The sequence below is a fragment of the Ochotona curzoniae genome, unplaced genomic scaffold, assembly GCF_017591425.1.
Source record: "Ochotona curzoniae isolate NIBS_2020 unplaced genomic scaffold, NIBS_Ocur_1.0 scaffold_4506, whole genome shotgun sequence".
Lineage (NCBI taxonomy): Eukaryota > Metazoa > Chordata > Mammalia > Lagomorpha > Ochotonidae > Ochotona > Ochotona curzoniae.
The window spans coordinates 17,362,569-17,650,926 of NW_024467119.1; the positions used below are offsets into that span (position 1 = coordinate 17,362,569).

Here is a 288,358-nt window from a genome sequence, read left to right on the forward strand (position 1 = left end):
CATATTCCCATCCCCATCCTGTGGGTGATCAATTTTCTCCTTTAAATATTTAATTTCAGTTTATTTAACAGCTAATTCTATATTGCAATATATATTTTATTATGTTCCTGAGAAAATAATTGAAATGATTGCATATAATATTTAGGAAATAATTTTTATGGGTTCTGAAAATAAATTTATGAGCTTAAAATAACTCAAACCTCAAGTTTGTAAGAGGGCTTGTGGATATGAACTTAGGGGTAACCTTGGATTATATTGAAATATGTTTTAATTCCTCAAAATTAAAAAAAATTAATATTTCACTTTTAGTAACCAACATCTGAGTAGCATAACACATATATTAAAGGACAGTTTTGGCGGCATATTTCAAGTTTCTATTTCATTGCTTACTAAAATTTAAAGTTTCATCCATTGTTGATTGTGATAGGTATTACAAATATATGTGCAGGATACTTTCTTTTGCAATGAATAGTCAACATTTTTATGCTCTCGTGACTGTCCTTGATTGGTTCTCCTGGATTCCAAGCTTGCCAAAAGTAAAAATACCTTGGAGAAATCTAACAGACCTTGGTTACTATGGCTGACATCACATTTTCGGATACTTAATGTATATAGCTGCAGATCCTGTATGAGCATGTGGGGTCATTTGTTCTAGTACCCCTATGGTAACCATCTGGTGACTTAAAATCTTCAATTTTAAGTCCTTCCACTTTTTTACTCTTTGCCCTTGAGTTAACATTTTGTCAACAAGATTCCAATATTAACCTTTTAACTTGTCATTGTAAAAGTTTTAAGTTACTTCTTATTCTTTGCTCCTCTCATTTCCATGTGAAGACTCCAATTATGATTAAGCAAGCTATTATATTCTTTTATATCTACATCTATTCAAGCTATGTCAAAAATAACTTAACCACTGTGACCTACTTTGGTTTTTTAAGTTTACTTGAGAGATGGAAAAGGGAGAGAGGAAAGAAAAGAGGGAGAGAAGGAGGGAGGGAGACAGAAGAACAAGGAGAGAGAGAGCGAGAGAAAGATCATCCGTTTGCTGGTTCTCCATCTGCTGGTTCATTCTGCAGGTGGCTGTAACAGCCATGGCTGGGTCAAGCAAAATCCTGAAGTCTAGAATTCCACTCACTGTTGTTGGCAGGTCCCCAAGGCTCTGAGCGATTCTCTGCTGTTTTCCTAAATACATTAGCAGGGCACTGGATTTGAAGCAGAGCAACTCCGTCTTTTGTGGGTCGTAAGAACCCAAATAGTTGTGTTATAACCTGCTGCCTCCCAATGTCCTTACCCAGAGGAAGCTATGATTTAAAGTAGAATCAGGCCTTGACTGCAGCCACTCAAATGTAAGTTGTGAGTACCCCAACCACTTACACACTATTCCTTCCCCTTATCTTTTTTTTTGGGAGGGGGAGTGAAATTTTTCCCCTTATATTTGAAACCTAGAGATGGAAACAGAGCAAGTATATACTTCAAAATAGTATTCAAATCACTAAATACATTTACACAATTGTACAGGGCTATTTTCCCATCTCTTGAAGATGATAATTTTGTAATATCATCAAAAGCCTTTGAGAGTATAGGACTGATAGTCCATCTTAAGAGGAAAAATCATTGCAGGGGAATAAAAAATACTTATCTTTCCAATACCAAATTCATTTTTCTGAATGCTCTCATCAAGTAATCTTTCACTTAATTACAGTTACATCAGAGTCTCAGATTCTGCTTAAGCTCCCCATCTGCTCTTCAATCCAAATCCTATTCTCTTTCTTATTTTTTATTTTTAAAATCGACATCAGTGATACTTCAACTTGATCATGCATGTAATACTTAGGAAGTCGACTGAGGATTTGATAAGATGCTAGAAAAGGTGCCTACTCACCACTCTTTTCTCAAACAGATTCAGCTACAATGCTTCTAATGAGGAAATGTAGAGTCATTATTGAATAGATGCACATTCTTTAGGTGCTGGAAAAAGCTACTGTCTTTAAAACAAAGGTCCTGTTCACAATTCATTTATTCAATAGAGCTTTGAGCATTGATATCCTTCACTCTGTATTGATCCTGTTCAGTCTTCCAGATCATATCTTTAATGCTATTCATGTCTATTACATCTATATATTCCATTTTATCCTATTCCTTTTAATCATAGCACATGTGAGAGAAATAGGAAAATACTATAGACCATGGGGCCAACACAATGACTCGGCTAGCTAATCCTCCACCCCCAAGTACCAGCTACTGCACTTCCAATCCAGCTCCTTGCTTGCAAATTGGGAAAGCAGTGGAGAATGGTTCAGGTCCTTGGGACCCTTGTACCCGTATGGAAGACTGAAGAGGCTCCAATATTCAGATCAGCTCAGCTCAGGTCGTTTCAGCCATCTGGGGAATGAACCAGAGGATGGAAGATCTTTCTGTCTCCCTTTCTCTCTGGAAATATGCCTTTCTAATGAAATTGTAAAAATCTAAAAAAAATATCTAAAGATCTTGCTTAATAAAACAGACACCATAAAACAGTCAAAAATCAATGTTACAAACTGTTTAAAAAAAAAAACAACTATACGTTATTTGGGCCCGATGCAATGTCTCACTTTTCTAACCCTCTGACGTCAAGTGCCGGGATCCCATATGAGTACTAGTTTGTGTCCTGGCTGCTCTACTTCCCATCCAGCTCCCTGCTTGCAACCTGGGGAAGCAATAGAGGATAATTGCACCTGCATGGGAAACTCAAAAGAAGCTCCTGGCTCCCAGCTTTGGATCAGCTCAGCTGTGGCTGTTGGGTCAATTTTGGGAATAAAGCAGCAGATGGGTGATCTTTCTCTCTGAAAAGCTCCCTTTCCAATAAATATAAATAAATCACACTTTCTTTTGGTTTGTTTTTAAGCAGATTGCATAAATTTAATAACAAGTAGGTACTTAATAAGAAAACCCAAACATTTTCTCCGCCATATAGTATGGCTACTCTTTATATATTCCACTCAAAACATTTATAGTTGCTTATTCTTCTTTATTGGCAAAGTGAAACTGTAGATCACAAAGCTTGTTGTCCATCACAAATGCCGTAACAACTTGAATTGGTCCTGTTTGGATGTCATGTGAATAGATTAAAATGTTTTCAAATCTTTCCAATGTAGGCTTCATTACTCAGGTACAAAGAAGGCTAAATGTGATTTTGCATGGAAAGTATTTTGCATAGCCTCCTAGACAATTCAAATGAACATTTTCATAAATATTATAATAATGCATCAACTTGAAATAATGAAAATGTGTGTGTGTGAGAGAGAGAGAGAGATTATAACTGTTCTTTAACTTGTATTGTCATGAGCCATCAAAAATTGTTAGGCAGGTTTTTTTAAGATTTTTATTTATTTTTATTGTAAAGTCAGATATGTAGAGAGGAGAAGAGACAGAGAGGAAGATCTTTTGTCTGTCTTTCACTCCCCAAGTGACTGCAATAGCCGATGCTGCACCAAACCGAAACCAAGAGCCAGGAGCCTCCTCCAGGTCTCCCATATGGTGCAGGGTCCCAAGACTTTGTACTGTCCTCCACTGCTTTCCCAGGCCACAAGCAGGGAACTGGATGGGAAGTGGAGCTGCTGGGGTTAGAACTGGCACCCATATGGGATCCCAGCACGTTCAAGGCGAGGGCCTTAGCCTCTAGGCCACCGCACTGGGCTTGTCAGGCAGTTCTTAACTCACGTTCAAGTGAATTGCTGACAGCTTAGTATTCCACTTTTACACTGAAATACATCTAATATTTGAGCAACAGTGAGCTGTGTGGTTGTGGATTACTCACCCATAGCCTTTCAGAAAACAATTTATTCCCAGATGAAAAGTTTCTGCTTAAGATGAAGAATGTTTAAGCCTAAATGAGAAACTGATCTCTGAGACTTTGGAGAGACCCAACAGAAGCCATCCATATTTAAACTGATTACTCCTATAAAGACATTCCAACATATTCCAATTTTAAAATAACACATATGGGGGCCCAGCGGTGTAGCCTAGCGGCTAAAGTCCTTGCCTTGAACGCTCCGGGATCCCATATGGGCGCCGGTTCTAATCCCGGTAGCTCTACTTCCCATCCAGCTCCCTGCTTGTGGCCTGGGAAAGCAGTTGAGGACGGCCCAAAGCTTTTGCCCCTGCATCCATGTGGGAGACCCAGAAGAGGTTCCTGGCTCATGGCTTTGGATAGGCATAGCATCGGCCGTTGCTCTCACTTGGGGAGTGAATCATCGGATGGAAGATCTTCCTCTCTGTCTCTCCTCCTCTCTGTATATCTGACTTTCCAATAAATAAATCTAAAACCAAACAACAAAACAACAACAACAAAAAAAAACCATGTCAACTTACCCCCCAACATAGTATGTTTAAATGAAATTTCCAAAAGTAAGCTATTTCCTGAGGGCAGACTTGGCCCTGGCTCAAAACCAGATGTGAAATGAACATTCAGACTTTAGCACTGAATCAACCGGGCATGTATCTCCTGAAAATGTGGATCCTGGGGCTCTGTGCGTGCTCCTGGGTTCTTGATGTTTGCTAAAACCGAGGCTGTTCTATTCCTTAAGAACTGCAAGTACCGTGCCAATGATTATAGTCAATAAAATTTATGAAGCACAAAAACAGTGCTTAGCACTAGAAAATAGAGCTATATGTTATGGTCAACAAAAAGTTGAGTCTGGCCTTGTATCACATTTAACATTCATAATATCTTGATTATACTTGAGAACTAGCTCTAGATTATATTTTCTTCTTTGCAATAATTTCCACTCATACACGGAGGTTTGAGAAAATCAGTCAAATAGGAAGCAGTTTGATTCCTCATAACCAAACATTTGAAGAATTACTCTAAATATCCTTTTAATTTTTGTCAAGTTTATGTAATATAGGTAGTGGATACATTTTTATACACTTAACGCAATGTGGTACGAAGTCTGGAATCTATTCATAATATTATCTCCATTCTTTTTCTTCATATGCTGTTAATCACTGAAGATTTAAAATTCATCTTAACATCCCTTCCAACTCTTACTGCCATCCTTGCTGCCAGTGTCATAGATTTCATTGCCCTCGTCTCTTAAGGATTTGTTACAATGACTCGTGATGGGATTAAAGTGCTCAGTAAAAATGAACTGGATGCCACAGAAAAGTGCAGAGACTTCTTGCATATAAGGAGGGTTAAGTTTGGAAAGAGAGGGACTGGAGAATTGGGGATGTCTTGGAGAACTTCAAGAAGTAGCTATTTGGAACAGTGAGGCTTCAGGAAGAGTTTTATCTACAAGGACTCATTTAAAGACCTTTTGCTGCTAGTTGTATGGAAATGTTGGCCTTCCCTTTCCAACCACAGGGACACTCTCTGAGCCTTCAATTGTCCCGATCTGCAGGACACAATGTTCAAATCCTGATGGTGGACTGGGAATGCTGGGCTGCTAGCCGAAGAAACACACAGACAACGTACTTGGTGAAAGAGAATGCCTCCTGCTCTTTATTTCACTCCTCATATATATGCGTTCTTCTCTAGGGGAGGACAGGAAGGGGAGAGGTTTCCTGGAACTAATTATCTATATTGAAACAGGGGAGGAACTAATTATTTGAACAGGAACACGGGCCAAAGTTCTGTTCTGCTTGCTTTGCACGGGATGTTTTGGCCTCAATATCCTGCTTGCTGTGGCCCTGCTTGCCCAAGGTATGTTTTGTAATGCAACGGGTTGTCAGGCATGCTAACAAGTCTAAGACCCGTAAGTCTGTAGCTTCTAACATTCAATGAAGCAATTTTTGGAGTCCTGAAATAGCACTTTGCAGGGACAGGAAAAGGAAAACATATGAGTACGTCAGAAAGTGAACAAAAAAGATTATCACGTAATAAATTTTGGTAGTACAACTACAAGGTAACAAGAATCCACAGTGCTGGTTAATGTCCGGCTGCTTCACTTCAGATCCAGCCCCCTGTTTGTGGTGTGGGGTTGCAACAGAGGATGGCCCCAAGCCTTGGGATCCTGTGCCTGCAGAGGAGACCCAGAGGAAGCTCTGAGTTCCTGGCAGTGGATTGGCTCAGTTTCTGCCATTGCAGCCATTTGGGGAATCAAAGTGGATGGAAGATGATTTTTTTTCTCCCTTTCTCACTAAATCATTTTAATAAAAATAAATATTTTAAAAGAAAGGCATAGAGACTGAGAAGAGCTTTATTGTGATGAGTGCTTTTCTACCTTCTATTTCTAATTTCATAATTCTCAATCACATGCCATCCACCAGGTAATTAAAGGTGTGATGCTGGTTGTATGCAAGGATTTCTCCTTTCATTAATTTCAAACACTATTAAATACTTCTTTATGTAATGTGAAGTTTTTTTTGTTTTTATAAGTTTAGTATTACAAAATAATAAAGTGCTTAGTCACTGGTATGCTATGACAGAAAACCATGGTCCCCTATAGAAAGGCCTAATACTTGAAAGAACAGGAAAAAAAATGTATAAATTAGAAATAAATACAACATTCTGAATGAAAATACTCAACCTTTTAAAAAATTCTTTATTTTTATTGGAAAAGCAGATTTACAGAGAGAAGGAGAGAGAAAGAGCTGATTCGAAACCAGGAGCCTCTTTTGGGTCTCCAATGCAGGTGCAGGATTCCAAGTCTTTGGGCCATACCAGGTCACAGGCAGAGAACTGGAAAGGAAGTGGAGCAGCCAGGACATGAACTGGCATCCATACAGTATTCCAGTGCATGCAACATGAGGATATTAGCCAGTAGGCTACCTACTGCGCATAACCTTTTACGTGCTTAAGTTAGTAGTAGCAACAGATATACAATATTTACTTTTTAATTCAAAATGTAATCATTTTAGCATTTTGCCACATTTGCTTCACATAAACATGATTATATATATATACCACTTTCCTTGAAAAACAGGCAATATAACAAAATGAAGGATTCACGGCGATAATCGTAACATGGGAATACTTCCAACTGCTTACCAAATCTTATGACACCCACACAGTTTTTAGTAATCTCTATTAAGTTCTACAAACAAAAGACGGCATGTATTACTTGTTGATTTTTGGATCTGGCTTATGTGATAGCGTGAGCTTCAGGTGCAGCAGCCATTTTGTTGTAGTTGTCAGGATTTCATTATTATTCAGTAGTATCCCATGAGATATGTATCCATTGTTTTCCCCATCCAGTCATCACTTGATCGACACATAGATTTTTCTATTTTTGCTACTGCAAACTGAGCTACTAGGAAGATGAAAATGCCGATATCTCTTTCATCTGGTGATTTTATTTCCTTTGGATAAACTCAAGAGGGAGCTAGCTGGAACATATGCTAGGTCCGTTTTTCACTTTTCTGAAGAATTTCCATCATGCTGGTTGTACTAATGTGTATTCCCATCATGTATTAGAGTACTCTTTTGTCTGCAGTCAGCATGTGATACTTTTGGGTAATAAGGATTGTAACTGCAGTTAGGATGATGCTTGTAGGTCAGACACTGCTCACTGTGTTTTATCCATAACAATTCTACTTAGCACAAGTAGCCATGTTTTACAAAAAACGAGGTCAGTACAAGGCTGGTGGTTTCAATTGCCTAGAGTATGTTGCAGGGTTCAAGCGAGATCACACCAGACATGTCTAAGGTTTATTAAGCAGTCTCTATTAATCAAGCTTGGTGACAATAGAGCACAATAGCAAATCACAAGTGCATACGGCCATCCAACTAATCATAATCCAACCAATCATAATCCCCAAAGCAACAAATGGTCATTATCCTTAAGTCAACCCATTAAAGCTGAAGACCTATGTCCCAGCTTCCCCAGCAATATAAGCTATCCTAGGAGGCATGCAATGAATAACCTGGGCACACTTACAAAGCTGCAGACATTCACCTTTCCCTGGTTTTCTGTCCACATTCCACTGATGCTAGACCTCCCCTCTCCTGGAACTCCTGATAGCACACAAACCAGAAACAACATTATTATATCTATTATCCCATCTCAGCAGTACACAGGGACCATGCTCAGGGGATTACCTGTCCTGGGTCAGCCAAGAGTCGAGGTGCCAGGGTAATGGAAGCAGCTGGCCAGAAAAAAAGCGAGAGCCCTGGCTTCATGGGCCTTTTAAAGTGGCTTGTGAGGGGTGTGGTTACACAACAATGCAATACTATCCCCTCTCAGTTGATAGGTGAGTAACACTTGGGCAGGAGCAAATACCTTGTGTTGTAGGCTAAGGTGTTGATTAGTGCTCGTTGGGATGGGCAAGAACAGGAACTGGGTTTGTAGCTAAAAACACCTAGACTAATTGGACTTTCAGTATCCTGGTTAATTTAGGATGGGGGGTGGTTGAGGATGGAATTAACATTCCATTGCTGTTAGGACCCACCTTCGGGACAGAGGGTAGAGAACACAGCCAAATGTCACTTGCCCACTGTCAATGGGTGCTGGCTATCACTGCCTGCACCCCATGGCAGAGTACAGCATAGTACTGAACTGTGTCCCATTTCCACTGAGCATCTCTTGCTTGATAGACATTTTCAATCCCTTCAATCACGAAGTAACTGTATTTTGCAGAAAACACAGATATTGCATGCAATTCATTTAAAAAATGTGTTTTGTCCTTTGGGCATATGTTCACATTTTCCCTATAAATATCAAGTTAGCAATTCCTGCTGTCCAGGATACTGTTTTTTCCCACTGACTGTGAAAATTCAGCTTCTCTTTGTCATGAACTCTTAAGGAGGTAAATAAAGAGCTGCTGCGACTTTTGTCTTTATAAAAGAAACACTTTCTTGCAGTGTGTCTGTAAAATTTTCCTGTAATGATAGCCGTTTAGATTGAAATACATTTACTTCTAAAGAACCTGCCAGTTTACTGTTCTAAGTTTTTGGAACCCCTCAGTTCATGTAAGAGTTTGCCCTGACTTTGTGGAACTTGACTTTTAGCAAAGGATATTAAGAGCCGTGTGAAAGGATATATAGAAAAGCTGTACGTTGGAAACTCTAGGATACAGGGAAATGGGCTCTGATGTTAATGATGATGGTGATGCAGGCATCATGGACTGTGTGGATTTCTGGCAAATATTTGAGGGAGGTGAAAAACTGAGCCCAGTATGTTATCTCCAGGAGGAATTCCCCCAGCACAGGCACAGACTAAGGTAGGACCACACTAGCAAAAGTCAAGGAAGAGAAAGGAGACTCCTCTGGCTGGAGCAGAGTGAATGTGCATGGGAGCAACAGACGGGATGCGGAGACCGAAGAAAAGCATGCTAACAGTATGACAGGAAGTCAGAACTGTATGTCAGTAGGCTGGAAATGTACATATTCTGAGGAAAGGGAGGGGTTCAACTGATGGGAAAAGGATACAGTGACTGCCACATGATAGGGACGTGGACCAGGACGGCAGGGACAGAGAGGGCATCTGGCATATTTTGTGTATATTAGGGTAAACCAGATTTCTTCAAGATTTGACTGAGAGCTGTGTGGTAAACGGGGTAATGGCTGCCTCAGTCATTTCCATGTGCTTCTCCCCAGAACACAGAAATGCTCCATGTGGGAAAAGAATGGAATTTGCAAATGGAATTTGTTGCTGATCTACTGGCTTTGAGTTTATCCTCATGGTGCATTCTGAACACATGGATTCTTAAAAAGAATGGTTTATTATTGTGTTGAGGAAAAGCTAAGAGATGGGTCAGCACTCTGCTGTTTCATACCATTGTGATTATAACTGCCCTGGACCGTGTCTCAAAACCTGAATATCTGTTGCCTCTGGCATTTTTCCCAGGATTACTTCATTATTCTGGTCTCTTTGTGAATTTAGATTTTTTTTTTCCTAGATCTGAGGAAAACGTCCTTGGTATTTTGATCAGGATCTCACTGAATCTGAAAATTGCTCTGGGTGTTGAGGGCATTTTTATAATTCTTCCAATTCATGAACATGGAAGGATTTTTTCATTTTTTGGTTTGTTTTACCTAGTTCCTAATATTTTTCAACTTTCACTGTAGGAAAATTTCATATTCTTGATCAAATTTGTTCCAAGGTACTTAGATTTTTGTAGCTATTGTGAATGGTAGTCATATTATAAATTCTTCCCCAATGATAAAATCTGTTGATTTTTGTGTGCTAATTTAATAACCTGCAACTTCATCAAACTTACTAATGAGTTCTAGCAGTGTAGTCTTTTGGCTTGCATAGTCATAGGATTATATCAGCTACAACAGGGATAATTTGACTTCCTCTGCTTTGTAATCCAATTTGTGTCTCTTTGATTTCTTTTTGTTTCCTAATGGTCCTGGTAACAATTTTCAGAACTATGCTGAATAGTGATGGAGAAAGTTGACATACGTGTCTCGCTTTAGATCTTAATGGAACTACTTTCAGTCTTCCCCATTCAATACAATGCTGGCTCTTGCTATGTAACATAGCAAGAGATGTTATTCCTTGTTTGAGGAATGCTCCTTTTATTCCAAATTTGCTTAAGGAAATTATTATTAAAGGATAATTTATCAAATACTTTATCTCCACCTATTGTGGTAATGTTTATTTTTTTAATGTGATATGTCTCCTTTTGTTTGCATATGTTAAACCATTCCTGCATCCCTGAGATAAATCCTACTTGGTCCAGGTGGATGGTTTTCTCTTGATGTGCTATTGCCATTAGTTGGCATCTTTTGAGGACTTTTGCATCCATGTCCATCAGGGATATTGGTCTTTAGTTCTTTGTGGTATTTTTTTCTGGTTTTTTATTTAAGGAGATTTGTGGAACAAACTAATATACCAACATGTTACCTCCCTGTTGTTATCATTTATGAACTAAAACACTTATCCTTTTTAGTGTCTTTGTTGCTGCTTTTTAAATTCCCCAGGTATTACTTTATCTTGAAAACTTGAATTAACTGCTCCTTCTTCTTGTGCTTCTCCAAAGATTATCGAGAATTTCGCTATCTCCTTTTGTGTCTTCAGTGTCGCTTTGAGTTCTACTCTAAGTATAATGGATTGCTTCCTCCACCACAAGTTCCAGAAGTATGGTAGGCAATTTCACTATTTTGCTCATTATTGCAATCAACACATTTAGAATGGTGGTTGGCAAAGAGATTAAAAGTCATTGAATCCCATAAAAGATTTTCACTGTGAAGTAGTCATTGCAAATGGCCTCTGAGAGAGTCTCCTCTGCTGAGTTTTTGGCACAGCCAACGCGTTAGCCATGAGCTTCAAGAATGAACTCTGGCAGGGAGAAGAGAGGAGCGGGAGTAATGCTTGGATTCTCCTTAGAGAACTTAGGTGGTGTAGGGAATCAGAAAGTGAGAAGTGAGAGAGAAGCACAGTTCAGTACAAATTGGATCTACCCTTCGACAGTGAGGTAGACCTGAGCATACTTGTAAGTTTAGGAATTCTGTAGGAAAGTAAACTAGAAATGGTGAGAACCACAGGTATGGATGGTATAAAATCAAGTAACAGGTTCTGAGACTAAAGGGACCACGCAGGTCATCTCCATCCTTCAAGAGAATTTCTAAGAATCGTGAAAATCCAGATCAAAGGCAGCATTAAGGTAGCTACTGCTTCTGACACACTGATCTCCAAGTTGGGACATTACAGATATTAAAGCACTCTTTCCCAAGCTGTATTGACATCTTCAAGCACCATGCCAAACCAGGCACATAAAAAACCATTCTTAAAAATACCTAACAAAGAAACCAGAATGTTACACCTCAACATCTAGACAAAACTTCTTAATGGCTAGTGACATGAGACTCACTGCAGCAGGAGACATGGCTGAGCAGTGTGGTGGAGTGCAAAGAACTTCACTGACACACCTTTGGATTTTCTCTGAGTGCACCTCTCAGCTCACTTGTGCAAGGTCACACACTCAGGGGCTGTGCATTTCTGTTATACCACAGAGAAGAATCACAGATACAGAAGGAAAAGTGGAGGTTGTTGGAGTACTAACCACAAACCAATCCCAGTTACGTGCAAGTTCGGAAATGAGATTTTGAAAAAGTAACCTTTGAGTCCTAACTCAATGCCTTTAGAGTGAAGAAAGGTAAGGTTCAATTTCATCTAAAGATCCTGTCTGGATCTACACTAGCTATTTTCTGGTCCTGTGAAATCAGCAGATAGAGGAGGAGGTGGCCAACAAAAGGGACTTCACCGTCACAGTTCCTGGAGTTCTGATTTGGACATACAGAGAACCCTGTAGGCAGAGGGACATTGTGCATATTGTCATCTTAGTTGAAAATGATCAAATGTCATCTTCGAGGTCTGTGGATCCATAAAAAGATAAATCTGTTCAGAAATAGACTTCTAGTGAACACAATCTCAGACCTTCAGTGAAGATGCAATGCCTGTAAAGCACTGCGTGGATCACTTCTGTGTTCTGGAAGAGATTTGGCTTAAACAGTCCCATGAAGGTGTGCCATCCACTCCATCATTTTATAGTTTAAAAAGAACAGGCTGAGCAACACGAAGCAGCACTCGCCTTGCAGGGACCAGGCCATCAAGCAACAGTCTGACCTTGGTGCCCGCGCTGCCTTGTGCCACCATGACTATGTGCAGTGATCAGCACTCCTCTGTCACAGAAGCAGAAAGCAGATCCTCTGTCCACCCTGGGAGAAAGTTTGCTTTCGCCTCAGTCATCTCCTGAACTGTTCTTTTGTGTGCATATATTTGTATTTTTGCTCTCGTTGTCTGTCCCATAGAGGACCATAGAAGGGCTTTGTTAACGTGGTTTAAGTGTCTGTACTGATCCCATAGGATAGCAGAGCAGCACTGACTGAGTTAGGGGACCCTTCAGTGTGACTGTTCTCTTTCCTGAAATAATATTTTGAAACTTTCCGGCAAATTAATCCACAAACTCCTCCCTCTTACCCACACCTAAAAAATTCTCTTTAGTTGACAATTTGTTTGAAAATGGGGATTGAGTGGAAAATAGCTATTGTTCAAATGGACAATTTTTACAGAGGCAACGGGGGTACAATCAGCAAGACATCAGGCAATGTTTTACACAGCTTCCCAAGTATTAGGGGAAAGGGGTAATTTAGAAGGATAGTGGTAGATAAATACAATAGCTTTTCAGTAAATTACACGTTCTTGGTTTTAGAATTTGCACTTTGCATATCTACTTCATAACTTCTAATTATCTTTCCGTTGCTTGGAAAGTAGTATATTCATGGATTCCTAAATTTTATCTTTGATTCCAGGTCAATTATCTAAAAATATCTAGTTCCAATTAGAATGTTTCTGGTCTTAGTTGACGTGCTGATCATGTTTGTGCACGCTGAGGGTGGCCTTGCCATTTGATTTCAGATTAAGTAGTTTCATCTTTTTTTTAACAGCTTGGGGCATTGCTGCATTACTTTGACTAACTTTGACTATTTCCTAGAGGAAAGTAAAGCATAATTAACTAAAATTCTTCAAAGCTACTGACTATAGATTATTTTTAGGGATTTCTATTTCCAACTCAAATTGATTCTAGGATTCCCCAAACCAGGTACTGGAGCAGCACCTAGCCTGAAGTAAAGGTAAGAGTCACTTACATAAGGAAAATGAGGATGATGAGCGCTGTGACTTCCTTACTACCTGACAGTTGTGAGCTGGTGTGTCCCTGTGCCAACAGTTACATTTATGTCATGCAATGATATATGGCAGGTCTGCCTCCAGTCTTTACAGATGAGTAAGTGGTGATGTTGTGATGTTACCCAAGGCGTGCAGGTGGGGCCGTGATTGGTGGGGTTGGACCTGAGCCGTGTCTGCCTTTGCAGTTCAAAGTGGCAGGGACCATGCTCTCATGTCACTCCACTGCCTAAAAGATGGGCTTCCCTTGAGATGTTCCCTCCTCCCCAACATCTGAGTCGTGAGTGGCGATTTGTATGTTTGTGTGTCAAATTCTTCTAAAAGTCACTGAGATTGCATGTTTTTGTAAGAACAGAAGCTCCCCTTGGTCCTAATTATTGGAGGTGGTGCCAGACTTTTTTTCTTCAAAGTTCCAGGGGACATATCTGAGCAGAAAATCACCCCCCCACACACAACTCTAATTTTAGTTTTTACTTTTAAAAATAGTATGGCATACCATGAGATGAAAGTAGGAAATGGAACCACTTCATTTGAGTCTCAAAGTGCAAGATGCAGATGGATTAATGTCATTTTAAATTTCTCCATGAAAAGGACTTGTGGTCATTCCTTTGTGACAAATCTGATGATAAAATCTAGATTGAGCCAGATTTGTGAATGATTTTATTCTACATGCTCCCAATACAACAACAGCATCAGTAGTGAACACGGGAAGAAATATATAGCTGAGCAGAAAAGCTCAAAGGTTGGAAATATGATGAATATGCACAGCTTTATGGGAGTTGTATGTGTGTGACATTTTGACACTTCCCTGCAAACAGAGGAATACGCACCCATGTAAACTAGAGAGAATTTCATTCTAGGAATATTGGTAGGCTACAAAGAACCTGTACTTAAGGCTCTGCAATTGTTTTTACTGCCTTGAATTTGCCTCATTTGTTTGACCTTCAAAATTCTTGCAGAAAGTAGCAGCGATTCTTCAGAGGTATAATCAATGGCTTCGGCTGATCGCTTAAAATGGCAGCAAGACAAAGGTCCTTCTGCATTCTGTGCTTTGAAAAGATTTATATCTGACTCCCCAGTATAATAATTTTTGACAGTTCAGGTACTGACTGCAAAAGCACCATCTTGATAATATTTACCTCTTTTCTGTGCTTCAAAAATATTTCTAATTTACTATTTTATTAAACAGAAGTTCATATTTCCGTGAAGGGGGACGAGTCATCCACTTCGTATTAACTATTTTTCAAACTGTGTAGCCTCAGATGTGTTCAGTTTCAGGCCTTGGGGATAGCTTTCGTACCTGCCTTCAATTTCTCCTCCATGAACAGAACAAGTCTCTCTAGTTTACCATAATAGGGCATCAATATTAGTGTAAATATTTAGCACACAAAAATACTGTCAAGAAATTCAACTTTTAATAAATATCTTAGGTTCTGAATTCTATATACAAGTACTTTACATCTGCTCCCTGCTGGGAGCATTCCTGGCTTCAGTGTGAGCTAGGTAATCACTGACATAAATTACGAGCATATGATTGCAGTCAGATGCACTGTGGTTTTGAACATGTGGATATGAACCATGCAGAAAATAAATATCCTAACCACTGACAAATGCTTGCTGGAAACTGCTTCCAGAGCACCAATAAGTTCGAGTGTCAATTCTAGTTCAATGATTTTTTTTCTAAGTCATCAACTTACAAATTAACCCCAAAACATCTATTATTACAGTACATGGAGTGAAACTCTGTATTTGCCAACAAAGGGGAAACAACAGAACACCATAAGAGCATACGAATACCTCAACGGCATCTATTTTCTTGAACCGGTTCCTTAACTGTTCCCTGTTGCCAATAGCGCACCAAGATGCCAACTTTATCCCTTTTAATAATAAAGATAGAAAATAGATAAGCTGATAGCTTTATAGCTGAAGCTTTAAAAACACTATAATTTAAGTATCATATTGTTGATTCAACGAAACCATACAATGAACTCCTTTGTATTATAAGTAACTATAATTCTAACTTTTTCATAACATTCTGCTTTGAAAATCAAACTATGGAATGTCAAATAAGGCAATACTCAATGACAGGCACCTAGAACATCCAGAAATGTAACATAGTAAACAATCATTTGAGAACACATCTCTTAAAATAATACTGATTTCTGCAATATACAGTATTTACACAATAGCTGCAAATTTGCCCATACAATATTTCTAATATAGATAAATAGGAATACAAGTCTAAGAATTCTTTGCTCCATTTCCAAAATTTCTGGTTAAAGTGTAAACCATGGCATCTGTTTATTTTCACCGTAACCTTTTTTTCAAACAGAAAATCAGTTGGTATGCACAAATGATTTGGGTCCCTTTTCTGCTCTAGAGAATGACCAACATACTTCACAACTTTCCTTCTGTGGATAATCTTTGGTGCTTTCTTCCAAGGACTCCTGGTAAACAAGGCAGAACATGAGGAGGATGAAAGTGGCTCCAAAGTGAAGCAGCACTTTTGTTCTTCCATTTGGAGATGAACTGAGTTGATGGCTGATGGAGACTTCACACTCGGCAAGCTGTATGCACCATGGGGAGAGGGAGGTGGTCCAACGTTCCCTCTGGCTTCAGGCCTTTCAGCTTTCCTTTCTCATCTTTCTAAGTTGGTAGGCTTTACGGGATGTCTCTTATTCACCATCTTTTCCTCTTTCTTTGAGGTTCTTGACTGAGATGAAGCACCTATTGAATTACTGACTCTGATGAGAGGAGCAGCAGCCAACTGTGAGGCGGAAGTGAGGGGGCCGCTGGGGGTGGGAGAAGAGGATGGCCCTGCACCCAGCCTCAGCACCTCTCTTCCTGCTGCCTGAGCTCTCTTCTGGGGTGAGCGAGCACTGTCAGGTTTCCTGCTTGGCCTGAAAGCAGCATAGATGTTTGGACCACCCACGAAAGAGGAGCTAGTCAAAGACCTCTTCTCGGAATAGTAAGGAACCAAAGATGTGGGCATCACTAGAGATGGAGGGAGGTCACTAGGACTCAAGATAGTATCCTCTCCAGTTTCTGCAGCTTCCACAAGGTACGGTGGGGGCAGGGTGCTGCTACGCTTGCTACACGACTCACAGCATAGCTTGTTGTAACCGGGTATGGAGCAGTACCGAGCCAGAACCTCCATTTGACAGAAGATGGACTTGTCTCCCAAGCATGGCTCATCTGCACAAATTTAAAAAGGCAAGAAATTCACGTGGTTAATGCATAGACAATGAGTTTTGGTGAAGTTGGGCACAAGGAGGTTATCTACATGAATGTTTGTGTTAGCATGGTTATACTGAATGAGATGTAGCTCCTTATTTAAAAAGCACAGCTGGACCTTGCGTTGTCATGGGTTCTGCCCACATGGATGCAACTGTGGACTGAAAATATTTTGAAAAAGTGCAGACTGTGATATACTGCAAAAGGATTATTTGCATAGCATTTAAAAGGCAGGAATCATGAGTTATATGCAAATATGCCATTTTACATAAGGGACTTGATGATCTGAATATTTGTGTTTGTGAGGGGGACTCGGGGTCCAAACCTCTGTGGATATGGGGAACAACTGTTCACTCATTGCCATTTCCATGTTTCCTGAGAAGTCTTCAGGAGTGATTTTCTGTCTGCCCAGCAGGAACCTATCACCTGACTTTAAAATGAGACAACAGCATATAATTGACTACAAAATTGTTTTTTTTTTTACTCTTTTGTGCTTTTTCTGCCTTTTCAATAGAGTACCATCTACATTAAATTTAAAATAAAGGCAGATTACCGAGGATTCATTGGAATATTAACAAAAGGGAAAATGCAATTTTGATTCAGAACTTCTACTGAAACATGAATACAACAGCTTTATATATATCAAGGACTGTTCTCACGTGATCTGAAAACACAAACTTAGGTAAGATATGCCGATTTATATTTCATGGAGATGACCAGAAGATGTTTGAAGGGTACTCACCTAACCTAGCCCCCAGAAAGCACCTGATATTTGAGCATCTAGAGATGGGATTTTAAAACCTTATCAGTTGGAGATTATAGGAATAAGACTTCAGAAAATCCACACACTGAGTACATCGGGCTGTTGAGTCATGCCAGGGCACGCCGGTGGAGTGCAGCCAGGAACTGCTGCTCCCTTGCAGTGCCAGTGTGCAGACTAGCTCCAGGGCTATGCAACAGCACAAGCCAGATCCACAGCCAACTAATAAACACCAAGACCTATAAATTGTGGAATTGTTTTTTAAATACAGTCACTGGAAATTAAGATGTATTATTGGGCAATACCATTATGGAGGTAAGAAAGCTAGTACGAGCTTGCCAAAGACACTGGCGGATACTTTTTCTAAAGTTTGAGAACTGCAAGCAGAGACGGGCCAGGTGATGGTGGTAATGGGCTAAAATAACCAGCTTTGTCAGAGTTCTAAGATTACGTCCGCTTCCCAAATCAGGACTGCCTTGTACGAGCCTGACCTTTGTAGGTCTGTTAAATACTATAATGTGTCTGAATATTTTCTATGAGGTAGGGCCATCATCTAGCTATGCAGTGCATGTGGGGGAGTTACATTAATGCATTTCACCTTAGATGTCAAGTTCATTTCAAGTATCAACTCCCCATTATTTATGAATTACTTTTTCTATGCTTGTTTCTTAAAATAAGGAAATGTCTTTTCCCTCTGTTGGATGAGAGGCTCTGGCTTGATTCTGGATTTAACCCCTGACTCCCCATCCTTTACAGTCCTGTTGCGAGGACTGGCGTGCATGTGAGACCTCCTCTGTGTTAGGAAAGAGTCCAGCCACGAGTCTCCTGTGTGGACACGTGAGCTCTTCGTCACGGCGGAGCCTGCTCTGCAAGGAGAGGCTGGGAGTCTGTGCGGAGGAGTTCAAAAAAAGAGCAGAGGAACATGTTTACTATCTGCCTACAGGTGGGTAACAGGTGTGAACAGTAGAATCAAAATTTGGAGACAGATGACAAAATCAATCATTTGAGAAAAATTTTAGTTGTCTTTCCCCATTCCAACCTCCTTATAAAAGCTCAAGGAAAAGGCCCCCCTCACGGTCTCAGAAAACCATCTGGTGTTGACAGTTTTAGTATCCCCACACTCAACTGTCTGGAAGTGGTGGCGTATTGAATTTGGGATTAATTCATAAACTTTATATTTTAAGATTAAGGAATCTCAACTGGGTAAAGTCCAAAATGCTCTGAAACTCAAAATTCAAAATTTTTTTAACATTTTGGAGCACTTCAGGTTAGTGTATGAGAGCATATGGGAAGTATTACCTATTTAATTGAAACACAGTAAAATATGTGACCTTGCTAAAACTCCTGGGGTTGGCATTCAGAGCAGTGAAGCAGCTGGAAGGAATGTGGCACCACCAGGGCAGCCAGGATGCCTCCGCTGCACCTGGGCTTGCTTCAGCCTCAGAGAAGAAAAGCAGGCCAATTCTTGCTCGTTTTCGCATACATTTGCAGAAACGTAGTGTTCTAGCAGCTACGCAGAATAAAATACCACTGTCACAGTTGGTTTTGCTCTCTGGTATTCTTTTGGCCATAGCTTTGGGTGGTGGACTTTAACTATAGCTTCCCACAGGCAAAAGTCATATGTCTCCCCCTCATGGCCATGCTTGGTTTTGCTACCACACATTTCAAATGAATTTTTATAATGAAATTATTTGCAAGTTTAAAGATGTGCAATCTGGCATTTAAAAAAAAACAAATTTTAAAGAAACTTTTTATAAAACGTTTTCCTGTGGAAAATTGTATCACTTAGCAGGTATTAATATTTAATCAATGCCTTATGTTGATATTTCAGGCCACACGACTGAAACTGCAACTTGTATTTAGTTGTGCGTTTTCCCAGTTTGTCCAAACAATGTTGGTAGCTTGCATTAGGTATAGATTTAAGAGAACTGTAATGAAAAGGAATGTCGCTGGGGAAAGGCATGGACAGGCCAGGAAGAAAGAAGGCGGGAGCTGTGATTTGAATATATGTGCCATTCAAAGTGATTGTAACTAGAAGGTGGAGGCCTTTGGGTAGTGAATTGGGCATGAGTTGTGTCCTTTAGAATTTGTACCCTTGGAAATGGGCAGGCAGTTCTCACATGATGGCAATTCTCCCGGGACTCATTCGCCTGAAGGGGGCAAGGCACCATCTATGAATCCCATCCTCAGGCACCGACTCCGTGGACACCTTCATCTTGGATCTCCTTACCTCCATTCTTAGAGTGCAATGTTTCTGTTACAAATTATGCAGTTGAAGACATAGGCAGAGACCAAGGGAGGGAGAGTCATGTGTTTTGGTCACAGAAAGTGACAAATGATAGTAAAAACAAGTCAAGAGACAATGAGCAGGACATTAGAAATGAGAGGAGCACAATTGGAGACAAGATGAAGAACAGCTGGCAACAGAACAGATGCAAAGGATTTTGTGTTTTAAAACAGCATATCAAAGAGTGACCAGCACCCCCTTATTCATAGCCCAAAGGCCATACGGAATCAACACAGAAGCCATCATCTGATGACTAAAGCAAATGTGACATATGTGTATGAACAATGGCATGCAACTCAGCCACAAAGAACACGGTCTCCTGCAGCAAAATGCATCTACGTGGGTACCATTCGGCTGAGTGAATTAAGCCAGATTCCAAAACACTATTTTTTTCTGATATGTGTTAGCTAATATACAGTATATATACTTATATATAAGCCAATGTGAAGTGGGAACTGCCTATATTCCTATGGAACCGTGATACGTTTTACTTTTTGTTGAACACTGTATTTAGTACAGTATTAGTCTGTGGTTATAAAGGAAATTGAATCTATATTAACACAAGAATTAAGAAAAAAAGGGGAAGTGAAGTTCCTAGAACTCAGTCTTGGAAATACATGAAACCAGTTCTCTTATATGTTAATAAAAATATTTCTAAAATAGCAAACCCATGTGTATTACACTCTGCACTGGCTCTTCCTTCGGCTGACAGCCCAGTGCTAAAGGCCAGCAGCTGTGTGCGTGGCTGTGTAAGTGGGGACAGTTACCAGAAAGAGCTTTGGAACTGAGTGACATCAACTCTGCACATGTCAAAACTGTAAACTCTTGTGATTTTAGTGAAATATTTGAACCCACTCTGTACTGTTTTGCAGTTAAGGAACAGGACACTTATCGAGGCTAATGTGTATCCCATAGGACTCACTCAGCCCTCCACAACCACTGCCGCACAGGAGGGCTGGGCTGACGGCTGAATGCTCGGGGTCTCTGTCCCAGTGTGTTTTGAAAGAACCCGATTAGGGTGGTTCTCAAAGGGCATTTTCCACGGCCAATTTCCTGATAGCGAATATAAATTCCACAGCTACTGCTGCCATTAGATTGTGCTTTTGGAAGTGTAACAACATGGCCAGAGCACTGAAATGCAGGAACAGCACACGTACCGTTACAGGGGGGCAGCTGGCAGGGTCTCACCGACTCGGGCTTGGCACCGTCACAGTGGTCCGCGGCCCTGCAGATGACCTGTCGCACCTCCGTCCCTTCCCCGCAGGTCACTGAGCACTGCAAAGAGAGGCTGTGGTTAGAGGCACACACCTGCTGGCTCTGCAGACAGGGTCCTGGGCTGACTGCTGACTCTACCATTTCCCTGCCCGGGAAGGAGCCCCAGCAGGAAAGCTGCCTCAGCCCAGGGAAACCACTGGCAATGCAGAAGAATGCATGTGCACCTAGCTTGCATGGCACTGCAAGTTCCTAGAAACAGTGAGCTGTGGGGCATCAGGCGCCGGGCAGTGGGGGACAAGGAGAAGGCGCATGCACAGTACTGACTTGCAATCCATCACTGTTTCAGATGGCAGGACTTATGGACCTGCCGTCTCGATTGATCTCTTTGTAAGTCTGTAGAGAAATGAGTATCAGGAAGAGACTTCCTATTCTAAAACCACAGACAGACAGAGAATGGACACTGGTTCTGGGCTTAGAAGAGAAATGGGACAGGACCCACCTGGTAGGTGACCTTCACTTGCCTCCCTCTGATTCTTCCTTCATTCCTTACTTTTTGATGCTTTATTCTCCTATAAACCTGTCACCTATGACTCCATAATCTTTTACTTTTAGTTTTTAGAAATACTAAGAAACACAAGTAACAATGTGCCGAGCTAGCAAGTGACCAAACTAATATCATAACAGCATCCAGGCACATGCTGGGTCTGGGGGAGCAGGGGCAGCGGGTTTTGAGAACTTGGGTACACTTGCTCCAAGCACAGCCTGTAAGGCAGGAGTCAGGGGCCTGTCTCCAGCACCTCACTATAGGCAGCTGTCCTGCCTTTCAGGTGAAGAGGAGGCACGGGCAGGGATGGGCAGGGTTGGGCAGGGTTGGGCAGGGATGGGCAGGCTAGGCAGCACCTGCAAGGGGCTAGGAACCTTGGAGATGAGCAGCAAGGTAGGTAAGATGCTACAGGGAAAGGGGCAAGGACATGCTAGCCTGAAAGTAGGTTGGCAGCTCTGACAGGACTGGGGTGTCTGCAACAGTCAAACTGTTGCAACAAAAAAGGACTAGGGGAGCTAGGGCTGTTCCAGGAGGCGGCATTTGCATTCAGTATTAAGGGGTTAGAATACCTCCCATTGCAACAGTGAAGTTTACCACGCTATCACATACATCAGTCATCTTTCGTACTCCTCTCTATCACAGAACACCCAAGCTTGGCTTGTTCTTACTTCTTATCTTTAAACACAAATACCATTTGCCCTAACTATGGCAGGTGACTACCAAAATGTGACATGGTTTCTGAGTCCACACAAAGTTTACCCAAAAGTCATGCTATATTGAAATAGGCCACACACGCCTTACACACCCACCTCATTCCACGGCCCCGTCTTCCACTGGGCCGGACATGGCACTCTGTTACAGGGCCGGCGGCTCTCGGGACGTTCCCCTACACAGAACTTGCTGTGCACCGAGCGGTTGGTGCCATCCTGGAGTGGCTGCAGGCAGCGCACGGTGCGGAGCTGATAGCCCGAACTCCCGCAGGTTTTGGTGCAGTGTTCCCACGCCTCTGCTACCCAGCTGTCGGGGGTGGAGAGTTGAAAGCCAACATTGTCATTGGGGTGTGCAGCCCGTATGTTCTCTCTGAGGGCTTGGCAGCTGCCCTCTGGAAGCAGGGTCAGAAAGGCGTGTGCCTCTGACACCATCAAGCCCTACACTCGGCTGTCAACACCCTACTACTTCCTGCCTCTCACTGACCCTGTCACCTTCTCCCTACCCTCTCAGAAAGCGATTCACAAAGTCTGAGAATTGCTGAAACATTTAAGATTGCCCTGTTAAGTTCAAGGGTAAAGCTGGTTTTTCAAAAGCAGCATCAGCTGCTAGATATAGTGACGACCGGTGCTAAACATCTGAAAGTAAATTAAAAAGTGATCTGCAGCTTGCCGACACAGGCTGGGTGCTGCTGCTTGATTCTGTGGGGGGGAAACTTGGCTTATGTTTTAAGATTCCAACTGAGAGGACTTATTTCTGCAGCTGTTGTGAGGACTGTCTGACACACTTGCCTTGCTTAGACAACTCGGCTCTTCTCATCGGTCCTCCTGGTCCTGCTGGAGAGGGAAGGTAACATGCATGCGAGAGCAGAAATATCTGCCATGAATGAACTCGGCATCAAGACTGCAGTGTCCACTTCGATGAGATTTTGGCAGCCAGTGGCTGGGAAGGTGAGAATCGGCTTCACCCTGAAGCAGCTGATCCCTTGCCAGGCACCATGGCACAGAGGCCCTACTCTCTCTTGACCAATGACCGGGTCTGCCTGCTGCTGAGTGAGGGGACTCCTGTTACAGATCAAGGAGCACTGCAGAGAGCAAGCACAATTTAGTTCAGGGCTGCACTGCTGATGCCAACCTGAATGTTCTCAACATATTACAAAAAAAGGAGAGAAAGCTATTCCTGGACTGACTGATCCCATGATGCCTCGTCACCGGGGTTCTCAAAGAGCCAGAAGAATCCACAAACATTTCAGTTTCTGTAAAAAAGCTCGTGTATGCCATAAGTTCCAAGAAAGCCCCTAAACCAAGAATCTAAGAAGCCCAGGACCAAGACACCTAAGATTTAGTGTCTTGTTACTCCACAAGTCCTTCAACACAAACGCCAGCACATTGCTCTAAAAAAACAGCAGATTAGGAAGAATAAGGATATTCTTATTCTGCAGAATATGCTAAACTTTTGGCCAAAAGAATGAGTGAGGCCAAAGAAAACAACACCAGGAACAGATTGCCAAGAGTCATAGGTTGTCTTCTCTGAGAGCATCTACTGTTAAATCAGAGTCCAGTCAAAAATAAGGTTTAAGGCTAACAAATAAGATAGGATTAAAAAGAGGCGGGGGAGAGCAAAAACAGCTCATCTAGTAGCACTGAGACTCGGAAGGACAGCATGCTTCGCAACAGCCATGCCACAGCCTGGGGAAGGAGAGAACAACGAGAAACAAACTCCTGGGGAAAGTTTAGTTTAGAATTATCTATGCAAGTGTGTGTGTGTCTTCAAACAACCCAGGCATGAGTAAAGGACATCTTACAACAATCTAAATACTTCATCTTTAACAATTTCTTACCCAAATTTACATTGTATCTTTTCATGAAGTTGTTGGAAGACAGCATCTCCAAGAACAAATCACTAAACCAAGAATTCAGGATACAACCAATGCAGGGCACAGGAGGCAGCCTACAGTAAGAAGCAGGCAGTGGGCATGGCGGAGGACGGGGGAAGACGCCCCAGGAGGAAAGCTCTGCTGAGCTGCAGCCGCAGCAGGACCACGGAGCTGGTTCTCTGAGGACTCTGTCACCACCAAGATGAGCGCTTAGTACTTAGAGGATACTGGCACTCAGGAAGAGGATTTGCGGGGGAAACTGGAGATCTGCAGCTGTGGCTAAAATCAGCAGGACAAACAGAAAATACCGCATGTTCTCACTTGCATGTGGAAGGTAAAATTAAAAAAAAAAAACACCTAAAAACAAATGCCTGTACCAGTTTTGCTGGCAATTCTGTTTTAAATCATTGTCAAATCGCTAATACTAATATATTGCTATTCCTTTTAATGACTGTTTGAATCTTTTAAAACTTAAAGTTGAACATTTCCACCTCATTGTTTATAACCCTTGCCTATTTTTCTGTTCAACTAGAGTGTTTTTACTTTTTTGTGCTGAACACTTTAGTTGAGCATGAAATGTTTGTCTATAGTGTAAATTTTAGAATGTTTTCTCTATTTTGCTTTTAAGCTATATTTTTAAGGTATCAATTTAACTTATGATTTTCAAGAAACTGACAACTATCAAGAGAGATACATGTTAAAATAAAGTACAGGGCCCAGCGCGGTGGCCTAACAGCTAAAGTCCTCGCCTTGAACGCGCGGGGATCCCATATGGGCACTGGTTCTAACCCCGGCAGTTCCACTTTCCATCCAGCTCCCTGCTTGTGGCCTGGGAAAGCAGTCAAGGATGGCCCAAAGCCTTGGGTTCCTACACCCACGTGGGGGACCCGAAGGAAGTTCCTGGCTTCGGATTGGCACAGCACCGGCAGTTGTGCTCACTTGGGGAGTGATCATCGGACGGAAGATCTTCCTCTCTGTCTCTCCTCCTCTCTGTATATCTGACTTTCCAATAAAAATAAAATAAATCTTTAAAAAAAATAAGAAAGCACTTTCAAAAGCTCATGACGTGCACATTCTGAAAAAGGTTTTGCACCAGAATAAACTTAATGTTCTGTTTTTTTCTCTAGATGCCCTGGTACAAATCTTGGATATCAATATCAGTCAAAGCATTTATATCACTTCTGGAAGTTCTGCTCAAAGCAATAAACAGACTGTTTGTCGAGCAAGACTGCAGTGAAAAGCAGGGGGCGACAGCTATGTAATCTCCATGAATTGCATAAGAGGGTTGACTAAAAATAAACTCAAAGTAAAGGGAGCTGAAGACGTGCAAACCCCTTCGCTGACCTCAGAGCATGATAATGCTTACAGTGGATGTGTGCATTCTTGGATGTTGCAGATACGTCTAATAGGTTTCGGTTTCTTGTTGGCTTCACAGAAACTTCGATGAACCATTTTATTATCACTTTTCCTGCGGCATCCGTATTTAGTGTACTGAAAACCTGGAAAATAATTAAAACGTAATCACACATTCATGCCATTATTGTATTTGATCACTCATTCCACAAATATTTTTGTGTGTAGTAAGGTACAGAATGCAATAGATGTTAGTTGTTCTTTATCCCCTATACTTTATAAACATTACAGGTTTCCTCTTAGCCTCAGAAGAGAAAGGACTTGAGAGACAGAGATCTGCCATTCGCAGGTTAATCCCATCAAGGCCCACAGTGGTCAGTCTGGGCTGAAATGAAGCAGGAACCAGGAACTACCCAGTTCTCCACAGGAAGGGCTTGAGGTATCAGCTGCTGCATGGTAGGCTGTGTATTAGCAAGGAGTGAGAGTCAGGCATTGACCCCAAGCATTCCAGTGTGGAATGAGGACATCTTAACCATTAGGACAAACAAAAGAATTGTGTACTTGTTCATGAACTACAGTTGAATAAACATGGCCTACTGTAAAACAGGAAAACCACTGCAATACATAAATGGTCTGATTTTATAGAGCTATATGAATAATTTACTGTAGAGGGCGCCAAAGGAACACAGAGGGAAAAGAACTAACAGCCAGAGGACGAGGAGCAAGAGCATACCATTTTCTTGAATGGATTTTTGAACTTGTAATAGTACTGGGTAAAGGAAACGAACAGGAATGAGAATAATTAAAAAAAAAAACCAGAAATGATCTCAGAAAATGGCAGGTGGCTGCAGGGGTGGATGAGACCAAAGGATCAGAGCTAGAGAGCCTTGACTGTTAGACAAGAGTATAGATTGATCCTGAAGGTCAAAGGGGATTCCTAATGGAGGCTTACACTTTGAATTTCATACCTGTGTACATCTATACCTAAACATACATAGTTTTGAGAAAAACATGTTTCAAAAAACCCTACAAACATTTTGGCAAGGAAAACCCACAGGAACATTTGTAAACCTTGTATCTAGAGTAACCATTTGTTACTCTGCCCCCCACTATGGCTCATATGTAGACATACATAGGGACTTCAGAAAGCTTGTGGAGAAATGGAATTACAAGATATATATTGCTGTGAAAAATTCTGAAATCCATGCCTTGGTTTTCATAATATGCATTTCCCACAAACTTAGTGAAAACCCATCATGCTGCTTGGGGCTTCTTCCAAAAGTTCAGGGAAACTGGACCTGGCTACTTTCCATGGACTTTTGGAAAACTCCCTTTTCATGAGTACATTATGATGCTGAACTATCTGAAAGCTACAGACATCCAGACCCTTTACTCATAAATACTTCAAAACATACACATATTTTTGTAAAGTAGCAAAATATAACTCTCAGAGTCAAGAATTTTCACACATAATACTATTGCCTCATACAGGTAACAGCTGTAATTCATTAGCTATCCCCATAATGGCCTTGATAGTGATTGTTTCAAAGGACACATATTGCATTTGGTTGTCAAGTCTCTTTGACCATCATCAAACAAAATTGATAAGAGATTTTTTTTCTCGGAGGGCAGCTTATATTTTTGAGGTGGAGAGATGGTGGTGCTGTAAAATTTCCAACCACTCAGGTTTAACCATCACTGAGTGGTTCAATTTATTCATTGTTTCGGTGGGTGCAAGAGTACTAACAATGAATGTAACAATTAAAATCCATCAGGAAACAGGTGGATTTTAGCAGTAAATAATATACAACTACTCATTCTGCATTTACTTGAAAGTAATTTCACTGAAATATTCAGAAGAAAAATCCAAATTATCCAACTAGTTAAGAGGAGTTGTGCTCACCATTTTTCCCCTTGCCAGACAGCTAGGAACCCTGATGGGAAAGGAACACGTGTTGCAAACATTAAGAGTATGTGACAAATGTTGTGAGCACGTAGAGTTTAAAGCACAGCAGAAGAGAGGGGATGCGAAGCAAGTGAGCATCCCTTAACAGACACGTGTCATTTTTAACAATTACCCCAAAATTGTTAATGCTCCCTCAAAAAATCACGTAAGAAATATCATCTTGGAGTTTGGATTATAAATGCCGGACCCTGGCATTCCTTCCACTAACAGTGTTTTTGTTCTCAATTATTCAGTGCCATTTCTGTGACAGCCTCTCGCCTTGTCTGACCTGTCTGGAACAGCTTTGTACTAAAGTGCTTATTTTTCAGGATAAATGAATAGAAGATGGGAGACACTGAAAGCCACTTGGACAGCTCCATGGATTTTTGCGGAGACTGTAGACAGGCAGCCTAACTCAGCATGGACTCAGAAGTCAGAAGCCAGGTTCCTGGAGTTTGAATCCTGTGGTCCTGGCCAAATCACTTATCTTCCCCGGGCTTCACTTGTACCGTCACATGATCTACATAATCATGGTATCAGTCCATAGGCCACTGACATATCCATGCACCGATATAGTATTCAGGGCAGCATCTAAGTTCCAGGCACAGAGCAGAGTAAGTTCCACAGTCAGATGCAAATAACAGCTCTTTCATTGTGAACTCAGAAGGAAAGGAAACGTACAGAGAGGGGAAAGGTAAGAGGAGAAGAAGAGGGAGAACCCAAGAACGTTGGGCTTGGCAGAATTTGGGAAGGCACAGTGATGAGTGACGCCACAGGGAAACCAAGACCTGAAGGCACAATGATGAGTGACGCCACAGGGAAACCAAGACCTGAAGGCACAGTGATGAGTGACGCCACAGGGAAACCAAGACCTGGAGCACTCAGGCAGGAGGACACCGTCACAAATGGAATTCCGTCCTTTGCTGAGACTGACATTTCAGTTCAAATATAGTTACCTTATGATGACATTGTGGACTCCTTGATGGACAGTCCTTAAGTAGAAGGGAGATTGGCTTTGCTATGCGTTATGTTTTAATAGAATAAATGTGTTCAACTGTTACCTCCGCCGCAGGGTTTGGAACACTGAGACCAGCTCTTCAAAGCCCACTCGAAAGTGTCTAGTTCTTCCTGGATGACATTGTTGCTGTTGATTGTAGGCACAGAGTCTTCGTGGATGATGTATTTATAGGTGAGGCTTGAGCGAGTATCATTCTCCTGAGGAATAATCTAACACATACATGAACTGATATGTAAATCTTCTGGCTTTTAAACTTTGAATGAAAAACTACAAATACCTTAGATTATTGCTCTTAATGAAACTGCAATTTTTTTCAAGTAGTTCCTAGAACTATCTTATTGATTCAAAAATGCAAACACGTAAAACCTTGGAATATAAAAACCTAGGCAAGTCCACACACTGGTGACTAATAGCTTGTATTATCAAAATAAGTTTATGAGGTTTCTTACAGTTTTCCTTTATCTCTTTAGTACATTCTTTAAAATCAAGTATAACTTTATAATTCAGTTTCCATTAAATCAAGAAAACACACAGTCCAGGAAGAATGCGAAGCCAATAAAGTCATTCATAATTACTCTGAATTGGGGAAAGCCAAAGTCACTTTTATGGATTCAGAATATTCCCTGTGCATCCTTATGAACAGACCCACATTTCTCTGGCCTTGTTTACCCCACTTGGAACACCACGGACATTCCTCAAGATAGTCAACGCTATTTGAAAACATACTTTCGGGCCCGGCGCGGTGGCGCAAGTGGTTAAGTCCTCGCTTTGCACGCCTGGGATCCCATATGGGCGCCGGTTCTATCCCGGCGGCCCCACTTCCCTTCAGGATGGCCCAAAGCTTTGGGACCCTGCACCCGTGGGAGACCCGAAAGAGGCTCCTGGCTTCGGATCGGCATAGCATCGGCCGTTGCGTTCACTTGGGGAGTGAATCATCGGATGGAAGATCTTCCTCTCTGTCTCTCCTCTCTGTATATCCGCCTTTCCAATAAAAACATAATAAAAATAAATCTTTAAAAAAAAGAAAACATACTTTCAATTGGCAGCATAACCTTTAATCCTGGATTTACTAGAGGTTATTTGACCACTTGGTGTTGTGTATTTGTATTGGGTAGAATTTGCCTCCACCCACGTGGCCTATGAGGCAATGTCTGGATGTCCTTGGTAAGCTAAAGTGCACAAACGTTTTGTATGGCTGCTCTAACAGACTGCTGACTGATCCTACGGAAGTCACAGAGCAGCTGTTACTCTGTTATAAGAATACATGCAACAGTCTCCATTCGGCACTAAACAGCAGATCATTTCCTTCTTTGTTAAATGGATGGGCAGAGACCAGAATTTTACCTGTTGCTTATTCTTTAACTAGTAAAGTATAATTTTCCTAGGAGTTACTCACTTGTGCTTTGTTTACTGATGACATGGCTGTCATCGCTTTATTGCTACATATATTTTTCTTTTCTAATCTATGCAGTAAATTTTAATACTCTGTATTATATTAAGCAGTGAAGATATTGTTCAGTTTGTATATGCCTTTTTATGCCTTTTAATTTAGTTTAGGCTTAGGAAATCCTCTTAAAAGAAAGATATTCTGATTATCATCTACCCATAGATGCATATCAATTGTAGGAGGGGGAAATGGCATTTTAAACTTTTGGCTATGGCTTTTGTTTAAGATATCAAGTGATACTAAACCCAATGTGGGCGGGGGTGATCTGATTATTTCTGTTCTTTTGTTTCTCCGCCCCCTTAGTCTCCGTTCTGTCCCATGGGTTGGATAATTTGATAGGAATTCTAACCCCCTACCCCAAGCTCCGGGGCTCCAAACCTGGGGTTTCAATCCTTTGGAGAAGGAAAAGTAAGGTGATGGCAAAACACTGTGTTTGCAGTGCCCCCCTCCTCGCAGCAGGCTTGCTTCTTGCATCCCCAGCCCACACCTGCCCCTGGGCGCCTTCTGGCAGTGTGGCACGGTGGCTAAGGGTCAGGTTTTGAATCCATCACAGGAGTTGCTAGAAAAGAATGTGTTTTGTATTTGAGCATGACAGAGATTGTGGTCTCCAGTTATTCTAACTCAAATAGGATTTCCATCAACAGTGATAACCGCTAAAAAATGATCCAACCCATGGAACAGAGCAAGTGTCCAGAAACAGAACCGCACACATTACGACAATTAATTTCTGACAAAAATAGAAAGGCAATTTAATGGAGATAGAACATTCTTTTTAACAAACAGTGCTGGAACAAACAGACATTACGATGGTTATAAAAATAAGATCTGGTGTTCCACAGCACAGTGACTATAATTTATAACATAATATGCCAATGACTACTGATTAATATACACTGTATACATTTATTACAGGATCACACAAAACTATGAATATGAAAAGCTATTAAATGTTAATCAAAGAAGGTTAAATTTTGAGAAGGAAATGCTAACCTGATTTGATCATTGCACACTGTATCCAGGTTCTGAATGATGACACAATCCTACTCAAGTGTAACATCAAATAATTAATAACTTTTAAATGTCCACAATTAGTTTGAAAAAGATGGTGACCACTGCGTTGGAACACTGTTTCTCTAACACTTGAAACATTTCCTATACTGGAAGTCAGAGGTGTGTCAGAAGGACACTTAGGTGACACGTGGACAAACTCAAGGAAAGAGGAACTGGGTCCTGCTAACTCCCCTGGGGGCGGGGCGGGAAGCCTGGGAAATCTCAGCCGGTTGGTCATCCTTTGGGATTACTGTGGCCCAACTGACAGCAACTGCATGAGACGCCCTTGCCGGAACTAGTCAGGCACGCTGCTTCCAGACACGACATTCCAAGAAGTTGCAAGATCAAGGCTGCGTGTGTGTTTGCTTACTACACGGAATAACACTACACAGGAACATAACTCATATTGCCATCCATATGCAACAATACTACTAATAATTTTGCAATAATACTACTAATAATTTTATATAAATTTAGCTTGAAATAGTTCAAACCCCTTGAAAAATGAGGGTGACACCCATTTTTAGGCAACCCAAAGCTGAGAGAATTCTCACCCACACCACAAGGAATGCCACAGAAAGTTCTCTGTACAGAAGGTATGTGACCCCAGATGGGAAGAACGAAGAACAGCAGAAATGACAAATGCATGTGCAAATATATAACATAGACTGTCATTTCTCAGCTCTACAAGGTAACTGATTGCTGAAGTAAAAATAAAATCATAATAAATACTGTATTATTCCCCTTCATAATATATAAGAGTACAAGAAAAAGCATACTGAAAATTGAATTAAATGATAAATTTAATTTTCCCACAAAAAAAGAAACCCATTTTCAGCATAGTTTTCCCACAAACCTTTTGTGGAAAGGCACCTCATGTGCATGGCTTTCCAAATTTTTTGTACCAAAATACATTTAACCTTTCATTTTGCCACATTTTTAAGCTCTCTCATACACCTAACAAAGTATTCTGACAGCAGTGCAGAGTAGAGGGAAAGAGAGGTGGAATTACGGAAAACAAGCGCCTAAATCTTCAGTGCTCAAGGTAAACGTATTTTCAGATCAATTAATTTCAGAAGTAGAAGCTAACCAACTTCCTAATGAGCCAAGGACTACCACCTACCAGGACGATCACAGGGTCGTGCAAGGGCCCGTCGGTGTGAAGCGTCTCAATGTCGCCCTCAATGTTGTACTCCCACTCCACACCAAGGTCGATGAAGGTCCGGGTCTTGGCCTCCTCCCCTTTGCCATTGAGGATGTAATGGCCGGTAGCCTGGTTCTTAATAGCTAATACGAAGAAAAGATGAGTTACCAGCCTACATTTTACTTATTTTTTAATACAGATGCGTAAGTAGGGCCTTTGCCTATCAGTCCATGACTGAATGTGTTAGTATGAAGCAACTTAAATGAGTGTTAGTTGACTATTAATATTGCCATTTTCTGTGTGAGGCTTGCAGAATGCTCCATCCGCATTCTCAGGCGGATTCTCAAAAAAAAAAAAATGCTTGCAAATAATCCCATTTGAAAACATTGTCAAAGAGGGTAACAGCTGCTAACTCCTTCGCCCTGTATATTTCCTAGGAAAGGTCAGATCATGCTGAAAAGAACTGGTAATCCTCCCCTTATAAACAACCCATGCTCAGATGGCATAAAACGTAATTGATTCCTTGCAGCGTATTCAAATTTAGTCAAAAATGTACACACATCTAATAGAATTAAAATAATATTCAGGCCACCAATTTAATTGAGATGATAGTAAAATTCCAAGGAAATTTCATCCATTATATAATTAGAAAAAGAGCTGCTTACTCCCAAAGAATTCTTACTGTATTATAGATCTAACATCTATTACATACTACTTACATTCGGTAAAATGCATTTTATATTTTGAAGCTGATTAGTAGCACATGATGATTAAGTTTAAAAATTCAAGTTGGCACCATTACTGAAAATGTGCAGCAAACAGGAGAAACGTTAGCTATAAAAACATTTATTCCTTCTGAGCTGTTAAATGATTTTGATTGTTCCAAGCATAAGTATCTGAATTGTAGGATGAAAACTAAAGAAGTTTAAACATGGCTGATTGTTAGACTGAAGACCAGCTAGAATATAATTTAAATCCCACAAACTATAAAGCATGTTTCTACATTTGTACATGAAAATTTTAAAAATCTGCATGGGGCCCGGTGAGATAGCATAGTGGTTAAAGTCCTCGCCTTGAACGTGCCGGGATCCCATATGGGTGCCAATTCTAATCCTGGCAGTTCCACTTCCCATCCAGCTCCCTACTTGTGGCTTGGGAACGCAGTCAAGGATGGCCCAAAGCTTTGGGACCCTGCACCTGCATGGGAGACCCAAAAGAGCTTCTGGCTCCTGGCTTCAGATTGGCTCAGCTCCAACCATTGTGGTCATCTGAGAAGTGACCCATCGGACGGAGGATCTTCCTCTCTGTCTCTCCTCCTCTCTGTATATCTGCCTTTCCAATAAAAATAAATAAATCGTTAAAAAAATCTGCATGAGGTTGGGAGTTGATGTCTTACTTCAGAAATCCTGGTGTTTTTTGACAGGCCACAGGGTATGTGAAAATCATGCTTTTTCTTGCACACATACTTTAAATCCCTTAAAGTGACATTTCTCCAAGATTCTCTCCAAAAGAAGAAACAGATCTCCAGGAAACTACAATCAATGAGTCAAACAGGCTAAAATGTGCCCTTCAAAAACTTGGCACACTACGACAGTTTACCTTTAAATCATAGCATTCATTTGTGGTTGCTATTCCAAGAATTACAATGCAATAACAATAAATGGGAACATATGCTGTGGCGTCAGTCAGAATATCAGGACTTAGCTATCAACATAGCTATGATAAGCTTTTTTTTTTTTTTTTGGTATTTAGTGCATTTTATCAACATGTCTTTTTTTTCAATCCCTTAAATGCAAAACATGAAAATACCAAACAAACTTGTCAAGGAACTTTATCCTTTTGTGATAATGAATCCAACCCCACCTTATCACAAAAACAAATGCTCTATTTTGGAATGGTTATTGTTTCAACGAAACAAGAGAAATAATCAAAACACATTATTTGGTTAAGATATTTATATGTAACTTTCATTCTGCATCTATACATATGCATATACATATGCACAAATGCACACATATAAATACACATACATTCGTACACATATATGTGAATGTCTATATTCATATATAGACGCATATATGACTTCTTTGACATCTCCATGTTCACAAGCATGGTAATCACACACCAACAGGCAGAAACACTTACCAAGAACATGAGGAGAAGCCTCGTCTTCTTGGATTAGCACATGTCTAGCCCCGGGGGGTATATCAAACATCTTAAGGTACCCTTTGCATGTGCAGTAAATATTGGAGGATGCAAAGAAGAAAACAAAAGCAACAACCATGGTTAGTTGAGCACTACGTTCTCACTGCTCCTGCATGCAGAAGAGGGCATCCATGAACGGAAAGAAGCAGTTTTGGAAATGAACTTCAGAGCTGCTATAACACTGACGTAAGGTTAGAGCCAACTTCCTCATTTTATTGAGGAGCAAGAGGAGTTCATCCTATTACCAACTTTTCTTCATTTATCTTCTGTGGACCTAAACGACTCTATGAAATGGAGACACTTTTTAGTGAATGTTTATTTAAGTGATGAACTTGATGTATTTTATCTGTCTATATATTTAAAAACTTTCATGGTAGGCATGGAGAGTTCAACTTGTAATTATTAAATATTTTTTTTATATTTAAAAGCATACCTTGTTCTAAAGAAGTTAGAAAAGTCAGTGCAGAGCTGTCATTTTCTTATGATAAGTATTTCTGGAGTTTTAAACTATGTTGCCAACTGGATTTTTCAAAAAAAACATTGCAGATTTGGCAAAGCAGTTGGAAAAAGCAATGTCCTACAACGTCTCTGTATGTATGGTAACTGTTACTGATAAGTCACACATTTTTTTAAAAAATTCATGATTACTCTGGGTTTTAAAATCATGTACAATTCCTATTCCTACACGTATGATAAGACTTAATATTATCACATGTCCTAAAAGTGACCTTAAAGTCACTTAGAATTAGGATTATGTCTATAAATCGTCAATTGTTAAAACAGAGAAAATAAGATATTTTATTTCCATCACAAATTAATGAAATAGGAAGAATATGCAAACTTCCTCTGCACAACCAGCACATGGCAATATATCCAATTCATCCACTACAGAATGAATATGGACACAAATTCAGTTAGCAATGCACAATTCTTGATGGAAAAAATAAAACGCATGGCTTTTGTCATTTGTATATGTTTATCTCTGTGTTCACAGATTCACCCAACATTTTCACAATAACTACTGATGTCCTAGCTACTAAGATTAGCAATTTTGGGTTCAAAATTGTTAAGTACCTTAGTCAAATTCAGCACATGTAACATGCCATGTTTGCCTGAGTATGGCAAAACAGCTTGATGCCGGTAATGGATGCCCATCTTTCTGCTTTTGCTACAACTTACCCAACGTATTTCTAGCCTCTCTGGTTTCGGCAAGAGAAACGTTACGAGCTCCTTTGGGTAAAGTAAAAGCGCCTCTCGTCTTCCCTTAAATAGAATGTCTTTAATTAGTTGAGGTTTCATGTTTCCCAAAGTCTTCCTGTTTCATTGACTATTCCATAAATCATATGCATTTTATTATGATAAATATGTTCCATAAGTTATATAAACTGTATTTATAATAGAGTTAGCTAATGCCAAGATATGGTTAATAGTCAATGAAAATGAAGACTCAGCATGAATTCAATTCAAAATGATGGAGGTGATTTGAAGTTGAATACTTGCAGATTTCATTTTCCAGCAACGTGAGTTCTTTATGGCACCTCTTGCTTAAATGTTTCCCTGTTGGAAAAGGTTAATTAGACTAATGAATGACTCAGGTGACAACATTAGTGCAAAGAAATGGCTGTTGGCTTATCCCTGAACAGTGTCTATGGCTGACGAATGCTCCTTTGCACTTGCAGATTTAGCATAATGGCTGAGGAAGCTGAAAAAACAGTATCACTACCTTATATTATTCATAATACAGAACAAACGCTTGCAGGAAAAATGTTTTCCTTATATTGATTCATTCTGGAAATAAAACACTGATTATTCTACACTTAAGAAAAACAGCTCTTGTAAATTAAACAAGCACGGTACATCAATTCACAGAATGTGGGAGAAAAATGGCACTGGAAACCACCAAAACTAGAATATGATATATATGTATAATTTTAACACTGTGTGCTTTATTTAAATAATCAGAAATAGCTATACTTTTTAATCAAATTCTATCACACAGGGACAGTACAGATATCAGTCAGAAGCCAGGGTAGGAAATGCGTAAGAGAAACACATTGCAGATGGTCATTTCTCGGGTATAGCTTGGATGAGAACTAAGCCAGCCTTTTCTTTTCCTCCATAAAAGTGAAAGCTGCCACCACGATTGAACTGCATTTCCTTATTTCTCTTCATTTTGTGTCACTCCTAAGATAGCATCCTGGAAGTGCTTTGGAAGCAACAAAGTATTCCCTCAAGATAATACCACCACATAAGTATCTTTAAAATGCTGAATGCCCAGGAACATTGTTGAACGGATCCTTACTGAAACTTTGAATACTATTTGCTACAAATTCAAAATAATCCAACAACAAAGGTATGTGTCCAAATCTGTTATGAATATTGCAATCACAATTATGAAACAATGTTGCAGACTATTTACTACATGAAAATAGTGGTTTTTTCCCCCATTCAATGACTCTGAAAAGCATGTATACATCTAACTTACTGATAGTGTTACAAGCACAACAGTTCACACATATGAACAATTATACCCTAGGGGCTTACTCTGCCTATTTTGTCATATATAAAACTCGTAAAGTGATATGAAATAATTTCTATTCTTATGATTTCATAATTAGGATTTACTTTGATTTGTGGGTTTCTAAACAGGATACAATTCTTTACTTTTAGGACAATAATAAAACTATGTTATATATTCTTACAAATCTATTTAAAATCAATGCAATTTTTGCAATTTATTAAAAATGCAAAATAAAGAATTACATAGATTTTAGTCATTTGCATAATCAACATTGATTTTACATTGTTTCAACCTAAGAGAATTTCTTATCATGGAGTCTATGAATGGATTTCATGAAATTTTGTCTTGCTCTTAAGAATTTCTTAACCGCTAATGTCAAGGAAAATTTACTGGCGGTTACTTTTCAGATCTGTTGCATTAGCACATACTGCAATAAATGAAGTCCCACGGACGGCATGTTCTAGAGAAGGGCCTGGGGTCATAAGAGCAGGGGTCTTACCAAGCTTCCTGGGGGTCCTGGTGAAGGTGCCCTTCACAGTCCGGCAGTGGGAGTTGTCGCCTCCACAGACACCACACTTATCCTCAACCTTGTTGGAGCCGATTTCTTTATCGCAGCCCACTTTCTGGGGAAAGAAGATATTCAACGTGTCTGATACAGGTGTGCTAAATCCAAGTCAGCATTGCAGTCAACCTTTCACAGTGATGGCCGGGATTTTTAATACCTCCGAGTCTTTTCAACAACCAATGTGAAACCCAGTGACTTGTACTATGAGGAGTAAGAGTGAAATCTCTCGTCTAATGATGTATTTGCCTCATAATTAGCTGTCTTCACATCAAGGCCATACTCAACACAGATGTGGAGACATAAAAACCTAGAGGATGTTGTCCCTCCATGTTGCTTCCACATTAAAATGGTGAACAAGAATGAATGAATCCTATACTAGTGGCATCATTCAAAGTTGGTGAAGCAGGGACCCGCCCTGTGGCACTGCAGCTTAAGCCATCTGCCTCAATGTTGGCATCCCATCTGAGCACAAGTTTGAATCCCTGCTGCTCTGCTTCTAATCCAGTACTCTGCTGATGTACCTGGGGAGGCAGCAATGACGGCTCATGTGTTTGGGCCCCTGTCACCAATGTGGGAGACCCGGGTGAAGTTCCAGGCCCCTGGGAGCTCCAGCACTTGAGCACCTTTAGAGAATGAACCTATGGATGGAAGCCTTCTCCCCTCTCTGTAACTATGCCTGTATAATAAATAAATCTTAAGCTATGGCGAGGATGTGTGATGAAATTTGGTAAAAGGATGTTTCTAGAATGCCGAGGGGTTCAAACAGCCAGGAAGTGTGCCGCAGGGGTAAGGAGTTCAGTATTTAAAACCACATTAAAATCCAAGGAGAGCAAGTGTTGCCAAGCCAGGGAAAATTAGTCAAAGGTCTGCATAGAACAGGCTCAGAAACCTACAGTCCCCAAGTGAGTTTACATTTTCACAGTATCGTAATGGGATCTAAATGATTATAAGTGTAGGATAATGACACAGGAAATTGGGCAAGGAAAAATAATGACCACACATATGCACCTGATACTCTGGCAGGTTAAAAAAAAAAAAAAAACAAAAGAAAAAGAGCAAGTTGTATACTCTGCTTCCAGGGAAACTTGAGTGCAAATCTAAGGCAACAATGAGGAAGGAACACAGAGCTTCGCCTTTGCTCGGCTGGAAAGGAAACTGATATTTTTCAGGCAATGACAATTGCAAATCAACCTCACTATTAACATGAACAAGAAAGTAAACCGTAATTAAAAGAGAAGAGAAAGATTAAACATGGCGATGAAAAAAATGGTCTTTTTCTTCCTCTATTACTTCTGCTATGAGCGCTAGTGTTGGGAATTGAGAAAAATCAAAGGAAACCTCTGTTATATTCCCAACAAAAGACAGAATACTCTTAACATTGGATTTTTTAATTAAAAAGCTCTTGCATTTGAATACTACATGGTTGCTGGTAAAATATTCATGGCAAATGCATTGTATTCAGCTTTGGTATTCCAACAAGAGGCAATAGAAAAGGCAGTTGGCTGGAGAGTAAGATAACTGTGTTTACATCTTAATTTTGCCAGTGACCAGAGACTGATTTTGGTAAATACAATTTCTCCTAGATTTATTTTAGCCGGTGAACTCGTTATTTATGATGGTGGAATTTCACAGATAAGAGCAGAAAGTGCAAGACGTGCAGAGGAATGGCAGTGAAAGCACAAGTGCACGCCACTGCAGAAGCCTTGGGAAGCAGAGAACTCACCACGCACTCCCCTCGCACACAGATGCTGTACGGGTCTTTGTAGGAACAGCGTGTCCCATCGTGCACCAGCTGTTTCATATAAGCGACATCGCCAGTCTCTCTGGATTGACAGTAAAGGTGGCATCTTTTCTTGGCTGCATAAGGAAGAGGACAAAATTACATATCCTGGGATCTTTGGCATCATTGCTTAAAATAAAGTTCCAACGTGGGTTCCAGGAAATGAAATACTGCAAAGATTAAAAAAAGAATTATCAATACGCAAAATTTTTCATATTTGTTTTCGCCACAGAGACCATGTGATTTAATATCCAATGTGGAATACTTTAACGAAAGATCTATTCATGTATTTCAACATCAGAGTGACAGAGAGATCTTCCATTTGCTGGTTTACTCCCCAAGTATCCGAAACAGCCAAGGCTGGGCAGGCTGAATCCAGCAATCAGGAACTCCGTCCAGGGCCTCCATGCAATGACCCAAATCCGCAAGAAGTCATTCACTGCTTCCCAGGCACAGCAGCGGCAGGATGGATCAAAAACGAAGCTGCTGGGATGTGAACACTCTAGTATGAGATGCAGGCATTAATACTTTGGCAAGCATGAAGAGGAACTGCCCAGCTGTTTTTTAAAATTATTTTTGGAGACATTTTTTATTGGAAAGGCAGACCAGATTTATGGAGAGATGGAGACATAGAGAGAAAGACCTTCCATCCACTTGTTTACTCCTCTAACAGCCACAAAGGCTGGAGCTGAGCCAATCCAAAGCCAGAGCTAGGAGCCTCTCTGAGTCTCCATGTGGGTGCAGAGTCCCAAGGCTTTGGGCCATCCTCCAATGCTTTCCCAGGCCACAGGCAGGGAGCTGGATGGAAAGTGAAGCAGCTGGGACATGAACTGCCCATAGGGGATTGCAATGCTTGCAAGGGGAGGAGTTAGCCATTTAGCCCTGTGCTGGGCCCTGCCAAACTCTTTAACAAATGAATTCAAAACCTTTTTTGTTTCATTGATGATGAAAGCCATCATCATCAAAGTGTTGACCCAATCACTTACTTAGGTTTTTCTTTTTGTAAGATCTTATGAATCAAACAAATTATGTTGCTTCACCAAAATAAATAAAAACATTTCTTCTCAATGCACTGCAATTTTGAATTCCAACTTTTTTTCTTAAAACACCTTTAAGCTGAACCCTGTAGCACAGCATATGGCATTACATAACTAATTTCTTTCACTAATGTAAATATGAAACATGGCAAGAAATTGCTATCTGAACATATTCAATTGAAAATCAGGGGGTAAGAAAACATTTTTAAAAAGAATTTAAAAGCAAAACATTAAAACAGAAGTAAAGTATTAAAAGAATCTTTGAATAAGTAGCTCACAGTACCAAAGTAAAGTGTTATCAAATGCCTTTCGTAAACAATGGGCTCTTTTTCTTGGTCCTGATTCAGCTGTGAAAGAACTGGGTTTTTCTCCAGTTATTCAGAAAGGCAAGACTGTAACGGTATAGAAGAATGTCCTAGGAGAGGGCTGCAGCCACTCCTCAGGCGGTACCACATCCTAAGAGCAAATGCCGACGGCCAGGAGTACGGCCATACATACTGTCCAATTCTTGCTAGACAATGGAGCACTTGAATCTTATCTGGGCAACCAAAGGGGCTTAGACCTTACATTTAAGTACCACTTCCCCTCAGTAGCAAGTAGGGACCAACAGGTGGTAAAGCATAAACCCTCAAGGCCAGGGCCAGGGCAGGGAGAAGAGGGCCATCCACTCACCATCGGGGTGCTCGTAGGGCAACCAGTGGTGCCTGCTATTCTGGAATTCAAAGTGAGAGTTTCGCTGCTGGCACTGCTGGGCTCTGAAGTCCTCGAAGTGTTTCTGGCATTCTTCTGTGTTACAAAGCTGGTACTCAAAATTAACACCAGGACAATCTTGGCCGCCATTGATGGGCCTAAAGAAAAGACAACATTGAACAAGCCCTTGGGCTGCAGCCAGCAGCTGGAGTCTGCAGACGGCGCTGGAGGGCAGCATGCCAGAACTGCAGAGCTGCCAGCACACTGCGAATCCACTCGGGCTTTCCCGGTTCAGTCTCCTTCACTCTCTTCCTGCTGCAGGAGTGGGCTAGGGCAGACTCAACTCTCAGTGAGTAGGAATGCATAGTAAAGGTACATGAAGAAATAAAAAAACATGCCTGTAGACTCTGGAAAAATTACGTTCTTTCACCCTACCTAAACTCCAAGAAATCTGATCAAAGCTCTATGCCTCCACTTCTTTACCTATAAAGTACAAGTAATACTATTCTCTTTAGAGAACAACAACAAAAACATGTGACAATTAAATGAACTGTCACACTGAAAGCTTTTAGACCCTGACTGGTAGTCAATCTTCATATTTGGGGTTGTTTATGTTACTTCTTGTGATGTGTCCATCATTTCTTCTTGCGAAGACAAATACATGCCTCCCGAAGGTCAAAATGCACGATGGGCAGACTCCCAAATCCCAGACAAGCAAGAAAAACCTAAGTGTATTCAAGTTACTTATTTTTCCTCGGAAAATAAAGTTTGTTGAGCACACAACAGTGGTTCAGTGCATTTAGCCTACATGAATGAAGGAATGGCCAATTTCCCACCATAGTTTCCAACACTTCTGCATAGTCTTTTGGGGTCTCTCCACTGTGGCCATTATATCCTAACCCAGGAGAGACCGAGTCCGAGAGCCATGCCTCGTTGGCCACTCCTTGGCTGCCTGGGGCGAATTTCAAAGCCCACAGCGCACGGGCCTGCTCAGTTCCTTAAAATCAGGGCAATTCACAAGTTGCCTGGGAAGTTCAGATGTTATATTATGGTGCAAATTTTTTTTGAAATAGGCTTTTTCCATCAAAACATTTTCCATGAACTTTTGAAAGACGCTTCATATGCACAGATTTCAAAATCTTTTTAAGAGGAAGATTCATTTCACATACCAAAATAAACTCGAATCAGCCATAATCTTAAACAGCATCTGAAAACAAAATTCTGATTTTCATTAGGATGTCTTCTAGTCCTTGCTGTCTACCGTGAGATGAGCGAGTGGAGACCGATCTCAGAGACTCGGGTTTAGGAAGTGTGAGCAACTCCTGCATTTTACACACACTTCATCAAACAGAATCAGAATACAACACACACGCATCTTCTGGCTTATCCAAAATGACGAGAATTACTGAGATTCTACTCACATGGGATTATTGCACTGGCGTGTTCTAAAACGAGCTCCAGTTCCACACGTGCGGGAGCAGGAGCCAAATTTGGTCCACGAGCCCCAGTTACCGTCTTGTTTTTGTTGATTGGCATTCTTCCACATGCAGTGACCCTTATAGCACCACTTAGGAAAAGAACAAAAGGTAATTAGAAAAATCAGGCACACAGGAAAGCTGAGCTGTTCTTCAAGAAAACTTGTCATGTGGCCCATGTTGTGGTGCCACGCTTAAGCCTCTGCCTGCCACTCTGGAACCCCACGTGGGCACTGGTTCATGTCGTAGTTCTTCTTTGTTGTTGTTGCTAAGATTTATTTGTTTTTATTGGGAAGTCAGATATACAGAGAGAAGGAGAGACAGAAAGATCTTCCTTCTACTTGTTCACTCTCTAAGTGGCCACAACGGCTGGAGCTGAACAGATCCAAGGGCAGGAGCCAGGAGCTTCCCCAGGGTCTCCCACATGGGCGTAGGGTTGCAAGGCTTTGGGCCATCCTCAACTATTTTCCCAGGCCACAGGCAGGGAGCTGGATGGGAACTGGTGCCCACATGGGATCCTGTCATGTCCAAGGTGAGAACTTTAACCACCACGCTATCGCACTGGGCCCATACTTCATATATACAGTTTTAATGACCTAGCAATACTTCTCTTCCCTCACCTTCCTTCTGTTTTGTTTTTAGTTTTATAATGACATATTTTCCATTTACTTTATAATCACAGGCTTAACTCCTCACTAAATATAAAACTCAACAAATATTTCATAAAAAAAAACCACTGTTCCTCAGGAATACAGACAATGGCTACACACCACAAATGGTCACTCAGTTAAGGTTCCAGGCATAGCTTGCTAAAACAGAGCCCTGACCCAAGGCCATGGGGCAGGCAGCTGGCTCCAGGAACCCTGCAGCTCTCTGCATGGACAGGGAGGCTCAGAATCCCTGCTCCCTGCAACTATGGACGCCTCGTGTTCCGTGGCCGTGGGGACCCTGTGACTGTGTCACAGGGCATGAACTACGGCTGTGCAAATCACAGAGCCTGGCTTCAAGAAGTTTATGGAAAATGAAATTTGAAAATTGTCACAGGGCACGGGCTGGCACTGTTGTTTAAATCACAGTCCATGATGCCTCCATCCCAGGCACTGAGTTCCAGCTGCTCCATTTCCAACCTTGTTCCCTGCTAATGTCCTCGGGAAAGCACAAGATGGTCCAAATGCTGGGGCTGCTGCAGCTACATGGGAGACCCAGAGGGAGCTCCTGGCACCTGGCTTCAACCATTCCCAAGTCCTGGCCACTGCCAGGTCAGGGCTGTGCTTTGGCAAACTACATCTGGCACCTTGACTGAGTAAAGAAGAGTGCACCATTGTGGCGTCTAGCCCCCGTCTGTATTCCTGAGGAGTCAACTAGCATATGGGCAATCTCTTTCCTTCTCTGTCTGTAACTGCCTCCTGAATACAGTCCATATTACCAAAAAATATACATGGATTCCAAAACATGCTGTGCCAAAACAAACATATTTAACTACAGTTTCCCACAGACTTTCTGAGGTACCCCTATATTTAGGGGAGTTGGATGCTAATAATTAATTTAGTAGATCTGTCCTGAATAAAGCAAGAATGAATAAACTCATTGTTACTCTTGGTTTTGGTCAGAAGGATTTTCCCACAGCAAGAGACTGTGTAGACTGTATTTAGCAGAGTGCCTAACATGGTGCACACACTGACAGCAGGCTTCAGTGTTATTACAGATCATTCTCACTAAAGGATGGTCAAGGCACATGGGGAACTGAGCCTAACAGGAGCTGAGAGCTACGGCGGTGTTCTCTTCCAGAAGGCATCCCCGTCTACGCTGGTTTCTTACACTGCTACACCTCCAGCTTGAGTTCTCAGTGCACTTTTGTTTGGGGATCTTTGCTCTTATGGGCAGCCTAACTTGGCACTCGGCCACTTTCTGAGCATTCAATTAGAGATTTAAAACCTCTGGGCAGCTTTCCTGATGGAGCATGGCCAAATCTTCCAAGTTCACATGGCTTTATTTCTGGGCAACTTCCACAAGGAACAGGATGCCAGCAAGTAAATCAAACCTCATTGGTACGAAACTAGAATATTGGGGGAGATGCTTCTTCCAATTTTCTGGAGGATTCCAATGTGTGGGGTTCTAGCCTCAAGGACCCAGAAACAGTACCTTCTTTAGAAAATGGGTCCAAGGAAATGTGACAAGAGATTTGAAGATGAGAGGGCTATGCAGCATCTCTATGAGAAGGATTCCACATGCTCAGGAGAGCAGGCAGTAACGAGACCACGACGGAGTGCACACAAGAGATGAGCACAGCCACCTCAAGCTGGAAAGGGCAATTAACACCGTCTCTGTGAGGGCTTCTGAGAGCATGTGTCACAACACACACTGCTCCTGTGCACACACTGCTCCTGTGCACACACTGTTCCCTGTGCACACCTTGCTCCCTGTGTACACCTTGCTCCCTGTGCACACACAGCTCCCTGTGCACACACTGCTCCCTGTGCACACCTTGCTCCCTGTGCACACCTTGCTCCCTGTGCACACCTTGCTCCCTGTGTACACACTGCTCCTGTGCACACACTGCTCCTGTGCACACCTTGCTCCATGTGCACACACTGCTCCCTGTGCACACACTGCTCCCTGTGCACACACTGCTCCCTGTGTACACACTGCTCTTGTGCACACCTTGCTCCCTGTGCACACACTGCTCCCTGTGCACACCTTGCTCCCTGTGCACACCTTGCTCCCTGTGCACACATTGCTCCCTGTGCACACCTTGCTCCCTATTCATTTTCCTTTCTCTTCACACCTCTCACTGTCCACAGCTTGCTCCCTGATCACACTTCGCTTTCTTTTCACATCTTGCTCCCTCTTCACACCTTATTCCCTGTTTACACCTTGCTCTGTTGATACCTTACTTTCAGTTCTGTGACACTGCTGTTTTAATCTGTGGCCATCTGGCAGAGCAAGCCACAAAACATCTGCATGGTGTTCTAGTGCATGACTATAATGAAGCCTCAATATAGTTCTCTGGTTTTCATGAAAATGATAGTCCAGTTGTGTGCATCATTTTCCAGATTTCTGAATATTATGATTTAATACATCTTAAACATTCTGTGTATGTATACTCACTTTTCCAGCAGAACATTCTGTTCCATCAAGCGGGGGTCCCTTTTTAGTCTTACAGAAATAAGGGTTATCCGGATGGCTACACCACAGCTGTTTACATGGGTCAAATGTTCGGAACTGGAAGAAACAGCATCAAATTCTCAATGAACTCTGACTCAGCACAACATGCACCAGTCAGATGTACTAGATGGATGCTTCATGTCACATTTCTTGCATACTATCAAGTTAGTAACCATAACTGAGAATCTCAAGTAAAAAATAAAATCACAAAAGCTGCAGGTGTTTGCAGGACAGTTAGGACTCTATTTTGGAATGTCTGCATCCCGCATTACAACACCAGGCTTTGACTCTGGCTTTGCTCCTGACTCCAGCTTCTGGCTAATGCTGAGCCTTGGAAGTAGCAGTGGTGACTCAGGTAACTGAATTCCTGCCACCCACACAGGAGATCAGTCTCCATATACTGGCTTTCATTACCACCAGGCAGTACATCTCTGATATCTTGCTCTTCCTTGACTTGATGAACAGTATTCTAGATATCTGATATTTGATTGTAGTGGTGATTGAGCTGGTATAGCGTCACCAGAGCCTCACATGTTCTACATGGGTGGGAATCAACAGTGTGGCTGCTGAAGTCAGACCAGATGGGTGAGTCATGGCTCTGACACTTGTGTGTCTGTGACTTGGATGCTTTATTCTCCGTCTTAGTGACTTCACAGGCAATAAATGGATAATGAGAGTCTCACAAAATTGTTGTAAGTATTAGGTCTGATAATACAGTTAAAGCACTTAGCACCATATCGAAGGTGTAAGAATAACCTCTGAAGGTCAGAAAAGCCAGGAGAAGAACTAGAGTATAAAAAATAGATAGCTTGTGAAAGTTCAGCTCCCCCATTTATGACATGTGTGACTTAAGGAAGATTCTTCACCTCTGTGAAAGTACAGCAATAACCTTCTATTCTGCCATGAAGTTTAAATAACATGATCTATTTAAAGCTCCTAGCCTTAGCATGTAGCAATACAGCAAACATAAAATAAGTGGTTGATGTTATAGCAGTTGACGTTCTTGGATCAACTGGTCTACAAAGTTTTCTGAAGGGGAGTCACACAAATAAATTCCAAGTTACAAAATCTAAGCTGGCTGTATAGTAACATACCGCTGTGCACATTTTATAACCGACACCAAAATCAAAACGGCATTGCTCATCCATAGAATAATTGATTCCGGGAAGTTCTGGAAGCTTGGGCCAATCATGCTCAAAAGGGTCATCAAGGAGACAGTCATAGGAACTGTAGGAAGGAAAACACAGCATGTAGTTCAATGCTCATCTTCTAAAATCACGTCCTCATGGGGAAGTACTCAACGTATGGCTTCAGATCACAAAGCAAGCTCAGAAACATGCATTTTGAGGTTTCTGGTTACAGTTTCACTTAGAGAAAGTTATACTGTCCTCCTGGAACTCAGCAATGTGAGCCAAGCATGATTTAGAAAGGCCACAGTGCTAGGAAGGTCTTATGGTATTATTACCTAGACCCATATGGTATGGCAGGGCAGAGCCTAATGCCCATACTATAGGGGAGGGTGAATAATTTGATGGAATCCATGGCCATCTTCTGGCAACCTTAGCATAAGTTTGACCACTAAAAAAGATTCCGTATAGAATTTACTAAAGGGAAATCAAAGTTGGACATTCACTTTAACTCTAGACTTAAGGCTTGAAATATCCTTACTGCATTATGGATTTGTGCCCAATGCTCTGAATTATAAGTAGTTTTCATTTGCTAGAGATTTTGTCAGGGTCAAGATCTCGAGTCAGTGTCACACCTGCAGGCTACAAGATCAAGGCACTTAGGTCACACAGCAGGACACCTACTGGATGTATCTTTTCAGTTCTTGACCACTGCATCGGGACCAGTGGTAACGATGAAAGGCCGCTTGCACCAATGGAGCCATGACACTGCCCATCGCGGTCTCATCCCCACACCTGTTGCCTTGGCCGTCGTGCTCCATGCCCAACCTAGAACACAAAGGAGGCGTCACTGGCGAGAATCAGAGGGGCTGCAGATTTTCTGACTTTCTGATTTGAAAATTATAACTAAGACAGACATAGTCCTTTAATGCCAACATGGCTTCCATGGAGAGGCCAGATTCTGAAATTGGGAGCAATGTGACAAAGATGCCCCTCTGATTCTATAGAGCTGCACAACACACAGCAGTTCTTCTGTAAGTCCGAGTCATTCCTTGTGTTTCAGTGCATGACTCTGTTGCTGATTTCAATTCTCCACACTTGGCAAGGAACAGAAATCAAACGCTGGCATGTGTTCCATCCTAAGTGCAAACAATGCGGGGAGAAATAGGAAAGAAAACAAACTTTCTGGGGGGCTTCCCAGCTGTCAGCAGTGACTTACACATGGCCAGTTTCATGGGCAACGACAAAGGCAGATGAAAAGCCATCCTCATGATTTAGAGTACAGCTTCTCACTGGATGACACATGCCTGTGACCGGAGCATAGCCTGCAGAGAAGAACAATTGCTTTTATTTTCATTTTTATGAGAAAACTCATTAAGATTTTCTACTGGAACTTTTGCCTGCTGAGGCAAAAAAAAAAAAAAGGAAAGTTAAAAAAAAAACACTGTTTCAGGAAACAGGCAGTATTTTGTGCCTGCTCACATGCTCACATGATGCCACATTCTCTTGGGAAAGTCACAGGTAATTGTCTCTAAGATTCGTTGGGGGTGCACTTGGTCCTTTCCTATGGAATGAACCTCTGGTGTTTCTGCTATGTTTTGTCTCCTGACCCCTCAGGAAAAGCCCCATCCTGTTGCAGCAAACAGTGCTTCACGTCATGGTATTGATGAAGGGTGCCAAGAATCCCATCAACAGTGAGACAAAACTCACGCTTCTCCTTTTCCCGAAGTCTGCCATCAGAATGAATTAGGCAGATCTAAGCTGACTTCAGAGGAAAGTTCTTTGGCTGCAGTCACTGATCCGGCAACTCTGCTCATCCCAAACATTTGGGGGGAAATGACACTGTATTGTCCATACCCTTTCTGTACCCCAAGTGCACCACATTTGTTTTATAGGCAAATATAATCGATTATGCTATTAAGTGGTCTTTAACATTATGGGTTCCACAGAAATCACTGGAAGGAATTGAAAGAAAATGCATGCCTGGCTGGGGCACTGGTAGATATCAGAACATTTGAACAGACAGCCTGGTTTAGTATAAGTTTTGAAAAGTCTTGCCCTTAAGTGTGTCTTTTACAAATTAATGCCAATACCTTGCATTCCGGCTGGCCCAAAATCCTGTCTAGTTAAGAAAATTGCATGATCGTGGTGTTCAGAGTGGCTGGGATCAGATTTTTGCTGTTGGCAGGCCCAGCGACACACGTTCTCCAAGCTCCTGGATGGGTTTCCCCTTTCAATAAGGCTGATGGACTAGGAGGAAATAATACGTTAAAGATACATTTCACACTTCCCCCAAAATTTCTCTTAGTGAGTTTCTGTGAGGTTGAAAGTTGCAATTACTAAAACAATTGTTCTGTAATGTTAGATGTATACCACAGTTTGGGAAATCATGTGTGTTGTTTGAGGTAATTTTTAGGATGTTTAGTAGTACCTGTTCAAAATTAACTGACACAATTAATGGGAATGTCTGATACTGGGAACTGCTGGTGTGAGCAACTCAATATTAAATATCTAATAGCCTAAATATTTTGCCTAGAATTTTTAGTTTCATTGATACTCTGAACAAAAACATTCAGAAAGATTCTGGCATAAGATTCTTTCCAGAGATTGACAGTGAAAGTGCCTAGTTAAAATTTTTGTGTGTTTTGAGCTCCAGAATTAATCAACATGTGGGAAAAATATTAATACTTCCATGAGAGGGCAAAGCTGCTTGACTTTGCATGGAGCAGTCTAATTATATTACCCTAACACTGCAAACTTAAAAAATATTTTTTTAACCTCATGATAATATAATAAGATAGACTCTAACCTTGTAGTTCTACAAGACAGTATCAGTTTCCGTAGGTTAATGCGTCTACTCATCATGACCAGGAATTAAAAGTTCAAAGAGAACTGGGGGCAGGTGGGGTTGGGGGAGCCACTCTTCAAGAACCTGGCAGCCATCCTTTGAAGAGTTTGGATGGGATGGGAAATTGAGCAGAACCCATCGTTAGTCCCTACTTGGCTGGCAGGCTGAAAGTTTGGTTATAATCCAGCAAATGCTATTATCAGTGTTTACATTCTTAACAAAAAATAGCTTGGTCTATTATGGGCTAATCACATTCTTTTCCAAACAAGTAATTTAAAAACTTAACTGAAACTTATTAACATGTACAGCTGGAGTTAACTTGTGCTCGTCTTTAGCAACACAAAATAGGTCAGGTTTACAGAATAAAATAAAGGTCAATGGCACAGTGTCATTAGAAAATGGTAAGTGGGTACTTAATATATACTCCTATAATGAAATTAAAACACATAGGTTTTTCCTATTTTTTGACTGCTGAAATTCATTAAAATTTCATAATCAGGAGGATTAATTATGAGACAGGGCAGGTTATTTTAAACACAAAGAAAATTCTCAAGTTAGTCATTCTCCCTGTATTTCTTCCCAAGGGGGGGAGGGGAACTTGCTTCAACCATTCCATTATTTCCAAGAACAGAGAGACATCCTAGCAACATTTTAAAGCCAAGTAATTTGAAATTCCTGCAATGTGCATATTGTTGCACTTTTTTGTTTTGAAACAAAAGTTTAAGTAGAAATGATTACATATAAAGTACCTTTAACGAATCAAGAGAAAATAAGGGTTCCTCACTTTTTCCAAGTAACCACAGGGTATGTGCCACATAGTAGGTCATCAGTACAGACATTTAAAAGCAATAAATGAATCACATAGTTGATACTCATGATAAGCAAAGGCCATTCTCTGACCTCATATTGATATTCACATGTTTTCCTCTGTGTGGGCTTGAAGCCAAGATGGCTGCCTGACCTGGGAGAGCTCCACTGACAGCGGCAGATTTCCCTTCTCAGTTCACAGCTACCTAGGCCTTATCTCCAGCTTCAGCGGTTCAGCCTTCCCATCTACCCGCCAGGCCCCAGAGTTCATATTTCAAGACGCTTTACCTTTGCATAGCCCAGCATTATCATGCGTACCAGGACCACATTTATATGCACTCCGAGAGATTCATCATGGTAAATTTCATTTACCTAGAAATAAAGCAGATATTTGCTGGAATGAAGACAATGCAAAGGCTTTTATGAGACATGCAGCATTCTGGGGGATCAGACATACAATTAGCAGTACCAAAGCCAAATGCTTGTTTCTAATTTGATCAATTCAGCTGAACCTTGAAAAGAAGTCGTTTAGCTCTAGCTCTGGAACGATCTCTGGACAGGTGCATGACTGGTTTCAAAAGGGACACAGTCAGAACGTATTCAGCGAGGACTTCATTCAACTACTGTAGAGCTCAAGTCTACAACACTCATCTACAACTGATGAACCCTTTGTTAGCACATGAGTCATGGCAGCCATGATGGGAAAACGCAGAGGCAGTCACTCCCCACTTAGTGCTCCTGTGGGGTTCAATGTCTGCTGGAGGGAGTCCATGCCTGTAAGGGTCTGTGTGCAGGAACTATAATGGCCACGCCGCATGGCAATCACAACAAGGCTTTCCAGGATGCATTCAGGAGCAGAGAAGTTAGTGGAGCAATGATTGTATGGAATGCCTGTGAGATAGAAGTGCTTTGATATTTAAATCACTACGGTAAAGACGGATGTTTGGTACAACATTTGGATCATAGCCTCGGATGCCTGCACCTCATGCCCAAGCTCATGGGCTTCCAATCCATCTCGCCACAACTGCACACCCTAGGAAGCAGCAAGCCATGGCTCAAGAACCAGTGTCCCTGTCACCTTTATGGGAACCTGGACTGAATTCCAGGTTCCTGACTTCTGCCTGGCCCAACTCAGCCTGCTGTAAAAACTTGGGGAATAAACCAGATTCCTGTTTTTCTCTGTCAGCCTTTGAAATAGAATAAGACTTTCTCCTCCCCCCTTCTTTTTTTTTTTAAGATTGATTTGTTTAACCTAGAAGTCAGTTATAGAGAGAGGCAGAGGCAGACTCACACAGAGAGCTTCCATTTGCTGTTACTCTCTCCAAATGGCTGCTACTTCCAGAGCTGGGACAGTCCAAAGCTTGGAGCCAGGAGCTTCTTCTATGTCTCTATGTGAGTGTAAAAGGCCCAACGATGAGCCATTCTCCACTGCTTTCCCAGGCCATTAGCACAGAGCTAGGACTAGATCCTGTGCCCACATGGATTGCAAATGCCATAGGTGGATGACCACTCTGCTATATCCCCAAGGGGGCCCCTCAAATAAAAGCTAAAAAAGAGCATTAAACTTCCTTTAAAAACTAGGGGGATTGTATAAGTACACAGAAAATGAATGTTGACACTGGATCCAACTCAAAAAAAGCAAAGGATCAGAGTTTGGACACTGTATCCCATATAGAGTGCTTGAATTTGAGTCCTGGCTTAGTTTGCATTTGAACCTTGGGAAGCACAGCGATGCCTCCCATGCTTGGCTTTCTGTCACCCAAGTAGGGACCCAGACAGAGTACCCAGAGCCCAGCTTCAGTGTGATTCAGCACTAGACTTTGCACAGATTCGAGGAGTGAGCTGGTAGATGGAAGCTCTGTCCCTCTAATAAAACAGAAGTAATAGTTTAAAGAAAGAGCAGCAATGCTAAGTGTCATTGTTTTTTACTTACTTTTCAAAGTTAGGCTTAAATTTCTAAAAGTGATTTTATGCTTCAACATACATTGGGACAAAGCAATCCAAGGGATCATAGTCTCAACCCTATTTTACAGACTACACATGTGAAGACTGTAGAGATGAACCGGTATGCAAGAAAAAGCAGCCGTGATCGGAAGATGTGGATCTAAAGTAGCTGTGATTGTATCTTCTGATTAACACTACAAAATGAATGCAAATAAATAATGCTTACCAAGTAGGCATACACTAACAGGAATGAGAAACGTGTTGCTTGGCCACATTACAAAGTTCTTAGCTGTTCCCAAGAGCAAGAACTCAATAATTGTCACAATAACGAAAGAAAGATAGAAATCCAATTGAAATTTAGCTTCAAATTCAGCTTTTCAGAGCAGGTACAGTAAACCTAAGATCTACAAAGGAAAGATTTGCAAAATTCCATAGAGAAGACTTAAAAGAAATATAACTCAGCAATGTTAGAATGCACCACAAAAGGAAACTCAGTAGTAAAAAAAAAAATTTGCCCCATTGGCAGCAAAAAAGACTGAGATGTTTCAAGAGTTCAACGTAAGGAAACAAAATGCCTTAACCAATCAAGGCCACAGATGTTAAATGAAAGCATGCTTGTAGATGACATTAACCAACACTCAAGGAAACAAACAAAAACAATCCTGAGACTATCTTAAAAATCACAAAGTAGGCAACAGGTGTTTAGTTATTAAGATGCCATGCTTCTGACTTGCTGACAATGCACACATTGTGATTCAGTACTTATCACAGCTCAAAGAATGGGACTCCCACCACTGACGTGGGAGACTTGGATTCTGTCCCCGACTTTGCTTTGACCGCAGCTTAGCCACAGCCATTGTATTCATATGGAGAATGAAGCAGCACATGGAAGTTCTCTGTCTCTTTTACTTTACCTCTCAATTAAAAAAAACTGTTCAAATAAGTAAAACATGAATTCAAATGTTTTCAAATGACAAAATGTAGTTCCTAAAGACAAAAATGTTCTGCCCTTTTAAACAGACAACCACATGTTTATATCCATTCACACGCTTAGAAGTAACTCAGATAAGCACAGAAAGGCACACACATGCATACACACACATGCACTGACACAGAGAACGGTAAGACTCAGTATCTGTCAAAATATGCCAAGTAGATATAATGAACACCTACAGGGATTTCTTGTATTGCATAGGTATGCAGAGAAAATATCTTACACCAACTCCTCCCTTTCTACATTAGAGTACAACTGAAGGAGTGGACTGAGTTCATGTTTCTGTTAGATCGTAAGAGGGTTGGTAGAAAATTATACACAGATCCAAAGAAGAGAGATAAAAAGAAGAGGAAGAAGCCCAGAAAATATATCAGGAGCACAATGAATGGGGACCTGTTAGTTACCAAGCAGCACATCAGACATGGTCTTCCCTAAATTCTCCTCTTTACGTATGAGATTCCACTAACACAGTTACGGCATGTTCTCAGGATACAGCGCAAGAGGAAAAGCACTCGTTGCAGTTTAAAAGTGTGATATTGAAAGCTATTTTAGCAAACAAAAGTAATGGACATTAAAAGTAAAAACCAACTGATATTTTAACTGAAAAAGGAAATTTTTGAAGAAGAGTGACAGGGGATAGAAGACACATCCTTTATTTATGGCCAGCAGGGAGGACATGTGGACTAACCTATACATTTATAATGCAATTAGAAATGTTACAAAAGCACCTGCATGAGAAAACCTTTGCGTAGAAGATGAAGGGAAAGTGGGAATCAGGATCAATAGTTCATGATGTGAGTTAGTAGGAAATATTTAGGAATCAATAAAAATTAGTGAGTTTATCTGCACATGGCAAATTCTAAAGCTCAACAGCCGAGAAATTTTGATGGACAAAATTCTTGTTGCCAATGGCAACATTAAAATTGAAAAAATTAATGAAGACACTTTAAAATCAAATTTATAATTTTCTAAAATAAAAGCATTTGACAAAAATTACCTTAATGCTAGTGTAATTAGAAAACAGTTTGAGTAGAAACTAAAATTATTTGTGAAATATTGTCAAACACAGCACAGAGTTTTGAAGCACAGTTCTTGTAAATTACCCTGATGGGAATGATCAAATAGAAAACCACTTTTATAAATCAGAGCGTACTCATTCCTTGTGGCAGATTATGACTTTACGAAGAACTAGATCTGACTTATTACCTGGTATTCCAAAGCTTTCAAGGGCTGATCCCTAAACAGTATTGACTTTTTAAATGTGATTTGGAGAAAGTTCATCTTTTCAGGAAATGATGAGACAGCTGGCATTTGACAAGCTTTGGGGGATAGTACAGAACCACTGGGACTCAAGATATCAAGTCCTGGCTCCAGCTCTGCTGCTGAAACACCACAGGGCCACAGGCTGCTCATTTAGCCTCTCTCATCCAAGAAATTACAGCACATATTGCTATTCACAAATAAAAACAGTACTCCCAATGAAAATGTTAAATATACCTTGACAATATGATACTAGATTTTCAATTCGAAATTTGCTCAACCTCAATTAATGATATTATCAGAACGACAGGGATGCAGCCTTGGCATTAATATGTTTACTTCCCCCTGGCTCCTGGCTTGAACCCCCGCCCCAGTAATCAGGGCTATCTTATGCTAATATACATTCTGGAAGACAGAAGGAAACCGCTCAAGTGGCGGGACCCTGCTGGACCCTGCTCCCCTGGCTGCTGACCTTGGCCCTGGCTTGCCACAGTGCCAGCTCTGGGGGACACTTGGGGAATGAACTCTCAGCTGTTCTCTTTCTCTCATTCCAGTAATGCTTGATTATAGAAAATAACTTGACACTTTTCCCCCCAGTTTGGATGGTGTAGCAATCTCATTCCAGATGTCAGTAGGCACACTCCACAGGGGCGGGGCAGAGGGTGAAGGGGCAGAGGGCAAGGACAGCAGCTGGGGGCGGGGCAGAGGGTGAAGGGGCAGAGGGCAAGGACAGCGGCCGGGGGCGGGGCAGAGGGTGAAGGGGCGGAGGGCAAGGACAGCTGCTTGAAACACCTGCACAGCATTTACACCCTGGCTGGGATGTCTGACTCTTCCTTTATTTACATATGCAAAAAAGCCTTCATTAAATACAAGCTTTATGATGACCCAAGCCAAATGTTAAATCTTCAGTGCTTAATAATTTTACTCCTAAAAGCAAATGAAAATATTGGAAAGGAATCCAATGATCCAATTTAGATCATTTAAGTCATCCAGTGACAACTACTATGTCACAGTCCTGCAGAAACCCACAGGATCTCGCTGTTTTTAGGACTCAATCATGCATATGTTGTTGTATTATAGAAAACGAAAAGCTTGAATTACAATGGCATAAGATATTTACTGAAGTGTTGCTACAACTTCTAACAAGTAATTTTATCTGAAGTAAAAGCGAAAATGACAGTTTTTTTCTGCACTAAAAGCAAAAACAACAACCAAAATTAAAAAAAAAAACAGCAGAAAATGTTATGCAGACCTTTTCAGATTCTAGATCTTATTTTCCACATTACATAAATTCAGGCAAATCTTGGCAAAGTCTTAAACTGAGACACAAGAGAAGGAACTTGCTCAACGTTCTACAGTTAACAGAGAAAGGGGTGAGGAAGCGAGCAGGCTGCCTCGACTCGGCGGCTTCAGCCACTGTGTTTCTCCTCCATAGAGCAGCGGACCGCAGCCCAGCACTTTGCACAGGAGATCCACTTTTAAGATCATTAAGAGTGATTCATATTGCTGAGTTTAAGAATATGGTCTGGAAACATATTCAGCAAGTTGACATAAATTTTCTTTCTTTTTCATAATCTCCACTTATAAACTGTAAGGAAATGAGGAGTTGGACTGTGGATATAGTACAAACAAGAATTTTTCAAGGATTAATACATTGGTATTATAAAAAGAACTGGGGAGGGCCTGGTGTGATGGCATAGTGGTTAAAGTCCTCGCCTTGCATGTGCTGGGATCCCATATGTACGCCGGTTCTAATCCCAGCGACCCTGCTTCCCATGCAGCTCCCTGCTTGTGGCCTGAGAAAGCAGTCGAGGACAGCCCTAAGCCTTGGGACCCTGCACCTGTAAGAGAGACTTGGAAGAGCTCCCTGCTCCTGGCTTCGGATCAGCACAGCATCAGCCATTGCGTTCACTTGGGGAGTGATTCATCGGAAGGAAGATCTTCCTCTCTGTCTCTCCTCCTCTCTGTATACCTGCCTTTTCAATAAAAATAAATAAATCTTTTTTAAAATGTCAGGAATCTAAAATTATAAAAAAGAGAACTGGGGAGAATGGACCTAGTGCCATAGCCTAGTGGCTACAGTCCTCACCTTGTACATGCTAGGATCCCATATGGGCTCTGGTTCTAATCCTGGTAGCCCTGCTTCCCATCCTGCTTGTGGCCTGGGAAAGCATATGAGGACGGCCCAAAGCCTTGGGAATCTGCACCCATGTGGGAGACCCGGAAAGAGGGTCCTGGCTTCGGATTGGCTCAGCTTCAGTCATTACGGCCACTTGGGGAGTGGATCAGTGTCAAATCTGAATTAGAAAAGATCAAGTCAAATGCACAAACAGTTCTTGGGATTGTTAGAAACGTCTTGAGCTTAAACATTCTAACAAATTGAGTATATAACCGGACCTAGTGCAAGCCCAGGTTACTATGCAAAACTCACTATCTCTCTACCATGTGAGGCGACTCATTGGACCCTGGGCCCAGAATTGGTATTAAATTACCCGAAAGAGGGGTAAACAGAACACTAATTCAGTTTCAGATGACCTTAGGTTGGAAGAGTTTGCCAGTGATGGGAGAGAAAAAAAGGTGAAATCAAATCAAGTATTCTTTTCTTTGAAGGGAAAATTCCTTCCAGGTTGGTTCCCGGACAGGACGGTTTCTCCAGGGACATTTCCCTGGCAGGACAACCTGACCTGCTTTGTCTGACTAGCTGATGAACAGCTTTGTCTGGCTTCAAGAACGCAGATTCATTTTTCTTTCAGTTGGGTGGATGAGGTCTTGAAAGTCAGTGCGGCTTGGTGGTTAGCGGCTCTGGTCCTTCAGGCAGATGGCCTGACAGCCTGAGCTCAGCTGTGTGACCGAGTTAGGCAGACTGTCTCTTAGTTTCTTCATCAGCAAAATGGGGCAACTGTAGTCCGGTGCTTAAGGAACTGCTGCTAGGAGTAAGTGGACCAGGACAGAGAATGCTTCTAAATATTTTGCCAAGTTAGGTTAAAATATATGCTTCCTTTCACACAAAGCTGTTTTGAAACCTGCAAGTGCTTTATTTCATGATACGCATTTCCCATGAATCTTCTGAACATCCCTCCTAAACTCAGTGCTTAAAGTGTCCTGTGAGGCCTAACCCTCTAGCACCCCTGCAGTGCTGGTAGCCCATCTGGGTATGTGCTGGCTGTTCCACTTTTGACCCAGCTCCCTGTTGGTAACGCCTGGGAAGACGGCAGGGGATGGCACAGCCGTATCCACATGATGAGTCTGAGCACCGGAGGGTGCCTGCTCCCCAGGCACCAGCAGAGCCAGCACCCCAGTAGGTCCTGGGTGTCAGTGCCAGCTGCTCTTCACACCTATCCTGCATGATTTTCAAGTCAAATCGGAGATGTTGAGCCTCCCCCGTCAAAATATCAAACCTTCCTTGTCCTTCCCTCCTTTTTCCCTTCCTGAGACTTACTGTTCTTCGTTTACTGAAAGCCTGAACTTTCTTTCATCAAAAAATCATCTGGAAGGCCCAGTGCGGCCCTGATCCTCGCTGTCTCCGTTCGTTGTCTTTAGAAATGCTCAGTTACTACTTTCTGATGATCGCACGCAGGGTTACTCCTAGTTTAATTTTTCAAACTTCTCACCTCACACACAATCCAGAAACATTTTATTCACAGATGTTTCTTTAATGTAACCTCTAGATTGATGAGTCCCACTCTGTGATCTGACCATGAATCACTTCTGTTATGGTCCTCACCCATGGTCAACTCCAGCAGTAGGCCTGTCCTTTAGAATTACAGCTTATGTGTTAAGGGACACTCACCTTTCCTTCCTAACCTGTTCTTCTATTCTTAATATGCCATCACAGCTGAAGATTCAGACATTCTTAAAAATCTTTCCCTGGGCTCAGTGAGGTGGTCAAATGGCTAATGTCCTCACCTTGAATGTGCTGGAATCCCATATGTATGCCGGTTCTAATCCCAGCAGCCTTGCTTCCCATCCGGCTCCCTGCTTGTGGCCTGGGAAAGCAGTCGAGGATGGCCCAAAGCTTTGGACCCTGCACCCATGTGGGAGACCTGAGGGAAGTTCCTGGCTCCTGGTTTTGGAGTGGCACAGCACCAGCCATTGTGGTCACTTGGGGAGTGAATCATCAGATGGAAGATCTTTGTCTCTGTCTCTCCTCCTCTTTGTATATCTGACTTTGCAGTAAAAATAAATCTTTTACAAAAAAAAAAATCCTTCCCTTCTTTGAATACTAGTCACTCCATCACTGAATCCTCTAGGATTTTTTGAATTGTTCATCTTCTTACCCACAATCTTGGCATTCATTCAGCTCAAACACACTGTAGCAATAACTTCTTCAGACTTTAGTGAATATGTGCATGGGGATCATAGCAGCTCATTTCATCAGCCCTTCGTAGAGAGCCAGCTCATTCTCTCAGGTTCAGCTCAGATGGAGCATTTGCCAAACCACATCTCCTCCTTTTCCACTCATGTTTACATGGTGCTGTGTGGCTGAATCTCTTGAAGAAACGATCAGATTTTATTAGTGTCATCTGTTTATTTTACCTGTTAAAATTAGTTCTTTGTGTAAAGGAGTTAAGTTTTAATAATTTTTGCCTACCAAGAATCCAAGGGGATTTGGCCTAAGGGAAGCTATGCATGATAGACTAAAAAAGGCCAGGAGGACTAGCATGAATTCAAGTGCCTCAGAAATGGATGGCAGACAGTGGGCCCAAATGGAAAAATGCTACATTAACTTGCTTAGGTGGCTGAAACATTTACACTCCCAAGATAAAAATGCCATGTTATTGACACTCAATGTTTTCAGACACAGTTGTTCAGAAACCAAAGGCTGTGTACTGATGTAATCATTACTAAGTAACCACTAACTGCATGTATTTGCTAACCCTTAGAGAAGTCCATTACAAAAACCAACCAATTTCTGTGGTGTTTGTGTTGTCTCCAAAAAAATATTGGGAATTCTGACAATGCATTTATGCTGTTATTAATTCATCTTCCTATATAAGTAACCTTTTTTACGATAGTCAAGAATTAATACATTTTCTTGTTTATGATTTCCTGGAAGTAAAAGATTGCATTTTTATACTGGGAGGCATTCTGTCAAACCATGTTCTCCCATAAATTCTGAGACTAAGGCATACATTCAATTTCTACATGGCCACTGAATGTTTCAGAGGCACAACAGAAAAGGAGATTGCATCATAGACCTCAGTAGACGGCAAGGATCCCTGCCACCTGCCATAGAGGCAAGGCTGCCGACTGCAAACATGCGACACACTGAAAGTAATCTATTCTCTGAAGCACCTAAACTTGCCCATCCTCGTGACGAAGCTTTAAACTAGATTGTTTGCAATGGCGAGACTGGCAGCAACTCAGCACTGCTGAACTATCAAAATCCCTTGAGCACTGCCATCGGAGCACGCCCACATTGGGGCCCCTCGGACAAGTGGGCGACTGGGTTGGGCTTGTTCCTTTATCTTCCCATTTATCCCAGATACAGGGGAGAGAGAGAGAGAGAGAGAGAGAGGAGAAAATATGGAAATAATGGTTTGACCAACTTTTTCTGTAACCCTTGACCCTTGGTGCCCTGACCAACTATGTAAAAATTATCAAAATGAAATAGATTGCTCATTAGTTCAGTTCAAGCAGGAAGAAGCTGAATTCTCACTTCTACGATTTAAATGTTACAACATAACACAGAAGCAGGTAAGATAGCTTTATCTTGCACAGAATACACACAGGGATCTTTACACAGTTCACAGAAATGTGAGGCATGAAACACTGATGCCTACATTTGAAACTAATTTTTGTATCTAATGCACATATATATTCTCCTTTGTTTTGCCATGAACTTCTTGAAGTGTTTTCATAAACTGCTTTCAATTTCTCATGGGCAGCAAGAAAGACTATGGAAGGCACTGGATATGGCAGTCGGAGAGACCCACATGGGCACTGCCCTGCACTCTGTCACCTTGGGGCTGTCTGATGCCACCATTGCCTCATTTCCAACCTCACTGTCATTTGTAAACTCAAACTAAACATGGGGCCATCTTGAGTGCTGAGCAGAGAATCTGAGAAGAGCGAGGCTAGAGCACTTAGTACGTCTTCATTCTCAACATCAAATCTTACGAATGTAGACTTAACATCAGATGATTTCAAACGTCTTCCATTATTTAATTCCTAATATTGGTTCCAAAAACCCCATAAAAAGTCACATAATCCATGATAATATGTAAGTAAAAAGTATGGAAATTGCTACGGATTCTTCTCTTTTCCTCAGTCCATTATCAATCTTCTGGAAAAATCCTAATTAGTTCATCAAAATCCATTATGATTATGACAATCACTGTTGTTTAAACATCATCTCTCTCCTATATGTTTGCAAATAATCTCCAACTAGTCTCTCTTCATTATCCCCAGGCTTCTACAATCTACAATACTGACTTTTAAATTACTTGATTGTGACTCTAGATTTGAAATGTATTCACAGAGCTACTGCTTTCTCTCACTTCAAGGGAGTGTTAAATTGCCAGTCCCAGAAAAACAAGTACTGGAAAGACATCTGGCAAATACAAACCCCCAGTGTTATTAACTTCCTTTCCATTCTCACACTTCAATTTTGGTTCGGCCCTTATAAAATCAAATAAATAAAATTTAAAAGACTACAGTTCAGTAGGAAAATAGGCAAATGCTATTAACAATAACACACAAAAAAACAATATGAAGAAAACTGACAGGCTGGGACTTGATGATTGTTTATGACCAGTGCCTGCATGTCTCTCTGCCTGCCTGCGTGTCTGCCTGCCTACCTGCCTGCATAAATGCCTACCTGTGTGCCTGCCTGCGTAAATGCCTACCTGTGTGCCTGCCTGCCTGCGTGCCTGAGTGCCTGCATGTCTCCCTGCCTGCCTGCCTGCCTGCCTGCATGTCTGCCTGCCTGCTTGCCAGCGTGCATGCCTGTATGCATGCCTGTATGCATGCCTGAGTGCCTGGGTGCCTGTGTGCCTGTATGCTTGCCTCAGTGCGTGCCTGCCTACCTGCATGGATGCCTGCTGAATAGTGGTTTTTCTTCTTTTGCTGATCTTTTTCTTTATTGGGACATGAAGCTTATGATGAAAAGGTAAACTAAAAGATATTATTGAAAAAGCCATAAAAAAGAAAAAAGGAGGATGGAGTGAGGGAAGTATCACTATGTCATTAGAAATTATACCTGTGCTTTCTGTATCAAGGAAAAATTAATAAACAATAAACAAGATACTGAAATTCACTCAAATAAGAAACTTTAAAATAGCAGCAAAATCACTAAACCTATGAAAGTATATATTTCTTAACAATTTTGTTTGGCACATATTTAAAACAAGGAAAATTCTGCATGTGCTGTAAACTTTAAGTGCCTGTATTAGATTTTCTGGAAATATTATAACATTTAAAGGTTAAAAACAAAATAAATGAAATAAGGGAAGCACTAAGTCAGGTCTCCTTTACTTGTTTATTCTGATTTTTAACCTTTCTTTCTGAAATAATTTCAGACTTATAAAAAAATGAGACCAAACAAATGTTCTTCAAATGTTGACATGTGTCATAACCACAGCACGTGGTACAAAACCGGACAATACTGATGCAGCACTATTAGGTATGCTATTACATTTTCTGCCATCAGTCTCATTTACATGAAACATTTTTCTGGTCCATGTTGTAAATTACTATATTCTGTTGTCAAATGTTGGGAGTCTTCTATTCTCTAACAGCTCCTCCATTTTTTTCTTTCTTGACCCTGATACTGTTTTTAAAAATCTATTCGAGTGGTAGACAGGTGTGTGGGCAGTAGTTATGGTGGACAGCAGAGAGGACAAGAGATGGAGGGGAGTGGTGTCATTCAATGCTCTCCTCAAATGTCCACATCAGCTGGGGCCAGGCCACCGCAAAGCCAGGACCTCGCAAATGCCATTGTGGGTGGCAGGATCTCAAGTACTTACTCGCAGCTATCACTGCTAGTAGGCCCTGGGTCTACACTAGCAGGAAGCAGGGGTTAGAGGCCAGAGCCAGGGAGTCAATCAGGCACTCCCTCCCACACAGTCTCCCAGCCACTAGGCAAAAGGCCTGCCCTCCAGCACTAAGATGCAATACATCATTAACACCCTGGTGAAACTTTCCATTTTTAAACACATAATCTGATTCCAAGGAAGTGAGCTGATTTCTCCCAAGTCACAGTCCACCAGCAGCTGGTCTATTAGAGCATCATCCTAAGCCCCAGTTGAATACTCTGATCATGTCCTCAGTGGCTGTCATCGTTTTTCCTTTTCCTAAAGCACTATGACACTTATAACATTCATGATACAAGTTTCATAATGGTATGACATTTACTGTCAATTTCTTCTAGTTTTCTTAAACTTATCTGTTTTTCCCCAAATTATTACAATATCTTTGAGAAGGACTTCACCAAATTTCCTTTACAGAACTCCAAAAGCTTTTGGGGAGTCGTGGCACCTGTCAGGTACCTACCGAGTCTATACTGACGGACTGGTTCCCAGGGGTAGGAACAACAACCCAGGCTACAAATCAGTGATGTAATCAAGAATGGGATAACCATGGAAAGTTTTAAGTTTCAGATGATTTAGGATGTAAAATTCGACCTAGGTAAATCTTTGATTTCGTATACAGCATTGTGCAGAGCATGTAACTTCCTCGGTCCTTCAATCCTTGCAGTACTCCGATCATTTTTCTCTTTATATAGGTTAGGAACCTGAAGTAGGCTGCCCAATATTTCAGAATCAGCAAATCATGCACTGAGTTAATGATATCCAACAGTTGAAAACACGAAGTTTAACTAATAATGATCATCCTAACACATCTACTGCCAAGTTGGGAACCAGCTTTCTGTGTGTGCCTTGCTCTTCATAGTAAGAATAACCACCAATAAACAACTAAAAAGGCATCTGCATTTCTATATTCTTCCATTTCACACTGCTGGATTTCAGCAGCAGCACGATTTATAGGCAGTGACAAATTAATACCTCAATGAACACAATCATATTTAACAGACAGGTCTGAATATTATAAATAAAATGATTCATGATATAATTGCTTTTCTTTCCAGGTATAATTGTTGAAATTGAATCTTAGTATAGCCAGAAAAAAAAATTTACAGTAAACATTGGGGACAGGGACAGAGAGAGAAAAATATGAACACATATACAGAAGGGCAGCCATAGGCAATAAGTCAGCAAGATCAGTGTGGTATATATTTTATGATGGAGTTAAGTAAAATGCATACATAAAATGTGTCACTATCTCAACACTCCTTAAATGAAGTAGCTGTGTTATATTATTTCTCTTCAATCATTGTCAATTCAAGAGGAAAACAACAACAACAACACTGGGCTGAGAACGCACACAGCTTCTTCTGAATCGGAAAAGGGGCATCATGGAGCAGAAAAGGACAAGGAGCAATGACCGTCAATGCTGGGTGGTACTGCTGCCAAGATCTGTGTTGCTTGTTAACACATCACCTTCCATCTTAAAAGGCTGGAATAAAATCATATTTTGTTCCAAGGCACCAATAACAACACTCTATATTATCAGAAGTAAGTTTTTCTCCATCCAGGCATACAGAGTGCTGCTGGTCCACATCCTATGGGGGGCGGGGCGCGGTGAGGGGCAGAGTACTGAGATGTTTGATGAACCAGAACAAAATGGAAATCATAACTCGTCATTCCAAATCAGGACGGCTTTATAATGTGATGATTTGGAAAACGTATTGGTACACCAAAAGCAACACGTTCCTCCTGCTTCCGGTACCTTTGCCTTCTCACTTGGGAATATGCAGCTCTCTGTATGCCCATTTAACACAGCTACGGACCCGTTGTGGAAGTGGGGCTCAGTCACAGAAGCTCTCTCACAGGTTTCCAAGCACACTAACAAAACAAGAAAAGAGAGCGGAAAGATCAAAAAGCCTCAGAAAGGAGTCACTACTCACAATGTTCATCAGGGTGAGGAGGTAGTTTTGGACGTGTTCTTTGCCATGGAAACGGACCACAGAGTCATCCACTCCCAGCAGCACCTCGATGTTGTAATCGCTTTCTCCCGCGTGCCTGCGGCGCCTCATTGTTTCATTGAGCTGTTGGTCAATGGTGCTGTAGATTGTACCTAGATCATCCAGGCCTTCCACATCGGACTCTATCAGGAAACAAAAGCAACCCAGGCATTCAGTTTACCAGTGGGCCTTCAAATACCTTCATAGAAAAGTGAATCTTCCTAGGCTTAGTACTGCAATTCTTGGTCACTGCGATGCTTCTTTTTAGTTTAGCCTCAAAAGAACTGCTATGTGCACACCTACTAGATTCCACATGGAACAGCCACACTGTGGGAAAAATCACATTATCATGCAGAGAGCAGTGCTGACAGGCCAAGTGAAGGATTCAGGGTGCTAACAGTGACTTGGTCTTTCTCCCGGCTATCTCTACAGCACAACATAAGTACAAGAACGTATGTCGACTGAGTCGTTGTTAACTACTTGGAGATCATAAACAAAAACTGAATGCCAGTATATTCCCAGTGGTTAATGGCAATATAAATATGATGTGCAGAATTAGTATCACATGAACTTAAATTTCTCCTTGTTCCAATAATCTTAATGTTAAAAATCAAATTATAGCACCACAAAATAGCAGCATCTAGTTAGTGATGACTGAACACTGCCTATCCTTCTCACGGGTCTTCCTGTCCAGCAGGTGCTTCTGGAGAGGAAGTGAGAGACAGTGTATCCACTTCATGCTTTAGCTCTCTGCATCCATACACACTATCATGGAAGGGAGCGAGCCACTTGCCACTTCATGAATCTATGACACGTCAGAGCAGAATCAATCTGAAAAATGGCCTCCATCAAAGGACAAACAAAAGCAGAAGTAATTTACGCAGTTCAAGGGACTTCATTTTCATTTCATTTTATATATAGGACACACATGTAAACATACCCAACTATTTATACACCCATACCCATACAGATATATATATACATGCATATACACACATGTATATATACATTTGTATACACCAATATACTAATACATTTCTACAGTACATATGAGGATCTCAATGGATCATAGAACATGGAATTTGGGTCACAAAAAATTGAACTGTATATAGTGAGTTATTTCACAGCATGAATTTTCCATGAACTTCATGAAGAACCCCTCCTGGCTATATGTCATAGACCCATCAATAAATACACATAAGCATCTATTGAAGGAAAACACAGGAGTGACATCTTCAGGTTTCAATGACATGGATTATCTACCTTCAGATGGCTATATCTGTAGAGAAGAAAATGTTTTTGGTTATTTAAAAAATTCATTTGGACATTAAAAAATATTCAGAACTGTTGGTATAAAAATAAGCTGTATTCATCTCCATCTCAAGTATATACAATTCAGAAAGGATTTTATAAACTGCTTTTATGTCTAAAATAGGTTTGACAGAACAAACTTTGACTCATGATTTACAGGGAGGTTTATTTAATGCTGTGCTGAGACTTCAAGCCATTTGATCTGGCATCTGACATTCATGAATAGGAATTTTCCTTTTTGCCTCTGTGGCTTTAGTAAGGCTGAGGGTGAAAGGTGTCTCTAGGTCAGGAAGGTTAATGGCCGATCCCTATCCACCTGGCATCAGCAGAAGTGGAACCACCGATTCCACTCACACCTTTAAAAAATATATGGGAATACCAACATTCACCCTCCATGTACAGGCAGAACTTTGAATGTGACCACGCATATTTGAAGGCTAGACAGTAATTCACACTGACCTAAGCCTGTTAGCCCATTACATGGGCCTTTCTTCTCCCTGAGGAGTCCCACTGGCTCTGAGAAATACAAATACCTCTCACCATCATCCACATAAAACAGAAAGCTTTTCTTGAAAGCTGCTCTCAAGGGCCATTAGCACAAACCTGTCTATTATTCAATCTGAAATCTCCGTGCACACTTGTACATGTGGAAGGTTGTGATACTTGTGTATGAAGAAATCCATATAGAACTCTCAGTTCTAAGTCTGTCACAGACAACATCCAGTGGAATTACACTAGCAATGTCCTCATATCAACAAACCACTTACATAAATGAGGAAGGCTGACTACCTATTTTACAATGACAGTGCATTCTGCTCTGACCAATGTTTAGTTTGGCCTTTGCATCCACTTTATGGGAAGAGAAGGGGATCACATTTTACAGTCTCCTAGGGTACCTGGAAAGGAAGAAGGACAACTTTGTAAGTAAAGGATACTGTGTGTGATGCATCATTCTTTTCCAAGATCCCTAAAGTAGTAACAGTCAAACTTTTCAAAAACTGCCATTGGGACTGTTTCAGGCAGTTATTTACACACAGCTTGGAGGCTGTGAAGTACTTTCATTTACAATTGATTTTCTTAGACTGTGTCCTTTACAATGTAATAGTCAAGTATGGGTCATCCCATCAAACATGCTTGGCTTCAAATGTTGGCGATATCACATCCTAATAGGGTGATCCAACACAAGATGCCTGTGCTCTTTGATTCTCGGTCTCTTTATCTGTGAAGTAAGATAATAATGCTTGTTTCTGCAGAGCTACAGAAATGAATTAATGATGGTGAAAGCATTACTCAGGGAGATTAGATATAAAGTGGGCAAAAAAAACGGTGTTCACCGCTATGATGATGATTTTCCCACTGAAGAGATGCCTTCAGTTTTTTTGAAATCCTATCATCTTTAGAAGTCATCTATACCTTAAATAACTTGGCTATAGTGATTTAAAGAGGCAAGAAAAACATAAGTGAGGGAAAACCTACACAGTTGATAACCTTAGGTAATAGGACATAGCATGGGGACCCAGAACTGAAATTCACTGGAGGTAGTAGTGTAAGTAACGTATATGGGAGAACTGGACAATGACGGGATCAGTAACATCAACCCGTAGATGACACAGCTGAAAAAGCAGCCACAAGGAGAAGAATCCCCTCATCAGAGTTGCAATGCCCATGGGCCAAAGAAAAGGCACAGGTAAACGAGTAAGGTGACTGACGCCTACCCCATAATGGACCAAGATTATTTTAACCTCAAAGTTAACCGAGAAAGACACCAAGGAACTGCTGGATCAGAACTTTTAAAAATCACTACGAAGCTCCTTAAAAAAAAAAAACTAGAAGCACATACAGGAATTTAATGTATATGTTACACAGCAAATAGCAACACTGAAACAAAAGCAAACTGAGTTATTAGAAATGAAGGATATAATACAGCAAGTTAAAAATTCAGTGGAAGGCCTCAATAATATAATTGATGAGGCAGAAGAAAGACTGTCAGAATTGGAAGACACCTCTTTCTAATGCTGAAGCAGTCAGAAGACTGGAAGAGGAACTGAGTTAAGCTAAGAAACCATCCAAGAATTAAGGGATACCATCTGAAGACCCAATATCAGAGTTTCTAAGAGTGGAAAGAGAAACAGGGACTTTATTTGGAGTTATAAGACAGAAAGAAAGTTAAGACTTAGTTATTTTATTGGGAAGTCAGATTCACAGACAGGAAGAAAGACAGAGAGAAAAATCTTCCATCTGCTGTTTCACCTCCTAAGTGACTGCAACAGCTGGAACTGGGGTGATCCAAAGCCAGGAGTCAGGAGCCTCCTCTGGGTCTCCCACATAAGCACAGGGTCCCAAGGCCCTGAGTTGTCCTCAACTGCCCTTCCCAGGCCACAAGCAGGGTGCTGGATAGGAAGTGGACAAGAACTGGTGCCCATGTGGTATTCCAGTGTGTACAAGGCGAGGACCTCAGCCATTAGGCTACATCACCAAGGCCAGGACAGAAACATTTTATTTACTAAGCCTGAAATTAGCAGAATATAAAAATATATGTGGTTGGAACTAGCACAGAAATTGGTGTTAAGCTTAATGCAAGAAAATGAGAATGAAGACTACTGATGGAGAGAATCAGAGTATTCGCCAACAGTGATTTTATGTCTCTAAATTAAGCCATTCATTTCTCTAAACTCAGTCTTTTACAATCTGTGAACCAAACATCACCACTACTATGCTTTGTTTTCACTGTTTTATTTCACATCGTTCTGCTTAATACAGCTTGATGTGAATTCCTGACACCTGAATCCGAAAGGATCTCGATGAATAATCTCATAAAATATTCTTCCAGACACCATCAGCAATTGTGTTCATTTTCCTTTGCTTTCTTCTTCTTTAGTAACTCCTCCTCAATGGCAAAGTTCCTCTGAAAACAAAACACGTTCAGTTTTTACTTCCCAATTATTTTATTCTCTTCATTTTTGAAAGAGTTATTTATTTTATGACATTTCTCTTCTTCTTCTTAAGTAAATTATATTCTTTCTCATGTATGATTTCTGTAGTTCAGATTGCTAAGTTATGGTTCTCTAAATATGCTCACTGCGTACAGGAAAGATAATCTAATTCACCACTATCAATTTCAAAGTTCGTGTTATTTCCTTCAGTTGCCTCCAGTATGCCTGCAGCACCAGGCCAAAGCCAGAAGCCAGGAATGTGTTCTGAGTCTCCCATATGAGTGTAGGGGTCCAAGCTCTTGGGCAATCTTCCAATGCTCTCCAAGACCTATCCGCATGGAGCTGAATGGGAAGTGGAGCAGCTTGGAGCTGGCATGAAGGCTCAGCTAATCCTCCACCTATGAACACTAGCATTGCATATAGGTGCCAGTTTGTGTCCCAGCTGCTCCTCTTCCCATCCAGCTCCCTGTTTAGATGCTGGGAAAGCAGTGATGGATGGGATCCTGGACCCATGTGGAAGACCTGGAAGATGTCCCTGGCTTCTAGCTTCGTATCAGCTCAGCTCTGCCTATTGCAGACATTTGGGGAGGGAAACAGCAGATGGAAGATTTTTCTGTGTTTCCTTCTTTCTGAAAATCTTAGTTTCTAATAAAAATAAATAAGTAAAATAAAAAACAGAAAAGGAAAAGGAAGTAGAGCAGCTAGGACTTAAACCAGTGCCACAGGCTATGCTGATTTTGCAGGTAGAAGCCCAACCTTCCGTGCCACGATGTGGGTCTCGTATGATAATTTTCTTATCAGAGGCTCAATACTATGTATTTCATCTTTCTGCTTCTGGACATGTTCACACTCCTTGTAAGCTCAAGCTTTGTTCTTGAATGAATTTCACTGATGTGGAAATTACTTTGTGCCGTTCACATCTTGTGTTTAATCAGGCACTGTTAATGAGACTGGCCCTCTGATTCTTTGTGCTCACTAGGAGTGTGAACCTTGGTGCTGCAGTCTGATCAGCTGGGACAAGCACTATTCATAGCCTATGCACCTGCTTGTGCCTATCTCTGGGTCACTCTCTCTTCTGCCATACTCAACCTCATGAACTCTGGACACTTCCATTTCAGACTCCCGGCTCAGTAAGTCTACTGCAACCTGATGGTTTGCACAATCCATACTCAGCCCCTGCCCCAACACTGAAGCTGAAATCCTCAAGGCAGGGTAATTCTGAGGCCCACTTCTTTTGTTCTCATCTCTCAGGAACACTGTGATCCTCTATCCAATATTCAGTGACTTAGAAATGATTGTGTCACACATTTTTCCCATTTCTATTTTCTTTTTAAAGCAGGAAGGTAAATCCCACTTCTGTCATTCTATTTCGATCAGAAGTAGTGGCTCACTTACCTATGGTCTACTCCAAGACATAATGACGGTGTAAATGTACTCACAGGCAAGCTACTCCACAACATGACGTAGAATTTTAACAGCCATTCAGCTTTCCTTAAATGAATCTCTATACACATTTACTTGGAAAATGTGAATTAAGTAGTAGTGAAGTGCTCACAATACTTTGCCAAAGCCAATATAATAACAACAATATTGCCATTAAATCTCCTTGCATAACTCCTTATAACACAATATCATATGCAGGGAGAGCAATTAAGGTTGAGCAATATTTAGTAAATCTCCAAAAGTTAAACCCCCATTTTTCATAAAGGAATATGAACTTCTTTGTTCATTAAAGGTTTTCAAAGCCAAAAGGTACTGTAAATCTGTTTACAGAAAGAAACTGTCTTCCAAGAGTAGCAGGGGAAAAAAGAAGTTTGTTACTTAGCACAAACATGGAAGGAGTTCAAAAACTTAAAACCTTAGCAAACACAGTATCGCCTTACAGTCCAAAGAACATGGTGTTTGAAATATTAACTGAATATGTTTTGCCCTGAAATTTTTAGAGAAGCAAACTCAGGTTTTGAAAAGTCACATTTGGCTGATATAAAATTGGGCAGAGCTTTAATCAAGTCATGCTGCAGAGATGAGGCCAAGTAGTAAACTTACAACTTGGAGTTCATTGTTTGCCAATGTTTTCAAATCAACAACAGCAACGGAATAATGAGATCAGTAACTCCAGGGGAGAATTGCCACTGGATAAGCAAAGTAGTTCCAAGGTGACCTGGGGTTCATGACACTGGGTCCCATCACATCTTAATCTTCCTGGATGTCAAATATTCTTTTTGCATTTTAATTCTAGCAACTTACACAACAATATATAAGAGTTGAGGAATGACACTGATAGCTTCACAGATACAGTGAAAATATTTTGTTACTGTCACCAATGTCAAGAAATAAAAATTTTCTTCAAAATTAGAAAGGAATCTCAGACGTTAGGAGGAACCTTTCAACTTCTGGTTTAGTATTAAGGACCTACTGCTAATCCAAACAGCTCATCACAAGTGAAAACGCAGAATTGCTTGAAAAGGCAAAAATGAAATTATAGCATTATTTGAAAATAATCCATTGCTTCTCACTCTTCTGCCCTACCTGCCTTCCAACTGTTGATTCTGTTTTGTATTTTATCTTCTCCCCTTTGTTCAAACATTTCTTGAATAAATTGTCAGCATAGAACATGATCTAGCTTCTACAAAGAAAATATGATGAAATCCACATTCTTGTCATGAAGTAGTTTATATCTTTAAAGGAGATAAGTGTATATAAACAGAACTTTTCATATGTGATGAAATATCTATCTGCAGAAGAACCAGTTTACTTGACATGGAAGAATCTTGAATGCTTTGATGGAGGGGATAGCAAAGCTTTAGACAAGTGGCAAGATGGGAGTTTTGGTGGGAGACATTCCAAGCAAGGAGCATCACACAAAGTCCTTTTAGGGAAAGAGAACTTCAGAGGATGGAGCAAAAAACATGTTTGTGTTGAGACCCATGATGGCTAAGGGAGGTTGCAGGACCATGAAGGAAAATATTTTACAGACAGGCTTTTAGGGTCAGTTTTCCTAGGGCTGTTTTGTGATATTCCTGTCATCCTGGCACATATATTAGCAATGTTTTCATGTGTGTGGTAAATGGAATGAAAATAGATTAAGTGCTTACTTTAAATATAAGTCTTTTTGTCTCAATGATAACAGATTGCAAACCAATGTGTTCTTGCATTGGTGATATATTTCTCATTTGTAGAAATCTGAGTAGTGAATATGAATATTTGATATTTCCCATGCATTCTAACCCTTTTGTAGAGCACACGGGGGTACATGAAATGGCATGTGGAAAATGAAAATATTTATTTTGGTGCATTTTTGGAAGTCGATGCATAGATTTTAATGATGTACATTTTTCCATGAACATATTAAGACCCCTTATATTTCTGCAGAAGATGGACAATCCCCTACTCTTCTTGGGGCTAGAAACCTAGAGGATTTAGTTAATTCAGTCTGATGAAGTTAAGTGAGATTTGGAATAAACAAGTAACAAGTGTGGTTCTGGGGATACTGTGGACAGGAGGTATTTCTGACCCAAAGCCGTAGGTCTAGCTGCCAGCTATATGGATGCCGAACAGAAGGTACAGTAGCAGAAGCAGTAGTTTGTTATCCTTGGACAATGTCTTTGGCTGAAAGGTACTGGACTCAGAAAACCCAGACGCAGCACACTCATTCTGCGCACTTCAAACTTCAACAGCAATAGCAGCTGCACGGGTGGGCCACCCTGCTATATTGTTCCGGGACCTAGTTCTGAAGCCCAAGACTAGAGACTATTCCTCCAATCCTTCCAAGAATTAAATGTGTACTTAATTCTTTACATTAAATCCTTTCATGCTTAAAATAGCTAGTGTGGTTTCAATTTCCTGGAACTGAATCTTTACTCACGTATGCTAAGCTATTTAACAAAACTGGGCCTCCACTCCATGGAATGGAGGGCTGTGCTTTGCAGTGACCTTCAGCATGCCATCTATATTTAGTTATACTTCTGTGAGTCTTCTGTGGAATTTTTCTAATCACCTCCATTTTTTTTTTTCTCTCTCTTCCATCCCACAGAAATGACTTAGAATCTGGCCGTTAGCTTGCTCATCAAAGACACACAAAAATGACAACTCACTCAACATTTACTGTAATTGTCAAGTATGTGTGAGATGTTCTCAAGAAACATTTAATGAACTCCTATCCTGTGCCAACCTGTTCTTCAGAGTACACTTCTAGAAGTGCTTTCATCTCGGTTTGGTTTGTGAGTTACCCTCCCCAACATGTCTATACCCACTCTGTTGCCATTTTCTCTCTTCCCATCTTCTGTTGGTATAGCTGCTTATTTACAAATTATGACTTGAGTTAAATAAGATTCATCCTATTTCCTCTCAGATCATTGCCTGAATTTCGAGCCCACTTTGCTGCCTCGCAGTGAGTTTATCATCATATATGTTCTTCCCTGCTACAGTTCTCCAAGGTCAGATGTTACTGCTCCCCAGTTTTCCAGATGCTTTTTAGATGGTCCCTGGGGAGATGTGGTCCTTGCCAGTGGACTGAGACTCACCGAAGTTCTGTTGCTTTTACAAATATTTTCTTTGAAAAATTATTCATTCAGAAAATGTCATTGCACTATTATTTTTTCATCTGAAGCTGTATACCCTAAATTGGAGAATATTTCTACTTGGATGTTCCTTGGTGCTTTCTCAAAATATTAATTCATCTCAACATAATGCATCCTGTAACAATCTTTTTATACTACCATTCCAGGCAGTAAAAACCCTAAAGATTTGTTTCAGTTTGCTTGGCTTATCAGGTCTTCACAAATTCTGTTAATTCCAGACATAAAACACTCTGAGATTGGATATTTCATACACAAGTCTGCATCTGGTTTTATATTTCAGGTTCTGTAATTAAGACTGTGTCTTCACTTTATCCCATTTTCTGTCTTCTATACCAATCCTAAGTTCAGTGGTCTAAAGTATCTTCTTTAAATATTACTCCTGGAATTTTTAGAAATGCAAATCCTGTTTCACAATTAACTTCAGACATTTTTGGCACTGGCCACTTAACTACCTAGCCCCTATTTTATTCCAGTTTTATTCTGTCTTTGTAAGAGTCAATCTGAACCCTATCACTATATAATCTATTCATCTTTACAATTTTACTTATTTCATTGACCTAGAAAGTTCCTCATCGAAACTTTAACTCAAAAAGTCCTTCAAGAACTTTTTTTCAGAGTCTTCCCTATTCCAACAGAACAACTTAAGTCAGCTAATTTAGTTCTGATCAGCCATCCTAGAAGTGCTTTACTGGTCTGTAAGACAAAACCTTTAATAGCAACAGAAGGATAGTACTGAAAGGTATCCTTTCCTCTTCAACGGTCATCAGAGTGAGCTCTTGGTAGAACAGAGACTCAGGTAGCAAAACTCACCAGAGCATGCACCTTCCGAGGAAGGCAGAAAGACAAGGATGTCGCATTTCATAACCTGGGCTAGAGTGCAGTCATAAATAACCTGTGATATGTGACAGGGTGTTTTAATGACATCTGATCTAGACTCCTCATTACATTAGCCCTATGCCATTGTGGAAGGGGAAAATGCATATTATTGGTCATTAATGACTGTCTTTTAAAAAATAATAAAAAAAAAATAATGCTTGACAAGTAATCCAAAGAACCCGAAATACAGGATGTGATCTACTAAATGACTGGCAAATGATCAAAGAGGTGAAAAATCACTGGGTGAACAGGTGGATTTCCCATTGTGCATAAAAAATGAAACATGAAATACAACAATTCTCACGGAAATCCCTAACAGTTTTATAAGGGATAATATTTAAAAAGAAACTGAAGATAGTATATATCCAAGAGTAGGAGAGCATTATATAAATTGTGTCTTAAAATCAAGAAATATACACTATGATGCTAAATATCTCATATATACACATCAAGAACAATAATTTCTTCTTTTATGGATTCTCTTAATTCATGCACTGAAATTCGTTAAGAATTTTGAATTAATACTTACAGCCCTTTCATAGTCAACTGCTGGCATACACTGAATAAAAAGGAAAGTCCGAACACAAATGTGCAATGTGCCATAAATGAGTGATGTTACTGCCTACAAGTCAGCATTCTATAGAAGTTAGAGAACTTGCTGCTTTGCATCCTGTTCAGCTCCCTGTTAACATGCCTGTAAAAGCATCAGAATATGGCCAAGTCCCTAAACCCCGGGAGGAAATCCAGCACTCTTGGCTCGTGGCTTCAGTCTGGTCCAGCACTGATCATTGTGGACATTTGGAGAGTGAATCAGCAGGTGGAAAATATATCTCTCACTAATTTTGCCTTTCAAATAAATAAAACTAGTCTTTAAAAAATAATTATATTTTTAAGGAAGAAATAAGGTGTTACTATCTCCAGATGATATAATTTATCATATAGAATTTCCAAAAGAATCTATACATCAGCTCTTAAGTTAATAAATGATTCAATGAAGTCTGTCATCGTAAAACACATAAAATCACTCACTTGTAATAGCAAATGATAATAAAATGTTTCAACAAACAGTAAGAAAAAGCACAATGGAGAAGAGTAAAAAATAAATTTTGAGGAAAGATTCAAAAAAGATGTCCCAAATTTAAAAGCTGTAAATTAGAAACAAAACTGAGTCAAATATTACTGACCTACAGAGGTAGAGAAAACACGTACAATGTGCTTCTTATCTAAGAATATCTTCACATAAGAACAAAATAATAATAGGATGCTCCAGCTTTTAAAAATACTCAGGCACACATACTTCCAAAAATAACATTACTATAGCCTATCACACACTTCTGAAGGCCATGTGGCATTCTTCTTAGAGTTGAATACATATGTATCCTATGATACAGTAATTCTACTTCTAAGCAAAAAGCAAACAGAATGAGCACACACTAATACCCACCACACTCCATGTAAAACATTGTCACTCATAATAGCCCAAAGTAGAAATTAGACACAAGGAATAAACTAGGATGACTCGCACGTTGAAACAGTAAGCAATACAAAAAACAAAGGAGCTACAGATACAAGCAATTATTTAGTAGATCCATACTTATAATGCAAAATCTAACCAGCTAAAGAAAAGAGTAAAATCTTACGTGAGTTAATGTACATTCATATTTATGAATATCATGAAAAGGCCAAACTACACTATCTTAATAGAATTCAGAATACTCATTTTCTTTAGTGTAATAGATAGCAGGAAGTAAACTACCGGTTTAATAATAATAAAAAAACTTAATGTGCATGTAGAGTGAAATAGCAAGATAAAAGAATTAGAATTTGTGAACTTTACCTTCCATACACCATAAATCAAAAACAAAATCACAAAAGCTTTAAATCTGCTGAGCCATATGTCAATTACCTTGTTAGACACATGAGCAAGAAAATAAGACTTTCTATAGGATACAAAAAGATCCCAGAAAGATGTTACACTGCATTCTACAAGGATGAAAGTCTCCCACAAAGATGTATTTCTCCTCTAAAGAAACATGATCTGAAAACAAAACCACTCCAAATCAAGCTATGGCTTTTCCTTCTAGAAGACAGAATGGCTGGGTAACTGAAGCTTTCATAGAGCACAGGACCTGTGCCAGATTCTGCCAACAACGACAGATCATTCCTGCAAAGGCCTCCCCTCCACACTGCTGACATGCTACAACCCGCGTCGGTGCTTCTGTACAATGGACACTCCTTCAGGATACTGTACTGGTCTTTAAGTAAGGCAAATGGAAGCAGGTGAGGGCCATGAGAAAAAAAAATATATTTTTTTCCACAATATTCATGTGTGAAAGAATCATCTGATTCTTATCCAGATATATACTTCAGGTCTGGAGTCATGCCTTAGAAACTGCATTTCCAGAAAAATCTGGCATTTCTTGGAACACTTGTTTGAGTCTTATGTTTATACTATACAGCTCTATAGAATAGATGAGTGACCCAATTTTAGTTTATCCGCTTCTTTGTAAAATGTGATGGATTTTATTCTAGGATCTTCATTAGAGCTATTTTGCTACTTTTCTTTTTTTAAAAAGTTACTTCTCAAAAAAACATGATGCTTTGCGTCTGTTAGACATCAATATCAATGAACAGAATGTATATTAGCCAAATTCACTGTTGTTTTTACTGGAATAGAATACATGAGGGCTCACTTTCTTTGTTTCTCTGAATATCCGTGAATATATATAATGCAAATATACATATAAATATAAATATTTATATACTTATATTTTATCATCATATATTATATGTTCATATATAACATGGTATTATGTAAAGTTGTTACTACATTACATATAATATACATTATATGTTACTATATATATATATATAGGAAGTATGCTATGGCTCACAATTGTGGAGGCGTAAAATCATGTTTCTTATCAGGTAAGGATCTTCTTACTGGCAAAGTCACAAAGGGAAACCGAACATCACAAGCACAAGACCAGCAATGCACAAGTCTGATAGCTATGCGAAAGCAAGAACAAATTATTTTCATAGAAGACTTACTAATATAAAAAAATTTCCCCCAAAATTAATCTTAAGAATTAACATACTCTCAATCAAAACATCACTTTTTCTTGTAGAAGCTTGAAGTACAATTTCAAAAACTTATATGGAAATGTAAAGAGTGAAATCAGTCACGGAGATGTAAAAGCACGGATTTGAACTACTTACCGACTACATGAAATAGATCAAAAGCTCTCCCTGACGTAAAGCCACATTCTCTCAAAATACGAAACAAGTAGATACATACTGAACATGAGTATGCATACAGTGCCATGGATGAGCTGCGTCATGGAGATTTCCACAGAGGGAAGTGCGGATATGCTGCACCAGTCCTGAAGAAAAAGAGGCTTTCCAGTGGAACGTTCAATACAGCTTGACGATTTGGTGCCAGATTACGCACCTGTCTATACTTACAACGCCAGGATGCACATAAACACTGGAATGTTACACTTGTTACAGTTATTAGAGGACTACACTGCTGTAACAACACGGAGGAAATAGTGGGAGGGGAAAACAAGCAGGGAAAAGGAAACGCAAGAGGGGGATTTCTATAGCCACAACACTGTATCATGGAAAATAATGAAATAAAAAACATAAAACTGACACAGCTAAAAGATGGTGGCATTCTCATACAGATGTTGGCTGTGCCGAAAGAGGAGAATATGGTCCCAAATAGATGCCCACACAAAGCAATGAAACCCTGAAATGGGAGAAGAATGGCCCTCTGGTTGACTTAGCCACATATCAACTTGGAGAGCTGGGAGAAAATCACTGGCATTGCCATAAAACAAACACAGAAATTATTGGTGGATAATATATAAATCTAACTATCAGAGAAATGACAGGGTAACATTCAAATGAAAACAGACACTGCTTTCATGACTTTAGGGCAGGCAAAATTCTTCAGAGGAAAAGTTGAATAAGTTCAATGTTAACATCAGTTCACCAAAAGGTATTAAGTAAAATCATTAATAAAAACATACAATCCAATAGAGAAAGAGTTAAGACTTCGGTAGGCAACTCACAGTGTAATTTACATGGTTAGTATTTATGAGAATATAATCAATCTCAAAAGGTATCAAAGAAATGCTAACCATAATGAGCAATCACTACATGCCTTAAGAATGGCTGGAATTAGACAACAGCAAGTCAAACATAACAATGATGAGAATGTGGTACAAGTGCACCTTGCATTCACTTTGTGGTCAGAATATGAATTGATAAAGCCACTGCAAAACTTAGAAATCTATACTGAGTGCTTCACACTGAAGCTTCACTCTTAGGTACATACCCAGAAGAAATATATGAACACCAAGATTGCATATAAGAACTGTTCATAGTAGTGCCAAGATGGAAATAATCCAAAATATTAACAATAAAGCGTATAAGGAAACTGTGATCTACATATGCAATGGACTGGTACATACTAGTGATGATGAAACACTGTAACCAAATACATGGAATAATATCACGAAAATAAGTTGAAGTGAATGAAGCCAGACTTAAAGCAGACATACAATATGATCTCATTTTTGTACAAGTCAAGATCCAACAAAACAGACTGATCACAGTTCAAGTCAAAACAGAAGTGAGGGAAATTTCTGAGGTGCTGATCATGCTCTGGGTCTTGGGTGGGCAGTACAGACCCCACAGAAACATCAATGGTTGTAGAGCATTCATGCAAGAATGAAGCTGAATGGCAGTCTGAACACCTAATGTGTGGGTCTGCTAGGATTGGCACAGTGCCTATTCTTCAGTTCTTCAAAGAGAAAGTGGTACAAAGTGTCTAGAAAACAAGCAATTTAATATAAACAGGGTTTGCTCTAAGTTAGTTTGCAACTTTTATTTCATTGTTTAGATTAAGTACCCGTATCTCTTTATTTAAAAAAAAAATTACTTGAGTACTGCCCAATTGCTTTATCATAGTTTGGAAATAGTTTCATCTTCTACTGGTACAAAACTCCCTAGATCACCTGCCTGGTACACTGAGTCACCCCAGCCAAGGGTTGTTTTTAGCATTAAGCAGCTAACCCAGCGGCAAAGAAACCAGTCCCAAGGGATTATCTCTTGGAGGACTGCGCTAGAATTATTGCACATATGAATTATTAAAAAATTGAGAAACTATGTGGCAGGAGGAAGAAAAATGCTATAAATAGGAGAAAGCCAAAGATGTCACTAATTATTAGCTAGGCAATATGAAAATAAACCCTTCCATAAATAGACTTTTATATTTTTTCCTTACACTAAATTTTCTTCCACGTCTGCTGCTTCCATCCTGTCCACATTGGTGGATTATTTATTGCAATTTCAGTTCTGTATTTCAGGAGAATGAGGTGACTGATTACACTTTTGCATAGTTTCTTGGTTTAAAATGCTGCAAAAGGAATTTACTTTTGAATGTGGAACCTGTTACTATGACATCAGAAAAATGACAACAGAAATAGCAAAAGGGCTCTCAAAGATGCTGTTTGCTCTAGTGGCTATCATCCCTCAAAACCTCTTGTCCTTGAGGTGATCTTTAAATGAAAGATGCTCCACAAGTTGCTGGTTAAGCTTTGTCGTATCGTTCTCTGTAAGAGCTGTCTCCCCTATCTCACAGGCTACTACGTGGAAAGAGCTCACTGTTTACAGACTTGGTCCTTGGCTGCTAGCCCTGACATACTTCTTCCTTCTATATTTCTTCTTGATCAAGGCCTTCCTGGCTACCTATTTTAGTACTAACTCTTTCATTCCTCTTCTAGCAGTATCTCATCCTCCAGACTTTGTGCTAGGCACCATCTCCCTGCCTCTCTCCTACGACTCAGTAACTGGTCCCTGGCAACCCTGCATAAAGTCCTAGTTCATCCTTATGGGGCAGCAGATTCTCCCCGTAAACCTGACTTTACTACAAGGAACCACACCCAGGCAGCCAGAGCATTTTGGGGAGTTCAGCCCACTCAATTCCAAAAGTAATTCCTGCATGCCTACTACGTGTTGACACCATGCCAGATCTTAGAGAGAAAATGAGGAAAACAGAGGCACCTGGCCCTGCAAGAGTTTACAATTTAATGGAAAACACAGAGCTGAAACCAGCAACTGCACAGATATGAGATTACACATCATGATGAGTGCTAGGGAGGACAAGTTTCTGGTAACTCTGAGGGCATCGAGGCTTGGCCTGACCTAGCCTGCGAGGTCAGGAAAGCCTTCCCAGGAAGGGATGTTCAGCCAAGACCCGAAGAAGCAGCATCAGGCAGGAGCCATGCTCGGCAGGAACTTGCACAATGCACAGAGATTAGTGTCCATAAAACCAAAGATCCTTTCTAGTCAAAGATTAATAGAGCAGCAATCAAAGGTGTAGGGATAGGAAAAGCCTAGGTATTTTGGTAAGGGGGTAAAAATTGAAAAATTTACTCCAGGGCAAGAGCTCTTTCACTTCAAACTTACTAAGACAGCAAGCCCCAAACATGAGTGGGCACACAGATAGTTCATGGAATTTGCCAAAGAACGCTAGGTCCCATGCCCCGCTTCCAGTTTGTCTGATTTTGTTTTCAAATATTTAAGGAATTTTCACAAGCAACATTCATTTAAGTGGCACAGAGAAAGGAATCATAGTACTGAAAAGCAAATGAAGACTGTAGTTATTTAGCACAAACTGCTAGCAATATCCTAGTAATTTCTAATTTAACCATAGTTGTTCACAATATATATTTTTGATCTACCTTTTGAAAATCCCTCACTTATATGGCTTATAAAAAAGTTTTTTTTCAGGGCCCGGGTATGGTAGCCTCATGGCCGAAGCCCTCGCCTTGCATGCAGCAGGATCTCATATGAGTACTGACCGTGTCCCAGTTGCTCTACTTCCCTTCCAGCCCCCCACCTGTGGCCTGGGAAAGCAGTCGAGGACGGCCCAAAGCCTTGAGACCCTGCACCTGCATACAAGTCCCAGAAGAGGCTTCTGGCTCCTGGCTTCAAATTGGCTCAGATCCAGCTGTAGTGACCAGCTGAGGAGTGAACTGGTGAATGGAAGATGTGTTTTTCCTCTCTGTAAGTCTGACTTTCCAACAAAAATAAGTAAATGATTTTTTAATAAAAAAAGGGTTTTTTTCAATCAATTTTTGTGTTTCATTTTCCATAAACTTTTTGAAGCACCATGCTACTGAAGTGCTTCCATTCAGGATGACAAGTAGCTATCCAATCTGATTCCTGAGTATCACACAGAGACAACAGAGCAACTAACCCACAACCGTGCAGTCCCTGCCTCTGTCTGTGATGACTGCTGTGCGTCCTTGCTGGCAGTTACATTTTCAATCATTACCCACAGAAAGGAGAAAGGATAGAGCTGTCATGAGCTCTTGGCAGGCATCTTTCGAAATCATTTCACTCCAAAAGACAAAATCCAGACTTATGACCATGTTTGTTCCCCCTCTGTATTTTCATTCCATGTGACTCCATGTAAGTTCTAGGATAACTAAGAACAATCAGCAAAGGAGAGAAATGGAATGTAGGATATGTCATTGCAGAGCAGTTCCACCTGCTCGACAGCTCAGAGAGCCCTACCCTAAGCACTAATGAAGAAAGGATGTGGCAGTCATGGACCAGCTGCTCTGCATCCTTCTTTCCAGTTCTAGCATGCTCCCACATTATATAAATGCTAGAATCTTCCAAGTTGCCATCGGGTGTGACGTGGCTGCCTTGCCAGCAGCTCTGCCACCTTGAGCTGTTTAGGTCCATGGCCTTGATATTCTGAGTGGCCTCTGGCGTTGCCAGCATTGGACAGATACAAGGAATGCATACTTTGGAACTGTGTCACTGCTGTTTCTGTGTGTGTTCAAAGAAAGGGCTCTTTTCTGCAGGGTTCACTTAGAGTTTCTTAGTTTCAAATCAGGGATTCACTATGCAACAAAGACAACATAAGAAAATCAGGGAAAAGCAAGCACACTCTGAATGTCTTCAAGCGTTTAAACCCCCAAGTAAGCCAATTCAAATTGAGTTCACCCTGCATAGTCTGAGTAGTGATCAGGTGAAGAACGCAAACTTAGGTCCATAAAAACCTGTCCAGAATATGGGTTCTGAAAAATACTCTGCCTTATATAGAACTGAAATGGATTACTAAAGAATGTTCTCATCCCAATTCAAAAAGAGTTCACCCATCCTAAAAGACCAATTTCTTATTAACCTCTGTTCATTTCCATGGAAAATGGTGACATGCCTTACATCTATGTTAACTGCAACTATAAAAGATAGCCCAATGAAAGACGATTCAGTAGATCCACAGTCCACTTTACACTGCTTATGTTCAATTCATCATAAAGAGTTAAAATAACCATTCATTAGGAAACATGACAGGGACACTTGCTGGTTCTGCATGTTTAAAAGACAACTATATTAGTTCAGAGAAAAAGGTACTTATCCATATAAATACAGAAACAATCTAAAAAACACAAACGATAAACTACAAATAAACTAAAACACTGATCAGAAAGTCTTAAGGAACAGTAACAAATCCTTTCTAGAAAAATATTAAGAGCCAGAGCACAACTGTGCCAGCCTCCACTGTGGGAAGATGAGGTGTGGTTGAAGGCACCAAGTAAAATCTACAACACAGGGCCTGGTGTGATAGCATAGCGGCTAAGGTCCTTGCCTTGGACATGCCAGGATCCCATATGGGCACCAGTTCTAATCCCAGTAGCTCCACTTCCCATTCAGCTCCCTGCTTGTGGCCTGGAAAAACAGTCAAAGACAGCCCAAAGTCTTGGGACACTGCACCCAAGTAGGAGACCAGGAAGAGGCTCCTGGCTTCGGATTGGCTCAACTTTGGCTGTTGCGTCACTTGGGGAGTGAACCATCAGACAGAAGATCTTCCTCTCTGTCTCTCCTCTCTGTACATCTGTCTTTAAAAAAAAAAAAATCTACAGCACAACTGTGCTGATGAAACCTTGTCTCAACCTTCTATCCATTCTGATTTGGCTAGTGACACTCATCATTAACACATGCTACATAGAGTTTTCCTTCTCTTTTAAGATGTGTTTTTATTTATATGAAAGGTAGAGTTAACAAAGAGAGAGAGATACAGAGGGAAACAGTATTCATCTGCTGATTCAATCCCCAATTGATGGCAATGTTTAGGGTTGGGAGCTGCTTCTGGGTTTCCAACACTAGCGACAGTGACCCAGGAACTTGGACCAACTTCTACTGCTTTCTCAGGACATTAACAGGGAGCTGGATCAGCAGTAGAGCCAACTGGGATTCCAACAATTGCTTATATGGGATGCCAGCATTTCAGCTGTCAGTTTTGCTAACTGTGACACAATGCAGACTGTTATAGTTTTCAAAGCTACAATTCTGAGAGGTTCTCAGGGGGAAAAACATTAAGAAGCAAACATGTTCTAGCTTCCTCCTAATCTCTGACAAAACTGAATGTCTGGTCTCCCCAGTACCTGCCTGTGCTCCAGCTTCCTGTGGACTATTAAGTGGATATGTGCCTTGTTCTCTGAACTAATGTAGTTGTCTTTTAAACACAGAGAACCTCAGAAATCATAATTTTAAAACCTTTGAATTATGGCAAAGAGGATTGCAAAAACAGCCTTTTAAACTTTGATTTCAGTTTGTTAAATATTATTAAAGGTCTGACTTATTTCATATATTTTTGCACAGTGCATGACAACTTTAAAATTCTAGTACAAATTTACAACTAAAATAATCTTCCATAAAAATATAAAAACAGGGGTCTCAGGATGGGGCACCTCATGCCTGGATCCCAGACGTCAGCCACCATGTGCACGTGGTAAGCTGTCCCTGGGCCTGCTTGGGCTCCTGGGGCTGCTCCCTTTAGGGTGAGTACACCAAGAGGAGAGGTCTCCATGACTGGGAAGGTCCGGGACCCACCCACCGCCTTCATTGGGTGGTGAATGGGACTGGGGAGGGGGTGACCTTGGGCCTGGGAGTTTAAACTTCCAGCAGCCTCCCAGCTGCTGCTGGGTCTCAGGGTGGGGCATCTCATGCCTGAATCCCAGATGACTGCCACCATGTGCACGTGGTGAGCTGTCCCCAGGCAGCCAGTGTGCCATTTGGTGCCAGGCTCCACCTGCTGGCCACCCAGTCTGGGTTTTGTTTCTTTGAATCACTGCTTAGGTAGCTCCAGGTTGAATTCACTGTGCTTCTATGACGTGAAGCAATCGTAAAGATTCCCAATGACATTACTTCCTTTGAAAAACTTGTAATCACTGAACAATGCTGACTACCAAATACCAGTCCAACTCCCCTGGCGAATCATAGCTTCCACTGGTGAACATGTGGTCCAGATCTGGAGGTCAGACAAGCTGGGAAAAGTAGCTCCAACAGCTGGCTAATGTGTCAATTGGTAATGGAACAGAGTGGACCAGGCAGGAGAGCAAACCTTAGCCCACAAGCAAAACTAGAGACAAGAGGGAGCACAAGTCATGCTGAGCTGGGCTCTTGCACCTACTGGTCTGCATGAGCCAGGAACGCTAAGCCACAGTGTCTAAGGCAGAGGTCAGGACAGGTGAGGTGCTGAGCCAAGCTGAGTCAGAGCAACCACTGGCATGTGTGAGACCTATGGCTGGGAACAGGCCCGGTTGGGGAGCTAAAGGGACACCCTCGCTGGGTTGAGGTTCCTACCAAAGGGCGTGTGACCTGGAATGGGGGCTGCATTCTGATCAGGAAATGGTTGTAGTCTCCCTTGGCACAAGTGTGGACTGGGACTGGATGCACCGAACCGGACCAGACTCCAACCCCCTCTGGTGTCCAGGAGGACCAGGATAGATGTGCGATGGACTAGGCCAGGTCTCAAACCCCTACTGAGCCATGTGTGAGCCATATGTGGGTATGGACAAACCATGGCTAGGCTGAAATATCCAACAGCAAGGACCATTTGGGTTGAAGGCCAGTCAGGAAAAGCCACTGTTCCTGCTAGGACAGGAGGTGAACTGAGTAGGGCTGGCTCATGGACCCACTGGTAAGCATGAAACCTGGCAATGGGAGAGGTTCTGATGGAGGAGCCTGGGCAACTCCTCTGGCAGGACACAGATCTGGCAGGTAAGCACAAGAAACATGATAGGAAACAGCCCAGAACAGGCCATGGAAAGTTTCCCACTGGCATACAATTGGCAGGGCTCGGGGGAAGACCAAGCTGAATCTGTTCACATCATCCACTGGCAAATCCAAGCACCAGAACAGTGTGGGTCGAGCTGGGTTGGTAGCAACAAAAACTAGTGCACAATACGGAATGCCAAGGTGAGGTTGCCTGTACCAGAAGGGACCGCAGCGCCCAACCAGCACACGTGAGAACCAGGAAGGGAGGGGAGAGATGGCAGGGGAATAAAGGGTGGTTCCTTTGCTGGACAGCTACTCCCACTGGAGAGCATGAGCTGGGATGGTAGCAGACCAGACTAGGCAGGGCTGTAACACCTGTACTCCTCATGTGAACTAGATCAGGGAAAAGCCAGGCTGGGCTGATTATTCCTACTGGTGCAAGCAAAATTAGAGTGGGTGAGGGTTGTTTGGGCTTAGCCACAGCATCAGCTGGCAGAAGCTGGCACTGGGGGCCAGTTCTCTCAAGTCAAACCACAGAACTATCTGGAGAGTGCATAATCTGGGAGTGGGAGAGGCCTGGGAGGGAAATAGTAGGCTCATCCCTCTTGGGTTATGATTTCCATGGGAGGGCATGAAACTAGCACAGTGGCTGGGGAGGAATGGTGTGTAGGACAGACTGGACTACTGCTACACATACTGGCAAACCAGGATAGGGGGTGGGTCTGGTGGGGGTTATTGTGAGTCGCTCCAACTAGGCTGCAGCTCCCACTGGTTTATGCGAGGCCAAGTATGTGCTGGGCAGAACCAGGCTGGACTGCAACACCCATTGGTTCCAGTAGAAGTCGGGAGTGAAAACAGAACCAACCCAGCAATTGCAACCACCAGCTGATTAGGGCAATGGACTGTGCCAGGCCATGTACTTGCTAGCACATACAAGAATCTGGTGTGAGAACACCTCAGACAATGTTTCTTTGGAGAGCTCCCCAATCAAAATGCTGGACTCAGAACTCTAACCAAGAAAAGAGAGAAGACAGAACAGGTCAATCAACCATCTCAGCTATATCTTGGCAACGAAATACGGGGCAAACAGAGACTCTATGATGGACTATGTCAATCAGTGGATTTTTCAAAGACCTCATCATGCATGGAGTGGCAAGATTGAGAGCGATTCATAACTGTTGAAATATCAAAACCACTTGAGCAAGAACCTCAGAGCATACCGTACATCCCGGACGGGGGAGGGTGGGAAATTGGGTGGGCCTTCTCCCTTGATACCCCCCCTTTAAATATGAAGAAAACAATTTGGAAAAAATAATAGTCTTACCCACTTTCCTGTAGCCCTTAAACCTTTTTACCCTAATTAACTATGTAAAGATTATCAAAATATAATAAAACAAAATTGTAAGAAAGAAAGAAAGAAAACACAAAAGCAGATTATTGTCAAACTATTATAGCAATTTCCCATTTCACTCCTGCCTACACAACTCTCACACATGGTCTTCTCTCAATATCATGATTTCTTGGTCTTATTTTGTCCCCCCCACACAAACACATAAGCTTACACTTCTCATCCTGTAGAGAAATTCTAGTAATGAGTTAGCCTTGCAAGTAATTTGAATCACTATGTTATAAATCCACATCAATATGGTTCCCAGTTAGACTCTGATCCCTTTGCCTCGGTACCTTCTCCCCTCCCCTTCCAACACATCTTATTCTCTATCATTTAGGCTGTAAAAAAGGCTAATTCTCTCCTACCTTTTCAGGCTTGAAAAAGATCTTTCGAAGCATCTTTCTGGTATCACACACACACAGAGAACAGTTTGAACATGGAAGCAAGCCATGTGCAATTCTTGGAACTGTACCCATGGAATGTATAAAATCTATTCTCTTTATCCAGAAAAAAAGAAAACAATGAAAGAAAAAAATAACACTTTGAGATTTGAGATCTACAGCTTCATCATGGGTATCTACCTTTACAAATTTCTGCTCTCCCTCTCTCATTTCTACTATTCTCAACTCCAAATACAGAAGGATTAAAGGAGCTATGACATGCAGCTCAGCAAATGTCAAAAACAGAAGTGCTGTGTCATTTATAGGTTTGTGAATAAAGAAACCTCTGAAGAAGACTGCCACCCAGTAATGTATTTCTTTTTAAACTGCTATTTTAAAGTACCCCTAAAGTGTGTAGGAAAATTGAGTGCAATTTAGGTTTTATTTAAATGACTTCCCTGGCTTTACAGAACACCCTGTGAATAGAAATAATTTTTGTTCAAGAAGAAAAACTTTTCTGATTACTGCTATTTATTATTGGTATCATTCTTCATATTCTAGAACAAATGACAGCAATCCATCTCTGGTCCTAATAACCATTCTTATAGCCAATCTTCTTAGAGATAAAAGCCATACACATTAGATTAAACAAATGAAAGGGCTTCCTGAAGACACTGTAGAATAAGAAGATAAAGGAAACTATTATAAAGGAATAATATTTGAGAATAGAATGGCACACTGGGAAGATTTCTGGAGCAATCTCATCTGTTCTCCCTAGTCAAGAGACACAGCCTAGAAGTCAAACTCAGGCGCTCCAATGTGGGATGCCAGCATCTTAATCAACAGCCCACCATCCTGCCCTGTGGGAACTCTTTATTGACACTCAAACTTGATTCATTCAGGAAGACTGCTAGGAGCCCACATACCTGAGAACAGGAAACTTATGGAGGAAGGAGCCTGGATGTCTGCAAACACTACATTGGTTCAAGGTCCTGCCTGGTATCACTTATAGGGAGGTCCATAACGTGGCGATCTTCCTGTTCAATAACATTCCAGAACAGGCAAAGAAAACTGGTGAAATAAAATTGCCCTGCAGCATATAAACCCTGGTAAACACTCAGTCTTCTGCTCAACTGCCCAAGCTGTCAGGTAGCCACTTTGAACCACGTGGCTTCTTACTGTTAATATTTTTTTCTATGGGAGACGATTGACTATACTTCCAGATTTACTGATAACACGTACTGTACTATATATACTTCCATGATGTTCATATTTTAGATGGAACTTCTCTAAATTCCAGTCCTCATCTATATAATTATGAATCAATATGAGTTTACATCACATATGGATTTGTCTCTACTATTTCCTTTAAAAGTCTCCACACACAAGAGTCTCCATTCTTGGTAAGTCTTCTAAAATACAATATGGATAAAATTATTTCCTAAAAATCAACAAAGTAGAATAGTTTCATTTTGTTTATATATATTTTTTCTACCCAAAGTACTGTTTGTGTATACATGTACAGACACATATGTCAGCCTGTGTTTCTGTAGATTGATTTTTCCCACTTTTATATGAGAGAGACAGAGGGAGGGGAGAAAAACAGAGAATCTGAAAGACAGAATAAGTTGCCATCTATTCACTCTCCCAGATACTCATAACAAAGGCTGGGTCATTCCAAGGCACAGAGCTGGAAATTCAACCCAGGTCTTTCATGTTGTTGTAACAGGAAGTGATTGAGTTGTCACCACTGCTTACCAGGGTCAGTATTATGTGGAACCTGGAGTCAGCAATTGGAGCTGGGTGTTGAACCTAGCTACTTCAAAACACAATGTAGGCTTGATACCCAGCTTCTTAATTGCTAGGGTATCCCATAAATTCTGAATTTGTTTTAAAATTACTATTTGTAAGTAAAAGCTACAGGGAGAGAAAAAGACACAAAAATAAAGAAGGAGGTGAGATGGTGATGGGGAGGTGGTTGAGAGAGCCAGGTGGAAGAAGGGAAGAAAGAGGGAGATTTCCCATCCACGGATGCACTTCCCAATGCCTAAAGCAGAAGTTATCAGCCCAGGTGAGAGCCAGGAGTTAGGAAATCCAGCTGTGTCTTTCAGACTGGTGGAAGCAGAGGTGAATCCCAAACACTCTGATGTGCCAGGAATTTGCCTTCAGTAGTGGCTTAACGCAAAACACCACAACCCCTTTCCCTAAATTGTCAATTTTAAAAGAAAATTTCATCCATCTGTGTCACTCTAAAAAAATACTGAAGTTAAAATGCTTAGCCAAAACTGTCAGCAAAGGACATCCTTATGAAGACAAAGCAAATCACATGTACCAAGGATCTTGTGTTTCCTCAGGTCTTAAAAAATTGTTTTCTTAAAAGGATAGCAATTTAGCAAAAACAGAAATAACTGATACACTTTTATAGATGTGATTTCAAAGTTTAAATTAAAAATGTGGTAACAGTGAGAGAGAGAGAGAGACAGAAAAAGTGCATTGTTAAATTCAAGTGAAAGCAAATGGTTCTATGACAACATTTTCACGATTTTCATGAGCCCTCCAAAAATGTAGTGGTAGAGGAAGTTTGTCACACTCTACATCCTTTAGGTGTTCAACCAGGAATCAAATCTAAACTGATTAACCTTTTATCAGAAATAACCTAGGCTAAAAACTGTAATGTGTTTAAAAATTCAAACCAAAGTCGATTTTACTATAGTGAGCCAGCATGTCTTTCAGCAGATCTTACCCAGCAACTGCTTCACCTTAAAAATAAACTAAGATGTAAAAAAATAGAAGACCTACTTAAAACACCATAGTGCCTTACTGAAAAATAAAAACTCATATCGATAGCCAATGGCAACCCAAATCAAGGGCTTGTTTCTCATCTGTGGTTTTAGAAGAGGAAAGCTGCCGAAACCCTTATCATACATGTTATCAAGACAGAAATTGTGTCAGAATTCTAACATACTCTCTTGAGACAATGTTAGGTAGCTAGCTTCCTTAAAATATTTGCAGGCAACCAGGTGCTTCTCATACGAACATTCAGTCCTACTAACAATTAGGTGAGGCTGACGTCTTTACCTAACAGTTAAATTTCAGACCCTGAAAAGAGTGATCCACAGTTCAGGCACTCTCATATAAAACGTGACCATTACCAGTGTCCTCCAACTTGTGATCTGAATCCTTAGTCAACTATGCTATTTCTTACCATTGGGCAAATTCTTCCCTCAGATACGGATGACAAAGCAGAGGCTAGTCACCTTCGGTTCCGGGGTTGGAATCTGCCACCTTCAGGCTGTTGAGTTGATGATGGCAGCTGGCATATTGGGGTGCACACTCTTGTCATGACTGAGTCTTCCCAAGATAGGATACACAGGTTAACTAGCAGAAAAGGGCACCTAGGTTGATGTGAACTTGATATTGAATACAGTACTACCGACACTTCCCACCAAGATGAACTGGAGTCTGTTGCCTAGGGCAACATAAGGAGCACTGGTCAAAACATGAATCGAGTCAAACAAAACAAAAAACAAAACCATGGTGGGGTCAGTCTCTTCCTAGCTGATTAAAAGGTTCACACTCCAAATAGGTTACAAATTGCTATCCCAAGGTATGTAACTAGCAAATAATTATAAAGCTGTGACTTAGTTTTTTTGCAAATTCCTAAAAAAAATATAATTTGACAACATCAGACACTAACGTCGTTTTCCACCAAGGAGGTAGACAACATTTTTTTTAAAACCACCACCTAAGCTGTCAAGGCAGGAACAGTCACCAGGAGGAGGAATGGAGGAGGAGGTGACACCTTTGAGCTGTGGGCAGCACTAGGCAGCCAGGTAAAGCAGGGTGTCCAGACAGGGCAGCCGGGCATGGAAAAAGGGAGGGCAGCTGGGCATGGGAAAGAGCAGGGCAGCCGGGCATGGGAAAGGGCAGGCAACAGCAGCCACTGCAGGCTGACAGTTGTCACAGGCTACAGTGTAGCAATGCAAATGAAAGGACTGTTGAAAGATGGATCCCTGTGTGAAAAGGATACTATCAAAATAATTGTCCTTTCATATATAGAGAAAAGAGGGATTATTTTTCCTTCTACTACTATGAACGTGGGTGCAATAAATCCTATTGCTAGCTTGTCCTGTCACAGTCACAACCACAGGTCTTGGATCCCAGCCCAGTGATGACACCAGTTCTAAGTCCTTGGCGCCTCCAACCATCATCTCAATATTTTGGACTGGAGACGATGCTCTACGAGGCCACACACAATTGTATTTTGGCCTAACCTCATTCCAGGAGAGGAAACACTCACCTTCTCTGGACATACCTCTGAAAAGCACCACACACAGCCTTAATAGCAAGGTTTCTGTCTCAAAGTTAATCCTCAAGACTTGCTAGGATCCTTTGTGCTCAACAGAAGGGACCACCAAAGGGGCTGCATCTTTCCCCTGGGTGCTTTGTTCTGTTGAAATTTCTTAACAGGCTCCAATATCTTGTGTGCCTGCTACCTTGCCACCTAATACTGCCAGCCCACAGGTGGGTTCAACTTCTGGATCTTTAGGAGAAGAAGCACTTTTGCTTGCCCAAGCAACCTTATGTCGGGTTCCCTGGGTCACAGCGTTTTCTATACCACAATCAATACAGAAGCATAGAATGCTAGGAGTCTCCAGGCTCGTCCGTAGGTCTGACAGCGCTTTAGCAAAACTCAGAGGATTCATATGGTCAGGATTACAGTAATGCTTCGTTAGGACGAAAACTTAGCAAAAGGAAAAAAGTCACTTGGGGAAGTTTAGAGGAATCCTGGCACAATCTTGCAAGAGTCTCGCCCACACCCCACCCCACTTCTGGTGGAGTCGCCCAGGACACACTTAAACCCTCCAGCAATGAGCTCTGACAACACACCTGGGAAATGCTGCCAACCAAGGAGAGTCGCTGGAGCGCCAGCGCCCAAGGATTTAGTTGGTGATGAGTGGCACAGGCACTCCAGAGTCCCAGAAGGAAACAGATATTCAGCACTACTCTCATCATTCAAATAGACTGGAGGCCACTCTCCACAGTTCTGGGAACAGTGGGACCCCCAAAATCCCAAGCTCCCGAAGGCTAGCACAGCGCCTACCTTGCAAGTGCCTTAGTAAGACCTGCAGTATCAAAACTGCTATGTTAACACTGCAGGGCATATATATGCATGTATGGTTCTTGTTATTTCATTTTATGACACAGTTTCACAGGCTCTGGGATTCCCCCAACCCCTCCAAAAAGCCCTTACCCCATATTGGATTCTACCATATTGTTACAGTAGTACAGTTCATAACCAACCAGTCATGATTCCTTCATTGTGGGCATGGACCATGCAGTGAGTCCAGCATCTTATTGTCCAGATACATTCAACAGTTTCATTGGGAGACCAAGTCTTGTCTGAAAGTAGAGCTGGCGGAATATCATTCCCTCCAATGAAAATGCACAACACAACTTCAACAACAATATACAACATCATGAAGCTAATTGAAATGGTATTGAGTCAATATGTTAGAAAAGGCAAGTTCTTAACCACACCTTGTGACAACTTGATTGACATTTCAATTTTAGTTTATACACAACCAGCTGCTATACACCTTAAAATGGTGATATAATCTGAGGCCTGACGTGGTGGCCTAGCAGCTAAAGTCCTCTCCTTGAATGTGCCAGGGTTCCATATGGGCACCGGTTTTAATCCTGGCTACCCTACTTCCCATCCAGCTCCCTGCTTGTGGCATGGGAATGCAGTCAAGAATGGCCCAAAGCCTTGGGACCCTGCACCTGCATGGGAGACCCAGAAGATCTCCAGATTCCTGGCTTGAAATCGGTACAGCCTGGGCTGTTGCGTCACTTGGAGAGTGAATCATCGGACAGAAGATCTTCCTCTCTGTCTTACCTTCTCTCTATATATCTGACTTTGCAATAAACAAATAATCTTAAAAAAATTCAAATAATTCTATGAGGAAATACTACTCGGGGGAACAAATGGAAAGGGAATATTACGGAGGTTTTGCTCATATCTGTCCTCTTTATGTTACAGATCCAAAGAAATTATTGATGGCTATTTAGTCCTCCAATATACAGAGATTCTGCAATTTGCTTTTTTTTCATTTTTGTGATTTTTAAGTATTACACTAAACAAGCAAAAGTAACTAAAATGGCCAAAAATCTAAAATACCACAAAAAGGAAGCTATCCCTCATCAAACGACAACATTCACACCATTCCAAAAGGACTACACAGTAGACAAATGGCCAACTGTCCGAAGGTTAAGAGAAGAAGCTGTTATGGCCCTTCCGAGGGTGTCACACCTAAGTGATTTTTAAAATCTCCATAAAGGCTTGACGTGGTAGCCTAGTGGCTAAAGTCCTTGCCTTGCATGCTCTAGAAACCCACATGGGCACCGGTTCTACTCCGGCCATCCCGCTTCCCATCCAGTTCCCTAGTTGTGGCCTATAAAAAGCAGTGAAGGATAGCCCAAAGCCTTAGGATACTGCATTCATTTGGAGATCTGGAAGAAGCTCCGGGTTCCTGGCTTCAGATTGGCTCAGCCCTGGCCATTGTGGCAAGAGTGAATCAGCAAATGCAAGATCCTCCTCCCTGTCTCTGAGAAAGAGAAATCTGAGCTTAGTTCAACATTTAGGCATTTAATCAATCAATCACAGATGCCCCAGACCTACCACTCTAATAATAAATTCCACGCACCCCAAAAGAAACCTCCACATATTCTCAAAATATTACAAATACCAAGAGGTGACAATCTAAAAATTCCAATGTGTAACAGTTTCTTATAGCTTATTATGTACTTATTGAACAAAGCAGAGAAAATAAGCTAGGTGTGTATGCATATGGCACGAATGCATATGGCAGGGGTGTGGAGGGGCAGAGAGGGAAGGGAGGGAGGAGAGGGAAGTGGGGTAGAAGGCAGAGGAGAAATAAAACTGGGAAGAAAGAATTAACACGAATACAAGAGAACATATTTCTGTTCACCACCACTAATTCAGATACTTCTAAATCTGATGATTATTACAGGTACAAATTCCTAAAGTCCTCAATTATCATACTTGAAATATTTGATAAATATGAAGTAATGGGGCTGGTACAATGTCTCAACTAGTTAATCCTCTACCTGCATTCATCAGCATTCAATTTGGGCAATAGCTTTTCCTCTTTCCATTCAGCTCCCTACTTATAGTTTGGGACAGCAGTGGAAGACAGCCTAAAGCTTTGGGATCCTGCAACTGTGTGAGAGACCTGGAAGAAGCCCCTGGTTCCTGGCTTCATACCGGCTCAGTTTGAACCATTGCAGTCATTTGGGGAGTGACCCAGAGAATGGAAAATCTTTCTCTGTCTCCTCTTCCCTGTCTAAATCTGCCTTTCCAAGTAGAATGAATAAATCATGAAAAAATAATAAAGGAATATAAAGCAAAAACTGTGGCTTCACATGAGTAATGCCTTAAATAATTATCACAACCTGTGGCAGTCAGTTGAATAAAAACTTAATCGCAAAGTACTAAACGCATTAATCAATCCTGACAAAGTCCCTAGATCCTGCATGGCCAACTTTATTTAAAATAACAGATGGATTCATTTATGATTTTAATATGACAGGCCTTTTATGACATTTAATATTCCAACAATCACCAAGGACAAAATAATTTTTCTCATTTCATCAATGTGTAAATTGTGAAGTACAGTAAAAATTCACATAGGTAGACTGGACCCAAATCCTGTATCCATAAACTATTTCACCAACTTCATTTCCTATTATCTCATACTTTCTAAAAACATAATATTCAACTAAAAATAACATTATTTCTTAGTGATTACTCATAACTTTCGCAAATTAAATGCCATTGACAGAGAAAGCAGCAAAGGACATGTTTTTCCTGTGGCCCAGGAGAAGGCTGCAGTAGCATTTCTCTGTACCAGCTTTCCAAAGCACAGCAAAAACACCTGCTTGGGGTAAGCTAGTGTAAGATGCCTGAAAGCTGTTTGAAAAACAAAAATAGAAATACAGGATTCTTGAAAAGTGTCCTCTTCCTAACTTGCCAATGATGAACCTTTTTCCACTGGTTTCTGGCTAACTTTTTAATGCATTTCTTTTGTGTTCAGGGTACAGCAACAACAAAAATTACTATGAGCTCACTACAAACTGACTACTTTAGAAAAGTGCCCTGCCTAGCTCACTGACTCCCCAACATGGCAAACCTTCTTCCCACCAGTCTCTGCTCACCCACCGTATCTGTATTACTGGACAAGGATACTGGTACCATCACTGAAATGGGACATTCAGAATGCAGGTTCAAGGGTGGTTATTGGGAAGAAAACCCTTCTCTCTAAAGTAATTTTCATTTTTAAGTATTAAACAATGTGTGTCTCTTCCCCCCCCCCCCCCCACTTCTCAAATGTGTGTTGCCTGAGCCAAGATATAGGGCTGAATGAAGAGGAGAGCATGTCAGCAATGGGAAATGTCATTCCCCTTAGGTCCACATGGCAGAGAAAGCCTAGCATCCTAGGGACTGAAAATGAGTGGTGTAGTGCCAACACTGGAATGAAGGCTGTGAACAGAATGAGACTCAAGTGGTCAGCCAGGAAAGCAAGACCAGATCATGGAAGCCCCCAAGTGTCAGGACAGGAAGGAGCCAGCCAGGGAAGTTGGGAAAGTCATGAGTTGCTGCTGATGCACTAAAAGCGGGGATGCAGTCTCTGACTGACTGCAGATCAGAAAATAAACCTCAGCTGTACAATGGAAACTTCCAGTAGCAGTTGTCTACTGCTCAATCTCATGGAAACCTTCCTAAAATGAAGCAGGACTAGAACCTCAAGAAATCGCTCCATAGTGAAGGTAAAGAACTAGAAAACACAGTCACAGAGAAACCAGAACACAGCTCCAAAATAAAATGATTGTATGGAAAAAATTGCAGAGGGACCAGCGGTGAAGCTGCTGCCTATGATACCAACATCTCATATCGCTCTCCGCTGCTTTGCTTTCAACCCAGCTCCCTGCTAATGAGCCTGAGCAGGGAAAAGATGGCCCACGGACCTGGAAACCAGTCCCCCATGTGGGAGACCCAGACGCAGTCCCAAGTTCTCAATTTGATCTGACAAAGTTCCGTCCATTTTGCGGCCACTTGAGGAGTGAACCAGGGGACAGATCTCTTTATATAACTTTGCCCTTTCAAATGCATTCATCTTTAAAAGAAAAGTAAGCTAAAATCAGGGATCTTAGGGTTATTTTAAAACTTTTATTTTATTTGAATGCCTGAGAAACAGAAACACACACATACACACACAGAGAATGCCTTTTTTTTTTTTCAAAGATTTATTTTTATTGGAAAGGCAGTTATACAGAGAGGAGGAGAGACAGAGAGGAAGATCTTCTGTCCAACAGTTCACTCCCGCAGTGGCCGCAATGGCTGGAGCTGAGCCAATCCGACGCCAGGAGTCTAGAGCTCTTCTGGGTCTCCCATGCAGGTGCATGGTCCCAAGGCTTTGGGCCGTCCTTGTCTGCTTTCCCAGGCCACAAGCAGGGAGCTGGATGGGAAGTGAGGCTGCGGGAATTAGAACTGGCACCCATATGGGATACTGGCACATGTAAGGTGAGGACTTTAACCACTACGCCATCATGCTGGGCTCCACACAGAATGCCTTTCATCTACTCTTTAATTCCCCGCATGTTCATAGGAGCCAGGATTGGACATGGCTAAAGCCAGGAACCACAAAGTCCATCCAGGTTTCCCACATGGGTGGCAAGGGTTCAAGTCACTTCCACTGCTCTCACCTGGACCCCAAATGTGCATTAGCAGGAAGCAGGAGCAGAAGCAGAGTAGGCAAAACTGGAACCAAGCACTGTGATGTGAGATGCTGGAGTACCAGACAGTGACATAACCATCGCATCAAAGCACCATCCCCTGAGATCTAAACTTACGAATTTAAACAAAGATTATAAAACAAAACAACCAACCCTAATCACCATATCTCATACTATTTTTATGACCAGCAATTTGTCTTTTCACTCAAAAATGTATTATGGATATGTTACAGATGCCAAGCCCCATAGGGAATGTAAAACTAGGTATGTCTACATGGATTGTGGCTACAAACACAAAAGCAATTGGACTGTTAGATCTTACTGCTGATGACAAAAGGAGGATCATGTATCATGTTCCCCAACTCACAGATGCTGTACTATACTTCTCATGTTTTCTCAGCTTCCTCTGAGAAAAGCACTAGCTCTGTGACTCTCAGCCTTGACATTGCAACCGGGAACAAAGACGGAGTGGCACAGAGGGGAGGAAACTGGCAAGCATGGTTGTAACTAACCATGGACCGGCTCCTTTTCACAGTCCTCCCTACTGTGGAAGTCTTTCTGTTCCACAACTTCAGGGTCCTTGTGGAAGCACAGCTTCATCCATCACTTCATTACCCCACTACAAACAGTGCCTGCATACATACCAAACAATTCCACCACCTTCACCCTCAGTGGTAAAACAATCACATTATTATACCATGACTTTATGTTATACCTAGAATTCATTACTTTGCCTTGATAGCATGCCTTATTTCCCATGCACATAAATTAGGTATGCAAGTAAGGCACCCACAGGGTTTAAGGTACACCATCAATTTCCTTCAAAAACATTTACGACAAATAGAAAAGAAGAAATGTCAAAGGGATAAAGGCATGCGAATCATTTCAATACTTTCTTGTCCTAAAATAAATTTATTTTTGAAACTTATTTTTTAAGATTGATTTTTTTTTTTAATTTTGAAAATCAGAAAGGCAGAGACACAGGCCAGTGGTGGAGGGGAATTGGGAAGAGAAAAAGAAACAGTGAAGGAGGAGGAGGAGGGGAGGAGGGAGGGAGACCTTCCACCTGCTGGTTTACTTTCCTTATGGCTGCAATGGTCAGCCCTGGTCCAGGCCTAAGCCAAGAACCAGGAGCTTCTCTGGTTTTCCCATGTGAGTGGCAGGGATCCACGCACCTGGGCCACTCTTTCTCCAGGCATTAGCAGAGAGCAGGACATGAAGTTCAACAGCCAGGACTTGAACCAGTCTCCACACTGGCTGCCCGTAATGCAGATAGTGGTTTTATTTGCTATACAACATTGCTCCCCCCACCCCGGGTTTTGTTGTTATTGTTGCTGTTGTTAGTTTTATTTTTTTTTTCAAATGTATATACTCCATTGTTTCAAATATTTGGAGGGTACTAACTTTATGTTAGTTCTTATAGGAACTAGAAAGGAAATTTTGATACACTTGATTTTCAAAAGTACCTTAAAAGCATCCTCCCACACATCAGCTATTTTGTAATGAAAATACTAGTCTCTATCCCCTTTACTTTTTCCTATCAGTTGGGGTTCTTAGCCTGGAACTGAAACCTGCCTTGAGATACTATCTTGATAAGCTTGAAACGAAAAAAGACCAGAGAAATTGGATGGAAATACTCAATACTTCTTTCAGACAAATATATATTCCCTCTTTGTTGCAGTTTTTCAAATAGATAATTGAATTTCAAAAATTGAGCATTAGAAGACTAAGAAAAATGTGTGAATACTGTGACTCACTAGGTTAAACTGCTGCTTGAGACACCCACCTCCCATTCTGGAGTGCCTGGCTTGAGACCTTGCTGCTCTGATTCTGACCTAGTATCAAGCTACCCTGGGAAGCAGAAGTTCATGGTCCTAGTGGTTAAGCCTCTGCCCCCCATTAGGCAGACCCAGACTGAGCTCTGCAGTCCTTACGTGGACCCGGTGTAGCCTTGCGGGATACTGTGTGCATTTGGCGAGTGAACCAGGAAAGCAGCCGAGAGAAGACTGCTCATCTGGGCAAAAGATAAGTGTCAATGAGCCTAATAATAACAGAAAGTCTTCCATCACTATCCCATCTCCCAATCACTGTCATATTCCCAATAGAAATCAGTGTTTGCACTATCACTGCCATCAAATTTGTCATTAAAAGAGTGCAATTTTGCTAATTTCAAACAATACATTTAACATAAAATGACAAAACATACACTTGATACAAACTCAGAACTAAGAAACGCCACCAATGTAGAAACTATTAATTTCATTATAATAAAATAGTACATATATATCTTGTATAATTTACAATCTGCTGGATTAACAAGATGACACTTAACAGGAAACTGGCGCTGTTAGAACATCCGCTCTTTCGCATGCTTTGACACACAAAGAGCCTCACAAACCAGTGACCAAGTTTTAGGGCCATTTTCTTTATCAGGAAACTGAATGTGAAAAATAAGTTCTAGTTCTGTAAAGAGCAGTAGTAAGTTAAAACGGCACAGTCAAAACAGTCTGTATTTTGATACAAATAGTAGCACTCTTCATTCTCTCTTTTTACCACACAGATTTTCCCACAGGAAGGAACAGATTAAAGAGTGGATTACTTCAAGAGCTATAAAGGTCTCTAGGGCTGACCCCACTCTTAGAAGGAACCTTTTCAGAGGAATAATGCTAAAAAGAACAGTGAAAGGCCAGGAAAACCCACAGCTGAGCCCTTTAGTGGGCCCTCATTCACAGTTGCCATTGACTGGCCTAGCCTCTCTGGGGGAATTTAAAATCATTCAGTGCCCACCATAATACTGAATGCATGGCAGAGAGGAAGAGAGAGACGGAGCTGCTTTGCATCTGTTTAATTTTTTTTGCAGAAATGTTAAGGGGGTTAATCTTCTACAAGCCCAGCCATGTGCTCTCACAAAAGGCCAGGAAAGGACTCGCAAAGCCTGCCATGACTCAAAGGCAAGCGCTTTGTGTCTTCTTTTCCTTACCAACTCCGATAGAGACTGTGTAAGTCCCCGGGCTTTGGTTCTCGCCTGTATTTTACAGTCAGTGGAGCAGTGATGATGTCACTGTTCCCAAAGGCCACTGTTGGCTGAAAGAATCAGAATCTCCTCACCCACAACAGGCTGCATCTCCCAAACCTAACACAGAAGACCCTACTCTCTGGGGTGACGGGGGTATTTCTTTTCCTTATCTCCTGAATTCTTTATGCATGAAGGCAATTGCTCCTCCTGTTAGTCAGCAATGTGTGCACACATGTGACTTAAGAATGCAAATTCAATTATTGAAAGAATGCTGAATATTTCAAAAGATGTTATTTCCATTTTTTTTTTTAATTCGTGAAACCTGAAAACTCTTAGAGAAGAGGTGGATCAGTATTCTTACATGGAAAATTACATGGATAAACTCAAGGAGTCTGTAGACTTCCTGAAGGCTTTACAGATTGAGAAATCACACAGCACAATCACACTAAGGAAGAAATATTCAGTCTACAGCTTTCTATCATGTATTTACAAAGCATAATGGTTTCCCTATGAAAAAGCTTTCCCAAGGAATTTTCTAATTTTCCTCTAGTCGGCCTTAGAGTAAGACTCATCTCCAATTCCATATGATAATATCTATGAAAAAGTATGTTTCTGTTAAACTACTGTAACAAAAATCGTGAAGGGGAGTTTTTTTCTCTTCTCCTCTCAAAGGAGAATATTAAATAAAATTAGAAATAAGATATGGATATGAGTTAAAATAGGAAATAATAATGCCAGATTTAAGTTAATTCTCTCAACTAATCCTCACAAAATATTTCTTATCTCAATCAGCAGATGGTACAAAATCCTAGAGAAAAACATTTTCTTTTTCTTTATCAAAGCATAGGAAGAATAGTATGGCATTATCTTGCTGATAAGTGCAGTCTAAAGCAAGGATGGACACATAGAAATGAATAGTAAAATGGTGATTCCCAGGTTGTAAAGGGAAGTATGGAGGAGTGCATGGGCAAGGTTGATAAATATAACTAAGTTATGGCTCAACAGGAGCAAGAGGCCCTGGGATTCCATGTCACAGCAGGCAGGCCACAGATAATGTTAATGCACTGCCTAGTCCTATAAATACTAGAGGATGGAATTTTTAATGTTTCTTCATAAAGAAACATCAAATATTTGCCGGTAACTTATTTTTAAATGATTTACAGAAAGAAGGAGAGACAGGAAGATCTGCTTTCCACTGGTTTACTCCCAAATGGCTGCAACGGCCACAGGTAAGTTAATGTGAAGCCAGGAACCCACTAGGGGTTCCCCAAGCTCTGCTTTCCCTGGCCACAGGAGGACAAAGGAAACAAAAAACAAACACGTGTTTCACATTCAGTAGAATCTGAGTAAAGAGAGTGAAGTGAGGAACAATAACAATAAGATTGATAAAGTGAATGAAGTAGGAAGGTTGTAGGACGTAAAACACAATGCAAAGAATGTGTATGTGACTCAAAAACAATAGGAAACACCTGGATACTTTAGACTGAACAATAGCAAAAAAAAAAAGCATTTATTTATTTCAGTCTACAAATATTACTATTTCTATGTAACCAAAAGTAGCAATTTCAGGGGCCCAAGTGATAGCATATTACATCAATCCACAGCCTGTGGCACTGGCATCCCATATGGGTGCTGGTTTGAGTCCTAGATGCTTTACTTCTGATCAAAGCTCCCTACCAATGACCTGGGAAGGAAGCAAAGAATGGCCCAGGGCTTTGGGCCTCGGCTTACTTGGAAGACCTGGAGAAAGCTCCTGGCCCACAGTTTCAGATAAGCCCAACACTAGCCTGGTCACTGAGGCCATCTGGGGAGTGAAGTAACAAATGCAACATCTTGCTCTTTTTCTACCTCTCCAAGTAAAATGAAATAAATCTCTTTTAAACGGCAGTAATTTCAAAATCAGGAAACCTATATTTCAACCATACATAAAAACATTTGCTAGAACATGAAGAAAATTACAATTTCTATAGTCATCTTTGTTACATTCTTTGAACTTCCATCATCTGCACTTAGTCTCTAATACACGTGTCCATGTTCTATAATAAATAAACTGTAAGCAAACTCATTTAAGCATGGATGCAAACATGTGGTGTGGGTACCTCATCCATAGTTCCATTAACCTTTGATCTGAGGATGGAACACAGGAGACAGGTTTAGAAACAGAAGAGATAGAAGCCCGCTGCAAGGAGAATCAAGAAGGCGGAATAGGGTAACGACATGTTTAAATGGACAAATGTTTACCAGGATGAAGCAGAGAGGGAACGTTCCAGGAAATAGGAGAGGACAGAACAACAGCAGAGCAGTATCTGGAGACTGACAGACACAGGAAAGAAGCAAAATCAATGGTGTGGTGTTGCAGTGACTGAGACCCCAGTGGCATTCAGTAAATGGCTATCTGAACTTCACCAGCAGCCAGAACTCCACCAGCAACAAGGTGGAAAGGGATATTTACCAAGAGCTTCAAAGGTGAACCCAAAGAACTGCTCATCCTGCTGGTCTGTTTGATTTGACCAGGAGCAGACAGAGCAGCAAACCCCAGACAGGCAGTGCGGGAACATAGTGGATTTCACAGCCCAGTCTGCCCCCTAGAGCCAAATAAAGTGCCATTTTGTCCAAAGTGGCAAAGGCAAGGGAAAGGATGAAGCATTTGCTGAGCTGGGAGCGAACTCATTTCTGACTCAGTGAACTGCAACAACGTGTCATCCTTACAGGTTCCACCCAAGACAGGTCCAGGTATCCCTCAGACCTGATGGCTAGCAGATCAAGAACTCTAGTAGCGGCACATCAAGCACCATTTCTTACAGTTTGGAGAAGAATTTAAGACTGCAGGGACAACAGTGAGCTGTGCATGTGCTGAACTTGTGAGAACTTACTGAGCTCATTGCATTGCACTGGTCCCACAGGAAAATAATACCAACAATGGCATCATATGGATCAAAAAAGGTCTGTGTGGCCCTCACACCTAATGGTCAACAGGTTCCTGCAAGATCAGCACCAACAGCTTAGCTAAATAGCACACCTGGTGTGTCCCTAATCCTGAAACCTGCTCCACCAGGAAGTGGGAAAAAGGTTGTACAGACAATGGTGCAGCCTCCAGTATAACAGGAGGTGAAGACTGGTGAGCCAGGAGCTGGGGCTACAGAGACCATAGTGGAAATCTAACATAAGTATCCAGACCTGGAACTTGCTGAAGGGAGTGGCACAAGGGACTGCAAACAAAGAGCTATTCACCACCTATAAGTAAAATCGAACTGTAGACCTGTGGGTGACACAGCTTAGAAACCTGCCCCAAGGAGAAGATTCTGCTAACAAGAAGTACAATGACCAAGAGCAAAAGAAGAGACAGAGGCAAAATGAATATTACTGAAGAATCCCCTACAACGCAACAAAACTCTTTGCCAATCATACATTTCACTGAGGAAATCATAGAGAAAATGGGGGATACAGAATTCAAGATACTTGTTATAAAACTTAACAACAATAAGAAGCACATAAAGCAGGCATTCAAGCAATTCAAGGAATATGTCACACTGAAAATGAATCAAATGAAAGCTGATATATCAGAAATGAAGAATACAGTGGAGCAAATTAAAAGTACAGTGGAGAGTCTCCAAAATAGAACAAAGCAAGCAGAAGAAACAATCTCAGAATTGGAGGATCTTTCCTGTCATCAGGGGAAGCAAACAAAAAGCTGGACGTGGAGGAGCTGGATCAGGACAAAAAAAGTATTCAAGAATTGAAAGACACAATCAAGAGACCAAATATAAAAGTTATGGGAGTCCCAGAAGGTGCAAAAAGAGATACTTGGATTAAAGGTGTGTTTAATGAAATAATAAGGGACATTTTCCCTAATCTAGAGAAAGAATTGGAAAACAATATCCAGGAGGGGCATGGAACTCCCAACAGGCTTGATCAAAAGTGATCTTCACCACGACAGATGATAATCAAGCTCTCTTCAACCCAACACAAATAAAGACTTTCAAATATGCACGTGAAAAAAAATCAACTGACATATAAAGGAATTCCAATTAAACTCACAGGAGACCTCTCACATGAAACTCTACAGGCAAGAAGAGAATGGGGTGACATATTCCAAGTTCTAAAAGAAAAATTTGTCAGCCCAAGATAACGTGCCCAGCAAAACTTTCTTTTGTCTTTGAAAATCCTTCCACAGTAAAGAAAAGTTAAAAGAATTAGCCTGTTTCAAACCTGCCCTAAAAAGGATACTTAAACATGTTCTCTTGACAGAGAAGACAAATACCACCCACCAAAACCAAAGGCAAATGTGAAGAACACCCCAGCAAAATGACAACAGAAGACTAAATTAATGAACAACCCATTCCTAAAATGACAGGACCAAATTACCACCCATGCATATTAACCCTGATGCAAATGGTTTAAGCTCAATCAAACATCATAGATTAGTAGACTGAATTAAGAAATAAAATCCATCTATTGTCTAGAAGAGACGAATTTCATCAACAAAGATCAGCAGAAACTGTATCTCACGGATTTTGATTTTTTGTTAGTCTCATCTTTTCAAAACACTTTCTTCTGATTAAATTCTTCAATGACTCACACATCATAGAGTAGCATCATTTTCTTCAAGAAGGTCCTTAATTTTCTTTTTCATTTCTTCAGTGACACATTAGTCATTCAGTAGCATGTTATTTAACTTCATGGCGTGGTTAATTTCTTTTTCCTTCTGTGGTTGATTTTCTTTTGTGGCTTTTCATTTAAGGGGATGTATACTAGGCTCTGTAATGGAGACTAACATATCTAGTAACATGTTATTTAACTTCATGGCATTGTAAATTTCTATTTTTCTTCCTATTGTTGATTTTGTTTTGTGGCTTTTCATTAAAGGGGATGTACTGTAACTGTGAAATGGAGACTAACATATCCAGATGTGAGGTTTCAGTGCAGTGTGCATCTCTACTTCCAATCTAAAGATGAACTCCCAATGAAACTGTTCACTATATGACAATAGGATTCTGGACTCTCTGCCATTGTTCATGCCAACAATAGTAGATATGACTGTATGTGACGAACTATACTTTAGTAATGATATAGAGGAACTAGGTGGGGGTGGGAAGTTGGGGAGGGGATAAGGGAAATCCCAGGGGCACATGGAACTGTACCATTAATAATAATAATAATTTTAAAAGCAGCCTGCTGTAATATTCAATGAAAACTAGCAGGCTTTGAACAAAAGTAGAGACAATGGAAAGTAAAGAGGCTATCTTGAGTGTTCACTGGGTATAAAATTGGTAAGCCTTGTCTATCAACTAGGTCAGAGATGTGAAAGGCAGGCATTATTTGAGTAGGTATTAGTAGTATTTACTGAAACTGTAATATAAGTAAAGAAGCAAGCAGAGGTTTGAAAATTAGTTCACAGTTATGGAGAAGTTCACTCTTGGCTAAGTTGAGTCAGATATTGCTGTGGCATACAGGCACTGATAAATGTCAGTGCACATTTATTGTGATTTTGTTTCTACAGTTTCAGTTATCTGTAGCCAAATGTCCTTTGAAATTACTAAGCTTTGCATTAACTTCTTTGAAAGAGAGGCCACATGCACATAACTTTATTTTTCTTCTGGAGTTATCTGAGAGGAATTGATGGTGAGAGGAAGTATGTGCACACACAAGCGTGGTTCATTCAACCAATGACTACAATGGCCAAAGGGTTGAAGCCAGAATAAAGTAACTCAGTCAAGGCCTCCCACATGGATGGTAGGAACTCAACTACTTCGTCATCATCATTGCCTCAACAATCAACCTCAGCAGGAAAATGAAACCTGGGGATAATGAACTCAGGTGCTCAGACGTGCAATGAGAGCTTTCCACGCAGCACCTTAACAGCCAGGCCAAAATACATCTGCACACATGGCCTCAATTACATCGAAAGGAGTTTTACAACAATAATTGCTATCATTGCTTTATATTATCACTGGTTATTGTCAATCTCTTCCTGTACCTATGGTAGAAGTTATATCTTAGTATAGGTATGCATGCACAAGAAAAAACACAGTAAAACAGAGCTTGGTACTATCCACTACTTCAGGGATGCCCTGAGGGTCTTGGAAAGTATCCTCCATGGGTAAGGGGTTCACTGTAGGATAAAGGTACTCTGTCCTGAGTCCATGAGCTCAGCAAAGCTGCAGCTCTTTGTACTGTGCAATTTACTCACAGATCACTAGCAGTGCAAAATGTGAAGAAAGAAGTGGACAGAGCAAAACCTTAACAAAAACTTAGAGCAAATGAATGAAAGAAGATATCAAGTAGGCAGGCTAAGAAGAAAATCAAGGTGAGAGTCAGTTATGAAACTGCCTGTCCAAAACAAGGAGTCTAATGCCAGAGAGAGGGAAAAGCATGAAGAGTTAACACTGTTTTATCAACAGAGTGTGCTATTTACTTTGTAAGTCAATGAAATCGCGCATCACAGCATATAACTTCTATGAAAATGCTTTTTAAAAAATGCAAAATATGCGTCTTTAGTAATCTGGCATGAATTGGCCTTTCCAGAAACAAATATGAGAAATTATCATAAACTGTGGTGTTAACTCAAAACATCTGTGAAACAGAATGAGACATTTATAGGGTGCAAAAAATTCTGAAATTTAAGTGTAATTTGTTCATATTATGCATTCACTATATATTTTTGGAAGATGTCTTGATGTGCATGAATTTCAAATTTCCTTGCCACCAAAATAAGCATATCTATCTCTTAATTCTACTTATCATAACATTTTGAAACCCCTCCATTCATAGGAAAGGAAACGACCAGGAAACATTACAAGTCCCAACTCTGCACCTGGCAGCACCTGCCTGATAACACGCACCCTCGAAGGCAGCAAGCGATGGATGAGCCTCGGACACCCTTGTGGGAGACCCATATTGAATTTCTGGCTCTCCTTGGCACAGCTTCAGCTGCTGGTTGGAGAGTGAATCTGTGGGTGATTGACCTCCTTAATTCTCCCTCTTCTCTCTACCTTTCAAATAATTTTGAAGCATTTTTTCTAAATGTTAAGAAGAAGCCATTAAAAGGCCCAAAAAAATAGGTTCTGAGAAAAGAAGTCCATTTCATTTTTGAAGTTCCTGGATAAAATACATAAAGTACAGAGGATGAAAGGCAAGCTGAGAGGGAGCTGGATGAAAGATGATGTGATAAAAGGAAGGGGGCAAAAAAAAAAAGCATGTTTTTAGGAAAATGTGGCAAGAGTGGTGATGGAAACAAGAAAAGTAGCTACAAGCAGCAAGAGAGCTCAATGCAAGACAAATATTCATGAAAACTGAACCGCTCTACACCATCAAAGAGAATCATATTCATCTTTGTCAAAATCCTCTTGATAAGACATTCAGTTGTACCTTTAGAATAACAGAAAGCAACCTGCAGCAGACTTGACCGTGACTAAGTCAGCAAGCCAGGCCTCATGAAAGTAGACCATCCTATAGATAATCTCTCATCTCTATGCACCCCCATCACAGGGGAACATTCCAATTCCTGCTGCTGACACTATTAAGGCCATCAGCATGGGATAAGGAAATAGCTGAGGTACTAAATACTCCCTCAGATAATCCTCTTTGTCTCTTTCCCCTAAAGATTAAAACGAATATTTGGCATGAAGGTTATCTGTATGTTACACCGGCTGTCTCTACTATTTCATTCATTATCTTTGTGTTTGAGTTGAAAGCTCTCATGTTGTTTTAAAAGCTCATGCAAAGCTTAGGTATTATGAAAGCTAGAGTTTATTAAAAAAAAAAAAAAGTATTAACTTTATCCTGGCAAAGTATTTAGAATTTGAGTATCAGAATAACTCAATCATTTGTTCATCTATTCAATACATACAGCAAACATTACCTGCCTGACAACATGCTAGGCCCTACCTTGGCAATGTTGAGCCAAGAGGGGATAACGGTATTATTTCCACCTAATCTTTGTTGTGTAACTGTTGGTGTATCCCCATGAAAAACAGTATATAGAAAAAATTGAGAGAACTGTCAAAAACCTACACCTACAATGTCCAACTGAGAGCCCATTATTCACAGCCATTTAAATGAAAATTTAGTAAAATTTAAAAGTGCATCACTTCAGTCACACTGGTCATATCCTAAAAGCTTCAGGCATCAAGTGGTTACCACACTGGACAGCACCTATGTAAAACACTTCCATCAGAACCAAAAATCCTAGGAGAGGCAATTTTCCAAAAGCTGCAGGCAAAAGCCAAAAGCACAGCATTTGCTTGATATTCACAAAAGGAAAATAGTGATTCGGGAGAGGGAGTGTCTTTGGTACACCTGTTAAATGTCTATGTCCCAAACAGGAGTATCTGGGATTATGCCCTAGTTCTGCCCCCAATTTTAGCTTCCTGCTATTAATACACACCTTAAAAGGCAGCGAGTGATGACTCAAATATTTGGGCTCCAGTCGACCGTGTGGGAGACCTAGATTAAGTTGTCAGCTCTGCAATTCGGCCACAGTCCAACACCAGCAGTCACAGGCAGGAGAGGGGTGAACAAGGGTAAGGGAATCTCTCAGGCTTGCCCTCCTTCTGTCTCCATTTATCCACCTCCTAAGCAAATAAATAATTTATCTATCTATAATACATGAGTGATATTATGACATAAACATAGATAAAACACATTCTCTGAGGAAGATGGATAAGCCTTTATGAGCTTAGGAAACCATCACAAAGGAAAGACGCAGATATAAGAAAATAGTAAGACTTTTTAACTGGCTCCTTATTAAGCAGTGGGATTAAAGTACTTAATGTCAGTATTATATTTAATCCAAAGAACAGCCTTTTAAAGTAAGCAATATTATTTCCTCTACCATGAAGTTAAGTAACTTGATGAAAGTCACAAAGATACTTAACTGTAAGCCTCTGGAATACAAAGGAGGGAAAAAAATTGCCACATCAATAATAAGATATTGAGTAGTCTGGATATTACTTATTATGAAAACACTGTTGAGGTAATATGCTTGAATCTGCTTGTACAATATATCCTTGGCTAAGAAATTCAATGCATTTGGATTACTTTCCTTAGCTAGGAAACACTTTTCATAGAAATGGCCGTTAAAGTCTGGAAAGTAGCTTGCAAGAATAGGTTGCTTCTGATCCTATATTTTTTATTTATATATATATATATATTTTCTTACATAGTTTTCATTATGGAAACCTTGCATTTAATTGGCTACATTTATTGCTAAGCATTTAACGTTTCCATAGCCATGGGAAATTGGATATTTCATGGTTTCTTTTCCATATACTTTCCTGTTGGTGTGTAATGATGCTTCTGATTTTTTGTCCACTGGTTTGTATTTATATCATTTAACTTTGCTGAATCTGCTTATTAATTCTAATAGCTCTTCTGGAGGGAGTCTTGGAGGGGGCAGTTTTTAAAAATATATTTTGGGGTTTTTAAAATTTTTATTTTTCATTATATAGTTTATATCTCAATGCATCATGTCCGTGTATTAAATAACACTATTTAAAAAAACAGTTGTCTATTCCTAGAGCTTATTTTTTAAGACTCTTCACCTAAAAATGTAAGGGGTATTCTCAAGGAACTAAACACTGAGTACTCATAGTTCCCCATTAGTTAATTAACTTTTCTTCTATGCAAGATATTGAAGCTGTTCTCTAATCTTTAGTTTCTGGATCTAGCTATCTAAGCTTAAGGATTCTATGATTTGTCTTAATTTTCGCTTTATCATTATCAGGAATTGAGGGAACATCTCTCATCTTTGGCAAAGGAAGCTTGAACACAGTACCTCTGACATTTTCTGCACCATTAATCCAACTCTAGCTTAAAAGTAAATTAGAAAAATTTGGAATAGCACATCCACAGCTTCATGGCAAATGTTTTAACAGTGTGTATTCTCTGATGAACATAAAATTCCCCAAATAATTTTAAATACATAATAAAACATATTCACAAGAAAAGTTAATTTTTCTTATCATATAATCACCAAGGATTCCACGGAATTTGGGGTAAAACTCCTTACTTGCATAGGTTAGGTGTGAAATAAAATAACAGTACTAGGACCCCAAATGATGTTTGACAGATATGGAAAACTGAAAACTTCAAAATTCTCCAAGTTATTTAGAATGTCAATCCTATTTTTGTAATATGGTTTAGGTTACACAGGCTTAACTTTTGAAAACTGAAATTCATTTTACTAACATTAGTTACATTTGGAATCCTGATTCTTCTTATTTTGCATTTGAGATTTTAACATTATACATCTCAAAACACAGGCATAAAATAATAAAATTATCCTAACAACAGCTCCTGTAATAATCCCCTGATACAGTTTCTGTCACTATAACAGTATAGATATACAATATTAGATGACATAATTGTATACTATCTTGTGCAATAAAAACACTATTTTTAAAATGTAACATTATTCCTCCCTGCTTTATGCATAAATGGAATACTCATGAATCACCAAAGGAACTGTCAGAGAAGACTGAGGTCAGCCTCGTGGTACCTCAGGTTAAGCCACCACCTGCAAAACCAGCATCACATCCAAGCACCAGATAGAGTCACAGGTGGTCTGCTTCCTACCCGGCTCCCTGAGAATGCACCTGGGAAAGGAGCAGAAGACAGCTCAAGCCCTTGGGCCCCTTCCTCCCACGCAAAGCCCCTGGTCCCCAGAGTCAGCTTGATCCAGCCCAAAACATTGCAGTCATTTTGGGAGTGAACCAGTGGAGAAGATATGTTTGCGTGTGTGTCTCTTCCTCTCTGTCACTCTGCCTCTCAAATAACTAAATCTTTAAAAATAATAAAGATGCAAATAATTAGAAAAGCCATTTCATTCTCATGGACTGGAAGTCTTGATGCTCTTACATAGCTATAGTATCCAATGATTGCAGACTATACAGTATATTCCAAGATGCCAGGGGCATTTTCTTTTTACATAAACAGAAATATTTTAAAAATCACAAACTTATTAAGAAAACACAAACAATCTGCAATATATGGAACAATTAAGAGAGAACAAAGTTGGTGCTGCCATACCACCTGCTTGCAAAATCTATCAGAAAGTTGTCGTGATTAAAGCTATCTAGTATTGGCACAAGACCAAACATACAAACCAATGGTACGGAATAGAGAACCTAGAAATAATCTCATGCATACATCATCAACTAGTCTTTGACAAGGTGTGCAAACATACAAAGGATGAAGAACGTCTCTACATAAAGCGTATGGAAAAACTGATACCCACTCACAAAGGAATGAAAATTGGAACCTCCTCATGCACTGCACACTTGAAACCAACTAACCCTAGGTTAAAGATTTAAACATAAAAACTGCAACTATAAGGCTGTCAGAAGAATAAAGGGAAGCAAAGGGGGAAAAAAAGCTTCACAAAACTGGTCTTGCAATGATTTCTTGGATGTAATACCAAAAGCACAGCCAATAACAATGAAAACAGACAAGTGAGACAACTTGAAAAGAAAAAAGCTGCTGCAGAGAAAAGAAAACAACCAACAGAAGAGACAACTTGTAGAACACGAACGATATCTTTGCAAACCATGCATACAACACAGGGTTAATATCTAACATACAAGATGACTTCAAAAAGTTCGTGGAAAATGGGACTGAAAGACAAAAAAATGCAAGCTTTGGGTGAGCACTTGGTCAGGTGTTTAAGATACCAGTTAAGATGCCTGCATCCCTTGTGGTTATTGGATGTCAGCATTCTATACCCACCTGGGCTATTGACTGCAGCTTGTTGCTCACATGGACCCTGGGAAGTAAAAGTGTTAGCACCAATCATTGAGTCCCTGCCAGTCATGTGGGAAGATCTGCATTTAGTCTCAGCCTGTTTATCCTTGTCAAAGCATTGGGGGAGTCAATCAATTGCTGGGGACATGCTCTCCTTTCCTCTATTTCAAGCAACTCCCTTGTTAAATAACTAAATAAAATATTAAGACATAAACTTCAAGGATGAATGTTCCAGGGCAGCAGTTAACCCACTGTTCGAGACATCAAAACCCCACACCAAATGGTTAAGACAGCATCCCATCTCTGCTTCTAATCCAGCTAGTATGCGCAATAATGTACCCTCAGCAGATGATACCATGTGCACTTGAGTTCCTGTCACTCACGTGTGAGATGCTACAACTTCTGGCTCCTGGTTTTGGCCTGACTCGGCCTGCTGTTTTGGGTATCTTGAGTAGAAGGGAAACGAAGAAAGTGTTTGCTCTCGCTCTCTCTCTCTCTCTCTCTCTCTCTCTCTCTCTCTCTCTCCCTTCTCTCTCTCTCTCTCTCTCTCTCTCTGGGAGGAGGTGAGGTGAGGTGAGGTGAGGTGAGGTGTGTGTGTATCTTTTCCTCCTTATCACTCTGCCTTTCTAAAATAAAAATAATTTTAAAAAATAGAAAAGATTCTCTACGTTTTCACCACGTTTAAAACATTTTTGTTACAGTAACATTCATTCACTCTCTCTATGCTTAAGGAACTGAAGGTCCCAGGAACTGAACTATGTGAACGCAGTCTCTCATTTTTTACATATATTATTAACTAAGTAAGAATAGATAGGCGCCCTTTTAGGACATTTTAAGACTGGGGATGAAGAAAGAAATCCAAAAGAGCCAAATCATGTCCTTAAGGCAGATACCAAATAATTTCTCAGAGAAACGCAAAATCCTTTGTCTGATGAGAGAAATCAGCAGAACTGCCACGGTGGAGAGTAACTTCCTCTGGAATCTCCCCCATCTATTTTCCTGCTAACTCAGTGGTTCACTTTCAAATCTCTCCAAGTAAGCAGATATTTTTATCCTTTGATCTTCTAGAAAGTAGCAGAGAGACACCTGAGCATCCTGGATGACCTTGGTCTTAACAAGTCTGGTTTTGCTTTCAGTGGACCACTGCACCTCTTAGCAGCCACTGATTTGAAAGTGCAGTGTTTTCAGGACAGTACCGGTAAAGCCAAGTTTCTTCTCCTTTGAGAAAAGGATTCAATATCTTCATCTTACATGTTTGAAAAGGTTGGTGGAGAGATCTGCCTTTTCCACAACTGATGTAAGTATCATCAGTTTGACACCCATCAAGCAGTTTGTTACATTTTAGTTTTTCAGTCACCACCCACTGTGTTATCTGAATCAACTGAGTTGTGGAAGGAGCTGGCTACTTGCAGTTAATCAGCAAAATTCTCCAACTACAGGGATTCGATTTTTCTACACAAGTTGCTGTGGATGGTCGGGTGCTGTGGATTTTCCCTTATATGTCATCTTATTGGTCCTTAAAATGAACTATGCATTTGTACACTGGTTTCGTTGGGGGAGATATCTGCATAAACTTTTATAAAACTTTCATGATTGAACTACTCAGCCCCCCAAGTTTCACCATCAGTTTCGTGTTTGTTATTGCTTCAAGTCATGTTGAACTCATGATGTTTTAATAGGGGTAAGGATGTCACACTCTTTTTAGTGCCTCAAACTAAGAAGAGTTTAGGTCCTGTTCAGACACAATATGACAACAAGTCAATCTGAGTCTACTTGGGCGCAAAGAAATTTCAAACCTATAGACAGCTTTCCTAATCCACAATTCTCACGCACTTTTTGAAGAGCTTCTGTATATAATCTTTCAACACAACAGCAAAACCAGCAAAGCAATAACATCAAAATAGAGAGTTATCAAAGGACTTTCCAAAGCTGTATAATTGACCAACAGATACATGGAAAAGCATTCCATTTTTATTCTGTATAGTTACACTTGTGGAAAATAAGTGTCACTGGGTAATAAATTATAATCAGTTATCTCTAATATTAATAAAATACCAATTTTGCTTTTATTTGAAAGACAGGAGAAAGATCTCTCAGGGACTGTTTCATTCCCCAAATGAATACACCAGACAGGAATGGGCCAAATTTGAAAGCTCGGAACACAATCAAAGTTTCAGTACAAATAACAGAAACTCGATCACTTACTACTTCATTTTCTCAGACCGTAAATTAACAGGAATCTGGACTCTAGAGAGGGAACTAGACATTAAACACTGCCACTCTGATGTAGCACATACAGGTGTCTTCACTAACATCTTAACCTCATCTTCATACCATGAAATGCACGGCAATCATTTGTGTAAATGCTGCTACTGCGATTTCAAATGCCAGTTTCCCTTAGATCGGGGCAAGGCCACACTTGCAGCATTCCGAGGTATCTAGCCTGCAGATGACTGATTATGGAACTTCTCAACTGCAATAACAATGTGAGCCAATTACCTTAAAAAATTCTCCTTTCATTTATTTCTGCACATACCCAACAGATTTCATATCTCTGTAGATAACTCATAGAATCAACAGACAAGAGAAGGACATTGAAGAAGGAAAAAAAAAAAAGTAGTATACTCCAACCTAAATAACATAATTCTACCTCCCGGAAACATGGAAGGATCATCAAAGCAATTCACCAATGATTTGCGCTTCACCACCCACAGAACTCAGAATCGAGGCCAAGCTCAGGAAATGAGGCAAGACGGAACACATCTACGACACTTTCCAAATTGGTTTTGCTTGGATGCCATCCAAATTTGGGACTGAAGATGCAAACAGTACTTCTGGTATGCCAAATTCTTGTTACTAAAGGCAAGGGGCATTTTATCAGTACAGGAATCATGACACAAGACATAAGGAAAACATGTTCTTGTCATTCACTTATCTTAACCCTGTTATTCCTGGAGCAGGTGCAACAGCCCCTCAAACTAGAAACTTCTTAAAGTACTGAAACAAAATACTGAACTTTGGGAGTGAGACCATGCAGTGCCACACCCCAGAGGTCACAGGGACATATAAAGTACAGCACAGAACCAGATGGCCTTTTTTACGTTATTATTTTCCATGACACAGTTTTGTAGCTATGGGGATTACCTTTCCTTTCCCTTTCTCCTCCCACAATTTCCCATCCTGTTATTACAGTAGTAGAGTCCTTCAGTAACAGCTTTAACATTCTGCCTCATGTACTTATATAGACACAGGTAGAAAATGTAGCACAATATTGTCAAGATACATTTACCTGTTCCACCAGCAGTCTTCCTTTTATTCCACAACAGAGACTCACATTGCACTGTACATCTTTCCATCTCAGTATGCTGGTCTCCATTATACAGTTCATCTATGAGAATCTATGTATATATTTGTTCACCTATGTATCAATTTTACTTGTATTTTGCATGAATGGTTGCCTTATATCAGAGAGAACATACATTTGTCCTACTGGGATTGGCTTATTTCACTGAGCATAATGTTCTCCACTTGGGAACATTTTGTTGCAAATTTCATTCTTTCTAATGGCTGTGCAGTACGCCATAGAGTAGATGTACCACAGTTCCGTGCTCCATTCCTTTAAGGGGCATCTGTGTTGTTCCCAAGTCTTCACTATTGTAGGTTGTGCTGCTGCAATATAAGACTATAGGTCATTATCTCATATGCAGATTTCATTTCCTTTGGATATATTCTCAAAAGCAGGATGGCTAGGTCATACACTAGATCTATTTCAATCATCTTAGCGCTCTCCATCCTGACTTCCGCAATGGTTGTACTAGCCTACATTTCCACCAACAGTGGGATCAGGTACTTTTCTCTCTACATCCTTGCCAGTAGGCACTGTAATTAGATTTCTGAATGTAGGCCACTCTTACAGGAGTTAGCTGGAACCTCAGCATGGTTTTTATTTGTATTCCACCAATAGTTAGGGAACCTGAGTATTTTTTTAGATGTCAAGCCATTTTAATTTGTTCTTTTGAAAAACATCTGTTCATTTCCTTCACCCATGTCCTCACAGGGTTGTTTGTTTTGCTATCATTGAGTCTCTGAAGTTCTTTGTAAATCCTGGCTATTAGTCTCCTATATGCTGCAGAGTATGCAAAGGTTTTCTCCCATTCTGTTGGTTGCTCTTTGCTTATCATTTCCCTTGCTATACAGAAGCTTCTTAGTTTGATGTAGTCCCATTTGCTTATTTTAGCTTTGACTGCCTGTGTTGCGGTGACTTTTCTAAGAAATCATTAACAGGGCCCGACGGCGTGGCCTAGAGGCTAAAGTCCTCACCTTGAACGCCCCACGATCCCATATGGGCACTGGTTCTAATCCCAGCAGCTCCACTTCCCATCCAGCTCCCTACTTGTAGCCTGGGAAAGCAGTCGAGGACGGCCCAAAGCTTTGGGACCCTGCACCCACGTGGAAGACTCGGAAGAGTTTCCTGGATCCTGGCTTCGGATCAGCACAGAACCAGCCATTGGGCTCACTTGGGGAGTGAATCATCGGACGGAAGATCTTCCTCTCTGTCTCTCCTCCTCTCTGTATATCTGACTTGGTATTAAAAATAAAATAAATCTTTTAAAAACAAAAGAAATCATTAAGAATGCCTGTACATTGTACAGTGCCTTTACAAGAATTCAATGCAAACTTCTTAGTATTAGAGACTGTTTTCTGAACAAAGAAAATGAATACAGTATTCAGATGCCTATACTATTAAAATTTTGAAATAATACACAATTCAGGTTAAAAGCATCTGACAACTTAATGAGAGAGCACATAGTGGTTCCAATGGTTTTGAAAGAGAAAAAAACTTTTTTGAAATAATGCCTCATTCAGACTTGTAATGTTTTTTAGATATTTAATATAGTGTTGGAAAAAGATACAGAAATATGCTGGCTACAGTTGTCTTCATTAACCACATAATTCTATATAGGAAAATAGTTCTAATAACAAATTGTCCTAGTATATAGCTCCATGTTTAAGAAACTCCATTAAGAACTTTTAGATTTAAATACATAGTATAGAGATTGCAACTGAACATTAGAGTGAAACTTCTAGTATATGGAAAGACATGATACTCAGGATACTTATAAATCCTGCATTATAAGACCGTTTGGGGAGTTCAAAAAGATTCACAGACCTTAGAACACAAACTGAGAATTTTAAATCAAACTATTATTTCCACGCTACATTTATGTTTCCCATGGTTTCATTTATCCTCAAAAGAAAAATACATGGGAAATGGGATCAAGAAAGACAGTATGCATGAATTTGAAAAGCATTTTTGCACCAAATTTTCCATATTTTAAAATCCATTTTGGAACTTTTTTTTTAGCTTTTTGAAATTCCTTCATATTGTAGTCTCTACCTCATATACCACAAACATGTCCCTTATGGAAACAAGGAGTTTAAAAAAGAGAGAGCTCATGAAGAGAAAGACATCAGAAAATCACATCTGAATCCTATCCAGGGACATAAGGAATTGACCGCAAGCCAGCAAGCAAACAGACAACAAACAACCCAACTTTATCAGGTCTCCATTGAACATGTCCCGAAATGAATAGCATTAATCCTCATAACCAAATTTTTCATGTAAAGCTTAATCCCCAATGATCCAAAATGGAAAATAAGATAATTACAGAAAAAAAATCAAATTTACAATAAATCATCTTCTTAAAAAATATATATCACCACAGTTCCAAATAGAGTTGACAAGGACGCTGCTTGTCTGATTTGAACAGTTAATGCTGTATGCATGACCTAAAATGCTGCACTATGCCCCCAAAAGGTGTTGGAATATTACATGTCGGTCAAAAATTCAAAAATAAATAGAAATAATCAAACCAAACATTATTAAACTTTAAGAAACATGTGAACTCCACATACAAACGCCTCCCACTTTCTAGCATGAAAGTTGTTGAATCGCTGCTCCTGGAAGGAAAGTAAATGCTGGCTTTGAGATGTGCTTAGGCGGGCACTTCTGTCACAGACAGTCCAAGTGTCTCCAATACTCTAGTACAAATGGGGCCTTTGGCTTCTTCACAAAGTATTATAAAAACTGAACCCAAACACTTAAAGTGTATCTTAAAAATGTAGTATGTTTCACATTCAGAAAAAAGCAACTGCATAATAAGTACATCTTGAATGCTATTATTAGTATTTATACCTTTTTTTGCTGGTGCTGTGAACTGTATCCTAATGAATCAATAATTTAAATTGCCTCTTAGTACATAGTAATTGGAGAATCAGGTTTTGGTCTAAATTATGTGTATTAACTCACTGCTCTAATACATGTTAACTGCCTTCAACTTTGTATCACTCTTCAGATATATAAAACCTTCTGGGTTGATCCCTCCAATAAAGCCACATCATGAATTGAACATAAAACAAAGCTCTGAAGTCTCAATAGGCTGTCTTTCTTCATTCATCTCTTCATTGGGAAAACTACGGAGCTTCACTTAGAATAATCTGAACCTATCTATTTCCTGTCATTGAACCTTGACATGAGAAGTACAGTCACACATTTCAAAAGAAATGTTCCATCTGAAAACTCTTTAACTCTTTCTCTTGATTATGTGAAAAATAACGCAACCTTCATATTGCCACCATTTTTGCCATTCTTTGCTAGTATGTATCCAGAAGGTGACATATACACAAATATAAACAAGTCCCCTGAAAAAGCAGTCCTAAAAATAAGTTTAGTATTTATGCATGAATCCAACAGTGATAGCCTTGACAAACGACTGACTCTTAGATGAAGTTACAAACAAAATGATGGAGCTAAGAAAGTTTATAATCTAATAATTACATAACAATGCTTGCTGTTTGCTATACCTTAATACTCTGGGTAATATTATATCCAGGATGGTCTGGTAATATATGTGTGTTTTGTCTTTGTGCGTGGGAGGGTTTTCTAAGTCCACAAACGATTATTTGATCTGGGCAAAGGTCATGAGAATTTTCAAATCCAAGGTATTACAGCATCTATGGGTCTGCCTATGGAGTCAGACGACTGCTGGGCCTCAGGGTTCCTAGCACCACAAAAATAACAGGCCTCCCATTATTCTGGTTCTTGTCTTGCAGTGCATTCCCCAGCAACCAGGAGCAACTCCCAAATCATTTCTGACTTCTCCGTGTTTCCCACCTGGGACAAAGACACTCTTTGGTAGTGCCATGACAACCACATCAGCGACACAGGCACTTGAGTTTATGAAGGAAAATGAAAATCCTGAAATGAAGCTAGGAGATAAAGGCTCACTATTCCTTGTTTCCAACTGGCAGGAAGTAATTAAAAAATTACTTTGACACGAAGCTGCTGGGGAGTGAATAGCTTGTAATGTGATAAGCAATGTCTAAGGACCTAGGACTTAAATAAAAAATATGAAAGTTGAATGACGTCATTCAAATACATCCCTACTGGTCCCCAAAACAGCCTGAAATCAAAAGAAAAAAACTTTTCAATGGTGACAGTCTTAAGAATTCTCAAGAGATGGTGGGGACATATTTTGTGATTTTTGGGGGGGAGGGGAGCGTAACTTGAGTTTGAAAAAATGGTTGACTTTAATAGTGATGGTAACTGAATGGCTTTCACTGTTGTACTGATCATATGGCTAGCAATTAAAAATTCAGAGTCAAGTAAAAAATACTTTTATCTAGAGTTAAGGTACCAAAAATTCATGAGCTTTATATGGCCCCAAAGCAGAAATCAGAAAAAGAAACAAAGTAAACTCTCCCACTATGATGAAGTAGACAACTTTGTTGACCAGAAGCATCATGAGTTTACATCTGTTGTTGGACAATATTTTCTTATGAGAATCTAGAAGTGGTTATAACTGTGTTATAACTCCTACCAGGTCTGCACTGGCCATAATTTATACTCCCGAGTATAAAACGGGTTTAGATCTTGTTCTTGAAAGTGCTTCTGTTATAAAATTTAATTCATTTATTCTCTAAGAGGAACAATTAGTGACCTCCTAAAATAAACAAAGGGGCTGGACCTGAACAAAGCTAGGATCCAGGAATTCAATCTAGTCATCTTGTGTGGGAAGAAGAGGACCAGCTACTAGAGGCATCAGCCACTGCCTCACGCACGGGGTGTGCATTAGCACAAAGCTGGAGTCAGAAACGTAGTCGGATTTTAAACCCACGTACTCTGATGTGGGATGTAAATATCTTAAACATTACGGTTAAATTATTGAAAGAATAATTTTATACAGCAGCTCTCAATCATAGGATTGAATCTTTTTGATTCTATACTTAAAATATATTTTTAAACAATTCTTACATGTTTCTGCATTTCAAAAATAATATGCTTTCCTAATTAAAATTTGATGAAAGAACTCTTAGTTCGCTCAATTTTCCACTTGTCATCCTTCATCAAGCCCATTCTTTAAATTACACACCTGGCAAAGAAGATTCTTTTGTCTTCCAGATTTGAATTTGGAGTTACCCCTTGATCACTCCCTAAACTTCCAACATTTGCTTCATCGTGTAACCCATTGGTTTCTCTTTAATCTCTGTCCAGTGTGCCTTCATCAATCTATTCCATTGCTGTTACTTTACCATGTCTCAGTTATAATTCCAAATACTTCTAACCAATATTTCTATTCTGGGAACTTTGGCAATTGCTGTGGGGGGACCTAGGCAATTACTGTGGGGACTAGCAAAACAGTAGAATATTTGGTTTCTTACTAATGAAATCCAATTGATCAGGAATGGGTTTGTTTGTGATTAAAACTCCTTCAGATGACTTGCTGTCAGAGAAATTTAGGAAGCCTATCCTCAAACACACGTCTACGTTACAGCTTATGTATGTTATTATTCTTTTTGTGATGTAGGAAAAATGATCTCACATGTCTCCTAAAAACACGTTTGACACACAGAAAAGGAAGTATTTAAGGCACTCTGACCTCCATTTTTAGTCAATATGTCCTCCTTTCTTGAAAGGTATCTTAATTCTGTTCAATTTCACATTTTAGAGTTACAGAATACATTACAAAAACATACTCATGATTTATGCTCAAATGTATTTAGTTCATGAAAACTATCAGTCTTGTGACCAATAATTTAAAACAATTTAAAACAATCGCAAGTCACAAACTAAACTTCTGACTCTCTCTAGGGAACACAGTTTCATTCCAATTACCCACGGTGATAATTCAAGGTTGACAATCAGAATTTTTAACAACAAAAATCATTAACTCCATGCTTTCAGAACATTCTAGAAGCGCCAAATGCCTCTTTTTTAGTTCAGTTTTAAGATGATTCATAGTAAACCAAAGAACTATTTTGCTTTGACCTATGACCACTAAAAGCCTTTCCAAAAATATTGTTAGTCTGTGTTCTACTTATAAGGGAAACTTCTGTTCATAATTGAAAAAAAAATAGACTTTAGCTTTCACATTTTTAAAAACTCCTCTTATTAAATAAATTGAGTATGTTTACACTGATATGACTATAACTGATACTTTGTACAAGTTCCCCAAATGCTGTTCCAACTATCCTTAAATCCTATATAATTATTTAAATGTATACACCCTGGCTGTTTTCTACTCCATCATCTAAAACTACAACAGGCATTAAAGATAGCATTTCTTGTAGTGCTCTTAATTGTAAAAACAAAAGCAAAAAAGCAATCTTCTCTTTCACTTTCCTGTAAATATCATAGTAAGGCAAAGGACCTGAGCTGATGTTTTTGGAATTAGTCATCTCTAACAAGGCACAGTTAGCAGCGTCCTGCGATGGCAGATGCAGCAAAAGGGAGGAAGCCCACAGCGCTCGATCTGCCTCCAGTTCTCCCACCCATTTCCACAGCATGCATCTACATCATCTCCTTGGAAAACATCAGATATTAATAGGATAGGACCAAAACTTAGAGAAAAAGCACTACCTGTCCTGTGACATAACCACTCTTCTGATTTAGAATGATGCTTTCAGAGATTGAAAATATAAGTGAAAAATAAGAGTAGAAACATGCACAACATGAAGTTGAACAACGTATAACTATTCAACTTTGACAAAACTCCTAACACGCAAATGATTTGCTCCTGATATCCATAATTAATAAAACAAAAATAGCCAGCATTAGCTAAATACTTAAGGTGGTTACAGCTACATTGGACAATTTTTGCGTATTATCTCTAATAATTACAACGATTAGAGCATACATCTTTATTCTCCATTTATAAAGAAATTGAACTCCAAAAACGTTAACTACTAACCTAAGATAACGAAATAACTTGATAGCGCAGTATGATTATCTAAATCTATCTGTAAAGCTCATTTCATTTCTGTACGTATGTGCCAACAACATAAAAATATCTTTTTAATATCAATTTATTTTCATTTTTATTTATAAAACAACCTTGACATGTAGGATTTGTCTTTAATAGTTCCAACTTATTGTAAAATTTTACTTATATCTCCTAATAAAAAGCTTTACAAAACAGATATTTTAGTCAAGCATAAATTTAACACATAAATCTCATTTTAAAATATATTAATAATTCATAACATAGATGCTTCTGGAAAGCATAAATATTTACAGATTTTGACATAAGCTAGAGAATAGCCTGAATGTCAATTGTTTAGAGAATTAATCACAAAGGATTGTGAAAATATGCCCAACAATTAATACTTACATACACAATGCAAAAAGAGAGCATATTTAAACATTGATAAACATTTGCTACCTCCACATTACCCACCAGCAGATGACCATCAGGTCTGGAAGGTGTTGGAAGCCTGTTCTCATTGCATGCTACAGTTACGTCAAGGAGCCTACCTCTGTATTGGAAGTCGGCAGACCTGTCCACGGGAGCGCGTTCTACAGCTGATCGCTTGTAGACGACGTGAATTCTTCCTTTCTCTTCCTCCATCTGCTTACCTCTTTCCAAGGGTTCAATGAAATACTCCTCATTATCACTTTTGATCATTCCAGCCTAGGAGAAGCAAAGGAGTGTTAATGCGCAGACGTTACCTTCAGATCACAAGCATATCTTTCAAATGGCAAGGCCGTAATTTATGAGATGCAATGTTGTTTCTTTCCGGATTTGACTGTAAATTTTAAACAGTTAAGCTATTTTTTATCAGTAATTCATAAAAGGTACTGATTCACATTTGACAAGAATGGCAAAAATTCCTATAAGGGATGACACAAATTTCCCAAGGAGTAAGAATAAGAAAATCATGCAATGTATCCGTATCATCAGACTGCAGAAGAAACGTCCTTAAATGTTCTACTCAGTACTCTCCTCCTACATGAAGCCGTCTGGGCCATGTAAATTCCAAATGCATTTCTAATTTCCCATAACAAACCAGATGTCAGGGATGGGAGGGTGTTTTTTTTGCTTTGTTTTAACTCATTGAAATGTTCGTCCCACACCAGCAAAGCGTGAGAACAAATCCCATATAGTACTCAGGAACGATATCTTTCAGCTTCTATGAAAAACACACATTCCTAACATGAAGAATGAGCTCATATTTGCCCTATCTTAACCAATGACTATATCTGTTTTATTCTTTAAGCAGCGTTTCTCACATCTCTCCCAACCTTCAATGTCTTGCATTTCTTTATTGTCTTTCTCTAATTGTTCCTTCTTCGGATTGTTTAGAAAACGCCAAGATTATATTCAGCAATATGGTTGCAGACAAATGATGTTTTGCCTACTAAGTTCTCTTCCTTATCAAATCCATAATACAGCCAAATAGTAGCTGCATATATCTACTTTAAAGGTCATGCATTAATAAATGGCATTCTTTTAAATATCAGCACATTTATTTGAGGAAAAAGTTGGAGAAACAATGTGTAAGTCTAGAAACTGCAGTTACACTAAAATACTTACCAGACTTACTCTTTTACTTGAGACCTTTAACTTGGTTGCTATTTTCACACCAGTGACTACAAGCTGTCAGAGAACACAAGCCAAGAAAGTACTTCTCCTAACTTCTGTTCTTATGGTATCAACTCACATGGAAGTGAAAGGTGGGTATTCAGATGCTAATGCCATGGCACAGCAAGTTAATCCTCTACCCAAAGGCACCTGAATCCAGTATGGGTGCAAGCACCTGTTCCAGACCCAATTCTCTGCTTACAGCTTGGGAAAGCAGTAGAGCATGGCCCAAGTCCTTGGAACCCTGCACCTACATGGGAGACCCAGAAGAGGTTTGGGTCAGCTCAGTTTATGGCTGCTGTCGCCATTTAAGGAGTGAACCAGTGGATACAGGACCTTCTATGTCTCTCCTTCTGTCTGTAAATCTGCCTTTCAAATAAAAATATGGCAAATATGTCTCTAACTGGAACTTTAGTATTATATATATATATATTCCAAGACAACATCACCATGGTTCTTGCACCAGATGTGGTTCTTCTCTGTGGAATAAATTTCTGCCTTCACTTAAAAGAACACCTAGCTAATGGATAGCAACATAATCTTCCAGATATGCATGCTAAAAACCAAGGGGTGTCAAAAATAGGAAAAAAATAAAAGGTTTCATTGATGCTAAAAAGAAATTTAAAATCCATTCAGTTTTTCACAATGCACATTTTTTTCATTAAATTTTGGAATATTGCTCTATTTATTTTTCTCATTTGACTAATTCTTACCTACTCCTATACTGTACATTTTTTTACAGGGGCACCTTTAATTCTTCCCTCTTCAGAGTTATCAATGGATTCACACACTCTGCAAGGACAAACTTTCCACATACTTTCCAAATTTCATTTTCATCTCTCCAACATTATGGTCTTATTTTATTCTATTATCAGTTAATTTCAACACTCTCTAATTGTGTCTTTCTTAGATAGAGACAGATTAATAATGTTCATAAAACACCCCCAAACTGCTTACAAAGTAAACGTGAATAACTTTCAGAAAACAACAGCATGCCCAAGGTGCGAAGATACAGTCTCACGTGTGACTTAACACAGCAGGAAGAATCCAGTGGCTCCATCATAGACACCAATCTACTGACAGTGATGCACATTGGAAAGTTGAAGTTGAGCAGCACTGGAGCTTCAGTGTTCATCTTCACTCCAGTCTTTTCCTCACCCTAAAGCCATGCAGTCACCTTACTCTTGACCTTGTATTCTCCTGTCCTATTTCATGCACACTTCCTTAGCCCCACACTGAATGATTCATCCAGATGACAAGAACTCCCGGACCCGAGGCTTTGCACAGAGTACGTGGGTTCTCCCAGATGAGTGCTGGCCCTGGGTGGAAGCAGTGCTACTAAAGCGACTTGCAGCTCGGAGCAATGGGTCACTGGTATGTGGTGCAGCAGGCAGTGGAGATGAGCTAACAGGTGCTTCAGGTCAACATTCCAATCTCAAGAACCATGACTCCACTTTCCTCACAAGGCCACAGACAAAACAAAGTGCACACACACAAAAAGCTCCTTTTAAAGCACAGAATATTTACGTTTCTGGCAACACAAGAACTGGGTTCCATGACCTCTACTAACTCCTCAAAACAGGCAGGAAATCTGGGAGTCTGTCCTTTTATTCATTAACCAAGGCCAAGTTCCATTAACAACAACAAAGTGCCTTATACAAAGCACTGTATTCAGCAGCACAGAAAAGAAAAAAAATCTCAGACATATTTGCCCTGCAGTCAACTAAATATAGTCAAATAAATAAAACACAGCCTAAAAGTATACAGTGAAGTATGCTTCAGGAGTCCAGAAAGTGATGTGGTCATTGAAAGCCAAATAAAGTCAAGATTTTTTTTTCCTTTATGATCTCACTGTGCCTAGCTATGAGCAGGAACTGATGATTCTCCATTAAAAATCATCTATTTCATCTGAAATCTCCCCAGTTCACAACACAAGTAACCTTCTCCTGAGCTCCATCTATCGTCTCACACTCACATAGAGCAGAGAGGCCAAAACTGCCCAAACTATTATGTTAACTTGGATAAGCCATGTAGCAAGTTAACCAAGCAGGTAAAGATTCAAATTAGTAGGAGCTTCTTCTGGGTCACGTGAGATTTCAGAACAGTTCTAGGCCCACCTAGAGGGGTTTCTGCTCCACACAGCCTCGCAGGGATCCAGGCTGAACATGCCCTGCCATATCAAAACCAGCCATTAGAGCCCGGCGCAGTGTGTAGCGCCTAAAGTCCTGACCTAGAATACTCTGGGATCCCATATGGGCACTGGGTCTAATCCTGGCGGCCCTACTTCGCATCCAGCCCCCTGCTTGTGGCCTGGGAAAGCAGTCAAGGAAGGGCCAAAGGCTTGGGTCCCTGCATCCGCAGAGAACACCCAGAAGAGGTTTCTGGCTCCTGGCTCCAGGTTGGTTCAGCTCCAGTTGTTGCGGCCGCTAGGGAAGTGAATCAGCTGACAGGAGATATTTTCCTGTCTCTCCTCCTTTCTGTATATCTGACTTTGCAATAAACATAAATAAATCTTTTTCAAAATAGCCATTAAAGTGACCCAAACAGAAACAGACACATCATGAGCAAGTTCACATTTTTACGAAGTAGCTCTGGTGACTATTCACATTTTAGACCTACTTCCCTGGGATGTATAGAGATATATGGCTCATAAACAACCGTAAAGAGGACCATGAAATGTAATCTGGCCAGGTTCCCAGGGAGAAGACCCAAATGCATTTTGATGAATAGATAAAAATTTCAAGTTTAAAAAAGATCATGTCACACTGCTTAAAACACCTCAATTGTTTCTCATTGCACTTGAAGCCATACCCATCACCACTGGTAGAAGGCCTGGTTTCAGCTTCACTCTGCTCTCACAGGCTGTAGCCACAAGAGATCACCATCCAGCCCTTGATATTCCTAAGCTCCCTAGAGCCCTACAGCTTTGAAATGCCTTTCTTTCTACTTAAAAGGTCCTGCTCTCATCACACACTTCATTGAATGCACTATATTTCATTCTCTAAATCTCAGCGGAAATATCACCTCCTTCTGTGATTTTCATACTTCTTCCCCCTACAGAAATCAGGTTCCCTCATCAAGGTGAACATCACAGCCATCCATTCTACTCAGAGCAATGTGTCCATCTGTCATGGCCCTTAACACAAACGTCAGGGTTGTGCTTAGGTGAATTGCAAACTTATGATCTCTTCCTCTCCCCTATGGGACTATCAGCCCCTGAGGAAGACAAATAGCTGACAATGTTTACGTTCAACATGCTTTTGATGAAAAACTACGTGATGAGTGATAGGAGTAAGGCAATGAATTTTTATAACACAGTTGTGGGGGTTTTCCAAACTGGAAGGTCTGCTAAGCTGGTGGCAGAAAGCACGGGTGGGGGTAGTGCAGGCTCGAGTGGCACTTCCAAGATGAAAGCTCACGGCGACGTGGAATAGGTCAGAACTGAAAGTAATGGAATCATCGCCTTTTGGACCTACAAAGGGACACTAAGAAAATGTGGACTGTGAGCTCCAAGTGAAGCGTGTGGAGATGTCCAATAATTCCTGAGTGGCTGCATGGCTGCATGGCTGCAGACACCACCTCCAACCTCATGTCAGAGACCAGCTGCTGAGATGAGCTCTTACTCCCACTCTGCAAGGTGTGACTGCAGGTGCCAGATGGGCTCCTCTTCTCTCTCTCTCTCTCTCTCTCTCTCTCTCTCTCTCTCTCTCTCTCTCTCTTCCTCCCTCTTACCCCTTTTCCACCCACACTTCTTCCTTTATGACAATCTCCTGGCCCAATGTCCGATGATGACAGTATCTCTCTCTGTGGGGCAATCCATGCTGGTGTGTGTGTGTGCGTGTGTGTGTGTGTGTGTATATACTCAAAAATGAGTATAGGTGCATGTCCACTGTCTCACATTTTAACTGAGTTTTATCATTTTGTGCGCCTTATATGAGGCAGCACTCACAGCTCATCTCTTCATGCATGAAAAGAGCCTGCAGTGAAACTAACATCCCCTTTCTCACATCAGTGTGCACACAAGGACAGGGAGTCGGTAGCTCAGAGAACAGTTTAGGGACAAGTTTGTGAGAACTTGCACTGCCTTGAGTCTTCATCTTAGCACAGAGAACCAAGCAAAAACAGAAACAATATTGCACCTGGAACCAAAAGCTGCTTTGAGATTTATGAGATAATTAAGCTCCCAATGGAAGAAAGGCTAGAAACAACCAAGCAAGAAGCTAGAATAGTAGTCTATGTGGCAGAAGTGGCTAAGGAAAAAGAAAAAACAAAGGAATGGCTTGACAGTGATTAAAAAAACAAAACAGAAATGCTGCAGCTATTAGAACATAAGCGCTGCTACCCAAAACCTCTTAGGATCCCTCCCACATTCAGTTTACTAGGATCACTGATGCTCTCACAAAAATCACCCAGAATATCCCGACCATCCATATTTCCGACCATAACTTGCATGGCCTCGTCTATTCATCCCTTTCTGGATGGCTCCATTCCACACACAATGGGTGCAGGACTAATCCTTGAACACTAGCAGGTGCCCTCTTGTAAGCCTCTGCACCAGCTCTGTACTTAGAATTCTCTCCCCGAGAATCTTGCCTTCTTTGAAGTCCTCACTGAAGTGGGACTTCTCAAATAAACCCAATCTTATCACCCTCATGCTTTCCCCATGCCGCAGCCCATGCCTCAGGCTCCGATCCAATGTCTGCACTGTGGTGGCCCTGTCCAGAACAGAGAAAGCTTCTGATCCTGCCTGGTTTCACACTCCTGGGATTTCCTCTGCTACTCTCCTGGGTGACAATTTCTTTTAGTCTGTTCACAATATATCCCCAAGTATGTAAAACTGTGGCCGGCACAAACTTAGTTGTTTAATGAATGTTGCCTGAATGGAAAATAAAGAGAAGGAAAGAAAAGGAAAGGTTGGAAGGTGTACTTAAAGGTTTGAAGCTGGTGACACAGAAAGGACTGAGGAAGCAGAAAATCCAGAAGGGAAAGACAAAAGGCAGGGAAAAGAAGCTCAATGGCAAGAGGTTGCACACATTTGTCTAAAGAAGTGGTGGAACTCTCCATATGTACTAGAGACATGGAAAATGATTTTTCAGGAAAATTGGCCATAACGTTACAAGTATACCATATATCCAGGATGTTCCTTCTCAAGGGAAGAACTGAAAAGAAAGAAACAAGGGCCACTCAAAAGAGATTAGAGGGGCCAGTGTTATGGCATAGCATACGATGCCTCCGGCTGTGAGGCCCCAGTGTCACATTTGGCACCAGTTCAAAACCAGGCTGTACCCTTTTCATCCAGCTACCTATAATGTGTCTGGGAAAGCAGAAAATGGTCCAAATGTTTAGGTTCCTGCACCCGTGTGGGAGGCCCAGAAGCAGGTCTGGGCTCCTAGAGCTCTGACCTAGAACTGGCCATTGCAGCAATTTGGGGAGGGAACCATGAGAGAACCTCTTTCTCTTGCTCTGTCTCTCCTCCTCTCTGTGTAACTCTGCCTTTCAAATAGGAAAAAAAATTAACCTTTAAAATTTTGAGGGTAAATCAACAGAGAATCTTGGGAAATTAATACACAGACCATTTCTAATATCTGAACCCTAGATTGTTGCCTACAAGAACTGGCCTTTTGGGCCCGGCGCGGTGGCGCAAGTGGTTAAAGGTCCTCGCCTTGCACGCCCGGGATCCCATATGGGCGCCGGTTCTAATCCCGGCAGCCCCGCTTCCCTTCCAGCTCCCTGCCTGTGGCCTGGGAAAGCAGCAGAGGACGGCCCAAAGCTTTGGGACCCTGCACCCGCGTGGGAGACCCGGAAGAGGCTCCTGGCTTCGGATCGGCATAGTATCGGCCCGTTGTGCTCACTTGGGGAGTGAATCATCGGAAGGAAGATCTTCCTCTCTGTCTCTCCTCTCTGTATATCTGCCTTTCCAATCAAAAAATAATAAAAATAAATCTTAAAAAAAAAAAAAAGAACTGGCCTTTTTTTTCTTCCTGGAGTTTCCTTTTTCTTTCTTTTCTTTCTTTCTTTCCTTTCTTCCTTTTCTTCTTTTCTTTCCTTCCTTTCTTGCCTTTCTTAAAACCTTTCTGAAATACCACGCAATGTACTGAAATTACAATATTTGTAAACATTTTGTGTTTGCCCCAAGACATGTAACAAGGTTCAACAATAAAATTTGTCAATGTAATATATAATATCAACATAGTGAAAAAAACACCCATTTGAATTTAGCCAAAATGGTATACATTGACTAAGATTACAAATATTGCTATCACCATTTTAATAAAAATATTATTAATAATACTTTGTAAAGCATGACCACACTAATGCATTCTAGAACTTCTCGAACCACAGAGACACATGGGACTCTCTAGTATTTCCCTATGGATTTTGGCATTTTTTCCTGAAACCGTGAAGAACTACACATGTACTGTGAAGGGGATTACTTTGCTTTGGGCAATATGAACGCTTCACTGATATTAAGTTTTGAAATCCACTGAATGTTATATTTTTACATTTCTTTCTTCAATGTTTGCAAATATTCTATTTTCTGTGATACCATTTTGTACGTAGAGGGAATCTCCCCTTCATCTCTTTCTTCTCCCTCCCCGCAAGTGTTTCCTCTTATGTCATTACAATAGCATAATCCTTTGGCAACAGTCCCAAGTCCAACATGCTGCTATTTAAGTGTATCATGTCATTGTAGGTACAAAAAATGGTGGAATATCTAGGTTTATATTGTCAAGGTCTATTTAATAATTTCATTGGGAGTCCTCCTTTCATTCCAGAGTAGCATACGGCAACGCACCTTCACTTCCTGGTATGCCAGTATCTGGAGACTTCTAACTACACTTCCACCTGTGTCTTTCTGCTGCAGACACAGATACCCCAGTGGACTACAGTTAGTTCCCCTTCGTTCTCTATGTCTCTTTTCCCTTCAGAAACTGATTACATAACCCGAGGACCTCAAACTTTGCTCAATTATGGGCTTTATCATAGTCCCTGCTGTGTCATATCCCAGGATTTAAGAATAGTGCCTATTTCTGGGAGGGCAGTGGGAAATGGCGGGGAGTGGGGCGAGAGGAAGGTTAAAGAAGCAGGAAAGGAAATTGAAAATTGAGGTCCCTACATAGCAGAGAGTTTCATCAGTTAACTACAGTGACGAAGACTGTGAGGAGGAAACTAAACAAGCAAGTACTAATTAACTGGGGTGGGAAGGCACTACAGAAAGTTACATAAATAGCAGGTGCAAAATCAAAGCTGAGTATATCTCAGATACTCTGAGCCAACAGACGTAGATTCTTCTGCACTCCTCCTGTTACAACTTACTGAATATTCTCCCTCCACAACTACCAAAACAAAGTGACTACTTAAAAAGCACCTGTGTGTTCAAACAAGCTTGACACATGTGTCCTTAATAAGAGACAAAAAAAAAATCATCAGTACTAACAACTAAAGACTCTTTAAGGCATTTAGCAAATACTTCTGGAAGCTCAAAGAACATGCATTAGCATATGCTAATATTAAATAACTCACATTCATATTCTAAGGTCCCTATACTCTTATTTCATATAATTCATGTATTACACATGATAATATAAAACCCAATGTCTTTAAAATTTAAAAGTTCATTTCATGACATTCTATGTACTAGCAGCATTTGTAATGCTGGAAAGTTTAAACCTTTAAATTTTCACTTGAAAGTTTACAAAAATGTCAACCATAGATTTCATAAGCTCCTGAGGAGTTGTCTTTAAACAGATGTATTTATTTTAATTCACCATTAATGCTACCTAATTGTTACATTATATCAGCATAATTTTTATAACTTTCCCTCTATTACACAAATAACTTTATACATACTAATCTAATGCAACAATAACCGAAATACTCTGTTTCTCAAACTATTTCCAAAATGAAATCCCTTTTTACATGTTATGTTATGCTTAACAGAACTAAGCAGTAGTAAATATATTTTTAAAGATTTACTTATTTTTTATTTGAAAGGTAGATTTTACAGAGAGAAGGAGAAAAAAAGAGATCTCCCATCTGTTAATTCACTACACATATGTTCTTAAGCCTGGAGCAGAGCCAATCCAAAGCCAAGAGTGAGGAATTTTTTCTGGATTGGATCTGCCACATGGGCGCAGGAGCCCAAGCACTTGGGCTTTCCCCAAATGCGTTCCCAGGCCATAGCAGGGAGCTGGATCCAACGTGAAGCACCTGGGGTGCCAACCAGCACCCTCCTGAGATGGCAGGCCTGCAAGTGCAAGCTTAGCCTTAATGTCAACTCAGCAACATTAAACATATTTTATTAATTTTTCACATAGGTTCTCTGACACCATTTTAGAAGGGACTTTTTTAGGCCTTTTGGAGAAGATCAAGTGTAGAAGGAATATTTATAAAATAAAGATGTATGTTGAAAATCCAGCTGCATGATTGTCTCCCAACTGGTCAACCCTTCCAGTTACATCACTCAAACACCACTAGGAATCCAGACTCCAGTTAGAAAGCAGTGTCAAAGGACAGAAACAACAACTACAAGGATCACACTCCTTATTGCCTAGGAGGGAACTGCACAGTCACAACTGATACTCAACTCTACCAAAGTACTTGGATGATTTTCTAAACCTCATTGGGGCATAGATGCAAATGAGAAGCAGGGTGTGGAAACGAGGGATTTCAGATGAGATTATGTCTATGAACACACAAACTATGTGTGAAGCCCTACACCTTTATTTATTGTAATATCAAGTCTTGGTCATCAAAAGAAGATAAAATTGTGTATAAGTGGATTTAGGACAAAAGTCAGTCCAAACGATTTTCTAATCCCACCGAAAACTCCCAGAATTATCTGGGAAATTCTGTGTCAGAGCGTCTCTGAAGTGCCTCCATCGTGTAAGCACTGATTTCGAACTGTGACATCTAAATATTTGCTCGCTGCAGTTTGGTTTCAAAAGTGGTAAAGAAGGAAGGTAGAGGTAGGTGATTTTTTTGGTAGCTCATGAATGTTTTACTGCATCTAAAGTTTTGTGCATTAAGTGCTTACGCTCTTACACTAGCTCATAACAGAAAAATAGTAATACATTTTAACAATCCACAAGACACAAGGAAAATACTGCATAATGTGTGTGAGAGACAAAATAAACACAGATATTATATTGAGGGAAGACTGCCTTGATGGTACAACTTCACATTAGCTTAGTAAGGCTTCATGAGAGCATTCTGAGAAACAACTTCCCTTCTGATGCTTCTTCATTTATTCCATCAGTGCACCAAGAAAAGACACCTGGTTCCTATTTTATCATCAGAACGGGCAGATGCTATTAAATGAAAATGACTTTTTAAATATTTCCTGAATTTCATGAGCCCTTTCATTTGTGTTTCTAGAATTGTTATGAGACAGTAGAAAAGACAAAATTGCTACAATATATAGAAAAGATATTGAGAAGTACTGATTTGAAGCTGGATTTATAAAACAAGCATATATGATTTCTCTATTTTAAAAAGGAAGTATTTGAGATATATTTGGATAGCTTTCAAAGTTTAATAAGCACCTAAACTACCCCCCAAGTCAACAATTTCCATAAAATTCTATCTTCTAAAGCTAGACATCATTTTAATACCTTTAAAACTCCAAAAATTTTGACATTTATGTGGTAGCTTTGCACTGCCAACCATATTTTATAATTTTTTTAACTTGCTGTTAACAAATGTATTTCCAGGCTTAAAGAGAAGTTAAGCCTTCAGATGCATGACCCAATATTTAGTTTTCTTTTTTTTTATATAATTATAGATTTGCCACTAGCAACTAGAACTTGTAAAAAGTAACAAATTCCTTGGAGCTTAGTTGAACAATATAAAAGAGTATAAAGTCTTGCTAGAAAATCCCAATGATGTCTTCCCACTGAATTATTCTATTATTTAAAGTCCAATATTAAGCTTCTAGGAAAGAAATGAAATTTGAAAAGTTGCTTTCTCTCAGCAGCCTAAGGTCCATTTATTCTCATAATAAATAACTTGAAATGTAACTATAAAATGGATATAATTAACTCCTTGGAAAATAGGTCATAGAATTTAGTGTGCCAAAGAATTTAGGTCCCAACCTCTGAGACAGTTCCATGTTCCAATCCCGGAGAGCCTGCTTTGAAAGGATTTGGGAGAGGACCGGACTTCTGTAACTTTAACAAGAACTTCAGATGCTGCAAATAGTAGTTCTCTGGAAATTACAGTTCGAGGCAAAAAAAAAAATGCTTTAAAAATAATCTGCCAATCAAAATGAAGTTTTGGATTTTTACTCCATTACTCTAAAATAAATTAAATGTGACTATTTAAAGAAAGCATGAGTAAATGGAGACTATGAATTAAACTCTATTTAATAAAATTCATAGGAGTCACTGAATAATAAGAAATATTGTACATATTTGTCAGGATTTTAAGAAGTTACCTAAGAATCACTGTGTTAACTGTTAACAGAAAGTAAAAATATTTTTTCATTCAGTAGTAAGCACTTTTTAACTGTCAGTAGGAAGGAGAAAACTTTAGAAGTTCCAATATTTAAAAAAAAAATTAAAGAATCCAAATGATCCAAAAGAAACTTGTTATCTCAAAAAGTATTCAAAATAACATTATTATAAATACCAAACAACATGGTCACTCCAAAGTTCCTTGAGTCAAGGACATGAATAGCTAACATAAAGGCTAGGACAAGGTGTATTATTCTATAGTTTGATAATATAAATAAAAGGTACAGTAATGGGCTAGATATCTGCTTTAGCAATTAGAGGATCTACATCCCACACGGAGATTCTTGGTGTCCAATTCTAGCTGTTTCTGACCACAGCACCCTGGTAATGTGCAGCATGGGAGGCAGCAGGTCTGGCTCAAGTTGGTGGGTACCTGTTACCTGTAAGGAAGACCTGGTTTGGATTCCCAGCTCCCAGCTTTGTCCTGGCCCAAAGGCATTTGAGGAATGACAAACACATGGGGGCCCTGTCTTCATCTCTCTTCAACTATAATTATAATAATTATTTTTAAAAGAAAGATTCACTTTTCCTAAAGATAGGCTAGATTACAAGTAATGATAAATTTACAATTAGTAATTACATCACACAGCTGTTTGGCCTGGCACTGAAGACGCCTGATAGAACACCTGCATATCAGAGTGCCTGGTTTGAGTCTCAGCTCCACTCTGGATTCTTGCAATGCATACCATGGCAGGCAGCAGGTGATGGTTCAAATGGTTGGGAAAGACCTGAATTAAGTTCTTGACTCCTGGCTCCACACCATCAGTCTTAGCTGTCATGGACATTTACAGAGTGATCCAGTGAACAGGAGCTCTTTCCTCTCCCTGCCTTTTCCTGTTTTATTAATAAACAAATAGGGCCTGGCGGTGTGGCCTAGCAGCTTAAGTCCTCGCCTTGAACGCCCCGGGATTCCATATGGGTGCCGGTCCTAATCCCGGCAGCTCCACTTGCCATCCAGCTCCCTGCTTGTGGCCTGGGAAAGCAGACGAGGATGGCCCAAAGCTTTGGGACCCTGCACCCATGTGGGAGACCTGGAAGGAAGAAGTTCCCGGCTCCTGGCTTCGGATCAGCGCAGCACCGGCCGTTGCAGCCACTTGGGGAGTGAATCATCAGACGGAAGATCTTCCTCTCTGTCTCACCTCCTCTCTGTATATCTGACTTTGTATTAAAAATAAAATAAATCTTTAAAAAAAAATAAAGAACAAGGGTTCTTAAAAACAGGAAATTATTTTTCACACGTATACTTCAAGGTCCAGAAGTCCTGCTTGTAAACAGGAGGTGAATCCAGATCAGTTTAACTCCTCCTTCTGATATTTAGGTAAATATGGGAAAACCCATATCATGGCCAATGTGACATGGAGTAGTGTTTCTCAAACTTGAAATAAACCAACTGGAGATCTTGACCTGATAACCACTAGCACAATGTTCTCCCATCCACAAGACTTTCTCAGTGTGACATTCACACTCCCTCGTTAACAGTTACTTTAACTTCCCTCTCTTGAAATCAAACCAGCTTTCACGGCTGGCTTACAACAAGGCCAGTGTGCTGGAGGTGTCACTGACTCCCAGGCCCAGAGAAGATGCCTTGCAGCTTCTTAGTCTCCAGGAAGAGCGTCTCTAGACACCTCCTCTAACAGCCAAATGGCTACATGGTGAGAAACCCAAACCACATGAGGAGACTTCAGCGGGCACTCTGGTAATGGCACAAGCCTTAACGTCAACTCAACCCAGCACTGAGCACGTGAATAAGAAGCCTCCAGAATGGCATCATCAGCTATTCAAATTACTCTCAGACTTCCAAGCATTGCTGGATGTCCATTCTGGAGCAAATGCAAATCACCTATACTTACCCTCCGCCCCCCAAATTCCTTCATAGACAAAATCCGTGCACAAAATAAAAACAGTTGCTGTTTCAAATTCTCCAAGCTTGAGGCAGTTTGTTTCACAACAATGGAAAGCCAAAGTGATGAAGAGAAAGTAGAGAAAGGACACCAGGTGAATAAAGGCAAAAACTTCATCCTTCACACTATTTGCAATAGTTACAAAAAATTATACAACTAAGAGGGGGAAGATTTGGGATGCAGACACGGCAAGTATACAAATCTCTTACAAGAACACAAGGGGAAAATCCAAATGGAATAGAAAATGAATCCCAAGATGAAGCAATCAGTGATAGCAGGAACTCCTAAGGGGATGCTTGCAAAGGCAGATGAAAGCACGGTGACTTGAATGGCGCAATGAATCCATTCACAAGGCCAAACATGAATGAATATTTTTTACTCCATACAGGAGGTAATCCATTGTCAAAGAAACTATAGAACATAGTGAGAACTATAGCAGGTATTACCTCAAAATGGAAAGCAACAGTTAGGACAATGAAAAAGCAATGAAATAAAATGTACTTTCAGATGGTTAACAGCATTATAAAGATGGAGGAAAGTAATGAAATAGAGATGGGGGCAAGGCAAAGAAATAAAAGAAGAAAGAGTGCACTTCAAAGCTTCATAGAAAATCTTAAATGCACAGTTTTCCATGAACTTTCCGGTGATCCCACATACAAGATCTGAACATAGTAAATACAAACAAAAAGTAGTGCACATAAAGCAAGAACAAGAGTAAAAGGTACACATTATTAAAGAAATCAACAATGATTGAGAGGCAAGCCCAATCAGCTTCCTACATACAATCCAGCAAGTATCCCATTCGGAATTTGGGGATTGCCCTGCAGCCTCTTAGAAGAGGCTGTTGATACGCCCTTCACACCTCTTATTTTCCTTTTCATCCCAGGCATAAAAGAGAACAGCATTTCCCAGCCGCCTCTGCACTGGGTTTATCCAGTAATGCATCAACAGAATGACTGTGAGAAAGACACATGTTACTTCTTACCCTGGGCCACAAAATCCCCCCACATCATGTTCTAGGACACTGGGTGGGAGATGAGAAGAGTTGGATGTGCAGTGCTCTGCTGTCCTCAGCTGCTTTTGCACAGCTCGAGCTGAGACCTTTCCCCTGCCTTGCTCCTGCAGTGGAGGAGGAATGCCAACACACAGCTCTCAGCAGACACGTGCTGCTGCCCAGGCCCTCACCTCTGCAATGAGTCCTTCAGAAAACTGCTCTCAATTGAAGAATGTCAGTTTTCAAAGAATTTCACTATTCCCAGACAGGGATTTGATCATTGTAATATGCTTTCTTTTTTAAAACTTAAAGATTAAAATATTTAACTGCGGAACTGAAACTGACCTTGAAAATCCCCCTGGGCCTATCCTCCTCCTTTACTATTGATGGTACCAAAATTCATGATAGAACTGATGAGTAAGTTTTTCCCTACTGTACTTTCTAATAATATTTTGGCTGAGGCCAAAAAAAATTATTATAGATCAAAGTTTTTATACATTTTGAAATATTTACTTGTGGCATTTTCATAAAAAAAAGATAACAAGAGCAATTCTTAAACTTAAGACTCATAAAGTAGTTCTATTTTGAAATAGCATCTACCTAACTTGGAAGGCAAAGAACATACATTTCTGGGTCTCATTCTTTCAGTGAAACCCTACTCTGTTTATAGAGTTGCCAAATGGCTGAATCAGCCCGAACAGTTTACAGTAGTGAAATATGCTGAGTCTTTTTCCTGATGATCTTATGATGGAAAAGCCAGAGCTGACCCTGACCATGAATGTCAGCTCCTGATTGAGAGCCACGCCTGATCTGCAAGTCACATTGAGGTACCAAAGCTGCTCTCCAGCTAGAAGCTAGTACTAAAATAGCAAGTGTCCATAATCAAGTTCCCAGGATAAATGCTTTTCCTGGTTTCTTTTTGTTTCTCTCTTCTTCTAATATTCTTGTTTTGAGATGCAACATGAATAAGTACCATTTCATGACAAGTAAGAGACATATGTGTCAAAAAAGTTATGACCAGCTTCAAATCTTGGCTCTGACATATTAAGTGTAAGGCTCCTCGTTTATGATGTTTGATGCTTACATTTGTTGCTCTCAACTGTGTCCAGTAAAGCCTGGTGTATTAAACATATTTACATTAATCCTGCTAAGTCTCTACTCCTTTGTCTTTGATGAATGAATGTGAAATGTCACACAACAGACCACTATTCCATTAAAAAAAAAAAAGCACGAGCTATTAGCACAAATCTCTCATCATTATAATCTCAAATAACCTGCGTATGTGTAAGCGCATTTGCAAGAGTTTAAAATTATTTCTTTCAAATTCTCTACTTAACTGCAAGATATGCTTTCTGACCTATGCATTAGCTGACAGATATTTTTGTTCTTTCTAAGCTGTGAATGCATATACTGAGGATTAGAGTTGGTATTAAAAATGTTTCAAAAGCAAGCATTATTTTTCATCAGCTATATTTTCTTGCTTCCTATTGCCAGCCGGGCCATGAGACCAACTGATCCAGTGATACAGTTGAAATTCCATGATAATAGTCACTAACCAAAAGCTGGTTCTTTACTAAGAGTAACTATCAAACATGACAAATCAAATCAGCATACATAAATATATGCATATATATCAAATATAATCCTCACATTCTGCTCTTTCGGTAGCTACCTGAAGTCACGGTCCCCTACCCCAAGGGAACTTCATTATGCACCTGAGTTGTTGAGGTCCACTGATATACCCCCATTCTATATCTATCTGTTCATCAAATTTAAAACCAACTTGTGCTAGTTAATAATTACGACTCAGAGAAGTTAAATAGCAATGAGGGTCACATAAAGAGTGGCAGAACTAAGTGAACCTGTGCTTTTTAACTCTGAAATTGATACTCTTTCTACACTTACAGAAGAGTAAGGTACCAGACAGGTAAGAAATGCAAGCACTGAACACCATTATAGAGGCCAACACTCCCCATCCCTGGAGTGTTGGTGAGACCTTGAATAAAATGGAATGTCATGCCCACAGGTCTTTTAGGAAAAGTCAAATCTCACCAGAGTTAATCAAAAGTGTGATAGCCCTGAGTGGAATTGATCTAAACAGATGTAGGTGATGTATTCATTTAATATATCTCTATATCTTTTTAAAAGATTTTATTTTTTTCATGGGAAAGGTAGATATACAGAGAAAAAGATCTTTTGTCTACTGGTTCAGTCCCCAAGTGGCTGCAACAGCAGGAGCTAAGCTGATCCAAAGTTGGGAGCCAGGAGGTTCTCGTAGGTCTCCCATACTGGTGCAGAGTCCCAAGGCCATCCTTGACTGATTTCTCGGGCCACAGGCAGGGAGCTGGATGAGATGTGGAGCATCCGTGATACAAACCAGTGCCCATATGGGATCCCGGTGGATGCAAGGTGAGGATTTAGCCACTAGGTTATTGTGTCAAGCCCATTATCTCTTTTTACACTACAAATATCTTTAAGTCACCGCTTGCAAAACTGGTATCCAATATTGGAGTGCCAGTTCAGTCCCAGTTGCTCTGCTCTGGTGCAGCATGTTATACACATTGGAAAAGCAGCAAAAATTGGCACAAGGACTTGTGTCCTTGCTACCCACATAGGAGATCAGGATGCAGTCCCTGACTCCTGGCTCTGGTCTGGCTCAAACCTGGCTACTGCAGCCACACTTAGGTAGTCGGTCAACAGACGGGAGGTCTCTTCCTATCTGTCCCTCTCTTGTCACTCTGCCTCTCAAATAAACAAATACATCCTTTAAAATATTTTCATTTTACCAAAAAAAAAAAAAAAACCACAACGCAGATATAGCAAACCAAAATGTATACACAACTTTTTGACAGTAATATTAATTCTGCCATAAAACTATGTGTTTATGTCTGAATCTCCTGTTAAGTCATTTAATAGAGTACCTGGTAACAGGAAAGTGATAGAAAAATGTTCAATGAGTGGGTCAAAGTTCCTCAAATATGGGGCATTCTTCAACATGGAAATCATTGAACGCAGAGCTAAAATCTACGAAGCCTTCTACAAAAGTTCACAAGCAAAATGCCACTCATCCCTAATTTCAACAGGGAAAGCAAGAATACCAAGAAGAAAATGAGTTTCTTTGGTAAGAATCAACATGACAAATTGGTACAGCCTCTATGGAAATCAGTCTGGAGAACACTCAAACAACTCAAAATCTGCATACCATATGACCCAGCAATAGCACTCCTAGGAATATATCCAAAACACCTGTTTTACGACAAACCAACATGCATCCCTATGTTCATTGCAGCACAATCAGTAATTGCAAAAACATGGAAGCAACCAAAATGCCCATCAGCAGAAGATTGGATAAGAAAGCTTTGGTTCATCTACTCCATGGAATACTACTCAGCTATTAAAAAAACAAAATGCAGTTCTTTGTGGCTAAATGGGCACAACTGGAAACTATAATGCTAAGGGAAATGAGTGAATCCCAAAAGATTAGATACCACATGTTTGCCTTGATTTAACCTGTAATTTTTGTATGGTTGTTTGTTATTTTTTGAACCTGTCATTGATACTGTCTCAACCCAGATGTTTCGAAGAATGGAACTTGCATTATTTTTAACATATTGTTTACCCAATACTATGTCAATTAATTCCATAATGTTGTATATTGATACTGAGGCCTTGTTGGGGCTTTTAACTGACTGGATCTTTACTCTGTTAGACCTATCTTCAGACCATAGAAGGTCTCCCCAAGAGGCCACTGAACTTATCTGGACAATAAGACGCTGAACTTTATGCTAGGCATGTGTTTGCAAGCAATGAATCTCAACTGAACTTGAACTATGGTTATGCAACAAGGTGGAGGAATCCACCATGGGGGCAGGGGTATGGGAGGGGTGGGGGGAATCCCCAGCGCCTATAAAACTGTACTACATAATACAATGTAAGCAACAATAAAAAAAAAAAAGAAAATTAACAAAGCAGTAAAGATAATGTCCTTGCAAATATAAATCTTGCAATCTGAAGCAGAAAAAAAAAAAAAGAATCAACATGACAGCATCTGCACCACTAAGTCATCTACATGAAAGACCTGCCAATGAGCTGCCTTTTACATTCTCAAAGTAGCAGAACAGATTATCAGACTCCGAAACATTTACCACAACACAAAGACGACCAGGTTGCTTACTTTAACCCACATATCTTCATTCTCCTCAGATGATATAAAATATTTTAGAGATTTGAGAATTGTTTTTCACTACACAACACTGCTAGAGGATCTGAAGCAGCATTTGTTTACGAAGGCTGTATTTCTTGATGCTTACAATATTACAAGTTAAAACAGAAATTGATGAAATATTGAATTTAAAAAGACGTGCTGACTACACAGTGAAATGAGTAATCAGTCTATAAAAATACATGTTTTTCAAAAGGAGAATTTAGAGAATTTAGTAGGGGAGTGGCATTGTTCCACATTTCTGTAACTGTCTGATATTATTCAAGACAGGTGTGCTATCCTGCCTACTTCTGATTTCAACTCTCCTAACAGCACACCTCATGCAGCCTCTGGAGTATTCTACTGTATACCTAAGAATAAATAAAAACAAAGTGCATTATTAGGAAAATAGGATTAAGTTCACAGACCTCCTGAAAGGGCTTGAGGGCCTTGGAAAATCAACCTTCCTGGTCTTGGTTTCAGTAGTGTAAGTTCCTTGTTCTTGGAACCCCTCATTGTCCACAATGTCAACCACAATGTAAACTGCTAGCCCACTGGTTACTATGAAATATTGCTAATGAAATCAAAAGATTTATTGAAGATCATGGCATCTGCTAACTACTACTGTGTTTTCAAAATTGTAAGGTAGTTAACTCCTGGGATGCATTTACCCACTGCCACTTTTACATGTTGCTTAAAAGGTATATACTCATTCAAAACTGAAATATTCTCAGCAATACATTCCTAAACACACAAAGTAACAGTTTGAAGTTTCATCAGCTGCAGTCAAAATTAAGGCATATTTAATATTTGATGGTTTGAGATACTTGGATTGAACCAATATAACTTAGTAAGAGGTCATTCAGATATTTATTTTCAAAAGAAAAGTACTATATACCATTTCACTGAATATTTATTCACAAAATGCAATTTAGACTTTCTGTAACAGTAACTAATTACCCTTAGTAATAATATTAAACAGCATGCAGGCCTTCAGAATTAGCTAGTTTTTTTTTTTTTCAAAAAAGCTTTACTGAATAAAATATACTAACTCAGTTTTATGACACTCAAGTGCCAAACCACATGTTTTCCCTCCATCACTTCCAGTTCTTTTTAAATGAAATTGTGTGTGAGTAGTAAGTCATTAGTCAAATAACAGTCATATGTTTCCATCATCTTTTTTTAGATGACACATTTATTAAGTTATATGTTTAACAACATAACAACCAGTATGATCTCTGAACAACTTCTAACACTTTTATTTTGTTGAATATGTGTGACAAAAATCATATTCCTGTATTAAAATGTTCTGAGAAATGACTAATACAACCAGTGGTTTTCCTTCATGTGGCACATTTACCATTATTGAATTGGCAATAGACATTTGTTTTAAGCTCAAGATGTTTCTCTTGCCATCTTCCTAACAAAATTAAATGTGTACCTACAGTTGCTGTGTTACTGTTAAAATCTTCGCCTTGGCTTAGTAGTACTGTTTAAATAAGTCACTTATAAAAAAGGTGTTTGCTGAAACTTTAAAACATAGTTCCAAAAGCAGTAACTCTCCCCAAATATATGGTTTCAAAATCCAGTTTTTCTTTATTCTGCAATTGTCCATGAATTTACTACTAAGAATATTATTTTAAAAGAAATGTCTAAGATGAATGAAAAATTTTAGAACACATAGACAAAACATAACCTAACAACTTTTCCCAAGTTGTAGTTTGCTCATTATTTAATTGAATCTTGATATGAACAGAATTTTTAACTTTGAAGAATTTCAAATTATCCATGATTTTCATGATGAATGCTGACTGAGTACTATTCTAGAAATCATGGTCAATTTCAAAGATTTGTTCCAGCACTGCCTGAATGGTAAGGAGCATCCTACTCCTGGTACAAATACTCTCTCAGAAGCTGTGTCTTTGTCAAGAGATAATGGTTAATTAGACTGTTCTTCACATTGCATCAGATAGTGTAACTATCAACTTCAAGATCCATTGCCTATTACCACAAAGAACCATCTTCCACTGTTTCCCAGCCACATGAAAGTATAACTCCAGCACTCAAAAGAAACCACCAGCATGCGGCCCCAGATTTTGGTTCCGTAACTTAATGATTAAACAAAGGCAACACGTGTACAATTCTCGGGGTGCTTCTCTCATGGTCACTGGTTGACTGCTGCTCCAGGCCTCACAGCTTCCATGGGCTCTGTGGTCAAGATATCAGACCAGGCACACTGAGGATGGCTCGTCTCTGCTCCACAATACCTAAGAGCTATCTACGAAAACCTCCAGGGCTGGCAGTGACCTCAAATGGCTGAGGTCTAGAATATTCTGCAGGGTTTTCATGCACTTGGACTATAATTCTTCAAAAAGAAGCCAAACATGGCCAGGGCTTCTCACAAAGGGGTGACTGGATTCTGAGAGAGTATCTCAAACAGGCACCCCAAAAAGATCACCCAAATAAAACAAGTAAGGGGAACTATTCCAAGGGGAATCACTCTGAAAGCGATGAAATAAACATTAGCAGAGGGTGCCCTGTCAAAGAAGGCATCTTGATCCAGTGTCACTATGCAATAGAGAAGCAGCTCTCTGAGGTTCTCGCCCTGAGATTCTGTCTCTGGCTGTTATTTAGGAGGATATTTGTCAATCACGTAGAAAAGCATGGCAGACAGAACAAAAAGGCGATAGACAGCTCTTGATTAAAAAAATTCAAGCTACACTGGAAGTTCTTTGACCTTAGGCTAAAATGATACCCAAATACCATTTTTTCCCTTTAGGTAATAACAGTACTATTAATAAGATATATATTAATAATGTTACAACCCTAACACACACAATGGAGTTATAATACTATCTTACTTGATTCACATGGATATTAAATAACTTACGCGTCATGATGTCTGGAAAATGGAAAGTTATTTTCATAATTTAGATATTTGCTGGTAAAATCTTATTCAGAAATTGCAGCCCGATCAAAAGATATGTACATCTTAAACCCCTGACTTTGCACAGCAAGGCCAATTTGTTTTGTATTTCTCATACATCCATCATAGCAGTGTGCTATTATAATTACATATTTACTCATCCAACAGACATATGCTGATTGTCTACCAAATCCCGTGCAGTGGAAGAGGTACCAGAGTGAAGAGAGTCTGGGTTCCTATTACCTCAATACTTGCCTTAAAGAGTTAAAACTGGGTTTTCTCTAGAGAGTAATCTAACTAGAGAGTTGCTCCTTTATCTTGTTTAGCATACTCCCTGGGATATTCCGATTCACACAGATATCTGGTTGAATTAATGTTCCAGAAAAGATAAAGTGGTTGAACAGTTGATGACAGTTCCCTGTCAGGCGATCAAGTACCATCAGCACTACAATTAATGAAGGCAATTTTGAGATAATATTTTAATTCGAGGAATCTGAGACAAACTAAGCAGAGTGCAAAACAAAGAAGGAAAAAATGGTCCACGAAACCTTATTTACATCCCAGCTGCAGTGACGCAGTTTCATATTTGACAGTATCATCAAGTCAATCACTCCCCCCAATCCTTGCCAAAAAGGAAGGAGGCGGCTAGTTCTGGTGACCATCCGTGGTGAGTCAAATGGGATGGACAGCTCCCTGTCCCGGCCTATAAAGCCTTCACGGATGGCAGAAGAGCCACGTGAGGTCTTCAGCGTCTCTTTTCATGACAACATTGCAGATTTAGGGATGTGACATAAACAGATGAGCCATCAACTTAGTGAACCATCTTGTTTTTATCACCAGAAAACTTAACCAGCTGCATTATGGGCCCAGGTGGCAGCAGGCAAAGGGGAACTCCTGGTATGTCTGTGTAAAAATGGGGCAGTAATGTCTTCCCTTTTCAAGAGAAAACATAAACACACGAATGTACAGACAGCTCCTTCTCCTGTTCCTAGGAAAACAAATACCAGAAAGAATTCCCTGTTACTTTCACCAGAATCTAAACGGGGAAGCCAAGGAGGGACAAAAATCACTTGGGCATGACGCATGATAAAAATTTATTCCTCTCATGTCTTTCCAAGACCATAAAAAAATAAGTTGGTAGCTGTCATCATGGCCTTATCCTGGACCTCTTCAGGATAAATATTAAATACCACAGGGTATTTTTTTCCAATTTAAATCTGACCTCGGGTTTACAGTTACTCTCTGTGTTAAAAGAAATGTATTCACATGTTAATTTTTAAAACCAGGAATTTGGATCTGGATGGGAATTTTTGTTCGGATGTGTGTTTTACTTCTCCCTTTCAGCCTTTTTTTGTGGGGGAATTATAAACACATTTAAAGATGAAGTGGTCATTTAACAAAATCTGCCATAAACAAGTGGAAGTCTTGAATGCTCTATAGAACCTGAGGAAAATAGGACAGGCTGTAAGCACTTGACATTGTAAGTTACAACGCCAAAAGGAGGTTAAGGGGGTGACTTTAGACCACAAAACTGGTTAGTTTATGATAGCCAAAAATTGGAAACAAGCCCAACACACCTTAACTAAAGGAAAGATAGATAAAATATGGCTTAAATGCACAATGAATATAGCTGTGCAACAAAACATGAGAAGTGATGCATGCTACAACCCAAAATAGCCCTGAAATTAAGAGAATGAAGCCTTGTTAGCAACAACAAAAACACATATCATTCCATTTATATGAACTTTCTGGAATGGGCAACTCCACAAGTAGAGAAAAACAGGTGAATGTGTTTCTAGAACTAAGGGGAAACGAAAAGAAAAGAAATGAAGAAAGCTAATAGGCCAGGGTTTCTTTCAAAGATCAATTTTAGAAATAGGTTCTATGAAATGGTGGACATGCTGCACTCCAAGTAAATCATATCACTTGTAAATGACAGTTCCATAAAGTGTTAAAAAGAGATAATATTTGTAGCAGCAAATGATGAAGTCATATATATAGAACATGAAATAAATACCTGTCCATATCTACCAGCATGACTCTGGGAAGATGAAAATTGGAAACAAAATTGGGAGAAAGAATTTGGAATATTATGTGCAGTCAAATGCTCTACCACTGAGCTATATCCCCTCCTCTTGAATATTATGTCATAATTAAGCATACATTGATTTACTAGTAGACCTTTTAGTGTGTGCTGATCGCCTATAGTTCTTGGCCTATTTTAAAATGTCAATTATGTACGCTAGCCCCAATAAAAAGCACTGCAGAGACAACAGTCCTGTAGAACCAAAACAGAGGGTTTAATGTTTATTAATTTTTTAGCTTGATAGAGAGACTAAAAGAGATACACTCATCCGCTAGTTAACTGCCCAAATGCCTGCAACAATGGGGACAGGTCAGGGCCTGGGCCAGGAGCTGAGAATTTGATCATGGTCTCCCCTACGGAGGAAAAAATTCAATGTTGAAGACACTTGTCTCCCAAAGTTTATGTAAGCAGGAGCTAGAGTCAGGAGTCAGAAAGGGGAAGCAAACGGACACACTCGGATATGGTACTTGGGCACCACTTCTGCTTGGTTAAATGCAGCTCTCCAGGAATTCTTACTGGAACTAACTTGGAAGGTTGAATGGGAAAAAAGTCCAATAAGAACAAAGTAACAAAATATTAGTTTTAGCAGCAATGTGAAATTTATGGAAAAAATGATAAAACTTCATATGAAACTGGGCTGCAGAAACCTTATTAAAAAAATAAATAGGTGTAAACCAGCTTACATCAATGTTAACCCCACTGCAGAAAAACTTTATCAAGTGCTCCCACTGTAACCCCAAGATGAAATTTTAGAAGACGATTTTCACATCCAACTTTTGCTAATCAACTGTTAAAGAAAACTTTTCAGCCATATACAATACTCATAATTCTGTGAAGAATGATATTGATGGTAATAACAATTGGCAGACATTGCATGTGACTTAAAAAAATGCAATAGATTTCTTACCTAATATATAGATAAATACAGATATGGGTATAGAACATTTTGAACTGAAAATAACAGAAGAGCAAAATAAACAGAAGTGGGAAAATATTAGTCCTGTCATATCCAGTCCAGGTGTGGAAGGACTGCTCCCTGCTTAAGTCACCTGTGTGTCGGACTTGTAGGGCCCCATACCACCTTGAATGTGTGTACTCCAGTGGAGTCCCTCTAATCCTTCCAGGCTAACTGAAGCAACCCCAGATGTCAGCTACAAACACTGCTCCACATCCAAGGATTACCTAAATAAGTTATTTAGTATATTGTGGCTGAAGTTAGAGCTCCTGTTTAATATGCAAACTGTCCTTGCCCTTGGATCAACCATAGGGACAACTGTCTGTTGATACGAACAAAGCTGGGATTGAAAAATATGAAACAACCTATAGGTCCATCAATGGATGAATAGAAAAGGAAAATGTGGTATAAGTATTCTGCAAAATGGCAGCCTTAAAAGGGAACTGCTGTTATGTGCAATAGCATGGGTGGGACGGAAGTCATCTCTTCTGTGACCACATGCTGTGGTTCAAACGTAGAATTTAAGAAGTGGGTCTCACAGAGCAGAATAGTGGCTATCAGAAGCTAAGTATGCCTGTGGGGTGAGGGGGTAAGGAGGGGTTCTGATAGCAAGCTAAAGTCAGGTGAGAGAAAGAACTTCTGATGTTCTGCATAGCAGAGAAAATAGAGACACCTATAATGTATCGGATATTTTAAATGCTAGGTAAGAAAGTTTGTATTGTTTGCACAATACAGAACTAGTACATTTAAGAAGACATTCATCACATTAGCCCACCAGTGCATAAAATTTTTATGTATCAACTAAAACCAAATTATAAAATTTTTACAATCTGAACTCAGGACATATCAAATGTTTCCATTTTCCTTTGTTCCTGTGAGGAAAACAGCTACTCATTCATGTGGCTCTTATAAAAATCCTTCAGTTGCTTATCTTTACTGGCCTGGAAGATTTACGACACAGGCAATCCTATTGCGTTGCTACTTACACAGAACTTCTAAGACACCTGAATATTTTCATATTACAATTTTTATTGTAAAACTGTAGAGCACCTCTCTGCTTTCATTACCCTTGATGTCTCACCTGTCCTGCATGCATTTTAATGTTCTTTATCCCAGGGGAAATTGGAGAAATTCAAAGTTCAAGACTCCTTATTTGCTTAGCCACTCCCACAGCCCAACTAGGGTCCTGCCAATATACCAGCAGTGCATTTTATGTTTAAGTTTGCACAAACAGTTATCTTCAGATTCACTGGCTGTAAATTCTCTCTTCAACATCCCTTACAGCCCATTCATGCTTACATTGGGAGGCATGCTAAGCACCTTGGAGTCCATATAAGCAGAAGCTGATTTGGGATTCCATTTATTTCCGATTAAGCGGAAGACACCTTGTGCAAGCACGGCTCTTTTTCTATGTAGTTATTATTGATACTTGGCTCTAGTGTAGAAATGCTTTTCAAGGTCATAACAAAAACATGGGCACGTCTCACAAGCATCTCAAGTTAGCTGTGTATACCCTCGGCTCTGCTAGCCGTCTGTGTCTGCACATTCCTCACATGTGAAATCCCCATTGCTTCCTCACTTTTTTTATCCATGCACCATTTCCATTAGCAAGTCCTACCAGGCTGGTTTCGGAACACACTCCAAGCCCAGCTTACTTCTCTCCATGTGCTTCACTGCCACCTCAGTCCAAACCACGCCCAACTGCAACTGAGGACCGGGGCGTTCTGAGACTGAAGCTCTTCCTTATCCTGCTCTTTACACTTCCCTTACACCTATAAGTAATGTGTCACTCTCACAAAGCCACGTGGGGTCTGTCACCTTCCCATCTCCAACCTCCTCTTACAGCATCTACCTGCCACCAGCCTTTGCTCAAAGACCTGCTAGGATTCCCTCTGCCTGAAATGGTGTGCACAAATTCTCCCAATTCCCAACCTCCCAGCCCCACTAGTTCTTGCTGCATCCCTCTGTTATTTTGCATCACTCTGAAACCTCAGCCAGGCCCACAGTTTACATGTACCACCTGTCTTTCTTGAGGAGCCTCTGCTGTTACATTGACCACAATATCCCAGAACCTAGAACAGGGTCCAGCAAACCCTCTTAGGCCCTCGGTGTGTTTTCCTGAGAAGTAGCATTAACACTTTTGTAAATACAACCCCAAGCCTGTCTCTGTCCAAAAAAAAAAAAATTATTTTACTTTTGTATTAGGAAGGCAAAGTTTCAGGGAGAAGGAGAGACAGGGAGAGAGCAAAAAGTTTCCATCTGCTGTTCTACTCCTCAAATGTCCACAATGGCCAGAACAGGGCCAATCATGAGCCAGGAGCCAGGCGCTTCTTCCAGGGCTCCCACATGGATGAAGCTGCCTAAGGCCGCAGGTGATCCTCTGTTGACTTCCCAGGCCATAGGCAAGGAGCTGGATCAGAAGCGGAGCTTAGCCTAGCCCTGATCAGGCCCGTTTCATAGGTGATGGTACAGTGTTTAAATTGGAAAGGGGTTGCAAAATGCTGATATCACATTTTTCTCACATGATCAGTGCTTAGGAAAATATCTTTTTCACTTTAGCTGGGCACTTGGTGTTTTGATCATCTTCAATTTGAAAACTATGCTCTAAGGAGCCACAAGTTTAGGCTTTAAAAAAAAAAAAAGAGGAGGTGACCTCTCTGTGACAAAAGAGGTACCACATTTTGCTTTTCTGGTAAGCTATGATTACTGGGGCTTTACGAGAAATTTCAAAATGATAAAAATCTCAACTCTATGACAGGACTCTGCAAACTGTCTTCATTCATTCCCAACCTGGCATTTCCTTAAAAAAAAAAAAAAAAAACAGGGCAGGGAGAGGGAGGGAGGAGGAGATGAAAGAAAAAAGGAAGGAAGATGGGGTAGGCCGGAGGTTGGATGGTTGGTTCATTTTATTTAAATGGCAAAATGACAAAAAGAAATGAAAAGTTTATCCACTGACTCATTCCTCAAATGGCTGTAACAATCAGGTCTGAGTTGAGCGAAAACCAAGAGCCTAGAACTTCATCCAGTCTCCCATCTACTGCTGCCTTCCCAGATCTTTTAGCAGAACGCTCAATGGGAAGGAGAGCAGCCAGGATTCAAACCAGCGCTATGATAATGAGATGCCAGCATTGTAAGTGGCAGCATAACTCGCCACACCACGACGCTAGCCCCTGCTGTTTCACTCTGCTGAGTAAAGGTGGCAATAGTCTCAGAGAATTTTCTCCTGGGCCTTGGCTGGTATCAATGTGTAAATGCAAACAAGGCCTGTCATACCTACCTATTGAAAACAGTTTATGGCAAACTACAATTTGTGGCAAATGTCCATTTCTTTCAACCCCACTACATATAGATGGCTTGTGCCACTCAACCATCTTTTCTACCTGCCTTGCTAGAAAGGCCTTCATGAGCACATTAGCAAGAGGAGCCAGGTAAACACACAGCATGTGACTCCGTGCAGCATGCAGCCCAGGAAAGGATGAAATGGGAAAAGACAAGAGGAGGAGATGGAGGAGAGACTAAAGGAGAAAACAAGTAAGAGGGAGGGGGGAAGAAAGCAGGGGAGTAAAGAAGCTGCATCAGGTGTGCCGGTCCAGAAGCAAGCCTTCAGCACTGACATGCCATTTCTGGTACTGTCGGTGTAGACACAGACCACAGACAAGTGACTGGACAGTGCTGCCTTCCGTGAAATCATTAGCAGACCTTCAGGAGTGTTGAAGTCTAGCACCAGCCAGAGAAGTCGGCCAGGTGTCTCCACCTGGAGAGGATCCAGCCTGACCTGATCCTGGCTGGATCCACGCATTTCTGAAGGTCAAATAACATTTAGCGCAAAGTGACTGCCTGGCTGCAGCAGAGCTGAGCTACTCAGAACAGATGTTAAACCAAAAGGGGGGAAAAAAAGATTTCTCAATGATACTGAGATCACTTCTTACTAGCAGACTCCAAAATGGTAGCTAAGCATGAGGATAACAGATTGGCAATCAAAAGAAAACAGGCAAAATCTGAATTGTAGGATAGGCGTGGACGCACAAGTACAAAGCGAGCCTTGGGCCAAAGCCAATACATTTAGAAACAAGGCCAGCTCCACTTCATGATGTAAACTGAACATCTTTCAAACCCAGAAACTTGTAACTACAGATACAGAAATAGAATGACACTAGGGAGAAAAAAAAGTGTTACACTAACTCCAAATTTTTTTTCAAACTTTCAAAGTAATGAAACTAAAGTCAAGAACCAATATGTTCCTGACAAGATTTTCCATAAATTATGCATATTGCAGAAAATACAATCTACCCACTTTGTTCATGTGTAAATTGACATCATTAGAAATTGTGAAATGCTACTAACTGAAACGTTTGGATTTTTTTCCTGCTATTCAGAGGGCCATATTTATAAGACAGAAATTATAAAAATAAAACCTTGTATTTGAACAAAATCTTAAGAATTACTGGTTAGCTACCAACTGTACAATATGTAATCTGTATAACACAGTCATGCTAAACTATACATATGCTTATAATGTATCTTACTTAATAACATTATAATTTGACAATGAAAGCTTTTATTACTTTTACATAACTGATTTTTCTTTCTTTTAAAAATTTGCATTTATTGAGAGAGAAAGAAAATGTTTCCTCTTGCTCAAATACCCACACCAGCCAGGACTGGGCTAGCCTAAAGCCAGGAGCCAGGAGCCCAATCCAGGTCTCCAATGTGGGTGACAGGGTTCTCCTGAGCCACCATTGCCGTCTCAGGATCTGCATTAGCAGAAAGCCAGTGTCAACAGCCAGTACCAGACACAGAACCCAGGAACCTCAGCGTGTGACCCAAGCTTCTTAACTCCAAGCCAAACAATCACCCCCTTTCCCTTTCATATAAGCAAAAGTGTTGCATCTCAGTTACATCAAGGCAATACCAGCTAGAACTCAGGTGACTGACAATTTAGATTGCTTCTACATGTAGCCATATGCATAAGCCACCACTGGCTGAAGGGGGAAGGCATGTTAACACAGAAATCCACCCAGAAGGCACACCCTCCTTGGAAACTGCCTCAACAAACAGTCTTTCAACTCCCTAAATAAACCAAGTCAGTAGTGGTCACTACACTACCCCTAACACAGACAGAGGCAATTCTGTGTCTCAACCACAGAGTCAGTCTCACCAACATGGTCCTATAAAATAAGAAACGTTCCCCTGCCTTTTGTACCCTCCTACCAACTCCTTCAAAGTATCTCCTATAACCTACGTACAGAACCTGACTGGTCACGTTGCATTGCCAAATATCACCCATCAGGTTATGTTCATTTTCATGCAGACTTTGTTCCAGGCAAGGTTAAAAGTTACATCAATGAAACAAAATACTCGGAAGAAGGAGGAGGAGAAGGGTCCTGACTAGCTAACTCAAAGTGGTAACAGTACAAAGTGCCTGGTATGGGAGTCTAGAGTGGCGATGGACAAACAAGGAATTGAGGCATTCAGGGTCAGAATCATGACTGTGGGAAATGCCTCCAGTCTCCAGATGTCTAAAAGTGTTGAAGAAACTGGCTTTCATCACATCTATTCAGAGGCAAAGGCACTCCTGTCAAAACGTACGTAAAGCAACTGTATGCAAGCTTATCAACATCTCACATGTGCATCAGGTTCCAGTCTTGGATGCTCTATTTCTGATACAGCTTCAAGCTAATGCACCTCGGGCAAGAGCAAAACCTGGCTTAGTACTTGGCTCCTGACCACTATAGGAGACCCAAATGAAGGATCTGGCTTGCTGCTTCGGCCTGGCCTAACTCCAGTCTTTGTTCCACTTGGGGAGCCAATATATGGAAGCTTTTCCTTCTCTCTCTCCATAACTTTCCTTGTCAAATACGTAAAGGATGAGGTTTTTTTTAAGAATTACACTATAATTTACTTGCAATACAAAAGAAAAATCCATGTTTTTTAAATAGGTTTGGGAAACCCAGCAAGTCATTACTAGTCAAAAAGGAAAGAGATCTACTCCAAATCACATATTATGTGCCTCTTCGAATTAGCTACTATAACAGTCTTTGGATGTTTTACTTCAGAATAAAATGGTTGTGTCACTGAATGGAATGCAGCAATTCCTGGATCAACTGCTGTAACTGGAAGTCACCACAGATGCCTCTCTGTGACCAACTCAAAAGCACACGTGTGCTCAGATATCTGCCTACCCTACGCAGCGGGTACATCGTAGCCAGGCCAGCCTAGCCAAGGAGGTCCTCCTATTCTATTCTTTCCTGAGTTGTGAAGGTAACACAGATAACCAGTATCAGGTCTCAGATGGATTCCCACAGCCTAATGGTCTTCTCTTAGAATCGTGAAAGCTGGATTTAAAGTCAACCTTCATTGTTAAAACCTAAAGTGCCTCTACATCCTTCTTTCAGAATCTGATTTTTTAACAGTTAAAATTTGGGGCCCAACATGATGACTTAATTACTTAATCCTCCCCTTCCAAGCACAAGGATCCCATATGGGCACTGCTTTGGGTCCCTGCTGCTTCATTTCCCATTCAACTCCTTGTACATGGCCAAGAACAGCAGCAGAGGATGGCCAAAGTCATTGGAATTCTGTACTCACACAGGAGACCCAGAAGAAGCTCCTGGCTTTGGATTGGCTCAGCTCTGGCCATTATGGCCATTTGGGGATTGAATTAGCAGATGGAAGATCTTTCTGAAAATCTGTCTTCCCAGTAAAAACTAATAAATCTCTAAAGAAATAAAAATAAAGGGCCCAGCGCGATGGCCTTGGGTCTGAAATCCTTGACCTGAACTCACCGGGATTCCATATGGGTACCGGTTCTAATCCCTGTGGCCTCACTTCCCATCCATCTCCCTGCTTATGGACTAGAAAAGCAGTCAATAAAGGCCCAAAGCCTTGGGACCCTGTACCCATGTGGCAGACCCAGAAGAAGCTCCTGGCTCCTGAATGGCTCAGCTCTGGCCATTGTGGCCGCTTAGGGAGTGAACCATCAGACAGAAGATTCTCTCTGTATATCTGTCTTTCCAATAAATATAAATAAGTCTTTTAAAAAGAAATTTTAAAAATGTTAATCTTATTTGAAAGAGTTAACTGATTTCATTTGAAAGAGTTACAGAGAGAGAGATCTTGTTTCTGCTGGTTCACTCACAGGAAGTTCACAATGTCCAGAGATGGGTCAGGCAAAAGCCAGGAGTCAGCAGTTTCATCCAGGTCTCTAACATAGGTGGCAGGTGTCAAAGCACTTAAACCATCTTTCACTGCTTTGCCCAGCCTATTAGCAGGAACCTGGTCAGAAGTGGAACAGCTTGAACTTGAACTGGTATCCATAGGAAATACTGGCATCTCAGGCAGAAACTTATCATACTGTACCACCATGCCACCTCCTCATATTCAAGAAGTAAAGCTACCATTTCTATGAAACACTCATAAAAAAAAAGTAGGTTGCTATGACTTGTCTTGAGGAAGCAGTGGCGGGAGAAAGAGAGGAGAATCTCTCACCTTGCTTAACTGCTTTCTTCTCCACTTCAGTGAGAAAAGTCAATTCCAGACTAGAGAGTAAGAACAAGAGTCTATAACATTGTTTTCATCACCACCTGGCTGGGCTGCCATTTTCACCTCCAAATAGTACCAACTTCAGATTTCCAAATTAAAACCCTGCTCTCAGGTCAGGCCAGCTTGTGAACAGAACAGTCAGGAGTTGAACCAGTGTTTGTACGGGATGCTGGTGCTGCAGGCGCGACTTAACTCAGGCACCACAGCATCCCCCAGGAGCACTGGTTCAATTCCTGGCTGTTCTATTTCCAGTCCATCCCCCTGCTAATGTGCCTGGGAAAGTTATGGAAGACAGGCTGTGTACTTACACCCCTGCGGAGACTCAGCTGAAGTCCCAGGCTCCTGGCTTTAATCTAGCCCAGTTCTGAATACCACAGCTCTTTGAGGAGTAAGCCAGCTGTTGAAAGATCTCTATCTCTCCTCCTCTCTAATTTTGGTGCCTTTCAAACAAATAAATAAATATTTTATTAAAAGAATTGCTAGACTAAACAAGAATTGTGATTATAAATTGAAATTCAGTGCATTCCTCTAGATATCAGAATTTCCATTGGTGACAGTCCCAACATTTCAGGAAGAGACAGCTTAAAGTAACAGAATTTTTTTTTGTATTGGAAAAGGCAGATATACAGAGAGGAGGGGCAACAGATCAACATCTGCTGATTCACTCCCCAAGCGGCCACAGCTGCCAGAGCGATGCCAATCTGAAGCCAGAAGTCAGGAGCTCCTATCGGGTCTCCCAGCAGGTTCAGGGTCCCAAGGTCATCCTGTACTGCTTTCCCAAGCAACAAACATGGAGCTGGATGGGAAGTGGAGCAGCCAGGACATGAACCAGTACCCACATGGGATCCTGGCACATGTAGGATGAGGACTTCAGCTTTCGGGCCAAGCCTGTAACAGAATTCTGGAAAGAACTTTTATAGGTTCTATTAGGAACAAGTGGCTACAAATGACTCCATTTTACCAAATCCATTTTGTTTACTGCACAAATACCATCAACTGCCAGAAATCAGGAAAAACAGGAAATATTAATAAAAATGCTCAGGAAAACAATTTTGTATACAAAAAGTTCTTTTCACAACTGAGTAGCATTTTATAAACTGCAAGTCATTAAACATAAAAACTACTGCTATTGGATAATGAATGTACTAGAGATGTTAAGGACCAGAATCATTTTTCTCTTGATTTAGTTTGATGTTAGGCAAAGGAAAAGGCCTAAATGTGAAGATCAGAGTAGGGCTTACAACAAACCAGTGTTTGCTCTGTGCAGAGACTGAAAGACAACCTTCCCTGTGTACATAAACGCCTAGTCATCAGCAACACTTTGAATACAAATTTAAAATGTATTTTCTTAATATTTAGGTCATGAAATGGTCAGGCAAAACCACAAAATGGGGCCTGCGCAAAGACACAGCAAGCCAATGCTCTGACCTGTGACACCAACATCCCATATGGGTGCTGATTCTTGTCCCAGCTGCTTTAGCTCTCTGGTTAGGGCACAGCAAAGCAGCAGAGGATGGCCCAAGTCTTTGGGTTCCCTGCACATAAAAAATTTGGAAAAAGCTCCTGGCTTGTGGCTTCAAACTGGCTGAATGCATTTCACTGAGGCCATTTGGGGAGTAAGTCATCAGATGGAAGACAATCTCTCTGTCTCTCCTTCATTCTCTCTGTAAAAATCTAACTTTAAAATAAACACACACATAAACACACACACACGCCCGATGCAGTGGCCCAGCGGCTAAATCCTCACCTTGCACACACCGTGATCCCATATGGGCACCGGTTTGTGTCCCAGCTGCTCCACTTCCTATCCAGTTCCCCTCCTGGAGCCTGAGAAAGCAGCGGAGACTGGCACAAAGTCTCGGGATCCTACACTTGCATAGGAGACATGGAAGCAGCCCTGGCTTTGGATCATCTCAGCTCAGGCCATTGCGGCCAATTGGGGACTGAACCAGCAGACGGGAGATCTTTCTGTCTCTCCTACTCTCTGTAAATATAACCTTCAAATAAAAAAATTTAAATATTAAAAAAAAACACATACAGAAAATGAGAAGGAAAATACCTTAAAAAAATCCCTAACAACAAATGCAAATTTTCAAAACATATAAAACAGGAGGTCATATGCACAGAGCAGGGGGAGACCCCAGAGTGGAACAAGTGGACAGGAGGAGGCTTGTACCCTAACCCCAGAGACTCCCAGATCCTCACCAAGGACTATCAGCATGGGCACCAAATCCTATATCCCAACTGCCAAGGAGATCACAGGGAATTGGAGTGCCCTAGTAGTCTGAGAACTCAGCGGTTAACCCTTCCCTTTCAGATCTCCCACATGAAATGGAAGAAGCCCCGATCCTTCTTCACAGGTTTAATGCCACTGGAACAACAGGCAGGAGCCCTAAGCAGTCCTCAGAAACAGAAGAGCAGTGAACTCCCTTCGGGACTTGGGAGGGGAGCTTTCTCTGGTCTGTCCTTAGTTCCAACTGTGGATCCTCACCCTCTCTTACAATGACCATCAGGGTCACTCCGGAGCCCTCAAAATTAGATCAGATAGACAGAGACCAATAAGGAAAGCTTAGAACAGACAGGAAAAAGTCAGCTTGGACTACCACATACCTTGCTAGGTAGGACACAAAGATTAGTTACTCCTCACTAAGGTACTGAAGATTTCTCTGCAGACCTCTCCTTAAATTGTTCTGCTCCTCAATCATTAACATATGGCTTATTAGAGTTGCAAGCCCATTGCATTATCCTAAAATTCACGAAGTTCAGTGAAAATCACATTGAATACTACAAGCTGCTAAATAGAAATACTATAAGCTGTTGAATACTATAAGCTATAAATATAAATATAGACACGAGACAGCTGAATAGTACCCTATAACCACTGTAAGGTTTATAGCAGCCAGTTATGTATATACTAAAACTGAGATGTCAACATAGTAGTTACAGGATGTGGTTAACAACTTGCATTTTCTAACATTTTGGTCACTCAATGCCATATAACCCAAAAGCTATAACTCCCAAAAGCATAAAAGGAAATAAAACGTCACCAAAATGTTAGCAAAGTGAATCTTAACGTATATCAAAAAAATCTCTCTCCATGATTAAACAGGATTTATCCCAGGGACTCAATGAACATTTGACATACAAAAGCCAGTAAAAACAACATATGTACATCAACAGAATGAATTAAAATTACATGATCATCTCAAAAGATACAGTAAAAGCTACTGAAATAGAATTTAATATCCATTCATAATAAAAACCATGAATAAATTAGGCAAATTGAGTTTTATTTCAACATAATTAAGTCTATATTACAACTCAGTCAATGTCATGCTGAATATGGAGAAGCTGAAAACATTTTTCCCCAGATCTCCTTATATGATCTAGAACAAACAGGCACACATTCTCATTGCTCTTACTCAATATCATACTTAAAGTCTTAGCTAGAATTACTAGTCAAAGACATAAATCAAAGGTCTTATACTAGGAAGCATTGAAAACAAATTATCCCCACCCATATTATTACATATACAAATATATAGTCTGTGTGTCCTTGAAAAAACAATATTAGAACCAAAAGATTCAGCCAGCTTGCATAACACAAATTTAACACGCAAATATCAATGATGTTTTTAATAATACGCTAAGAAAGAATTCTGACTCAGATATAAAAAAAAATAGCTTGGAATAAATTTAATCAAGGAAAAGAAAGAAGTTCCACAGCGCTCATCACTAAAGACTGAAGAAAAAAATGGAGAACATGCACAGAAAGGCAAAGACTCGCCATGGTGAGAGACTGAAAGAGTTACTACTATTAAAACATCCACATAGCCAACTTTACATTAAGCAATGTGGCTGAAGGGTCTGAGCCATTACCACTACACGGGAGACTGGATGCAATTCCAGCCTTCTGCTTTGGCCTGGCACAGCCCCAGCTCTTATGACCTCTTAGGCAATGATCTCTCTCTCTCTCCCTCCCTTCCTCTCTCTGTCATACTGCCTTTCAAATAAATAAGACCCTTTAAAAAGCAGAAATGTAATCAGCATATGGTTTTCAAGAGGAAAACAATATATAAGGAAAACTGCTCATGAACCACTGGGGGAAATTCAAATCAAAACCACAAATCAGGAGCTAACACAGTGGCACAGTCTGCTAAGTTGCTGCCTACCTCAGGTGTATCCCATGTGGGCACTGGTTCAAGTCTCAGTTGCTCCACTTCCTATTAAGCTCCCTGCCAATGAGCCTGTGAAAGCAGCAAATGATGACTCCAATGCTTGGGCCTCCAAACTCAAGTGGGAGATCTGGACAAAGTCTTGGCTTTGGTCTGGCCCAGCGCTAGATATTGCAGCCATTTGGGGAATTAACCAATGGAGAGAAAAATTACTCCACACCCCACCCATTCTGTAAAAAATGAAACAATCCAAAAACATACTAATCAAAACCAAACCATATCACTCAGGCTTATGTCTATTATTAAAAAGACAAAACATGACAACAGTTGGTAAGGATTTGAGAAAAACAGAGAACTCATTTACTCTGCTGGGAGTCACTATGGAGAAAAGCATGCAAGTTTCAGAAAACTGGAATGGGCCCAGAGTAGTAGCCTAACAGCTAAAGTCTTTGCCTTGCATGCACTGAGATCCCATATGGGTTCCAATCTTAGCTGTGCCACCTCCCTTCCAGCTCCATGCTTGTGGCCTGGGAAAGCAGTTGAGGATGGCCCAAAGCTTTGGGACACGAGGCTCCAGTATCCTTGCTTAGGACTAGCACAGCTCTGGCCATAGTGGTCACTTGGGGAGTGAATCAGCAGATGGGAGATTGTCCTGTCTCTGCTCCTCTCTGTGTATCTGGTTTTCCAATAAAAATAAAATACATCTTAAAAAAAAACTGTAAGATGTATCCTCTTAAATAGCATAATGATAGACTTCTAACTGTTTTCTGAAGGATATATCATTGTAATAAGTAGAGGAAGCAGTGCAGGGGGAAGCCTAGAGTCTTTGAACTGTATCATAAAATAAATTAATTAATTTGTTTAAAAGATTTTTTATTTTCACTGGAAAGGCAGATTTACAGAGGAGAGGAGAGAAAGAGATAAAGATCTTCCAGCTCCCTGCCTGTGACCCAGGAAACCAGTCGAGCACGGCTCAAAGCCTTGGGACCCTGCACCTACGTGGGAGACACGAAAGAGGCTCCTGGCTCCTGGGCTTGGATCAGCTCAGCTCCAGTCATTGCGGTCACTTGGGGAGTGGGTCATCTAGTGGAAAATTGTTCCTCTCTATCTCTCCTCCTTCTCCATATATAGGACTTTGCAGTAAAAATAAATAAATCTTTTAAAAAATATATTTAAAAACTCTTAAGGATGTATCGTGTCACCAGCAATCCCGTTTCAGGGTGTCAACACAAGTGAATGAGCATCAGAAGGAAGTAGCTGTAATCCCATGTCCCAGAAGCACCATTCACAAAATGGTGAATGATGAGAAATCAACCTAGGTGTGTACGCACAGATGAATGGATAAAGGACATGTGGTAACCTCACACAATGGAACAGCATTAAGCTCAAGGGAAACTGAAATTGTGTCACAGGTAAAACTGAACCTCATTATGTTAAATGACACAAACCAGGCATTTTTAACATCTTGCCTGGAATCTGAGACAAAGTGGATCTGAATGTAAAGTGAGCGATCCCTGGAAGCTGAGAGCAGGGAGGAGAGGAAACAGGAGGCTTCGAGTCACCAGAATGCGACAGGTGCTCCACAGCACTGTGAGGCAACTACAGTCACACCACCCTACAACATCTGCAGAAGGGAGGAGCTGGTGGATCCAAAGGCAAAGAGATGGACATGTGAACTACTCTGACTCGATCAGTACATGCTACGCTGCTTTACTGGAGTGGTACACTGAACCCAGACAGATGCGCCATTATTTAAAATTCTATTGAACAGCAGACACCAAAGAGCTCCTGCCTCTCCCACTCCTTTGCTCTCTACACTACAGCACAGCAGACCGCAGCAGGACAGCAGCCTGAAATGATTCCATGGATTCCCAAGCTGTGAAAAATTTAAGTGATAATAAAACAATTTCAGTTACATCTTGGAATGTACCTAAGGACTGTCCAAACACTTCTAAATTCTTTGAACAATTATTGAGAAACAAAACTCACAGCAAACATGATGAGAAGCCAAAAATCTTTTCAAAATGACCATCCCAAGCAAAGCAGGTCAGCAACTAAAATGAAAACTAAAATGGATATTAGCTATAACAAATTTAGCTATAATACATCAGGAAAGAAGAAACTAGTACAACTAACGTGTAAACGAAACTAAAACAAAGTACCCTTATTCATTTCACAATACCAAGGCTATCCAAACACCAAAGGCTTCATTATAAAATGGTATCATCCATTGGTAAATAAAGAGGTCCAAAAAGGTTTACAAACTGTCACTGGGAAATCTCCCTCAAGGAATTCTTCATGAGACCATGGGTCTGAGTAAGCCCCAAGCCCTAGGCATTCACTCAGAAGGTCACCACATCATTATCCACAATAGCATCCCACCAGAAAGAAGCCAAATGCCCACTAATGAAGCCAAACATATCTTTACTATTCAATTAAAGCCAACAAACATGCATTAGATGTGGTCCAATGCCAGGCATACAGCCAGCTTTAGTTACATGAAAACTACCTTGACATGAGAGCCTTGCTCCTGCCACTGCCTCTTCCTCCTAGCGAACTGATGGAACACAATCAAGACACTAGGACCACTGCAGAATGAAACACACAGCTTTCTATGGTAAGAGTCAACCTATAAAAGTGTGAAATGGATGACATAAATTGTGAAGTTTTATATAGCAGAAAAAGGGATGAGTGGAAGCAGATGTAAGCGTGAGATGAATAACCTACAGGGTATTCACTAATCCACCCATCTCACATCGACAGGCCAGCTCTCATGCCATCTGTCATGCGTCAAACATCCTCTTGAAACATTTTTTTTTCCTCAGTGGACAGGAGATATTTTCTTCAGCAAATCCCATCTGTTCATGGCAGCAAGTGCCATATCATAAAACGTGCTAAAGCATCTCAAAAAGTTATTGGAAACCTGGAATTAAAACTGTAAGTTTATCTGTGTGCAAAAGACTTTTGAAATCCACACTTTAGTTTTTTTCACACGGCAAATTCCCCAGGAATTTTTTCCAAGACCCCTGAATAGATACAACTAGTAGTTATTTTGAAATTGACAAATCTACTCCAAAAAGTGAGGAAGTGGTTTTCAAAAGAACTTTACTGTTCCCCTAAGAACCAAGAGTGTTGCTCCTGAAATGAGCTCCTCAACATTTTTATTAAACCTGATTTCCCTGCTCAATTGCTCTGTTCAAGAATACAATGAAATGTTTTCACTTGCCCTGTTCTCAGGCTAACTTAATGGCTTCATGTACTTAGCATACACAATATGTTTACTACACATAATCCAGTTTGCACTCAGCTTTATCAGAAAGACCAATAAACACCTCATATGTGCAAAAGTTGACACACACCCCAGCCCTGCGTTTAAGTAGCAGCCCACCGAACGACACTGCCTGAAAGGCAGCCATTATTTCCTCTCCTACTTCATCCTGTGTGGCTCCTTTCATATTTATCAAACTTTTACTAAATCCTTAAGCCTCTTCCAAGCTCTCGAGATTAAACAGTAAATAAGGGAGAAAAAGTTATCCTGCAAAAGAGAAGATGTTCATTATGACACAAATATCATTTGCATAATAACTTCTATGAAAACCAAAGCAGGTGAACAGCCTGCAAATGATGAGCAGGAGTGCCTTGTTGGGACTTCACTGAAGAGGTGCTGTCTGCACAGAAACTTGAATAGATTGAAAGTTTATTAAAGCCATCAGTCACACGGAACTCCCCGCACCTTTAGCAGCTAGAGAGAGATGCCATCCATCTTTTACAAAACGTGTAAATCAAAAATTGGGTTTACATTTGCTTTCCTCCTGTGTGGCTCATGCTAAGAGCTCTGGTCAAAGCTCTGGTTGCTGGAATGGCATAAGGCCACGCAGCCTGACACATTAACAGTGGCCCAACCCCAAGAGCACCAAACAACCCTGCGAACACTTCACCCAGTACACCTATTATCCTAACATCCCATTCCCCCCCCCCTCTACCCTCCAACCATACAACCCTTTTCCCAACCCAAATCACACCTACCCCCAACTCCAATCCACCCCTTTCATCCCCTCAATACCCCCCCCCCATAAATCCTTCCCTCTCCCCCTCTTCCCTCCCCTACCACAACACCATCTAACACAAACCCTTAAACCCCCCAATCACCCAATAACCCCTATTCCACCAACACTCTCAAACACACACCATCCCCCCATTATTAATTCATCCATATATAATAAAATAAATCCCAATACATACATACACCCCCCAAATATTCAAAAAACCTACTTCCCCCACCCCTCCACCACCATCCAATTTCACCTAAAAAACCCCTCCCCCAAACCACAACCCCCTACACCCAAACCTCCCCCCTCCCCCCCCACCATTTATTTACAGTATTCAATCATCCCATCCACACCCCATCCTTACCCCCCACTATCAACCTTCCCCTTAACCATATCACATATTAACCACCCAAAACCCTCCCTCAAATCCCTTTCCCCTCCTTACCCATCCTCTATCCCCTCCCCACCCCATTTCCAATTACACCCTTTTTCCCCTAAAACATTCTCCCTCCACCCTACACCCAACTCCTCCTACTTCTCCCCTATCAAACATTAACTTATCATCTAAAATAAACCTCCATACAACCCATCCCCCCATCACCAAACCCTTTAATATTATTCTCAAAATGATATCCTCTAACTTATTCCATTTTCCACCTTGACACTTATCCTTATTCATCCATATTACCTATCCCAAACACTACTTTATTATCCACAATACATTCCACCATACTACCTCCCAATCACACTCATCTATCCTCTAAATCATATTCCCATCTCCAAACCATCCACCCCCCCACCCCACCATACTCTTTCCATATTTTCCTCTTTCTACAGTCCCCCTCTTTATCTCCATCCTTTAATCCATAGACACTATTCCACTCCACAACTAACTTTTCTCATACAACAACCTTCACACCCTTTCAATAAATCATTTATATTACATATTTGCATAATTTTTCTCATTCACCTATATTAATCTACATCAATTACAATTATATACTATACACATTCACATTAATTCTCCAAACACAATTCAACATACACCCACAACTTTATTTACATACTTATCACATAATACCAATCATCCATATCAATGAATTCATTCATTCAAATATTAAAACTCCAACTACAACCCACAATCTACAGTCAAAAAAAAACTAAGAGTGAAAATTAGAATAATCTGAAAGTTGCAAGATCTGGATTCCTAAGAATGTGCAAAAATTATCTGTATAAAGTAATATTCTTGAATTCCATAAGCCAGTCTGGAGAGGTAATTTTATAATTTAGTGTTCCAACTGCAGAACCCTCACCCTGGAAGTTTCAGGTAAGAGTTCTAAACCTGAATGTCTCCAACACAGTATCCAGGCATTCACATTCTCACAGGAGTAGAACTTTTTCATCCAGACACTAAGTACTGGGCTTCTAAGTCAAAGCACTCCTCCTGCATGACACGAAATAAAACAGAACAAGTCCTCCTCCTCAGGAAGCTCACATCCAGAGGAAAGAATATTAAGAAATGAATCAATAAATGCTGTTGTCTAGCCAGTGCCAATTATTCTAACACCCAGCCTGAGCCCTGCAGAGACCTCGGGGGAGGGGCATGTATTAGAAGGTGGTCTATGAGAAGGTGGTCCAGGGCAGGCTTTCTGAAGATTGACTCTTGACTAAAGGAGCAGCCATGTCAAAGGAGTGGCTGGCAGAGAGAGTAGCAAGAGGAAGAAAGTGAACTCAGCAAGTTCCAGGGAGAACAGGAAAGGCCAATGTGGCTGGAACGCAGTCAGCCAGGGCCGAGGGGCAAGGCTACAGGTGAGCCTCTGCCAAGGACTGGAGCACAGAAGGCCTTGCAGACATCAATAAGGAGTCTGCATTTTATTCTGAAGTGATGGCAGGCTACTGTGGTAAGCAGCTTAAATACAGGGTAACCTTGCACGGCTTAATCCAGAAGGGCACTCTGGCTGCATACACTCATCCAAGTGTTTGTTAAGCATTTATTATGCCTACACACTGAAGGTACAGGAGTGAACCAAACAAGGTCAAATCTTGACTCTGATGAGATTTGGGCAATAGGCCAAGGGACTCCGGGGTGACTGACACAAAGCAACCAAGTTTGATATTTCAAGTGATGATCATATCTATCAAGAAACAGAAAAAAGGACTGGACTACAATCATGGAAGATATTATTCCAGAGATGCTGGTTGGGCTGGGGAGAAAATATTTCTGGTGGTCAAACAATGCCAAGCAAGGATAGAGCGTATTTGGTGGATAGCTGCACTGTGACCCAGGCAAGGAGACAGAAGCAGTAGTTGTGGTAGGTGCCTACGGTACAGTCCTGTGCAGCTTTGCGGGCCATGGTCCTTAGTACAGCTTACAGTCTGCCTGACAAGGAAGATCACAGGCAGTTCTGAGCTCAGGAGTCATGATCTTCCCTGCAATCTGAAAGGGCCGTTCTGCTTTATGCAGAAAAGACAGTAGAGCCGCAAGGACAGACACAGAGATGCTGCTGAACGAGAAGGGGTGCGAGCAGCCTGAGCTGCCGTGGATGGGCAGGTTCTGCCTCCTTCTGAAGGCAGAGTCACAGGATCTGCAGATGGACGGGACAGGGGGTGGGGATGGAGGAGAACATTCAGGCATGATTCTGCCATTTTCATCTGTACTGCCTTTCCTGCGACTCCGACTACACTGCTACCCAGCCCATGGGACCTCCATCTCATCTCATACTAGTGCTCAAATTCTACCTTTAGCCTTTATTTCCTGTCTAAATACACTCTTCATGAACAATCCCATTTGTAACCATCACTTCTGCCAATGCTACATGAGATCATTCTAATAAGAGAGCAGAAAGGGTTGTGGTTTAGGGTCAGATAGACTTAAAGTGAAGGCCAGGTTTCCCTACCTCCAGCTAGGAGATCACAAGCAGACCTACAACCCCTGCGGATCTGCAGCCTCGCCTATCGATTACCGACTCCAAAGCTTCCATGAGATACCGAGACATCTACCTCTATACAGGACACAATGAAAGTGTCCACATGTTGTTCCAGTGTTGCATTTCATGTGGTTTTAATGTCCATGTCAAATTAGAAACTTCCTAAAAGAAACTGCTTCTTTCACTTTCCAAAATCTAAAATCAAAACTAAGCTTCTAATCATCAAGCCACAGACTCAAACTGACCCATACTTGTTGAATCCCCTCCTTCCTGTTAACAGTACTCTCAGATATCCCCCAGCTTGCCGATGCCCACCTGTAAGTCCACTGTTTATCAGAATCTTACTGAAAAAAAAAATGGAAGCATAGCCAACTTTTCTTCTCAAACACAAATACTCAGCAAATATAACTATTTCATGGTTCAGTTTGGGGACTTTTCTTTCTATTTACTTTGAAGGAAGAGACAGAAAGAGAAACACAGTTATGTATCTCTCATCCTAGTGCAGGAATGGGCCATGCCAACAGCAGGAACTCACTCCAGGCCTTCCCATATCACCCCAGTGTATGCAGGGACCGTGGAAGCCATCACCTGACGCCTCTCAGGGATCAGGAGTGGAGCCAGGGCTTGAACCCAAGCACTGTGGTGTGGCAGAGAACTGTTTCAATAATCATGTTAACAACTGTGCCAACACCTGCACCGTTTTTTATAAGATAATTTAAAATTTTTGTTTATTTTTAAATTTGGTTAAAGGTTACCATTCCCATAAAAAAAATTTATACATATATACATATACATACATACATACATATATAAATACATATACATATAACATAATGCACTACTTAGTTACATCAGCTATGCAAACAGACCTGTCCCCAGAGCCAAGTGTATTTAAGTGACCGATCTGGAATAAGCAGAGAATTACTTAAACACAAGAAGTTATGTAACAGTTTTTTCATGTATAAAGACTATCTCAAGTGAATCATATGGATTTCTCAGACACTGCCTAAAACAGATTGCAACAAAATTTAATTATGCCTAAATTGACAGGCATTTTAGAAAACCAACTGAGGCTAGAATTTCAATCATTCTGACTCGGTTCATGGCCTATTTTACCAATCCCTATTCACATGATCTCTCCCTGAACTGTCAAGCACAGTAGCAGGCTAAACTATATCACACTCAGCTTTCCTACTTAAGGTGACGCTGTCTTCTAGACTTTAAGACAGCACATCATGGTTCTCATTAAGAATGGATAAATGTCCAGAATTTTTTATAGGCAATTTCCTACAGTACATACATAAAAGCATAAATAATGCTGCCATCATAATTGAAATCCTATCCATCCATCACAATGTACTTAACAAGTTAGCATTCTTGTGCCCCCTAGTGGATGAGTGTATATAAAATTGGATTTGTTTTCCACCAATGAAAATTGGACCTGGAAGGTATAAATACATACGCAGAAACGTTTATAAAACAGATACGGTATAGCCATCCTATTAACAATGTGGTGCAACAAGGTCATGAATACTGATGTGACAACACAGTGAAAAGAGATGGGGTGAATTTAACCCCCCAGGCAGGAATGATGCAACCTCCAGCTAATCAGTTAACATGGGTGAGACTCGGACACTCACCTCAATGATGGTGCAAATCAAGAGAGGCCAGATGCATGGCATACCGTGCACACAACCGGCACCCCTATCACATTCACAAACCCAGCTTCCTTTCCCTCTCATGTTGTGTAACCCCTCAATTCTCAGTCGTCAGCATACACAGCTTCCTCAGGCTTGCCCCTGCAATATTAGCCTAATGTACCAGACTTTCTGAAGTATTACAGAGATTATTCTAATTTGGTACCAGAAGCAATAAACCGTAAGTTAAGAAAAGCTCATGTTCAATACTACTTGAGTCCAGCTTGACACCAACTGTCCATTTGGTGCCATTCGGAATCAAGGATTTAGCCCTGCGCATCTCTGCGTGTCTCAGTCACTCCCATGAGCACCTGCTTCTCAGGATTACAGTGAGGATTACTGCATCTATCTTCAGAAATGCTTTTAAAGTCAAAGCAATGGGGCAGCCATTGGGTGCAACAGTTAACATTCTACTTGGGACAACTGCACTCCTGGGTATGAGTCCCGGCTCTGTCCCAGTTCCAACTTCCTCCTGAGGCACACCTTTGGGGCCATGCACACGGGAGACCCAGTGGGGTTCCCAGCTCCAGGTTGCATGCAGCCCAGCTCAGCTTTAATTCTGGACATTTAGGTAGTGAACCAAAATACATAAATTATATTTCTCTCTTTCTTTCTCCAATAAATAAAGTATGTTTTTTCTCTTCCAACTGTATGTTTGCAAGACCAGGCTTACCTCATACTTCTTTCCACCAAAACAGCATATCAAATTGCAGAAGCGGACATGAACACCTAGATGCCTGCTATTAATTCAAACATTAAAGGGAATGGTGAAACCAGAGGAAGAGCATGCTTTTCATAAATTGTTGCGCAATTATATAGAAGTTTTTCCTGAAATGTTATTTATGCTACATATACCAGTTTTTATGTGAGATTCATAAACTGACCTTTTAAATTTTTCAACTTAATATCATAAATCTCAATATGCATAAGCTACACAAAAAAAAAATCTGAGGCCTTCAGTAATTTGGATAAATAAAAAGTTCAACAATCCTACCCTGAGAAGGTTACTGGGGAAAACTATTCCTGTCTTGCTGTGAAACCAGATATCAAAAATTATGACACATAAAGAATTTCTGGGATAAGTGCAAGGAAGATTTAGAAAGAAAAACGAAAGTTTCACATCCGGAAATCCTGCACAAGGAAAATATGGTATAAGGACTGGCAATGTAACCAACAAATAGAGCAGGCATGCTCTCATAAACATCCTGATACTCACACACCCTCCATCCTATCACACCTATTATATTTGCCAACGCCAAAATTCCATACCCTATAGGAGAAAAGAAACCTATCAAAAATAAACTACACTCTGATCATTTTTGCTTCAGAAAACCAAATGTTACCCTCTTGCACTACAGAATGCATGCCAAAGACAGAAAGACTTCCTGCTGGGGTTGGTTCTTCTCACACAAATTAATTCACTGTAAAGAGTTAGAGAGATGGAGCAAGCGAAGAGAGAAGGCGTGGGAGAGGGAAGGAGAGACAGGCAAAGGAATAGAGACATACAAGTTCCATCTCTGGTTCCGTCCACAGATGGTCCCAACAGCAGGAACCAGGAACTGCATAATCCTTAGGGCTCCAGATTGGAAGTGAAACATCCAGGGCCCAACTCAGTGCCCATATGAGATGCTAGCCTTGCCGGCAGCCTTTTATCACAACGATACTTTGTAAAATGCTTGCAAATTAAGCATATACTCATGTCATCTTGTCTGTTCCTCAATCAATACTTGAAAACAAGTTACTAACTTGGATTCTGTTCAAGAAACATTGTTGTTTTTTTTCACTTTACAGTTCTAGTTCCACATTTATAATAGAAAAATCAGGGTTATGTTAACAAATGCTCTCATGAGCACAATTACTGTATATGCAGCACATACAGGGCTCTCAAAACAAAAAGGAAAGCATTTCTTTACTCGTGGGAGCCAATGTTGACAACTGCAGAATGACTGAGCTTTCTAAGGAATGTTGTTAATGATCAGATTAAGACATGGATCAGTCTGAGCTGCTTCAAGTTCAATTGCAGTATTTGATGAACACAAACATGAATGAAGGAGAAATTCACTTAAAAGTGACCACTGAGGCCAGAATTGTGGCACAGCAGATAAAACAACAACCTCTGATGCTGGCAACCCATATAAGTACCAGTGTGTCCTGGCTGCTCCACATCCAATCCGGCTCCCTCTACACGGCCTGGGGAAAGTAGCAGAACATGGCGCAAGAGTCTAGGTGCCTGCCACCCACGTGGGAGACCTTCACGAAGCTCTGGCTTTGGTCTGGCTCAGCCTTGGCAGTTGTAGCCACTTGGGGAGTGAAACAGCAGATGGAAGATCCGTCTGTATTCCCTCCTCTCTAAGTAATTCTGCCTTTCAAATAGATAAATAAATCTTAAAAACAAGTAGTCAGGGCCTGATGTCATAGCCTAGTGGTTAAGTCCTCACCTTGCACATCCAGGATCTCGCATGGGCACCAGTTTGTGTACCGGCAGCTCCACTTCCCTTCCAGCTCCCTACTTGTGGCCTGGGAAAGCAGTCGAGGACAGCCCAGAGCCTTGGGACCCTGGACCCATGTGGGAGACCTGGAAGAAGCTCCTGGCTCCTGGCTCCAAAACAGCCCAGTTTTGGCCATTGTGGCCACTTGGGGATTGGGCCAGCAGGTAGAAGATCTTTCTCTCTGTCTCTCTTTCTCTCTGTAATTCTGCCTTTCCAATAAAAATATATCATTTTTTAAAAAGTAAACATAAAGTAGGACAAAATATAATATTCAATGTGCAACAAACGTAATTTCAGAGTACCCAGCCTTATCCTAACAGTAGATTTTAACAAGATCTCCTGTAGATGCCTGTGTGTTCTAGAAGCTCATGGAGAAAAAAAGTAAGGCTCACTTAGTGCAAAACTTTTCTTAAATTTATGCATTGAAGCAATCTCCATGAGGTTCTGAAAATACATGAGAAAACTGCACAGGTTTCAATTTTGCACAAAAATAAATTCTTCCTTGAAAGCTATTTTCCATCAACTGAAATACCCTCATGTATTATGTCTCTTATACAGATAGTAATGATAATAAAATCCAAAGATTATATACAAAATCTTAAATATCATAAAATGAAGCATTTATGAAAAGATGCAATAGTAAATGTTAACCACGGTTTTCCTCCAGCCCTCACTGCCCTGCACCCCGGCCCTTCCTCCTAGGATGACATGTATAAGGATGCCAGGCCCACGCAAGGGAGGAGACGAGGTCAGTGACACAGTCATTGTGACACAGATGCTCTCGGCTAGACTCTGTGGGGGTTGCTAGGAGTTCTAACTTAGAAAACTCTTTCCTCACATTCTATTTCCCATCTAACCTTCTTGCTTTGTAAATTCTTAACTTTGCTATCCGGCTACAGCTTGAGGCAGGGTTGGAGGGAGCTTTAAAACTGTTCATCATCATAATGCTTGTGGGTACTAAAAAAAACAAATACCATTCTACTACCAAAACATTCTAGAATTTAAAAAGAAACAATTTTTCCCAAAGGGGGTGTGTTATCAGCAAGCCAATGCACCCACATTCAGGGGTGGGAAACTTTCCTTTTTTACAAAGGACATTTGGCTATTTCTATTCACTTACAGGCTGTACAAAATTAGCAACTTAAAATCAGCCTGCTGAGGACTTACTGAAGTTCGAGTTCCACCAGTAATTACACTTGCAGAACCAAATCAAATCATTTTGTGGGCCTTATAAAGTAAACAAACCAGAAGTTCCTCATCCCAAATCTAGTCCTTAAAGGAGCTGCGCAACACGAGTGAACCTTGTCTTTGGTAGACAACACGCGGGAACCCACGGACAAGTGATACACATTTCTTAACTGTCATTTTGCTGTTAAAGCTTTTATCACCATTGATTGCCATCTTACAAAACTTAACAATTACTCCTCCCCTCCCTTGGTCATTTGGAGTGGGGATGCTAATTGGGAATTAAAACGGAATGAAGTCAGGCAGCAAGAGAGAGACATTTCAAAAGCATTAAATCGATATATAAAACATTTCAATCCTGGTGAACTTTCCGTGTATTTTAAGTAAAATTTTAAAATAATATGTTAGTCATTGATGCTGGTTTGCCAATAAACTTCTCTCTCAAGATGTAAAAATTTCACAATGAAATCTTTTAGGCAATATACTTTTACCAATCCTTGTCCCTCCAAACTTCCAAATTTTTTTTAAAGATTTATTTTTATTATTTTTTTTATTGGAAAGGCAGATATACAGAGAGGAGAGACAGAGAGGAAGATCTTCCATCCGATGAGTCACTCCCCAAGTGAGCACAACGGCCTATGCTATGCCAATCCGAAGCCAGGAGCCTCTTCCGGGTCTCCCACGTGGGTGCAGGGTCCCAAAGCTTTGGGCCGTCCTCTGCTGCTTTCCCGGGCCACAGGCAGGGAGCTGGAAGGGAAGCGGGGCTGCTGGGATAGAACCAGTGCCCATATGGGATCCCAGGCGTGCAAGGCGAGTACCTTAAACCACTTGCGCCACCGTGCTGGGCCCGCAAATTTTTTATTTTTTTTAAAGATTTATTTATTTATTGCAAAGTCAGATATGCAGAGGGGAGGAGAGAGAGAGGAAGGTCTTCCGTCCGATGGTTCACTCCTCAGGTGGCCACAATGGCTGGAGCTGAGCCAATCTGAAGCCAGGATGCAGGAACTTCTTCCGGGTATCCCACATGGGTGCAGGGTCCCAAAACTTTGGGCCATCCTCGACTGCTTTCCCAGGCCACAAGCTGGGAAATGGAGCTGCTGGGATTAGAACCAGCACCCATATGGTATCCTGGCGAGTTCAAGGTGAGGACTTTAGCTGCTAGGCCACGCCACCGGGTCCTCAAATTTTTTGTAACTGGATGTCCAACATTCATTTCATTGATTTCTTCTGAGAGGTATCTGCCAATGTTAACCCTACTTAGTTTTCAAGATCTTCTAATTTCATGGTAACTACTGTGGTGTTGCCTCTCCTCTTCAACTTCATGTTGCTAAAAACCTAAAGACCAACATGATGGCACGAGGATACCTTCAGCAGGTGGCAACAGGTCACCAGGACTCCGTCCTCAGCCATGAGATCAGTGCCTTCTCAAGCTCAAGGGAGCCAGCCAATCGCCTTTTCTGGCTCAAGGGAGCCAGCCAATCGCCTTTTCTGGCTCAAGGGAGCCAGCCAATCGCCTTTTCTGGCTCAAGGGAGCCAGCCAATCGCCTTTTCTGCCATGGGAGGCTGCAGGAACAGCGTGAGCCCTTACCAGACACCAGATCATGTAGCCTGTGGAGCATGAGTTTCCAAACTCCACAGCTGTGAATAATAAAGTTCTGTTACTTACAAGTTTTTTATTTCAAGGGAGTTTTCTCATCACTGCAAGAATGAACTAAGGGAACAATATAGTATGTTCCTTCATGAAAACACTCTAACTACATTTACATATTATCTTATTGAGACCAGGCTAAAAAGAAGATACAATAAATAGACCTCCGAGGAAATGATGATACATAGAAATCAAATTATTGAAAAGCAACAAAGTTTCTAGTGTCTTTATGGAGTTCTAATTTATCTCAAAACCCACATCCGTTTTCATCATTGTGGTAAATATGGAGATCAGTCTTATTAAACCATTTCATTTGTATCTCATGGATTGATTTCTGCTCAGTCCACTACAGGGAGGCCCGTCTCCCATTTAGAAATAAGATGCTGGGTTTCATGTTCCATGTGTATTCCACAAAGAAAAATGACAGTTCAGCTTTGTACGAGGTCTCTGAAGGAAGAGCCTTCCAACATTAATTCAGACTCTTGCTCACATTCTATTTTTTAGAACATTTTAAGCAGGCCAAGGGCTAGGAAAAAAACTTTTTAAGCAGGTAGAATTCTGACAACAAAAACTTGACTGATAGGACAAAAAGTGCTGCTTCTCAAAGCCAGACTATATCACCAGAAAGAAAGAGTGTAAGAACAAAAAGTTCAAAGTTCCTAACTTCAGGCGAAGACCAGCCATCTGGGAGTCAATGCATTACTTAAAGCAGCTTGTACCCTGACTATGATGTAAGAGGAGGGCTTTTTGGACACAGCTTTTATTATGCTAAAAGTCTTGTTCACAATTCCAAGATGAAACACATGTTGGACTGGTTCAATGGCTTTTTCTGCACTTACTAAGATAATCACATGACTCGTTTATTCTGTTAATGTGTATTTATCCCATTGATTCACATTTGTGACTATAGAACCATCTTTGTTTTACAGGGATAAACTCCACTTGGTCTTAGAGTCTGATCTTTTTATTATGCTACAGAATTTGGTTCACCGGTACTGTCTTTTATGTTTTTTATATTCATCCCCATTAGGAAATCAGCTTATAGTTTTCTTGTGGTCTGTCTACCCAGTTTGGTGTCAGCCTGATACTAATCTCATTAAACAACTTTAGAGATATTCTTCTTCTGTTTCTTGGTAGACTTTTTCAAAGACTGTATTGATTCTTTCAAATTTGGGTGAAATTCACCAGGGTAACCATCAGGTTTCAAGCTTTTCTTCTTGGGGAATTGTTGGTTGCTCATTGTCATTACTCTGTGTAGGGTTGTGTTTCTCCTGATTCAGTGTTAGTACTCTCTGTGATTCTAGGAACGTATCCATTGCTTTGACATTCTCCAGTTTGTCGGAATACAACTATTCCACACCTTATGATCATTTTTATTGAGTCATCTACTATAATGTTCATTTCATATTTTATTTTAAACACTTGGATCTTCTCTCTTCTTCTTGGTCTAGCTACTGCTTCTTTAAATACTTTCTAATTTCCATTATCTTTACTCCAATGACTCAAACATTTGCTCTACTAATTTCTCTGTGTACTTTATATAGCACACTAAGTGAAATAAGCCAGACACAGAAAAAATAAACCTATTTTCTCTCATCTGTGGAACTTTAAAATATGTTTAAAATGTAGATGCTATATTACTTGGCATAGAAGTATTTATCAATGTTGTATTTCCTGAAAAACCACCCTCTACAAAACACACCCTGAATCCATTTATTATCTTTGTTTTGAATTCCAGTTACACTATTTCTGGAAAAGCCACCTATATCTCTAGCAAACAAGGCAAAAGAAAGTAGCATGATTAATATTATAAAATTTTCAACTTAGACTTTGCAAAAGAAATAGATAAAATCTACGATGATTAATAAGTCACCAACACAGCAGCTCTTGAGTGGTTTTCTAACCTTATTTTTAAATAGAATAAGCCAAACAGCCTTACTCTGCATATTTTACATGACTTGACTTAATCATGTGGATGACTAGAACTCTGGCATTCGCAACTCACCTTTCTACAGACTATCATCAGCCCGACACCTTCCAACCTTCAGAATCTGTAGAATGCTTGCTTTCCACTGGAAATTAATTCTTACAAGTATTTCTTGTAAGGCACAGATGCATAGCAGTGCCTGCCACTCTCACCACAATTCCCATCACAACTAGAGAGCTGAAATGTTCTAGACCATAACAACTAACGTGGCACAGTGCTAATGTTATACTAACCCTCTTCACTTAAAATCCCATTGACATTTATAAGGAAGATATTAAACAAAGTGAGGAAGGCTGGGATATGAGAGGGTAGTGATCTAATTGCTTCTTTATCTCGTTTGAACATTTGTCCTTTTGTACACCCTATTTCATTTTCTGGAGAAAATTACAGTTCCTTATACCTCAAACAAATACACCTTAAAATAACTGATTATAATAATCAACATTCCGCCAACTTCAGTGAAAAAGATCTACATTGTTCTGATATTTTCAAAGTTCAAAATCTAGAGACTTCTCTCCCATCTGTTCTGTACAGAACCAATTTCAAACATCCAGATTTCTTCTAGGTGATATTGCAGTTCTCACCTCAACTGGCAGAGCCTCGAATCCAAGTCACAGTGTGCTTGTCTAAAGGGAACTGATCAAATGCTAAATGAATGCACCAAGTAACTGATTGTTTCTGCCTTGCATAATCCACAAATTTAAATCAGACACAGGCAAAGCTACTGAAATCCTGTACCTTAAGAATAAATACAGGAGCCAGCACTGTGGCGCAGCAAGTCCTACAATGATGGCATCCCATATGAGCATAGAAACTGTTTCCAATTCAGCTCCTGACAAATTCACAAGGACAAACAGTGTAAAATGGCCCAAGAGCTTTGCCCCCTGCAACTCACCTGGGAGACCCAGATGAAGTTCCAGATGGCTGGCTTCCGCCTGCAACATGCATTGCTGTCATTTGGTGAGTGAATCCAAGGATGAATAACCTGTTCCTCAGTAGCACTGCCCTTCAAACAAGTAAATTTTAAGACAAACAGAAGCTGATGTTGTGGTAAAACAGTAGGAGATGGCCCAAGTCTCTGGGCTCCTGTCACCTGCATGGGAGACCTAGATGAAGTTCTAGGCTCCAGACTTCAGCCCAGTCCAAACCTGGCTCTTGTGGACATCTGTGAAGTGAACCAGTGGATAAAAGATCTCTATCTGTATGTCTTCTCATCTGTAAGTTTGTCTTTCAAATAAATAAAGATCTTTTGTTTAAAAAAGTATGAATATATCAAAGCTATGGATATTCTCTAGAATTCAATATATCAAATTTGACAGTATCAAATTTGCTTTGCAACACATTTTAACAAAGCCTCAGCATGCTGAAACCTCAATATTTCTTGTTACAGGTTTATTATTAAAAAAATAAATTATATTGAAATTGATCAAACAATCTTTGTTGAAATTGAATAACACTGCCTTGAAATTCTTCTAATTTCAATAAGCATTGAAACACTTATTAGTAAGTTCACATTACCATTCAAAAGCCATCATTTTAATACTTAATAACTTTTACAAGCTTAATGAAAAGATAAAACCAACTAGATATGCCTTGCCTTCCTGAGGTTTTAAGAGGTTTGGCAATCCCTTAGATACCAATTACATCTCTAAGCAGCTAGTACACCCTCAACCTCATAGAGTTTGGTGCTTTAAGTCTGTAAACACAGGTACTTAAACTTTAGCTCAAAAGTAAGCGTTTGTTTCTAATTTCTACACTTTAGTCTGGACTAAAGGCACCTGTAAGTTTGCAAGCAACATGCAACGCCATTAGTAATTGAAATCGACTTCTCAAAACTCTTCCCAACCATATCAATGACAATGTGAGTTATGGTTAATTTTTTAAAAAGTAAAAAAATATCACAACTAAAACCTGAAATAAGTGGAACAAAAATGTTGTTTTTACTAGAAAAACATGGAAGAAAGCCTTTAGCAAAAGAAGATGCATGCGAACCCAACTTTGAAGGGAATGCTGGCTAAAACTAAAGTCCAGGAATACCTGTTCTGTTTATCAGAGAGTACTAAGATTTCCCAAATAAAAACAAGGAAAACAGAACATTCTGAGCCACCCTAAAACACTGTCATGCATACATACACACACACACGGTTATTATCATATAAGATGAATTTAGAACTAAACCTTTAACTGAGAATCAAAAATTCACTCACAATTTCCATTTCAATTTAACCTGCCTAAAGTTACCTAATACTTTCAGTAATAACAGAATTCTTGGCCACTTAGGTAAAATGGTATTTCCACAGTAAATATTCCAAACATTCAGTATTCTGATCCAATTTTAACAATTCATACTTGTTACCTCTGATCTAACTTCTAACTTTTTAAAAATCACTCACAACCAGGTTTATCCAGGTGGAAATCCACAGATGTCTAGTGTCACAGCTATCTGGGTATCTGATAAAACCACACTCTGAGCACCCATCAGGCTTCCCAAACTCACATCTCTGGACAACAACCCAGACTTTCGGGGTTAGCAAACATCCTAAGCAAAATTCATACTCACTAAACTTTGAGGATTAAGCAACTACAACCTGAAAAATCTGGAAAAAACTTCAGAAAATACTTTCTATTTTCTTGTCTACAGTATGCAAACCGCAATGAAAAATATCTCCCTGTCGTTAGAATTAAGAACAACCTATCTAAATCCATCTATTCACAAATGGATTGCAAACTTCAATTTTTTTTAAATAGCACTGCACATGTGTTTAATCATAGTTAATCGAGTCCTGCATAAAGAAGGTTTATTTCAACAGGAGAACTTCTTGGTACTGGTAGACAAGAACATTCATGGAAGTCACCACAAATTCCACTCCAGCAAAATGATGTGAGGAGACACTGCATCATTCTAAAAATGTAAACTGCCTTTTTTTTTTTTTAACAACAACCACCTTCCATTTTAACCTGACCTCAACATCTGTCATACATTATGCTACAAAATAATGTATGCTTGCTGACCCAGCAGTTATTTCTTTTTTTCTCACAGGGAAAAAAGTAGTTTGCAGTAATCACTACATCAAACACAGGAGTGATCAATGAAGAGGCAAAGTGGCAGATATTACACACAAATAGCACATAAAAACATTTCTGTATGAGTGTGTATTCTGCATAGATGGATGCATACAGGCTTGGTTTTAGAAGCCAGCGTTTGGTTCAGTGGTTAAGACAACAGTTGGGGTGCCTGCATCCATGTCCTTGTGGCTAGGTTCAAGGTCCCACTCCTTTCAGCTAATTCACATCTACAAAGGCAGCAGATGATGACCAGTCTAACTGCCTGGGTGTCTGCCACCCCGTGAGAGACCTGGATTGAGTTACAGGTTCTCAGCTTTGAGCCGGACATGTTTTTACCTTCAGCAATATCCTATGTCCATCTTTTTTTTCCACTTTGTATAAAAGGACTATAAATTGTCACTGTTGCCTTTGGCAAGCTTCTTGTGCTTGCCAGTCTAGAACCAATTTTCTCTTCTTGTGGTAACCATACCTCATCCTCCCTTGTAGAAAGCAACCCCTCCCAAGCTCTGTGTCCTGATGGGCAATTAATGACTGGACACACTTCAAAGGGTGATTCAACTCAAGGGTATCTCATGACAATCTTGTTCCTGTGAATATGAAACCAGGGAAGGGCCACACAGGATGCTTGGAAGCCAACCATCCCAATCTCCCAGGAAATGTCATTCTAGGAGTCCTCTATTGCTAACTGGTGCCCTGCTGTGGCTAGCCTTTCGGTTTTTGTGACATATATACTATACTACCAGTATATATAGTAATGATAGTCTATGAAACATAGTATTTCTCTTGCCAAAAGACAAAAAAAAAAAATCAACTAAAAAGGGCAACATAGGCTGAGAACATACCTTGTTTGGGTCCACAATTTGCAGGGCACTATTTTCCAACAAGCATTTTAACCACTTCAAAACTTCTCCACTCTCCTCATGTAATCTATTCGGATCCATGGGAGATGAAGAGCCATTCATGAATGTATCCTCCTTGCCTCACCTGAAACTCGCACAGGCTGTCGACTTTCTTGCTAAAGACACTATTGTGATCTGTACAGATACTTCAATGTCTTTGTATTGCTGTGATGCATTAACGCTGCTTATGGTATGTATGCTCCTGTTGACATGAAGCTTGTCATTTTTGTTTAGAGTATATACCAATGATGAACACAGTGGCATGGACCAAGCATAATTTCACTCACCAGGCATAACAGTTTGCAAAGATAGAAGGACAAATCAGAAAGCACACCTCTGAGAATGAACAATAAATACATGAACTTCATAAAAGCATGTCTAGGTCTTTAAGGTAAAACATGCAAATTCTCCTACACAGATGACCAATCAGCTCTCACTCCTGGGAATATAAATCCCACCTTCCAAATGTCTTCTTTATAAATAACTACTAAGCGGGGTGTTAGACTCTATTCTGTCCTTGAAAAGCCAGGTTGAATTGGGGAATTAACTGAGTGAGTGGTTAAAATTTCCCACCAACAATTATTGAATTCAGTTATTTCTTCCTGACTTTTCTAAGATATTTTTCAAGGCAATTATAGGAAATGATGAATACTGTCAAATTACACGTGGTAAAGATAAGTCAAAAAGAATTTAAATAAATGAGTTTGTAAATCCTGAGAAAAATAAGAATTAGGAAGCACATTTTAGTTTTATGAGAAAAGTATTCAAAATTCAAAATGAGAATCTGAAATACTACTTAGTTGATTCAACTATGAACAAACATATTTTTATGATACCAGAACTTGAGTCACAATCACTGATGCTCAATCAGGTGTAAATTCCTTAAGACTCTGTTAGGAATGCTATTTTGCATAATTTCACAAGAATACTCCAGACGAAAATACATATTGTGCTATTTATTTTTCCCCATTTTAATTTGACCCTGAATTTCAAATTCTCTGGAGTCTGTAAATACCATATTCTGTAAGCTGTTTCCTTCACTCAATCACTTCTTTCTTGTCTCTTCCAGCTCCTCTTCCTGCTCTTTGAAAACAGGCATTTTTTAAGGTGTAAGTAAATAGGGTACATGGTAAATCCCTGAATATTCCCCTCAAAACACCTATTAAACCACACCAAAGCAAAATGAACAACAAATAGGGGCTGGCATTGTGGCACTGTGCCACAGTTAGTTCCTTGCAATAGTAGCATTCCATATCAGTGCCAATTCAATGCCCTGCTTCTCTACCTCTGATCCAGCTCCCTAGCAATGGCCAGAGGAAAGCAGCAGAAGATGCTGTAAGTGTTTGCAATGTGCCACCCATGTGGGAGATCTGGAAGAAGCTGCTGACTCCTAGTTTGAGGCAGACCCCAGTCCTGGTCACTATGGTCACATGTAAACCAACAGACAGAAGATGTGTCTATCTGTCTCTGCCTCTCTGATACTCTTTCAAATAAATAAATTTTTAAAAAATAGAAGGGAGGGTTATATATTCTCCAAGACACCACACTTTATCTCTCAGGACAGCCTCCTCTCTATTGCATCTGTCCAAGTCACCTCCATTATGCCCTTGTCTTCAAATCTCTGTTGCTATGTAACTCCTCCCAGATTTCCCGTAATTTCCAACTATCAGCTCAATACTTCCATTTGCACATTCTTTTGTTAGTTCACACACTGAATTTTTCCATTTTTTTTCCTTCTCCGTGTTTGCTAGCCATGCCAGTTCAAAACTTCCAGCTCATCTTTGATCCCCTTACACATACTATTTTCTTCCCTCTCCATTCACATCAGCTCCAAGTTTTAGGAATGACACTCAATAATGCTGCTACAAAGTTACTGCTTTAGTTCCTAATTATACCCTCCATCACCTTACCAATACAGCAACATCCCAGCAACTACCTACCCCTACCTTTCCACCCTCCCCTCACTCCATCATTTAACTTACAAATCTTAAGTAAAAATCTGATCTGGGTACTCTTATTCATTGCCATTCCAAAGCTCTTCATATTATCCATGATCCAATGTTCTCTGAAGGAGCCTCATTACAGTTTCCTCTGGCCTCCTTCTCTCCCCATACTTGCCATTTCCGTTTCTTTACATTTACATTTTCTTGTAAAACGTAATAGACCGGCATTCCCTCTTTCCCACCTCTGGGTGTTTAAGTCATACCGAAGGCTCTGTTCTCAAAAGTCTTCCTAGACTCTAGGATCAGAGCGATCTTTCCTATTCTGCTCTTTAAATGCCCCCTCTTCTCTTTCTCTGCTCTTATTTTCATTAGTGGGGCAGGTATACCAGTAATTAAGCCTCATCCCTCTATGCACACTGAGGGGCCTTCTTAATAGTAATAACTTAAACACTAACCCATATTGGAACTACCGATACATTACTCACAGGCCCACAAAGTCACAACTATTTCTAACAGGCTGCAAGATACAAACTTCACAAATATTCTTGAATAGATCTACTCCGAAGCTTTTATTTAGATACTTCCCTATGTTTCCACAGGAATCAAGTAATCAGTTGGTTAGTCTACAAGCCATGCCCCACACTGGTACTTACACCTGGGGTCCAGCTGAAGTAACTGTTTCTTACCAAACTCTCAACATTTTCAAAGTCGAGTCCGTGTTTAGATAATACATAGCCTCATTAAAGTCAAAGTGACTTTGACATGTCAGTAGCCCTTAATAATACCAATAGCTTTTAAGTATACATTAAGGATTATTTGATAACAGTTTTAAATTAAGAATAGAGAAGAGTCTCCTAGATATCAAAAAGTATTGAGGGCTGGCAAAACAAGGTTAGACAAAGGCTACCAAAATACACAAAGGGGCAACTAGCTCTCCTGTTCTTAAGCTTAAAAGCTCATAGTTTTCAAAACCAGGTAATATATCTTAAAATAGTTAGAAGAGCCTGAAGGTTTTCAACACAATAGATATGACATATGCTTGAGGAGGTGGAAATACCAATTATCTAATGTGATCATTATACATTGTGCAAATGTACCAAATTATGCTGTATCATACAAATATTTACAAATATTCTGTGTCAATGGATCATCAGACTTATTCATAAGTGTTCCAAAAATAAATTCCACAAAGAGGAGTGGTTATATAGGGAGGGCCAGGACAATGGCTCAACTGGCTAATCCTCTGCCTCCAAGAGCCAGTAGGCCATATGGACACCATTTCTTGTCCCAGTTTTGTAGGGTTTTTGACCATGAATAAGGCAGCAACTTCGATTCTTGTCTCGCAAGGAAAGAAGAATTTTCGTGCAGACACAGTTTAGTTTTAAAGCAAGATTTATTAGAGAAGTTGAGAAAAGAGGCTCCCGCCCTAGTGACAGGAGTGAGCTCTGAGATAGAACCCTTATCCCCTGCCATAATGACAGGAGGAAAAATGGAAAAAAGAGATCCGTATTAATGGCGGGGGGGGGGCATCTTTTAAAGCTTTACTCCAAAGGGGGTTTTCCAAGGACAAAAGGAAATTCCCGGTCCCCCTGGTAACTGGCTTTGGGGCAAAACACCAGACAGGTGTCAGACATGGACATTCCTGGCCTTGGGAATATGTGTACTACTTCCTCCAGTCCCTTTTTCAATGATAAGGAGACCAACCTGAGGCTATTTCCTTATATATAAAAGAATCCCAGCTACTAAGTAGATTACTTACAGTCAGTGCTGCATTCTATTGCTGTCAGTAGTTACTTGCATTTAAACTGATTCATATATAATAGACTCTTGCTATTATAATAGATTCCAGAAACATCAAGCCACAGAAATCACTTTTAGCAAATGAACAAAAATTATTTCATCATGCTTCCGTCATGTTCCACCTTGATATCCTTAAAGCTTCTTACTGAAAATGCAGAGCTGTGATAGTACCCCAATAGAAGAAGGGAGGAAGAACTCCACACCTACAAGTTACAACTTGGCCGACTTCTACAGAGATGAAGCTTCAGTGCCATGGCAGGTTAAGCCACTGGCACTGTTACAAAGATGGACCTCTAGGGAGCAACATCATACAGCCACACAGGAAACGGTACACCCTTTCTCCTACACACAAATCCGTAAATGGAGAGAGGTTGAAAACCTTTCCTCCTACCATTGACCTTGTGCGTAGGTGTCGGCGAACAAGCTGCCTCCTCAATATTCACAAAACACTTGGATCTTTTAAACACCTGGACAAGTTTGTAAATCACTAAGCAATACAGAATCCAATCTGCTTCTCTGCAGTCAACTTCTCATTTCATGAAATGTCCTCTTTGCACAGGAAACAGCACCTGCCACCTTATCCTGGTTATACGCCTCATGAGATGACACAGCCCTGCTTCTCCAACACATTTTCACACTTAAGGTTAGTGGCACTCCAGAGCCAGTTCCACAAAAGAAACAGAAGACTTCTACAAAACCAAAAACCTGATGGAAAATAAAGGGGGCAGGGGAAGTTCTGAAATTACACCACCTTCATGATTAACTCTAGACTAAATGCAGGGCAATTATACTTATCAAATGGAATTTTTAAGTCTCCCACACACACGTTCTATTCCATTCAATCACTACACCTTACATAACAGCTTTTTTTGGAAACTGATATAGAAATGAATCATAAGTGACAAAAAAGAATAATATTCATTTGACAATGTGAGAAATATTTTAAACATTAAAACATTTTAAAAGATCATAATCATTATGAAAGTCAAAATGCTAATGTCTGAGAATTTTTTTTATAAAGCAAGAAATACCTAAACATTAGCCAGTAGTGTTCCCAACACCAATAACTGCTATTGTCTTAAGTAACAAAAATCTAAAACCCCAGCCTTAAATCCACTGGCACAAACAAATACATTTATTTCCTGACGGATCTGATAATATGCATGCAGCAGCAGAAGAGTGATGTCTGAATTCAAAACCTAAATTTTAGCTTTTAGGAGTCTTAGATATTACCAAACAATCTCTCCCATAGCAAATAAATAAGTATTTATTATTCCAAAAGTAAAAGAGGAAAATAAAAGTAGGCCTACCTAATATTCAATCTACATTTGAAATACGCATTAAAGATATGTAACTTTCTATCTCAAATTTTTGGGTAATTATTTTATCTGTTTATTTTTAAATGTCTATTTCAAAGCATTTTTTTTTTTTTTACAATTTAACAAAGATAACACAAGTCCAAAGATGTAATTCTTTCCTTCTCCCACCCAGAAACAGGGGGTAGACATTTCCGGGCTTTTTAAAAGTCTATTAACTATGTGAACAGTTAAATTCCAGTTAGGAGAAATAATTTCTAGGGCTCACTTGCATAACATGGTGACTGCAGCTCACAATATGTACTATATAATTCAAAATAGCTCAATAAGAGGATTTTAAAATTGATTTTAGCACAAAAAGAAATATCAAAGATTTGAGTGACGATAGTCTGCCAATTAACTCTTGATTGACCCTATAAGTCAATACATTCATCAATATATTACGTTGTGTCCCACATAACTCCAAATAGTTATTATTTGTCCACTGAAAATGTAAAAACATGCTGGGACAGGTGTCTGGGCAGACAGGCTTTGGTGAGTCACCACCTGTATCCCATCAGAGCACCTGAATACCACTCCCAGCTCCGGCTCCTCACAACACCGATCCTTGGAGGCTGGGATGTCTCAAGGGCTTAGACCTCTGCTGTTCATAAGGGAGACGTGCACTTAATGTGTAGGTATTTGAGGAATGGATTTTACATTCAATTTTAATAGATATTAAATCTGAAGAATCGATACTGAAAACTTTGAAGGCATTGTAAAATTAATTATATGACAATTCCATTGCCTGTTAACTTCAAAAAATTAATCTACCAATATGCATTTGTGCTGATATTTTTATTCATTTTGACATTTAATTACAGTCATGAATAATCTAAATGTCTTTAACACATAATCAAATAAAACATGTGACACAAATGCAAGGGTTGAACTGTCTACTAGTGAGAGTTTATTGTAAAAGATTCAATTTGTGGCATCTGGGAATACAATTGTTATAATTTGAGTTTTGTCTTATTGGGAAAACAATGACTTGCCTCTAAAGAGACACTGTATCTTGTTGTTCCTATTGTCTGGAAACTAAAACTATTTAACCTTTGTATTTCCCTTTCAAATCTTCACTGACAAATTTTAGAGCAATCTATTTGATTTTGTTCATTTTCACTGTTGAGCTGACTTTATATGATCTTTGTCCTGTCTTTCCTTTTAAAAGACTTATCTGGCCTTTTGCTAACATGGCCTCTTGGATTTTTTGAGCAGCAGCTAACAGGGACAGCCTTCTACAGAGGGAGCCAGAGCTGAAAGACACAGGGAAGATGGTGAAAACCTCTACAGGCTCCCACATACCTACCCCTGAGAACTACCCAAGATGTGCTGCTTGGTTTGTGCAAATGACACCACGACTCTCCTCAGAGCACTATTCGTGCTGCCAATGCTCTATGATTTTTCAAGCTGAGGTAACGAGAATGCTGCGTAAGTCACAGAACAAGAAAACAAGTCTCAAGAAAACAACAGACTGCTGAATTTTAGGTCTCAGTGCTTTCACACATTACTTCCTGTGAATAGCAATCTAGAATTACTTACCTGGCATTACAGTCTTTTAGCTCCCCTTTCACTAATAAATAAACTGAGACATCGAATGCTTTTATGCTTAACATTTAAAGAACAAAGATGTCAGCCAGCTGCCTCCAGACTCCATATCCTTAGCCAGTACATCCCCTCCACTATTAAGTAAAACTTGGGTTGTTCATCTGTTTTATATTTTCTAAAATGTGGAGGTGCTTCAATAATGGAATTAAAAGATAATTTCAGCTTAGTATAAAAACTTGACATGTACAGATTTTTTTTTCAAACTACAGGTTTTCCATGAGCTTACTGAAAACTCTGCATATGTAATTGGCATCTTCATCAGAATTAGGCTTAAGGAAGCCAGCTCATATAAAACGCTGAAACGGATAATAATTTTATATATAGCCAAGCCAAACATTTGACTCAGCAGAGGGAAAGGAAAAAACAGAATTGGATAGAACAGGAAGCCACCCTGAGAATTCACAGCAATACTCTCGATTCATAAACAGGTGCTTTATTAGGCGAAATGCTAGAGGCAGCACTTGCCATATCTGGGCTCTACTTCTAGTTAGAAACTAATTCCACAACTTCTGTGTGGATCAGACTCCTCATGTGAAAAACATGGACATGATTCTGCAATAGCCAAAGTCTTACTGCTCTATAACTGAAAGCCAGTCCTTCCTCCTCAGCTGTGAGGCATCCTCACAGCTCTAGGATGACCCAGCATCACTCAGGGGAACATCCGCTGCAGAGTACTGTGCATCAAAATGCAGAGTAGGGTGGGTATATGACCTACATTGACACCAGTTAAGATATCCGCATCCCGTATCAGAGCACCTGGGTTCAATTCCCAGCCCTGGCTCCTATGTGTAGTTTCCCACTAATGCTAACTCTGGGAGGTAGCAGTGATTCTCAAGTAGTTGGGTACCTGCCTTCCATGGGAGAGACCTGGATTGAGTTTCTGGCTCCTGGCTCTGTCCTTGGCTCAGCCCTTGCCAGTACGGTCCTTTTCAAAGGGAATCAGTAGATGTGGAAGTATTTTGCTTGCTGGCTCGTGTGCTTGCTCTCTCGCTCTGTCTCCCTCCTTTCCTGTGTCTTTTTAGGGTGAAAAACCCAGATCAAGTCTAAGGAATCCTGCGCCTTTTAGGCATTTGTACAGAATACACAAATGAGATCCCATTGTACTGTGAAAGAGTGGTCCATAGGAGACAAATTCCAGATAAGCACAGGGATCAGATTAAATACCCAAGGGCAGGTGGGGAATGGATTCTTGCTTCACTAAGAAATAAATCACCACATGTATACAACTCAGGGAAATGACACTCAAAGTTCTCCCAAAAGCCCCACCACATGAGAGACCTGGAGAAAACTCCTTCCCCTGACTTCAGATAAGCTCACCTCCTCTGCCACTGTGGCCATTTGGGGAGTGAATCAGAGCATCGAGGATCTTTCCCTCTGTCTCTCCTTCTCTTTATAAATCTGCCTTTCCAATTAAAAAAAAAATCTGAAGTAAACATTTGGCTCGTCTTCTTTTGGCCTCTCTTCCAAAGAAAGAGAAATGAGCAAAGACATGATCATACCCAAATAAAAGTGGAAAGGACACACAAAAAAATGTGGTCTTTTTCTTCTACTTATCCCCTTTCTTATGCCACAATCACCCCTTCTCCCGTCCCTCAGCATCCTTCAGGAGCCAATTCATTCAGTTGCTTGGGGAGTTTGCTCTGAGCTAGAAACTCCTGGATAAACAGCAACATCTGCAGTAACAGTGGACATTCCAGGCAAGATGACTATGAACTGGAAGGCAGAGAGAAGCCTTTATGACCCCCATAAGTCATCCCTGTACCTGTGAACAGCACAAATCAAATTCTGCCGTAAGAAAAACACGGGGGATGGGGGAGGAGGGCAGTGAGGTATCACAAAAGAATTTAAAAGTCTGGATTTAGCCAGCACCAGGCTTTCTAGGGCTTCAATCAAAGCAGGAAATTGCTGCACCGCTCCATGGCTTCCCTGCACTGGTGCCCAGGCAGCAGGCCAATCCACTAACCCCTTCCCTGGCCTCACACAAACGGCACAGTCAGTGCTGCCCTGGCCCCAGCGTAACCCTGGCTGGCTTGGGTAAAGTTGGCAGAGACCAAGCAGGCTTGTGCTATTTAAAGCTATAAGCAGCTACTGTGGATGGAGATGAGCAGCTTTAGCAGAGGATAAGGCTGGACACGTAAGATTCTCCCTTGTCAGATGCAGCTCACTCACCTGCTGAAGTGAGGCACCCAGATGCGTGTCAGGCTCAGTTCCCTCACCACTGCTCATCTCTATTTGCCATCTAGAATATCGTCATGAATTTTGCGACTGCAAATTTTCCTACTCAATATTCAGTTTCAAAGTCCAATGACAAAACTTAATATTTGATTAAACATGTGCTATGATTTGAATATGGTCTATCAAACAGTAGTGCAAACATACACACAAAGGGACAGATGAGTGGGTTTTTATCGTGGCTTGGGTTATGTGCATCTCAAATTAGAGTCCTGGCTTCAATGTCTAGCTCACCTTCTTGCTAAGAGACACCTAAGCAGGCAGTCGGCAATGTCTCAGCTTATTGGACCTTGTCATTAATGCAGGAGGCAGGAGATGCTGACTGCTGACTTTAGCCCAGCCCAATTATGGCTGTTAGAGATATTTGAAAAATGAGCCAGTACAAAGGAATATCAATCAACCCCTCAATCAATTGAGCAATCTATATCACTGCCTCTCTGCCTTTCAAAAAATAAACTAAAAATTTCGCAAGAAAAAGTCAGGAGAGGCACATTTGATCACGTGTGATTTCTGGCCATGTGATGCCCTGTGCCATCTCAGGACTCGGCCAGCCAGACGGTTCCCCCCAAATATACTCCTGTGACTTGGTACCTCCTGAACTACAGAACTGGAATAAAACTCCAAGCTTCGGAATTTACCCAATCCATGGTAGTATGACAATAAACTAGTACAGCTTAACACTATATCTCACTCAACGGGCTATTGGATAGACCTTTGTTTCATCATAGATGTGTATACAGACAGGGAAGAGACAGAGGGAGAGGGGCTTCCTGAAGAGACCAAGGGTTCTCAACTCTATTGCAATCATCCAGAAGAGCACTGAATCTCCTTATGCCAAGGCTTGCCTAAGTCCACGTGAACATGGATGTCTGGGATACGATACAGTACTTGCTTATTTCAAAATCTCTTTAGGTGAACATACAGTGCAGTAACTATTAGAGTAATTAACATAAAACCTTAAAAGTCATGGTCAAAAGTCAGGCATTTAATGGGACATTCATGAGAGTTTCTAAACAGGAATTTGTCAATTTTAGAAATGCCACATCAACTCCTGTAAAAGAGCAGGAGGGGCAAGAATTAGGCCAAAAAGACCAGGTAACAGTCTAGTGCGGTTTCCAGGGTAGTGACAACAATTATTAACACATAATTTATAGCACTAGAGATAAAATAATTCCAAACATCATACAGTGAAAAACTCAAGATGAACCAAGAATCTGATAGGAGAAATAAGGAACAAAACAAACTACTACAAACCTACATTTTTGGCCTAACAAAACAGTGCTCAAACTTAGAGGTCCCATTAAACTTCAGATCTGGCCTTATTATATGCAGACATCCAAATCAAAATATTGCACATGCAGTAATAAATACACCTAAGTTGGAATCTTAAAAAAAGAAGAAGAAGAATGGTCAAGGCCAGCCATACAAAAGAGTACAAAAGCGTTGTCACTACTTAGGAGTCATCTGAAGCCACAGAATCATACAGGAGCATGTGGTTTGAGCAAAGCATGAAATAAAGGCTGATGTATAGATACAGCACATGGCTGATTCATGGATGTGCACAGACAGTCCCGGGCTGTTAAAACACGGGGCAACTGAGGATCCCAGGGCCTCTGTGGTGTCCCACGGCACAATCCCCCATCACCAGCACGTGGAAGTAAAAACGCCTTTGAAGTCTCACAAGTACTTCTTAGTAACTATGGCCACCTAGTAACTATTTCAAAACTCCACGTATCATCAGGAAAATCTCTGACCAAATCAAACAAGACAAGCAAGGATCAGATACGTAAAGCCTCTTGTGCAAGCTCACCAAGTTTCTGTTTCACATTAGAATACTGCCTTGGGAGATGGCACCCTCGGCTGTTTGTACACAGAGAGGCTTTGTTTGTGCATAGGTGATCCAATCTGTGGTCAAAGTCACTGAGCCAATCTGCCTCAGATTATGACTGAGCAGTGGGCAAGGGCCAAGACAGTATTAGAGACCAAAAAAAAAAAGTTGAAATTCCTTACCAGAGAAAGCAGGTCAGCTAAGAAACCAGTATCCAATATCATTGCACAACAAATAAGAAACAGACAGTTGCGATAGAATCTGGCATTAGCTGAGACCCCGTTAGAAATGCAAACTTCCAGGCCCCTTTGCTGACCTACTCCATCAGGCAGGAATTTCTGCTGCACAAGCCTCCAGTGACCTGATGCCACCGCACTTAGAGGCCTCGTGTGGAAAACAAGGATACCCGGCTCTTGCTTGCATCTGCTTCAAATGCAGTGGATGAAAAGACTCTCCCACAGAAACGGCTGCCTCAACAGACCTGACCAAAAAAATCTGACTTTGAGAAACTTGACGTTCCCCACACAGACCATACAAGGAAATATTTGTTTGTTTTTTTTTAATATTTACTTGTTTTCATTGGAAAGTGAGATAAGCTGAGAAGAGGAGAGACAAAGAAGATGATCTGCCTGCTGATTCACTCCCCAAGTAGCCACAACGGTTGGAGCTGAGCTGATCCAAAGCCAGGAGCCCAGAACCTCTTTCCAGGTCTCCTACACAGGTTTAGGGTCACAAGGCTTTGGGTTATCCTCAACTACTTTCCCAGGCCACAAGCAGGAAGCTGGATGGGAAGTGGGGCCACTGGGATTAGAACTAGTGCTCACATGGAATCCCAGTGTGTGTAAAGTGAGGATTTAAGCTGCTAGGCTACTGTGCTGGGCCCTTCTTTGGTTTTTAAAACAAAATATTCCTCCTTGCACTGATTAATTTCACATCTCATAGGAAGAGTTAAGTTAAAGAATATCCCAAAACTAGAAAAGCAGTTAGGACCTACTCATATTTACAGAATTAAAAACTGAATTTTAGGGACCAATGTTGTGACCCAGCCAGTTAAGCTATCACTTGCAGTGTCGGCATGTCCTATCAGAGAGGCAGCTCAAGCCAGGACTGCTGCACTCTAATGTCTGCTTCCTGATAACATGCCTGCCATCCGTGTAGAGATCAGGATGCAGCGTCTAGTGTCTGGCTCCTGGCTCCTGACTTTGGCTTGGCCCAGACCTGAATGCTACAGCCATCTGGGGAATAAGCCAGAAGAAAGATCTCTGTCCTTTTTCAACCTACTTCTCTCCCTCTCTTCTTCTCTGTCACTCTTCACACACACACACACACACACACACACACACACACACACACACACACACACCACACGCTTTTAAAAGGAGAGAAACAGCTTTCAGAAAATAACCAGGTCATAGCATTTGGAAATATAAACAATGGTGTATACAGGCTCTACTTCAGCCTATGATTAATAACTTTGACCTCTTTGAATAATGAATGCTTTGATCACTTCCTTGGCTAGAAATGTAGCATCCATAGGATAACTTACGTTCTGAATGAGAACATGAAAAGCTACCAGCCAAGAGTTTCCTAATTTTGCATCTCTTGGCCCACAGTGACCAGAGGAGGCAGTGATGCAATGACTGTCACTCTCCTCAAGTAACGCAGAGCAGCCCTGCTTAGGAATGATTTACCGGCAACCGTCAAAAGGAATCAGTATAGACAAAAGTGCGATCACTAGGATATATATTTTCAATTACTAAAAAGCAGGAAAAATCATTCATTACATATTTATTCTGGTTCACAAAACATTTCAAATGCAAGATCCAACAAGCTGACCCCTAAGAACCACTAACGTGGAGTTAGCATTATGGTGCACGCAGCACATTGCTGTTTGTAAGTTGGCATTCCGTATCAGGGGACAAATTCAAGTCCAGTCTGCTCCAGTTCTGATTTCTGATCCACCTTTCTGCTAACACACCTGGGAAAGCAGCAAAGGATGACCTAGGTCCTGACAACCCTGCTACCACGTGGGAGACCAGAATTCCTAGCTCCTGGTTTTGGTCTGGTCCAGACATGGTTTTTGAGCCATCTTAAGAGTGAACTGGCAGATGACAGATCTCTCTGCCTCTCCTTCTCTCGCAGTTACCCTGCATTCTAAATAAATTCATTAGAAAAAAAAAAAACTGGTGGTCTAATTCAATCCTTATTTTCTAACTATGGGAAAGAAGCACAATATAATGTGACAGCGGCCCAAAATCCAAATCATTCTCATAGATTTACTTGTTTTTCATTTTTTAAAGTTACTATGTAATTAAAAGGACACACACACATACACACACCCCACAAAAAAAAAAGAAAGAAAAAACTAGAGCCATGGTTAGAGGGCAGGAACAACACAACCCCCATAGCCTTACTTCATCATTGTTCACTAAGTCTGGATCTGGCAACATGGCTGAAGCAAAGGTAGCAATGAGACACAGATAACCAAACAGATCCAGAGATCTTAGGGCAAGTGATTTCTATCAGGACCTACATCACTGTGCCTGCTAAGCTTTCTTCTCCTGGCAGCTGGTTAATACCATCCTCAGAGCCTGGTATGCAAAATGAGGGTAGCAAGAAACCAGACAGGAAAATTGGCACATTATATGCAAGATCAAATATCCTACATGCCCAAAGGAAGTATTACCCCAAGATTCCAACCACTACATTCAAAGCATCATGTTTTACAGATAACACTAAATAAAATGTTTCCCGGGCTTAACATCTGGAAGCTCTCATATTAAGTGCTGTTCAGTATTTTCTCTCAGGTTTCACATGCATCATAGGTTGGGGGTCCCCCTACATTCTTAATGACACCCCAGCACAGTCCTCTCAGTCTGTTAAGATCTACACATAGGCGGGTCACCAATAAGATACAAACCTTCCAGAAGTTACCTACATTTAAATTGGGTTTGAAACACCTATCAGCTAGTTACAACTCCACCAAAATTGCCAGTCCAACTTTGATAATGTCATTCAAGGATACAAATTCATTTTCCAGTTGTCAGAACCTTGACCCTGACATGCCACCTCTATCTTCATGCCCCAAAAAGGCCTTCACAGATGTGTAATAAATGTTGACTCCACTGCACTTTTACTCATGGGGAAGTCTGGACTAAGTAGAAAAGACAAAATTACATATTATCCACTCTCAAGGAAATATATGTAAAATCAACAATGGTGGGAGGACTCCAAACAACAGCACGCACTCTGCCTAACTCCATGTATGTCTTTACCCCCCAAAACGATCTCACTCTGAGCTTCATAATTTAAAATCTTTGATTTGGACGGGTATTTGGTGAGACATCACTGGGACACCTACATTCCATTATCATCAAATACCTGGGTTCAGGTTTCTGCTCTATGCCTGTTTCCAGTCTCCTGCCAGTGTGCAGCTGCATAGCAACAGGTGAGGGCTCACATGGTTGGATCCTTGTCACCTACATGGGAGACTGGGGTGAATTACTAGGAAACAGAGTGTGTGGGGCCCAACCTTGGACCTTGCCCCAACCCTGGCCTTTTGCTGGCACTGAGGAGTTGTCACTATTCTGTTTCATGTGTATGCACGCACACACACTCACACAGGCACTCTTTTCATGCCTGTATAAAAATAAACAAAAACTGACCCAAATTTAAAGAAGAATTCTATAGCTAAAATATGTACCTAGTTAATTCCATCCCAACTAGGGTATAGGTAACATCATTCCACTGAAGGGAGATGTTTCCTACAACAGAAGTTGTCTGCTTTGTAGTGTACTGAATGACCAACTGCACAGAAGCTAAGCATTATAATAACAACAGTAAAAGTCCAACCACGCTTATTCTAGCTTCAACAACTCTGAATAATCTCAGTGGAACAAAGTTTTTTGACTTCACATTTACAAGCAGCACCCAAGGAGAAGTTCCCCCTCCGGGCCAGCTCTACATAAGTACCATGAGAAGTAGTCCACGTTCAAACCTTGTGGTTTTTCCAAGGCAGCAGAGGTTAAAGCAGCCCTCCAGCATGATGCTAAAGCAGTCCTGCATCAGGCATTTCTCCAGTTGACAAGGGTGCTCACCAAGGCCTCCCTTCAGGAAGACTGGACTGTAGCTTTGACAAGTCAGTTCACTATTTAGCTGGGTAACTCCAGTACACTTTCTTTTCTAAACATAATCATTATTCTTATTAACCACAGAACATTAAGACCAATTAAAGCAAATTTAAAAAATAGAAGGAAGAAGACATGAGGAACAATCACCTTTTATCTTGGCATCACCCTGTAATTCTGAAAATGCATCCTTGTCTACAATGTCGAAAAGTACTTGAATAGCGGAAGGATGGACCTATGACCGTCACTGTAATACTAGAGGAGAAATCAGTGGGGGAGGAGGGGACCTGGAGAGGGGAACAGGAAATCCCAGAGCCTATGGAACTGTATTACAAAACAATAAAATAATAATTAAAAGAGAAAATCTTTAAAATATATAAAATTTTGGTTCACAGGAAAAATTTAACAAAAACACATTAATATTCTCAGCAAAGCCTTGATTCAACCAGTATGACCCTCCCCATTTCACTGAAGGACAGACACTCTGCTGGAGGTCAGAGGCCTCAACTGGGGAGACTCAGTCTAAGTTTTTCTAATTCTAACCACTATGACAACTTCCATCATGAGTCATTTCCCACAACCATTTTATGAATGGCTTGGCTTTCAACGCTTGACTTTCAAAGTCTTCACTTAGAATAGTGTGGTCATTGCTCCTCTTCCTGGATGGGAATTGTTTATTCTCACTAAATAACTCCGTTCAACATACTCTAAGCACTTCATACGTGTAGGCTCCACACGCGGGATTCAAGAAAGATGAGAACACTAGGAATCGATTTGCCTGCCTTGACTCAAGGCATGAAATTCACAAGAGCCAGACTAAGTAAAAAGATATCTGCCTTCCAAATATTAGTCCCTGACTACCGATTCTGATCACAAAAGAGCGGAGAAGTGGTCACTGCTATTGCCCCTCCTTTCCCTGCTGGAAAAAGCCCTACTCATCAGGTGGGAGTGAACTGCAAGGACCACCAGCTTCCTTGGCCCATGTTACTGCTATCTTTTGCTTTTTAGGGTTCAGACGGTGAACTGGACACTCAGAATAACTGCTTAGGGGTCAGCACTATGGCACAGAAAGAAAAGCTGCTGCCAGCAGTGCACACATCCCATACGGGTGCTGGCCCGAGACTTGGCTGCTCCTTTCTGAGACAGTTCCCTAATGCACCTGGGAAAGCAACAGAAGACAGCCCAAGTCCTTGGGCTCCTGTATCCTCATGGGTGACTGGGAAGAACTCCTGGCTCCTGGCTTCGGACCAGCTGAGCTGCAGCCATTTTACTGCCATTGTAGCATTTTGGGGAGTGAATCAGTGGAAGGAAGATGGATAGATCTTCCCTCCCTCCCCCGCCTTTGTCTCGCTTTGTAACTCTACCTATTAAATAAATAAGCAAATCTCTTTTAAAAACAACTGCAACTATGAAATTGGCACTTCAACGTGTATTTGTAAGGGGCAGTCCAGACTCAGGAAATTCCGGAGAAGACCTGATGTTTACCACTGAGGCCAACCTTCCTAGCAGAAAAGGCCTGCAATAAAAAGAGGGGAAAATAAGAGCAGCCCTTGGGCAAGGGAAACCACCACATTACTACATTGACATGTTCAGTGTGTAACAATATCATAAGGCACACAGAGAGACAGGAACGTACGGACCATTCAAAGAACATAAAATCACCTAACTATATATATCGCCTGAACTATATATATTGGATCCATTGGGCAAAGATTTTTAAAACAGCTTCTTAAAGATCCTCAAAGAACTACAAGGAGACAAGGGAAAACTCAAGAAAACAATTTATCAGAGACAGTATTCTGGTATAGTGGGACAAACAGCCATTCGCAATGACAGCATCCCAAATGAGCACAGGTTAGGTCTCAAGCTCCACTTCAGACAAACTCCCTAACAGCCCAGGAAAAGGAAAAGAAGAGGACTCAAGTGTCTGGGTGCCGGCAACTTATATAAGAGACCCGGATAAAGCTCCTGGCTCAGCCTTGGCCTCCACAGCCACCTGGGAAGTGAAGCAGAGATTCATATTCTCGCTTTCTCTCTAATAGACAGATATTTTTTAAAAAGATGTATAAACCAGATGATAATATCAACAGATATGAATTCTAAAGATAAATCAAGAAGTGAAAATTTCCCGTCAGGAGTCAAAAGTACGTATAAGCAGGAAGATAAATTAGTGACATGAAAAACAAGAATCAAAGACAGTATCATATCTGAGAAACAGTAGGAAAAAGACCCAAACAAGAGAGCCCAGACACCAGCATGGAAACATACAGACTCTCAGCATGCCAAAAGAATAGGAAAAACAGGTAGCAGAAATATTTGAGGAAATCATAGGCAAAAGTTCCCCAACGCTGATGAAAGACATGATTATGCCAAGAAGCTCAGAACATAAAAACACAATTCAACTATACAGTATTTACAAGGCACTTCGCCCACAATGCAAGTAAATTAGAAGCCTGTGAACAAATGTTGCATTCACGCAGCAACCCAAAAGAGCAGGGTTATTAATATTGATACTAATAAAAAAAGATTTCAAATCAATAATTATAAAAGATAGTGCATATTAATAAAGCATATGTATGAAACAACTGTGAATACTTACACAGCAAGAGCTCACAACATATGAAGCAAAATTGATAGAAAGAGTCAAGTTTGTGATAACAGCTGAAGATGTCAATATCTCCTACCTAAAAGTGGATACAACAACCAGGGAGAAGATGAGTGAAGAAAGTCAACACTTTTTTTTAGAGATTTATTTTATATATTTAAAATGCAGACTCACAAAATAAGAGGGGGAGATCTTCCTCCAGCTGGTTCCCTCCCGAAATGGCTGCCGTGGCCAGCACTGGACCAGGCAGGAGCCAGGAGCATCATACAGGTCTCCCATGGAGTGGTGAGAACCTAGACACGTGGGCCATCTTCCACTAATTTTCAAATCATGTCACAGAAGGAAATTTAATAAACAAGAGCACTAAATTCCACAAACTGAAGGATGAGGAACCCTTATGATGGAGAGGAAATGAGTTCCAAAACCAAACTTTATCATTTTCTCAGGTAAAATTTTAGGAAGAAACACTTAGGGAGGGAAGAAAAAAAAAACTGGGCTACTCTTAAAGCACTTGTGTAAACTCCTGAAACAAGCCTATCAAGACTTCAGAGAAACTTTCCTACACAGAAATGCAAGCAAACTAACGAGGCAAAACTCTTTCTCAGCGAGGTGTCCCTGCAGCCACAGCGACACCCACACGGTGTTCAGTGAATTCAGTCTTCAGTAACAACAGCAGGATACACCCACCTTTCAACTTTGGCCTTTGACATGAGTGCAGATGGACCAGCAAGGCTCCAGCTCTCCTGTGCATACATTTTAAATATTACAAAGTTCATATGCTCCCACTCCTCAGGCCACTGTGTACTGACCCTCACACACCCGCACTGCCCTTTTCCAAAGGCGCAGTGCCCCTACTCTTTCCAGCCGTGTCCGTGCTTTTCTTGATTATTTTCACACACAACTGAGTCTGCCCGATCCTCTGGATTCATCTTCTTCTACCCTCCCAGGCGGGATGAGACCCCCATCATCACAGCTCTCACTGCGTGCTGTGTGGCACTGCAATCACTCTACCTTGCAGTCTGACCACGCTATTGCATGAACTCCTCCCTGTTCCCTACCTCAGGGATCCACCTCAACCATCAGTAAACCACCACGCAGAATGTGTTATTAACTTGTGTCAGGCGTTCCAGAGACACACCAGTAACAGAGCTCCAGCGGAGACCCTTGAGCCTGGACTGACCGGTAACAATGCTGAGAGCTCCAGCAGTGATCAGCACAAGGTCGCCATATCAATTCTGACTTGTGCTAATAATAATTTATCCAAAATGGATTATTTGAGATATGAACAGAGCTATTTTAGTAGTTCTTAAAGAATTTCTTACCTTTAAAAAACAGCATTCATTATGACACCCAAGGCTCACAGCACTGACAACAGGAATCCTACAAATCAGGCCAAAGAAAGCAAAAGTATTCCCTTTCCCCAAGTGTGTTCAGAGAGAAACATGCAACATGCTTATTTCTTTCCTGGATTTTAGACATTATTAAGTTCTAAAAATCTTCCATATTCAATTTAAAGGAATTAGGGAAATAAATCATAATCAAATTAATGTACATAAAATAATGAGCAAAGACAGCTGGTATTTATAGATCAGCAGGGGTAATTCTGACTACAAAATAACTATTATGCAGAAAAAAACTGAAAACACTCTTAGTTTTTCCAATTTCCTACTTTATTCCAAGTTCACATCCTTAGATATTCTCTAAGATAAATTCAGTCCCTCAACTATTTTGTAAAATACTACAGACTCAAAAAAAGACAAATTCTACATGTTCCCCCTTACATGTGGGGTATGAATTTTAAAAGAAAATAATTGAAAATAAGAAAAAAAGAAATGTCTAAGCATCACTGCAAATAGAGTTTAGTAAAACATATTTTGAGGAGTTTGCGCAGTGGTGTAGCAAGCTAATCATCTACCTGCCAGCACCTGCATCCCACGACTGCCAGTTCAAGTCCCAGCTGCTCCACTTCCATGGTATGCTTCAACTCTGATAACATTCTTTTCTGTCTAGATGATCTATCCATTGATGACAACGGGGTGGTCAAGTCACCCATTATTATTACATCAGAGTCCATTTCCCTTTAGGTCTAATCATATTTGCTATTCTATAGCTCTGAGTGGTTTTGTATTGAGTGCATATTTATAATTTCTGTCCTCCTGCTGAGTTGACCTTTTATCAACATGTAGTTCCTTTTTATCCCCATTTACAATGTTCAACTTGAAGTTTGTTTTATCTGATATTAGGAATGTTATGGTTGACTTGATTTCCATTTGCCTGGAATACCTTTTTTCTAATTCTATACTTTCAGCCTGTGTGTGCTTCTCATGTGAGTTTCTTGTAGGGAGTAAATAGTGGACTCATGGTTTTCATTCATTCATCCAACATTAAGTCTTTTGATTGGTTAATTTATAACATTTATATTCAAGGTAGTATCCACAGGTAAGAGCCAAGACATATTATTCTATTGATCGGATAATGTTTCTTTCTACCTACTGTGCTTGTCAATTCTGTGGCGACAAGCATTTCACGTTTTCTCCTAATGCAGGAAATTCTTCACAATTCCTTGTAATGTTGGTTTGCTGCTGCTCACTTATCAGGAAAATGCTTTGCTTTTCCTTCACTTTTAAAGGATAGCGTCACTAGACAGTATATTCTTGGCTGTAATATCTTCCTCATTGTCATTTTCTCTGTATATATGGATTTCCAATAAAAATAAATCTTTTCTAAAAAAAGGATTTCATCTCAAAAGTTGCTTTGTGTTCCTTCTTAATGAGCTCCACTTCCTCAGATATACCTCATCCGTATCACTCATTGATCTCATTTCTTGAATCTATGTATGTTCTCTTGCACCTTGTTCAGTCTCCTTACAGTTATTTTTATTCTGTATCTGTCATTTCTCAGATTTCTTGCAGTTCAGGCTCTAATCCAAAGGGGTTATTCTAACATTTTGCAGGGGTCATGCTATCTCTTGTTTCTTAATGCTTCCTGTGCCCTAACGTTGATGTGCTATTCATCCCTTCCTCTTCATGGAGGTTTAGATGGAAGTCAGGCTATCACTTGGCTTGCTGAACAATTTGGGGAATGCAGTCTCTGGGTGACTGACTGTGTGTTAATCAATGTAAATGACACAGTATTCTAGTCCACTGCAGTCTGTAGGGATAGAAGTGTGGCTTTTAGACGTATAGGGTTTGTTTGAATGTGTATTTTTGGTCCACAGAGTTCAGTGTCAGATTCCCTAGTGTGGGACAGAGTGTGTCTTGCTTTTGGTTTTGAGACCGGGTGACTGCCTACTTGTCCTAATGGCAAGCTTGAGTCACCAGGGCTTGTAGCACAACAGCTGTGGTAGTTCTGGGACTCTGATAAAGATGGAATCGTTCTAACATCCTGCCAAGAGAGTGTTGTGGCTTATTATATCAACTACCCTTGTCCTATGACTTGAGGATGGGAACTGAAACTGTTCAATTCTACAGGAAGACTGCAAGGCATACTGGAGACTTTATTCCAGGGGGTATGGATCCAGAGAGCAGAATGCCAATAGGTTCTTCCTTGTGTCCACTGGGCAGTTTCATGCGGCAGCAAGAGATTTAGAAAGACCTGCTACAGTCCTGGTATTGCACAATACAGTGCAGTCATTGCACAGGTCTTCCAAAATGGCAGCAGATCTTTCTATGGGCTGCTTCTGGGGTTAGGCTCTAGAACCTAAGGCAAATCCCACTGGCTCACAGGAGTATCAATTTGTGGCTAAAGTCCCCAAACTCCCAAGATGCAGGATTCAGGAGTTCATCCTTCTCCCCACACATGGCCCTGACTCTATGACACTAATTGCAACAGAACAGAAGGTTGTCTCATGGCTTTCCATGGAGGAGTACAGTGCTCATCACCAGTGGAGGAGGGGAAGAAAGCAATGTGGTCTCCTTGCTCCAAGGCTGCAGTCGCTCAGACCCCAACCAACTCTCCAGGCTGGAATAAATGTCGGTGAGTAATTGTGGAACTCATTCGCAGCTAACATTGCAAGTGGTGAGGTGCATGGTAATTTGTTCCTAGCTCAGTGTGCTAAGACGGTGGCTCTCAACGGGCAACTGGCTGCCCCATGCAGCTGGGGGCACCAGTGTGTCTGTCCTCTCCGCTCTTGTACCCTGCAGTCTTCATCCTTTTTTTCCCACATCTTTGTTGAAAATTTCCATCATTCAAACCCCTGGAAAAGTAGTTTCTCATTTGTTCTTTTCATATCCCTGAGCAGTTTACATTACTATGGCTATACCTTGTCCAGTCATCTCAGATTCATGCACCTATGCTTTAATCAGATTTTCCCTGAGTTTCTGCATTTTCTGTATTAACTCATTAGATAATGTCCAGTGATTTCATTTGAACAAAGAATTTAAAATGTTTAAAAGATGCTGAGAAAAAGTTCGTCCCAGATAAATTCCTGTGATCTTAAAAACCATCCTGTGAGGAAATCCTCAAATTGTAGCAGCCTGTGAGTTGTTGTGTTCCCAGCCAGTTCCTTGCCATGGTATTCCAGCTACATCCACAAAGCAATATTTTTCTAGAAATCTAGAAAACCAGTTCCATTTATATTAAGAAACCCATGACATAAAGCCTGCTATCCAAACACCCCCTTATTTTGGCAAATTTGGAGACCACAAAATACGATTGTGAGCTGCCAGGACTCACAGGGGAAATTTATTGTTTTACTGAATAACAGCAAAGACTGTAGGAGAAAACTATTTTCAGGTGGAATTCTCAGCCAGAAGTATCTTCCCACAAGTGTGTAAAATGCCTGCCATCATCACGACTTCTCACCACAGACTCTCATTTCAGAAGTACAGAGGCAGAGAGAGGGAGGTGTGTCCATATCCCCCCACCAATGAGCTGCAGGCACACCTCAGCAGTCAGCAGCTGGGATCACTGCCCCAGGGAAAGGGAACACACTGCAGAGAGAAGCATGGGCACGTCAAAGTCAGAGTGTCAGGAACATAATGTTAGTCTTGGGGCTCTGGTTCCAATGTAGCGGCTGGGCAGAGAAGCAGAGCTTTGTTCTAGATGGAATGCTGTATTAAAGTGGAGACAACCCTATGCCTGCATAGCACACTTTCATTCCCATATGTAGAACAGATTACAACAACAGAAAGCTGGTAAAGAAGCAGCAACCACTCCTAAGTGATAATCCCAGACAAGAGCTGGAAGGGCTCGGCGCTGGACAAGAACAGATATTGTTCTCAGTCACGCCATAAGGTAACAATTGCTGCCAACTACTTTGGGTATGCGCCTTACTAATTCCACAAACCCACCACATACTATTTTAGTTTTTATGTAGATCCATGTCTAGACCATCTACATTCTAGACCATGACTCAGGATATGTCACTCGAGGCATTTTTCTGTCCGCTTCAATAAAGCTCAAATTAAAGGCTCATTCCTGTGATTATCCATTAAGTCATCTGAGATAAGACAACCTGGTTATCTCAATCACAGTTCTGATGGCCACACTAGGGAAAGCCAACTAAATAACATTTAGTGCTTCTCAAAGTATCTGTGATAAAGAAGTATTTCTTTTTGTCCCCAGTCAGTCTCAGACTGGCTTTCACTGTAAACAGCAAATATGTAACAGAAATAAGACAAAATAGAAATCATCAATCCCATATTGTTTATATACACCCAAGCCCAATACACAGAGCAGAAAGCATCAAACAGCCAGAATCTGTTCTAGACAATTTCATTCCCTGGATTCGTGGAGCACACTTTGAGTTGCATTGTTTTTTTCATTAACAGCATTCTGTTTAAGACTAATTTATTGTGTCTGCACTTATCACACATTTCAAACTCCCATGGCATCTTACAAGGGAGCAAAAGATAAAAGTGTCCTCCTTGGAAAGGACCACGCTATGAAGTCTCCAAACTTAATGACAAATAAATACCTATGGCTGCTCCCCAACCCTGCCATAAAACAACTTTAAAAGGCAAATAAAGAAAGATCAATAAAGTCCCTGCTACACCCATCTAAAATAAGCCCAACCAAAAAGATGAACTTTTCCACCCAAGTAGGGCTTCAATGGCATATTCTTCAAATAAGAAGTAGTAACAGCAGGTACCTTCCACTGCAACAATCTGAATTTGGTAACAGCTTCAGTACGTCGCAGGGCGATGACTTTACATCCCATCAAATTAATCTTTGGCCCCTACCTTATCTCAGTGTATACCTGCTTCTCCTGAAAGTCCAGAGGCTCAGCTTACATCCCCACATTACAAGTTAAAGAAAAGGGTAGAGGAATCAACGGATCAGCCAAAATTTCAACATCCTCATTAGCTAATATTGTCACCCTGTCTGATATAACTCTGCAACTTCAGGAATCCATTCGTCATCTCAAGAGAGTAGCCACTATGTACTCTTTCCACTCAGCTGATCAGCTCTCCATAATATTGCACCTGTTTCCAGCAGCAGCTGCCTTCTTCCTCCTGGAAACTTTAGAACAAGCTCCATGTAAGCAAGTCTATATGATTACTATTGCCTGATAAACTCTTCTTGTATCAAACTCAAGCTCTGGGCCACTCTTCTCTGATTAAAAATTGTTTCATTTGGCTGACATGGTATGCCAGGTAACGTCGGCACCCCCAATGCCAGCATCTGAGAATGACCTGAGTCATTGCACTGCTGAACCCCTATAGGAAACCCAGAAAAGCTCCTGGCTCCCAGCTCTGGATTAAACCAGCTCTGCCATTGCAGCCACTTGGGGAGTGAACCAGAGAAGGGAAGATCTCTCTGTCTCTCTCTCCCTCTCTTCCTTCCTTCTCCCTCTCTTTCTACTCCTCCTCCTTCATCCAATTTACAAGTAAAACAAAATAAATTTTTTTAATTGTAACACTGAATTAAGATTTTACTTTTATTGCAACAGCAAATCTATACAGAAAAGGAAACAAGACAGACCTTCCATCTGCTGGTTCACTCCTCAAATGGACAGAGTTGAGCCAATCCAAAGCCAGGGGCCACTCTAAGTCTCCCACAGGTTCCAACACTTTCAGCCATATGCCACTGCTTTCCCAGGCCACAAGTGGGATGGAGCAGCTGGGACATGAAACAGTGCCCATATGGGATGCCCATGCTTTCAGTCAAAGCAATAGTCATTTAAACTATTGTGCCAGGCCCTGAACTAAGATTTATACTCAAGATCTTTTACTCACAAGTGCAATAAAAGGGTATCTTGTCATATAATTTATTTTTTTTTAATTTGGTGACTTCATTCAATCTGATATATTTAGCCTTTATGCATAATAAAAATCAAGACTTTTCTTTTGTCTTCAAACTCAGCAAGACAGTCTAGCTCCAGGCTTGAAGATTCAGATCCTAAACTAAGAGCTCAGGTTGAGAACTTGAACCAGCTGCACATATGCAACAGTTTTCTGCACCAATGTTTAAAGCCTTACAAACATCCAGAGTCAGTAATGCAAAAATAGCCTAAAATATAATTTTACCAGTATTTGGTAGAACATGTAGCATAACTTCAGTGGGCTGGGTCCATTCACAGAAATGGTAAGAGCAGAATACTCAAGGTGTCATTGAAAGATCAGGAAAACAACGGAGTAACTATAATAAGGAATGTAATATTTTTGAGAATTCTCAGAGGGAGTGACAATAGCCCTGATCTCCCGAGAAACAGGAATCCCTCAAAAAGACAAATATTTTCTCTCTCTCTCTTTTAAGACTTTGAGTCAACAGTAAATACAAAAGGGATAAACCCTGACACAAATATGAAATGGTATCTGAAGAAACAAATGAAAACATCTCACATCTGCATAATGAAAGAAGGCTGTTCTACAACTGGCTCTCAACCAGAAAGCCAATAAAACAATATATGGCATTTTACTTTAAAATAAAGGAGAAAGATCTACATGTCATGTTTATCAAGCAATGTCATATGGACAAATTTTGACCAAGGATCTTCTCATTTTCCACTTCAGCATTCTATGAGCAGGCTAACATACACTTTCAAAACACGTTCTTTAGAAAGATGGCCAAGGACTCCACAGAAAATGTGAAACACTGCTCTTTTGGAGAAATCCACTTATTTAGAAAGCATTTCAGAAACTTTTCAAAGAATCACAGAAATAAAATTCCCCCAATGTTATGTCAAGTGAAAACACACACATTAAATTGCCAAAATAGTAATCTTTGTTTCTCAGAATGTGTTCAAGTCTCAAAAATTAAGCCAAAGCATACAACTTTAAAAAAAAAATAAAAAGATGTTTTCCCCTGAACTTCAAATATCACAATAAGGCTTCCTTTCCCCTCTCTCTTCCAACTCACATGGAAGCCCCACTCCACCCCCTCCCATCACCTGCACGCACACGCACACGCACACGCACACACACACACATGAAATGGAATGCATCTTACCAGACCATCACAGTTGCTAATGGCAACAGAGGTTCCTGGAATGTCCATGATATCACCAACATAAGCACAGTTAGTCTGCAAGGGTTCTGTTTTCCAGATTCTTTCTGAAGCACTCCCTGCTTGGTGGTCATGAGTGGGGTCAGATGTATTCCCTGGCACCAGAGATGCCTCATGCCATTCCACAAGAGCTCCAGGAGCTATCAGCTGAGTGTTGGGCTTCAGTCGCAGATGAAAATCTCTTCCAAATGCTGTGATGTTAAAGAACAATTGCTCAGGGTTGGAAGATACATCCCTCGTTGACCTCTTTTTGTGATTTGCAGAAAGAATATGGGAGAGATAGTGTCCTTCTAGGTTTGTGCTGACTGGAGTCACCAGCTCATACTCTCTATGTCTCTTTATTGGTAAATCTGTGGGGTGAAAAATAGAATTGTAGAATCCTGTGCAACAAAAGACCACAGGAGGACATAACACAGGCATAAAGGGCCAACCTCACAGAACTGCACCTTGACTTGCATAATATTTTTAGATTATCTCATAAACACTCAATGTTGAGAACACAACTCCTTTCTTGAATTTACTTGATAACTCGGTGCTTTTTAAAGAAAATGACATTGTGCATCTACATGTTTAAAACCATGAATATAAATATTTCCACATATAATTTCTAAATCTGGCTTTCTTAGAATCAAGACATACCCACAATTATTATAAGCACAAGTGGCACCTGCTACAAATGTTTAACAAACTTGCTATATGAAGAAGCGTTTTCTGATTATTTTTAATTTTCCACATAAAAGTCCTACAATTTATACTAATTAAATAGCTACCTTATGTTGTTTCTACTATGAAACCTGTAGTTTATATATTATGGTTTAAGGTTGAATGGTTTAAACACATTTTTTTTCACGTAAGTCCTATTCTGCAAGTAAAGAAACAGATTCAGTAACAGAAGAATGTGGGTCGAAGGTAAAACAAATCCAGAACTGCTATTATCAGCGGCACCCAACAAATCCCCATTTTAAAAATGGGAAGACTGGGGGAGTGAGAAGCAAGAATCTAGAAACTGAACATGGCAATGTTGGTTATGCAAGAGAGACTAGTAATCTCATTTGACTGTACTCCCTGCCTGAGTCAAATGTCCACTGGGATATGAACGTGTAGAGAAACCCATCTCACATTTTGGGTGACCATGTATGTTAACTGAATTTCTTAAACAGAACTTATTACCCCTATCTTGGATAAGGGGAATATCATGTCTATTGAAAAGCAAACATTCATGGGAGAGATGAGACACTAAATAAACCATAGTCCCCTTCCAAGAATGATTGCTAGACCCAAAAGGACAGCTGGCATCAGTGTGATGGCTTAAGTGGCTAATCCTCCAGCTGCCTGCAGAGACATCCCATGGAACTGCCAGTTTATGCTCTGGTTGCTCCATTTTTATCTAGCTCCCTGTTTGTGACCAGAGAAAAGAGCAGAGGATGACCCAAAGCCTTGAGAACCACATGGAGACCCAGAGGAATTTCCCAGCTTCTAGCTTTGGATCATATTATTAGCTGTAGCTGTGGTGGGCCAGTTAGGGAGTGGACCAGAAGGTGGAAGATCCTGCTCTGTTGCTCTTTTTTTCTGTAAATCTGCCTTTCCAATAAAAGTAAATAAATCTGAAAAGAAAAACCAAAGGCAGTGAACAAAAAATAAAACAAAGAAGGCAGCAAGAAAGCATGGAAAGGAAAACCTAAAACGATGAGCTTCCAAAGTACCTTGATTTTCTTTGTTAAAGTCTTATTTGTTTTTATGGGAAATCCAGATTTACAGAAGGAAGAAGCTACAGAGAGAAGGAGCTTCAGAGAGGAAGATCTTCCATCCACTGGTTCACTCCCCAAGGAGCCGCAATGACTGGAGCTGAGCCTATCTGAAACCAGGAGCCAGGAGCTTCTTTCAGGTCTCTAATGTGGGGACAGGATCCCAAGTCTGTGGGCCATCCTTGATGCTTTCCCAGGCCATTTGCAGGGAGCTGGAAAAGTGGAGCAGCCAGGACACAAACCAGCACCCATATCGGATTCTGGCATGTGCAAAGAGAGGACTTCAGCCACTAGGTGACCACACTGGGCCCAAAGTTCCTCAATTTTCATAAATTTATCTCCAAACCAGAACTGTAGTATATTAACATATTAAAAAAAAAACCATAGGATTCAAACTGTTTAGTCATCCAGCAAAGTGTTAAAGCAGAAGATCCATCAACGGACTTACAGCCTCTGCTCTAACTGTATCCTTACAGACTCATTATGTGCAAAGTAGAGAAGGCAAATGAAGGGAATTTTGGCAAGCTGCAAATTCTGTGTACATCCTTGTCATCAAAATGCCATTTGTAGAGACCAAACAGCTCTACTGATTAGATGTGCATAGCAAGCAACATGCTGAAAACATACATGAGGCAGACAGTGGTGTATGCTCAATGAGTGAGCCTAGGAAGCTGGCAGCAATGGCAGCACAGTTCCCACTGAGCGGCGTGAGGCACCAACACAATCACAGATCCAAAGGCTTGGTCTCCCTTACAAACAGGTATCTGGTGGGTCCTGTTGCAAATTCTGGTTTAAACTAAGTCTCGGTAGGAGATGAATTCAAGTGTCTGGCAAGCACAATAAGAGAAAAGTCCCATAATAAGAGAAGAAGTCTTGAATGTGGGTTGACGGAGCTCATCCCAAAGTAACTACAAATTCCTGAGGTTGAGAAACTCCCCATGCAAGCTGATACTTCCCACACCACCTAACTCAAGATTTTCTTTGCACCAGAGCTTCTTGACAGTTGAATTTATTTAATGTGTATTAAATAAATGCTACAGAAAATTTGCTTTGTCTATATTTCTATTCAAGCTGACTTACATAAGATACACTCAAGGTCCATGGGCATGTGGTTATACAAAAAAAAAAACTTTCCTAACTCTCCAACCACTGGTTTACTGTCGCAAAGGAAGGAACAAGTAATCAATTTCAGTGTGCGCATTTCCCATTTTCACTGAAGGAAATTGACCCAGTCTAGGTCTAGACGATACACCGATGCTTGGCATAAGTGACTACAGAACTAGAAAATTTAGGAAGGTTGCAGAAACTCTTCCACACCCCAGGAGGATGCCTCAAACCTTACACTTGGGCAAATCATCATACATCCTTGACTCTCTAGGACAGCTCCATTTTTCCAATTCCAAACAATATGCTCTGAATTGTTATCCAAAATAAGAATAATGAATTACTATATATTAGAAATAATAAATCATCCCTGAAATGTGCATAAAAACCGTTTTAAAATTAAAACCTGAATGAGACATTTTCTAGGAGGAAATTAGGTAATCAGCAAAAAGAGATGTATTTAGCAACTCCTGGAGGGCAGTGAAGGGAAATGACAAATGAGCTATCCAGTAACTTGTCACTTAGCAAATTAAGTACCAGGTTTTGCAATCTATGGTCGAGGAAATGTCATCTCTAATCCTCTAATCACAGTGCGTGTTATCACCCCAGTTTTCCAATTTCAAGGTACACGCAGAAGGTCTGATACACAGTAAACAAGAAACCAAATGGAAGCCACCATTCTGACTACTCTGATTCTGAAGATCATCCTCCTATGTTTCATCCATTTCAACAAAGATGGAACGTCTGGGCGGCAAATTTCAGAATTAAAATCCAATGTGTTCAGGAAAGCCACCACAAGGATGATGTTCTACTTATCCGTAGCCCGTCAACCAATTTTTCCTCTAGTATAGTTTTAACTATTTCTGTAAATTGCTCTTAAATGTAGGGTTTTGGGGGGGGGGGGCATGAGGGGGAGAGGGAGGTAAGTAATAGGAGTGATGAATAAAGGCTCAAAAGTCAGAATTATGCTGACTTCAGGTCAAAATCAGCAAACCAAATCATACACAGCATTAGTATACAGCATTCATAAAGTACACATTTATTAGGATCAACCACTTCCACAAAGCAAGGCATCGTAAGGCGAATAAAGAACTTAACATGGCGTCAGAAAGCAGCCTACTAAGGCCACTTAGAATCTTGAACAAGTTCTTTATTTTCTCATAGGCTGTTTCCTCAACTTTTAACTGGAGATCAGTAATTTCCACACTCAGAGATTTGATGTTAGGTTTAAATGAGATTATGCAAAAGATGTCGATACATACTAGCCTATGCTACTGTAGATGTGTTATTTAGCAAATAATGCCATGTTTAAATTTTGAATTAGAAACAATGCAACTATCGGACAAGGGACCACAGCAATTTAAGCTCCACACGCCTGCAAAGCTCTCCTACTCACACGCCTCTAGCCAAAGTTTTGGCTGACAATTCTTTTGTAAATTCCACTGTCTACAGATCCTCCCCCTGTGGACAGAGTCACAACTTATCTCAACACTTCCAAAAGGAAACCTCCAACCTTTCTGCTCCCAAATCCATTCCTAGTTTTTATATCGGCAAATGGCAACTTTATCCTCCTCGCCACCCAGACCAAAAACTGGCGCAATCATTTTTACCTACTCATGTACTATAAACTCAGGCATTTACTACAGTCTGTTTATTCTACCTTCAAAAGCTGTCCAGTGTGGTCCTGATCACCCTCCCTGCTTCCACGCTAAACTAGTTTCCACGCTCTTCAGAAGTATTTTCCTTCCTTTGCCTCTACCCTATGAAGGTGATCCTCAAACTAGAGCCAACACAATCCAAGTATTCATCATGTCATTCCTTCTCGAACCCAGCCCACCCAAGTAAAATGGTTCTAAAGCCCTGGCAGCTCAACACTGCAATCCTCACCTCTCAACAATTCCATCCATCCTATCTGGTCTGCCAAAGCTTCTTGCTGCAGCAGCTGCATGGGTCCCTCCCTCATTCCCTCCAGGTCTTTGCTTAAAATGCAACCTTGCTCTTGAGATCCTTCCTGATCTTCAACAAACTCATCCTCTCTCCAAGTTCCACCCTTGTGCACTAAGCCTTGGCATCCTCTGATGTCCTACACACTTGGCAATTGTATTTGCTTGCATGCTGGTTCTTTATGCCTTCTAGCATAGAAACATCGTAAGAATAGGAAGCCTTCTCTTCTTGACAGTACCTCACAACCTAAAACAGAGGCTGAGGTCACTTCATAAGCATCAATGAACAAAGAAATGAAAGAATGAGAGCAGTTTTTGTAGGGATATCTTAAACTAGCACGCACCTTCTTCCCACAAAGGAATAATCTTCTACCACTGAGACACTGCTGACAGCATGCTGTACACACTGTCGTACGCCCCTATAAGCCAGAATGGTTTGTAAAACTTACATATCTTCCTCTCCTTCCTGCTACCCAATAAATTAAACATGTTCTAGTATCCAGGTTTCACAACGGAAGCTATCAGGAGCAAGAGATGGGTCTAATCGTTAAAACAGACCTCTTGGAAAGCATGTGCAGAGCCTCTCATTCTTAGGAGAAGGAAGCAGGAAATTATCCACTACTCTACAATCCCCATGAGTGTTCACAGAACTAGAATTACACAGGTCAAAACCCAAGACGAGCTTGAAAAAACTATCCCATCCTTGCCTTTCACACCATCCGGGCATCTCCACTGAAAGAATCCTGTTTTCTTTGGTTCAACATGGGGCGTGTCTAACTCAGACCTACTCTACAGGGATGCATTTTCTCAGCAGACACCTCTGTCTGCTCCTAACTCACCACTCATCAGCCAAGTGTGATTTATGTGGCTGGGAAGTCTGGAAGGCATGAGATTTGCAAAGCTCAGCAACTCGCTTCTTCATCCTTCTTCCTGGGAATGAGCCAGACACCGAGCACTTGGGGACTTCAGAAAGTTCATGGAGAAGGGGGGTTCACATGATTTATCGGGTGTACAAAAGTGTCAGTATCCATACACTTGCTCCATAATACCACTGCCCATGGACATGTTGAAGCTCCCTCATACGCATAATGGATTCCAACATGTTTTGCACCAACATAAAGTTATCTTTTAATCTGATTTTTCATACAATTTTTAAAGTCTCCACATACATGTCCTCATCCTTTTCCCCAGAGACAGCCCTGAACTGACCCTGGGGGTCTGGCCCATACTACAATTACAATCACAGGAATCATTTGCCTATGTGAGAGCTTCAAGCTCCACGTTAACCTCCTTGGTGGAAGATCTTTTAATTTTACATACAACTTTTTATGTTTGCTTTCTATGTTTTCTATGTTTCTATGTTTCTTCACATTTTCAGAACACAGGAAGGCAACAGATTATGATTTCATTCAGGACTTCTTCAGAACCTTGAATTGATCTACAAAAATACGCTGCCACACCTCCACTACCAGGTTGATCATTACTCAAAAGAATGTCTTGTCAGAGATTATTTCTTATCTAAATTCCTCATTCTGGATGTTCATGTAAAGCCTTCTTCTGTATGCTATGTAAAAGAACCACATTCTTATATATGTGTACATACATGGTACAATACATATAGTTCTATATGAGCACATACAGTAGACACATAAATTCACTGGACTTTAGAAAACAAAGCTCTGTGTCACTATGCATAGGCTGAGCAACCCTAATTTGAAGACCCAAATTCAGATATTCCAAAATTTTAAACTTTTGGAGCACCATCATGACACCACTACTAGAAAAGTTTATACCTGACTTACTGCAACAATTCCAATCAAAATGAAGGTAAATTTCAAGCACTGTAAAATGACCTTCACCCTATGTATATTAGATATAAAGGACATATTAATAATAGTTATGATTACACTTGGAATTCATTCCCAAGATGACTCATCAAGTACATGCAAACATTCCAAAACCAGTCTTCAAATGTACTTCCGGACCCAAACATTTCAGATAAGAAATATTCAAACTATATTTAAAAGGCTTTTTTTTACAGAGACATAGGCAAGAAATCAAATGAATACCAATGAGAAGAAAGAAGTCAAGCTACACCTGTGTGTTGATGACATGATCTTTTAATAAGGGAACCAAAAAACTCCACTAAGAGACCACTAACCTCATGAGAGAATTTACCAAAGTTGAAGAATAAAATAAAGCAACACAGAAAATTCAACAGCATTCTGAGACCAGCAACATGGCATAGCGGGTAAAGCTGCCAGCTGTGACACTGGCACCCTATATGGGCGCTGGTTCAAGGCTCAGCTGTTCCACTTCCAACCCAGTTCCCTGCTAATGTGCCTGGGAAAGCAACAGAGAACAACCTCAGTGCGTGGGCCGCTGCCCTCTCATGTGAGATCAAGAAGCGGCTATCCGCTCTTGGCCTGGTCCAGCTCTGCTGCAGCCATGCAGCGAGTGAGCCAGCAGATGCCAAAGCAACCCACCCATCTGTCTCTTGTGCACTCTCCCTCTCTCTCCCAGGAACTCCGCTTCCCAAGTAAAGAAAAGTCTTATTTTTGAGATTTTATTTTATTTTATTTTTATTGCAAAGTCAGATATACAGAGAGAAGGAGAGAGAGAGAGAGAGAGAGAGAGAACTTCCATCGATTGATTCACTCCCCAAATGGTTGCAATGGCTGGAGATAAGCCAATCTGAAGCCAGGAGCCAGGGGCCTCCTCTGGGTCTCCCACACAGGTACAGGATCCCAAGGCTTTGGGCTGTCCTCCACTGCTTTCCCAGGCCTCAAGCATGGAGTTGGATGGGAAGAGGGGCCACCAGGATTATTACCGGCACCCGTATGGGATATCAAGAATGCAAGATGAGAACTTTAACTGCTAGGCTACCACACTGGGCCCAAACAAGTCTTGAAAAGAAATCAATAGTATTCTTACACACCAACAGTATGTTCATAATACCTGCAAAACAAATCAACTACCTTGGGACAAATGTAAGCAAAGATGTGAAACACTCTGACAATGAAAATTACAAAACATCAAGTCGAAGACAAAAAAATGAAAAAATTTTCCATGTTCTTGGATCGGTAAAATCAATATTACCAAATTGTCAATATTATCCAAATTTACAGATTCAATGCAATCTCAATTAAAATTCCAGGGATATTCTTCACAAAAGCAGAAAAAAACAATCCTACAATTCACAAAAAACCACCAAAAATCCTAAATGTCCAAAACAATTTTAAACAATACAAATGAAGTTGGTGGTACTATAGTACCAGATTTTAAGACATACTACAGGGCTGTCATAACCAAAACACCCTTATACTGACACCAAAAATAACACCCTTATACTGACACCAAAAAAAATAGACATATAGAACAATGGAGACTAAAATCTCCAAAAATGAACCCACACATTTACCATCAACTAATCTCTGAGAAACTGGATAAGATCACTTCCTGGATAAAAGACAGAGTCTTCAATACATGACGCTGAGGAATTTATAGCAAAAGAAATGAAAACAGTATATGAATGCGTTATCTGTATGCCCATGTTTATAGCACCTCAACTCACAGTAACTAAGACAAAGAATCTTAGTTGTCCATCAGCTGATAACAGGATAAAAAAAATATAGGGTATCTGAATGTGGTGTATACATGATGGAATGTTACTCATCACAAGAAAGAATGAGGTGCTGAAATCTACCACAAAATGGATGCAACTGGAGAATGGTATACAAACTGAAGCAAACCGCACCAACAGGACAAACAGCACGTGCTTTCTCTTACCTGTGGTAGTTAACATTACAGTATAGAACCTGCATGGATATCACATCATTCAGTACACACCTAAGAACAGCGTCTCCCGTACGGCACCACGGAACGGTGTCTTGCCCTTCCACAGATTTGGAGCAGAGCTATAGTGTCTTTACCTCTTACCTCTGGTAAGAAATAAAGAAGATGAGAAAGAAAACATAAACGAGAACACAGGCTCTCTAGCAGTAGAACCCCATGACAGGCAGTCTTAGGGGAGGAGGGAGACAGAGAGCCGGTCAAGACCCACATGGCTGGTGCCCAGGATCTAGTCATCTTCATCCATTTACACGTTCATCCACACAGAACCAGTACCTTGACTTTGTAAAAATACACACGAATCTCCTAGAGGAAGCTAGACGACCCCAACAAATGAAGATCACACAACAGAATTGTAACAGATCGAGTCTTCAGTAGTGTGGTCAGCTCTGCCAGGTTTTCCAGTGACTGTGCAAAAGACCCCAGTACCACAGCACTTCGGGAGCAGTCGAACACCAACACTACCCTAGGCACTTGAAACATTACAATACCTGTGACTCCTGCAATGCGGTTATACTTCCCACGCAAGGGAGTTGGGTATGGTGGCTGAACATGAGTAGGTCTGGAGTCAGATGACAATGAATTGTAGCTCTAGGCTGATGAAATTTTTTGGCACCTTGCAAGCACATCAGTGAAATTTAAGGCTAAAGAAAAGTTACCTCTGGGTAACTGGCACCATTCCCACGTGGAACCAGCTGAGGGGCCCAAGGATGAGCAAATGGCTAGGGGATAGTGGCGGTGTAGCATGTGGGGACCTGGCAGCTCACGTTTAGGTAGGTGGAGTGAACCTCTTAGTGAGGTAAGGACAGGGGAGGGGACAGTCCCAAGTCAGCATGCTGTCCTGGAGTGCTGGTGGACCAGGCCTGGACAACATCAGTGGGTCTGGATCTTGGGTGTGTGGAGGGGTAAGGCGCCAGGCCAGTACACATACCAGGAGCTTGGGACTCTGGTGGGCAGGCAGAGCTATGGACCAGCACCATCACACCCTGGGCTTCCAAAGGCTGGGATGGAGAATCCACACACTCCTGGGCACAAGGATTGTGAACTGATTAGGGAAAGGAGCAAGGGGATATGGGGAGGACCACCGTGGGAATAGGTTGTAGGTGAGGAGTAACTCCTGAGGAATTTCCAATGACAAGGCCACTCTACTTGCGAGTAAGCGAGAGGACCGAGACCTGGTGGTTTGGAGGGGAGAGGTTGTAAGCCCTCTGTGGGTCAGATCAATACACCAACTCCCTGAGAGACCCGAGCTGGGTTTGTAAGCATGGAGCACTGCTGACCACTCACACCAGCCCACACAAAAGCTAAGCCTGGGGTTCTATATGGCAGGGCTAGATCCCAGTACTCGACAGTGAGTGTCAGAAAAGGGGATGGATCACATTAGGCTGGGCCATGACACTAACCAGCATGTAAGAGAACCAGGTCTAGGGGTAGATTCTGTGGGGGAAATGTGGGTCTAACCCTCTGGAATCACAAGTTCCACTGGTTAGCTTAAAAGCTGGGGTGGTGATGGGCTGAGTTAGGCATGACCATGGAACCCACCAACACTCATGGGTACTATGGCTGGGAACAGACTTGGCAAGTCTAGGCTGCTGCACCTACATGTGTACCCTAAAACAGTATGTGTGGTGGGCTTGGCCACAACATCCACCAGCACATGCAAAGGCCAGGATAGAGGGGGCAGACTATGCTGGATAAAGGCCTAGCACCCACTGGCATGTGTAATATCTGGGTCTTGGAGAGGGCCTGGTGGGAAAACTTAAGAAACTACCCTAATGGGTCATAACTCCTGCTGGTGAGCACATGGTCCAGACCTGGGTTTGGGGAGTCCGGCAAGGTAGCTCCACCTGTTGGCTAATGTGTTGGGTGGTTTTGGAAGGGGGCAGATCAGGCAAGGCCAAGCAAACCTGAGCCCACTGGCTAGTATAGAAGCCAGAGTGGAGTGGAGATCATGCTGGGCTAGGCTAACACACCTACTGGTTTGCATGAGCCAGGGATGGAAATAGACAGCAGTACCAGGTTGCAGCACCTGCCAGGTAAGTGTTGGGACTGTGTGCTGGCTGGGTCAGGTCAGGCTATAGCATCTGAAGGCAAAGGCCAAGACAGGTGAGGAGTTAAGCCAAGCTGGGTGAGATCCACCCCTGGCACACACGAGATCTGTGGCTGGAACAGTTCTGGTTGGGGAGCTAAGTGGGTAACCTAATTGTGGTATGATTGCCTACTGGTGAGCACGAAGGCCAAAGTGGGGGCTGCAATCTGGTCTGGACATGACTGCAGTATCCCTCGGAAAAGCATAAACTGGGTCTGGGGGTGCACCAGACTGAGCTTGGCTCCAGTATCCACTGGTGCTCATGAGAACCAGGGTGGGTAAAGGATCGGCTCTGCTAAGTCTTTGCCCCTGCTGAGCCATGCATGAGCTAACTGAGTGTGGGCTAGGCTTGGCTGGGCTGTAGCACCCAACAGTAAGAACAGGATTGGATGATGACCAGTCAGGAAAGGCTACTGTTTCTGCTAGGACAGGAGGTGGACTGAGTAGGGCTGGGACATGGACCCATCAATCTGGCATTGGGAGAGGTTCTGATAGAGGAGCTTGGGGAACTCCTCTACCATGACACGGTCCCTGCAGCTGAGTGTAAGAGCCACAACAGGGAGCAGCCCAGACCAGGCAAGTTACAGTACCCACCAGCATACTTTTGGCTCATGTCTGGGGAGAGCCAGACTGGGCCAATTCATATCACCTGGATGGCAGATCCAAGAACCAGAAAAGTGTGTGGTTCATGCCAGGTTGGGCCACAATACCAGTGGGTTTACATTAGGACCAGGGCTGGGACTGGCTGGGCTGGGCTAGGCTGCAGCCCCCACCAGCGTGAGCTGGAACTGGGTAAGGCCATAGCGGGACAGGATATAGCACTCACTGGCAAATGCCAAGGTGAGGAAGGCCATGCCAGACTGGGCTGCAGTGCCCAACCAGCACACATGAATGAGAGCTTCAAGGGTGGGAGATGAACCAGACAGGGCTATGAGGGGGTCTCCCCTGCTGGGCCTCTACTCCCACTGGTGAGCTTCAGAGCTGAGACTGGGGGCAAAGCAGGCTGGACAGGGCTGCAGCACCTGCTGGGCTGCATGTAATCTGCATTGGGATAAAGCCAGGCTGGGTTGACAGTATCTAGTGGTGCATGCATAAGCCACAGTAGGTGTGGGTTGGTTGGGCTTTGCTGCAGCAGCAGCTGGAAAATGCTGGCATGAGGGGCAAATTGTCAAGCTAAACTGCAGAACTACCTGGAGAATTCAAGATCCAGGAGTGGGAGTAGGCCGGTTATGGAAACAGTCATTCTGTCTGGTGAGCATAAGAACCAGCACTGGGGCAAGCACAGCTAAACAGACTGGCACCTGCCAGCACCAGTGTGGAATAGATAGTGGGACTGGTTTGGTTGAGCTAGGCTTCAATGCCCATTGACATGTATGAGAGCTGAAGGGGATGCTGGACAGACTGAACCAGTCTGCTCTACATAACAGGTAAGCACAGGAACCAGGGTAGGGGGCAGGCCTGGTGGAGGTTACTTGGGATCACTCCAACTAGGCTGCAGCTCCTGTTGGTTTATATAAAGGCCAAGTGTGTCGTCAGCAGTGTTGGGCTAGGCTGCAACGCCCATTGGTTTGCATAGAAGACAGGGCTGGATACAGAACCGACTCAGCAACTGAAACCACCAGTGTGTGCATAAGCTGATTTGGATGATTGACTGTGCCAGAGCCTGTATTGGCAAGCACACACAACAATCAGGTCTGGGATCACCTCAGATGAAATTTCTTTGGGGATTCCTCCAATTGAACTGCTGAACTCACAACTCTAACCATGGAGAGAATTGTAGGTTCTATGGTCTGAATATGGCATATCAGAGCTGGGCCTCTTCAGTTTCTTAGAACAGTGGATAGCAAAACTAGTTGCACATGGAGGATATGGCAGTCCATTGGAGCCTACAGCAGAAGATGAAGGACAGACAAAATGATCAACTATCCCAGCCAAGTGTTGGCAGTTAATATCTGGGCAAACGGAGAGTCTAAGTTGGACTAGGTCAGCCAGTGGATTCTGGAGGGATTTTCATCATGCTTGGAGTGGTAAAAATGATAGTAATTCAGAACTGTTGAACTGTCAAAAACCACTTGGGTGGGACCCTCGGATCATGCCCCACATCAAAAACTCTGGGATGGCATCAAGTGAATGTACCCGATTCTAGGGTGCAAAGGTGTTTGGGAGGCTGGTTGTGGCTTTTCCCCTTACGCCTCCCACTCCCCAACATACAACAAGGGAAAAAAAATGTAGAAACAATGGTCTCACCCACTTTTCCCTAGCCTTTGACCCTTTACACCCTAATCAACTATGCAAAAATAATCAAAACTAAAATTTAAAAACAAGAAAAGAAAGATAAGTCACCTCTAAGACACAGCTAATGATAGAGAGCCAGGGAAGTGAGCTATACAAAAAACTTGGCCTTTGTAACCAAGTAAATGTAATCAGTAAATGAAAAACGAGCTGATGTGATCATCATCTGTAACTAGAGCTAGGCAAGTAGGCTTTGGAATCCTTGGTAGTCCTACCGCCCCTCAGCCCTCTCTCCCTACACTCCCACCCCAGGCTGGGATTAAACGGGACCTTCAGTTTCATAAACATAGCGGGTTTCACCTACCAGGATGACTTTAAGAATCCATGTTCCATGACACAACCTAGAAGATGGGTCCCTTGCCGTGCCTTAGCTATTAGCTCACTACCAAAAGGTAGTCCACACAGGCAATCTCCTTTAGCAGGTGTAAATTCTCAGGATGCAAGCATCTGGTCTCAAGAAAGAAATCAAAGTAGCATTTCCAAAATCAGCTAAAGCAGCAGCTCCAACAATAATATTTCCAAATCCCGAGCTGAGAGTAAGAGAATGACTTTCATCCGAGATGACAGGAGCCAGCTGCTCCAGGAAAGCTGTAGCTAGGGGAAGAGTGGACATGAAAGACGACACCAAATGCCAAAGGGTTTAGCAAGGCTGTAAACACTTACCAGGAAAGGAACACATCTTCTCTCAAAAGCAATTAAAAATTAATTGTGATGTGCTACAATTCTGAATCCAGACAAGCCCTTTTTCCCTTCACTTCATCCCCTTTAGGCTCTTATCGCAAGGAAGTGACTTTCTGGTGAGTGTGTGTGTGTGTGTGTGCGTGTGTGTGACTATAAGCCCATTTTCACGAAGCTTTTGGAAAAGCAACATACTGTGATTTCAAAAACCCATAATTAAAAAGGAACAAAGAGCTATGAAGTTAAAAATTCTTCTCAATTCTCAAATCGGTCCTTTTAATAAATACTGGTTGCAATTGCACAATCTTAATGCTGAAGAAAGTCATTTAGGAAAAAAAAAAAAACTGCACATTCTTTAGTGTCCCAGAACATGAAATCAGGTAAGAAGATATTTTTCAAGAAAAGAAACAGCATGTTTTCAAGAAAAGTACCCAAGAGTCTTGTCTTCCAAGTCTTACAATAATCAAATAGCAGCAGGATAACAAATTTTAAAAATGTAAGTGAAGCTCAATCGTCAGAATCTTAACATCCAATCTTACTTTCTGAAACAAGCACTGCCAGGACTGGCACTCTGGTGCAAGGAGTTAAGTCAACACTTGCAACCACACATCCTAAACTCAAAGCTCCAGTTTGAGCCCTGCGAGTTCTGCTTCCAGTGCAGCTCTGTGCTGCTGTACCTGGAAAAGCAGTGGACCGTGACCCAAGTGTCTGGGTAACTACTAGTTAGGTTACAGACCAAGATGGAGTTCTAGGCTCATGGTTTCAGCATGGCATAGTCCCAAGCAGTGTGGTTACTGGGCATTTGGGGATTAAACTAACAGATTTAAAACAGCTCTCCCATCTCCCCAGCCCCCAGTCTGTTGCTCTTTCCTTCAAATAAATAAAATAAAAATGCCTGGGCCCTGAACAGTAGCCTAGTGGCTAACGTCCTTGCCTTGAACACCCGGGATCCCATATAGGCACTAGTTCTAACTCTGGTGGCCCCACTTCCCATCCAGCTTTCTGCAAGTGACCTGGGAAAGCAGTGGAGGACAGCCCAAAGCCTTAGGACCCTGCACTTGCATGGGAGACACAGAAGAGGCTCTGGGCTCCTGGCTTCAGATCAGCGCAGCTCCAGAAATGGCTGCTTTGGAGGTAAATCAGTGGACAGAAATCATCCTCTCTTTCGCTCTTCCTCTCTGTATATCTGCCTTCCCAATAAAAATAAATAAATCTTTAAAAAAAAAGTTCCTTAAAAATAAGTAACAAGCAGTTCTGGACTTAAGAGCTGTGTTTTATCTTCTACAAATTATTATTTCTCATACCTCTTAGAATTCTTTTGATACAGATCTCATTTAAAATTGAGTCTAGAATTTAAAGCCATAAAAATCAGCATTTGTTCTCAGGGGCAAAGACGAAGGAAAAGAAGATATATAACAAATATATAATGCATTTTTAAAAAATTCTTCACTGAAACTTACAATAATTATACTTTCCAAATATAAAACAGTCTGGCTCATAGTCTGACATGAGAAGAAGGGCATCACAAATGGGCACCTGTTCAAGTCCTGAGTGCCACACTTCACATCCAGCTCCCAGCCAACGTGTTTAGGAAGGCAGCAGAGGATGGTCCGAGAGTTTGGTTTCTAGCACCCATGTGGGAGACCAGAAGTTCCTGGCTCCATTGCTGCCTGATTAAGCCTTGCAAAATGAACCAACAGATGGAAGATCTGTGTGTGTGTGTGTGTGTTGCTCTGTAACTATACCTTTCAAATGAATAAAACTTTATTAAAAACTCACAAATTATCCCATATTCTGGAGGTCAAACATCTGAAACAGGTCATACAGGACACAAGTCAAAGTGCTGGTAGGGCTTCCTTCTGAAACAAGCTCTGAAATACTCTCTGCTCTTGCCTTTCAGCTTCTAGATGTCAGCAGCGCCGTCTTACTGTTCCCTTCTTGCATTTCCAAAGCCAGGGCACCAGACCCAGTCCTTCCAACGTCACCTTCAGCTCTCCAGCTTACTCCCCCTTTGGATTCCTCTTAGACAATCTAGGAGCAACTCTACACTTTCAGCTCATTTGAACAGAACTTTAATTCCACTTACAAACCTGCTGCCCCTTTCCCACACACCATTCCATGGTCACAGGTTCCACATCCTCACACATGGGCACCCCTGCCTGGAACTGCCAACCTTTCCCAATCCTCTCATTTGTGGTACCAATGTACACTGTGACATGTTCATCCTCCCCTTGTTTTCCTCCAAGGTTAGCCACGCCCACTCTACTTTTAGTCCCTGTAAATCAGGGGTAAAATTTCTGAGTCCAGGCCAATGAGAACATTGGCTCCCCTGATGGCAGTGAATGGTTCCAGGATAACAGTTATGACTCAAGCCAACTAGCCAATGAAAGCCCTTCTGTCAAAGAGGAGGTGTTCAGACTTAGCAGGAGTGAAAAACAAACAGATAGCCTAGAAATGCTGGCAACATTTTTTGCCATAACCTGGAGAGGCCACCAGTCACACCCCGAGAAGCACAGCCAACCCAAGAGAAAAAGGGGAAAGGAACCAGGACGAAGAGGGAGAGAGTCAAGGATGGACACAGTCCTGACATCACTGGAACTCGAGGTCCAGCGACACCCAACTTTGATTCCCTTATGAACTTTTTTTCTTTAACCTGAGTGAACTGAGTGCCCACTGTCTGAATCTGAAACGTTTGACGAATGGAGGCATTTCCTTTCAATGAATTGGAGAGAATCACAACAAATAAGATGAAATGACATGAAAAAAACATGTGCTTGGTATATACAAAATATAAAACTGTTTTACACCCCTCCTTATCTACCTACCCACCTCCAACTGTTACACTGCAAATAATCAAGCAAAACTCTACCAGAGTATCAACATGGAGAGAACACTTGAAAACAGAACTCTCCAAGAACTGCCACATGGTGAGGTGAGGGGCTGCATAGTTCACAAGTCCAAGGCACAGTAGATTAGGGGAGCAGATATGACACCATGCCTATCTAAAAAACTGCATTAGAATGAAGTACCTCTGTTTGGATAAGAGTATTTTTGAAATACAGCACGAGTTTAGCAAACAGAATAATAGCTAACATTCTAGCTTGCTTACCAAGGCGCAGCATTTTCTGAATCCTCGCGTAAGCATCAACACAGTCTGACTGCGGTAGTAACATTATGCCTATGAGTTACACACTCTGTTCATCAAGGTCAGACAAACTATTAAGGTCAGGATGTTAAACCACACAGTCTATAGTCTGTGTTCTCACCACATGACGGAAAAGACATCACAAATATTAATAGGTCCTCTAGTGGACACAACGGCTTAAACTTTAGAGAATGGAATTTACATGCGAAAAACAGGTGCTTCTACATGTGAGGGAAGGAAAACAAGCTCTTATGATTCAGGATTTCAATCATTTTTATTCAAGTGTATGAACATGAGAACATATCTACTGGGATGGGCATGGCAGTACAGTAGCTCAAGCTGCCAATAATGAGGCCCATATCCCACATCTGGGTGGCTGCAATCAAGGCCTGTCTTCCCAGCTGTCTTCCTCCTGGTGCACACCTGGAAAGGCAGTAGGCAAGGTTCCAGCCCCTGCATTCATGCTATGCACACGGAAAATCCAAATGGAGTTTCTGGCTCCTGCCTGCCTCAATCACAGCTACTAGAGGCATTTAGGACGTGTACAAGCAGAAGGAAGTTCTCTGTGTATGTTTTCTTTCTTGCGGTCACTTTTCAAATAAATAAGCAAGCAAATAAATGAAACTTTAAAGTTAAAAAAATAAAAAAACATGTTTACTAAATAAGCACCAAAAAATTGTAGGAAACTTGACTTATTAAGGTCACAACATTGGACAATTTATGTACTGAGTCAAATCTTACCTGGTACAAATTTCCAATTGCTATAGGGCTCAGATTATGTCTTACACTACATATAGTGCTGTAGAGCCAGTTTGCCTCCTCAACTAGGCTAGCCAGCCAGCTGCCCACAATCCCCCCTGGCATCCCACTTGGGCCGTATTCTGTGCTAGAAATGAAAGAATTGCCTGATAATACCCCAGAAATATACGAATGCTCTCAGGAAACATACATTTACAAACACATCCAAACATGGATAAATATATGTATAGGCAGGAAGACGGGTTGGTAGAAAGTTAACAGGCACAGAGGTAGGTCAGGATTCAAAACCTATTTGCCCATTTTCTCTAGGGTGAATCATAATGGTCCACAAACCATGAAGGTATTTTCCCACTGGATAAAAAGAGAAAGAAAGCAGCAAATATCCCATGGGAGACACCACATAGATGATGGATAATTGTACATTCTCTCCTGCCCCATAAGAAATTGACTTCTCCCATAAGGAATTTTTTTTAAAGGCTGTAGTATATCATGTTACCTTCAAATGTGTTCCCCATGACACACAGAGAAAGAGTGATACACATAAAGGGAGTCTAACAGACCTGGTGTAATTACCTAATGACTAAATCTTCCCCTCGCCACTGCAGGGGTCCCATAAGGATGCTGGTTCGTGTCTTAGCGGCCCCACTTCCCACCCAGCTCCCTGCTTGTGGTCTGGGAAAGCGACAGAGGATGGCTCAAAGCCTTGAGACCTTATACCATATGAAGACCTGGAAAAAGGCTCCTGGTTTCTGATCGGCTCAGCTCTGGCTGTTGCAGCCATTGCAGCTGCTTGGGGAGTGAACCAGCAGACAGAAAATCTTTCTTTCGGTCTCTCCTTGTCTCTGTAAATCTAACTTTCCAATAGAAATAAATAAATTTTTAAAAATAATGAAAAAGTCCTTATTTCTATTTACAAAATTCTGGCAATATTAGCTTATTAGAAATCAGGAGAGTGGTTACCTTTTGTGAGTTCAGAGTGCTGGGCACGCGGCATGAAATGGGTGGAAGGATGTGAGCTATGACCCCTGTATTAATGCAGGTGTCACTGCCACAGAGCACTCCCTTTGCACGGCAGCAGCAAGGCGAGCACTGACACGGACCACCCCACCTGTATCTGCGGTTCAACACAAAGCACTGTTGGGAACTTAACTTCCACACCATTTGGGTTGATCTCTAATGGATGTTTTTCCCTTCCTGAGAAATTAAACTGTCCAGAAATCATTCATAACTATGGAACTGTCTCTGGTCAATATTTTAGCAATAAAAATAAAATCTATAAATCTTACTAGTCGGGCCCGGCGCGGTGGCGCAAGTGGTTAAAGGTCCTCGCCTTGCACGCCCGGGATTCCATATGGGTGCCGGTTCTAATCCAGGCAGCCCCGCTTCCCTTCCAGCTCCCTGCCTGTGGCCTGGGAAAGCAGTCGAGGACAGCCCAAGGCTTTGGGAACCTGCACCCACGTGGGAGACCCGGAAGAAGTTCCTGGCTTCGGATCAGCATAGTATCGGCCCGTTGTGCTCACTTGGGGAGTGAATCATCAGACGGAAGATCTTCCTCTCTGTCTCTCCTCTCTGTATATCCGCCTTTCCAATGAAAAAATACTAAAAATAAATCTTTAAAAAAAATCTTACTAGTCTTCTCACCTCTATGCAGCTATACAAAACAACCTTTAAATCAATTATTGCGAAACAAGCCTCCAGGTTTAGTGTATATGGGGACAGGGCTGACAAATCCACCAGTGGCACATGGGGACAGGGCTGACAAGTCCACCAGTGCAGGAAAGTTTTTCTTAAACATAATGTTCACGAATTCCCCCTCAGAGCTGCATGGGTCATTATAGCCCAAGGTCCAGTGATGGATACACTTCTGTCATCAGAAAACAAAGTCTACACTCTTTTTGCCTCTTTAATCAACTTGAAATCAGTAAATAAAAAGGAAGGTAAAGCAATAAAGCCTATGAAAGAGGACTGCGGTGACAAACGCATCTTTCACTAACTCCCTGTCCTACTTTTTCCATGGGGCTGACCCGTGTCCTTCCTGCCAAATTTAAGCACAGCTATGCTGTTTTTATCCCCTGCAAAATAAAAGACTTTGAGAGCAATTAGCATTGACAAACTGACTACACCGACGCTCTGAGGCCTCGCACTAAGAGCATCCAGATTCCATCTGAAGATGCTATCATAGCATCTCTAAACATAGATCCCCAAGAAAACTGTCAAAGGTACCTTGAAAACAAGATACTAGACTCTACCTATGAAGTCACAACACAGGTAGATGCTGGAGTTGGTACCACAGCTGAAGGATTGTATCAGTGTAAAACAGAGGGGACAACAGGGATGGAGGGCTAGCGGTGGAGAAAAGCCCTACAGCTTCACAACCGTAAAATGAAAAACAATCGTTACAAAATGTGATGACTGGAATACATTCCTTTTTTTGAATATTACTTTGGTAGAATGAAATTTAAAAAAATTTTTTTTTCTACATTTTACATTTCAAGGTATAGTTGCAAAGGTGGTGAAATACTCAAACTTAGGTAGTTCAGCTTTATTCACTTTTGGGGGGTTGTTTTTTAAAACAAAATCTTTAAAAAGATTTAGATTGCTGGTCCAATGCTCGTGACTGCAAGCGACAAACCTCTCCTTGTAGATGCAGCATTTTCGCTCCGAGTCCCTTTCTGCTCTGGTTCTGATCTTGCCATTCGGGTCTACACTTGGATTTGTGATCCACAAAGTTAAGCACTGAGTGGGAAGAAGCATCGTGACATATGCTCAAGCGTGGTACGCGACGCACAGACAGCTTTTCAACTGCACGATGGTGTGAAAGCCATATGCCGTCAGCAGAAACTGTGGTTCACATTTCAAGTTTTGATCTTTTCCCAGGTTCATGATACACGCTGCGATTCTCCCTTGCGACGCCTGGCAGTGGCAGCAGCTACAACTCCCAAGGAGGAGGGGAAACCACTCACCCCTACAAATGCTGCAGTCTACTGCACTGCCAAGTCCGGGTGCTCAGCAAACGAGGTAAGCTAAAAATACATCATCCCTGTAATATTTTCAACTCACAATGGGCTGGGCTTCTCAGGATGTAAGGCCACTGTAAGTTAAGGAGCATCAGTACCCACCTCTGGGTCTTATTCTGCCCCCCACCCCTACCCCAGGGCCCCCTTCCATCAGTACACAAGCATGAATCTCCACCTCCTACTATAGCAAGTAGCCATACAGCCACCCCTTGCCCCCCTCCAGGAGAGAGGCACGATGGAATCCCTCCCTTACACAGCTGTAGGCATCAGAAGGGGCCATCATTCACAGAAAGCAATGAGCCCGTTCTCTGCCTTGCATTTAGCAAATGGCCCACGACATGCTACTCGTCATAACGGCAGTAATAAAAACTTTCCTCCTAAAAGACTTAAGGATTTCACCCGGCAAATACAGAACTGACACGTGACCAAAAAGCAAAATGTCTATATTTCCAAGTAATCCAAGTCAGGTGTGCATAAGAGACCCTGAATGGAGCCTGGCGTCTTGCTACCTTTCAGCCTCCACACTCAGCAGAAATACATTATTACAATTAACTCCTCAAAAGACCATGGACTTTGGAATGTTCTGTTACATTTCCCTTACACCCTTTTGAATCTCAGTCTACTCACCCATAAAATGGGACTATTAGTCCCCTTAGCATAGAACTGAAGCTTCGAGTTTTATTTGCAAAAGAGCTAACAGCACCTCACACACTAGAATTATTTTCAGGAAAATGGAATCAGAGATACGATCAAAGCAAGAAAACGTTTAGGTGAAAACTTGCCAAGCTCTGTATCCCGCTGGCCCTCTTTGTAACATTTTACTCAAATCTGATCTGATTCTCCAAAGGCTACAACAGTGGATGCCCAAGCTGATTTCCTCCGCGTCTTCCTGCAGCCCTTTCATTGTCCTCCAAGCACATACCACTGGCTCCTAGGAAGGCACAAACCAACTGATGCTCCAGAAGGCCAACAGCAGGAGGATTTCACATCACTGCAGTGTAACCTGAGCAAAGCGCAGCCCTTGTCCAGGAAGAGGAAGTGAGGAGTGGAAATGTTCCTGGACTACGGATTATTTTTTTACCCACCAAAGGGAAAACTGTCAGAAATAATGTTTCGCTTAGCTTGCTGCGTTCTCTACTTGCAACTCAGATAAGAGCGACATGTGAGAATGAAGCTTACCTATGCGCACCATTTCTTCAGGACCAGCCTGGAAGGGAAGGGGGGGGGGGGGCAAGAAAAAGAAACAGTTACTAGGTTTCATCTTATCACCGGTGCGTCTCGTTTCCACCACTCCTGCTTCTTTAGCGCTAGCTAATCAGGAGACGCTGGAGCCGGAGTTTGCAGTCTGAAGGCGGCACCTTGGTGTGGACAAGGCTCTTGGGAAGGAAGCCAATTCAGTAACTACTGAGAGAAGACGGCTGTTTGCCAGTTTTTACTTTAAGTTAGTACTGACAAAGCCATTCAAACTACACACGGACCCTTCAGGATCTCTTTTGAGCTCCTGAGCCCGGATGCCAGAAAAAAAGGCTGTGAAGTCGCACAGGGAGAAAGGAGCCTGCTTCACCAGGTGGTAGGTCCCCCATCAACTAGAGAAACCCCTGCTGTGTGCCCCTAAGGCCAGGGCAGGCACACCGGAGAAGCTGCAAATCTCACTCCAAAAAAAAAAAAAAGATTCTGCACCAGGGCCCTGCGCCGATGGGGTTTGCAGCCAGCGGTTCTCCAGTCCCAGCCCCCACCAAGGGCGCTTAGGAGACCCTCGGGCTTCACCTTGGGTCTAATGGGGGCAGGGCCCTAAAGGAACAGGCCGGCACTCAACTCGGCTTTAAGGGGGGAGGGGGAGGAGCAGCTGTGCCCCTGGCGGGGGATGGGAGGCGGCCAGCTCCTCCAAACCTCAGCCCAGAAAAACGCCGGACAGGAAACGTCCCCGGCCGCCCACCCCAACCCCGCCCCAACTGTCAAACTCCAGCCCCGCCGCGGTCCTCCTAGGACACGTGTCGACCGGATCGCTTGCTCCCTGTCCAGCCCCAGGACTTCCTACAACTCCCGCCTCCCGCCGCCCGAAAAAAGCCGTGAGTCAGGAGCAGAGACAGCCCCGGGAGCCCGGCTCACGCTGCAGCCGCCGCAGCCCAGGGACGCCGGAACGCGGCGCCCACAACTTCATTCATGCGTCCAGACGCGCACAGAGAATGCGGAGGGGCTGCGGGTGGCTCCCCGTCCCGCCGAGAAGGTTAGTCCCAGGTGGGACAAGCCGACCACCCTCAACTTTTCCCGACACCCCTACCCCCTCCCCCCAAAAAAGAACACCCTTCCAGGCAGGGAAGATAACAAGGGAGGGTGGAGGAGGGGGAAAAGACCAGCGGGGAAAGGGGAGGAACTTTGGGGATGGGGAAAGGTTGGGTTTGATTTTTGTATTGTTATTATTTTCCACTTACTTGTCCATCAGTCGAAGTCCTAACCTCTACCAGAGCGGCTGCTATCAACCAAAGTGACAGGCGAACCATCCCGAGTCCAGTGCCCTTTCCAACTACTGGGCAGAGCGATGCCCAGAGCAACCCTCCTCCCCCCAAAAAAATAAGTTCAAAAGAGAAAAAAAACAATAAAATAACGGGAGTGGAAAAAATTTAAAAAAAAAAAATACCCGAGCAGAATATAAACAAAACGCCCTCCTGTGCCTTGCTTGAGTGAGAAGGAAACGTGAGCTCCTAGCCCGACCCCCCGACCCTCTGCTCCGAGGCGCGCACACCGGCACAGCCCAGGGGCCGCGGCCGGCGAGGCGGGTGCCCGAGGGGGAGCGCCGAGAAGGCCGGGGCGCCCTGGGAAGCGTCGGCGGGCGGGCGAGCCGGAGCCGAGCGGGAGAGAGAGGCGAGCGAGCGAGCGAGGGCGCCGCGGCCGCACGCGCAGAGGGGGCGGGAGGAGCGCGGGGCGGCGGCGGCGGAGGCGGGAGGGCGCCGGCGGCCGGCTCTGCTCCCGGACGCGCCGCCGTGTGCTGGCCGCCCGCGCCCCCGCCGGCCGCTCATAAGGCGGCCCCGCGCCCCCCGGCCGGCCCCTCCCGCCGCGGCGCCCACGTCACCCGGCCCGCGCCCCCCGCACCCCGGGAGCCTCGCCTTCCTCCCCCGCCGCCGCCAGACGGGGACGCAGGGAGGGGCGGCCGGGCTGGCGGGACGCGCGTCGAGTTCATTACAAGAAGGGAGCCCGGGTGCCCGGAGCGCAGGAGAGTCACCTCCGGCCACCGGGCCCCGGGCTGCGTGGAGGACGCAGCTCGCCGCCTCCCACGTGTCGGGGAGGCCGGGGGGTCGGGGGGCGCTGCGGCTTCTGCTCTGGTTTTTTTTTTTTTTTTTTTTTTTTGCTCTCTTGGTCTAGAGGAGTTGTGAGCGATAAGGCGTCCCCTCCTCGGGCTCTTCGGATGCTTCCGTTGGATCCCTGCACACCACAGGCCTCGCGTCTCCGGCTGGCACCGAGATTAAGTTATCAGAGGCTGGCTGCCCAGGCGGCCCGGGGCTGCCTGCGCGGAGACGGCACCACCGACCTGGGAGCTGGCTGCACTCCGGGGCTCAGGCCACTCCCAGGGGTGGGCTGCAAGCGGGCGCCTGGCCCGGGGCGCCGCGGGAGGAAGGGGACTCCAGAACCGTCCCGCTCCGCCGCCCGGGTGTCCGAGAAACGTGTAGATGAGCATCTTCACCTGGAAACAGCCTCCCCCACCCCACCCCACGCGGCCTGCCGCAAATAAAAAGCACCGAAACTAATGTTTCCCTGTAAGATGCTTCAAGGACTCAACAGGAGTTGCTGGTTTTGCAAACACACAACGTGATTTGGGAGACTTTTCTATAAATTTGATTCACTGTTGGTTCCTAGTCGGTGAAAATGGTGCTTTTAACTTGGACTGTGTGTTCGCTGATGAACCATCTGCTAAGCCTTCTCCAAATGCTATTTCCAGAAAGGGTTGTATGTACAAACAGGTAATCAGGTAACTGAATGGCCCCACCGGATAACACAGCTTCACATTAAGTTAATTAGTTATTAGGTGGCATGACAATTAGACACCAGAACTCAATATCTGTGTGTCACATTTTTCCTTTTACTGCAATCTAGAGCGTTTTTGGTAACCTGTCATTGATTTGCTATCCAAGAATGATTTGCTGAACTTTACATTTGGTTTTCTTACTCATTAAAGAACAATAACGTGAACCATCCTAGAGATGTCAGTTGTCTCCATTTACACAGCAAGGAGAAAAATAAGAGTGCAGCAGAACTGGCTCCTAGGCCCACTCAGCAGCTTTCTGACCTTGAAAAGTCGGTGAATCTGTTTTCGGTTTCTCCCCTATGAGATAGCTCAGCTGTGAAATTCTGATTGTCAAGTAATAACAAATAATGCATCAAGCCTGGGTTTGCCAGTAGCCCCTTGCGTGTTGATTTTTACAACATTCAGACATCTGTTATCTCCGACGTTCAGGCAAGCGCTGGCTTGAAACCCATTTAGACATGCTCACCGAGGTGCGTTTGCTGTGGTGGTCCCACAGAAATTACCCGAATCAGGATGCCATGCTTCCTGCGCCTTTTCTTTTTCCCAAACAGTGGCGAGGATGGACTCGGCTGATTTCACAACCCCCACAGTCATGGCCCCCAGTAAGACCGTTGTTGATTTCCAGCATACAGTAATTACATTCCTTCGACTCCGAATAAGTTATTAATATGGCTATCAGTGTATGCGGCAGCATTTCCCAAAGTATTCCCTGGAATGTTAAATATTTTACCAGAAAAAAAAAAATCCCTCAGCCAAGTGAAGTTTGTGAACAACTCAAATAAACAACGATGAAATGGATTTATTTATTTCTGACTTCCCAGGGACCTTAATTTCACAAATGGATTGTGACTAGTGAGGCTTCAGGCATGCTTGTGTGACAGTTAGAATGCTTTGTCCTCTGGTGGAGGACGCTTGGGGAAATGCTGTTGCAAATCCAATTGTTAAAGTAAAATGAATTTCAAACTGGAAAGATTGAATGCACGTGCAGATTCAGCTCCCCTGTTCTCAGCTTAAAAAGCAACTTAATAACTGCCCTTGCAAAAACAATTTGTGAAAAGCAACAGGATCTGACATGTAGACTGTATGAGAAGCATTTTCTCCAAGGTAGCAGGGGCTACATGGGAATGTTTTCAGATGAAACTGAAAGCAAGTGTGCTAACATGAGGGTCAGCACTCTCCAAGACCCCCGACATTTGCCAGGGGGTCTCAGGATAGGTACCTTGCATAGAGAGGGCCACTTTCTAGACATTAAAACTTGTACCAACTCCATTGTGCAAAATTAACTGAGTGGTACTTTGAAAACTGTTTCGGCGATTTTTCTTTTTTGGCATGCAGTATCTTAAGTATCTTGACACATAATTTAACATTTTGAAACCCAATATTAATCGTGTATTAAATTTGTAAATTAGAAATAGTCTTAACTTCTCACTTCAGGGAATTCGCCCTTCAGGGGACACCCACTAAGGTGCATCCAACCCATATCAGAATGGGGGTTCAGGCCTCAGTGCCATCTCGGGCTTGCAATTTCCCACCTGTTCTGAGCCTGGAAGGCAGCAATGAGGCCTCGGTGAACTGGACCCTGCCGCCCATGTGGGAGATACAGTTTGCATCCTTGGCTCCTGGTTTTGGCCAGGCCCAGCCCAGCCCTAGCCAGCCTTGAAATTAGGGCAGTACACCAGCAGCTGGGGACTCTGTCTCCCTACCTCTCAAATAACATTTTATAAAGTTCACTCGTAAATGCAATTTTTTTGATGTTTTCAGGAAGAGAAAAACATTTACCTCTACCAGACTTTTAATATATTACAGCCACTTGTCAATATTCATGAAATTTATAGTTTATAACATCCCATGGTCAAGTTTGAGACATTCAGCCCTCAGCTTTGTTCACAGTGTAAGTCCAGACTTTGACTTGCGTCCTAAGTGGCTGGGTGCTGTGTCCACGACCTCCTGAAAACTGCACAACTCTTGAGTGTATGATCTCCACGGGCTCTCTTGCCATCACCAACAGCTAGCACAATTTGCATCATGTGGATGTTGTAGTGCTTCTAGGACTGTACCCTGAGTATATCCAGACAAAACCTACCTACTGAAAAGTTTTATTCCAGGCTCTGGGATTCTTGTTGCCTCCAACTGGTAAGATAAATATTAGAGAGGCAATGTTGTGCGTAGTAGGTTAAGCTGATGCCCCTATCCAATATGAGCAACGTTCAGGTCCTAGCTGCTGCACTTCTGATCCAGTTCCTGCCAATGCCCTGGGAAAGTAATAGAAACCAAGTAATGGGAAACCAAGATTGAGTTCCAGGCTGCTGCCTTGAACTTGGCCCAAGCCTGGTCTTTGCAGCTGTGTGTGGAGTGAACCCGCGAATGGACGGTATCTCTCAATGTGTCTCTCCCCCTACCACACACATACCACCCTCTATAATTCTGTATTTCATATTTTTTTAAAAAGGTAGTATTAGAGTACACACATTGATGCTACCTGTATAGGACAGAAATGGGCCTATTGGCCATTTTCACTCTTCATTTCTGCCCTCTGTGCATAAACATAGCCACATAATCTGCAAAGTGAGAACATGAAGCTGATAGCAACAGTATGATGGTACTTCTAAAAGCACCTAGAAAATAATGAAAAGATAAGTTTATTTTGGTGTAAAAAAAATGTGAAAGCCACGAATTGTTTCCAATCATATGCGTTTCTCATGAAATTTTTTGAAGACTCCTATAAATTACTTTTTGCTTAGTGAATGCACAAATCACCCTGAGTGTCATGGTTCTTACATTGCACCCTCTCATTTATTATATAATGAAGTTTTTTTTTTTTTTTCACTGAGGGGTTAAAGAATCAAGCATGCTATATATACATTACTCCTATATATTTCAACAAAGGCATTAGGTTTGTTAGGAGTTATGGTGCTAAACTTTCACCTTGGAATAGAGACTGGAATACAGCAGGCGCTAAAAGAATATCTATAGGCAGTTTTCATTCCCTCTGCAATCAATTAATAAGCTATTTCCAACATAGGCCTTTTTCACACAAGTTTCCAGAAGTTGCATTAAGTGATGGGGGGGGAAGCAGGGAAAATTATGAATACCAGGGTCAAGAAATTCAAGACAGAAAAGCCTTGTGGATCATCTAGCTCATGCCTTGGCAAGTGGTCACGCCAGTGTTCTTACAGCCATTTCCTTTAGAGGAAAACTATTATCATACAAGGATCAAATTGGGTGTCCAAGACTTTTTATTTGATCACCTGTTTTTATAAAAAGAATTCCACCATGGAACAAGTCTAGAGGGAAAATTATTCCTAAGGTTACTCGATTTTTCTTCTTTGTTTTGGGATTATTCATTGTACCCTTCAGTGTGGTTAGGATCATAAATGGACTTTCTTTCCTTGATAATGTTTGGATTAAGAATTATGTTTCTAGCTTTTCATACTCGACTTCCAGAAACAGATATTGCTATCTATCTTCCTTTGTTTTTATAGTCTGTTTCTTCAAACCTTCCAAACGTTTTTGCTTGGAAACTCTGAATCCTAATGGAAGATCAGAGTCTTCCTGGGGCCAAAGTTTAAACAGAAACAAGGGAGTAATTAAAATGTAAAATGCTCTCAAATGTTCCTTGTAGTGGTGTGACCCAAACCATTTAAAACTACTGTCAGGTTACTTGGCACCTGTGACCTCCCTCCTGTAGGCTCAAGCAACTCTCATAGAGCGGAAGGCTTGAGGAAATAGATTAGTATTTACAACTAGTGAATGTTCAGGCCAGGTGCCCTTCCAGAGAGTCAGTAGTTCAAAATCGGAGATGTGCCTACCACTTTCAATATTGTAGAGAATCCAATAAATAGATAATGGCTAATCTGATGATTCAAAAAATCCAGGAGACCTAGATTAAGTTTCCAGCTCATAGCACAAGCCTTGCTCAGTCCCAGCAGTTGTGGTACATTGGGGATTGAACCTGCAGATGACACGCTCTGTTTCTCTGCTTCTGTACCCCTCAAAGAAACAATAAATACATAACTGACATCTACTAGTCATATCAATACGCTGAGAGCTGCCAAATTGCTACCATCACAACTGAGTTAGTTGCTACATGTCTCAACTCAATGCCACCAAAAACTAGGAGGCACATACTGGTTCCAAAGACTGGTGGATTACTGAGTGACTTTTTTTTTTTAATTAGAGGTTTCACAATGTTTGGTTGGACTCCATAGCTTTATTGAGAGTGAGACATCCATCCAATTTAGCAATGACAATTGCTAAACGTGATTCTCTTGCAGAAGAGTTCAGGTGTGCGTAAGCTAGAAACTCAGTCAAGTACTCAACATTTGCATTCAAAGTAAGTTGAAATAGTCATCTGTGCGGAAATAATGACATGTTTAAGAGAATCTCTCCGTGTCAGAATTGTTATTGATAATTAGCAAAGCATGTTCTGTGTTAACATTTTCTACAGATATTTAAGATTTGGATAAAAACTCAACTCTTCTCATGCTATCTTAAGGCAGAGTCAGTTATATTCTGGGCATATAATTCAGTGACCAAGCAGTAAATCACAGTTCTGCCACATGTGGAACATGGCATATTGAGCATCAGAGCAGTGCATTTCAACTATCACAGAGTTTATACTTCATGATTAGTTTCCCAGCACTCATTATTCATTCCATGTCTAGCAAAGTTTTCATAACATGTCAATAAGTATTTTAAGGGAAAGTGAATCTTTGCATCACATTGAGCTACTTAAAATCATCTCAATTGCTCCATAAAAACAACTTTTAAATAAGATCAGTTCTATAGTTCTCAGCTTATTTTATGCATTCATTAAAGTAGCAATTAACTTTTTCCAGACTGGAGCTAAGGAATAATTAGCATAATGGAAATGGGCTAAACAAGACAACTCACCAAAGAAATGAAAAATTAGTCAAGAAATCAACAATCAGTCCTAGATTGTCTTTCCGTGAAAAAAAACCACAAACTTAGAATCTAGCATTTTAGGAAGAAAAATCAAAACAAAGACTGAGCTGTGATTTATAAATCTTGAGCTTTCATTTGAATAGATGGCAGTGGAATGATAAAAGATATAATCAAGCTTGAAATTATTGCTGCTCCTACTTTGTTTCTGCTATTACAAAAGGTTGTTCATGTTTAGAAAAAACGCTAGGATTTATCTTTAGAGTCTTTATTCAACTTCTGTCATACTAAACAAAGCAAGTACTTAGGGGCTCTCACAATTTTGGAGAAACTGGAATGCTAAATGTTCAGTAAACATAGTGCAAATGCAACATTTACTGAAAAGAGATGTTCTTCCAAAAGAACATGAGAATTTCAGAGAGAAATTTTGCTATCGATGAACTGGACATGTAGTCCTCTACTTCATTGGCATTCCAATGCTTTTTATACATTTCGGAAAACTATCCTGTAGATTCTCTAGTCTTGATTTTAAGTAACTCAAATTAATAGCATAAGCAAGTTATATAAATGTCTAAATTTCAGTTAACCCATGAATCTGTTGTCCTGATCACTTTATATATATATAGATATACATATATAAATATCTATACCACTAGTTCCAACATTTGCACAAAATGCCTGCTCTTTCAGAATATGCTTCCTGAAAACATAGGTCACTCCAGACTGTAGTTTTCTTTGCAATACTAGATAAAATGTTAGCTGCACCGAAAGAAATTGACCTGCAAAGATGTTTTAAGATTTATTTTTATTTATTTGAAAGGCACAGTTACAGAGATGGGGAAGGGTGGAAGAGAGCAAGGTCTCCCATTAGATTCTTTATTTCCCCAAATGGCCACAAAAGCTGAGGCTAGGCCAGGCAGAAGCCAGAAGCTCTTTCTGGATCTCCCACATGGGTTCAGGGACCCAAGCATTTGGCCCAATGTCCACTGCCTTTCCAGGCACATAACTGGCAGCAGTAAGGACTGGAACTGGTGCCCATGTGGGATGCAGGGTCAGCAGGCAGCAGCTTTTCTTGCTAAGCCACAGCTCTGGCTATGTCTTGCCAAAGTTTTTTAAAAGCATGTGGTGTGCCCTCAGAACATGCCCCACATTGGGGACCTGGGATGGGTGGGAGGATGGGTGGGGCTTCTCCCTTTTTCTTTTCCCTAACCCCAGATACAAAAACAATAATAACAATAATAATAATAATGTGGAAACAAAGATCTTAACGTACTTTGCTGCAGCCCATGTATTGTGAATGGCCCCAGGTCTTCTGTAAATCTACAGTGAAAGTTTGACACCTGTGTTTTCTCAGATGCTTCACAGGTAAGTCAATCTCAAACATAAAATCATGATCTCAAACAATGCTAACCAAATCTTCACTCTGTTTTTAGCCTAATAATGCAAGTTCTGATTCAGTATGTCAAGAATAGGGCATTTGTTTCTTCATTTTAAATTTTTTTTCTTTTATTTATTTGAGAAAGAGAAAGAGGAGGAACAAATATCCCATCCTTGGGCTCATTTCCCAAATACCTACAAAGTGTTGGGGTTGAACAAGGGAAACCCAGGAGCTAGACACAATCCTGGTCTCCCACATGGATGACTGGGACTCAGCTACTTGAGCCAGCACCTGCTGCCTCCCAGGGTGCACAGCAGAGCCAGGACTTGAACCAAACACTCTGGTAGGCAACGCTGTCGTTCCAACTGTCCTGTAATCTGCTGCCACAAGCGTCTGATCTAAGCAAAGAGCATCCCAAGGGATGCTGCCGCCACTCTTCAGAAACACACTGAGTTGCAGGGCCACGGGACATATTATTCGTAGACAAATACCGAAAATAAAAATAATGTGACATTAAAACCCACATGAGCTGTTTAGAATATGCCTTACTAAACACTCAGTAGAAACCATCAACATATAAATCAGAACTGGGTAGAAACAAGTCCAGGTATCTCCTTGGAATTAAGAAATCAAATGTGTTTTTAGTAAAAAGTCACTGAACCATGTACTTCCTTACAGGATAAGAATAATAAACAGAATGAGTTTAAGACACGTTAATTATTAATGTTTTAGAAAAATACATCATAATCTGCATCCCCTTTTAGGAATGCTTGGGGTCCACAGGACCGCTGCATTGCTGAGCTGCTCATACACGTGAGGGACCTGAACTAAGGATGACAAATGGCTCACAATCTGCTGTCTTATTAGCACCTCATGCAAAATAAGTACTGAGATTTGAGGAACTTTTTCTGAGGTTACTCATCAAAGCCAAGACAGAACAAGGGCTATTGTGTTGCTGCTCATACTGAAATAATAAATTAGCTCCTATAATTTAAGGGACTTAGATTTAGCTATACAAGTAGGTGGCCATGCAAATCACCAGAAGTATTAAGGGACTCCAATATTTTAGTATATGCACTCAGGTCACAGAAAAAAAGTTCTTAGTTTGCCCTGTGTTTTCCCACTTATATCCATACTCTTAGGCCTTATTAAATCTTGTGTCTGGTTATATAAATGTCCTGTTAAGCCGGTTGATTGTTCTAGAAGAAAAGCTGTTTTTTCATCCGCTATGAGATAATGCATTACAATCTGTAGACACAGATTAGCCTTATAAAGACAACACTGCTGCCTGCAGTGTCAGAGGCCACTAGAGGACTGGGATGCAGGATGCTGCTCAGTGCCTCTCAGATCCTGGGGAACCTGTCACAAGTGCAAAATAAATTGTTCAACCCTTAAAGAAAAGATAGACAATGCTGTCAAAAGAAGCTGACCATTCATCAGGCAGCAAATACTTATTTTCTGTCTCCCTGATTTTTCCTGTCTATCCTCCCTGACCGTTCTCCCAACTCTAACACAAATTTCCACCTGGTTTGCCCTCAAGGTTTGGTAAGAATCTCCAGACTGCCTGAGAAATTGTTGCTTCACTTCAAATTGGGCCTGGGTTTGTCTCCTTGTATGATTGTTCAAGCTTGGCTCATAGGTTTAGATAAATCAAGCTGAATTGTTGCTTTCTGATTTCAAAGAAACCCATTGCATTACTGGATCCAGATTCCTCACCGACAGATTTTACCATTTGCAACTGCAAATGTTCATAGCTGCCTTTAAGAAAATAGGTGCACAGCATTGCTTTGGCGTTCCAAGGATTCTCCTTCTTACAGTCATGGCCTAACAAACACCCTGAGAACACAGTTCATTTAGACTCAGTGGATCTGGTAAAAGTAATGCCTAGGAAAATGGTAGCTTTGTACTCCACGCAAGCACAGGTTGTTAAACTTGCTAAAATGCTGAAAACTGCTGCTATTGCAGAATCTATTTATTTCAATGCACAGAGTTAAAAAAAAAAACATGAAAACTGTAAAGATATTGTGTCTGAGCCAAACTCACTTTCGCTCTTTACCAACTCTTGGATTAAACTAGTAGCAGGATTCATTCCCCTGTCAGATATGGAACTGTTTCCTAGTCTAAGTGTTTTTGGCAGGAAAGAACCTGGTATGAAGTTTTTATCATTCTTGATCAGATCTGTTTTCAATTAAGCCTACAGCCATTTTACTGTGTGACACTTTTTGATCCATGCATATAATGTTGTCTATCTACAAACATGTTGATATATTATTATGTATTAACATGGTGTTGAACAACCTAAGTGTTTTCTGCTTTTGTGATTTCTGCCTTACTTGATTGGCTGGGAGCTGTTTGAATTCCAGGCCTGACAGTCTGTGTGACACCTGGCAGGACACCTGGCAAGTCACTCCCCAGGAAGGAGGTCCCTGGTATTAGATAAGACCCACTGCCCTATAGCCCATCAGTTTGTACTTTAGAAAGTTGTTTGCTTCAAACCCACCAATAGAAGCCTGCCAATTTGCTCTTTTAAAAAGTTAACAGATAAACTGACCAATCATGACTGTATAATTAAATGCAATTGGCCTGAAATATATAAAAACCCTGTACTGTTGAACCTCAGAGCTTCTTCTGCCCCTTCTGCTGCAGCTTTTCCTGCTTCAGCTGCTGCTGCTCCCCGTCCTGCTGGGCTGGGAGACTACATTAATCTGAGTAAACTGCCTTTACGTGTTTGCATTGACTTCACACTCTGATGATTTTCTGGGGATGGCAAAATCTGGGCACAACAGTATCATGCTAAAATTGTATACAGATATACATAAATACATTTCCTAAGATAAGTTAGATATCCAGATGCTTATATTTGTATCATGGTAATATATCATCATGTACATGAAACAGTAAAGCTACATATCTTATGTATATGCATATATGCATGTCCCTAACATAGACAGGAAGACAGAATGTGGCAACTTTAACTATTGTGGCACTGAAATACCTTAGCATAATATTCAAAGCTCACCCTTTTCATACTAAAACTTTGTTAGTATCTACATTTAAGAAAAAATACAGCATGCCAAAAAGGGCAAGATTGAAAGGGAAGAGAGAACAGAAAACAGCAGAACAGAAGGCAGAGGTAGAAAGTCACATTGACATTGTGGATTGGCGTTGGACTCATAATTCCCCTTATGGGCATTGCTTTCTGGGGAAAATCAAACCCTCCTTCCTTGACCATGATGTCTTTCTAGAAACATGCATCAATTTTTAATACCACTCTTGTTACTTCTTAAGCTTGTCTATAGTTATATTTCTGTAATACTGTGATGAGGTCTCTACTTCCCTGTGCTTACACCCTCTGTGTACTTCTCAGTTGGTCTGGAATTCAAACAGGAGCCGCAAGGAGAGCAATGATCATCATTTATTACTCTCCCTCTGCCCCTCAAGACCAGTAAATATTTACATGGATTTTCTTGGCTGGCTTGTCATGGATATGCTCTGCTTCATACATTTCCTCATCGAAAGCCCTTCTCAGGATAACGTTCAGTATTTGTCTTCTTTTTGTTTCCCCTAAACTTTTGTATCTGTACACACTTCAAAATACTGTATGATATAGTTCTTTATCAACCATGGTATATTGTATTAAAGTCAACTTGCACTGAGAGAGTTAGTATCCTACTTGGAATGTTTGTCATAATTGTGGTATAGATGAAACTTGCTGTGTTTTGCAAGTTTGCACATTAGTCTTATGTTAGCTAAATTGCTGGGTTCTTAATTCTCTGGAAATTAAGAAAAATTAAACCATAAAACTATCTACTCAGCAGCCTTAAAAATGACATATAACTTTTAATTATTTCTATAACTGCTAGCCTAATTAAAGTTCATTTTACTGTTATATTTTCTATGTAATATGCATTCAGTTTATCATAATACATCTTTTATATTTTGTATCATACATTTTATGCACATCAGTATATTTATAACATACTTATACCTATCATTATATTATCATTCTAGCTTTTGTTGTTTATATCTGCCAGCATTTTGTGTAATTTATTTTTTAAAATAATAATTGTTGATATGTTTTTCTATAAATGTTAAACTTGTAGTTGCTCAATTTCCTTTCTTATTGCTTGGTGTCTTTCTCCTACTTTCCTTAAATTTTATTGCTGACTTCAAATGTGTTTGGGTGATCTTTTAAAACATTAATTATTGGGCCCGGCGCGGTGGCGCAAGTGGTTAAGGTCCTCACCTTGCACGCCCGGGATCCCATATGGGCACCGGTTCTATCCCCAGCAGCCCCGCTTCCCATCCAGCTCCCTGCCTGTGGCCCGGGAAAGCAGTCGAGGACGGCCCAAGGCTTTGGGACCCTGCACCCGCGTGGGTGACCCGGAAGAAGTTCCTGGCTTTGGATCGGCATAGCATCAGCCTTTGAGCTCACTTGGGGAATGAATCATCAGATGGAAGATCTTCCTCTCTGTCTCTCCTCTCTGTATATCTGCCTTTCCAATAAAAAAATAATAAAAATAAATCTTAAAAAACAAAAACAACATTAATTATTTCCTTTCCTTTGTGTTTAATAGCAGAAATGTGTGGATTCTGGTTTTCTGGATGACCCTAGCCATTTACCACAAGTTTTAATATGCTAGATTTTTCACTGTTTTCATTTTCTGTGTAATCTTTAGACTGCCTGGAAATTCTATGTTTTAGTCCAAAGTTACTTAAATGTAGCATATTTTCTTTGCACTTAAATGATCAAGTTTTATTTCTTTTGCTTTGTATTCAGTGAACCTCTTTCAAGTTTTAGACTTGAGCTTTCTTCAGATCCCTAATATTTGCTTTAATTATCGTTTCATGACCCCTTCTCTTTATTTTTATCTTTCTAAATCCTAAATGTATGCAGGTCCTTTGGAAAGTTCATGGAAATGTGCATTGTAGAAAAAAAATGCATGGATTTCAAAATTGTTTTGAAAATACTTCGAATTTTATTTCTCCACAAAACTTTTTAGTGTTCTCATCTGCTGAACTTTTTGTTTCTATCTACATCTCATCTTTTCTATCACTGTTTTCAATCTTTATTTCTTTTTTATTTGGATTCCTGGAGACTTACAGAACATGTCAAACTGTTAAAACTTGATGTTCTGTATTAGACAAACTCTGCTGCCTCTTTTACTGCTTTTGATTTGGCTAATAAGGGAAAAACTCTTTTAAAATAGAGTTCAGTCACTCTTCGATGGTGACTTTTCATCGGTGATCATGTTGGTGACAGGGATATGTGTCTTTGAGTTTCACTGAATACCCAAGAAAGAGTTTCAAAGTTCATTTTATTTCTTAAGTTGCAGTGCTTTATACTAATTGCCTTCTTTCCCACTAAATAACTGATGTGCCTAATGATTTTTCTCTCTCCTTGGGCATACTTGAAGCAAAGGAAATTCTCTTGTTGCCACCATTAAAGGCTAATATGCAATCTTCAAAGACTGTGTGAGCCCCTAGTCAAATATTACTACCATAAAAGCACATAAATATGAAATGTTGAGATTGACTGTAATCATGCTTTGCTAGTTCAGTGGCCTGAGGAGAAGTAGGACGTATCTAAGGCCAAAGTCAGCAAACCGTGGCCAGAAACTGGCTGTCAGAGGGCCACCATCCTTTGCCTGGCACAGCTGCATATGCTACAAACCAGCTAATGAAGAGACTCATTCCTTTCCTCTGGGCCAATTAGGCAAGCAGTAAATGCCACCTTGGACATCTCCATTTGCTATGACCTCCCAGAACTGAGTGTTTCCCAGAGGCAGTGATGGGATCCACATTTCCCCACTGAATTTCGAGGGCAAAGAGGTTGAAAGGGCTGAAGACATGCTGGGCTTCACTAGGCTTTGTGTTCGTGCTCTTTGGATGTCATCTCCAAAGAGCATGTGTCTCATCACTATTTCTTATCAATTCTCTTCATTCAAAGCAAACAGAAATGGCTCCAAGTTTCTTGTGGGAAAATCATTCCTCCTTGGATTGCCAGGATTGACACAAGTTATTCCTCCTTTTATATTCATTAGTCATTTCAATTACAGTGATATTATCTTCAGTCATGTGTACCTAATTAATAAAGTTCACTTGTATCGGTCTTTCTGTGGGTATGGTAATGACATTTCTTGACCTCCAAAGTTACAGTCCAATGCTTTTTGCTTTAGGTCTACTTCTGACTGTAATATTTCTTAAAACAGTATTTAATAACTGGGTCAAGTTGTCCATTGACATCTGGGAAAATACTAGACTTACATTGGTTCATGAATGGAAGAAAAATCACACAGGAGCAAATGCTTTCTTCACATTTCCCAAACTTCCAACAACTTCCAAAACAGATGCAAGGAAGAGTTTTATTCCAGTCCTTCCAAGGTCCCAGCGGTCTATTTGCTCAAAGAGGACATAATTCTCCATGTAGATCAACAGTAATCTACTCTACCACCACGATTATAAAATAACTACATTTTGAATTTTGAGTCATTCACCCTTTAAACAAAGGAGTAATATTGCTCTAAAACATATTTATATATACTTCCTTGATAGTAAAAGCAATAGAAGTATGAAGGAATAAGTTGAATTGTAGATTAAAAGGCAAGGATATTTCAGCGTATATATAAAAATATTCCTAAGTTGTGGGCATTTTCTCTATCTGTTGAGATGTCAGTTGACATCCGCATTCCATAACAGAGCATGTGGGTTCAAGTACTGACCCGCTCCTCAATCCAACTTTCTACTATTATGCATCCAGTAGCGCTAGCTCAAGCTGTTGGTTCCCTCAACCCAACAGTAGCAAAACAAGCAGCCCGGTTAAGAAATGGACAAAGGGATTGAGCAGATATTTTTCAAAAGAACGAATTCTGTTCCTGACCATCCCCCACCCCGATACGCCATCCCACCTTCCTGTATATCAGCCAGGCTTCCTTCACTAGCTCCTAACTAAAACCTGATCTTAAAAAGCACGAGTAAAGAGATGTCTTACTCATACAGCTGAAAGGTTCAGTGCGAATTTGAGAAAGTTAGATTAGGGGTTTTAAATCATGCTAGAGAGGCCCAGCCCCTATTCATCCTGTCTTTGATCTCTCACCTCTACATTTTTTTTTTATGTGTTGAAGTCAACCCATCTTCAGGATCTCCGAGAACTTAACTTGTGTACTATCACACACAGAGTAATTAGCAAAACTAGGATTTGAGCCTCAGTTTGGTTCCGGAGCCCACTCTGGTTCCATAGCACAAATTATGAAGCAGTGAATTTATTTCTTCTCTTTGTTTTCCTTTATATCCTACAGTTCGATTCCTGCAGCCCATGTCTGAGACTCCTTTGTCAACTGACTTCTTGTAGTTTGGCCAGTGCAAGGCCTGGATGGGATATCACAGAACTGCAAGAAAAGGAAAGTAGAAGATGTTCCTCCGCTCTCTGCCTTGGCCAGCTCCTGAACCCAGGTCTCCGGTCTCTGTGGTTTCCAGGCCCTGCTCCAAACATCCCCTTTTCCTCTTTCATTGCCAGCACTTGGATCACAGTCTCTGCTTCACGAAGCTCTTCAGCTACTTGACCGTGCCTTACCTCTTTGGACAATTGCATGGATTACTTTCCCTGTTTCTGATACTGCCATCCTCCACAAAGCTCCCTAGTTAAAATTTTCTCATTTGTGTATCTGCCAGTTTTTCAATATCCAAGCTTCATAAATCCTACGAATACCTCAATACAACATTTTTCAATTGATACTTTAAAAGCAATTTTACATGTATTGCCCAATACTCTATAGGCAATTACGAATAAAACAAACTGGCATTAAGGGGAAAGACTTATATCACATACAATATGTAAGTATTACATCAACAGAATCACTTGTGGACACTTAGAGTTTGTCAAACCTAACAACTGAACCCTTCTTGGAGCCCTAACCTCATAGGTTTTGAAATTAATTTTCACCAGCCCATGAGAGCAGTCATTTTGTTTACTAAAATTGTTTACCAAATTTTAATAAGCAAGTTGTTTACTAAATTTCTGAGCAGCATTCGACCATGTAGGAGGTGTTCGTTGAAGATTCCGTTAAAGTCACTAGTGGTTTAGTCACACCGTTTATAAACATCATAGAATTGTCACGGCATATTTAACTTAATTATAAATTAATTGATCCACACTTTTTGATACATTTTACAATACATGCATGAAACTCCACAGATTATTCTCTGAAGAATAAAACACTAGAGACTGTGGAAAAGTTCATCTTTGGCCCCCTGGAGCCATAGTCTGTGCAGCTATAAAGAGTTGACAAGAAACTTGAAAAACCATGAAAGAGCCGGAAGAAGAGGGACAATTCTTTTCTAAAACTGTTTTTCAAAAAGAAACGAAGCAGAAGGCAAAAGAGTTGACTCTCCAAGGGTCAGAATTTCCCCTGCCCACTTCCAGCACACAGATGGAATTTTTTTTCCAGGAAAAAAAAAGCAACAACTAGTTTTGGGCAAGATCATGGAGAGATTTGGAGAGTTATTTAGTCTCCATAACTGGATAGAAAATGTGAACCATCTATCTTAATATATTTTACAGGAATTAAAGAAGATAAAACAATATAGAAATCATCCGTGTGAGAGGGTATATTTTATGAACAATAGTCCAGTATCAAGATGGAAGAAGTTATGAGATCAAAATATTTTCAAAGGAAACTCCATGTATTGTACACACCTAATTATAAATGCTTTGATCAATACAGATCATACCATAGCCTGGTTTAGTAAAATATATTCAAGCATTTTCAAACTGAAAGACTCCTCTAAAAATCTACATTCTGATGAGAAACTAAAGATTCCTATCAGCACACATTTCTTTCAATGAATGACTCACATGTCAAAAACAAAATATATTTTTAAATGTTCCCTCTTGTCATTCATATCTATTCTGTATTTTACACTAGAAACTAATATTGAAATCCTGATCTTAATACAAAAATTGGACCATTTCCAGGGGTGGCTAGCAACTGGAGGATCCCGAAATGGTAAGCTCTGTGATATTTAGACCAGAAGAGAAGCCATTACCTAAAGGAAATCTTGAAAGCCCAAACTCAGTGTTACCATAGCCTTGTGGCTGATTGCAAGCTCTCCTCCCCCAAACACATAAGTACACAAGGCTGCAAAGCCTTTGTTCACTTCCTTGGACCAACAAGGCATCACCCCTCCACCATGCCAGAGGCTGTTTCAGGAAAATGCTCCTTAATTGGTTTCATCTGTGCTGATCGTGAGCCCTTGCTTTAAATACATCTCGAAGAGGCCTTTTCTTTCCCTCGCTCCCAATTTGACATGGTTTGTTTTTTATTCGTCTCCATGTGCTACCCCTGGGCAGGGCTGTGCCTTCTGTCTCCCTGACTGGGGTTCAGGTAGTGACACCGTGGCATCCTAGCTATGAGGTCTACGGGAGGTGCTTTTGTATTGAACAAGCATAGACCCAGGACACTCCAGGAAAAGGTCGCCATTGTCACTTTGGAGCCCTCTTTTTCTCATGGTCGCCTGGCAACCAACCCCTATCTCTTTGATGGAGGGCATTCCTACTAGAAAACAGCTTTATGAAAAGTGTCAGGGTCATCCTTAGAAAACAAAACCAAACCCCCCAAAAAGCCTACCACCAAGAAGGCAAAGGAAAAAGAAAGAAAAAAACGCACACAATTCAATTATTCAGCAGCACACAAGTGCTTCTGTCAGGTCTTCCTAACAACACTCACTTGCATTTAATTAAGTTTGTCCATGTAGCCTGTGAACAGCTCAGCCAGACCTGCTGGAAGTGATGAAAAGCCTGAAGGCGGGCCAGTGAAGCCACTGTTGATTAGGGAGGGCACAGTTCCCAAGGTAGGTGAATTCCCATTCCCTTGGACACAGGATGCCCTGAGGGATAACCTTTTGAAGGAAGCCTTAGAAATGCGGGTGGGTGGTCTGAGAGCAAAGTCAGAGGAGAGCTTTTCCCACCACCACCACATGCTCCCCTTCTGGAGGCTGTGTGCTGAGGAAACAGGCGTACCCAGACTTGGAACCTTGGGAATTCAAACACCTGCTCTGCCACTTCTTCCACAGCTTGTGGGGAGCTCCCTGGCTGTGCTGAGTGTGTTCCCTTAACACTAAACTGGAAAGTCAAAACTACCTGGAAGATGGATCAAGTTCAAGTAATGATGGGCAAATGCCTGACGTTGTGGGTTCTTGGGGGTGCATCTCCTCATTTGCTCAAATGCATTAAAGCATAACCCTATGTCTTGTAAAAATCATTTTCTCACTTGGTAACATGAGAGAAGCTTCCACATGAAACCTTGGCAGCCCATGTGCTGCCTCCAAAGTCCTCTCAAAACCACCTATTTCTGCAGCTCTAACTCTAGACAGGCTTTTTGTATGATTGAAATATCTTATTCCAATCATTCTTCAAGACCCCATTCAAGCATTTCCAACCATGTTCTTAACTCACAGTTAGCCATTCCAGCCCTTGGGTGACCAATAGCACTTGAAGACTTTCTAAATTCAAATGAATTTACCCATTAGATGGACTTGCTTTGAGACACCTCTCCCAAAACTGTCTTAATCAGGCATGGCTGGGTAGCACTGTATTTTTTCATATTATCACAACAGTCAACAGATATTTAATTGATAAGTGAACAATTTTCAGAAAGTCACTTTAAAATTTGCTTTTCAAGGTGCTGGTGTGGTGGAACATCAGGTTAACCTGTATCTGCAATACTGGAATCCCATTGAAAAGCTGGTTCCAATCCTAGATCTGGATGGAGCTTCTGGCTCCCAGCTTTGTTTGGCTCAGCACTCTCAGCCATCTCTCTCTCCCTCTCTCTTTCATACAGGCACACACTCTCTCTCTTGATGTAACTCTGCTTTTCAAGTCAATAAATACATCTTCATAAAATATAAATGACATTTACCTTAAAACTGTCCCAAAGAAACTCTTTGTTTTTGCTAACTTCAGTCTTTGGAAGCTTTGTGTCAGAATTCACAGCCATGAAAGAATATTGACAGAAGCATACAGGAAGTTGTCCAATAATGTACAAATGTGAAATATCTGACCGAGCAGTTTATCAAGAGCTACTCCCATCATTTGTAGATGGGAAGACTGTGACCACAGAGGATATAGGATACACCCAAGAACACATGCTGTCATAGGGCACTGCTCACTCAGTTTGCTCCTCGTGGATATCAAATGCACCATTTTTTTGTGTTAATGTTTACTACAGTTAAGTGCAATTTTTGAGTGACAAGATGGAGAGAGGAACAGAGCATTTAACCGATACCAGATATAGGAGCAAGTTGGATTTGGTTGCAATGTTTAACCTATTTTCTGAGTTACTTCTTGCTTGTTATCCATATATAAAACAACATGCGATAGAATGAGTACAAAAGTGTAACAACTGAAGGCTTGTACTAGGAAATACATTTCTAAGGAAAAATCAAGGAGTTATTTCATTCATGTTTTGGTTTCATTTGGGGATACATGGTTAGAACACAGTTTATGCGGAACAATAAAATGTTACATTATTAGTTTGGGGAAAGGAAGTGCCCTCTACTTCTAAGACAGTGAACTGACTGTTGCTTTTTCAAACAAAGAAATTTAGTCTGACTGAGAAACCTGCTGTTCGTTCCTACCCTTTGCAAAATTGCTGTTTGAATGTAACCAAATGGAAAATTTCATTGTTTTTCATCAAGAGTTTCTGTGGCCTTTCATCTAATAGGAAGTCAAAGTCATGAAATGCTTCATCTTCCAAAATCTACTCAGAAAAGACTTAAATTTTAGAGGTTCAATATCATCCTAAAATGTCCTCCCAGTGGTTTTGCCTTTTTTTAATTTTTATTTTGAATTTTGAATTATATAGTATCGTCTTGTAGAGTCTGGGATTAACCCACTCAAATTCCTACCCCACCTACACGGATTTTCCCAATGAATACATATTGTTACAATAGTATAGTCCTTCATAAGGAGTTAAAATTCCATCAATCTGTTATATAAGTGTGCCCCAACATTGCTGGTACAGATAGTGCCAGACAGTCCAGCATCCCATTGTCTAGATATGTCCAACAATTTCATTGGGAGTCCATCTTTGATTTGGAAATAGGGACACATGTTGCAATGTATCTACACATCTCAATGCATGGGTGATGAAAAGAAAACACAAAAGCCTAATTTGCATGATGGTTTCCTTATATTAGGTATTTGTCTTTGGGGGATTGACTTATTTCACTGAGCATAATGGTCTCTACTTGGGACCATCTACATGCAAATGGTACAATTTCATTACTTTTAATGGCTGAGTAATATTCCATGGAGTAGATGTACAACAGTTTCTTTAACCACTCATCTTTGGATGCAAATCTGGATTGTTTCCATGTCTTTGCTCTTGTAGATTGTTCTGCTATAAATATAGGATTACAGATCCCCTTCTCATATGGAGTTTTCATTTCTTTCGGGTAAATTCCTAGGAGTGGGACAACTGGGTCACATGGCAGCTTTTTTACAATTCTCTAAGCACTCTCCAGAGCTGATTTCCATAGTGGTTGTACTAGCCTATGCTCCCAGCAGCAGTGAAGGAGAGTACTTTCTCCCCACATCCACACCAGTAGGTATCGTTAGTAGAGTTCTGAATGTAGGCCGATCTCACTAGAGCTAGGTGGTACATCAGCGTGGTTTTCATCTTTATTTCACTGATGGCTAGGGAACCTGAGCATCTTTTCACATGACTGTTAACCATTTGAATCTGTTCTTTTGAAAAATGTCTGTTCATTTCCTTTGCCCACTTTTTTCAAAGGGTTATTTGTTTTGTTTATTTGTTTTATTTTGTTTTTACTGTCCCTGGGTTTCTGAAGCTCTTTTCAAATCCTGGATATTAGTCCCAGATCACTTGTGTAGTGTGCAAAAATTTTCTCCCATTCTGCTGGTTGCTTCTTCACTTTGTTAATTGTTTCCTTTGCTATACAGAAGCTTTTTATTTTGATGTAGTCCTATTTGTTTATGTTGTCTTTGAATCTGTTAAATATATCTTGACAATAGGATGCTGGGCTTCCTACCATTGTCTAATGCCTACATTGCCATGAAATACTTAAATAGCAAAATGATGGACTTGTGACTGTTATTGAAGGACTATCTTATTGTAATCATAGGGCATAAATCACGGGTGGCAGGGAGGGGAAATGGAGAAGGGAGATGGGGAAATTCCTGAGCCTTTGGAACTGTATCATGAAAAATAAAAATTTTTAAATGTTCTAGGAAATGATGCTTATTATTTTTTGGCACTTCCCTGAATTAATAGAATATCCACAAAGGCATCCAAAAACCTCAAGTTTGAAACAGTGTGAAGAGTGCTGAAATGAAAAACAAAAAGAAGTTAAAATGCCCAAAACACTAACTTCTGCATCTAAGGCAGCCTTGTTAGAGAATGCTGGAAACCCTTTTGCAACTAACTTTATCAACCTACATTAGAGAGAAGCTATGAAAATTTAACAATTTTTGATATCAAAATATTTCCTAGCAGTTTCATTCCACTGAAATCAAATTATTATTTTTTAGCTTCATTTTGGGTAATCTGACTTAAGTTATCTTGATGAATTTGATTTTTAACTTAGCAAGTCCTTTTCTTTCCAAAAATGTTTATTCTACTATTGAATAAAGACATAGACCCACAAATTTATAACATTTTGGAACTTAAATGGCGTGTAAATATTAGCTAGTCCTCCATTCTATTTTATAGCATAAACAAACAGATTTGGAATTTGTAAGAAATCTGTCCAAGTTGTGCAACTAGTCATAACCAGACTAGAATTTGGTTCTCTTGTCTCCACATTTAGATCTCTTTCCAGCAGGCTACTGCAAGAAAGAACCCGCTAATCATAAGGAGAGCAGTAGGCTTGGAAAAACAGACACGTTGCCACTGCTGACATCTTCCCTGGTGAATTCACCCTACTGCCATCAAAGGTCCTGAAAAGTTTAGGATTAAGAAAACCCATTTTGTTCATAGCTGATTTGAAAAATCTTCATTCTTTTCTGATTGTCCATGCTTACCCTAGGGATTAAACCTCAGCCTTTTAAAACGGCGGCCAGAGTGACATCTGTCTTTGTTGTTGGAATGGGGCCCCAGCTATGAAAAAACCAACCTGGATTCGCAAAAGTGAGGGTAAGAATGCCACATGGCAGCTTGATTTGGACACGTCTGAATGAACAATATTAGCTGCCCACATGCATACCATCAGCAAATGTGGTACAGTTTTTGTAATTTCTTCCTCACTTATATTCTATTATTACTCATTGGATTATGGTTTAATGATGTATACCCTACTGAAATATAGGCTCCTGTCTTGTGACGATCTTCATTTCACTTAATAATAACTATCATATTTTATCAAAGAGGTTGAGCCCTCATCCATGCTCTAGCCTTACTGCTTGCTTCCCTCAGGCTTCCTCCTCTGCGTCTGTCCTACTTTCCCAGCTCTCTCTCAGCCTTTTCCCTTGTCCCTCCTTCCACCTTGACTGTCCTGCCCACAGGTCTCCTCTGGCCAGCCTCTTTCACTCCATTATCAGTTCCAGCCTTACAGGCTCAGGTCCATCCTCCTCCCCCTTCCTCTATTCTAAACAACATGCCACCTTCCCATGACCCTTCAGTTACCTGATTAACTTGTGCATAGCTTGTTCCTTTGTTTCTTGTCTGTCACCTGCAGAGACATTGTCTAATTTACTGCCACACTGTCAACCTATGAAGCTCTGTGGGATAGTAACAAAGGGAGCCAGGTGTTGTTTCAGGCCCTTTACAAAAACTAAATTGTTCTCATGATTGCCACAGGCCTGTTATCATCCTCATTAACAGCAGAGGAATCTGAGATTCAGAGAAATTAAGAAACTTAAGATTACAAAGCCACATTATGTGTTTTCGATCCCTAAGTATCTCACTGTAGTAGGTAAGAAAATCATTCAAAGACTGACATCAGTTGGAACTTCACATTGAAGCCAATTAGAGGTATTAATCAAGGCTTTTGGAATATTTTTGGTTCCAGTATAGGCTGGAAAGAGGTATGTGATTCATTTCAGACTGACCTGAAGAGAATTTTTGTCATTAAAAATGAGTGTTCCTCAAACTGTCTCTTTAGAACGGCCAGATTTAGCAAGTAAAAATACTGAATACAAAGTCAAAGTTGAATTGCAAATAAAAAAATGTGTTAGTATATAAGAAGTACTATTAAAAAGAAGTCCTTGATGTGAAAATCAAATTTAGATAGCTGTCCACCGTTTTAGTTGGTAATCCCACTTCACAAGAAAACTCAGTAATGATAGGCCCATCGGCTATCCCATCTGTGGGTAGACTGAAGTTCGAATACAACCAAAGATGTTGCTATTACTATTCAAGCTCTCCCAGGGAAATAACTCCTCTGTCTCTCTATGTTTGAGCAGCAGGCCATTTGTTAGGAGTGTTGGATTACCAGATTGTGAAGAGGTCCACTCCATCTGTTCCATGGAGAACCAGTGCAGGTGGTGAACGGGAAGGCCTGAGACCAGGGAGTGCCTCTGCTCTAAGTCCTGCATGCAAACAACCCACGAACCAGGAACTCCTACAGCCATTGCAGCTCACAGGTTGGAAGAGACCAGCCTATCTATGTCTTGTTGATCTTTTATAGTCAAATTATCGAGTCAGATCCTAACCTATTTTGGAAATGCTCTCCTAGACACACAAAGAAAAAAAAAATTCTTTAGCAACAACTAGGGCACCCTTTAACCTGGTCAAGTTTACACAGTTGATCTTTGAGCAAGTACTGCGGGAATATGTAAAGGCTTCCAAGGAAGCCAAGAAGGAGTCTCCAACACATCCCAGAACAACCACATTCCAAACAGGGCTTTCATCAGCACATACACACATGGGTGGGATTACTTGCTAAGAGGGATACAAGTGTCTGTTTTCACATGGTAGTTTTAAAAAGCACCGGGACAATCTATCATTTACAAAAAAAAAAGAGGAAAGGAGTGATTCTTTAATAGTAAACAAACATGTAAGAGTGATTATAAAATAGTTCCTGCTTTGAATTTCCACCGAGATCATACCAAGAGAGATGGTGAGTGAAACTAGAGAGGCATTTCGTTTGTTTCGGACACAGTACTTAGGCACTTCCGCAGAGTAAAGTTCCTCAAAGTTTGTGTGTGGCGCTGTCTTTTGATATAAACCACTCCCCCTGGCTTCCATCAGTGCTTCCGACAAGCCAGGACTGGCTTCAGCTCTATACCAACAGTGCTGTGTCAGGGGAATAGAATGAGGAAAGATGGATTTAGATCTCTTGATGTCAAGGAATAATCAGCGTCAGGCTGCTCAGGTGCACTGCTACTCTGGTCCCGGATGTTGGTGTACTGAATGGTTACCAGGGCCCATGATGAACTGTTTGTGGAGAATGCTGCATAATGCAACACTTCCCAGAGCATAAAAATCCCATCTGTATCTGAAATTTCCTAAATGTACAAACCCAAGAAAGCCTGCTCTTTTTTTTGTTTCTGTTTTTAAATGAAACACCAACAACAGGCAGTAGAAACGTGGTGGTTTGCCTGGCAATGTGTTGGAACTGCTGTGTGTGAATCCCATAAGAAGACCTGGCTGTGCCCACTGCCTCCACCTCTGAAAAAACCCCTGACAGCAAGATGTGCCAAAGGCTCACTCTGCTAAACGCCATTTGCACTGGGCTGAGATCTGGGCTGTCCTCACTGCTCTCTGTCCTTTGCAGTGGGGAGGCTCCAGTACCCAGCTGTTAACACACCAGCCAGTGGCCACGCCTTTTAAATACCTTTAACATCTACCATCCACAGTGCTGTCCTCTCAGAGTTTCATGTAGTGACAGCATTAACCAAACGATAATTGAGCTCAGTTTGGGTGACTTCTGAATCCAGAATAAATGATAACTTTAGCTCACTGCTAAATCTTTCTCATAGATATCTATCTTATCTCCCTAATAACCCCTTGGGTGCTGTTTGGTTTTCTTGGAATGCTCATTCATGAGAGAACTTCTCGGATAATAAGACACAAACAAGGTAGTTAGCATTTTGATGAAATGGGTAATCCACCACTTGTTACACCAGCATCCCACTTCCTATAGCTCTGCTAACACACCCAGGAAAACAGCATAAGATGGCTCAAGTTCTTAAACCACCGCCACTCACAAAGAGTTCCTGGCTCCTGGTTTCAATGTAGACCAGACCTGGCTCTTGTGGACATTTGGGAGTGAACCAGAAGAAGGAAGATCTCTCCTTCTCTGCTTCTCTTTCCCTCTCTTCCTGTTGCTCTATCTTTAAAATAAACACATGTTTATATAAAGATACAAACTTTCCTGAATGAAGACACGCACATTCAGTCTGTGCCTCTAAGCACCTAACATCCAAATCAATGAGAAGACAGAAAGGGCTCACTATTTTATCACTTCATTAGCAGAAAGCGAAGGTCTTCATGAATTTTCACTTGATCACTAAGCTGTAGTAGTCGAGATGTCTTTCTCAAACCTTCTGTACCTTTTGGAATCAATGTCTATTTTCTGTTAGATTAGCTCTGTATGAGCACAAGTTATCTTTCAGGTTCATTGTCCACTCCACAATTTTGAGTCCAGTGCATGGTGCACAGCAGCACTCAACAAATATTATTAAAATAATCCTATTTCTTTACAGTATCTCAAGGCCAGCACCTGATAAGGTGAATAAATGAATGAGCAAATGCACATTAACTTTTAAAAAGTCGCTGTTAATAAAGCATATTGATAATCTGGGAAAAATGTTTAAAATAAGTGGGAAGAAATTGGTTCATGACATACCTACAAGTGGGGCATGCATGGCCAATGTCAACATTAGCTGAAATTGTTGGGACAACTGGCCTCAAGCCAACACAGTGATGAAACACTGCTCTTGCACTCGGAGTTCATTCATGCACAGCCCAACCCTGCCTCCGCAAACCCATCCAGCCTTTCTCACCGCCAGCCCCTGTGAACCTGGTCATCCAGACAGGCTGACAGATCCAGCGCCCAAAGACTTTTCTCCTTCTCCTCCTTTCTGTCTTAGACACACAAACTGATATGCACATTCACACGCACACACAGAAAACTACTCCTGTTTAAGCACCTTAATGCCAGCAGTTCCTGCTCTAGAATTCTGTTCCTTGTCTGTCTGCTTACCACCTTTTATTTCAGGAGCTATTACAGGCTTTCCCAAAAACCTCCCAGCCTCAGTAGTCTTAATATCCTAAAGTTTCTTTAGAATCTCCACTAGTATATCCACAAGTTCTCTTAATGCGCACACCTTACTCTGTCAAGGTAATTGCATGCAATTTAACCTTGTTGTCAAATTGTTTATATAAGTGTCAATCAAATATCTCCTAATTTTTAGAACTCACAAAATGTGTTATGAAATCTTTACATTTTCTGATAACAGATGTGATATACAAATATTGCTACTTGGTATGCATCTAACTTTTTAAAAGATTAATATCTATAAATTAGGCATTTTTCCAGGTGTTAGTATAAGGAGATAGAAAAAGAAAATGGAAAATAATCTATTATAGAAGAAACATTCTGATTAATATTTTACTTTTCAAAGTTAATTCCTAAAATGCACTATGAAGTACTTCATTATATTTTCTTCTATGAATATGGGAAGAAATGTATTCAAGGAGAATATGTAACTCCATATCTATCTATTGGAAAATCAATGGTTAAAGTGTGTCTACTAAATGTACATAAACATACACATCTGCACCAACTAGACAGACACAGGAAGTACTAGAGCTCAAAATCTATGAGCCACATTCCCTAACCCTTCGATTATTATGGCTTGTTCGTTCAACATCTTGGAGAATAAGGGAAGATTTCCTTATTAAAGTAAAAGACATCAGAGTCTTATTTCTTCACAAAAAACTTGCACACTATTTACCTTGCATATGCATTTTATTTGGAATAAGTATTCAAATATAATGATATTTAAGATCATTAGCATTAAATAGAAACTTACACAGTAAAGTGAGGTAAGTTATACAGTGAAGTTTCACTTACATGCAGATAATTATAGCACCTGATGTAAAGGGACTTTCTGGAGATAAATAAGCTAATATGAGTAAGACATATGCTACATTGTGAGAAGCACTGGCAGACATTAGCTGTTTTTTTTTTTTTATTGGAAAGGCAGATGTACAGAAAGGAGGAGAGACAGAGAGGAAGATCTTCCATCCAATGGTTCACTCCCCAAGTGGCTGCAACGGCCAGTGCTGCGCCAATTCGAAGCCAGGAGCCAGAAACTTCTTCCGGGTCTCCCATGCAGGAACAGAGTCCCAATGCCTTGGGCCGTCCTCAACTGCTTTCCCAGGCCACAATTAAGGAGCTGGATGGGAAGTGGAGCTCCTGGGATTAGAACCGACGCCTATATAGGATCCCGGCGCATTCAAGGCAGGGACTTTTATCATTATGCTGTCATACTGGGCCCAACATTAGCTGTTATTACTGTGATTGGTTATTGTCAATCCACTATCAACATAACATGACAGTTGTTTAAGTATATAATGTTCTCTGTTCTCCATTTATACGCTCTGGGTCAGAATTTGAGGTATCAGAAACTTCACAATATATCTGAATTTCCTAATGGGTGTGATGTTATGAATCTTATTGAATAAGAAAATAGATTGTTGGAAGACAAACTCCAGAGCACAACCCATGTCCCTTGCTTCTATCCTATGTAGACAGGCCCTGGGCAGGCTTCAAATCCCTCACATTATTGTCAGAGTCAAGGGCTCGGAGTTAAAAACCAGCATCAAGTAGAAACAACGCTCCACCTGTTTGATTTTCAGTTTGGTTTTCATTTAGAAACTTCATTTTTGGAAGTGAATCTAACTTTTTTTTTTCTGTGCTGCTGCGGATAATCACAGATTTTCACCTATCTTTTTAGCCATAAATGAAGTATGTGTGAAAAAATGCATTATGTTTGTTAAATTTCAAAATGAAAATAGAAGGTAAAGAAGCAAGTGCTGTACTTTTTCCTTCATTTCGCTTTTACTCTACGTGGTTTTTTAAAGATGTACTTACAGACCTTTGTGGGAGACAGTGCGGTATTTTAACGCATGCATACAGTGTTGCATTGTAAGCATCAGTGTGAGAAAACTACCCAACTCAAATATTTGATGCTCCAATTGGAGCTCTCCTTTCTAATAGTGCTCCTGAAGGATAGATGGGTTTTGCTCACAGTTTTAAGCTGCAATGAATTGGCTTTAACGCATCCATTGAGACAGGCTAATCAATACTCTTCCAGGAGAGAATTAGGACAAACTCGTTTTTCAGAATCTTGAGGACTACAGATGCTCAGCTTATTTCCTGGATGAAAAGCTTCAATAGCACAGTTACTGCTGTCATAGTTAATCCAAGTATTAAGGAACCCCAGCGAAGGACAATGCACCAAGCACCGTGATGGCTGATCAGGCCCGGAGTGGGATTCAGTGGACACATAAATGCATCCATTTAAAGTTATTCTCTGAGCTGATACTCCACATTTAATGTCCTAGATCCAAACAAACAAAAAAACCCTAATTATTTGTATGATTTTATGAAAAACCCTCAAAGGCTGTGAGAATGATTAACACTGGTGCACTCTCTCCTTTGAAATGAAAATCTATACAATGTAATGAAATGACACGGACTGATTTTAAAAAAGCAAAGTCTCAAGTCTACAGCATCTTTTCTTTTCTTCTCTTCTCTTCTCTTCTCTTCTCTTCTCTTCTCTTCTCTTCTCTTCCTTCTTCCTTTCCCTTCCCTTCCCTTCCCTTCCCTTCCCTTCCCTTCCCTTCCCTTCCCTTCCCTTCCCTTCCCTTCCCTTCCCTTCCCTTCCCTTCCCTTCCCTTCCCTTCCCTTCCCTTCCCTTCCCTTCCCTTCCCTTCCCTTCCCTTCCCTTCCCTTCCCTTCCCTTCCCTTCCCTTCCCTTCCCTTCCCTTCCCTTCCCTTCCCTTCCCTTCCCTTTCTCTCAAGTAAGCCCCTTACCTGTACTGATCTTCCCACAAGGTTGACGCCATTCTCTATTGGCTGAGGGCTCTAGGCACAGGTCTCTATCTTTCTCAGAGGAGAGCCTTTGTCTCAGATGCTTCCACCCTGCGGCAAAGTCTCCAAGATACCTGGTTAGAGTTGGAGGAGAGAGGAGCAAGATTCAAGAAAGCCCCCTGGGCAGCTGTATTCTTCCTTTTCACCATGAGGTAAATTGGCTGGAAGTCTTCAACAAAGGGAGCAGTCATTGGTCCCTCTTGCTTGTGTTACATTCAGTATGTGTGAGTAACCCCTCCTACAGAAGATGACATCTGAAGCCACTAGATTTAATATCTCAGGCCACTTTCACTTTCTCAGAGTCTGCTGAGCTTTTCTAACAAATCATCACCTGGCACTGAATTTCCAACCAAAGAAGCTTGAGGTATGAATGTTTCCATGCTCTATTGATCTATTTTAGGGACCAAACCCCCTCGCTGCAGAGTATGTTATCGTTTTCCTAATACTGACCCAATATAACTTACTTTGAGGAGTTCAGGCAATGAATATTTCACATTAAGTTTACAATATATAACTCAGTTTGTAGAAAAAAAACACCTGAAGATAAAATTATGATATTTGCACAATTTTGCACTATGTTATGGATATGAAACCAAAAACATGAATAAAAAATCTTTTATCAAAATATAAAATTACTTTAAGCTTAAAATTGATAAACTGGATTTACAAACATGCAAATAAATCTTACTAATCATACACAATCACATTTCATGTGAAATTACATCAGCACTATTCCGATGTTATTAAAAGTGGAGTATTATGGAAAGAAATTGGTAAAATAAATCACCAGATAATTGCAAAAATAATTATGAAAGATAATGCTAGGAATCTATAACTTCAATAGCAGGGCTTCAAAAGAAGAAAGGAACATATATACTGATAGTGAACCTGAATAATAAAATATGTAAGCCAAAGATATTCTCAAATGTCAAAAATAAATTTATAACTTCTATAATAAAAACACAATAAAACAAAACCGTGCAAGTCAGAAAAAGTCCAATGATACAGAGTATGAAGCAAGTTAATCTAGGTCTGGAAGTAATCAGCTTTAGATAATTTATAATTTAAAATCCAATTCAGTTCAATATGCAGCCAGTCATCTGACATCCAGGACACACATAAAAGGGAAGGAAGGAATTTTGACTTCAAGATTTATTGAATCAATATGATATAGGACTTTTTGATTATGATCTAAAGTCCTTGTATATTAAATTTATCTGGGTGCTTATTCAAAATGCAAGCATTCAACATTTAGTCTTAACCATTTTGGTAACGGTCACTTCCAAAAGTTCGTCAAAAAGGGACTGGAAGGTAAGTTTATTTTGCTGTGAATTTTTTTGAAATCCACATATATCCTGAGTATTCAAAATGTTTGTAGAAAATCATATGTATTGATTTCAAATATTTTGGCACCCATATAACTATGCCTCCATTTTGCTCTGTGTGTGTGTATGAATATTTTAAGTAACTTTTTAGAAGCATAAAGAATATGCTCTAGTGCCTCTTCCTAGGACATCTGTCCAGGAGAAGATCCTCAGACCTGCTGCGTGCATAGAAGGTGCAGCAGCCTCCAACAAGCTCCTTGGGCCAATCCAAAAGGCCACGGAAGGCATTCATCACCAAGCCACATCACCCACTTTGCAAATGTAATTAATTAGAATGTGGTAGTAATAAGGTAGTTTCCACATTCAGCAACGAGTGACCTTGATATGAAGGTCATGCACCCTCAGCTATACGCAACTGCCTAGGTTGCCTTGTACCCAGGAAAGTGTTACATTGCTGGGAGAAAAGCAGCACATAATTGGTGGGAATCCTGGACCTGGTTAATGCTAAATTGCGTTAGCTATACCAGTGTGCCAGCATAGTTGCCTATGCTAGTTTTTCCTTTCTTTTGTTAAGATAAGAGAGGAAAATGGGGAACACTGGGCTGGGACATGCCATGCTGGTCCCCCAGGTGAGGGGTGGCGAGCTACTGATTGCCCCGGCCCATGGGGTCTTCAACAGAGACCTGGGGAGAGAACCGACGATTGGGGGGGACAGGAGACACAAAGAATGGGAGCAAGACAGGAGGTCTGATCAAGCTCCGAAAACTTTATTTTCTCGGGCAGTATTTAAGCAGCAGGTAAAGGCTGGGGGGGGGGGGTGAGTTTTACAGCAGGATGTGGGCCAGATAGGGCAGAGGTCACCATGACAACTGTTATCTTGGGTGAACAATTACAGGTGAAAGATTATGAGGAAACTGGGTGAAAGATAACTGGATCTAGCATTCCAAGACCATTACAAAGTGAGGAAATAACAAAATGGAGTCACTCCTGCTGTTCGGCAGTTCTCTGGTCCCTGGCAACTGATTGCCTGGGGAAGGGGGCCTGGGGACATTTTGCAGTGGGAATCACTGAGGGCATGTTTGATAGGGAAAAAATGATTTCTGGGATCTTCCAAAGACCAGAACACTGTACTCACAGGTAGGCAAGGGAGCTAAGACAGTGATTTAGAAGGGGGAAATGTCTGGGTCAGGCCAAGGCACCCACCTACAAATGAGACCTGGGCAGGCCTAAATAGCATTGCCCACCACCCATGGGAAATTCACAAAAGCTGGGGTTGTGGGGCATGCACAGCTAGGATACTTATCCTAGTACACACAGTACTTATCCCTGAGTGTCAGGGTAGGGGTTGGGCCATGTCAGGCTGGGCCACAGTACCCATCAACACATGAGAATACAGAAACTGGCGGTAGATCCTACAGGGGACTTGTGGGCTCATCTCTGTGGGACTGCAGCTGGGGGTGCTGACTGGTTGAGCCTGGCTGAACTACAGAACCCACCTGATAGGAACCCACCTGACACTCACAAGAGCTGTGGCTGGGAGGAGGCTAGGTGGGGCCAGGCTGCAAAATCTGCCCCACTGACGCATGCAAAGGCCAAGATTGAGGGTAGGGCTGTAGTCCCTTTGGGGAGCACAAGAACCAAGGCTGGGAGCAGACGTGGTAGCAGAACTTTGGGAACTTCTCAGCTAAGCCGCTGCTCCCAGTGGGGAGCACAATAGCCAGGCCAGGTAAGGCTGCAGCACTCAGCATTTGTGAGAGCTAATTCTAGGGACATGCTAGGCTGGGCCAGGCCACAGAACCCATTAGCACAGATGAGAGCCAGTACAGGTTATGGTCTGCACCTAGCTAGTCTAGTGTAGGCTGCAATATGTTCCAGTGATAGCTGAGATTGTGGGCAGGTCAAAGCACCCACTCAAGACCTGGGGCTGGGAACAAACCTACTAGAGAAACTTTGAGGACTCCCCTGCTGGGCTACAGCTCCCACTGGTGAGTGTGAGTCAGGATTGTAGGCAGACAAGGCTGGGCAAGGCTGCAGGACCCATCAGCATGCGTGTGGGCTGGGTCTGGGTACAGGCCAAATAGGCTAGGTTTCAGCACCCACTGACATATGAGATAGAATGGGTGTGGTACGGGACAGGTCAGGCTAGGTGTATGAGAGCTGGATGGGATGTGGGTTGGGCTGGGTTTGACTAAAGCAGAGGATAGTACATATAAGAACCAGGGCTGGGGATGGGCCCAGTGGGGAGTTCTTAGGTGCCACCCTCTGGTATTTATGAGAACCAGGTATGTTGTGGGCTGGCTGGGCTGGGCTGGGCCATAGCACCTGTGGGTTCACGTGGGATATGGGGCTCAGGTGGAACTGACCAAGGTGCATCCACCAATATGTACCTTGGCTGGTACATATGACACATCGCACCTTACCCTGCACTGGCTGGTGCACATGAGTCAAATCTGAGGTCACTCCAAGTGAGGTTTTTTTGGAGGACTCCCTGACTGGATCACTGGACTCAGACCCCAGCCACAGGGAAAAATTACAGAATGTGTGGTCTGATTTTGGAGCGCATGTATCAAAACTGGGCCTTGTCAGTTGCTGATGCCTGCCTGTGTGGTAGAAAGCATGTCCAGATGCACACGGAGGACATGAGAGGCAGCTCATTTGGCCAACAGGAGATGTCAACTGCACCGTCAGAGGACAGAAAACAGAACAAGTTGGACAATTCTCCTTGCCAAGCACTGCAGCATGTTCCTGGGTCTGTGGATGCACTAAGGTGGACTTTGTCAACCATTAGACCATGGAAAGATCTTCTCAAACCTGGGGCAGCAGAACTATCCAGTAACACCATCAGAACACTCTTCCTCATATCAGAGGACATTCCCCATCACTAGGTGTTGGTAGTTTTATAGCAAGGAGCAGCCCTCTTCCCTTCCTCTCTTGCAGAGAAGAAAAAAAAAAAAAAGAAATATTTGTACCACTCACCTTCCTCCAGACCTGACCCTCACTAACCTAATTAGAGGTCCACATGGGTATGCATCCCTCTCAAATATATAAACAATATTAAAAATAAATTTTAAAAACATGAAGATCGTGCAAAGACACAGGAGAGATGGCTTGTGGGGAAGGCAGAAGTCAAGGATCAGCAAGGATTGCCTGCAGCTTCAGAAGCCACACAAGAGGCAGGGCATGGGTGCATTGGCACGGAGAGCCTCCTGAAGGAACCAAACTGGCCAACACCTTCATTTCCAACTTTGGAACCCTGGAACCTTGAGATAAAATGTTAGTTTTGTTTCAAGCTGCCAAGTTTGTGATAGTTTATATGTAGCCCTAGGAAACTAATGCTCAACTCTAATAAATTCAAAATGACAACTGGAAATTTGTGAAAATAAAAACTGCCACAAAAAGATTATATTGTGTTCACTAATGAACACAGTTTTAAAATTCAGGTAATTCAGTGTGTTGGCAAGTTCAGCTGCCTGAGTATGATTTGCAGGAGCAGTTGAAAGACACTTTGAACATATATTGGCACTGCACCCACTATCCCATTCAGAGATTTTTTCCCCTTAGAGCATAGATTCCTAAGTTATGTGCCATAATCCTCAAGAATACCAAATTCTTGGCTTTGGCAAATCTGGGAAGGCCTGGAAAATGGTTTCTGGTTAGAGAAGTTGTATTTGCTTGCCTTGGTGAAGCACAGAATGGCTATTTCTTATGTGTGATACCCAGGTAAGAAGTCTTAGTTTGGAAAGTCTGTATCTGTGTGGCACAGGGTATTGTAAGAATGTTCATAAGAATACAGTTATTAGGAAAAACACTGAAAAAAACATTCAACTGCTTATGGATATGAAACGGAATCAACCAGTAGCATATGTTAGTACAACAGAACACTACACAACTATGACACATAAGCATCTCAGAAAGGCTGAGTCAAAAGAGAAAGTTGCAACAGAGTATGTATTATGTTATTGTGAGGACAACACGGTTCTGTTTCTTAGGCTGGATGGAGCTGGCTTTATGACTATTTAGTAGGTAACAGGCAACTGGTGGAAATTATCTGTGAATGCTTTCAGATTTTACAGAGAGAAAGAAACAGATATAAATTATTCACAGAACCCAACATTTCGCTTAATGCTATTTGCCATCTTAAAAAATGGCTATTGATAAAGCATAAGCTGTGGCCCACACATTCATCTTCCCTTCAAGGCAGCAGTTGGGTATGGGACAATTGGGTCATCTGGACTTCTTTTTAGACAAAAACAGCCACATGAAACCAGGTGGGTCAATAAAGCCTTCCTACCCACTATCTACTTGTAAGCAAAACCTACTTTATAGGCAACAGTTATTAGAATAAAATAGGACCAACCTCTAGGACTGTTGGTCATGAACTTAACTCTGTTAAGTAAAAGACATATATATTGGGTTAGGGAAATTCGATTCCTTACTTCCCAGGAGTGGCTGAAGATTTGATTTCTTATTCTTTGCTATTACAGAAATATAACATTCTTTTAGCCTGAAATTGAAAACATGAATTTTAACACCTTTCCAGTGTTTTGCTGTTTCTCATTAATAAAAATGTCAATGGTCTATAATTTATATGATGCTTGGGGCTAACAATCATGTGAATGCAAACATAGCCAAAGATTTGCACTGTTTATATTTGGTTATGGTATGACCGCTTCATTAAAGGATGTGATATTTGTCAGAAATGGACTTGTATTTGGCTCAGTTGTGATCACAATGATCATGGACACCGTCTGCTATCACCAGTCGGGCCGGCTTAGAAACTGCTTTCTGTGTCTTTCCTGATTGGCTATTATTCTTTAGTGATTTTGAGCTTCTGTGGCTCTGATGTGTCCCATGGTTTAATGATATCTCCAAATGAATTCCAAGGCCTCGTTGGCATCATACAAGTCATAAAACTCAACCTTGGCTAGTGGACATTGACCACATTAACCCTTGGGTAATACCTCCTTGTCCTTCACTAGGTGTCTGCTGCATCTGGATGAGCTGTGCCTGATAACAACCCAGGAAGATTTCCTCCTGACAACAGGGCGAATAGCACTGGCTACTGGGTTGTGCAAGGTTCTTTGTCTCCTGGATGAAGTTTATTTCACAAACTTGACCAGAACTGTTAATAAAACCACTGTTTATCCCTTGCTAACCTCTATATGAAAAAAATTTTTTTCTGTAGAGAGAATCTTACCCACTAGGCATAAGAAAATGCCTTCCCAGCCATTGGGGTGCCTGATTGTTGTATTCTTGAAAGTTCTGTGTGTTTTGAGAACTAGTATCAACATCCCTAACTCAGCTAAGTACTTCCTTGACAATGCTCCACTGGTTCACTTCCGGGATGCCCTCTTATCTACAGTCCCAAGGCACACAGAGCATGCAGCGGAATATCTACAAAGCTACACTTATCATCTTTGGTTCAAGTCTTGGCTGCTCTACTTCTAAATCTTCTCCCTGCTAATTGCAATGGCAGATCCCCCAAGTGCTTGAGCCCTGCACCCATGTGGAAGACTCACATGAAGCTCCCAGCTCCTGGCTTCAGCCTGATCCAAACCCAGCGCTTATAGACATCTGAGGACTAAACCAATGGATGGAAGAACTCATTCTCTCTCTGTCTGTCTCTATCTCTCATAACTTTTTTAAAAAAATAACATTTATTTATTTATTTTATTGGAAGGTCAGATCTACAAAGAGAAAGAGAGGCAGAGAGAGGGTTCTTTTGTTTGCTAGTTCAACCCCCTAGTGGCCACAATGCTGAGCTGATCTGAAGCCAGGAGCCAGTAGCTTCCTCCAGGTCTCCCACGCGTGTGCAGGGTCCCAAGGCTTTGGGCCATCCTCTACTGCTTTCGCAGGTCACAAGCAGGAAGTTGGATGGGAAGTGAAGCAGCCAGAACATGAATTGGTGCTCATACGGGATCCCAGTGTGTGCAAGGCGAGGATTCAGCCACTAGGCCACCATGCTGGGCTTATAACAGACTTTCAAATAAATCTTAAAAAGAAAAAAAAGTAAGAAGGAGAACTATGTACATCATTTGCTAAAGTGAGACTTATTTTCTTACCTAAATATCATGCAATGAGCTTAATTTCCTCTTTCTAATACATGCATATTATACAAGAGACAAAGTGCTCCTTCTGTTTTGGATGATAGAACTATTTTTGTCCTTCATTTGATTTCTTTCTGTTCTGTAAAACCCTGTTCTTCCTTAGAATTCCAAGCCTTTTAACCTGCTTTGGGAATGTGATCTTTAGGGAACTTCTAGGGCCTTGAATTTCACGGAAAATTATTTAAGAGCTCATTTCATATCTGGCTAATGTTACAAAAGATTTTTTAAAAAGTGTGAAACAATAGCATAACCTCCCTTCAACACAGAAGTGTCAAAGAGTAGGGAGGTCAAAGCTGACCATCACATGCTTCTGCTATGGAGGCTCCCTTCCGGCTCTCTGCTGTTGCTCCCACAAACCCTGAGCCCTCTCCTCTCAGAGCACTGGAGCAGCTTCCTCCACTGCTTATAGCAAAATCACCTGCCACCTTTACCCTTCTCTCTGGGGTGTGAGAGGTCTGTCTCTTTAATTAGTCATTTATAGCAGCAATTAGATGAATTTTTCTCTCTAACCTCATCCATCTTAGAGTCAACTAAAATATCGCAGGGCCAAAAGCAAAAGGACGTTAACTCCTCACAGACTTTGAAAACACAAGTTTGGATGATGGCTGCAGACATGAAGATATCACAGATCCCTTCAGGGTAGCGAAGCAAATCCAGCAATCCTAGTATTCGTTGCCTACCCATTTAAAATTAGCTGCATAAAACCTTATAATCATTCCAGAGTTCTGAGACCATAACACCAAGGTCTTCTTTGTAAGGCTTGCATAGAGGCGAACACACTGTTCCTTCAGTTCCCTCTCTGTAAAATGTTGGACTCCACACTCCATCTGGATTCCCACTTTTCCTGCTTCCAAAACAATTGTCTAGAAACATGATAATATTTTCCAGGCTCTGTCAGGCTCACTGCTGTTCCAAGGCAGTGGCTGGGCGACATGGGTGGACATGGGTCTAAGAATTGGACCAAAAAAGCTGTTGCACACGATAGTAAAAACTTCAATCATGCTAACACCCATGTTTCTCTGATCTCACTCCCAAACTCTGTGTTTTAAGGGGCAGAAGATTAGATTAGGATTGTATACACATAGCAAGATACCTTTAAGAAACTATGAAGTTAGCTCATGCTTGGAGCATTAAATGAGGCATTATCGTCTTAGCAGCACTGTCCAGAAGCAATGGTGATAGCCTTAAGATCTGTTTCCTGTGTTCTTGTCTCCTGTACCTCTGCTGTTCTCGCTCCTTCTTAATCGTTGGCTGCTTCTCCTGGCTGCTCCTCTGGCATCCACCCTGCTCAACCCCTGGCCAGGTGCCAGCCCTTTGGCTGCCTCTTTGCTTGTGGAATGGACCCAGTGCCTGCCTTAGCTTTCCTGGATTAGCTTGGCTCATCTCACAGCTTTGACCCTGGTTAGCCTATGTTGCCATCTTTAAAGTTTCTACATATGTGTTTACTTTTTCATTTGCTTATTTATAAGCAAATTTATAACCAAAGTATCGCCTAATCCTTTACCAGATTTTGCTGAATACATATATGTGTGTATCCTAATTTTAAATTTAATATTTCTTCTAATCAAGATGGAAGAGACATTTTAGATCAGTAAACTTCAACACATTTTAATGAATAAATATGCTTTTGATGAATGACCCCAGGAGAGTATGAAACATGCTATACCAACATACAGAAAAAATAAGAAATGTATTAATTCAGACATCATCTAAGTGAGGGAGAGAGGAAACAATAAGATTAGCAATGAAAATGCATGAGAACTTGAATTTCAGCCCTAACTGCTCTTTACAAATAATTACCTTTTTTTGAGGTACAGGTTTTCCTATTTGTTAAAGGACATTAATATGTAAAGCTATATAATATTTATTTACAATGAATATTAGTGATACTATGAGCCTTAAACATAATCTTGTCTCTTTGGCTCTTGCTCCACTCATAAAAGGATCCAATCTCCAAGTATTTAGAGATTTACCAGGGAAAGTTTCATATTTGCTCACAAACTACTGTAGTCAATTTGTCTCAAATACTGAGATACCGTGGATCAAACACATAACATTACCATTCTGGTACCCTATGTTCAGTACACTGCCAAGGCCTCGTGATCATTGCTCCTCAGCCTAGGCATGGCCTAATTTCCCAGGGCCTACTGCTGCACTTTTGTGGGCTTCTGAGCCTGCCAGGTATAAACACTGCTAGTTTTCATAGCTACTTTTCTACCTGTAACTTTTTGCTGCCAGACTCCCAAATCACCTTACACAAAGAACCGTTATCTCCCAATAGGCACCATATAGCAAATGTACTAGAACCATGGAAGGTCCAAAAGTAGGGATATCTGACATTTTTAGAAGAGAGTTTAGTTTCTCCCCATGTGGAAATTTTAATTAAGAAATTTGGGAAGGGACTACTTAAAGCTCTACCTATAAGACCTAGTCGCATATCCACAGAGGCAAAATCAAGGACTATATCAGCTCACGTGTTTCCAGGGGTTCTTTTGAGAAACAGAACCACCAGCTGCTACCTGCAATCTAGAGATTCGGGAGTCCAACAGCTAACTTTTGTCTGAGTCCAACTGTAATTGCCAGTGCAACTTGGGTGGCAAGGGGAACTGGTGAAAGTCCCTGGATCCCAATGCCCAAGAATCTGGAGTCCCTTCGCCCAAGAACAGGAAAAGACAGGCGACCCAACTTTGAGAGGGAGTGAGGTTGCATTTTATTGTCTTTCAATCCTATTTGGACCTTCAGTGGACTGGTGATGCTCTCCCATGTTGTTGATGATAGATCTTTATTCAGATGGCCAACACGAATATCAAGTCCACCTGGAAATAGCCTCACAGAGAATCAGAAATTATATCCACTATCCATCTGGGCATCCATTAGCCTATTCAATATGACACATAAAATTAACCAGCACAGTGACAAATGATTCTATCCAGCACTTCTCCCCTCCAAACTTGTCCTTTTGTTGTTGGGCCAAGCTTATGATGACTGCATCCTGCTTTGGAATCTTCCCCCATGGCTCACGGAGCAGATCCTGGCAGGCTGCCCCTCAGTTCATTGCAAATGCCTAGGCATGTCCACATCTCACCTTACGCACAAACCAGACTCCCTTGGTATGAAACAAAAGTTTTTATAATAAAAATGATTGAAAGAGAGATCATAAACCCTTGAAGAGCAAAGAAGCTTTTGTGCTTGGATTTCCTTTCCTGGTAGCCTCTGATAGTTTTAGGAATTCCAGATGAGAGAGTTATAGTAATTAAGCAACTGTGACAGCTCTCAGCTCTAGATGTGCCAAAAGAACATAATGGCAATAAATGTGTTCATAGATCTCACCACTTAGAATACAAATTAGAGTTATTTTGTTAAATATCCAAATTGGTTGGAGGAAGTCCACTCTTACTCTGGACTCCATTTCTCATTTGATTACTGGAAACCCCTGAGGAATTCTTTGTTTGACCAAGGTGAGTCTGGGATCCCAGCTTTGATTCTAGTGCTATTTCAAGTCACATCACCCTATCTTGTCATTTGATTCTCTGGTCAGCTGTTTTCTCTTGTCTCAACATTCTCCAAGTAGGAACACAGATCTATGGTTAATCTCTAAGTGTGGTTAGGTCCCTACAATAATACTTCACAAAACTCCATTAATTCATAAGGGAGCAGTGTAAATCTGAGTTTCAGTATCTCATGTGGCTGATAGCAATAGGTATGTTTAGATTTTATTGAAAGTAAACACAACCCAGACATTCCCAGTTCAGTACAATTAGTTTCCATGTAGCATTGGGCAGATAAATTTCTACCACCTTTTGCAGTGTTTGTTTTGTGGCTGGTTAGTCACCTCCAAGTCTAAACTTGCAAGTCCTAATCATATAGATTGAAGGGTCCTCTTTTACCTACTATGAAATTCTCTTATCTTTTGCCCTGGCAAAATAAAATTGGGAATATTAATTACCTCTTGGAGAAGACCCAACCCTTTACAACTGATGAGGGGAGGTAGTTTAACCTATTGTGTCTACAGCAAGCAATGGTAGTGGTTAATAGAAGTGTCCATGAGTCTATATTATTAATCTTAAAGTCATGTGAGTGATGTTGACAGGTTGATCAAAATCCAGATTTTATGTAGTCATTCCAGTAGCTTTTCTTTTTAAAAATATTATTATTAATTGCATTGCATTATGTGTCACAGTGTTATAGCACTGGGATTCCGCCCACCCTTCCCTGAACCTTCTCCCCATGGTGGATTTCTCTACTTTGTTGCATTACCATAGTTCAAATTCATTTGAGGTTCTTTCATTGTAAGTATTTACCAAGCAACAAGTCCAGCATCTTATTGTCCTAGTGTGTTCAACAATTTCTTGGTACGACCGTCTCTGGTCTGAAGGTAAAGCCGGCAAAGTATCGTCCCAATCAATTAAAAGCCCTGACATAACATGAACAACAATTTACAACATTATGGCATTAATTGACATGGTATTGATTAACCAAAATGTTAATAAGAAAATGCAGGTTCTCAACTGGATCCATTTCGGTAGCTTTTCAAAGCCAATTTTGGAATTAAACAAAGATGCAATTTTCACTAGTGAACAGATAGCATCTCATTTTGCAGCCTCTATGTTTAAATTTAAATTTACTAACCTATAGCATACACACTTTAAAACTCTGCTTCTATACCTACAGAAATCCAAATTCTCTAGCAACTCACAAAGAGCTGGTCTGTCTTTTACAAAAAGATTAAGTTCTTCATTTGTCAGACATTCTAGAGAATCGCTTTAACTGCTTCTGCCACTACAGTATTTCCAGAAGGGACACTGGAAGGGCTCCATCCGTGTCTCAAGGACTGTGTTTGGTACTGATTTTGTGTTGAGAATACTCTAGAATGATTCCTATCACCCAGGGAGAACAACAGCCTAACAACACACCTCAAGAGTTGTTGTGATTACATTATCTCATTTCATCTTATTAGCAGTTTTTGTGAGTTAGGTTTTACTTTCTTTATGAAGCTGAAAATGCTGAAGCTATGAAAGACTAAGGAATCTTGTTAATCCCTGCAACCTAGCATATCGCAGAGCTAGTATTGAAAACAAAATCCAATATTCAATGTAACACTGTGATTACTGAAAACTCATAGAGATGATCATTTTGGTACCTTAAGTACCTTCTCAGAGTAACTAGTTCATTGCAGATATCCAATGATTGGATTTTTGTCTAAATCATACCGACTACATAATTCCTGTCAGGAGAGCAAAGAAAAGTCAGTATAAGATTTTCAGTCTTGGGCTTAGCAAGATGACTCAGTGACTAAATCCATGTCATGTACATGCTGCAATCCCATAGAGGTGCTAGTTCTAAACCGGAGACCCCACTTTCCATACAGCTTCCTGCTTGTGGCCTGGGAAATCAGTCAAGGACACCCCAAGGCCTTAGAATCCGGCATCTGATGAAGAACCTGGAAGAAGCTCCTGGCTCCTGGCTTCAGACTGGCTCAACCCCGGTCATTGTAGTCCACTTGGGAAGTGTAACAACAGTGATTAAGATCTTTCTCTCTGTATCTCCTTCTCACTGTAGAATCTGCTCTTCCAATAAAAACAAATAAATCCTTAAAAAATACATTATAAAAAAGAAGAATTTCTAGTCTTAGGACAGGTACTTGTCAATAAGCCAAAACATCATAATTCTACACTAAAAAGACCCATCTGTGCGTGAGATGGGTCACTACATTTCAGATTGTAACTCTCCACTTGTTTTTCCATCAGTATCATTTGTATAGGTTACACCTTCTAGCACTACCATTCAATGTCTCATGCTTCATATATTTTGCACAATTATTTAAAATTTAAATTTTTATATACCTCTCAAAATATTTTGTGTTTAATAATGGGAAAAACCTTTGTTAGCAGACATAGCAAATGAAAAAAATATAATTAAATGTGAATTTCAGATAAAGAACAAATACATTTTTAAGTGTAAGCACTTTCTATGTAGTATTTGAGACCTACCTTTGCTGAAAAAAAATTATTTATATAAAATTCAAATTTAGTTGACTACCCTGTATTTTTTTTCTGGCAACCCCATTCTGAGGACAGAAGCTTAAATCACTAAGTTGTTTCTTAAATGTTGGGTAGTGATTCTTTCAGGGTAGCACAAGAAATGAACACTTGTTCCAATCTATTTGGGAGCTTGAGCACAGACCACTTAAATTGCAAAATGGCTTGGTAGGTCCCCTATAGTTACCAGCCATTACAGAGATTTGCAGCATCTGTGGGCCTTGATCTGAACTATAGTCAACTACAGAAACTGTCTGTGATACTCTATTATTTTATGCTTTGCTGAAGCCAAGATAATTATGCATTTCTCTGGAGGAAAACACATCCATTGATTTTGAGTTGTTTGGGGGAGTGTTAATTTAACGTAAGTTTCTTTCTGTCATGACTGCCACTTTCATATAGTCTACACAACAGATGGGTAGGAAACAAACTGTCTTTTGTTGGGAAGTCTGATGGTTTGCCTTTTTTGTTTATTTAGCTTTCAAGAGGCAATTTTGGCAGAGGAGTTGGTGGAAGGCAGGGGAAATCAGTGGAGAGGTGGAGCAATGTTCTTGAGCCTTCGGTCACTGAACTTCTTAGGTGCAGTTTAGATTTTGGTCTGGGCAGTTTCCTTTGCCCTCAAGTAGCCAGCTCAGCAGCCCACCACAGACTAGACAGAAACATGCACGCCCTTCTGCCACTGCACTGATGTCGGCTCTCAGGCTCCATGAAACCAACTCCTCAGGAAAGCCCAATATTTGAACTTTTCACTCTTGGTTCACTTTATTAGACAGCAGTGAAAGTTATCCTTGTACTAAACACAGACGAGAAAAGTATAAAACACCTAGCGTTTAGCCGTTGCATTGCCCCTTTTTCTTTAGATACATTTGTTCAAGAAATTGTTTCCCCTTTACCCATTCATATGCTATTGAAATGTTTCAAAATACTGATAAAGAAAGTTTCTTTTAAGATGAGTTACGAGGAGACCACCCAAGAAAAATGTTTTTCTATGCTATTAAATACTTTCAAGCCTTTAAGCTCATTTTTACTTCTGAGCTGCAAAGACTAGAATCAGATGTCTTGCATATTAAAAAAGAAGAAAATAACATAATCCATATCCAAATTTTCCACAGAGGTTGAAAAGAAATCTATTGGGCATTACATTTTGTTTTTTCCTTTAAAAATCTCTGCAACAATAAATTTTTTAAAAACAAAAGCAAAATACTTATTTTTAAAAAGAAAGCTGTGTGGGCCCGGAGCGGTGGCGCAAGTGGTTGAGTCCTCGCCTTGCACGCCCGGGATCCCATATGGGCGCCGGTTCTAATCCCGGCAGCCCCGCTTCCCTTCCAGCTCCCTGCCTGTGGCCTGGGAAAGCAGTTGAGGACGGCCCAAAGCTTTGGGAACCTGCACCCACGTGGGAGACCCGGAAGAGGCTCCTGGCTTCGGATCGGCATAGTATCGGCCCGTTGCGCTCACTTGGGGAGTGAATCATCGGATGGAAGATCTTCCTCTCTGTCTCTCCTCTCTGTATATCCGCCTTTCCAATGAAAAAAATAATAAAAATAAATCTTTAAAAAAAAAAAAAAAAAAAAAAGAAAGCTGTGATTGAATCCTTGTTCTCCTCAGTCCCGTGCTCCAGGGCAGCCGAGCTGGGGGCTTTGAAAAAGAAAATTATAGACTTTCCTTCTCTGGGTGGCTTGAGGTCCAAAATAAAACTGGGCAAAACACAGAGACATTTTTCCTGTTACCTCTTGCCCCAACACACGTTTAGCTTACTCCGTTATCAACAGCAGTCGGTTGTATTTAACTCAAACAAAAGCCAAGACAGGATTTATGCTGGAAGAGCAGGATCAAAGCTGAATCTCTCGAAACCACGTTTTTGTAATCCAGTCTGTATATTTTAGATTTGTATATGTGTATGTATGTGATAGTACTTCAAAAGGTTCTTTGGAAAAGTTAAATATATTTTGTTGCCCCCAAGTTTTGAATTCTCTGAAGAACATTTTATCTAATATGAATTTGCATAGCCTTTTCAAAGTCTCTTCTTATGACTAGATTCCAAAATTTTTGTGTCTTACTAATAAATCATTGTCAAAATTCTCTCTATCCTATATTTTAAACTACCTTCACACTAAGGCTGTCAGCTCTGATTCCAGACTGACCACTCTCAAAATGACCTGCCTTCTGCCTTCTTCTAGAAGGACAACCTGCATATTTCCCTGTCCCAGACAATGACAATGCCACATAAATTCATGGAGGAGGGAGAGGAGGATTCATTTGGGATTGGGCAATCTAAAGATAAACCAGACATATTTCAACTATGTATTACTGGATTTCAGAAGACTCTGTTTTCAAATGAGGGACTACAAATGTCCAAATAAGTATTTGAGAGACCATGAGTTTGTGGCTTGATGTTGAAAACAGTAGATTCTGGTCTTAATGAAGACACTGATTCACTTGATGAGCACCAGGATTTTATGGAACTGTTCATGGAAGACACACAGTTGGGCCGTGCTCCAGGAGCACTGAAATTGCCTGAAGGAATGCAGGTTAGTTAGTTTTAAAATTCAAGAAATCACACAAGGAACTAGAGAGAAACATTTCATGATTTGGACATCAAAATAAAAAGACAATCCCATTTCTCTTATATTAAGGTTGCTGTATACATATTTAGTCCCTGGACTGAATGGGACCCTGAGGCCCTTGGCTTCCTGCTAAGGTTCAACGCTGTGCAGCAGAACCACCAGGCTTGTCTCTGAAGGAACAGGACTGCCTTCCCAGTCAGAACACCCAGTTTTGCTTTTCTCAACCTCTATTGCCACAAGCTTATTATCCAAGGAATCTCTACAGATCCCCCCGGTGCACCTGGAGCTGCTTGCTCTGTGCCAGGGTTCCTGCTTGTGACAGGGAGGGCTCTGAGCACAGCACAGCATGAAGACAGCTGTCCGGACCCCTGTCCTCTATCCTGGAAACGCCAGTAGCACTCAGTCCTGGCCCAGCTGTGAGAAGCAAGAGTGTTTTTGGATCATGACATGTCCTCTCAGGGAAAAGCATCACCTTTAGTTAAGTTCCTACTACAGCAATTCTGAAATGAGTGAGTGAATACAAAATTCGCTTAACATGCTTGGCTCAAATATGGGTTCCTGCGCTCTGTACCCTTGGGTTTAATTCAGCAAGGCTGAGACAGGCAACAGTAACTGAATTTTCAAAAGATACCCCAAATGATTCCAGTGCAAGAGACCTACACTAAAAACTCTGGCAAGCCTGTAGCATGTGAGACAAAGCCTTCCAGAAAAGACCTCATATACCCCGAAGAAGTTCTTTTCCTAGTTAGGAAGCCAGTCAGGATCCTCATATGCATAGAGAAAAAGAAGACAAAAAGTAGATACTGTGCGAAAAACATCAATGCCCAGGGCAGAGATTTAGAGAGCACAGTTCGTGTTCTCACATTGGGGAAAGTCTTTGAGTAAGCAGATATGAAATTGGGAGGTTTGATGAATGGGACTATCATAGATAGTTCACAGCAGAGGAAATAGAATCATGAAAAGTAGAGGCTGGAAAACCCATAGCTGGAATCAAAGATCTCTGCCGAAATATCAACACACAGATCTACATCTGGCAGGCAGAGGTGATGGCCAAGAGCAGTTCCTTCTTCATTGTAACTATGTTTCCTCAAGTCACTACAGTAGTTCCATCTGCAGAGCAAATACCTGGCCCAGGGTATCAGTATGAATCAGGAATCCAGCCCCTCATCTCTGGTCTTCCATTGTGGCAGCATTGCAGACCTATCCTCATGGCTCCCTTTTGGTAATTCTAGCAGCAGGTTTGGAGGAAGGCAACATCATGAGGGCACAGAATAGGATGTAAATTAATCCTGACAACTGGCAAAGAGCTCTGAAATTCTTTCTTGGATATCTTACTGAATTCTCTTACAGAAGATAATTCCACTGAAGTATATTTCAAATAGATTTTAAAAAACAAGCAAGATGGACATGTCCAGTCTATACACACAACAGATCTTATCCTCAGACCCAATTCTGTTTTTCCAGGGTTAGAACTCATTGCTCACTATAGGCTCCCTGATGAATGCCAGAAGACACACTTCTGCCGGACATTCAGGCTGAATGGCTCCAATTTAACATCACTGAGTGAGGAAGTACTTTGGCCCCTACCCCTGAATAACTGATGTGAGACTGGGGAGATGTAGAGTATTTTTTCTAAGCCACTCTACAGCGTTTGTTTCTGTCACCCACCTAGGACCTTTGAGGCCTTAAGAGCTCTACACTCAATCACCCCTAATCTTCTCTTCCTGCCTCTTTGCTTTATTTTCTACTCCTCCTCCTTTTCCTCTTCTACATACATTCATTTTACAAATTGATGGTTTAAAATTACACTAATCTTCTTGAAAGTAGAGGTTACTTTCATGAAAAGTATTTTATGTGCTTTTTCCTTAGCAGACTGTGTATTATGGAAAGATATAAAAAAGCTATTTTGAGGAAATTATTTCATAAATGGATTACGCCGTAGTCTTTGCCACAATTGGTTCTGAAACATTTGACCTCTAAACTTGTTTTAAATTAGGCTACTCATAGATCCATTTGTCAGTGTAAACTTCATCTGAAACTACTCAGAGCTGCCTTAAATCTTTTTAGCTGGAATCAAAGTCTTTTTGTTTCTAAGTGCACTCGCTTTCTTGGATGCTCACTGTGCCCTGCTTTCTGGCTGACAGCCTTCAGTTTCAGGCTTATCCCTAGAGGTGATTGATGAGCCAAGGAGCTTTTGGTTGCCAGCCTTAACCACTGTCCGAATTTCTCCAGTAGTGAAGTATCATGTACCTCTTCCCAAAGGGAGGGTGGATCTCTCACTTGAGGTTCTTTAATAACATTCATATAAAGCATTTTATGTTATACATTAAAATAATGCAACTGTAATTCTCCATCAGAGAATGATTTATTCCCAAACTTATAATATTGCCTAAAACCTTCCTTCTGCAAGATGATCTGTTTTCATTGAAAATATAGACCAGGTGGGCAGTCTTTCTTTTCCATTTAACATCCTACAATACAGTTTAGGAGGAATAATTAGAAACCTGAGTGTTTTCCCCTAAAATAAATTATTATAACTATGTTTTCCAGTTACTGGATTCTGTTAACATCGTGAAGATGGTGGAGGTCACACAAGCGCAATTTCAAGTGATCCTTGTCCTCATGACACGTGGGTTTGCTGAGAAAATCCTCAGATGGTGCTGCGGTTTGGATGTGATTTGAGTTCAGACTCTGGTTGGAGTATCCTTGAACTCCTTCGGTGCTCTGTCTCTCTGTGGTATCTTTTCCTGTCACAAGCAATCTTGCCAGGAAGCCACTGCCGCACCACGAAACGGGTAAACGGATGTTCACCAAGGGCTAAATAGATGGCTGCCCAGCCCGTGACATCAACCTCCAAAACTCTGAGCTATATACATGCCCTTTTATATAAAGTACCCAGCATCAGGTATTTTGCTTTAGCAACAGGAAATCAACTAATCCAAGTGGAAAATGGTTAAATAGCCAAATAAGGCATTCTATCATCTAGTGCCAGAGTCAGGAATTGAGTTTGCAAAAGGCATTCCGAAATGCTAAGGAATCAAAGTGAACTGAAGTAGCTATGTAAAAAGGGTGAGATCCAGGCTGATGAAGAAGAAAGTGTATTATCAGATGGTGGGCATGTGGGAACAGGGTAGGAAAGAGAGTTCATAAAAGTGTGAAATAACCAAGGAAAAATAACAGTGCAGCACAATGCTGGGTGTATATCAACAAGTGTTGGAATTGTATAGTATCCAGCTACTTGGTGCACTCAAATAAGAGGACCTTGAATGCCCAGCTGTACCAAAAGCAAATGGGAATCGTGAGCAGTACCAACAGATGAGTAACAGAGTGAGAGTAGAATGTTAAGAACGCTAGCTTGGAGTGGTTGCAGGTTGGATAGGGAGAAAAAAAAGATAGGTTACAGAGTGGGTAGGGCAAAGAAGAATCTGGAGGCAGGAAAAGCAGTAAAGAAACTCACATTAATCCAAGAACAAAGCAGTGAGGTCGTGCAGCAAGCTGGTGACAGAAAGGGGAAGGTGACTGTAGGTTTTTAAAAACTGAGTTTGTAGGACTGAGCAAATTCACTGGAAAGGGAGAGACTGTCTCAAAATCTAATAAAAAAAGACAAGGAAATATGTGTACTACAGTCATCTAAATTCTTTCCATCTATGCTGTTTTCTTAAAAGTTGCACAAAATATTGTGCCTACTACATTTGAGAATCTATGCATGATTTTTTATTGTTTTGGAGATTGTTTAGTTTTGTTTTAAATTTCCAGTGGAGTAGTACTTCAAAACCCAAATCCAACCATACCAGCAATGTGACAGTTAAGAGGTGAAGTACAAAAATCTACAACATCAGAATATTCCAAAGATAATATCTATCTGCTTCACGTTTTTCACCACACCCTTCTATTTATTCACAGTGTCATTAAAAATGTTCAGTGTGCATTCCTGAAACCAGCCCTGGACTTTTGGTTCCAACAGTAGAGTCAATTATATGATTGCTTAAACATCAAAGCTTTTGCTCACTAATGTCCTTACCAGGAACATAAATAGGCAGGTCATTTCTCCCTGGTGAAGGCAAATGCCTATGTTGTTCAAACCAGCATACTGTACATTCCTGTGTGATTTTATGTGTTTGATCATTGAACAGATGGAATATCTGCTTTTTCCATTGCTATCAACTCAATGTGTGCAGCGAACACCCTGCTCAAAGCAGATCTGTTTTGTTAGGCAGAAATCAGGGCCCGTTGCCCTCGGAGCAGCCTACTTCTTGGAAATGCTCTTAGGATCTTCAGTTTCCCTTTTGAGGTATATGAGGAAAATACTACCCTGGGGACATATCAAAGGATTTCCTGAAACCAGCTGAAGAAACAGGTGCACACATATTTGATTTGATAAAAATCAAGAATAGAAGTAGTGGCCAGCAGCCAAGCATCTTACTCTCCCTGCTCAGTGGTTTCAATAGTCCACCTTAGGTAATCAGTGTATCCATAATACATGTGAATGCCTGAGGCTGGAATTCAAGTTTCTTCATCATGTGGCCCCATTTGACCTTCCCAATCCTAGTACACACTACACCCATTTAAAATCCTTGCAGAACTAAAACTAAGCCACTGGCTATTTCCTGTCCTTGAACTCAAACTCTACCCCTGTTTATGTGCTTTTCTCCGTTTAGAATTATCTTCCCTTTCCATCCAAATGTTCATATTCTCAGCATCATAAAACTTTGTTCAGCAATCCATGAAGACTTTCCCAGTCCTCAGAGGTAAAAGTTACTCCCTGCTTCTCCATCTTCCTTTTCAATTTACATGGACTTTTCACATAGCACCTCCAATTTATACCTTGTATTAAGATCAGTTATGTCACCCATGGAATGTTTGCCTCTGGGAGACTATCTCTAAGAGTTCTAGTAAAGATTTTGTATAGAAAGAATATTTGTAGCAAGAAAATTTGGGAACAAGTCTACCTCATGCTGCCTATGTCACCATGATCAAAATCAAGAACTTTTCTGAGTTCCTAACTTTCAATTGCTGTAAAAGATTTTTATCGGCAAGACAGATTTTGACAGAAAGGAGAAAGATCTTCCATCTACTGCTGGTTCACTCCCCAAATATCCCCAATGGCCAGAGCTGAGCTGATCCAAAGCCAGGAGCCAGGAACTTTCTCCAGGTCTCCCACGTGAGTGCATGGCCACAAGACTTTGGGACATGCTTGACTGCTTTTCCAATCCACAAGCCGGGAGCTGGAAGGAAAGTGGAGGAGCTGGGACACGAACCAACCCCCATGCAGAATCACACTATATACAATATGAGGATATAGCCGCTCAATCATGCCAGGCCCTAAATTTTGATTTTTTTAAAAGAACTTTTAATTTACGATTTGAAAGGTAGAATAGAGAGAAAGGCCTTTTCATTGCCAGTTCACTTCTCAAATGACCTCAACATCTGGGTCTAGGCCAGGCCAAAGTCAGAAGCCCAGAATTCCATCCTAGCAACCCACGTGGGTGGCCCAGACCCAAGCACTTGGTATATCTCCTTTACATTTTCAGGAAAACAGAAAAGATAAGACTCAAATTGGCACTCGACATAGGACGCTGGTATTGTAAATGGCAATTTAAGCCTCTGAAACACTACCCTATGCCCCCTAAATTTGACTTCCTTAAATGTTAGATATAATAATTGCCTAAAAGCATTTCCTAAGTTGTAAAATACTAGATAGCCTATTGTATTTTATGATTCACATTAATATCAACAACATGGGTGACATTATGAATTCCGCAAAAAAAAAAAAAAAGAATCCATTTCATTTACTCACTAGGCAGAAGATTCAATTTTCTATGAGCCGTCATATATCTGTCCAATTTGTTTCTCCTAAAGAGATGCCACTAAATTGGACTGCTCATGAAAAGAGAACAAATTAAAACATGATCCCATTAGTAAAATTGCTAAACCCAGTTCCTCTGCCTCCTGATCATGACTTCAGCCTCCTGGCATTTTATACTCTCCCTGGGCTGCGGTGCAGTAACGCACAAAGCTGCCGAAAGGTAAAAAGGAAGCATTTGTTGATTCTTCTGAAGAATTAGGTATTCTGGTGGATTCTGGTGATAGGTTAATAAGACAATGGTTCTCCTTGTCCTTGAGAGGTTTATAAACTAGTAGAGGAAAAAGTTTACTTGGAATGTAACTCCTCTATAATGCAACATGGTGTGTTAGTTTTCAGAGTCAGGACAAAGCAGTCAGCAGGCACAAAAACTTACTAGATAAAACAAATGCAATGGTACACAAAAGGCATCCTTCAACAGACGATATTTATTTTGAAGTTCATGTGTAGCCTTAAAGTACATTTGCATTGAACCCGTTGTGTCAGAACATCACATCTTGGCAAACATACGGAGAAAAGGGAACTTTTGCACACTTTCAGGTGCAATGTAAATTATTACAGCCATTTCAGGGAATACTATGGAAATTCCTCAAAATATCAAAAACAGAACTGTCATGTGATGCAGCAATTCCACTACTGTGTCTATACCTATAGGAAATAGAACTAGCACATCTTAGGGATTCTCTGGACTCCCATGTTCAGTGCAACACCACTCACAAAAGCAGAAATCAATCTGTGTCTAATAAGATTAGTGAATAAAGTAAACATAATATAGATAGATACACACAGTGGGACACTGCTCAGCTGTAACAGTAAGAAATTTTGTCCTTTGTAACAAGAGTGCACCTAAAAGATGTGACATTAAGTGAGTTAAGTCAGGCATCAGAAGCAAATATTGCCTGATTTCATGCAAATGTAGAATCTTAAGTATTGGCCTCATGAAAGCAGAGAGTAAAACAGTGATTAACACAAGCTGAAATTTGGTGGTGGGGGAGGGGAGTTGGAAAGATGTTGGTCAAAGGCCTCAAAGTCCCTTTAATAGAAGGAACAAGTTCAAGAGAAATATTGTATAGCATGCCATCATTAAGCATGATACATTATTCTTTAGGAAATGCTGAGAATGGTTTTCACCATAATAATGATTAATATGTGGTACAATGCATATTTTAATCAGCTCGATTTAACTATTTTAAGATGTATGTATAAAATTCAAAACATTTACTATACAAGATAAATTTGCAATATTGTCCATCAGTGAAACAAGTAGTAAATGTAAGTGATGATTTTTGACTATTCAGGTATCATAATATATCTGAGTGCTCAAATCCCTAGAGAGAGGCTGACTTAATATCCAGAATCACACTAAATGTGTTGTTCATTGTTCTTAGCCCAGGCCAAGATTAGAAAGTACTGAAAAGCAGAGAAAAATCTTTCAGGGTTCCGTTGGCTAAGGATGAGAGAGGAGAGCTGACAGAGAGCAGCAGGCAGAGATGATTGGTGTTCAAAAAAGAGGGAGCTATGCTAGCACATCTCAAGCACTCACGCATGTTGTTGGGGTGGAGTGATCAAACACACACAGAGGGAGATGAGAAAAAACTGAATAAACTCTCCCGGCTAGCAATGGGAAGTCCTCAGAACAGGGAGCAAGGTCCTTTGAAGCCTGTTACAATGCAGTAGCATACTAGGAAGGCAAACAAGACTCTGTTTTAGTACCTCGGACCTCCGAAAGTGCCAAGGAAACATTAAAAATCCCAACTATTCCCTAGAGAAGAGGACAAGCCTTTTTAAAAAATAATTATAATATTATGCACCATATAAATGCAAATGTTGATCATAATAACACATCGTATAATCTGACAGTAAATGAAAACTGGTATAGTTTTACTCATTCCTAAATTGCTAGCATAATTTCTATATGTGATTTTCTATGCCATTGTTATAATCAATTTGACAAATAGCTGCCCAGCCTGCTGGCCTATTTGACTGACCAGGAGCAGAGACAGAGTAGCAGCTCCCAGAACGGCAGTGTGGAAACAGAGTGGATTTCAAAACCCAGTCCTCTTCCTAAAGCCGAATTAGGTGCAATTTTGCTTTAAGCAGGCAAGGTGAATGGACAGTACTTCACAAACACAGAGCTGGGAGTGAACTCATTTATGGCTCAGTGGACTGCAACAATGTGGTATCCTACAGGTTCCACCCAAGATTGGTCTGGGTTTCCCTCAGACCTGATGGCCAACAAATCAGGAACTATATAGTAGTGACACATCAAGCACCATTTCGTACAATATGGGAAAGAGTTTAACACTGCAAGGGGGTAACAGTGAGCTGAACATGTGCTCAGCAAGCTCAGTACATTGCCCTGGTCCCACAGGAAAATAATACTGACTATGGCATTACATAGGTCAAAATAGGTCTGTGTGGTCCTCAGACCTAACAGCCAATGGGTTCCGGCAAGATCAGCACCACCAAAAACCCAGCTATATAGGACACCTGGTGTCACCCTAATCCTGGGACCCACTTCAACCGGAAGTGGGAGAAAGGTTGTACAGACAATGGTGCAGCCTCAGCATGGTATAAGAGAAGGTGGAAACCGGTAAGCCAAGAGCTGGGGCTACAGAGTTCTTGGTGGAAATTTAACATAAGAATCCAGATCTTATGCAAACAAAGAGCCAAGTACTAATTGCAATAAGTAAAATTGAACTGTAGACCTGTGGGTGACACTGCTAAAAACCTGTCCCAAGAAGAAGAATATGATAACCAGAAGTACAATGACCAAGAGCAAAAGAAGACATAAAGGCAAAATGAACATTACTGAAGATTCCTCATGCAAAGGAACAAAGCCCTATGCCAAACTCAGAGTTAACTGAGGAAGACATCGAGAAAATGGGGGATACAGAATTCAAAACACTTGTTATAAAACTTCTTATCAACAATGAGAAGCACACAAAGCAGGCATTTAAGGAGTATGTCACAATGGAAATGGATCAAATGAAAGCTCATATATCAGAAATGAAGAATACAATGGAGCAAATTAAAAGTACAGTGGAGTCTCCAAAATAGAATGAAGGAGGTAGAAGAAAGAATCTCAAAAGTAGAAGATATTTCCTGTCACCAGGGGGAAACAAAAAGCTGGAAGCAGAGCTGGATCAGGCCAAAAAAAATATTCAAGAATTGAAAAACAGTATTAAAAGGCCAAATATAAGAGTTATGGGAGTTCCAGAAGGTACAGAAAGAGAAGCTGGGTTCACAAATGTATTTAATGAAATAAGGGAAAATTTCCCTAATCTGGAGAAAGAATTGGGAAACAACATCCAGGAGGGGCACAGAACTCTCAACAGGCTTGATCAAAAGCAATCTTCACCAAGACACATGATAATCAAACTCTCTTTAATCGAACATAAGGAAAAGATCCTTAAATGTGCATGTGAAAAAAAATCAATTGACATATAAAGGAATGCCAATTAAACTCACAGGAGACCTCTCACAGGAAACTCTACAGGCAAGAAGAGAATGGAGCAACATATTCCAGATTCTGAAAAAAAAAAAATGTTGGCGCAGGATAATGTACACAGCAAAACTTTCTTTTGTCTTTGAAAATGAAATAAAATTTTTTCACAGTAAGGAAAAGTTAAAAGAATATGCCTCTTTCAAACCTGCCCTACAAACATGGTCTCTTGACAGAGAAGAGGAATAGCACCCACCAAAACCAAAGGCAAATGTGAAGAATACCCCAGTAAAATGACAGCAGAAGACTAAATCAATGAGCAACCTATTGCTAAATTGCCAGGACCAAATTACCACCCATTCATATTAACCCTGAATGTAAATGGCTTATGCTCAATCAAACGTCATAGATTAATAGCCTGGACTGAAAAACAAAACCCATCTATTTGTTGCCTACAGGAGACACATTTCTTCAACAAAAGTCAGTGGAAACTACATCTCACAGATTTTGATTTCTTTTTTTCAGTTTCATCTCTTCAAAACAGTTTCTTGTGATCAAATTCTTCAGTGACTCATAGATCATACAGTAGCATCATTTTCAAGAAGGTTCTAGATTTTCTTTTTCATTTCCTCAGAGACACATTAGTCATTCAGTAGCATGTTATTTAAGTTCATGACATTGTTAATTTGTTTTTCTTCCTGTTCTTGGTTTGTTTTGTGGCTTTTCTTTTAAGGGGATGTACGGCAACTGTAATGGAGACTATCATATCTAGCAGCATGTTGCTTAACTTCATGGCATTGTAAATTCCTATTTTTCTTCCTGTTGTTGAAAAAAATAACTTCAACATTTTCTCAACTGTATTTTTCCATATCTTCAAGTTTTTGGAAGATTTATTTTATTTTTATTCATGATGGAGTTAAAGAGAGAAGGAGAGATAGAGAGATATCCCATGCCTTGCTTCACTCCCCAAATGGCTACAATGGCAACAGCTGGGCTCATCCAAAATTAGAAGACAGCAATTTGTCAACTTGTTCTGCGTTCCCCAAACATGGGCACCGAGTCCCAAGGACTTGAGCCATCCTCTGCTGCTCTCCCAGACCATAAACAGGGATCTGGATCAGAAATGGATCATCTAGCTAGGACACAAACCAGAGCCCACATGGCATGACAGTGCTGCAAGTCAAGGCTTAGGCTACCATGCCACAGCACCAGCTCCACGTTTAATTTTCACCAAAATATTTTGGGAGCTGAATTTGTCATTAAGTTGGGACATATTGATGACATTATGTGCCATGCATCAAATTACAATTTTATCAATAATTTTAAAAAGGTAACATGGTTTATTCATTCATATATCATGTTTATAATATATCTGGGAATATTGTTTACACACATCAATGATTTTCAGAATGTTTAAATCTCTGGTATTTTAGAAAAACCTGAGAGTAGAAAATATTAAAAGATTTTTGAAAAGGGAAAATTCAGGAATACATAAGTGTAATTTATTTGAAGATTCACTAGATACAAGTATGGTCTCAGGTAACCAGATGCTAATGGATTCATGGAATACCCCAAGTTAGCAATATGGGGTTTATGTATTAAGGGAGACAAAGTCTACCCACAGCTAGCCTCTGTGAACATGGACTTTCCCAAGAAGCATTAACATTCCAGGCATTAGATAAGGGACAGGTCAAGGAACAGTGCTGCCAGACAAGTGTTACCTAAGGGGCAATGAGGGCAGTAACCTAGCTGAATTTAATATACGGGGGCCCAGTCACTTTCACAGAAGTAAACAAATAGTTACAAACACACAAATAGTTTGCCATTAAAATAGTTATTGTATCAAAAATTAGTTACTGCCACATGAAAATAGTTATTGTACCAATATTTGCAAAAGCAAAAAATTCCCAATTCTTTACATTTGCATATAAAATGGAGAGCTGACTAGCATTATATCTGTTTGAATACTATGTGTGCAGATTCTTTGACAATATAGAAAACATTTTGTTGCACTTTCACTAACTGAAAATAAATGTAGGCCATTGAAAACTTCCATTTTCAATGTGGCTACCAAGGAAATCACAGCGGGGTACAGGACTCTCCCTCACACCTGAACTCTCAATGGGGAAAAACTCATCACTCCACGGTTCAACTCCCCATTTTAGTTTCAGTGATGACTTCTATGATGCCACAGGCTGCCGAACTACAATCATGTGGGATTATAAAGAAGAAATGCTATCCAGAAAAATCTCCCAACAAGCGCCAAGGCAGAGGAGCACGAAGGGTATCTGTAGGTATTCTGTTAGCACCCAGGCTGCTGGTGGGGTCAGTCAGGACAGCTGCAGCCTTCTCACTGCTTTCTGAAGCAATCATCTCAAAGCAGACTGTGGCCTCCTGGGAGCTTCCAGACTTTTCCATAGCTAGCTGTCTACTGGATCTATTGTGTTGTACCCCGGCTGGGATTTTAGATACTTGCAATCTCAAAGATCTTCCATCTACTGGTTCACTCTCCAAGTGGTCACAACAGCCAGAGTTGAGCTGATCTGAAGCCAGAAACCAGGAGCTTCTTCAGGGTCTCCACACAAATGCAGGGTCCCAAGGCTTTGGACATCTTCTGTTGCTTTTCCAGGCCACAAACAGGGAGCTGGATGGGAGGTGGAGCTGCCAGGATATGAACTGGTGCCCATGTGGGATCTGAGTGCATACAAGGTGAGGACTTTAGCCACTAAGATACTGTGCTGGGCCCTCACATGGATGGACATTTCACAATACTTAGCGAGAATAACACTCTCTCCCCTGGATTATTTTAATATAATAAAGGTGAGTGGAACACCCTGGTTTTGGCATGAAAAAACTAGACAAAAAGGCTCAGTGACACTTTTGGCACATGGTAAAAGCTCTCAGAACATTAATTCAATGGAAGTTTATGAATCAGAGCACTGAGATGATTCTGGTAAAAAATAAAATCACCATCAAATAAAATGAGTATCACAGGCCAATTCATAAATCATGGCTCTTACCCAAGGAGTCATTTGTGAATGTTATTATTTTGATTCGGAACAGTAAGCACTCAGAGGAGATCCAGGATGGCAGAATAGCGTGTAGCCTCTTTCACTTCACTTGTTCTTGGACCAAAAAAGTGAGAAAGAACAAAGACTTTGTTGGATGAGGGGAGAGAAGACAGAGACTGCTACAGCCAGCTGCATGGTGCAACTTGTTTCTGGGTACAGCTGCCATCTAACCATGCACAGCTAGGAAGGAATGGCTGTGTGCCCCGCCACTCATAGTTCTAGCTGAAAGGAAATGACATGGTCACCCACTGACATTGACTTCAGCCTGGGGAGTTAATGGGGCCGAGTAACTGCCAGATGTGTAGTGAGGAAGCCACCTCACCTATTTCCTTGCCCCAACTCCTGCAGAGTGCTGTACTCAGCAGCAAAGCATCACATGGTGCTCCTATGTCCCTTTCCTACCAATCACAACCAGCATCAGGAGGAGAAGGGAAATGAGAGGAGACTGTGGTAACCCACGTCACTGGTGATATTGTCCAAAGGACGACCTTGAGCCAGACGGACTTTGAGTCCGGCCTGAAGTGCTAACTGGGTGCAGAATGCCCCCTAAACTCATGAAGGGAGAACACTGTCCATACTTCCCATCCCCTCCAACAAGGGCACCTGGTAAATAATAGGGAGGAAGTGTCATCTTAACAAGGTGAATAACAACTGCAGTGGTTCACGCACATGTGACTAAAGGATTTTGTCTGAGCGATATATGCATGGTGCCTATAACTTTGAGTCCCTGGAGCATTGCCAGGGGGCAGGATGGCCACTTAAGCCAGTGCTGTGCTCCCCACCTCCCTCTGGATCTACATCATTGGAGCCTGTACTCAAACTGCCAGGACATAACACTAACAGCAGCTGGCTGAGAGAATACATTGACTCTCTGCATGGGTGAAACAGCTTTGTGGGGCTGCAAGTAGGTCCCCTGCTCCCTGTGACTGTGGGAACCCTGTACATTATGGCTGTGGGGATTTTGTGGCTTGGCATTGAGTGTGAAATGTGAGAGAGTCTGCCACTCACTGGATCTGGCTTACGACTGGAAATTCTGTTACTACAGAACAGAGCCGTAACGGAGTCTGGAGTCAGAAGCTCAGAGTTCCCTGAATGCCTGGGACAGATCATTGCAGAAGGTTCTGTTCTCACACTGCACAGCTCCTTTGTGCAGTTCTTATGAATAATATAGGGGTGGGGTGTGCAGACACTGTGGGCTTGACCTGGGCATTGCAAACATTGACAGACAGGAGGTAAGACAATGATTACATCAGGCAATATGATCGTACCCATCTCCACGCAGACAACAAGGGGTCATAATGTACCCAATGAGCATGTCAGCTGGACTCTCACACCACCCCTGGGCACCAACTGGAGCTCTGGGACCACCCAGCACACACCTCTGGATAACCACTGAAGAATCAAATCCAACAATACATCAAAAGATCAGAGTAGGATTTATCCCTGGTATGCAAGAATGGTTATACATATGCAAATAATCAACTGTGATTATTCACATTAAACATTTGAAGAACAGATCCATATGATTATCTCAATAGGTGCAAACAAAGTATTTGATTAAGTACAGCATCCTTTCATGGCAAAACATCCAAGCAAATTGGGTTTAGAAGAAACATACTTAGACACAATAAAGGCAAGATATAAAAACCCACAGCCAGGGTCATATTGAATGGGGAAAAGCTGAGATTTCCACTAAGATCCAGCATCTAGCAAGACTATGGAAATTTTAGGCAGAAGCAATAGGTAAGGAAAAGGAAACAACAGGTTAGAAATTGGAAAGGAGGAAGCTAAATTATCCCAGTTTACAGATGACATAATCCTATAAATGAGGAAACTGAGACTCCACTAAGACACTGTTGAAACTTCTAAGATCATTTGCTAAAGGTTCCAGATATAAATCAACACAAAAAAAATAAGTAGCCTTTGTGTACACAGACAGCACTTTGGCTGGGAAAGATTCTTATTAAACCAGCATCATTTGTATTAGTTACAAAAAAGATCAAACAATGATCTTGGAATGAATTTAAACATTTTTTAAAATTTATTTTCATTGGAAAGATGAAGATACAGAGAGGAGAAGAGATCTTCTGTCTGATGTTTTACTCCCCAAGTGAGTGCAATGGCCGGAGCTGAGCCAATCCAAAGCCAGGAGCCAGGGGCTTCTTCCAGGTCTCCCACATGGGTGCAGGGTCCCATGACATTGGGCCATTCTTGACTGCTTTCCCAGGCCACAAGCAGGGAGCTGGATGAGAAGTAGGGCCGTCAGGATTAGAACCGATGCCCATATGGGATCCTGGCACATTCAAGATGAGGACCTTAACCATTACACTATCGCACCAGGCCCAACTTGGCATGAATTTAACCAACTCTCTGTAAAAAACTCTGCAATGAAAATTCAAAAATTCTTTTTAAAAAAGAAATGGAGCAAGACAAAAAAGGAGTATTTTCCACGTTCATAAATTGGAAGAATTAATATCATCAAAATGTCAATATTACCCAAGTGGATTAAAGTATATAAATCATTATTCTTAGTGAAATAAACGGTTCTTAAAACACTATTTGCTTTCTCTGATCTGTAGTAACTAATATGCAGAGTAAAAAAATGTAATGAATACAAGCAAAATTGATATTTTGAGATTTGGTATTGTTTACAGCACTGGCCTATACTCTTGAGGACCAGTGGATTTTTTCTTCTTACTATTTGTTGAAGAATGATTTGTTAGTAATGAGAAAGGACGACAGGCAAACGGGTCAATGTGACAGTTTATCCATCACAGCTTGCACAGGGCACACTGTGTGACCTAGGAGATCTTGGGCCCAAGAGTAATGGATGTGAGGAGGAAGGAGGAAGAATGAGTGAGGGGAGACAGGTAATAAACACTGCAGTGCGGGGAAAGATGAGAAAACACTGAAAACTGATCTGAAACTCAGCCTCATGACATGATACATATCATTTGCCAGTTAAAAGAAAATGAATGTCATGTTTTTCTTTCCCAAACTGTTCGAAAGTCATGAGCTAGGAAGGGAGGATTTCAGGGTGGGACATACAGTGACTTCACTCACGCAGTACATTTCTGCATACCTAAATGGTAATGTGGACTTCACACCCTGGCTCTGCAGTGTATACATGTGACACAGCTCCCAGCT

The 288,358-nt window shown here is 40.9% G+C and overlaps 1 protein-coding gene across 2 annotated transcripts; it reads right to left on the bottom strand.

The window, feature by feature from the left end:
• Positions 1 to 14,164: 14,164 nt before the first annotated feature.
• ADAMTS3 (ADAM metallopeptidase with thrombospondin type 1 motif 3) lies at positions 14,165 to 228,050 on the bottom strand. Of its 2 annotated transcripts, none has more exons than XM_040967175.1 (22): positions 227,867 to 228,050; positions 226,614 to 226,641; positions 204,754 to 205,160; positions 122,516 to 122,672; positions 64,520 to 64,719; positions 50,643 to 50,726; positions 48,793 to 48,949; positions 47,919 to 48,024; positions 47,384 to 47,527; positions 46,667 to 46,799; positions 45,516 to 45,629; positions 42,354 to 42,499; positions 40,915 to 41,090; positions 39,149 to 39,282; positions 37,360 to 37,483; positions 34,280 to 34,360; positions 32,114 to 32,277; positions 28,537 to 28,702; positions 25,544 to 25,676; positions 22,403 to 22,610; positions 20,992 to 21,109; positions 14,165 to 16,748 (listed from the first exon to the last, which is right to left on the bottom strand). In XM_040967175.1, the coding sequence occupies exons 1-22, from the start codon at positions 227,933 to 227,935 to the stop codon at positions 16,192 to 16,194; spliced, it is 3,606 nt and encodes a 1,201-aa protein (XP_040823109.1). In that variant the 5' UTR covers positions 227,936 to 228,050; the 3' UTR covers positions 14,165 to 16,191. The 2 variants fall into 2 exon arrangements, with proteins under 2 accessions (XP_040823109.1, XP_040823110.1); XM_040967176.1 differs by lacking the exon at positions 34,280 to 34,360 and adding an exon at positions 35,519 to 35,602 and having other exon boundaries at positions 16,192 to 16,748.
• Positions 228,051 to 288,358: the final 60,308 nt, after the last annotated feature.

What these genes read in the sequence shown, in the direction of transcription:
- ADAMTS3 (XM_040967176.1), bottom strand. Translation starts at nt 227,935, where the DNA reads ATGGTTCGCCTGTCACTTTGGTTGATAGCAGCCGCTCTGGTAGAGGTT. An exon ending in TTAGCAACTGTGATGGTCTG is followed by an intron (nt 122,673 to 204,753) that starts GTAAGATGCATT and finishes TGCTTCTCCTAG; the next exon opens with GCTGGAATGATCAAAAGTGA. An exon ending in TCCTCACCCTGATGAACATT is followed by an intron (nt 50,727 to 64,519) that starts GTGAGTAGTGAC and finishes CTTTATTTCTAG; the next exon opens with GTAAATGAAATTTACCATGA.